This window comes from Eulemur rufifrons, chromosome 9 (genome assembly GCF_041146395.1).
Source record: "Eulemur rufifrons isolate Redbay chromosome 9, OSU_ERuf_1, whole genome shotgun sequence".
Lineage (NCBI taxonomy): Eukaryota > Metazoa > Chordata > Mammalia > Primates > Lemuridae > Eulemur > Eulemur rufifrons.
The window spans coordinates 14,978,580-15,251,971 of record NC_090991.1 but is presented as its reverse complement, the minus strand read 5'-3'; the positions used below and the strand labels follow the sequence as shown (position 1 = coordinate 15,251,971).

At 46.6% G+C, this 273,392-nt stretch overlaps 10 protein-coding genes, 3 non-coding genes and 2 pseudogenes across 21 annotated transcripts; 7 read left to right on the top strand and 8 right to left on the bottom strand.

Moving 5' to 3' along the window:
• Positions 1-6,435: 6,435 nt before the first annotated feature.
• SLC43A2 (solute carrier family 43 member 2) lies at positions 6,436-44,543 on the bottom strand. Its single transcript, XM_069483497.1, has 15 exons — positions 44,526-44,543; positions 43,447-43,649; positions 34,523-34,730; positions 33,014-33,069; positions 31,948-32,024; positions 19,361-19,453; positions 17,835-17,968; positions 17,549-17,751; positions 16,988-17,134; positions 14,993-15,004; positions 14,289-14,427; positions 12,786-12,918; positions 10,788-10,861; positions 9,454-9,577; positions 6,436-9,008 (listed from the first exon to the last, which is right to left on the bottom strand). Exons 2-15 carry the CDS (start codon positions 43,604-43,606, stop codon positions 8,847-8,849), a joined length of 1,722 nt encoding a protein of 573 aa, XP_069339598.1. The 5' UTR covers positions 43,607-43,649; positions 44,526-44,543; the 3' UTR covers positions 6,436-8,846.
• Positions 44,544-45,523: 980 nt separating this feature from the next.
• LOC138392683 (U6 spliceosomal RNA) lies at positions 45,524-45,630 on the bottom strand. Its single transcript, XR_011234969.1, has one exon. It is a non-coding gene; the product is annotated as a U6 spliceosomal RNA (small nuclear RNA).
• A 3,703-nt stretch (positions 45,631-49,333) lies between these two features.
• Positions 49,334-62,305, bottom strand: SCARF1 (scavenger receptor class F member 1). Of its 2 annotated transcripts, none has more exons than XM_069482172.1 (11): positions 62,103-62,305; positions 61,739-61,800; positions 61,415-61,516; positions 60,061-60,586; positions 58,325-58,543; positions 57,819-57,947; positions 56,976-57,079; positions 53,466-53,589; positions 52,078-52,199; positions 51,850-51,996; positions 49,334-51,186 (listed from the first exon to the last, which is right to left on the bottom strand). In XM_069482172.1, exons 1-11 carry the CDS (start codon positions 62,201-62,203, stop codon positions 50,327-50,329), a joined length of 2,496 nt encoding a protein of 831 aa, XP_069338273.1. In that variant the 5' UTR covers positions 62,204-62,305; the 3' UTR covers positions 49,334-50,326. The 2 variants fall into 2 exon arrangements, with proteins under 2 accessions (XP_069338273.1, XP_069338274.1); XM_069482173.1 differs by having other exon boundaries at positions 51,085-51,186; positions 51,850-51,959.
• Positions 62,306-62,677: 372 nt separating this feature from the next.
• RILP (Rab interacting lysosomal protein) lies at positions 62,678-65,890 on the bottom strand. Its single transcript, XM_069483495.1, has 8 exons — positions 65,433-65,890; positions 65,266-65,359; positions 65,067-65,173; positions 64,733-64,978; positions 64,440-64,585; positions 63,956-64,078; positions 63,390-63,473; positions 62,678-63,126 (listed from the first exon to the last, which is right to left on the bottom strand). Exons 1-8 carry the CDS (start codon positions 65,658-65,660, stop codon positions 62,919-62,921), a joined length of 1,236 nt encoding a protein of 411 aa, XP_069339596.1. The 5' UTR covers positions 65,661-65,890; the 3' UTR covers positions 62,678-62,918.
• A 571-nt stretch (positions 65,891-66,461) lies between these two features.
• Positions 66,462-100,977, bottom strand: PRPF8 (pre-mRNA processing factor 8). The gene is made up of 43 exons (XM_069482169.1): positions 100,890-100,977; positions 100,580-100,690; positions 99,943-100,111; positions 98,810-98,974; positions 98,506-98,724; positions 98,181-98,393; positions 97,936-98,061; positions 97,733-97,838; positions 95,531-95,721; positions 95,283-95,402; positions 95,005-95,194; positions 94,754-94,873; positions 94,509-94,643; positions 94,022-94,151; positions 93,450-93,646; positions 92,978-93,184; positions 92,694-92,857; positions 92,420-92,546; positions 92,107-92,299; positions 91,427-91,614; positions 91,031-91,269; positions 90,673-90,819; positions 90,272-90,482; positions 89,955-90,071; positions 77,123-77,370; positions 76,828-77,007; positions 76,483-76,618; positions 76,201-76,370; positions 75,913-76,042; positions 75,643-75,789; positions 75,303-75,463; positions 74,803-74,994; positions 74,305-74,542; positions 74,039-74,167; positions 72,525-72,638; positions 72,266-72,439; positions 71,796-71,989; positions 70,446-70,685; positions 70,207-70,348; positions 67,558-67,698; positions 67,270-67,409; positions 66,965-67,167; positions 66,462-66,783 (listed from the first exon to the last, which is right to left on the bottom strand). Exons 2-43 carry the CDS (start codon positions 100,677-100,679, stop codon positions 66,629-66,631), a joined length of 7,008 nt encoding a protein of 2,335 aa, XP_069338270.1. The 5' UTR covers positions 100,680-100,690; positions 100,890-100,977; the 3' UTR covers positions 66,462-66,628.
• Positions 100,978-109,556: 8,579 nt separating this feature from the next.
• Positions 109,557-109,656, top strand: LOC138392725 (U6 spliceosomal RNA; annotated as a pseudogene).
• A 4,451-nt stretch (positions 109,657-114,107) lies between these two features.
• TLCD2 (TLC domain containing 2) lies at positions 114,108-117,993 on the bottom strand. Its single transcript, XM_069483109.1, is given in 6 exon segments — positions 114,108-114,199; positions 115,166-115,676; positions 116,523-116,573; positions 116,576-116,607; positions 117,554-117,636; positions 117,818-117,993. Coding segments are annotated over 6 exon segments (945 nt in total).
• Positions 117,994-125,027: 7,034 nt separating this feature from the next.
• On the top strand, positions 125,028-141,485 carry WDR81 (WD repeat domain 81). 4 transcript variants are annotated; one of them, XM_069482160.1, is made up of 11 exons: positions 125,028-125,138; positions 133,102-133,741; positions 134,504-134,611; positions 134,877-135,067; positions 135,191-135,381; positions 135,674-135,839; positions 135,918-136,083; positions 136,763-137,452; positions 138,063-138,208; positions 138,533-138,712; positions 139,779-141,485. In XM_069482160.1, the coding sequence occupies exons 2-11, from the start codon at positions 133,225-133,227 to the stop codon at positions 140,097-140,099; spliced, it is 2,676 nt and encodes an 891-aa protein (XP_069338261.1). In that variant the 5' UTR covers positions 125,028-125,138; positions 133,102-133,224; the 3' UTR covers positions 140,100-141,485. The 4 variants fall into 4 exon arrangements, with proteins under 4 accessions (XP_069338261.1, XP_069338263.1, XP_069338262.1 ...); XM_069482162.1 differs by lacking the exon at positions 133,102-133,741; XM_069482161.1 differs by lacking the exons at positions 125,028-125,138; positions 133,102-133,741 and adding an exon at positions 129,823-129,906.
• Positions 141,486-141,804: 319 nt separating this feature from the next.
• Positions 141,805-149,675, top strand: SERPINF2 (serpin family F member 2). 2 transcript variants are annotated; one of them, XM_069482165.1, is made up of 10 exons: positions 141,805-141,884; positions 143,099-143,165; positions 143,314-143,352; positions 143,472-143,534; positions 143,823-144,027; positions 144,483-144,626; positions 144,779-144,982; positions 145,437-145,579; positions 147,552-147,756; positions 148,477-149,675. In XM_069482165.1, exons 2-10 carry the CDS (start codon positions 143,103-143,105, stop codon positions 148,887-148,889), a joined length of 1,479 nt encoding a protein of 492 aa, XP_069338266.1. In that variant the 5' UTR covers positions 141,805-141,884; positions 143,099-143,102; the 3' UTR covers positions 148,890-149,675. The 2 variants fall into 2 exon arrangements, with proteins under 2 accessions (XP_069338266.1, XP_069338267.1); XM_069482166.1 differs by lacking the exon at positions 141,805-141,884 and adding an exon at positions 141,903-142,023.
• Positions 149,676-157,049: 7,374 nt separating this feature from the next.
• Positions 157,050-157,162, top strand: LOC138392703 (U6 spliceosomal RNA; annotated as a pseudogene).
• Positions 157,163-159,046: 1,884 nt separating this feature from the next.
• SERPINF1 (serpin family F member 1) lies at positions 159,047-171,060 on the top strand. 2 transcript variants are annotated; one of them, XM_069482167.1, is made up of 8 exons: positions 159,047-159,163; positions 163,335-163,426; positions 165,058-165,256; positions 165,982-166,137; positions 166,534-166,737; positions 167,969-168,111; positions 169,742-169,952; positions 170,673-171,060. In XM_069482167.1, the coding sequence occupies exons 2-8, from the start codon at positions 163,343-163,345 to the stop codon at positions 170,930-170,932; spliced, it is 1,257 nt and encodes a 418-aa protein (XP_069338268.1). In that variant the 5' UTR covers positions 159,047-159,163; positions 163,335-163,342; the 3' UTR covers positions 170,933-171,060. The 2 variants fall into 2 exon arrangements, with proteins under 2 accessions (XP_069338268.1, XP_069338269.1); XM_069482168.1 differs by lacking the exon at positions 163,335-163,426 and having other exon boundaries at positions 159,050-159,163.
• Positions 171,061-171,855: 795 nt separating this feature from the next.
• On the bottom strand, positions 171,856-208,984 carry SMYD4 (SET and MYND domain containing 4). The gene is made up of 11 exons (XM_069482164.1): positions 208,663-208,984; positions 206,934-207,079; positions 196,865-197,024; positions 192,606-192,695; positions 189,017-190,181; positions 178,970-179,152; positions 178,366-178,529; positions 176,343-176,475; positions 175,374-175,490; positions 175,050-175,173; positions 171,856-173,903 (listed from the first exon to the last, which is right to left on the bottom strand). The coding sequence occupies exons 2-11, from the start codon at positions 207,065-207,067 to the stop codon at positions 173,750-173,752; spliced, it is 2,424 nt and encodes an 807-aa protein (XP_069338265.1). The 5' UTR covers positions 207,068-207,079; positions 208,663-208,984; the 3' UTR covers positions 171,856-173,749.
• Positions 202,036-202,163, bottom strand: LOC138392785 (small nucleolar RNA SNORA11). The gene has a single exon (XR_011235059.1). It is a non-coding gene; the product is annotated as a small nucleolar RNA SNORA11 (small nucleolar RNA).
• A 210-nt stretch (positions 208,985-209,194) lies between the features above and the next one.
• Positions 209,195-267,184, top strand: RPA1 (replication protein A1). 3 transcript variants are annotated; one of them, XM_069483492.1, is made up of 17 exons: positions 209,195-209,279; positions 214,659-214,709; positions 215,793-215,871; positions 216,526-216,634; positions 229,030-229,118; positions 243,140-243,232; positions 245,456-245,588; positions 247,433-247,535; positions 248,824-248,892; positions 249,037-249,229; positions 249,384-249,523; positions 250,284-250,432; positions 253,236-253,365; positions 258,151-258,327; positions 261,177-261,284; positions 263,086-263,172; positions 264,779-267,184. In XM_069483492.1, exons 1-17 carry the CDS (start codon positions 209,247-209,249, stop codon positions 264,881-264,883), a joined length of 1,848 nt encoding a protein of 615 aa, XP_069339593.1. In that variant the 5' UTR covers positions 209,195-209,246; the 3' UTR covers positions 264,884-267,184. The 3 variants fall into 3 exon arrangements, with proteins under 3 accessions (XP_069339593.1, XP_069339595.1, XP_069339594.1); XM_069483494.1 differs by lacking the exon at positions 258,151-258,327; XM_069483493.1 differs by lacking the exons at positions 209,195-209,279; positions 215,793-215,871 and having other exon boundaries at positions 214,664-214,709.
• LOC138392682 (U6 spliceosomal RNA) lies at positions 239,560-239,666 on the top strand. Its single transcript, XR_011234968.1, has one exon. It is a non-coding gene; the product is annotated as a U6 spliceosomal RNA (small nuclear RNA).
• Positions 267,185-273,392: the final 6,208 nt, after the last annotated feature.

Below are 273,392 nucleotides of genomic sequence, written 5' to 3'. Positions count from 1 at the left end.
TTGAGCTCAGGAGTTCGAGACCAGCCTGAGCAAGAGTGAGACCCCGTCTCTACTAAAAATAGAAAGAAATTATATGGACAACTAAAAATATATATAGAAAAAATTAGCCGGGCATGGTGGCGCATGCCTGTAGCCCCAGCTACTCGGGAGGTTGAGGCAGGAGGATTGCTTGAGCCCAGGAGTTTGAGGTTGCTGTGAGCTAGGCTGATGCCACGGCACACTAGCCTGGGCAACAGAATGAGACTCTGTCTCAAAAAAAAAAAAAAAAAAAAAGAGTTGAGGGAAGGCAGGATTGGAGGGCTGTGCTGGGTGGGGGTGTGGAATAAAAAACCAAACAATCAAAATGCCTGAGAAACAGTCTCTTCCCTCCAGGAGCTCATGGAGTGGAGACCTGGCGCTTGCAGAAAACTGTGAGTAGCCACTGGAGATAGCTATAAAGGTGAACACGTGTGACACAAGGAACAGTGCAGGAGAAGGTTCAAGGAGGTGTGGGAAGTGTCCCGGGATGTGGGGGACCTGAACCAGGCTTGGCTAGGAAAAGGGAATGGCATCTTGAGGAGGAAACTAGCATAGACAAAGGTGCAGAGGGAGGATTCCATACGGGTGGAATTTGGGAGCAGGGAGACCAAAGCAGAGCGTGCTGGTCAGAGCATGAGTGAGAAGTGGGGTGGGGTCGGGTGGGCCCACGGGCAGGACTAGTGTGCAGCCTTGAGTGCCAAGCTAGAGAACTGCACCTCTGTTCCATGGGTGGAGGGAGCCGTCCAAGAGCCTTAGGAGCCCCCTCTCCCATCACCTGGATTCTTACCTCACCTCTTTTCTGAAGCATTTTAAAGCTGACCTCAGACATCGTGTCATCTTACTTCTCCATGTTTCAGTGTGCATTCTAGAAACGTGGATATTTTCTTACAAATCCACAATGCCATTATGCCATTATTGTACTTAACAAAATGAGTAATAATTTCCTGATATTATCTCATCCGCAGTTCATATTCAAATTTCCCTGATTATCTAAAAAATGTTACATTATAGTTTCTTTTATAGAGAAGTTCAGAATCCAATCAAGGTCCATGTATTTTTTTTTTTCACATTTTATTTTGAGTCCTGTTTCTTACATCTCTTTTCTCTAGCAAGTTTGCTTCAGGTATGCATAGGGCTTAGCTTTTAGGCACAGGGGCCACAGCACTCTCTACCTGTGCCCCACTGTGTGCCAACAACTGTACTCTGGGAATAGACCCCCTGATGCCTTGGAGTCCCAGCTCAACCACTTCCTACCTGTGTGACCTAGGGCAAGTTACTTAACCTCTCTGTGCCTTAGCTTCTTCATTTAAAATGGGGACCATGCTAGTGCCTGCCTCATGGGATTGCTGGGACTCAGTAGAGGAGGCAATGTACATAAAGCAGTTCTGTGTGGTGCATGGCACATTTCCTCGTTATTATCATTGAGAAGAGGGTGTTAGGGAGAAGGGATGGACATTACTGCCCCTCAAAACTACTTCTGCGTGCTCTGGGCTTAAAAGAGGAATGAGGCCAAGTGAGGTGGCTCACACCTGTAATCCTAGCACTCTGGAAGGCCGAGGCAGGAGGATCACTTGAGGCTGGGGTTTGAGGCTACAGTGAACTATGATCAGGCCATTGCACTCCAGCCCTGTCTCTAAAAAAAAAAAAAAAAAGAAAGAAAGAAAGAAAAAAAAAAAAAAGGGGGGGGAGGGAAAGAAGTGAGTGTCATAGATATCTGTGTCTCTTTATTTCTTTTTTTCAGAGCCAAGATCTTGCTGTGTCGCCCAGGGTGGAGTGCAGTCCATCATAGCTCGCTGCAGCCTCGAACTGCTGGGTTCAAGCAATCCTCCCACCTCCAGCTCCTGTTCTGTGTCTTTTTCTTTGCCTTGTTGCCTCTCTGTCTTCTCTCTGTTTCTCTAGCTCTTTCTGGCTCTCCTCTCTCTCTTTCTGCCTCTCTTTGCTTTTCTGTCTCTCCCTGTGCCTCTCTCTCTCTCTCTCTCTCTCCATTTCTGTTCTCTCTGTCTCTGTTTATCTCTCTTTTGCTGTCTCCACTCTGAGTAACACACCTTCAGCCTGTGTTTCTTTCATCGTCTCTTTGCAGCTGTCTCCTTTCCCCCATCTGTCTGCTCTCTGTTCTGTCTCAGTCTTTCTTTCTCTGTCTCTTTCAATCCTCCCTCCCCTTCGTCTTGTGTCTGTGGGTCTCATGGCTCCAGAGCCCCCTGTCCCCACGGCTCCACCCACACATGTGGCTTCTCCTCACTGGCCCCCGTTACTGCCTCGCTTACGGCCATCCCTGTAGCCCATCTCCTGGGGAGACTGTTTCACTGTTTCCATCTTCTGCTCTGTCCCTTCCAGGCTGGTGAGAGCATGCTCTTCTCCCAGCCTCTGTCTGGGTCTGTTCCAGCCTCTTTTCTGTTTATTTCTGACTGTCTCTTTTGAAATTCCATCCCCAAATATTTATTGAGCAGCTATTCCATGCCAGGCACCATTCTAGTCACTGGGGGCTTAGCGGTGACCAAGGCAGAGCAGGTGCCAGCTTTCAAAAAATGTTCCTTCTGGGGGAGAGACAGACACTAGACAAAAGAACAGACAAACAGGTGACCCTGCTCTCCGGCTTGTCCCACTGGGCAGAGGAGTGTTGGCCAGGCCAGGCTGCGGGTAGGCACTTGGGCCTGGGAGGTGAGCTGGCTCTGCTCTGAGCTTTGCCTGACAATTCCCCATCCCTAAATAGCGACTGTGGGCCACCCAAGAAACTAGACTGGAGTGTTTAACCCATTTGCTCACTCAACAACATTCATTATGAGCCAGGCTAGGGGAGACCGAAGTAAAAAGAAAAAGGTCCCAGCCCACATAGAGCCACGACCTAATGCAGAAGGGAGACGAATGTCACGTCTGCTGGAGCAGAGGAAATAAACAGCAGATGCTTTGGGCACCCAAAAGAGACCAGGAGGTCCTTTGCCGCCTCCTCTTCTCTCCCTGCCTCTGGCAGTATTTGGCCTACATAGGGTTAAAAATGATTTGAGCAGCTGTGATTTTTTTAAAAAAATTCTTTTGAGCCAAGATTTGAAAATGGGGGTATTTTATATAAAACTTAGGATTTCCAGTAGAAAAAAAATCAGATCTGGTAGCACTGGGCTCCTTTCGCATGACAGTCTGTCCTTTGAGATGGGGGCTGTGGCCTCCAGGTGCCCCCAGTCCCCACTAAGTCCTTTTGTGTCCCGAAACGGAGGTCGAGGTGCAGCTGGCCCTGTGTCACTGCAGAGCATATGCTGTGGCTGTGCTCACACTGGGGACGTGTTTCTCTGTGCTGTCTCCACCAAAGTGGGAAAAGGAGAGGCAGCGACAAGGGCATATGGCCGAGCCCAGCGTTCGAGTCTGCAGCCCTGACGGGGAGCAGCCCCCACGCACCTCCATCTAGCAGCTCTCTGCCCTGGCTGCTTTGTAGGGGCCCCCAGAGGCCATCCACACCCTCCCTTGCGCCTTGAGCCCCCTCACCACAGCAGGGTCGGGGGCCAGGCCTCAGACAGACAGGCAGCTCCCTCCCCTCCCTGGCTAGGTGGGCATCTTCCTGGGGCTTCTCTGGGAAGGTCTCAGGACAAAAGACAAGGGGCCCCCTTTAGAACCAGAATTCACTGGCAGCCTCTGTCTTCCCACCCAGGGGCCCCTTGCCCTGTCTCTCAGTTCTTCAAGTGGCAGTGCGGAGGGCCACACCAGCAAACACAGCCTAGCGGAGGGGTGGGGCCAGGTGACAGGGAATCTGGGCAAGGGACAGAGGCAAGGGATTCGTGACATAGAAAGAGATAGGAGCCGAGGAGACAGCAGTTCTTAGTCATTCTCAGCATACATTTATTGAGTGCTTACTGTGTGCCAGGAAGTAAGCCAGGTGCTAGAAACAGCAAAGGGGCAGGGAAGAGTCGGGGTCAGCTGCTGAGTTGTCAAGGTCACTGTATTGACCCTGGTTAATACAGGGAATGGATTAACCCTTCAGGCACCACTTGGGAGGGCCTGGGCTGGGTCCTTGGGCCGGGCCTGCCTAGGTGATCTTTCCAGCAATGGAAAGGGATTTGGCAAGGCAAGACCCTCCCTCTCTGTTCCATCCAGGAAGCAAGGCACACAGACAAGCTCTTCCACACACGTGCACACCCTGGCACACCCGGAGCACACCCCAGACACACGCACATACATACACACACAGAGTTAGAGGCACGGCCAAGCAGTTTTACAAGGACGAGGTGTAGAGATGCTGCCTATGTGACCGTGATCTGAGTCACCCCACTCAACACAAATCTGTCACCCTTCAGAAATTAGCTTGAGAAGCTTTTTGGCCAAGTCTTACCAAAATGTGAAAGCCACAAAAGACAAGCGAACAAGGGAATCATTTCTTAAGGCTTCTGCTTAGAGAGGGGTTGTGAGAAGGGTAGGGGTGGGCAGATACAGACCTCACTTTCTCGACTTGGCCAAGGGCCTGTCCCGGTCAGAGCACCCTCAGGCAGGTATCCTGTGGGCCGGGTGAACAGGGAGTGCCTCGTTCCCTGTGCTAGCTGCCTTCTTCCAGGTCCTAAAAATAATGCTACTGTTAAGTGCCTGTTAAGTGCCAGGTATGCTGCTGGGCAGGTGCTCACTATGGGTCACTTAGCCACGCTATGAAGGTATTGCTACCTCCATTTCACAGGTGAGAAACTGAAGCTCAACTGGTGTCTGAGGCCACCAAGACCCCCAACCTTTGCTCTTCTCTCATTGCCTCCTTGGCATGGGGCGATGGAGCCTCATTCCAAGAAGGGTCGAGGCCCCGATCTGCCCAGAAAGGTGAAAATGACTAACCACAGAGACCAGGGGGCATGGCGGTGGCTCCGTGCTGGCAGGGAGAGGCCTGAACCTGGTAGGCCACCCACGTGAAGGATGCTGCACCTCCTTCATGACATTCGGGAAGCTCCGTTCTCACCCCAGGACTTGGGGTGAGTCAGGGCATGCGGGGAACAGGCTCCCAGAGCCTACCTGCTCACCCTGACCCCCTACCCCATGGGAGGGCTGCAGCCTGTGGATAACCCACTCACTTTGGGGGTCACAGGCTCCCAACCCTCATAATCCCATGGCCTACATTTGGGGACTGTGGGATACCATCCTTCAGTTGGGCCTCCAGGAATTGGCACAGATAAGGTACCTGCCTGCCCCAAGAGCCCATGAGAGCCCATCCTGTTACCTTTCAGAGGGAGGGGAGCCGCTGCTTAGATGGCCCTGACAGCCAGTTCTGTGGAAAAGCCTCCTCGGAGGTCCCGGCAGGAGCCCTTCACCACAGGATGGCCACAGCTTGTCCGCACTCCCACTGCTGGTCATCATCTGCTCACATTCATACAGGTTGGCACACGAGGGGATTAGAAACCCCACGTGGCTGAATGTGTCTGTGCTACTGTCCAGGACAGTCCTGCACACGAAAGCCCAATACTGGATATCCCACTGTTTTCGGTGTCCTTGGGGCAATGTGACGCTGTCCTCAGATTGCACAGCACAGGGCCATGACAAGGAGGATTTGCGTAGAAGTAGTTCTTTGACCAGGACAATACTGGGTTCAAGAGGGGAAGGCGGATGGAGCAAACCAGAATCCACAGGAGCCTGCGCCATGTTGTTGGCCAACTCTCCCTGTGTGTGGCCCAGGCAGTGGGAGCTGTAGTCAGAGACCTAGAGGGTTGGAGGAAGCTGACCACAAAGGAATGCCTAGACCCCAGAGCCTGGTGAGGAGAGGGGCTCCGGGCAGTCTTCCTGAGGCTGGCCCAGCCCCTTCCTCGCTCTGAAAGCACAGGGCCAGGCGTCACTCCCTGCTCCTTCCCACCAGGAGCCTGGAGCACAAGGGAGAAGACAGGAGGGCCACGGCCACTGGGTGCCTACTGCTTTGATCAGCCATGGTCCCTCCCCCATCTCAGGGTACTCCTCTTGGGGGTTGGGGTCACCAGGGAATTGCTCCCCCAAGTACCCATCAGTCTCCAGGGCCAACATGATTCTACCAAGCCCACTGCTTCCTCTGAGAAAGCTCTTGGCCTCCAGAAACAGACTATGCCTGGGCTAGTTCCCCTTCCTCAGGCAGTTGCCTCCCTGCTGCAGTGGCCTGGCGGCTCCCAGGGCTGCTGCTCCGAATGCAATGTCCCTGTCTAGAGGGACCTGGCTGCTCCAATGACTTAAGACCCATATATGAGTCCTGGTTCTAACCTTGAGCAAGTTACTGTACCTGTCTGGGCGTCAAGTTTTTCAGCTATAAAATAAGGATAGTATCTATTTAACTCCTAGAGTGCCATCATGATTCAGTGATCATAGGGAAACAGGTAAACTGCCAACTCTGTACAAAGTCAGGGTAGACTGACTGGCCCCTGACTAGGAGGTGGGGGTGCAGATGGTACCCGACCCCTCTGGCTAGCTACAACCTCTGTGCCCTGCGACTATTTTCATGCCTCAAGTCCCCAAGCACTGTTGGCCCTAAACTGCTCTCCACCCTCAGCGCCAGTTTCTCAGTGCCTGCTTCTTCCCACAAAGGGCCACACCCTGCGGGAGGGTGGGAGAATGAGGCACCAGCTCCCATTTTGGCAGGGCCTGGGCACCGCTGGGGACAGCACAGGCCATGTCTGCCCAACCTCAATATCACATCTTACCAGCTGGAAGGGCCCAAGGCTCATTTGTTTTCCTGATCTGCACTCCTCTTCCACGGTGGGTCTCAAGCTCGGGGAGGCACCAGAATCCCCAGTCAGAGGCACGACCTAGACCTAGAGCCCACGTTTTTAACCAGCACCCAGGAGCCTCTGCTGCGGGTGCTCACTGGGCCACACCTGGAGTCCGATGGCTCTGGTTGTCTCCTGAGCAGGAAACCTGCCACACTCGCAGAGGGCCACAAAGTTCAGGAGCCACGAGTGTGCAGAAAGTGCTGCGAGTGCTTCGTTGTAACAGGCCGGACTTGAACTCAGCCTTTCCTAAATTTGACTATAGCACTTTTTAAAAAACTAGAATGACCATTAACTTACCACAGAACAAGTGTCCTAAGGAGTGGTTTGGGAAATGTGGATCTATTTCTCTCTGCTTGGTTTGATTTTTGGTTGGGGAGAGTTTGATTTTACTGTCTGAGTGGAGTAAAGCCTAGGAGATCGGGTGTGTTCGAGGTGCCCCAGTGTTAATGCAGAGCTTGAATTCGGGCCCGGCCTACCCTCTCCTGTTCTCCTTCATCCCCCACCACATCCTGACTCTGCTCTGAGCCCGCGGCTCTCCTGGGCTCACCCTGTGTCCCGAACTCAGGAGAAACCTCAGGGTTGCAGAAGGGGGAGAGGAAATGTGTGCAGGGGATGGAAAGGGTTGGGATTAGCCTGTTTGGCCGAGGGAAGCAGCGGGGCAGGGGGTTGGCCCACACTTCTGAGATGTCCGCACAAGCCCTGTGTGTTTGGGGATGGGGAAGTAAGGTCTTTTCCTGGCCCACCGCCCCTCCCAAGACAGCAGTGCCCCGCGAGATGGTGAGCAGCTGGGTACGGCTGGGGCTGGTCAGTGGCAGAAAATCCTGTCCTGCCTTTTCTTCTCAAGGTCAAAACAGGCACATGCAGCCATTAACTGATATGCTAGAAGGGGCATCCCTGACCCAGGAGGAAAATGGATTTATTGCTTTATAAAAAGAAGTCTGACAAAACTTCAAAAGAGGAAAAAAAACAACTAAAAACCTAAAAAATCAACTCACCCCTCTGAGCACTCCCAGGAGGCCTCAGACACATTTCTGGGGGCAGTCAAGGTGGGTGGGTGAGCCAGGCAGGCCCGGCCTCTCCCGCGTAAACAGCGCCAGGGCCCTGGCAGAGCCCGCCAGCAGGGGGCGCTGTGGCCCCGCGGCCGCATACCGGCTCCTGGCTGGGAGCCAGGCCGGCTCCCTCGCGCAGGGCCTGTCGCAGGCCTGGCGGGTGGGAACAGGGGCAGAGCCCCCCCGCACCCCCATCGCACACATACCACATGCACACACACCGCCCCCGCCCTCGGGCCATCACAAATCCACTTCCCGGCCCAGGCCTGGACCTCCACGTCTGTGAGCCACAGCCTGACTTCCACCCCCACAGAACAGCTGTGTGGGGGGGGGGGGCGCCCCAGGGTGGTCCTTTAACCCCCTTCAGGTGGCAGACTGGCCTGAGGGTGGCAGTGGGAACGTGCTGCCCCCGTAGGCCCCGAGGGAGGAGGCGCGGGACCTCCGGTCAGGCTCGGCCTCGCTCCTGAGGCTTCGTGCGACCACCCGGCCCTCAGCCCTTCCCCAGGCTGGAAGCCAGGGGGGCTTCTCCACAGCCCTCAAATGGGAGGACAGGCCATGGGCAGGCCATGGGGGGCTGGAATTACAAAGGAGTTAGCACCAACAACAGGAAGCGGGTCCTTCCTTCCTCAGGCAGCCTCAGACTGGCCAGAGGAGGAGGTGAGGGGCCAGGCGAGGGGGTGCAGACAGTGCAAGCCTTTGTCCTCGGGCAGGCGTGGCCGGTGGGCATGCAGCCAAGAGGCAGGTGGCGGCAGGGGATGGCAGACCCCTCTGCTTTGGCAAGAGGCAGAATCCAGACACTCGAGGGAGAGAGCCTCCTCCTGCAGGCACCGTGGAGCCCCGGGCCCAGGGTCCTTCGGGGGCAGCCAGCAGAGCAGCCCCTGCTTTTAGCAGTAGAGACCGGCCCGGCCCGGGCCCTCTCCTGTCCTTACACCACAGAGCTCCGAGGCAGACCAGGGCCCTGGGAGGGAGCGTGGACTCCAACATGGTGGAGGAGAGGGTCCTGGGGGTGCGTGGGGTCCTCTGGGGTGGGGAGGAGGACACGGGTCAGTCACTGAAGCACAGGCAGGAGGCCCCAGTTCGGAGGTGGTAGGCGCTACACGAAAGCCTCCCGGTTGGATGAACCGTTGATCTTGAGGAAAAGCTTGTCGTCCTCCCGCTTCTGCTGCAGCTGCCTCTCCAGCTGGCGCCGGTAGCAAATCAGGTAGAGGGGCAGGCAGAACCCCAGCATGCTCAGGGCCAGCAGCCCCACGTTCACCTGCGGGCAGGGAGCGGCCAGGCCGTCACGGCGGGCGGGGGCGAGGCTCCAGACCCTCACACTCGGGTTCGGGAAAGGGGAGAAGGGCACAGGAGAGGAGAGGGAAAAACAAAACACGAAGGTCCAAAAGGTCCGAGGGCCCGTCCTTCCACATTCCAGCATCCGAATTCCCCGCAGCCCTCAGGGCCTGGGCCCCATCTCAGACCTACTGATCTGAATCTCCAGGGGTGGGGCCGGGACAGGAACGCTGTTCTGTTTACCCCAAAATCAGGTCCAGAGGGGATTTCTCTCCTCCTGTCTGGCCACCGTTCACAAAGGGACCCTGAATCGATCCCAACCCAAGCTCCCAAACTGCCTGTCCTCAGGGCTCTGAAGCCCCCTAAGTGATGCCTCCCAGCTCCCAGTCAGCAGGTGCCCAGGGCCCCCTGCCCCCGACCTTTCTTACCCACAGAGGGTCTCCTTGGAGGGGACCCATCATGGCCAGAAACAGCGGCTGCTGCAGGAGAGCAAAGAGCGCGCTGACCAGAGACTGCAGTCCTGTGAGGCTGCCGAACTGTGTGGAGGGGTACCTGTCGGGGCAACCGACACTTGTCACAGCCAGTGCCGTCCTCTCGGGCTCAGCCTGGCCCGGTGTCTGGTGACCCCAGGATGCACCTTTGGCGCCAGAGAAGGGTGGGGTGCCAGCCCCTGAATTACTTTCTGCTGAGCAGTTCTGCAAAGTGTTTCTCTTTCCGACCAGCCCGAGGCCCCAGAGTCTAGGGAGGGCCACACCACCTAGATGTGCCCCAGGCCTACGGGTGTCTGGCCGAGCTGAGTGGAAAGTGTGGTGCTGGCAGGAGTCTGCAGCTTGGGCAACAGTCCCAGGGAGCAGGTTGGAGGCTGGGCCTGGCGCTGCTGTACCCTCATCCAGAGGAGCATTGTGTAATCACGGAAAGTCAGCATCACAGCTCTTGCCTGACTCCCTCGGGCCCTGCCAGGGCAACCACAACTTCCTCCAGGCCTGGCACAGGCAAGGCGGAGGACAAGCAGACCTGGAATGACCCCATGGGATGCTGTAGGATGGGGAGAGAATTCTGGGTTAAATCTTAACACACATCAGGCTTAGCTGCCCCAGAAGCAGGAAGGGGCTCCCAGCAAGGAATGAGCTGGTTTCACAGTCAGAGACAGTAGATGATGGCATTCAGGTTCCAGTTTTCGGGCCACGCCCCAGCCAGAGAAGGAGGAACACTGTGGTTTCTCATGGAGGTGTGGTCTTTTAGGAAGAGATGCACATTTTATTTTAGCCAGGGCCCATGAAGGCTATGCAGAACTGAGCCCTTGAGGCTCTAGGTGAGGCCTATCTGGTACAATTGGGCTCAGTATTTATGCGCTGCCCCTGGTGAGGGCCATGTGAACTTCATCATTTAGCTTCAGGCAACTGGAACCAGCCCCTGCCCTTCCCAGTGAGCTGCCAGGGCCAGCCCCAGGACTCAGCTGAGTGGCGGCCCCTGAGGCCACAATGAGCTGCACGGGGCACTGACCCTGGCTGAGGGAACTGACTTCGTGTTAAATGCCAAGGCTCGTGGGCACCCAACTGTCTGCCCACTGACCCGCCTCCCACCAGGCATGGCCTTCCCCTGACACACCCAGCAGAAACCCTGGTACCTGTCCCCTGATGCAAGCAGATGAACCCTGCTAGGACAGGTGTCCCAGCCTCAGGGTCTCAGTCCCCCCAGCAGCCTCCCTCAGGCCATTCCCACACCCTTGGCCACTGAACCACCCGCAGCTTCCAGGACTTACACGGCGGCGTACAGGCCCCCGACGGCAGAGTGGATGAATCCTCGGACAATTGTGTGCAGGACGAAGGAGATGATCTGAGGGAGGGAGAGCAAAGCGTGAGCAGAAGTCCCCGAGGGGCCCTCACCTTGTCCCCGACCCTCCCGCAGTAGCAGCCTGGAGTCAGCTCGGACCAGCTCTCCAGAGCCAACTGTTGAATTTTCAGAAATTTTGCAAGCCAGTTGTTAAACATAGTCATTATTGAAAATTAAATTATATAAACTTACAGTGAAATAAATTATATTACAATGAAGGTGATGAATACTCAAAACTCATCACTTCCTGGTTATTTCACTACTCTCCGTGCTCCTCAGGGTTTTCACCCCTATTGTGTGTGTGTGGTAGAAACACCACGTGAGGGTGTGTTGCTGTGAATCTCTTTCCAACCCCCCAGCCAGTGACATCATACTGGCAGCTTGAAATCAGCCAGGATGACATGACAGCATTTACACCACGCAGATCTGTAAACGCTACAAATCAGAGCTCTGTTAAATATGTATCCACACAGCACTCCTGAGTAAGGGGTCACTAACCTGACCTTGATCTCCTGCCTTTGCCCACCTGAGCACCATGCAGAGGGCTCCCTGCCCAGTCACTCCCTAACAAAGTTCTACTGCTGTCTGTGGGAGGCCCCTTCCCAGGCAGGCCACTGCCAGCAGCCCAGCAAGCTCTGAGAAGCGCTTGTTAATGATTCCTGAGAGGCACAAGAGCTGTTCAAGTAGCCACCAGGACCCGGTTTGCCCTTTTTGTCTTTTGTACACGGCCCTGCCATCTTGTTCAGCAGCCAGGACCTGCTCCCAGGAATGTGGACGGTGGAGGGGGCAGGGGCTGCGCCCGAATGAGCACGCACACCTGTGCAGGCGCCCCCTCTCCACTTCAAATGCCTTGTTGCCTTTTCACAACTTTTCTTTCAACAAGAACTAAATAAAACAAAAAGCAGATGACTGTCCCCACTGATCATTGCCCCTCACTTGGAAAAGGTGGTCAGGGCAAGGGTCTGTCTGTCTTGCAGAAAGAACAACCCAGGAGACCAGGGAGGGCACGAAGGACGCAACAACATTCCTCCCTGGAACTGGCACGAGGCTTCAGTGGCTTACCTGGTGCATGCTCAGTGTGAGCTCATACACAAGAGAGTACTGACGGTTAAGTTAATGTACCTTAACACCTGGCTACTTGTAAATAGGGAGGGACTCCTGCTTTCCTCCTGGACCTGGCCCGAGATACCATCTGGACTTGAGCTACACCCATCTGGAAGCAAAGTTGTCACTCATGTCCCTCCAAAGTCGTAGATGTGGGGATTGGGCCAAACCTCTGCTAGACCACTTTGATAGATCTGTGGGTAGAGCCAGGCAGGTGATAAAGTCTACCTGGCTCATGATCTCTGGCGAAAGTCAATTTTCAAAAAGCTTAGAAAGCTTGTGCAAAGGAATTAAGCTTTTGAACCCAGAGGGCAAGCCATGACCATGGTCTTTCTCCACGCTCCCCAGTGGACAGACCCTGCGGGCACTCTTGTACCAGGGTATTCCCGCCAGTACCACAGATCAGCCAGACCTCTTTGGACATCAAATTCTAGCTGTTTGAGCAAATGCAAAACTAACCACACAACTACCCTAAATGGATTGAACCCTTGTAGGGTTCCTGGAAAGGGCATGATGATGGTTTTCATAGTAAGCAAGATGCCCAAAAGATCGAGAATCACATGACTTCATAGAGAAGAGATCCTCTGTGAGGGACGATCCAAGTTTCCTTACAGCTCACCCTCAGCCTCAAGCACGAGCCCGGCAGGCAACAGGCCCTCAGTAAATAACGGTGGGTAGTGGGCTGGCAGGTTGAATGGAATGAATGAAAGTCACCATTTGTTTTGGTGATGGCTTCCATGACACATCACGAACCTTTTAGTCTCTAAACAACATCCCTTCTCGTCCCGTACCCTACCTGGCCTCTCCCTCTCCCCACACCCACCTGCACAGGCAAGTTGGGGATGAGGCAGGTCACCCCAAAGCCCACCAGCAGCAGGTTTGTGAAGGCAAAGGCCCGCATGGCGTTGGTGATCTTCTGGATCTGCCGGTCCCGCTTCTTCTTCTTCTTCTCGCCTCTGTGGAGACACGGCACACCCAGGAGCTGGGGAGCTCCCAGGAGCAAGCTGGGTCCCCCCAAGAAGTCAGGCCTCAGGAGTCACAGTACGTGAACCAACACAAGACTCAGAGGCATGTTTTAGGGACTGTGTCAGGGCTAGACCGACACTAGGGACGCTCCCCTGTCCTCCTCCTCAGTGGAACACTGAGTGAACCTCCGTGGAGGGTCTCAGATATGAGAAGGTGGCCATTGGCCCAGGGAAGGCTGAGCTCGAGCCGCGGGGAGAGGAGAAGAGTGTGCCCAAGCTAGGATGTGGCAGCGCCCCACTTCACCATTGGCTTCAAGTCCATCCAAATCTTGCAGGAAGCTGATAAGAAGCCAGGTAATAAGCCAAACAGGAGTGAGTGGCTTTTCCCCCGGGGAGCAGGAGAGGGTGAAGGAGAAATAAACATGCAGCAGATGGAACCGGAATGGGCACAAATAACCTCTTGGCTGCAGGACCTGACCTAGATAACAGAGCATTCTCTGTAATTATTTCTTTGTGAATTAACTATTACCAACCCCAGTCTCACCACCCACATAGACACCCCACGGACGGTCATACAACATCCAAGAACGAATCGAAAGTGCTGGGAGATGTGCAGGGAGCCCCAGGCCCACCACTTCCTAACGATGTGACCTCAGGCAAACGACTCTAACTCCTAGTTTCAGTTCCCTCATCTGCAAAATAGTACCCACTTCACCACAGTGTCGTGAGGCTTCCTTGAAATAGTGTGCATTGGGTGCTTGGCACAGGGCCCGGGACAACAAATAATAGCTTATTATATCAAGGTGGAGTCAGAGAAGACGGCCTTTAACTCATCCTCTGATCTTAGAGCCCAACCCTTGCATCAAGTAGGGCCCCAGAACCTTGTTTCATCCTCACAATCATGAGCGACTCCCATAACACATAAGGATACAGAGACTTACTGCTCACACCGCATGGGACCAGGCCGGTGGGCAAGTGGCTGGCTCTAAGGGGGTCTACGTGCAAGCCCTGCCAAGGGTTGGAGGTGGGGCAGTCCTAGGGGCAGAATGGTTTGCCAGCCGGTGGTCTGCACAAACTTGCCCCTGGTTTTTCTCCTCCTTTGTCCAGCTTGGTGCTTCCTAAACCTTAGTGCACCAAAGAATTCCCATAAAGAGGTGAGAGACCCAAACGTGTGCTGAGCCCAACGAGTGTCTACAGACTCACGGACTCATGAGAGGAACTTTTGAGCACACTCCTTTCTCGCTTCTCCTGCTGACTAAAACACTTAACCCGCCCGCCCTGCGCCTGCCTGACATGTGACCCCGTGGTCTTTCTGCAGGCACTGGGGGCTGGGAGCCAGGGCGACGGCCCTGCCTACGCACTGGTTGGTGTCCTTCTCCTCGGGCTCCTCAGAGGCGTCCTCGCACTCCTTCAGCCTCCAGTCCATGATGTAGCCGATGACGGGGGCCGTCAGGAGGCAGAGCAGCTGGAGCACGCCGAAGATGGAGGTGTACAGGGCGACTGGGGAGGAAGATGGCGCATCACGGGGGGTCCTGACAGAGAGCCCTGGGGTGGGCACAGGGCACAGAAGTACCCACAGGCCCTTCTGGAGTCTCCCTTGTCACTGTGAGTCTTGAGGGGAGCCCAGAGACCCTAACCTCTGAAATCAAAGCCGGAGCAAGGGGCAGGTCATCCTATTCTTTGCTCTAAATCCCCTGCTCGTTTCCAAGAATCAGCTAATGAAACCCAGTATGTCACAATGACCTCCTCCAGAAGCTCCGGGAAGTTGCTGATTTGGGAACCACACAATTACCGATGCCCGTGACTGAGGTTTTGTGTGTGACTTGCCATTAGTTTTCTGCCTCTAAGAAATATACCAGGAAGGCACTGGGCTTCCCACGTCACAGGGCTTTGACATCATGTGAGATTTTTCAGAGAAACAGAAGCTGAAAGTTGACTGCCCCACCACTGCCCACACAGTTCTAGCCAAGAGGGGCGTCAGGAGTCGGGGCGAGAAGATTCTGGGTTGAATGGAGACTGGCTGGGAGGGGATGTCGCCAGGTTCCCTGACAAGCCCCCTGCTTACCCGTGGCCATCACTGCATCAAGAAAGCAAAGGCGAAAGGGCAGAAAGGAGAGAGGTTAGCACAGAAATCTCAACAGCTGTCATAGAGAGGAGGGGAGAGGAGGCCGGCCAGCTCTGGGCCCAGCACACACTCCACGGCTCCCCGAGATCTGATGCAGAGCGCTCAGGGGAGGCTAAGCTCGAGCCAGGCCTCTGGGAGTGGGTTCAAGAGAGGGCCCAGCCCAGCCACCTGCTGACGTTTTCCTGACTGCTGGTGCCGCAGTCATGTGCAGCTAGCACTGGTGAATCGGGCCCATGGTGGGGGCCGTGATGGGGAAGTGGCTTGCGTGTGGAGGCAAAATCAGAGCCCCTCCCCCAGTATTACGCAGTCCCTGGGGCACTAATGCTCTGTCAGTTACCTCCTGCTGCACTCGGGGAGAGGGGAAGGTCAAAGAATCCTCCCCAGACACCCTGCCAGAGCATCTGACACCATGGGTCTCCCTCCCAGCCCCCTGGCTCCCGGACCCTGCAGCAGCCCCCTCTGGGCAGAGCCAGGGCTGAAGGTTTTGGGTGCAACAGGTCACAGGAGCAGGATGGGGAAAACCAATGCCTTGCCCACCACAGACCAAGCTTCCTGGCCCGACTTCCTCTATTCTTGAAACTGTCTTTTTGAATATAGGAAATAGTTGGAAAAATTCCTCCTGGGCAGCAGCAGATTTTTCAGAGAACTTGAGTAAAAGGCCATGATTCAGCAACAGGCAGATCTGCCTCCCGAGGGCCAGGGCTGGGCTGTCCCTACACACCTCAGGGTCTCCACCACTCTGGGCCTGAGAGTTCACAACAGAGGGTGTGTACACACCAGACATCAGCTTTCCCCAAAGTGCATTCCACAGATTTTAATGAGTGCTACACAAAACAAGGTTTCCCGAGGCAGAAATTTGGGGGAACGTTGCTGGACTAAACAAAGCTAAATAGTTATTATTTTTTCCTATCGGGTTCCTTAGGGCCTTACTCTGTAGTGTTCACTCTGAGTTTTCGCAAGGGCACAGGACAATCGGGTGTTTCCTCACTTTGCTTGGTCACCGGACTCCCGTTTTCACAGTAGAACCAGTTATGTTATCTGATTCCCTTTGCTATCAACATCTTTTGTTAAAACTGGATTTCTTGTCCCCTTTAAACACTGATAATTGATTCTTTACAATGCCTAAGGTATCTTCCCCTTGATAAAAACAAGTAAACCAACAACAAAAAGCTGCAAACCAGTGAGACTGCCAATAAAAAGGATTTTCCAAATGTGTTTGTCCCGCTAGGGGATGACTAAAGCTGACTCAGCTCGGGCCCTGGGGAAGTACCGACTTTCTTTGTGGGATCAAAAGCTCTCATCAGCTGAAGACGTTCTGTGCTGTTTTGGAAAGTGGCCTGTAGGTTATCAGTGCTGTTTACTGGAGTTAGCAAGTCTCGACTGGATTACACACCCCGAGGAAGTCCCTGCCCTGCCCTGTCTTGAAGCTCAAGATGCAGATCCCAGCGTGGGCCAGACTGCCTGCGAGTCTCCAGCCACGACAACCACCCTCCCCGCAACACCCAGGGTCCCCTCGGGCCAATCCTGCTGTTTTCTGGGGGATTCATGGCGTTGCGTTTGACCCACTCTCATTCAGCACCGCCCAGGCGGAGCGCTCTGTTCTGTGCGCTCTGTTCTGTGCCGTGTTTTCATTTACAGACACACACGTCAACCCTCCCCCTCGGGCACTGGAAAACACCCCCCCCCACACACCCCAAACACATGTAGCTATTTTGGTCCTTTCCTCTCTCCTAAACCGGGAAACCCTGACGGGGACATGAAGGAACAGTTGGGACTGGCAGTGATGAAATAGCTCTGACACGCAAGCAGTGCCTGGGATGCTGCCGATTCACGGCCCTGCTGGTCTGACTCAGCCTAACACAGTCCAGCCGGTGGCCGGCGGGCTCGACTCGGGCCAGGGGTAGTGACCAGACCTCTCTGCGTCGGGCCGCCTACCTGTCTTCTGGTTGCCGCTGACCAGGAACTTGAGCATGTTGTTCATGGCCCCCATGTAGAAGATGAGCCGCAGCTGAGTGACGCACATGGTGACTAGGCTGAGCAGCAGGATGGGGCTGAACACGCTGTGCATGAACGAGGGTGCCGCTGTGGGGAGAAGGCGAGGGGCTCAGGGCCGTGGTGCACAGCCCACCTGCCATCCAGGGGCCAGGTGTGTGGGGGTGGGGGGCTCAATTCACTGTGCAAATCACCCTAAGCTGCAGGCGAGGAGGGGGACCTCCAGGACAGGCCTGGTGAGGGTCATGGTGCTAGAGCTGCAGTGGGGTCACCCTGCGTGAAACCAGAGTTGGGCAGATCCCTTTACCTCTTCCAAGCCCTAGTGTGCTCACCTGCAGAGCAGGGCGGGCGGGCTGCCTCCCCTTGGGAAGAAGTGGGAGTTGAGTGAGAGGATACTCACTAAGCCCTCCACCAGGGGTGCCCCTGATCTGGATGCCCCCAACCCCGTCGCCCGGGTGTGGGTGTGGACGCCCCACTGATGTCTCGGGGCCACGCAGTGGGTACCTGCGGCATCTGGCTGGCACTTCACCTCCAGGTCGACCGTGGACAGGCACAGCTTGTGGCCCTCCTGCAGCGCTGCTTGCTCCTTGGCGCTCCTCATGGAGCTGCCCACGCTGAGGCGGCGCCCCACTGTGGTCACCTGCTTGTAGAACTGCTTCCCTGTGATCTTGTGGTCAAAACCCAGCCAGCTGAACTTGATCTTCACCCTGGGGGCCCCAGGAGAGTATCTGTTGGCATTGCCGGGGGCCCTGGCTGGGGTGAGGCTGGGGCAGAGAGCACCTGTACTTACGAGTAGTCCATGTCCTCCGGCCCCGGGAAGGGCTCCAGAGGCCAGTTGAAGAAGCAGTTGAGGAAAACCAGCCCGGAGCAGCCGGCCCAGATCACAAGGATGATGATGAAGGAGACACCAGCGTCGTAGATGAGCTGCCAGGCACAGGGGGGTAGGGTGGGACAGGGGGCAGGGTTAGCAGAGGGAAGCCAGAGTGGGCAGCAGGCAGGGGGCATCTGCAGCCCCTGCCGTCCCTGTGCTCAGCGGCACGAGGTGGCACAGCGCTGTCGGCCTGGGTGTGTGGGGCACCAGATACCCCGTGTTCCAATAATCCCAACTCGCCCGCACTCGCTAGTTATCTGGCCCGGGTATGTCATTAACCCCTTGTGCCTCCAAGTTGGCCAAGATGTCACCGTGTTGGAGAGGCCTTCCCTGACCACCCCCACCACATCACTGTCTCTCAGGCTCACAGTGAACAGCCCTGGCTGAGATGACTGTGCTTCTTGGTTCATTTGCTTGTCTAGTATTAGTTGAGCTCCCTGAAAACGGGAACCTGCTAGCCTCGTCCACGGATGCTTCTCCAGAGCCTTGAGGAATACGCGAGGCAGGTGCCAAAAAAATACTCAAGGAATGAATGGACAAATGTGCCTCCCTTTGATGCCCTCTGAAATGGCTGCACACTGGCACATGTCCCCACAGTGTTGGGGGACTAGTGGGTGTGACCCTGGCAGAGTGCTCAGCACAGGGCCTGGCAGCATGTTAGCTGTTATTGTCATGAGCACCGTTTATTTCCAGCAGCTACACAAGAGTCCCTAAAGTACTGGCAGACAGCTGCCCAGCTCACCAGGGAGGACAGCAGCAGTTAGACACTGGGATGAGGAGGAGGAGGAACTTATAGGGTCCTCCTTGCTCCAGGGACATGAGAATCCCTGGAAGTCCACAGGATGGCTGGCCCCAGATTCCTACCTCCTACCCTCTTGATTCCCAGGTGACCAGCCCACACACACCCGAGGAAAGGGGCTTTCACTAATGCTGGTGCCAGAGCAGGGAGAAGCCCCCGCGGAAGCCCTGGCAGAGCCGCGGGTTTGGGCTAGGAGCTGGGGCCAATGGACAGTGAGGTATTTGCTTCATCCTGACCCAGTGTGACTTCCACAGGCTCCGAATCTGCCTGGGAGGGAAACAGCTGAACCAACTTGGCTAATGGGGAGCAACAGCGCCACAACAACAGGCTGGGGGTGGGGGAGGCTGGAGCTGGACTCAGGATCGGAGAGAAACTCGCCGCCCTTTCCCTACCCCAGCCCAGAAATGCACAGGCAGCCTGCGCTACCGCCCTGCAGCTTGAATCTTCCCTCCCCCGTGGCCCAGTGGTTTTCTTTGCTCACTCCTGTGAAGCCCAGGTGCATCCTGCCCAGGTGGGAGTGGTGGGGAGGGGCCACCCCCAACACCCAACTTCTCTCTTCAGGGAGAGGAAGGAGCCTTGAGGGAGGCCTCCGCACAGACACTACTACAAAACAAACGTGCTGGAAACCGGCCAGCCACACCCTCACCTTGATTCCTGGGAAGGTGACTGCTGAGGAGGCATAGGAGCCAATCATCAAGGCAATAAAGGTGGACCGAAGGTCTCCGAACATGTTGGGCAGCTGGAAGATAAGAAACAAGGAAACTTCAGCGGACTCACAGAGGACAGGTGAAGAAGGGGGACAGAGAATCAAGGCATTGTCAGGCCCCTATCTTACCCGACCCCCTTCCTGTGTGAGTCACAGGGGTTTAATTCACGGGTGATTACTGCTAATTAAAGTTTTTTCCTCTCTGGACTGAGGCTGAGGGAAAGGAAGGAAGATAATGCAGAAATTGGACTCTAGACATACAAAGTTGTTTGACTTTCTGGGATAGGCCAGGGGCCTTGTTGTCTTTGCAGGGTTACAATGAGATGCCAGAGAGCAACCTTATGAGCCTCAGGCATCCCTCACAGGAAGAAAGCCTGTTAAAAATAAGAATCTATTTGGGGATAATAGCGTCATTTTATAAATAAAAATATCAGCGTCCCAGAAGGACCAGATGTCAGCAAAAGCTGCTTTCGGTTTTGAGAGGGTAGGTTTCTGGAAGGTGCCAATCAGAATTCTACAGTTCCCTCAGGGCTGAGAAGCCATCCTAGGATTCCTGCTTCTGAATTTCTAAGTGTAGGTAGCAGATTCTCCTCCCACTGGATGTTTGGCCCAGTGATCAGCTCTTGAGAAGGCCAGTGACAAGGAAGGCTCAGGCCCTCTGCCCAGCGAGGCCACTCGGCACCTTGAATCAGCTCATGCTGGGTGCAGGGCAAGAGAGGACCCATCTAGATACGACTTCAAGCTAAACCCTCAGTGGTTCCACAAAAATTCAGGCCTGGTGAACGATTACAACAGTGTTATGGATGCAAACAGACATGGGGCAAAATACATCCTCCCAAAGAACCAGCCACAGCTTCTCTAACTATGAGTGACTGCACCGCACGTTGCGACGCTTTCCCGTCCACACCCACACTGTCCCTGGCATTGGGAGCTGTTCTCTGGAGAGCTATGCCAATCTACTTCATTGAATTCAGGCTGTTTATATGGACCTAGTCAATGTTCCCCTCTCCCATTTGTCTTGAATCATCTTTGCTGTGTCAAACACAGGTACCTGTAAGCAAATTCACCGTTGCTGAATGGAGGCAGTTTGAACTTGGATGCATACCTGTTCCTCCTCATTTCTGCCTGTTTCACCCACAATTAAAAATGAGTAAGGGACATCATCAAAATTAAAAGGGACACCTTTTTACTTGTGCTTCAAAGGACACCATCAAGAAAGTGAAAAGCATGTACACCGTGGGAGAACATTTTTTACAAATCATATCTGATAAGGAGCTTGTATTTAGAATATATAAAGAACTCCTACAACTCATTAATAAAATAATAAATAACCCATTTTGAAAATGGGCAAAGGATCTGAATGGACATTTCTGCAAAGAAGATATACAAGTGGTGAATAAACATGAAAGATGCTCAACGTCATTAATCATACGGAAATGCAAACTAAAACCACAATGAGATATCACTTGATATCCACTAGGGTGGCTATAAGCAAAAAGTTAGATACTAACAAATGTTGGTGAGAATGTAGAGGAATCGGAACCCTCATATACTATTGGTGGGAATGGAAAATGGTGCAGCCACTTTGAAAAACAGTCTGGCAGTTCTTCAAACAGTTAAAGTAACTGGTCGGGAGTGGTGGCTCATGCCTATAATCATAGCATTCCGGGAGGCTGAGGTGGGAGGATTGCTTGAGGTCAGGAGTTCAAGACCAACCTCAGCAAGAGCGAGACCCCGTCTCTACTATAAATAGAAAGAAATCTGCCAGACAACTAAAAGTATAGAAAAAATTAGCCAGGTGTGGTGGCACATGCCTGTAGTCTCAGCTACTTGGGAGGCTGAGGCAGGAGGATCGCTTGAGTCCAGGAGTTTGAGGTTGCTGTGAACTAGGCTGACATCATTGCACTCTAACCTGGGAAACAGAGCGAGACTCTGTCTCAAAAAACCAAAAAAATAAAAAATAAAAAAAAATAATAAAAAAAAACCATAGAGTAACCATATGACCCAGAAATTCCACTCCTAGGCACAGACTCAAAAGAAATAAAAACATATGTCTACACAAAACATATACATGAATGTTTATAGCAGCATTCTTCATAATAGCCAAAAAGTGGAAACAAACTAAATGTCTATCAGTGGATAAATGGATAAACAAAATGTGATACATTCATATAACGGGACATTATTTGACCATAGGAAAGAATGCAGTACGGATACCTGTTACAACATGGATAAACCTTCAAAATATAGTGCTAGGTAAAGGAAGCCAGCCACAAAAGACCACATATTATATGATTTATATGAAATGTCCAGAATGGGCAAACCTATGGAGACAATGGATTAGTGGTTGCCTAGGGCTGTAAGTAAATAGGGAGCAACTGCTAATGGGTGTAGGATTTCTATTGGGGGTGATATAATTGATTGTGGTGATGATTATATGATTCTGAATACACTAAACACCAATGAGTTGTACACTTTAAGTGAACTGTATGGTATGTGAATTATATCTCAATAATGCTGTTATAAAAACATAAGTCAGGGACTTCAGATGTTTTGGGATCCCAGGATTAAAAAGGAATATGAACAAATCTATAGTGTATGGCCAACTAGGCCACCTTCTGGAATTAGGATAGAGTGGCCAGCCAAGCTCCCCAAAGAATTCCCAGCACACAAAGAGCTCTTCTCCCAGCCCCGAGGCAGAGTGGGCCCTTTGTCCTTCCAGACTTCTCAGGGAGGGTCGGAGGGGAACCAGGGGCATACAGAAGTTCCTTCTAGCAGGAGACAAAAGAAACATGATGTGTGCCTGGGCACACCCAGGTGAATATTACAGGTGCCAATCTTACTCTTTGAGCACCTGCTTCCCAGGTATGCTGCAGTTCAAAGGACATGCCTCAGTTCCCAAGCTCACATATTCGGGCTGTTCCATGCGGGTTACTCGAGCAAGGCAGCCTTGTAGGGAAGGCATCTCTGGGGCAATATCCACTCCAGGGGGAATCCAAAGATTAGTTCTGCTTATGTGAAAGGAGGAAACTGTTCCTGCCTGGGATGCTAAACCACACAGGGCAGATAAAGAAAGAAAAGGACAAAAGAAGGCTTAGAGCCCAACCAGAAGAGCAGATGGAGGGCAAGAGCCTGGCCTCCCTGGCGCAAGGGCAAGCAAGGCAAATACTTGTTGCTGCAATCACCTTTGGGCACAGTGTCTCAAACTTTTCAAAAGGATTAGGGAATGTTCCAGAAAAGCAGACAGCTTGCTAGCTAGGCCTTTTCTTTCTTCCTAATCTCAAGAATGCCTTTACCCTAACTCAGGCTAGAGGCCAAAAGAACCACAGTGTCTGGGGCAAGCACATGGCCCTGCCTGACCTTCTGGAGTCTTCTCCCCAGCACTAGATCCAGGACAGGAAAGAACAGAACCTGGGAGAAGAGGCTGACTGTCACCTGTCTGTGGGTGAGACCTTCCCCTCAGGCCTTCCCGCTGCCCTCCTTCCTGACCTGCCTCTCCCTTCCTGGAACATTCTCATCATCATCAAAAAAAATTCTTCTCCCCAACAAGTTATCGTGGTCAGCAGGGCCATTGCTAGGGGAGGATAGAGCCTCAGGGCAAAGCACACTATACAGCTTTCCTTGTATTTCACAATTCCTGGATTTTTTCCTGATTAGAAAAATAATGTATGTCCATCATAAAACATTTGGAAAACCACTCCAATATAGCCATGTTACCATTTCCATATATCTCTCTTTAATCTTTTTCCTTGTAAACACCTACTTTTTAACATAACTCAGAACGTATGGCACATATGGTTTTATAAACCTTTTGTTTTTTACTTTATATACGATAAATGTTTTCTAGTATCATTTACTATTTTCTTCAACATAATTTGTAACGACTGCCTAGTATCTCCTTATCTGGATGGCCCTGTAATAGATGCAATTATTTTTCTGATGTTAGACCTCAGGTCCTTTCAATGTTTTATTATAAATAATATTTCAATGAACATTCTGTGCACATAGCTATTATTTCTTTAAGGTAAATTCCCAAAAGTAGAATCATCAGGCAAAACTTTTAAGGCTTTGTGATAGTGTGCCAAAGTGCCTTCCAGAAAACTTACACCAACTGATACTCCCACCAGCAGCGTAGTCTGCTTCACTGAGGCCTCTCCAGCATTGTGTGTTATCACCACTTTTAATATTTGCCACCAATAGCCTTGTTTCAAAGTCTCATTTTTTGGCCAGGTGTGGTGGTCCTTGCCTGTAATCCTAGTACTTTAGGAGGCTGAGGCGGAAGGATTGCTTAAGGCCAGGAGTTTCAGACCAGCCTAAGCAAGAGTGAGATCCGCCTCTATAAAAAATAGAAAAATTAGTTGGGTGTTGTGGTGCATGACTGTAGTCTCAGCTACTGGGGAGGCTGAGGCAGAAGGATCACTTAAGCCCAGGAGTTTGGGGCTGCAGTGAGCTATGATGACACCACTGCACTCTAGCCTGGGTGACAGAGACCCTATCTAAAAAAAAAAAAAAATCTACTGTTTTGTATATATGGATGAAATGAACCAAAGACTGATATCTGCTTCAAAATAATCTGGCTAGCGGGTGGAGGCAGAAATGAAACTGCCTCCAGTTTTCATTTCAATGAAATGATATCTCAATGAGTTGATAACTATTGAAGTTGTAGGATGAGTACATGGTTCATTATAGTTCATTATATTCTTCTCTCTAATACCGTGTATACTTAAATTTTTCCATAATTGAAAAAAGAAATTTTTAAAAACTTAACATTTATTTGATTACTAATGACTTTGAACATTTTTCTACAATTTTAAACATCAGTCATTTATATTCTTCATTTGTCCTTTTCTGCTATGGGTATGTTAATCTTTCTATATAGAATTTGTGAAGACTTCATATATTAAAGACATTCACAGTTTATAAATATACTGTCAATATGTTTTCCTAGTTTGTCCTTCAACTTCTTTTTTGACCAACAGAAGTTTTAAAATAGGTAGTCAAAGTGTGTTTCAGTTTGCAGGGACCACTTAGCATCCGTGTCTGATGAAATCTCTCGGAAAAGAACATTAAGGATGACCTTGAGCAGTGAAACCCAAAGCATAAACATCCTGACAATAGTCAACGTGTGGTCACAAAAGAATAACAAGCACAGGAGAAGAAAGGGTTTCCCTGTGGACACTAGTTATTTTTTAAATGGTAATACTAATACTAATGTGTGTTTTATCCTTCAGGCTGCTTCCTTCTCTTCCTCCCAGAGCAGTCACGCCTGCAGGGGAGACTTCCCTCATTTGCTCTGCCTGGGAGCAGCTTGATCAGATTTTGCTTATTAAGTAATAATACATATAATAATAGCAACTCTTTTAAACACCTACCTTACATAAGATCTTTAAAACCCTCAAAGCAACCGCGTGAGGTAGGTGTCACTTATTATACTCACTTAATGGGTATAAAACTTAAAGATTGGAAAAGTCAAGGGACTCTCCCAAGTTAGTTATGGTCAAATTTGGGATTCAAGCCAGGTCAAGCCTGTGTGCACAGCCACCAGACTACACTGCGTCCCGGGAGCCTCACGTAGCCCTGGCCAAAACACACATCAGTTTAGGCCCCGAGGCGATCACCCTCATGTCTCAGCCTCTTCCTTGTTCCTGATTGAGCACCCTGTGTGCTCCCTGCCGCCCCCCCCCCCACAGAGATTCCCTGCATCCCTTCCGATGCTCCTCTTAGACCCATCTGCCCCTGCCCTCGCCCACCCGTGGCTTCCTTGGCTGACCACCCCACGGTCCAGGGCCATACCGAGTGGATGTGCATCTGCTGCTGGACTCTCCCCGTGTCATCTTCACGTCTGGGTCTCCTCCCCACTGGCCGGGATGCCCCTCCTCGCTCACCCTCTCTCCTGTCTCCTGCCTCCGCCCAGCCTCAGCTGCACATAATGGCCACTCAGAAGCCGCAGTGACAGAGTGATGGCTGAGTGCTGAGCAGGGTGCCCTGGTGCAAGGGCCTGGTGGAGGGGGACCAACCAGCTCTGCTGCCAAGTAGGAAGCCGGTGCTGAGCCGCATGGCAGGTGCTGGGGAGAACACTGGGCAGAGGCTGTGTCCTGACTCACAGCTGCACTCGCAGGTGGGGAGCGCACCCCTCTCCCAGCTCTTGGGTGCTTCCCATGGTCACCCTGCTGCTTCTTGGGCAGCGTTGCCTCTTCCAAGGATTGGGGCTGGAGTGGGCAAAACCCACCCTGCTGGCCTGGGCTACTTGGCCTCCGTGAGGCCTCACTCGCAGGGGAAGCCTGTGACTCATCCCTCTCAGCCCCTTAGCTGCACGGTAAACAGGCCCGGCCGTGTGACCTTCCCTGAGGGGAAAACAGCAGCTGCAGGCCCCTCCCCTGGCATTCTGGCCACAGAGAACTGGCTGGCCACTGCACAAGAGTCCCCAGAGGCCAAGGCCCCGTGACAGTGAGGATGGGCTGTGCCCCTTGGGGGCAGGCTGTGGGACTGTTGGCAGGCAGAGACAGAGGGCCACTGTGAAATACCCCTGGCACTGACTTTCCAAATCCATGGCCTCCTGCGTCTGCCAGCCCCAGGGGTACACCCTGGACCCCAGGGAGAGGCCCCTGCAGCCTGGGTAGGCTGGGGAGCTAAGCATTGGGTGGGCATTGGCACTCTGGCCCTCAGGCCCCTTCCAGAGGGGATCCTTGTCCTCAGGTGGCTGGTGTCCACACCCGGAGTTCCGTACAGCCTGTACAGATAAGGATCCAGGTACCAGTCTGGACAAGTGGCCGCAGCAAAGCTGGGCTATTTCCTAACTCCAAACAACCAGGCACCTCCCAGCACACGCTGCTGAGAAGGTCCTTGTGGTCACCTTTTTGCTTCACTGCTGAAGGGGTGGCCCTCCCTCGGCCACCTCCCCAGCCTTCCTAGCCAGGTCTAGCCCTGCTGATGCCACTGCACTTTCTGTCCACCCCAAATGTGTCACGTGCTGGAGCAAATTCATGAGGCAGAACCCTCTGATGGGCAAATTCTTCCCAAGCCAATGGCAATCAGCTGACCGCTTTGGGTTCCTAAGGCCAAGGACAGAAACAGAGGGAGGTGGAGAGGCAGAACCGGCACTGGGCACCGGGACAGTCCTGCTCACCTGGCACCTGGACTGTGTGGGGCTGGCGCTATAGAAACGGGGTCCACTGAGCAGGAATGCTAACCCCCTCTCCCCTCTCTCAGGGCACTCGCTCCCCTGCCCTTCCCTCAGGTATTTGAAGAGGGATGTGTGTTCTGTTTGCTTCAAACTCAGATCCCATCTCCTATGGGACCATTTCTTCCTCGGGTTTAAAGTCAGACTTTGTATGAATCAGATGGGAAAAGCCCACAGAGGAATTTTTCACTAAGGAGCCTGGCAACTTGTGTAACCCCTTTTCTGTGAGGGTTTCAGCTCAGAACTCTCTGACCTGCCCACACTGACAGGGGTCAGAGTAATGAAGTGGAAAAGATATGTTCACAATTTTGGCTGCATCTGCTCCCATCTCTAAGCAACCCCGGCCCCGGACTGTGGGGTGGCGACCCAAAGACGCCGCCTCGGTCGCCGGCCGGTGTTTGTGCTCCAGCTGATGAAGCGAGTTAAAGGTTTGTACAAACGTAAGGCATTGGGCAAACAGACCAGAGCGTGCTGTCCAGATGTCCAGGGGAGAGGCTGCGGCTCCACACCACGGGGAGGGCTCTGTACCCATGGAGTGACCCGGCACCCGCCCTCCAAGGATGCCACACACTGGGCCAGGTCACCTGACATGGAATCCACCCTTGCCCCTCTGAGCCTCCACTCTGGAAGAGGCAGCCACCTGCGAGTGCAGACTTCCCAGGCTCTACGGGGAGGGCTATCAGGCATCTCCTTCCAGACAGTGAGGAAAAGGCATTTTGCCAACCTGGGGCCCCCTCTCCACTGATGGAGCAACAGCTCACAGCCCCTGCTCGTCTTTATTTAGACCGTAGCCCCTGCTACACAAAACCCCTTGGGACTGAGAAAGTCCCCAAGTTAAGGCTTCCATGGCAACACATTCCCCCAGATTCCTAGGTTATCAGGGAGCAATTATCTATAGCCCCAAAGCGGTTGTAAAAGATTAGATTTATGAAGCTCCTAAAGGCAATCCTGAAGACTCCTTTGTCCCCAAAATTAGAACATGGGTGGGAGACACAAACAGAAAGTGCCATTGTGCTGATAGCTAGGCGTCTCTGGAAGCTGATCCTGACAGTTCTGCTTTTTAAAGGCCTGGGCGGGGTCAGAGTGAGATTCAGCGCTGCTCAGCAGAAGCCTTGGTCAGCCCAAGAACATTGCCCAACTGCTCTGGCCCTGTCCTCGCTGACCTGTGTCTCATTTCTCTTTCAGAGACTGTTCTCAAGAGGAATAGGTGCTAGAGCCCTCATCAGAGGCCTCGTGGGACAGGGGAATATCCAAGGAGACCTCCGCAGGCTGGAGGTGTGGAGGGGAAAGAGATGACTTAGAAAGTACAAAAAGAGCTGGCCTGTGCAACTAGAGGGGGTAGGGGTGGAGGTGGGGGCTGGGAGTGGGTGTCAGCCCCTGCCCTCAGACAGGGAACAGTGACTTCGCAGCTTCTTAGAGCCTCTAGACCAAGGGCTGGCAATTTTTTCATGTGAAGGGCCACATAGTAGATATTTTAGGCTTTGCAAGCCACATGATCTCTGTCACAACTACTTAAGTCTGCTATTACAGCACAAAAGCAGCCATAGACAATAGGTAAGCAAACGGGCATGGCTATGATCTGATAAAACTTCATTTACAAAAACAGGCAATATGGCTGGGGGCAGTGGCTCACACCTGTAATCCGAGCACTTTGGGAGGCCAAGGCAGGAGGACAACTTGAGGTCAGCAGTTTGAGACCAGCCTGAACAAGAGCAAGATCCCATCTCTACTAAGAAAAATTAGCCGGGTGTGGTGGTGCACACCTGTCATCCCAGCTACTTGGGAGGCTGAGGCGGGAGGATCACTTGAGCCCAGGAGTTTAAGACAAGCCTGGGCAACATAGTGACATTCCATCTCAAACTATTCTTGAAAAATTAATTAAAAAAAAAAACCAAAAAACAGGCATGGTCTGGATTTGGCCTGGGAGGGGTGGTTTGCTGATCCCTGCTCTAGATCCACGAATGGGGACATGGGGACGTGGCAGACAAGCCTCCAGACTCTCCTAGACAGATCCCTGGTAACCAGACGCTTTGAATGGTGATCAGGAGATTCTCTTGCCTGGTCACTGTGGGGCCTGTGTAGCCTCTTGCCTCTCAGTGGGAGAGCAAGGAGCTAATAGAAATACTCCTGCCAGGTGGTTTTTAGCCTTCACACACACCTGTTGGGGGCTGATGAAAGCAATGGACCCTCCCCCCAGAAAGACACAGCTGAGCGGCACATACACACGACTTGTTTGCATACCATTCCCAGCGGGTGTGCAGCCCTCCTGGAGCCTATTCATGTACCACGTAGAGACCTAACAACCCTAGGGTAAGACCCCTTGCTCCCTCAGAAAGAGAACTAGTTTCTTTGTATTTGAAAGAGCTCTTCCAAATCACTTAAAAAAAAAAAAAAAAAAAAAAGATAACCCTGTAGAAAAATAGACAAATGACACAAAGAAGCAATTCACAGAAGAAACACAAATGACCGATAAAGAGGTGAAAGGACGCTCTGCCTCACTAATAATTAAACACATCTGAAAAATCATGGTTTATCATTTTTTACCAGATCAGACTGGCTAATGTTTAAAAGGTGAATGATACGGTGTTCGAGGGGGTAGGGAGAAAAAGGCACTCTCTTACATGCTGGTAGGCTTGTATCAGCAGGTAACCTTTCTAGACCATTTAACAGTACATTTTAAATTTGAAAACATGCTCATTCTGTAGCCCAGCAATTCCACTTCCAGAAATTTATTTTACAGAAATACATGTACAGGGCTGTTCACTTCAGCAGCATTCATAAATTGTAAAAATTGGAAACCAACCCGAATGTTCATTAGTAGGAAACTGGTTGAATAAATCGTGGCACATCTACATTAAAGAATAATATGGAACCGTTTAACACGAGGTAGATCTCTCGAGTTTAAAATAACAAGGCAGATCTCTAAGTACTGACAGGAAAAGATGTAAAAGATACATGAAGTGAAATAGGCAAGTTCTAACCGTTCTTTAAAAAAAAAAAGAAAAGAAAAACATTGTGATATGAAGATTAAGAAAATATAATGAAGAAGTATATTCTGAACTCTGAAGGTAGACGCATAGAATTTTAGTCTACAATTTATATTTATACAATGTTGAATTTTTAAGACAAAAACATTTTTATTTTATAATCATAAAAAATAAGAAAAGCAGCATTCTGAATCTCTTATTCTGAGCATTACCCAATTAAAAAAAAAAAAAAAAAAGGAAAGAAAAGAGAAGACAAAGAAGTCTTACAGGCCTATTAGATTCTCCTAAAAGTTTCTTGGGCAACAACTGCACAGTTCATTTTAAAGGCTTTCTTAAAGGGGATTCACAGTGCAGTGGTTTTTACCCATTTATCTTATACTTTATTACAACAAAGCATCTTTCTGCATTTCGGAGCGTAAACTCCTCAAGTTCAAGGACGGTCTCATTCTTTCATCCCTGAAATTCAGACCTGCCGTGACAGAGGCATAGCGTGACTGAAATAACAGGGGTGACACCAGCTTTTATTTTTCACCATGATGAAAGCGTTGGTGGTTTTCACGCTGTAAAGAACAAACAGAACCAGGACTCCCTGTTTCCCAATTTACACAACTTAATAAAATTTGTGTGCTTTTGACAGTTTGAACATATTTTTCACAGTTTCGAAATTTGTTTTCCTCTGGGAATTTGAGAGAGGGAGAATGTATCCAATTTTTTTTTAAATCTACCTGGTTAAAAAAAATCAAAATCAAAACGCCCGAAAGAGTACAAAGGAAATCTCCCTGGCAGCGGCAGAAGCAAAGCAACTGGGGTTCCCAGATCTACATGTGTCATCCACGCCCTGTGGACACACACCTCATGCGCATACCAGACATGCCACCCTGTGCCATGCTCTCCTCACCTAACGCAGATGTCACTGAACTTGTCATTTCCATAGATCTAGACCCAGACAGTCAATCCTTTCCGCCAGGATGAAGCTAACAAGGCAAGCGTAGGAAAGGAGACAGAAAAGACATTGGGCCCGGCCTCTGGCTCACTGCCTACAGGCGGGGTTATGGAGATTCCAGCACCTCATCAAGCTCCTTAGAAGAGGACCCAAAGTCCCCAGAGCTCCCTCAAAGCTGAACAACCGGCCGGGCATGGTGGCTCACGCCTGTAATCCTAGCACTCTGGGAGACCGAGGTGGACGGATTGTTTGAGCTCAGGAGTTCGAGACCAGCCTGAGCAAGAGCGAGTCCCCCGTCTCTACTAAAAATAGAAAGAAATTATATGGACAGCTAAAAACATATATAGAAAAAATTAGCCGGGCATGGTGGCGCCTGCCTGTAGTCCCAGCTACTCGGGAGGCTGAGGCAGGAGGATCGCTTGAGCCCAGGAGTTCGAAGTTGCTGTGAGCTAGGCTGACGCCATGGCACTCTAGCTCAGGCAACAGAGTGAGACTCTGTCTCAAAAAAAAAAAAAGCTGAACAACCCCCTGCAACAGTGCAACTCCTGACTCCTTAGTGGAAGAGAAACCAGAAACCAGAGTGCACTGCAAGTAGTTATGGTAGGTATTATGTCTTTAAAACTTTTTCCTTTTCACAGGTAAACTGAGGCAGGCAAGATTTCCCTGCTGGACAGAAGTCTCTCTGAAGAGCCTACTATTCTAACTTCTTTCCCAATGGCCAGCTCTGAATGGCTTCTTTGCCCGACCTCCCTTCTTCCCTGGGGGAAGACTTTTTGGTTCCTTTGACTTTCTTTCTTTCAACCTGTACCTTCTTTCAGCCTCCTCCACCTCAACAAGAAGCACATTTTGTGATGTCCTGGTGCTCCAGATACGGGGTGCTCAGTATCCCCAGGAAACATCTCCCTCCCCAGAAGAGCTGCCTGTACTCTGGCATTTAGGAAACCAAGAAGAGAGGTGGTTTTTCATTCAGTTGTAGACAAAGGTAACGGTTGGGGCTGGGGCGATTCCAAGAGAGCTTTGTTTTTAGGCTGTGCTGTTAACCAAATCGCGGGAGACTCTGGTGACAGCTGCCAAGGAAAACAAGAAAAGGAAGTGGGTGGCAGCTTTCTGTCTCCCTGCTCCTGTCTTCCCCGGGCACATGGGTACGAGCTACTTCCTCAGCGCCAAAGCCCGGGTCAGAAGGCAGGAACTGGGTCACTCTGAGAGCCATGCCCTGCTGCCTACAGGACCTGCCAGCTTGGGAGGCGACCACTGGCTCTACTGCTAGGCCGCTTCACCAGCAGCCCCTCTGCCACCTGGGACGTCCAGGCACATGCCGGCAAATGGAAGGCAAGGAAATGGAAACCAATGGAAACTGCCCCAAATTCACAAGCAGATGACTGAATTAGAGATCTTCTTTAAAAAAATCGATACTTACTGTTAATGAGGTAAAGGTCATGCACATCCCACCAAAGCCATTCAGAGCCAGGGCGATGAAGATGAGAACTGAGAGAGCTGTAGGGAAACAGAAAGCTCATAAGTGGGAACCACAGCTGGGCTTCAGGGCCCAGGGCCTACACGGTGCAGGCTCCCAGCAAGTACAGGCTGAATGAATGACAAGCCATCGGGGGTGGTTAGTGCCTGACACCTGGGGAGCAAGAACAGCCTCTTCCTCACCCTCCTCTTGCCAATTTCACAGCACTTAGGCTCTTGCAAAAGGTGCATACCCGTCCATCCTCCTTTCTCCATTAACATTAGCAGCAAGCAAGAGGCCTAAAGAAGCTGCTTCACTGAAACCAAAAATACAGGTTCCTGAAAATCAGTAGATGAATCTGCCTAAGATTTTGGTGAAACTCGAGTCTTATTTTGGTGTTTGTTCTAAAAATCCTTGAAGCAGCAGCTCCACCTGAACAGGGTGGTGGACCAGGTGGCTTCTAATCCACCCTTAAAGTACTGGCCTGGGCCGCCTTAAGAGGACTCAGCTCACAACTTCTGCAACACACCCAAGACAATGCCCATGCTCCTGCAGCTGGCCTGGTTCTTTTTAATTTTTTTATCTTTTTTTTTTTTTTTTTAAGAGACAGGGTCTCACTATGTTGCCCAGGCTGGTCTCGAACTCTTGGGCTCAAGCAACCCTCCTACCTTGGCCTCCCGATATGCTGGGATTACAGGCATGAGCCACCACACTCGGCCTTGGCCTGGTTGTTAAAACTCGTCTCTCAGGTTGGCATCAATGAGCCCATCAGGGACTGACTTGGTTTGTCGACGAGAGTTTCACACACCCTGGGAGCTTCTCTCAGACTTCCGTCTGCGGCAGTTAGTTGCTCTCTGACCCAGCCATCCATTTCAGAGAAGTAACTGAGTGAAGGCCCAGTAGGTGTCCTCTCTAACTTGAACAGCAAGCACCAGGCCTAGTATGGCATCCAAGAGCAGGTGAGCCTCGGAGCACCTCTGGGCAATCTCTCCCCAGCCCCTGACAAAAGGATGGAGGAAAGTGTACTCACAGTTTGGGTTACTTGCTCCGTATGCAATCAGCAAGCAGGAGACAGCAAAGCAGGCACTAAAACCAAGCAGAAATACTGCATTACTTATTATTCCTACATTACTCATTGTTATTGTTAATATTATCATTTTCAGAACATTTACATGCATTATTTCATTTAATTAACAATCCTAAGGAGAATAATTGGCCCCAAATTACTGATGAGAAAAATAAATCTCATAAAAATAAAATAAAACTAAAACTAGTTTCTCTAAGATCTTTTACCTAGTAAGTGGTTAAGCCGGAATTCAAGCTCCAAAGCCAGATCTTATAAACACCACACTGCACTGCCCTCTCCTACCCCCAGACCAGAGACAGCCAAGGCTCTGAAGCGAGAAAGGGAACCACTCCTTCCTCAGGTTCCTATGCCCTTAGCCAGGGATGGACAGAACCCCACTGGGCATGGGGGCAATGAGTGGCTACTCCCGAATCCCCTCCACTTGGCTCCGCCTTGGGGACCAAGGCCTCCTCAGCTCTGAAGAGTGAATTGGAACTGATCCTTTACCCACTCCCTCACAGGCACAGGTCGCACTCACTGCAAACCACCGCCCTGCAAGGTGACTACTCCCACTGGGAACCGGGCTGGGGAGGACCCTGGCCTGAGAGAGCCAGCTGCTTGGGGAACTGACCCTAAGTTTGGCAGACCTGAGGTTTTGGTTTTTGTTCTTGTTTTTTTTTTTTTGTTTTAAGAGACAGGGTCTCACTGTGTCACCCAGGCTGGAGTGCAGTGGTGCAATCATAGCTCACTGCAGCCTCAAACTCCTGGACTCAAGCAATCCTCCTGCCTCAGCCTCCCAAGTAGCTAGGACTACAGGCACGCACCACACCAGCTAATTTTTCTTATGTTTTGTAGAGAACGAGTCCAGCTCTTACTCAGGCAGGTATCTAGCTCCTGAGCTCAAACAATCCTCCCACCTCAGCCTCCCAAAGTGCTGGGATTACAGGTATGAGCCACTGCACCCAGCTGAGATTAGACCAGGGAGACACACCCCGGGCAGGGGAAGGGTGCACAAGATGATTCATGAGGGTGCCAATATATTAGGACTTTTATGTTCTAATTTTTAGTCTCATCCATTTTCATTTATATTGTTGCATATGTATCAAAAAGCACATTAAACATTAAAAATGGCATACACATATATCATTTACAATTCCATGTGCTCACATTGGAGGTACATGTTGAAAATCTCTTTCTCTAGTGGAGACGTAAGGTCAAACAGACTTTGGAAACCAGTGTTCTTAATGACAAGCAACTCCAGATCCTCCCAGGTAAGCCTGAGGTCCTGTGCTTTTCCCATGCAGTACTGGCACATTGCGCAGATCGCAGTAACTACAGATTCGGTGGCAGATGTGGTAGGAACCCCACTCTGGGCAGGCATTTAGGAAGCTGATAGCAGGTGCCAGGATCCTGGACAGCAGGGAACTCATCCCGGGGGCCCACCTGCCCACCCCCTGATGGAACCGCACTGACCTGCCCAGCAGCCTAAGCTTCCTCGGGCCGTACTTGTCCATGACGATGCCCAGGGGCAGGGTGATGGCGCTGAGCAGAAAGGAGCCCACAGTGAAGGCCAAATTTAGCATCTCATCCTGGGCCTGGCAGCTGAGCCAGCCATTCATCCAGCTCACCTCCTCGTGCTCCGGCTCTGCCGTACCCCACACCGTGCCATTGGTGACATTCTCTGTGTAGAACGGGAGGGAAACCTGACCTCAGGGTCATGGCAGAGATTCCCAAAGATCAGAGCCACCCCACTGGGAATGCCAGGGCTGGCTCTGGACCCCTTGAGTGTCAGGCCACTCCACAGCAGGCTTGGACATCCATTTGGCTCAAGCCCCCTGGAGCAAAAATGCAGAGGTTCTTAACTTTTGTGGGCGTCATGGACCTTTTGGAGAATCCAATAAAGAAAGCCACATTCCTGCTCTCCAGAAAGTGTGCTCAAAGTCTTGCCCACAGTTTCAGGGGCTTCATGTGTCCCTTAAAGCACTGATGAGCCCCAGGTTAGGATTCCCATTCTAGAGTACCCTGCACCCTAGAACAGCAGACCTCAGGCCCCAGGCTGGCTGGAACCTTCTCAACAGCTTTGTCCATGGGACAGACTGTAACCAGGATGGAGACAGACCTAGACCACTTGGGAAAGACAAGCTGCTGGTCTCACTGCAACGCCCTGGTTCTCCTTCATCAGTTTGGAAAGACCGAGTGGGCCTCCCTGCCTCCTGTCCTGGTAGGCACAGTTACTCTTTCAAACGTAGAAGGCCACAGGCCACTTTCTCCCCCTGATATTTTCATAGCGTCAACTGCCACATATACTATGCCTTAGAACCTCTTTGGAAAGGTTTTTTTTTATCAACCAAAGTTATTTACTTTCAGACATGGAGGTGCTCCTTTCTTATTTTTCTCACTGGGGTCATTGTGTTGCTGTCCCCTGTGACTACATTCAGACCCCACTGGGTGCCAAGCCTCCCAGCCTACACCTGCGCTGCAATCCCAGCCCTTAAGGGCTCCCTCCAAAGTCCACCCGGCACTGAAGCAACACAAAAAGAGAGGGGAAAGTGCTGTGGCAGCTGAGGGCGGGATGGGGAGGAAGTGCTGGCAGGCAGCTGAGGAACTCTTCTCACCGGGACTGCTAGTTAAGAGATGCTGACTAATCCTGCAGAGACAGGAGCAGACTTTGATTAGATGTGAGGTCACACTGGGAGAGTCAAGAAATACTTTCCTCCAGATAACTGCCTGCCTTCCAAGTGCAGCCCTCTGGCGCCAGGGCTGTAAAGCTGAGGTCTGCAAAGCCTTGCTCAGGCCTCTCAGGGCTGCCCCAAGGTCGATGAAAATGATGCCCGTGGGGTGAATCATGCCATATGCCGATCTCTGACCAACCAGCCATGTTGGGGGCACGCTGGCTGAGAGTGTGGTGCTGGGACCTGGCCTCTGGGTTCCAATTTTGGTTCCTCCGCTTCCAATTTGTATAACCTCTCTCTATCTCAGTCTCTGTATCTGTAAAATGGGAACACTGTAATAGTAAATAATATCTACCTCCTAGAATTTAGGGGAAGATAAATGAGAAAATCCAGGTAACATTCTAGAGATCACACAGGCATTAAAAACAGCTCAATAAATAATAGTTAAAAGTTATTATTATTATCATCACAGTTGTTGGAGGCTCAGGACAGAGGTGATGGTACAACCAGCTGGCGCCAGAGCCAGGCACAGGACCTGGGAGCCCAATCCTCCATGCGTGTGCCAGTGTGAAGACACGTCTAGTCTCCCACTGGGCTGTGCGGCCTGAAGGGCAGGGACTGTGCTCTAGTCCCTTCTGTGTCCCCAGTATCTCACCCAGGTTCTGGCCCATAGTAGCTCTTTACTGAATGAATAAAAAAATGGAAGCAGATGACAATGGCCAAAAGGATCAAGAGAGAGGAATGACAGTAGGACATACAGAACCGAATGGAATACAGAGGGGATTTAAGGAGATTATAGCCACAAGGTCAACCACCTGAAGCCACAGAAAGAAACCTTAACCAGCCAGATTCCCACCTCCACCACTTTCTCTGTTTTCCAAATAGAGGCCCCGCCACGCTGGCAGCCAAAACACATGGCCTGTGCCCTTAGCATCCAGCTCAGAATTGTCACCCACACCGCCCCAGCCCATAGGCCTGAGCTACTTATCCACTGTGGGGTGGCTTTTGGAAAGGCAGGGTGGCTTCCCGGGTTGGTGGTGGTTTCAGATGTCAGCTCTGCCAGTAGCAACAGGAACTGGATCTGAAGTGGGGGGAACAGGGTCGCCACACAGCAATGGCCATTTCCAGGTCAACATGCAGATATGAGCAAACCTGTCCAGATGCAATAGACTGGACAGGTGGAGAGGGCACTCCAGGGCCCGGGATGGCTGGCTCGAGAGACCTGACCATGGCCATGCGGGGTCTGGAGCCAGTTACTACACTAGGGGATGCAGAATAACTCAGGGCTTGGGGTGCTGCAGGCACTGCTGCAAGCAGGGAGCTGCAGGGGGTGAGGAATGAGTGAGTGAGGCAGCACTGCCTTTGCAGAGACACCAGCATCACCCCACCCCCAAGTCGCCGCGCAGGGGAACCACAGCTGCATCTCTAAATCCATAACTCTTCTCATTGAGAGACAGAAGATAAAATCCCAAGGCTTCGTACCCAAGGCAGTCTCCCTAATTTTTTAGAAGTGGGGGTAGGGGTGGAAACATCTTAAATTGTTTAGAGGTCTGGTCACCCCTGTAACTAGACAGGGGGGCTCTCGAGGAGAGGTGTCAGGGTAGAGACAAGGGTATCTGTCCTTCCCACCTTTCACCTGGAGCCACTACATACAGGAGCAGGGACCTTGCACTTTAGGCCACGAGCCTTCTTTCTTTCTTTTTTTTTTTTTTTGTAAGGCAAGCACGTGGTGAAATTTATTGATGGGGAGCAAGATAGAATCACAGAGCAAGAGCAAGATATAGGTTTACAGAGCAAGATACATACACCACAGATGATGACCGGACCCCTTGTCATAGCATAAGAGACCTTGGTTATGGTCTGGGTCTTGTTTTACAGTGTCCGGATAGGAACTTCCCTGTGGTTCAGATGTCATTATGGAACCACTTTGATGGACAGCTGGCAGTTACATAACCTGAGGCTTACTGCGCACTCAGATCTCCTGTTACCCTCTCTGAAAGCCCATTTGTGGGGGTGAACCGCAATGTAGATTTAAGCTAATGACAACCTAATTAGCCTTAGGTTGTCCTAAGTCACCTTCCATGCTCTATTGTACCCATGCCACTTGGCCCGTGGGCCAGAGGCCTCTGCATTCTTATGCACTTGGCATGCTAAGTCCTTCTTTCCTTAAACAAATCCCTGCCAATGGGGCCACCTGGCCCTCTGCCCTCCTTCCTCCAGGCAGTGATGTACAGCAACAGATGAGCCTGAGGGTTGGGGGGATTGAGTGGCTTCTCTTGTCTGCTTACGGAGTAATTTGAGAGTCTCCCTCACTCCTGCAGGGAACGAAACCAACGAAGCTCTGTAGGCAGTAAACAGCCCACGCTAATCGCAGACCCAGCAGATGCCCAAACACAGTCACACCTAGGCTGTTCCTCTCCGTCTGCTCCCACCTGGGCCACCGCGGGCCAGGAAAGAGACAAAAACAGATAAGCACCCAGGAAGTACCGCTCTGCTCTCGGCCCAGAGCTCAGCCCTCACCCAGCCCAGCCAGCTCTGCTCCCACCCGCACCTGCTTATTAAACAGATGCCTCCTCAGTGGGCGGCCGGAGTGGCCCAGCCCAGCCAGGGAAGGTGAACCAGGAAGACAAGGCAAGGAGCTGGTGTGGCCAGAGCGTGCCGGGAACAGGAATAAGGCTGCTTCGGAGGAGACCCAGAGCCAGGGAAGAGAACAATGCCCTGCACTGTTCGGCCCCACTTACAGAAGACTCGCAAACAAAAAAAATCTTTACAGAGAAAGCAGGGGAGAGAAAAGAGGGTGCTGTGATCCCACTCGGGCTCCCCCGAGCCTCCCCAGGTGAAAGAGGGGCCTCCCCCACCCCAGCAAAATGAAGGGAGCGGGGAGCCTCCAGCACTGCTGGCTGGATGATGCCTGCGGGGGCAGGGTGGCGAGTAGCTTGAGGTCCCCTGTAAATTCCTGAGCAGCCCCATCTCTGACAGCCTGCTCTCTGAGTCCCCCCACTTCAGGGTGCGGGCCCCTGGACAGCCCTGCTGATGGGCCCTGCCCCAGGATCTCCTGTCTCTCTCAAATCCTTAGTCTATCCGGCAACAGGAAGCAGCATCTCAGTCCAGCAGGGGAGATGTGGGTGAGAGGTCGGCTCAGACACAGAGCAAACAAGAGACAGGACACAGTCAGAGGCCGTCCTGGGCTGACCAGGGCCTAGCCCCCTAGCTGTGGTCGCAGCAGCAGCAGCAGCAGCAGCAGCAGCTGCCGTTTGCAGAGCGCCTGTGTTTGCTGGCCACTGTGCTCAACGCTTTCCGTTTCCTGTGGCTTTAGCACCCTCTTACCTCTACCCCACATTCCCCACAAGCATACAGGGAGTGTCAGGGCAGGTAAGGCACTTGCCAAAGGTCTCACAGGTGATCCATGGGGAATCTGGACTTGAATCCAGACTGTCAGACCCTGGAGCTCCTGTTCTTAACCTTCAGGCTGTGCTGACGCTGGCATTCCTGGTTAGAGGCATGACATGTCTCAGAGGGAAAATGCTGTCACACAGTGTTGGGGGCAACACCAGGTGGCCCTTAATATCGGCATGGGAGTACAACTGCCCCAAGACCCTCCCACGAGGCCCCTGAAAGCCAACCCAAGCTGGACAGGACCTTCCTGAGACACCAAGAAGCCACGGGGGGGGGTGGGGGGGGTGTACAACGGATGTGTGTGAGGGAAATTAGGTCACGAAATGAGAAGGAGGAAGGCTGGGTTGGTGGGGACAGCCAAGGGCGCCAGCTCTTCTCTGAGACATATCCTAAGGTTGTCCCACCAGCCTTTAGACCCTCTTACTCTTTGCTACAAATTTTTTTAAAATTCCAAATAAACTGGACTGGGCAAGGTGGCTCACGCCTGTAATCCTAGCACTCTGGGAGGCCGAGGCGGGAGGATCGCTTGAGCTCTGGAGTTTGAGACCAGCCTGAGCAGGAGTGAGACCCTGTCTCTACTAAAAACAGAAAGAAATTATAGGGACAGCTAAAAATATATATAGAAAAAATTAGCCGGGCATGGTGGCGCATGCCTGTAGTCCCAGCTACTTGGGAGGCTGAGGCAGGAGGATCGCTTGAGCCCAGTAGTTTGAGGTTGCTGTGAGCTAGGCTGATGCCATGGCACTCTAGCCCGGGTAACAGAGACTCTCTCTAAAAAAAAAAAAAAATTCCGAATAAACAGAGGGGAAAAATTCAAAACAGTCATATTTATAGCAATAATATGGAAAGGTTGGATGTTAAAAAGCTGTCAACCACTGGCCTGTGGGCTGTGGGTATGGGACAGACCATAAGAAGGGAGGTCCTTGCAGGAGCCCAGCCTATCCACATGGGGACCAGGCCTGGCCCTGCTTGCCCTGGGGATGCCAGCTCCTCTGCCAGCTCAGGGACCCTGGGGGCCAGCTCCCTGCTTTGTGCCAGGTGAGAGGTACATTCCTGCCACCACAGGCAGAGTGACCACGGTAGTAAAGAGCACAGAACCTGGGTCTGCCTTCATGTTCATGGCTAGACTGTGGCCATCTTTAGGCAGAGGCCAGTGACGACTTCTACCTTCATAGCTGCCACCCCACCCAACACCCAGCTTGTGACAAGCCCTCAATAATTCATAAGAGTCTCTAATAGGTGCATCAGAGCATCACCCTTCTCCACCTCCATGGCTTCTTCCTGCCTTGAGAATAAAATCCAGTCTCCCCAAGTGGCCTTCTGGCCCTGCAGGCCCCAGCCCCTCCCCACCTCTCCAGTCATCTCCTGCTGCTGAGCCAGCCCCTACTCTCTTCTTCTCGAAGTGCCCCTCCTCTCCTGATTCACCCCTGCTCACCCTCCAGGCTTTGGCCTAAACCCCAGAGAGGCCTGTCCACCCCGTCAGAACCACATCCCCACTGTTGTTCGCTGCTGGCACCCTGCTCTCTGTGGAGTCCTCACTGCCACTTGAAATTATATAGGTCTGTGTGCAATGACTTGGTTTGCTCTGCACCCCAATCAATGTTTACTGAATGTGTAGCTTATGTGGAAGAGGAGGTTAAGCCTCCACAGGTAGCCCCATCCCCCTGAGCTGACCCTGTCAAAGCGAGCCACTGGACAGCAGAGAAAATGAAGAAAGAGGTCAGGTGTGGGTGGTTACAGTGGCCATCCCGGAGGCCAAAAGGACACAGCTTCGCTAGGGGAATCAGAGAGGCATACGGCGGCCAACATCTGGTGGACGTCGTGCAAAGTCCGAAAGTGCCCGCCTCCGGCTTCCTAGCCCCAGCCTTTCATCTCTCCCGCCCATCCAGTGGGCAACGCAAGGCAAACCAAGGGGCAACAGAGCAACCTGAGGTTCCTTTCCTTCTCCCACCTCACCAGGCTGGAACCCAACACCGTGTCTTTGGCCAGATTCTGGCTGGAATCTTGAGAAAGAGTTCTGAGAACCTTTCAAAGGTTCAGGCAAATTTTCTTTAGAGAACAAACTACAGCATCAGTCCTAAAAGCAAGAGAAAGCTGACAGATTTGCATCTCAATCAGTTGCAGACTGCTCAGCTTTTCACAAGTCTAATCCAATAAATTCAATAAATGGCATAACTGCTTCTCCGCAATTCAGCCATCCACCAAGTTTGAAAATGTTAGTAGGCCTAAGCAAAAACCTTGACCCTGACTTTGCCAGGCACTCCGAGACAGGGGGAGCAGAGGTTTCTGGCCCCGAAAGTCAACAGGTTATGCATCCTCCAAAAAGCAAGGAGCAAGGAGGCCAGCGAGATAAAGTGTGTAGAATCAGCACGCCTTCTACGAGGATGCTGGGTCAGCGGGTTTCCCAGACGATTGGAAAAGCCAAAATCAGAGGCAGGAGCAAAGGCACAGGATAAGAAGTTGATGTTCAACTCACAATCCTGACCCTTCACCTTCACTTTGGTGACCTGTCAAGTCTCCCAAGGGCTTAAACACCAACTCAGCACCACGTTGGCACAATCTCTGGGACTCCTCCCACTTAAACAAAGGAAGAAGCCAAGGTTGAGGCAGGAATAAAGTGACCAGCCCCAATGCTGCTGAATACCATAAAATAAATTAAATCAGTGGACAATCTGTTGGGGGGGGGGAGGGGCGGGAAATCCCTAGAATATGAACTTCCTGACACCACAGTGGGTCAAAAAAAAAAAAAAAATCTGACCACACAAGAGTTGTCTGGTCTGGGTGAGATACCAACAGTGTTGTCTGGGGATGGCGATTTTTGTCTGTTTCTCAAACCCTCTGTGCAGCCTGAAGGCACCCGTCAGGGAGACAAGCAGGAAGGAGCATGATCTAAAAGGGAGGAGAGACAAAAGGAGAGAAAAAACCAAACACCCCAACCTGTTCCTTCCAGAAGAGTCATTAATCTCCTAGCATCTCTTGGGCAAAGCAGAAAGCTTGTTCAGGGAACAAGGTCTGACTCTTCCCATCTCCCAGGATTTCTTGCTGATGTGGGGGAAAGCCTGCCAAGAACCCTTAGGCTATTAAGAAATATTTTCGAGTGGCTAAAGGCTAAAGGTTGGTTATAAATGATATACTTTCTGCCCTCTCCCAGGCGGCTTCTGAATTCCCTCCCTTTCTCTTGCCCTTAAGCTCTCCAGTTAAGCCTCCCTAGAGACTGGGACACTCAGGAATCTCCTAAGCACATCAGAGAAGGCAAACAGGGAGGCTTCTACACAGGGTCACAGACAGCACGAGCTGGTCCAAAGCTTTCTCTTTCTACAGAGTAACAACTCTAGAAAGAAAAGCCATGTTGGTGGTGATTCAGGGAGTCAAACCTGGGCTATCTCCACCTAAAGGGACCAAGCACCAGGGAGAGAGATTATGTGAGTTCAATTACTATGAAATTAGTGCTGGGGCAGGGAGAGAGAGGGCAGAGGGAAACATTTCCTATCGAGGTTGCCTAAGAATAAGGGTAGGAGGGTAGAGGCTGGCAGTCACTTTGGCCCTACTGTTGGGCTAAACCTACTGACCTGCAGCAATTAGGGCCCTCAAAACAGGAGGGAAGGTGGGAAGGGGCGGGCAGATTTCACGTAGACAAGCATCCTTGGCCTGCCTTCAGCAACACCAATGGTGTGGCAAAGAGAAGGGAACAAACCTTTCCATAAACGCCCTCTTCTCCCCTACTCCTTCCTTTCCATGGGGTTGAAGGCCACTGAGATATTCTCACAGCCCATGGGAGGAAGTGGCGTTTGGAGAATTATAAAGCAGCAAAAATAGACAAGAAACTGTATCCAGCAAGCCCTTAGGAGACTCCGTAATGGCCTGACTAAAAAATACCTAGATTCTAGATGAATCCTCCTTGGGGTGGAGGCAAAGTCACTTCCTCTGTCTTGCTGCACCCCAGCCTCTGAATCAGGAGTTCCTCTTTCTTACAGTCAGAGAGCAACATGTTTACTACAAGGCAGGCCATGAAGCTATGTTCCAGGCACTGGGAGGAGAGGAATCAGGCAATGTTCCTAAGTGGTGGAAAGAACACCCTGGACTTCGGGTGGGGTTCTGGGTTTATCATAGTCCCCAGCTGTGTTGTGGTCTTGCGCAAGACGGAAGATCGGTCTGAGCCTCAATCTCTTCATTCACAAAACATGACAATGCTAAGGATCGAATGGGCCTTTTGGTACCTGGGAGGCGCTGTGCAGTGAGGTGGCATTGCTTGCTAGGTCTTTGCCCCCATCCCGCCCCCTCCCAAAGCCCGACTCCGGGAACCACCCCAGCCAGAGGCGCCTGTCTCACCTGGCTCAGTACACAGGTAGGAGTAAAAGCCCTCCGACTTGAGCATGATCAGCAGCGAGCCCCAGCCCAGGAGGACTGCCGAGAAGAGGAGGTTTTCCACCACGGCCGTGCAGGCCATCCACCAGCGGCGCCGATGGGCAGTGGCCAGGGTGGGCGCCATGGTGCAGCGCGGCGCGGCGGCCCGGCTTCGGTTCTGCAGCCACCTGCGCACAGACCTCAGCGTCAGCGTCTGGCCCTGCCCAGCTCTCAAGGCCGCCCTGGCTGCTGCCGCAGGGCGCGGAACTTGTCACCCCTCAGAGGCCCCGGCTGTAGGTGCGCGCAGCGAAGGAAGCAAACCCCAGCCCTGCCCGGGACCTGGGCAAACCCGCGGCTGGCTCGCACCGCTGCCCCCGGTGACGATTAAGCTGCCCCGGCCAGACAGGGAGACTTCTCCCTCAGCTCAATCTCGAGGTAAACTGAGGCATGGAAGCAGCAAGGGAGTAACGCATGCTCAGGGATGTGGAACTAGTCCGGGTCGCCAGAAGGACTGACACAGCTTGGAGGCCGTAAGGGGAAGCAGCTTGCGGTCCGGCTACCTGCGCAGGGGCATACCTGAGGGCTGCCACTCCTGGAGACCCTGACAGGCGCCCTCCCGCCCGCACTCCAGACCCTTCCCCAGAGCTGGTTCCTTCAACCACGAGATCGGCGCACCGAGCTCCGGCACGGCCCGCCCACGGCCCGCTCATTGGCGTGACGGCACAGGAACTGCAGCGCAATTGGCCACAGTTTAGGTCGCTAGGCGCTGCGGCCACGCGAACCCGGCATGGGAGAGGCGAAGCCGGTTCAAACCGGCGGCGCGAGCTGGCCGTGCGACCCCCATCCCAGGCCGTTACCTCGGCAATTAGCCCGTTTCCATGGAAGCGGACCCCGTCCCTCCATCCCCCAGCTCCCGCCTCTATTCGTCATCTCATCGCTGGCGGCTCCTCATCCGCCTAGTGTCTTTCCTCTTTTATGCACGCATCTTCTCCCTACGCCCCTTCTAGTGCAGCGTCTGCCCCCAGCACCCTCGGCCCGGCCCGGAACCCCCGGGTCCAGCTCACCCGGCTCCTACTGGTGTGTATCGGGCCCGCGCGGCGTCTTTTCTGCCCCCTTTTATTCCAGCCCTTTTATTCCGACCCCAAGATGAAAACACTGCCGCCCGCTGATTGGCTGGGTCGGGGCTGGAAACAGGCGCTGACCAATCAACAGCCACCCGCCCGCCCCGCCGCGAGCAGAAGCCGGTTCCGGCCGGACTTGGAGACAAACAAGAGGGATGGGGGGGCCCGGGGGCAGCTGCGGTCTGTGCCGCGCCTCTGCTGCCTTTTGCTGGAAGGCTGGGAACCCCCGTGGGCATTGCCCCATTGCCCCTCCGGAGCCCCACCCCGGAGCCCTGACCCTGGGCTGGGTCGCCGGCTTGGCGTTCCGGCGCCCCCAGGACCTCCGCGGATGCACGCCGGTCCCACCAACTCACCCTGCTCGGCTCTCCTGCGGGCCTCTGCGTAGTCCCTAACTTCCCCTCCGCCCTGGGCACCACGCCCGGATGCTCTGGCTTCGCGAGGGTCGGGTGGTTCTACTCTCGAAGCCCCCATTGCCTCCTCCCCACGCAACCACGGGCTTTGTGTTCTGGTTCCTCCGCGCGCTCGCGTCCTCGGTGGCCCCCCTTCCAGGCACAGTCTGCCCATCTTGGACCCTGAGTCCCTGTCCAGACGTGGTGTACCGCTTGCCTGCTCTCCTGACTCGCCGGCCCCTTCCCCTCTCCTAGATGCCATCTGCCTGGTCCCTGGAAGGTGTCCCTTAGAGATCTGCAGGCGGGAGTTGGGGGCTTGTCTGTCGCGTCCTAGGATGGTGTCTCCTCTGGTCTCCCATCCAGACTCTGATCTCTTCATCCCCGTTCCTGCTCTCAGTCTCCTTGGGGACCCCCCACCCAGGCCGGTCATCTTGGTGCTCCCTGCCCGGGTTGGGCCCCCCACCTTCCCGTTGCCCTGAGCCATCCCGACCCCTTCTACCCTGTTCCCCGACGTTTCTTTCAGGTAAGGGCCCTTTCTTTTTCTTTTTTTTTTTTAATATGGAACGCTTCACGAATTTGCATGTCATCCTTGCGCAGGGGCCATGCTAATCTTCTCTGTATCGTTCCAATTTTAGTATATGTGCTGCCGAAGCGAGCACAGGTAAGGGCCCTTTCTGCAGGGTGTCGCCGTGGGCAACGTCAAGCTGCTAGCACAAGTCTGGCCTCCAGGAGAGCGCGAGGGTCTCAGAGGGCTCTGGGGTCCCACTCTATCAGCCAAGCTGGACCTGCCCCAAGGAACAGCCGGGGCAGGGGGATGAAGCCTGGGCTCTGAAGGTTCAGCTGCCCTGCTGCGTCTCCTCCAACCTAGGCACTAGCCCGACCTCGGAAGACCCTTGGTCTCCCCTAGATTAGGCTTGGTCTCTCTGGTACGCTCCGAGAGGGAGCTGGCTTAACACCCCAGGGCTGTGGGAGTCCCAGTAGGCTCCTATTCCACCTCCCCCAGTCCGAGTGCGCCCCCTACCGCTGTGAACCCGCCGCTGGCCACCTGTGAGGGCAATTTCTCCCAGACAGTACCTGGGAGTAAGCTTGGGGAGTGTCGGCTGGTTACCTATCCTACCTGTCCAGTTCCCCACCCTGCAGACTTTCAGGCACTCACAAGGTTTCCACTGCCACCTGACAAAATCTCCAGTCCTTCCCTGCCTCCTCCTTGAGCCACCTGCCTGAGCGCCATCTCCAGGCCTCAAACACATCCCAAATATCTCTAAAATAATTCGCTTTCTCCCCCAAAACTGTCCCCCCATTTTCTCTCACATAATAGCACGATTATTTACTGAAGTTAGACACAGAGAACCATCCTTTCAACAGATATTTCCTAGGCACTGTAAGGTTTTTTGGAGTGGCCGGCGCCGGAGAAAGAAAGACGAGCAGAGTTGAAAGGGATAAGTAAAGAGGCTTTATTGGAGAGCTCCTGGGTGGGGTAACGAGTCCCCGAGAAAGGGACCCGGGCGAGCCTCACAGTCCCACGAGTGGAACTAGAGAAGCCACTCCACCCAGAAGTCTGAGTGGGTTTATATAGGTTCTTAGGGCTGGGGGTGGGAGCTTCTTCGGCCAGGAGATGTCGGTGCGAGGAGTGAGGAATTTCTTTGTTTCAGCTTTGGGGTGGGTATGGAGGAGTAGGAGGGGCCTCTTCTTTTTTTCATTAGGGAAGGCAGGGGTACCTGCCACCAGCCTCACAGGCACCTTCGGTGATTCTCCCTCTCCCCCACCCCACCCTCACCACACCAATACAGCCATATCTTCTAAATATTTATCTAATCTGTCCATCTGTGTCCCTAGGATTTAACTACTATTCATATAGCCTCCAGTCTCAGCTCCCCAAATCCATCCCCCATCCCAATCTGACCTTGGTAAATCTGACCTCTGCTTTTAAACTCCTTAAGAAACTCTATCATTTGTCCTACAGCATAAAGTTTAAGTTCCCAGATTTATCCCACACAGGCTCCTCCCTCTTTCTTCCTCTGAAGGCTGTTTGACCTGCCTGATCCTAGATGCTCCAATCACATGGAATTGCTTGTGGTTCCTGCACCTGGTGGCTTTCAACATAGTCCCTTCTTGGACAGCACCTCCTCTGTGAAACCTCCTAAGCACTCCCCATAATGCCCGTCACTATCTTTGTCCACTAATTGCATTCTTTTGTTTTGTTTTTTTGAGACATGGTCTTGCTCTATTGCCCACACTAGAGTACAGTGGCATCATTAATAGCTCACTGCAAACTCCAACTCCTGACTTCTTGCCTTGGCCTCCCGAAGTGTTGGGATTATAGGCATGAGCCACTGCACCCAGCAGATTGCATTGTTTTATAATTATCTATTCATCTGTTTGTCTCTCCCTCCCATTGACTATGAACTCTTTGGGGGCAGGACTGGTGTCTTATAACTTTGTATGTGTATAACCAGCCCTTAAAATCCAGAAATAAGCACAAAGCAGGCACATAATATGAGTTTGTGAAATGAAAACATGAACAAATGAAAACATGAAAGAATGAAAAGGGGTGAAATGTACCAGGATCTAGGGTAAAGGATTCAAAGCTGAGAGAATGATGGCAATGCCAATAATAATTACCTTTTATTGACAGCTAAACATTTACCAGGTGCTTTATGTCCTTTGTGTCATTTAATCCCCACAACAACCCTGGGAGAAGGGCATTCTTGTTGTTTTTCAGATGAAATAACTGAGGCTTTAGGTAACTTTTCCAAGGTCAAAAAACAAGATGTCAGAGCTTGGATTTGAACCCAGGTCTATTTGAATGAAACTGTTTTAATTTTTTTTCAGTCTTTTTGTTAAGAAAAAAAAAGACCCAATCCCAGCACTGTTGTAAAATCATAAAGAAATAAAACTACTAAAGTACTAGAAGAAAATGTAGATTATTTCACTGATTTTAGGGTAGAGAAGATCTTTTTACTAAGCACAACATGAAACCCAGAAGCCATAAAGAAAAAGACTGTCTAAATTAAAATTTTAAACTTCTTTAGAAAAAAAAAGAAAGAAATTATAAACAGCATTAAAAGACCAGCCACAAATAGGGCAAAGAATTAATATTCTTGATATATAAAAGGCACTTATAAATCAATCAGAAAAAGATGAATACCTCAATTGAAAATAGGTAAAAGAATATAATCAGATAATCTATAGGAAAAATACGAATAGCTATTACCTTAGAATAATCATAGAAATTCAAATTATGAGATATTTTTGATGATTCAAAAACAAAAACAAAATATTTATTTGTATAGGATTTAACTTAAAGGTTTAACATATATTACTTTATTTTTGTTGTGCTAAAATAATGAGATACCATTTTTAACCTACTAAATTGGGTGTGGAAAATGGATACCACCATAATTTGTGAGAACACACACCCATGGAACTTTTTTGGAGGGCAATTTGGAGTAAGTACAGAAATGTCTCATGTTCCTGCCCTGTAACTCAAAAATTTCACTTCTAGGAATCTATTCTATAGAAAAACTTGCACAAATGCAAAATGAAATATAGACAAAAATGGTATACTGCATCATTGTTTATTGTATCAGAACAATTAGAAACAACCCAACTGTCCATTGGCAGGGGGAATGATTTAAATAACCTGTGTTATTTCTACAGGATGGATTCCCATGTAGTCATTTTTTAGAAAAAGAGGTAGCTTTGTATTTACTAACATCGAACAATATCCAGGATATATTGTTAAGTTAAAAAAGCAAGGTGTGAAAAAATAAAAAATAAAAAGCAAGGTGTGGAACAGTGTGCTTAATATGCTTTTTTGTTTTTGTTTAAAATATTTGTTTACAGGTGTACAGAAAAATATCTGAGAGGAGGCACCTCAACTGTTAATGAGATTCTCTGAGCACTGGGATAGAAGGGAAGCCTTTTCTTTTTCTGACTAGGTAATACAATATGTGAACAAAGAATTCAAACAGAACAAAAGACATTCAGTGAAAAGTCAGTCCTGCCTCTCCTGGCCTCCCAGACTGCCTCTGGAGAGAAGGGAAATCTAGGTTTTACTTTATACATGTATGTAATGTTAGTACTTTTTATTTTTAACAAAGAACATTGCTTTTTATAATTTTTTCTTTTTTTTTCAGAGATGGGGGTCTCACTTTGTCACCCAGACTGGAGTACAGTGGCACAATCATAGCTCACTGCAGCCTTGACCTCCTGGGCTCAAGGGATCCTCCCACCTCAGCCTTCCCCTCCCCAGTAGCTGAGACTACAGGCATGAGCCACTACCCCTGGCTCTTCTTATAATTTTTTATAAAATTCAGTGAGAAAAGTAGAAAAGAATGTTCACCATAGAAAATTTACAAATTACACAATAGTTTAAGAAGAAAATAAATATCACTCACAATCTCATCTTCCAGAGAAAATTACTGTTTGATGACTTTCCCTTGAGTCTTTCTTTTATGCACACACATCTATTTATTTATTTATTCAGACAGAATCTTGCCCTGTTGCCCATGCCGTGGCATCAGCTTAGCTCACAGCAACCTCAAACTCCTGGACTACAGGTGCACACCACCATGCCCGGCTAACTTTTTCAATTTTTTTTCTTTTTAGTAGAGACGGGGTCTCGTTTTTCCTCAGGCTGGTCTTGAACTCCTGAGCTCGAGCAGTCCTCCCACCTCAGCCTCCCAGAGTGCTAGGATTACAGGCGTGAGCCACCATACCCAGCCCATACATCCTTTAAAAAAAAAAGTTCATTAGACAATCACAAAATATACACAAAAGGGAGACTTCTAAACATGTATCCAGAGGCAAAAAGAAATAGTTTATAAAAAGAAAACAATGGAACTGTCATGTATACCCTAACTTGTAACTTATTAATAGTTTTTACACACTTAACACCATAGCACGGAACATTCTCCCATATTAAATATTCTTGCACAACACGATCTTTAGTGGTTATGTAGTAATATATCATAAGAAATATTTGTTTAGCCAATCTTTTATCATCAAACATTTAGGTTGTTTCCCAAAATGTTTTCCAAATGAAAGAAAGAATAGCTCTTTGGGGCTAACAGAGTCCAGGACAACAGAGGAAAAGTCCCTGCAGCCATCTCTTCCCCCTTCCTGACCCCGTCCTGCGGGGTCTCTGCCCAGGCCTTCCAGACCTACTCCTGGAGCACCGCCAGGGCCCAGAGCCAACTGGCCTCCAACCCTTGCCTTTTCCCTTGGAAGGGCAGAGGCTCTAGTATGTCTGTTCTGGCCCTGGGATCATTTTCCAGCACAAGGCACAATCTGATCCATTGGCAGTTTCCCCGGCCCCACCCATAGTCTTCCCACTCCCCAAATTCAAGGTCCTCAGGGCTCTGGTGGCCCAGAGATGGGTACAACATTCTCATACTGGGGCTCCTCCTGCCTTTCCTCTTCAGCCTGCTTCTGGGGATCCTGTTCTGGGGGGCTACCCCCAGAGACCGGCTCCTGGGCCCTCCCTGAGCTCTCAGTGCCAGACCCCAGCCCCCTGGCCACTTCCTCTGGTCTGACTCCTGTTGACTCCACGGCTCCAGCAAGCTCGGCATTTGGGGCCAAGTTGAGGCTCTGGCTGGGAGAACCAGAGGCCAGCCCAGGGCTGCCCTTGTTCCGACTCAGGGCCCGGCGTGGAGGCTTAGGGATGGCACTCTTGACCTTGGGCTCTGCCTGGCCTTTCTGGAAGCTACCAAAACGGCGGAGGACGGACCAGACAGGGCCTTCAGATCCCCGGGGCGTCCCTGCCAGCATGTAGATTGTGGTCACAGAGCCTGAGTTCTCCTGAACACTGCCCTCGATGGCTTCCACACGCTCAGCCACTGTCCGGCCACCGAGCGGAACCCACCGGCGGCCAATGGCTGAATCCCTGGGGCTGGCGGCAGCAGGAAGGGCCTCATCCGTTTCTGCTTGCTCTGGACCTATGGACTCCTCGGCCTCCTGGCCCTCAGGACCTGTCTGGGCTCCCCGGGCAAGCCTCTTGGGCTTTCGGACTGGGCTGGAGAGCTCCCCTGAGCTTCGGCGACTCTGCGGTGCAAACTTGGTGCCTTCAGCAAAGGAGACTGACGGCCGCTTGCCCCGGGCTAGGCTGGAGGTGCGCGGGATGGCGAATGGCGTGGAGGCATCCTCGGGGGGAGGGAAGGGGCCTCCAGTCAGGCTGGCCTCTGACGACGCTGCTTGGGCCTCAGGGGCCATCCCTGGCAGAGGAGACGGAAGAGCTTGGCTGGAGCTGGGCTGGCCCTCCCCAGTTCACCCCACCCACAGCTCAGCATCTTCCGGGAGGCCTCAAAAATGGGGCAAGGAACAGAGTTGAATGCAGAGAGGCAGGGGAAGGGCAATTTAGGTGGACTCTGCCTCTCCTACACTCTTCTCCCCACCCTCCCGACTGTGCACCACTACCACGCTCTAACCAAGCTAAAACTCTCCCGGTGTCCCAGAGCCAGGTCCCTCTCACCTGTGGGCCTTTGTGTAGTGTATGCTGTTCCCTCTTCCTGAGACACCATTCCCGCTTCTCCCTAACTTGCACTTGGCTAACTCCTACTGATTCTGCCAGACTCGGCTCCAATGTCACTAGCACAGACATCTTCCCTGCCGTGGCTGGATTATGAGCCCCTGCGTGTTCAAGCCCCATCAAAGCACGTATCCCTCTGTCCTGTAACTGTCCGACAACGTGTCTGACTACAGTCCCCCAGTCTACAAGCCTGGGGAGGACAGGGTCGCTCTTGTTCTTTGCTGTGACTCCAGCGCTAGGAACAGTGATGGCAGAGAATGGGCACTCAATCAACGTTTGCTGAAGGAGGACTAAAGGAGAGATGCGGAGGGCAGGCACACTCAGGGGCTGAGTGGGCTGCTGGGGCTACCTTCTTGGGGTGGCACGCAGTAGGCAGGACCCTCGTCCTCCTCTCCAGACTCGGGATCAGAAGAGAAGGAGTCGTCAGAGGCCCAGCCAGCAGAGGGCGGCTCGATGAAGCTGTGGTTGAAGGGGATCTCCGGGTCGTGGTGCGAGACTGTAGGGGCTCCGGGTCAGGTGCAGAGTCTGACGGGAAGCCGGGTCCCATCCCAGCCCCCAACCTCCAGCACCCACTTACCTGTCACCCAGGGTAGTTTGTGGGTGCTGAGGGAACCGCAGGGCAGTGCAGAGCCCAAGCTGGCCAGTGCCCCGCAGACCTGCAGCTTCATCCTGGACACGGCAGTTCCATCTCTCACTGGCCTGGGAGGGTAGGACAGGGACAGTGGTCTCTGCACAAGACCCAAGGTGACCTGTGTCACCTAGCCATCTATTTCAGTGGCCTCAGAATACAATCCAAATCATTGAGCCCAAGACTCAGGCCTGCCACAGAAGGCAGTGTGGCTCTAGAGTCAGACAGACCTGGAGAACAACTCTGGCCCAGATTTCACCTCCCTGGGCCTCAGTTTCCTCTTCTGTAAAATGGGAACAACAATCCCATCTATCAGAGCTTTTTGCAGGACCCAACACAGTGTCAGGCACCTGGTGGGAGTTCCTCCAAATTCAGCTGTTATTATTATGCTAGCTGAACCCCAGCTCACCTGTCTCAAGTGGCACCCTCTGCAGGAAGCCTGTCCTTGTCCCAACTCTCCTCCACCCCCAAGCTGGAAGTAACTGCTCCGCTTGTCACCATTCCTCTGACACACTTTGCACATGTCCTCGTGCTCCTGTGAGGGGCTTCTCCCCCCCCCCCCACCCCCGCCTCTATGCCCTGGGGCAGGGGCGACCGGATCTGCTTACCTGCAAGTGCCCCACAACCCAGACAAGCACAAGCTCACGGATTAGCACATGCACTAATGAGAGAGCACCGGACAAAGAGTCCAGAAAGCTGGGTGGGGGCTTTGTGCATGCCAGTGACTAACTGGGTCAACTTGGACCTCAGTGTCCTCTGCGAATTGAGGACAATAATCGTCCTGCCCCACCATGCCCTGTTCCAAATCCCCATGCTGTTGTGAGTCTCAAAGGAGCCGACAGATGTGAAGAGGTTTCGTAAAGCCACAAGGCTCTGTGTGAGCAACGTTCCCCTGCGGCCCCCTCCGTCTCTCAGAAAGCCACGTTCTCTGTTAAACCGCTGTGCAGACTTTTATGTCACTCTCCTTTCTGGGGCGTTTGGGGCCTGGTCTCTTTCCCTCCCTGCCCAGAGCTGGGCTAATGCTTCCATGTTCCCCACCCTCCTCCCCTGGTCCCCGTCGGTCTGTTCTCAGCCTCCTGCTGCAGGTTTGGTTTGCAGCCTGGTGCCCAGTGGCCCTACTTGTGCAACTCAGAAACTTCCCCATCGAAGGCTTCCGAGGAAGGTAGGTGGCTGACCTGGTGTCTCCATGCCACAGCCACTGCCAAACTACCTCCATTACCTCTGACCTTGTGTGTGACAAGGCCAGCCCTTCCCCATCCCTGAAAGGAAACCAGATGCCACCTTGTCCCACCCCAGGCCTGAGCTGTGGGGGAGGGAAGGGACAGGCCAGTGTTCACCTGTCCTTGGGGTCCGAACGGGCCGCCCAGCAGCAGCAGGCGCAGCAGGCAAGGCCCAGGAGCAGCAGCAGCAGCAGAGGCACAAGAATGCCCGCGATGAGGGCGGCGTCCTGACTGTGAGGGCCTGGGGGGAGCAGGAGATGGTCAGACATTCAGGGCCTTTCTGTCTTCCACACACCATGTCTTGCCTTTAGTTCTGACTTGCCTCCTCCCCAGAATCTTCTACCCGGGGGGCCCTCCCCACCGCCAGGAAGCCTCTCTGCTGGTGTGACTCCTCCTCAAGGTCCATGGCCCATTCCAGAAGCCCATTCCATTTCCATGAAATCGCCGATTTTCATGCCATGCCGGTGTCTAGCCCTGCTTGCTCATTTCCTGGTTTCTTAGGGGGCAGGGGCTCTGTTACATCTTCAGGGGACCCCAAAGCATCCACACAGAGTTCAGGCATAGTGAATGTCTCTGAAGTGGGCCCAGCCTCCCTGGCAAGTGATGGGCCCCTGGAGCCCATCTCAAGGGCCAGAACAGGGGTGGGGACCCTGTGACCTTAAGGCCACATGTGGCCTTCTAAGTCCTTAAGTGCAGCCTTTTGCCTGAATCCAAAATTTACAGAACAAATCCTTTTATTTTTAGTAATACATATTTGTTCATCTTTTGTATTTTACTTTTAAAATAAACATATTTAAAATACCAAAGAATAAAATAAGTTTCAACAAAATAATCCTCCCAGATTGACCAGCACAATTAGAACATTAGTAAGCCATAAGGGCTAAATTGATGGCTGCTACGCCCATGATTTGTCTTTTTATTTTTTTTCTTCTTTTTTTTTAAACATAAAAATAGTTGTCCAGCTAATTTCTTTCTATTTTTTTAGTAGAGACGGGGTCTTGCTCTTGCTCAGGCTGGTCTCAAACTCCTGAGCTCAAACAATCCGCCCGCCTCGTCCGCCCAGAGTGCTAGGATTACAGGCGTGAGCCACCGTGCCCAGCCTACACTCATGATTTGGTTCTAACTTCTCTTGCCTGACTGGCACCACTACCATGTGAGGCGAGAGTTTATGGGGGTCCAGTACGCCAGTCTGTTATTAGCTTTTGACAACGATGCACAGTGTTTCTGTTTGAAGTGGAATTTGTGAATAGTTGCACAGCTCAACAGTATTTTTTAATTCTGTCTGCTTCACAGCCCACTATGTCAAAGAAGACCAAGAGAACGGTGAAGGAAGTAAACAGATTTTTTAATGAGGGTTGAGAATTGCAATATTGTCTTGTTTCTGGTAAAGATAAGATGATTTGCTTGCTTTGTGATACTGCAATATCAACATTAAAGAAATTCAATGCTCATCAGCATTATAACACTCATAAGGATCACAAATATTTTATTAGAGGGAGAGGCGTGAAAGGTTGTATTGCAAAAATTAAAAGATGAAAAGCAAAGACAATTCTTTTAAGCAGCAATAAGACCTGGAAACAGTGCCACTGAAGCAACTTATAAAGTAGCTTATATACTCTGGAAAAAAGGGAAGCCATTCAGTAAAGTTGTAGGATGCTTAGACCCTGATATTGTTTCAAAGTACAAACAACTGTCTCTTTCAAGGAGACCCATAACTGATTGGCAGCATGAATTAGCCTTCAACTTAACAGAACAACTTCATGCAATACTTCAAAAGGAAAATATGTATTATTCTATCACTTTAGATGAATCAACTGATACTACTGACTCAATGCAGGCTTTATACTTCATTCTGATCATAACAGAAGATTTTCTTTGCTGCAAAGAGTTACTCATTTTGGGCACTCTTGTGAATAGAACAGGGGGAATACATGTCTTCAACAACTTTCAAGATAAATGTCGTGAAATTGAACTGAATTTGGTAAATTTAGTGAGTGTATGTTAGACAGTGCACCTTCCATGACACGAAAACATGAAGGGTTTATTGCACAGATTTTAAAAAAGTATTAACATCCAGATGCTCTCATTTATTTTCACTGTATTTTGCATCAGCAAAATCTCTGTGCTAAAGCTACTATTTTAAGTGACATTTTGCAACAAGTTATAAGTATTATTAACATATTGGTGCAAATGCAACACAGCATTGTCAGTTTCAGAAGGATGAGGTATTCAGTGTGGATTTGCTGTATCATTCTATCATTCTAAAGTGTGTTGGCTATTGCAGGGACAGGTGTTAGCCAAAATTTTATCTCTGCATGAACAGACAGTTAAATTTTATGAAGAACAGAATCAGCAATGTGAATCATTGAAAGAAGATTTCTACAGGAAGGCAGCATTTCTGTGTGATATCATGTCAAATCAAAATGACTTGAATATTTCTTTGTAAGGTAAAACTAAGTCTATATATACGTGGCAAAAAATCCAAGCATTTCAAAAAAAGCTATCTTTTTTCAAAACACTTTTTTTTTTTTTTTTTTTTGAGACAGAGTCTCACTCTGTTGCCCAGGCTAGAGTGAGTGCTGTGGCGTCAGCCTAGCTCACAGCAACCTCAAACTCCTGAGCTCAAGGGATCCTCCTGTCTCAGCCTCCCGAGTAGCTGGGACTACAGGCAGGCGCCACCATGCCCGGCTAATTTTTTCTATATATATATTTTAGCTGTCCATATAATTTCTTTCTATTTTTAGTAGAGGTGGGGTCTCGCTCTTGCTCAGGCTGGTCTCGAACTCCTGAGCTCAAACGATCCGCCCACCTCGGCCTCCCAGAGTGCTAGGATTACAGGCGTGAGCCACCGCGCCCGGCCTCAAAACACTTTTTCAAAAGGAAATTTCAGATGAACATTTTCCCCAATGAGCAAAGGTCATTGATTAGCAGGATGATATATGAGAATCATTTGAAGACCATGCAGTTGTTATAGACCTATTAACTGGAGAATACAATGAAAGGTTCCACTGACTTTGAGAATCATGACATCACACTCAAATGAGCATTTCAGCCTCACCTAATTGATATCACCTAGGCACCTAAAGAACAACAGATAGAATTGATTGAGCTATCAGTAGAGGACATTTTAAAGTCATTGTTTGATGCTAAGAAAGATACAAGTGAAATAAAGAAAAATGCAGAATATCCATGCCTTCGGCAACATGCCCCCAAAATGCTTTCTTGCTTTTCAACCACTTATTGCTGCGAAATCTACATCCTCCTACCTAACCCAAATCAAGACACCCTTAAGGTCACAAATGACTGATACCATCTAGTGCATCAACTGAAACTTCGGACCTCCATGCTGCAACCAAATATTCAAGTGCTTTCCAGCAAAAAGCAGACACAACAAAGTCATCAAAAGGTTAACTTTAAAATTACCAGTTTTCATTTTTTGAAATTATTAAGTACATAGTAGATTTTTTTTTAAATAATGTACACTTTTAAGTATATCTAATTGAAGTTTCTTGAATATAGCCTTTTGATTACAGCTAAATTAATTCAGCCTTCCAACATGAAAAGGTTCCCCACCCCTGGGCCAGACTTTCCCTGGTTACCACACCCCGCACCCTCCCTCCACCTTACCTAGCTGGCAGGCTCCAGAGACAGGGTGGCAGGATCCTTCTGGGCATTCACAGGGCACTGAGCAGTTGTCTCCATAGAAGCCGGATGGGCAGGAAATGTTGCAGCTATGGAACAGGAGAGGCAGGCTGAAGGCTGGGTGAGAAGGGATGGAGGCAGGCAGGGGAGAGGGGACGGTAGATTTCTGGGCACTGTCCCCACCTTCCACCAGATAATTTCCTGGATGATGCCTGAGTGGGCCACTCTGGCCTCTGAGCCACATTCTAAGTACTCCTGGCACTGTTTTGGAGAATCCCTCAGCCCCTAAGCCCACCTTCCAGGGAGACCACCCAAAAGCTGCCCAGCTGTTCCCTGGCCAGTGTGCAACCCTGGGGGCAGGGTCTACCTGCAACTGTCCTCATCCCTTGCCACTCAGCGCTAATGGAAACAAGCAAGATGCCAAGGGCACCCAGAGAGATGCCTTCAGGGTCTGCAGGTCTAAGCCAGGCCCAGCGCTGCCCCTCACTCTCTGGGCCTCAGGCCTCTCCTCTATGAAATGAAGTCTCTTCCATTTAACAGGACGTGCTGTCCTCGAGGTGGAAAACCTAACTGGAGACACTGATTGTTCTACACTGAAGACCTTAGGGAAATGACAGTGGGGTTTGGAGCCCTGCACCCAGATAAGCTCTCCACCTAGTCAGGGAGCCAGTCCTTTTAGATTAAGCATCATCTGACTTTCCTTTGGAACTCCCTACAACAGGAGGAGTAACTTCTTGGTTATGAGGATGCTGAGTGGTGTCTGGGAGGCAGAGAGGCCCAGGAAGGGAAGTTGAGGAAGCAGATTGCCCCCAGGGCTCCAGTCCTTACCTGGGCCCCCAGTAGCCGGCACTGCAGACACATTCCCCTGTCACAGCGTCACAGGCCCCCTGAACACAGGTGGGGCAGGGAGAGCTGCAGCCCTCTCCAAAGGTGCCAGTGGGGCAGGGGTCTTCACACCTGGGGTGAGGCAAGGCTCAGGGAGTGGGAAGGCAGGGCAGGCCTGGCCCCACCATGGGGAACCTGCCCATCTGCCCCATGCTCCTGGACCCAGGGACCAACTGGGCACTCCTCAGCAGTGAAGCTCAGGTGAAAACATAGCCTTGAACCCAGGGCCAAACCCAGTAGGTGACAGGTTACAGATTCCCTGGGGGGAAAAGGGCAGGAGGCCTGAGTGGTGGGGAGCCAGAAGAGAATCCTACCCACCGCTCTCCCTTGGCCTTGGCCAGGAGCCCCAGAGGGCTGTGCGAACGGATGTGCTGGGGGAGGGGCGGCCCACTCAAGGTAAGGGTCCTGAGGGAAGGTGCACCCCACCCTGGGCAGGGTGGCCCCCTCACCTGGCCCCCAGCCAGCCAGGGTCACAGTGCTGACAGAGCCCAGTGTCTGGCTGACAGGCTTCCCCAAGCCTGCAGCGGGGACACTGCTGACTGCAGCTCTCGCCAAAGGTGCCAGGTGGGCAGGGCTGGTGGCACCGGGTCCCGTTCCAGCCTGGTTCGCAGGACACACAGCTGCCTGTGTCTGGAGAACACGGCTCATTTTGCTTGCAGTGGCCACAGCTGAGAAGAGAAGGTGTTCATGGGGGCACCGGGGGTGGATAGAGCACCTGCCCCTCCCACCCACGCACTGGCCACTCAGGGCTTTAGGGGCCCTGGAGGGTGTTCAGGTGCCAGCTGGGTCACTCCGGCAGGTTTGGGCCTCAGTTTCCCCATGTTGTACAATGAAGAGGCAGGAGAGATGATCTCTGAGCGCTCTCATAGGACTCCATCCCTCTCCATGTCTAAGCCCCTGTTCTGTGACCCATCCTTCCCTGGGTTCCAGGGTGACAGAGCTGGCAGCCCAGCCAGGGCAGCCAAGTCACCACAGCCTCTGCTTCCCTTCTGCCCGGCCTTTCCCTTCCCCTTCTCACACCAGTCGCCCCCAGGTCTGGCATCAACAGGACTTAGTAGTTTTGCCCATAATACGAAAATGCATAAAATACAATATAAACTGTTTTCACCAACATAATTTCAAGTTTACCTTATCTTCTTTTCTGCCCACTCCAGCTTTCTCTTGAAGTTTACCTTAATTTCCCATTGATGCTTAACAGTTACTGGTAGTACTCTCCAGATACTTAATTACCTGGAATCATATACGTGGGCCATATGCATGAGTAGGGTAGAGAAGGGGGGTTTATAAAATCAATTTAGCTGATCCTCATCAGCATTTTTTTTTTTTTTTTTTTTTTTGAGACAGTCTCACCCTGTTGCCTGGGCTAGAGTGCAGTGGCGTCAGCCTAGCTCACAGCAACCTCAAACTCCTGGGCTCAAGCAATCCTCCTGCCTCAGCATCCCCAGTAGCTGGGACAACAGGCATGTGCCACCATGCCCGGCTAATTTTTTCTATATATTTTTAGTTGTCCAGCTAATTTCTTTCTATTTTTAGTAGAGACGGGGTCGGGGTCTTGCTCTTGCTCAGGCTGGTCCGGAACCCCTGACCTGGAGCGATCTGCCCACCTCGGCCTCCCAGAGGGCTAGGATTACAGGCGTGAGCCACCTCACCCAGCTTCTCATCAGCATTTTTAAAAAACAAAGAAAGGAAATATTACAGTGTATGTGTATGTATATATAGCAAAGGTAAGTATGTTAAATATGTGTTGTCTCGTTACATTTTTATTTCAGTTATATTATATAAGACGAATATGTGTTATATGTGTTAGGTGGGATGTAATGTCCCTTTGTGAGCGGAGCCAGGCAAAGTTTGAAAGTCACTGAGTCTTAAAGGGACCTGCCGTCCTTTGGTCACCTGATTCACTCTTTAATTCAGGATGGCTTGCTAGTACCTACTAGTACTTTTTGCTTAATTGGATAAAAGGGGAGGGCGGGGCGGGCCCAGGAGTAACAAGGTTTTTTTTTTTTTTCTTTTATAATTTTAAAAATTTTTATGGGTAACGAGGGTTTTTTCTTTCCTGTCTCATCTCTGCCTGGCATACGTTTTGGAGAGCACCGCGGACCCCTACCCCTCCTCCCGCACTTCCCGCCGCGCGCCCCCGCCCCCGCCGCCCTACTCGGCGCGCTGGCCGGCGGGCGCCGCTCACCGGTCTCGGCACTGCTGCCCGTAGCTGCCGGCCGGGCAGGGCAGCTCGCAGCGCGCGCCGCGGAAGCCGGGCGGGCAGGCGCACTGGCCGGAGGCGGCGCTGCAGCGGCCGCGCGCGCACTCGCACTGCTGCCGGCACTCGGGGCCCCACCAGCCCGGCCGGCAGGCGCAGCGGCCCGACTCCTGCGCGCACGGCGACCCGTTGCAGGCGCAGCGGAAGCTGCAGCGGCGGCCCCACCAGCCCGGCTCGCACAGGCAGGCGCCCGTGGCCGGCTCGCAGCGCGCCGCCGCCGGGTTGCACTGGCACGGGCGGCGGCACGTGGGCGACCACCAACCCGGCTCGCAGCGGCACGCGCCCGTCGCGGGGTCGCAGCGTCCGTGGGGGCCACAGAGGCACGCGAACTCGCAGCGGCTGCCCCAGCGGTCTGCTTGGCACTGACACACGCCTGTGGCCGGCTCGCACTGGCCGTGCGGGTGGCAGGGGCAGCTCTCACGGCAGTCGGGGCCCCAGTACTGGCCCGGGCAACCTGCGGGGGTGGGGACGGAAGGGGTCAGCGGATTCAGGGCTGGGCACCGATCCTCTCTCTGTGTCCCTTCCCACAAGGAAGAGGGGCCAACAGACCCTTGGAACATCTGGCAGCCTGTCCTCCTGGGCACAATTCGCTTCCTGCCCCAGGCTCCGAACTACAGAAATCCTTAGCAGTGGCCCAGCCTCCCACTTCACATTCCAGAACACACTCAGAGGTCCTGAGTGGGAAAGGGGCTTGCCAGAGTCACACAGAAGTGGGTGGGACTTCCTTCATGCCCTGTCCTCCTTCCCTACTGTGACGGCGCTGGGCTGGACGTGAGCTGGGTTTCCTCCAGATCTCAGGCCTGGATGCTGCCCACCAGGGTCACAGCAGAAGCCACATTTCCCCCCGTGTTTCCTTCCATGCCAGTGACCCCTGGTGCCCACCCTCTGGCCATCCTGCTTACCACCCCCTTTCCCATCCTCTCTTCCCCCCAGCAGGGGGCCTCCTTCCACCCACGACCCCCTGTGAGGTGCGTGTGGGGGAGACTGAGAATGCACCCATTTTCAATAAACAGGAATCATGGGCACCTCTTCTGAGAAGTTGAAAAGGAAGGTGAAGGGCCCGAGTGGGCAGGGCTTTCTGGATTTGAGTAAAAACCAGATGACCCAGGGAATCTCCCAGGAGTGTGTCACTTCCTGTTTCTGAGCCTCAATTTCCTCAGTGAAGCTTGGAGGGATCCTGGGCCCTGATGTTCTAAGATTACATTTCTACCTGCTTCACCTCGCCCGCCCCACCCCTGTGGCCAGCTCTGCCCGGCAACCTCCTCCTGCAGTTGAGACTCACGAGAGCTGCACTGCGCCCCGAAGAATCCAGGTTTGCATCGACAGAGGCCTGGTTTCACGCACACCTCATCTTCCCGGCAGGCATCCAGCCCCTCACAGATGGCTGAAAAACACCCCACTCAGGTCGGAAGGACTGGGATGTGCAGGACCAGGGGACACCCCTGCCCCTGTCACTGGCTCTTGGTGCCCTGCCATTCAAGAGCCACCCTCTTAGGACTGGAGGGGATAAACCCCGGCGCTAGGGCTCAGAAGGGTAGGAAGGAAGGGCTGTCACCGGGCTGTGTCCTCCCTTCTCCTGGGCTGGGGGTTTGTCTTGGCTACTCACGGATGGTGCATTCTTGATCTTTCTGCCTCCAGCCTGGGCAGCACTGGAGCTCAGCGGAGGGGCTGTAGGGCAGAAAGGAGTCAGCAGAGGGGCAGCCTGGGCCCGCAGGGCGGGTCACTGTCTCTGGCTGAGGTTGGGAGGCTGCCTCAGCCCCTTGGGGAGGCCTAGCCAAGCTTCCTCACCCTGGTGTCCCCAGTCCCTCCCCTCTCCTTCCCTGGCCTTTCCTCTACCTGCCATGACTTTCCACCACCCTCCATGCTGCCCCCCAGATGCTCTCCGTTCAGCCCCATGACCTCTTCCCCATCTCCTCCTTCCCCAAAATGTCTCATGCCCCCCTCCCCCATGAGATTCCCACAAGACTCACCTGCTGGCCACGCAGACGTGCTGCCCCTTGGGGTCCAGCTCGGACCCCTGGGTCCCCTGAGACCACAGCAGCAGCAATGGGAGCAGCAGTCCCAGCCCCATGGCGGCCAGTGCAGTGGGAGGGCTTGGGTTAATCTGGCCCCCACAGCTCCCGACCCCCTCCCTACTTCCTCCCAAGGCTTTTCCTGAGGAAACCAGGCCGGAGGGGCGGGATGCCATGAGGCACCTCCCTGAGAGGGCGGGCGGGTTGGGGAGACCAATGCTAAAAAATGAAAGGGAGAGGAAGGGGCATGAAGGGCTGAGTCGGGGTTTAAGGGGCCGGTCTTAGTCTGGAGGCGGCCAGAGGAGGTCGCGGCAGGTCCCTGGGCACTGGGGACAGGCAAAAGGGTGTGTGAGGGCGGGAGCCAGGCTGTCCATCAGGCTGCAGTCCCAAAGCGCAGTCACAGCTGGGCGAGGCCTCCCACCCCGTGACCGACCAAGGACACCCTGTGGGGAGCCCTCAGCCTTCCCCTGCTCCCGCCAGAGCTGGGAGGTGGGGACAGACCCCTGACAGACAGACATGGAACCATTTCTGGGTACTATGCGCAGTTGTTTTATTACATTAGCTCAGGCCGTCTGCACAAACCCCTGGGATGGGGAAGCTGAGACTCGGGACATCCTTTCATATCTGGCCCCAGAGGCCCGCTGCAGAGAAGGGAAGCAGGTGCAGTCCTCATCGTGCCTTGGTGCAAGCCGGGACTGGGAAGAGCTCTGGGCAGTGCTGCGAAGGAGGGACCCCTGTCCCCATCTGAGGTCACACATCCACCCGCACCCAAAGTCAGGCCTCTGGGGCAGCTGAGGCTCCTAGACAAAGATGTTTATCAGGAGCAGAGCAGGGCTGGTCAGGGCTGGGGGTTGTAGGGCTGCCCACAGGCTCCAAGTGAGGTTGCGAGGAGGCCTCCTCTTTCTCCCCTAGCTTGCTGGGAGTGCCGCTGCTGGTCTCAGCTTTGGGGGCCTCTGCTTCACCCTGATACCATGGGCCAAAGCTGGGGAGAGAGCCAAGAGGCACTCTGAGCCGGAAAGCCAGAGAGGTCAAGGACATGGGCTGAGGGCAAGAGACAGAGAGGGAAGGAAGGGCAGCATGCAGAAATGGGGAGGACCGGGGCCGGGGCCAGAGAAGCAGGAGGGGAGGGTGTGTTTAGAGCCCAGGGCAGGAGGGCGACAGGCAGCGAAGGGAAAGGGGGCACTGAGAACCAGGTGGGGCCCCTCCTCCACCCCCCACTCTTGCCCTTCCCCACCCCCAACATACAAACTCCGTATTCTGGACTCAGGGGGTGGGGAGTGGTCTCCCTTATCGCTGGTGAGCAGGAGCCATGAGCCATCCACTTCGTCACTGAGACAGAGGAGAGAGATGTGAGGGCCATTTGTCAAGGCCCTGGGGATGACTGGAGTGGGGATCACGTTAGGCCTTCTGCCAGGCCCCCAGAAGCAGCAGGGGGAGGACAGAGTGACTGCAGAGCCCACAAGGCTGGAAGAGAAGGAGACGCTGGAGAGATGCAGGACATCTTGAGGCTTTCAGTTTATAACTTGCCAGACAGCAGGCCCCCGACCCGGCTGCAGCTACGGTCTCACCGCTCTAAGAGCACTCAGACCCAGCCAGGGCAGGTTACCGCATAACCAACGTGGAGAAGCAGCATTAGCAGATTTCTTCAGCGGGGGGGGGGGTACCACAGGCAGGGCACGGGGGAGCAGTGCGATCCAGAGGGAAGGGTGGCAGGCTGGACACAGGCTCGGGGGCTGACCAGCCTGGGCCACCAGGCTCAGCAGAACGAGGGGCGGGGGGCTCACTCAGTGGGAATGCAGGCAGGGACATACCTGCTCTCTGCTTCCTCTGGTGTCCCTAACATCTTGGCTTTGATCTTCTTCCGCTGCTTCCTGACAGCCACCTTCATGGCTTCGAGCAAAAGCTCAGGGACCCGGTGGTCTGTGAGCAGCTCCCTACAGAAGAGGGCAGGGGCAGGGGCATGGAGAAAGCGGTGGAGATGCCAACAGTAGGTATCACCCCGAGTACTTGGGCATGTTGTTTCCCCTCGAAACACCTGAAACACTCCGCCTTGCTGACCCCCTCACACTGACTTAGCTTAGGTGGCACCCCTGCCGCCGCTGCTGTGACCCTCTCCCCTGTTTGGATGAAGTTCCCAGAGAGCAGGGGCTGTGTAATTCATGTCCTCCCAGTGCCCAGGGCAGGGCCTGGCACAGGTCACTGTGGATACATCAATGAACCAAAAAATGAGGTGGGGTGATCTGAGGCCCAGGAACAGATGTGAGTGGAGCCCCCTCAGCTTCCCGGAGCCCTCACCGCTGGAAGTAGGCCAACTCCTCCTTGAGCAGGAACACGTTGGCTTTGAGTTCATTCCGCTCCTGAAGGATCTGCTCAAGCTCCTCCCGACTGAACCCGCACTGCCCTGCCTCTGAGGGGTTCCATGGCTGCTGGGTGGCCGCTACCTGCGGGACAGGCATGGTCAGAGGGTCCCTGCCCCGGAGCCATTCCAGGACCTCTAGAGGAGGTGCGAGGCAAACCTTGCCCAAGTGCCCACTCGAGTGCCAGATACTGAGTACTGGGATGGGTCCCTGCCCTCATCCGGCACTCACTGGGTCCTCAGTGGTCCCCGGAGCTCCTATGCCGACGGCTGCCCGTTCGGGCTCCTGTCTCTGGTCACACCCGGGGCCCCCGGCCTGGCCCCTCGCCCGCTCTTTAGCCAGCTCGAGGGCACCTTCGCGGGACTGCTCGCGCTCCCTCTCGCGGTCCTGCGTGGCGCGCAGCTGGGTCTGCACTGCGGCCAGCTTGCGCCGCAACTCTGCATTCACCAGCAGGAGGCGCTGCAGCTGCTCCTGCAACTGGGGGCGGAGCAGGAGGTGAGGGCTGGCGGGCGGGGCGCCCGGGGCCCAACGGAGCCCCGCCCCGCGCCCGCCGCCCCGCCCTTACCGCCTCGGTCTCCTGGCTGCGCTGCTGCAGGTCCCGGTTGTGCGCCCGGAGTTCGTCCCGCTGTCGGTCCGTCACCTCCTTGAGCTGTCGCAGCAGCGCGCGCTCCTCTAAGGAAGGGGCGTTCTAAGCGGCGGCCTGCGGAGGGGCGGCCCCGAGCCGGCCCCCAACCACCCTCGTCCTGGCCGGGGCCTGCACTCACCCTGTGGCCCAGCGCGCAGCTCCCTGCGGAGGTGCTCGTTCTCCTCCCGCAGCCTCCGCAGCTCCAGTTCGGCCTGCTGCGCCGACACCTGCAGCTGGGGAGGCCCAGGTCTCAGGGTTCGGCCCCGCCGGCCTCGTGGGTGGCGAAGGGAGGGGGCAGTGACTCACCGAGTCCGGGGCCGGCCCCACCGCAGCCTTTTCCATGAGTTCCAGCGCCCGCACCACCAGCGGCACTAGCCCAGCCGCCGCCTCCGGCCCGAAACGGCGCGCCAGCTCTTGCAGTTCAGTGCCCAGGGCCCCCGCAAGGTGGTACACGAGCTCTGCGGACGTCCCCGACCCTGCTGCCACTCGAGGCCCCCAGCCCTGTGCTCCAGGCGCCGCCCTCCTGGGCTCCATGTCCCCCAAAGGCCTGGGGCTATGACTAACCCCACTTCCCCCGCGGCTAGGACGGGAAAAACCCAAACAGTTCCGCCCAGGAAGCAGATTAGGACAGTAGTGGCAGCGTAGAAGCGACAGGGAGTGGGGGAGGAGCGATTAAGGGAAAAGGCGTAGGGAAGGGAGATAGTCCTTAGGCCCCCCAGGGCCCTGTCCTGTTCAATCCCCAAGGTCACAGGAAACAGGACAGCCAGCTTCCAGCCAGTCATTGAAGAGGCTCGGAGCTGTAAGTGGTCACTTAGGTCAAGCCCTCCCCACAGTGCCCTGTCCAGGCTCCACCCCCGTGTTTGGAGTCACGGGGCCAACTTGGCAGCCAACCACTCCAGGCAAGAGGTGACAGGTATGAGGTTAGTCACTGGCCTTTGACTGGCACAGGACAGCCAGACTGTCCACCCATGTGTTTGTTTCCTTGACTGAGAGTGACTCAGGAAGCTTTAAAAGGGGCTGGGCTGGGTACCACAGCTCCAAGGCACACCTAGACCCAGAGAGGTTGAAAGGGGTAATGATTTGCCAAGTACAATATTTTGGAAGGAAACCAGCAAATGTGGTCGAGGTAGCAGGAGTGTGGAAGCCTGACCCCACCTCAGCTCCCTGAGTCTAGGGGACATCTAGCCCCAAAGCCCTGAACAGGGAGGGGGCCTCGTATCCCCTGTCAAGGCTGAGCCCAGCACCTTGCTGTGAACTGCCCCAGTCAATCTGCCAAACCTACCCAGACCTACACCCAGAATTTGAGCTCAGGGGGAAAAAACAGCCCCCAAACTATTTATACAAAATTTATTATATTTTGTTCACAATTACAAGCCATCAGATCAACACAATAAGCACAATACAGAGGGAAAAGGGGCCAAGCTGCTGAATGTCACCAGCTTGTCTGTGGGGGCTAAGAGGCTCCAGCCTCTAGGAGTCTGAAGCGGGAGGTAAGGGAACAACTAGGCATATAGGTCCTCGCGGTCCGCAGAGTAGACCTCACCCTCCTGCAGGAGGGCAAAGTTGAGGAAATGGGAGGGTCTGTGCACCTCGTGGTAGAATTCTTTGGGATTTGCCAGCTGTAGCTCATATTTCATGTTAGGATCATGCCGGACACCTTAGGGGAGAAGGAGACATCAAATGTTAACAAGGGTCCACCTGCCTCATGCAGCCTGGGCCGTCTCCGAGCCAGAGTCAGGCCCCAAGAGCTAAGAGTGATGGTCTAACATTATCCCCAACACCACCCCCCCTGTCTTGTGCTCCCCTCACTTACACACAAATACACACAGCCCACGTACCCATAAAGTTGTAGTTCCACGAAGACTGGGCAGGGACCATAAAGAAGCCAAGGAAGCGGTCTGACAGCAACATCTGGACCCTCTCATAGTGTGAGGGTAGGTAGCCCTTGGGGTTGTTGCCCTTGTCTGTGTTCTGACGGCCCCATTCATAGCCACTGGGGGTGAGCTTGTAGGCTGTCAGTGTGCAGGACCCTGGTGTGAAGCTGTGAGGAATGAGGACAGAGTAAGAGCTCAGGCCATCATTCGGGGCCTTGGCCTGCAATGCCTACCCCACCATACTTCCTCCCAAGTGGGCTCAAGTCCACCTGCAGGTGATGATAATGGTCTTCTCGCCATCCCAAGATGGGTTGTCAGCCATGATCTTGGCATGGGTGGTGACATCCTGGGGTGATAACTGGGGAGACTCATTGGGCTGAGTGTGGATCCAACCTAAGGGCTCCATCTCCTACAGGCAAAGAGCAACACAGAGCTGTTCAGAATCCCATCGGCAGATAGCAATCCCACCCATGAGAGTAACATGCCTGCCTTTCTACCACCTGATAGCAGAAAGCCCCCGTTCTCTCACATTCCCAAGATCCGTCAGCACCACTTACCTTGAGGTACTCATGCTGGGGCAGCTGGCTAGGCAAGTGCACAGTCTGATGAGTGCCCCACTGTGGTACCATCACGATGCAGCGGATCTCCTTCACCTGGGGGTTATCTGGTGGGCTCACCCCATACAGGTACCCTGCAATCTGGAGACAAAGGTGTCAGGAACCAAAACTGTTTATTCCTAGTACCAGTTGAAAGTCTGGGCTGTCAGCCCTGTGTTCCCTTCCCTCCCCCAAGAACACAGACAGCGTTTCTCAAAATGTGGTCAGAACCCCCTGCATCAGAATCACCTGAGGTGCTTGTTAAAAATGCTTTTTTTTTTTTTTTTTGAGACAGAGTCTCACTCTGTTGCCCAGGCTAGAGTGAGTGCCGTGGCGTCAGCCTAGCTCACAGCAACCTCAAACTCCTGAGCTCAAGGGATCCTCCTGTCTCAGCCTCCCGAGTAGCTGGGACTACAGGCATGCACCACCATGCCCGGCTAATTTTTTCTATATATATTTTTAGCTGTCCATATAATTTCTTTCTATTTTTAGTAGAGATGGGGTCTCGCTCTTTTTTTTTTTTTTTTTTTGAGACAGAGTCTCACTCTGTTGCCCGGGCTAGAGTGAGTGCCGTGGCGTCAGTCTAGCTCACAGCAACCTCAAACTCCTGGGCTTAAGCGATCCTACTGCCTCAGCCTCCCGAGTAGCTGGGACTACAGGCATGCACCACCATGCCCGGCTAATTTTTTTTTTGTATATATATATTTTAGTTGTCCATATAATGTCTTTCTATTTTTAGTAGAGACGGGGTCTCACTCTTGCTCAGGCTGGTCTCGAACTCCTGACCTCGAGCGATCCACCCGCCTCGGCCTCCCAGAGTGCTAGGATTACAGGCGTGAGCCACCGCGCCCGGCCGGGTCTCGCTCTTGCTCAGGCTGGTCTCGAACTCCTGAGCTCAAACGATCCGCCCACCTCGGCCTCCCAGAGTGCTAGGATTAGGGGCGTGAGCCACCGCGCCCGGCCTAAAAATGCTTTTAACATGGACCTCATCCCAGGCTTACCCACATCAGAATCTCCTGGGTGGTGTTCAGCAATCTGCATCATTCATGAGCTCCTCAGTTGATAATTAAATATAGTATCCATCAACAAATGGGCACAAAGCATATAGCTTAATGAATTTTCACAAGCTAAACACATCTGTAAAACAAGCACTAGGTGGCATTTTATTTTTTAGAGACAGGGTCTCGCTGTTGCCCAGGCTGCAGTGCAGTGGTACAATCATAAGTCAGTGCAGCCTTGATCTCCTGGGCTTCAGCAATCCTCCTGCCTCAGCCTCCCAAGTAGCTGGGATTACAGGTGTGTGCCACCACACGCAGCTAATTTATTTATTGTAGAGATGGGGTGTCACTATGTTACCCAGTCTGGTCTTAACTCTTGGCCTCCCAAAGCGCTGAGATTACATACATAGGCAACTGTGCCCAGCCCACTAGGTGGTATTTTAAATTTTATGCTGCCATTAACAAAGTAAGAGGAACTGTTTCTTGTAAACTCATCCACACAGGATATTAACAACCTTTTCAAATTTGCCAACCTGATGGCCACAAAACGGTGTTTTCTAAAATATGAACATCTCTGATAAAGTTTGAGCATACTTTCAAATTATATTAGCCATCTGCAGTTCTTTTTCTGAACTACCTTTTCATATTCTTTGCACATTCTTCTACAGATGATTCTTTTTTTAAATCAACTTGAGAATTTCCTATTCTATACACTAATCCACTATCTCTTAAAGTATTTTTGTTTTTAGTTTGTCCTTTATAGTAACCTGTATCATTTACAAGTTATTAACTTTTTTTTTTTTTTTTGAGACAGAGTCTCACTCTGTTGCCTGGGCTAGAGTGCCGTGACATCAGCCTAGCTCACAGCAACCTCAAACTCCTGGGCTCAAGTAATCCTCTTGCCTCAGCCTCCCGAGTAGCTGGGACTACAAGCATGCGCCACCATGCCTGGCCAATTTTTTCTATATATATTTTTAGTTGTCTAGCTAATTTCTTTCTATTTTTAGTAGAGACGGGGTCTCACTCTTGCTCAGGCTGGTCTCGAACTCCTGAGCCCAAATGATCCGCCTGCCTCAGCCTCCCAGAGTGCTAGGATTACAGGCGTAAGCCACCACGCCCGGCCTACAAGTTATTAATTTTGATTATGGTTTTGGTCTTATTTAAGAAGGCTATCCCAAAACTAAGGTCAGAAATATTTTCTTCTAATACTCTACAGTTTAGTATTTTATAGATTTTTCACTATGCCTAGATTTTATAAGTGGTGTGAGGCAGGGATCTAGCCTTTTTCCAATTGTTTCAATATCATAAGACATCTTTAGTCCACAGACATGAATGTACTACATACATAAGAATCTATTTCTGACTATATGCTATTCTCTTCCAACAACTTTTAAGCCAATACTACATTTACTACATTCTCTTAATTGCCACAGTCTTATGTTTTGATGTCTCCTGGGAGCCAAAATCCTCCTTGATGTTTTGGCTATCCTTGTATAATTATTCGTTCATGAATCTTGAAACCAGTGTTTCAAGTTCCAGGAAATCTCAGGTGAATTTTAGACACATAATATGTTGGATACACACTGTGGCCTAGCTGAGCGCATTTACTCACTTGGGCCCGAAGGTCAGATATACAGATGAACTTCTTAAGCACATTCTTGGGAAGGATGTATGTGTAACCAGTCTCCTTGATGTCATCAGATGAAACATAGATGTGATTGGTCCTTAAGTGCAGGTTGGCAGCAGAGATGGCCCTAAAACCAAGTAGGGAATGTCAGCATCTCTCAGCCCAACCACCTTAGGCAGTGCCAGCAAACCCTTCCATCCCTACCCTCTTGCCCTTTACAGTACCTGACCCTCCATTCAGTCTTCGATGAGAAAGTCTGGGTCTCGTAGTTGCTGGTGGTAGAGGTGATGATCTCGTCACCATGCTTGTTGACAGTGCGAGTCTGTGTTGCAGTCAGTTGTGACTGTTCCTTGGTCTGCTTCTCAATCTCGGCTATCTGCTGCCGCTGCTGTGATGGTGCTGAGATCTCCATACCCAAGATGATGTCTCGAATTTCTGATTGTGTCAGTGATGCTACGTTCACACTGTGGGGACAGTGTGGTTACACCACAAGGATCCCTACCCCTTGGTCACTTCTGCTTCAATGGCAAAGGTATAACTTGGTAGGACAGGGCAGCCCATATTCTTGTCTCAGACAATCCTCAAGTGACACTTCTAAAGGAAGTGTGAAGTGGAGATGCACAAATACGTCTAAGATTCATCAGATCGCAAGCAGGATGGCATTCTGCATGCGTACCTTCTAGCTAGTCACCATCCTTAACTCCCACTCTTCCTTGACAAGAACTGCCCTGGCTCAGGACAATTCTCAAAAATGGAAACACCAGAAACCATAGAATGCTGGTGATCAGAGGAGGTACTGTCAGTCACCCTCGGGGGTATTTGGAAATCTATGGACATTTTTGGTTGCCATGATGACAGGGAAGGAGGGAGGGGAGGGGAAGAAGGTGTGAGAGTGCTATCAGCAGTGGTACACGGGGTCCAGGATGTTAAGACTTCCTGTAAGGCCGGGCGCGGTGGCTCACGCCTGTAATCCTAGCACTCTGGGAGGCCGAGGTGGGCGGATCGTTTGAGCTCAGGAGTTCGAGACCAGCCTGAGCAAGAGCGAGACCCCACCTCTACTAAAAATAGAAAGAAATTATATGGACAACTAAAAAAATATATATATAGAAAAAATTAGCCGGGCATGGTGGTGCATGCCTGTAGTCCCAGCTACTCGGGAGGCTGAGACAGGAGGATTGCTTGAGCTCAGGAGTTTGAGGTTGCTGTGAGCTAGGCTGATGCCCCGGCACTCACTCTAGCCTGGGCAACACAGTGAGACTCTGTCTCAAAAAAAAAAAAAAAAAAAAAAAAAAAAAAGACTTCCTGTAATATATGGACAGTAAAGAAATGCCCTGCTCAAAATGGCAACAGTGCCTCCACTGAGAAACAATGGCCAAGAGCCAGAGTGAAGCCCTGAAACACAGACTTTCTATACTATCTGAAGATGCTGCCTAGCACTCTTCCATAGGCATCTCTAAGATAATTTCTTGAGAAACTTCTGAGCCTAAATGTTTCAAAACCCAGAAGCCATATACTGAGCCACCCACTTGACCCTTTTTGGACCTCCCATCTGTCTCCCCAGCACCACTGCTCACTTGTTTTTCTTGCCATAGTCGGCCAAGATAAGATCCTTGAGCTGCACCTCCACCTTGATCCACTCCTCATCAGTCAGAGTAGGCCAGATGTGGTGTGGTTCTGTAATAGTAGTCTTATCTGGCTTCAGGATCACCTTTGCCCGGTCATTGTTCACGTGCAGGGCACGAAGAATCAGGATGAGTCGGGAGAAAGCCTGGGAGGAGATTTGGAAGAGTTGGGGCAAGTTAGCTGTTTGAGGCTCTCCCCTTTTTCTCTATCCTATCCTTTCAGGAAACCCAAGAACGGATTTCAAACTCTAAGGTCCCAATCCCTGCCATGAGCCTGAGTTTGTGCCCCATCCACAGAAAGAAAATGTGAAAATGGCCCCATTAAAGCAGGCTGTGGGAAAACCTAAGGTACAAGATCTTCTCCTAACCCTAAACCCACTCCTCTTAGAGTGACCCTCTCTCTTCCTGAGGTGGCTTCATACCGTGTAAGATGAAATAGTCTTGAGCCAGTCATCATAGAGGTTGAAGAGAACCATCTGGGGCTCAGTGGCTTTGAGAATTAGATCCCCAAACTTTTCCACCTTGAGGCAAGCCTGGAAAGGGAGCTGGAGCTCTGATCCTTTGATTACGATATTGGGGAAGTCCAGCAAGTGCACCTAAGACAAGATCAAGTCCAGGATTAGAAACAGAGCCTAGACGTCTCAAGCCTCCTTTCTTCTACCTTGTCCACCCTCCTCTTACCTCCAATGGATCCAGCATGCCCTTCCTGGTGACAATGATCTGCTTGGGCTGCTCTTCCACAGGCAGAGATCGGATCAGGGCAGCCACCTCCTCAGCTGTCTTCCATTTAGCTAACTAAAAACAAGAGAGAAGAAAATGGAAATTGAGTTGCTACTGTCCCAGATCAACTAGAACAGAAGATCTTAGTCTTGAAATAATCTAACTGTTTCTATTGAACACTGGTGTTCAATGTTAGGTAGTCAGAAGGTAGAAAAAGTGTCAGATGGTCTTTTCCCCAAGAGGGTTTTTCAACCTATACAATATAAATAATACCACAAACCAGTATATGATTATGTGCTAAACCATTTACTGTATTATAGGAGTTCAGAAACAAAAGAAATTAAGGCTAATAGGATCATAAAACACTGCACAGGCCTGGTGCAGGGACTCAAGCCTGTGATCCTAGCACTCTGGGATGGGAGGTGGAGGCGGGAGGATTGCCTGATCTCAGGAGTTCAAGACCAGCCTGAGCAAGAGTGAGACACTGTCTCTACTAAAAATAGAAAAATTAGCCAGGTGTGTGGTGGTGCATGCCTATAGTCCCGGCTATTCGGGAGGGTGAGGCAGGAGGATCACTTGAGCCTAGGAGTTGGAGGCTGCTATGAGCTAGGCTGATGCCATGGCACTCTAGCCCAAGCAACAGAGCAAGACTCTCTCAAAATCAAACAAATAAAAAAGAACACTGCACAAAGAAGTAAGTCTTAAGAGATAAGACTGTGGGCTGGGCACAATGGCTCACGCCTATAATCCTAGCACTCTGGGAGGCCAAAGCGGGAGGATCGTTTGAGCTCAGGAGTTCAAGACCAGCCTGAGCAAGAGTGAGACCCTTTCTCTACTAAAAAATAGAAAGAAATTCTAATACATAGAAAAAATTAGCCAGACATGGTGGCGCATGCCTGTAGTCCCAGCTATTCGGGAGGCTGAGGCAGAAGGATTGCTTGAGCCCAGGAGTTTGAGGTTGCTGTGAGCTAGGCTGACGCCATGGCACTCTAGCCCGGGCAACAAAGTGAGACTCTGTCTCAAGGAAAAAAAAAAAAAAAAAAAAAAAAAGCAAAAGAAACCATGGCTGGACAGGTATAGCCCAGCTAAATTTCAAATACCTACGAAGCCAAAGAAGAGGTACTTCAGCAAGAAGGAAGGTGCTACTAAAGGTTTTGAGGTAGAGAGAGATTTACTAAACGTGATGCTTGAAGAATGTATGTTCCCTTTATAAAGATGATTTTTGGTAGGCCTGTTCAAGATTAGAGATGGGATATTCAGGAAGCAGAGACCAGCTGGTAATGAAGCACCTCACACATTCCTGGACCTCCTATAGGAGAATATTTCCCACGTTAAGTAATTCAGAGGATAAGTTTAAATGAGATGCTCTCAGTGTTTCAACAGAGAAAAACAGATTCTCTCTCTCATCGCCTCCCTCTTTTCAAGAATAAGAGGCAGCAAAGTTCTATCGCCTCTTCATCCTTTAACCTTCTCACCTGTCCCAAACGTTTCTGTCCAGCCCACACGGATGTGTGGATTATCTTGAGGAATAGCTGCCCTGTGCGTGGGTTGAAGATGAAGATGGCCCCATTGATGGGCTTGGTTGTCAAATTTCCTTCAAAGGTCTAAAGAAATGATTACATTAGTTACCAAAGCCTAGACACAATCACCCTGCCTTCATCCCAATATGCATACACACTGTCCTATTTCCCTCCCATCGGCATATCAAGTCCCACACCCCTATACTGCCTTTAATACTCACCTTGTGGATAGTCACTCTGTAGACATTAGTGTCATCCACAAACCAGATAATCTGGTTGGAGAAGAGCTCACCATAGTTCTGAGAGGACAGATAAGGCTCAGTGGGCTCAGATGAATAGAGTTGCAGCCCTTTGCGGATCCGTTCACGTAACACATACAAGGCAGGGTTTGCCTTCATGATCTTGGCCATGGCCTGCTGTATGAGAGGTTTGCTGCCCGGGAACCAGTTTCCATAGGCACTGTGAGGGTGGAGGGGTCAAGAAAAATTAAATCAGGCTGACAGCCCCAGGAACGAGGCAAACTGCACCGCTACAGCGGAAGAAAGACTGTTGGCCAGGCTGACAATAGTCTGCTCACGTACATACAGGCTGAGAGAAAGAGTCAGTGACCCAGAGGAGAAAAGCACCAAACCTCATCTCACCCAGGCAAACTAAAAAAAGCATGACTACATTAAAGTATGGGGTTAACGGAAAATACATGCTTCTGAGCCCCAACTCACCTGTGCAAGTTATAGGCCAAGTCAATGGCTATGAGTACCCCTGTGGGTGAGGGGTAGATACTCATGTTGTCTGTAGTATAGTCCAGGAACTTGGCCCGGGCGTAGCGCTCAATGTCATGGGAATCATAGTCCCCCCAGCGCAATTGGATGTCAATCCAATACTTCTGTGTGGTGGTGCTGTCCATCACATCCCTGAGGGTAGAGAGCGGGTCAGGCTTCCAGGAAGCCCTGGGCATAACTAATGTCCCCAGAACCACAAGACTTCCCAGTCACTCACCCAAGTCCCCAGACCACCCTCCCTCTGCTTGTTCCAGATCAACAAAACCTTCAGAGGAACAGCAGACCTGACTGAGGGGACTGACAGGCTCCAGGGGTAGCACTGGCATGGAGTTTGAAAGAAAAGCAGACAGGGACAATTCCTAAAGTAGTAATGCTAGAAAAACAGTAAAACTAAGGCTGTTCTTGGATGCTTGCCTAGGGCTGGGTCATAAGGCACTTACTTGGAGTCGGCCAGCAGTGAAGGCCGGGAGACATTCCACTTATAGGAAGCAAAGAGCAGTATATCTGCACAAGAAGAGTTCATTTTATAGGATTTTCGGGGATGGATTGTCTCCTTCTGTACTGTCTCAATTTCCAGTGCATCCAGTTCCTGGTCAAACACCTGAAGGCAAAGGTGAAGACATTATGATTTTTATGGAAGCCCAGTTAGAATGAGGTTTGTACAATTTAAGATAAGGCAATAGGAGTCTCATCCTCAGAGCTTCTAGGAGGCACTGCCCACATATAAAAGAGCAAGATGATCTCTTTTTGTGGTGTCCTCTCCTGTCAATTCTAGCCCACCTGACACAAGTCCATAACGATGCTCTCATGGATCTTCTGCCACAAGTGAGCTCGGAAGATCTGGATGAGAGAGATCTTCAGCGTGGGGATTTTGCCATGCATGAAGATACCTGTCAGGTCCAGCTGCACCTGAAAGCCTACGTATACCTGCCAGGAAAAAGAGAATCTGGCATTAGCGATCAAGAGACTTTGGTACTCAGAACATAATTAAGGGAGTAGAAACAGCTTGATTTTAGTTTCCCATCTCCCACATCTAGCAATCACACTCACATTGGCTCGATTGATGGTTGGCGACCACCAGAGGGTGAATCTACGATTAGGAATCTGGTTCAATCCCGATCGCTGAGCATTAGTTAGCTTCTTCCACTTCATAGACTCCTCAAAGCCACTGGCCTTCTCCCTGGGGAGCAGAAGAACCAGGTGAGGTGATGTCCTGCCATCTGCCAGTATACTACTGACTTCCTGGGAGTGGCTGTCTGGGAAAGACCATAGGAGACAAAGGCACACAACCTCCAAAGGTTGTAATAGGTCCCCGTGAAAGGAGAAGAGAATCCTCACCAGAAAAGCCCCTCCCAGGTAGGGAAGTAAGTGCCCTTGAAGAGCGTGTGTTCCAGAATGCCTTCCACGCCACCCAGGGCCTGGATCATGTCCGTTCGGTAGTTGTTCAGGTTCCAGAGCTTCCCATCATGCCGTTGGTGTGTCCACCAGAAGGGGTTCTGCTTCAAAACCTAGATGGCAAGCGAGGCAGACACAGTCAAGCTTCTAAGGCACCTACCATCCCAGGTTTCCAGGGTGCTCCTGATTTAGGGAAAATCTCTCCACTATCCTCTCTCCACATACCTGGTACTGCTTAAAGTCAGTTCGGACACGCCAGCCCTTATCATAAGCCAATGTGTGCCGGTCCTTCTGGAAAAGGGTATTGATTCGAGGAATGCCCCGATCCCATGAATCTTCTAGATCTTCTAAAGTCAGCCGTCTGCCAAAGAAATAAAGATTAAAGTCAAAACACTTTCTCATGTGAAGAGCTTAGCATTCCTTCCTAGCCAAGGATAATTAGGGTCAAGAACAGAACCTGCCTTCTCACCTCCGAAAAACATGGCATGCTTCACTCCCAAACTCTACACAGGACTCAAAGTTTACCACCTTCCCCTGTCCCAGGGTTGGTCTGCCCTCCTAGATGCCCACCTGTTCTGGGCAATGGCCTCCTGTCTCTTGAGTGCATACTCAGCCCAGACCCGCTGGGAATCGATGAATTCACTCTCCCACGGCTGTATGTAGCGGTATAAGTTGGGAATCAGTTGGTCTTCTTCATGGCTCATTCCTGAACGAAAGTGTGTGATACCTACGTCTGTCTGCTTAGACCACCTGTTTTGGGGCACAACCAAGATTAGAAAAAAATAAAGCTTAAAAGTAAAGAAACACCCCCTTCCCTCAGGGTCTAAGCAACAAGATCTAGCATAATTTTTCAACCAAGCCCTACCTGAGGTCAGACTGGGGAATGAGCACATGACCCATTGAGAGCATTCCGAGTCCACCCAACTCCTTAGGGGTGTAGAACACAACAGGGGGAAAGCGACTTGGCATTTTGGAGTTGAGTCCAATCTTGATACGTGTCTGGATCTTGTTCTCACACTTTACCAGCAAGTCCAGGAGTTCCTGGGTATTCACTACAGCCTCCCGAAAGTATGTCATCAGGCCAATGAGAGCTGTATTCCACTTATTCACAATCTAAAGATAGTAGAAAAAAAGTAAATTATAGATGAACTGTAAGGGGTGGGGATGGGGACCATATAATCCAGTTTGTTATATCCCTAATACTCAAGAAAGATTTGAGCTCAATATCACTAGTCATTAGGGAAATACAGAAATCAAAACCATAATGAGATACCACTTCATACTCATTAGGATGGACATAATTAAAGATAGATGACAAGTGTTAACAAGGATGTGGAAAAAATGGAATCCCCACATACTTCTGATGGGAATGTAGAATGGAGAACTTTGCCACTTTGGAAACAGTCTAGCAGTTCCTCAAAAGGTTGAACACAGAAAAAAAGATTGTACCCTAGGCACATACCCATGAAAAATGAAAACAACATTTGTACACACAAAAATGTCTATATAAGTGCTAATAGCAGCACTATTTATAATATAATAGCCAAAAAGTGACAAAAAACCCAAATGTCCATCAATTTACAAATGGATAAACAAAATGCAGCATTTTTCATACAATGAAACGTTACTAATCCATGAAAAGAACTGAATTACTTTTGCCTTTGTTTTGTTGGTATAAGGTAAATAATTTAAAAAGGACTGGCCAGGCGCGGTGTCTCACACCTATAATCCTAGCCCTCTGGGAGACCAAGGTGGGAAGACTGCCTGAGCCCAGGAGTTTGAGACCAACCAGCCTGAGCAACAGTGAGACCCCATCTGTACAAAAAAAAAAACAGAAAAAGCAGCTGGGCACAGTGGCAAGCGGCTGTAGTCCCAGCTACTCAGGAGGCTGAGGCAGGAGTTTGTGGTTGCAGTAAGCTATGATGACACCACTGCACTGTAGCCCAGGAGACAGTGAGAGATTCTGTCTCAAAAAAAAAAAAAAAAAAAGACTACAGTATGATACATGCTACAATATGGACAAACCTTAAACATATTACACTAAGTGAAAAAGCAGCCAGACAAAAAAGGCCACACATTGTCCACAACAGGCAAATCTATACAGACAGAAAGTAGTTGCCAGGGACTGGGCAAGGGGGAAGAAATGAGGAATGAGAGACTGCTAATGGGAATTTCTGTTGAGGATAATGAAAATGTTATAGAATTAAAATAGTGGTGATGGTTACACAATTTATGGATATACTGAAAACCATCTAATTATACATTTAAAAGTATGCATTTTATAGTATGTCAATTCCACCTCAATAAAAAAAATGAATTGAGGCAACAGAAATACTGTTAAAATAAGACCAGATACAGTGAATAATCTCAGGGTGTGTAGAGAAAAAAAAAAAGAAAGGATGGGAAAAAAATCATCAAAAATAGGGGAAATAAAACTAATGATGGCTGGTTAGGGTGGCTCACACCTATAATCCCAGCACTATGGGAGGCTGAGCCAGGAAGATCACTTGAGGCTAGGAATTTGAGACCAGCCTGGGCAACAGTGAGACCCCATCTCTACAAAAAACAAAAAAATTAGCCAGGTGTGGTGGCATGCACCTGTAGTCCTAGCTCCTTGGAAGGCTAAGGTGAGAGCACTTGAGCCCAGGAGTTCAAGACTGCAGTTAGCTAAGCTCATGCCACTGTAGTCCAGCCTGGGTGACAGAGTGAGACCCTGTCTCAAACAACAACAACAACAACAACAACAAAAACCCACCAAGGCCACAGAAATTGCCCTCCCAGTATAATTAGAAAACTAAATGAGATTTAAAACAATGTTTTTAGACAACTGACAACAGGCAGCACATGCTATGACTCTTGAGAAAAGGGAAACAGACGAAGTGAAACCTACAACTGTCCCAGTTTATTGCCTAGTGGTAGTTTCCAAGCAGCAGCACATACATGGGAAGGTAATGGAAACAGAGCCCAAATAGTCTCACTGAATTGAAAAGACAGAGACCTGGGTTCAGGGGTCCAAGGAAGCTAGAATTTGTAGGGTACAAGCACTGGAGAGAAGGACTGTGCACAGAAATAGATCTCTGGAGATCCATGAAGGGATTCCCCCCCTCGTGTTTTTTGGCTGAGTACCACTCTGTAATGCAGTAAAACCCCATGAGGCCAGAGAAAGAACCACTGGAAAACAGTAGGCTGAATAAGTCCCACAGCTCATACAAGGCTGGGAACAGTTTGTGTGTCCCCACCAGCCAGTGTAAAGACCCCTTGTAATACATGAGAATCAAGGAGATTGCAGAAAGCTAACAACTTAGTAGTGGAGGTAAATTGGCCCCCAAAAAAAGGCTGCACTAGATTTGCCACAACCAAACTTAAAAGCAAACCTCAAAAGGATCAAACTAATAGTTACTTAACTGCATACCAGTATAGAGTCCCACATTCTTTAAGAAATGTGACAGGCCGGGCGCGGTGGCTCACGCCTGTAATCCTAGCACTCTGGGAGGCCGAGGCAGGCGGATTGTTTGAGCTCAGGAGTTTGAGACCAGCCTGAGCAAGAGTGAGACTCCCGTCTCTACTAAAAATAGAAAGAAATTATATGGACAGCTAAAAATATGTATAGAAAAATTAGCCGGGCATGGTGGCGCATGCCTGCAGTCTCAGCTACTCGGGAGGCTGAGGCAGGAGGATTGCTTGAGCCCAGGAGTTTGAGGTTGCTGTGAGCTAGGCTGAAGCCACGGCACTCTAGCCTGGGCAACAGAGGAAGATTGTCTCAAAAAAAAAAAAAAAAAAGAAAAAAGAAATGTAACAAAATCCAGCAATCAACAATATAAAATTCATAATTTCTAGCATCTAATAAAAAATTACTGTGTATACAAAGTAGGAATAAATTACCCACAAACAGAAGAAAAATAACAGACCCAGAAACACCACAGATGATGGAATTAGAAAGCAAGGACCTTAAAACAGCTACTAAAAATTGTAGAGTTATGTTTCAGCGTTTAAAGAAAAACATGAACATAATGAGGTAAGAAACAGATGTTTAACAAAGACCCAAATAGACCTTCTAGAGATAAAAATTACAGTATCTAGGCCAGGCATGGTGGCTCATGCCTGTAATCCCAGCACTTTGGAAGCCTGAGGCAGGAGGATTGCTTGAGGCCAGGAGTTCAAGACCAGCCTGGGCAACTCAGTGAGACACCATATCAACAAAAACATTAAAAAATTAGCCAGGCGTGATGGCAAGCACCCATAATCCCAGCTACTTGGGAGGCTGAAGCAGGAGGATTGCCTGAGCTCAGGAGTTAGAGGCTGCAGTGAGCTATGATCACACCACTTCACTGCAGAAGAAAAGAGTGAGACCTCGCTCGTCTCTACCAAAAATAGAAAAAATTAGCTGGGAGTGGTAGTGTACACCTATATAGTTCCAGCTACTCAGGAGGCTGAGGCAGGAGAGTCACTTCAGCCCGGAGTTAGAGGCTTCGATGAGTTGTGATGATGCCACTGCACACAAACCAGGGCAACAGTGAGACTCTGTTTCAAAAAAGAAGAGGGGAGGGGACAGAAGAGGCGGCAGAGGGGGAGGGGAAGGGAGAGAGGGGAGAACTGGTCCACATTAATAAGAATGAAGGCAAGGCTGGGCATGGTGGCTCACGTCTATAATCCTAGCACTCTGGGAGGCCGAGGTAGGAGGATTGCTTGAGCTCAGGAGTTTGAGACCAGCCTGAGCAAGAGTGAGACTCCGTCTCTACTAAAAATAGAAAGAAATTAGCCAGGCATGGTGGTGCACCTGTGGTCCCCGCTACTCGGGAGGCTGAAGCAGAAGGATCGCTAGAGCCCAGGGGTTTGAGGTTGCTGTGAGCTAGGCTAACAGCACGGCACTCTAGCCCAGGCAAGAGAGTGAGACTCTGTCTCAAAAAAGAAAAAAAAAAAAAAAAAAAATGAAGGCAAAATAAAGACTTTTCAGACAAACAAAAAGCAGAGTGTATTCATTGCCAGTAGACCTTTACTACAAGAAATGCTAATGGAAATTCTTCGTACAGAGGGACAGCATACCAGATGGAAATTTGTATCTACACAAAGTAATGGAGAATACTAGAAATAGTAAGTATGTGGGTAAAAATGTAAAAAAAAATGTAAAAAACATTTTTTCTCATTTTGCCATTTCTATAAAAAGATAAAGGCTGTTTAAAACAAAAATAGTAATGAAGTATTGTAGCATTTATAATACATGCACAATTAAAACATATGACAAAAATATAAGGAGTAGGAGGAGAGTGGAAGTATATATTATTGTAAGGTTCTTGTACTATATGTGAAGTAATTAGTGGTAGACTAATAGTCATAGTAGACCATGGTAGATTAGGGATATATACTGTCAACCCTACAGCAAACAAAATAAAAACAAAACAAAGATGTGTAGCCAAAAAGTGAAGAGTGGGGATAAATTAAAATCATAAAACAACTAAATCCAGAAGGCAGGAAAAAAGAAAAGCAGAAAGAATAAAAAACAAAATGCTAGATTTAAATTCATCTATATACTTATTTATTTATTTATTTTTTTGGAGATAGGGTCTCTTGCTTTCTCATCAACTCTGGAGTGCAGTGGCATCATCACAGTTTACTGCACCCTCCAACTTGGGCTCAAATGACCCTCCTGCCTTAGCTGCCCGAGTAGTTGGAACTACAGGCGCACGCTGCCATGCCCGGCTAATTTTTTTTTTTTTTTTTTTTGCTATTGCCCAGGCTGGTCTCCAACTCCTGGCCTCAAGTGATCCTCCCACCTTGGCCTCCCAGTGTGCTAGGATTACAGGCATGAGCCACTGCACCCAGCCTGTATTAACTATAACTGGAATATTTAGATCATTTGTAAGGCAAAGATTGTCAAGCTGGATTTAAAGAAAAAGCAAGATTTTACTATATGTTGTCTACAAGAAATAAACTTTAATTATGAAGACATAGGTTAAAAGTAAAAAGGTGGAAAAAGACACTCATGCAAACACAAAACAAAGTTGGAGTGGCACTACTGATATAAGACAAAGGAGACTTCAGAACAGGGAATATTATCACAAATAAAGAGAGACATTTGATAATGACAAAGAAGTCAATTCATTCACAAGGCATAATAATCCTAAGTACATTATGTACCTAATAAAAGAATTTTGAAATATATGAATGAAAAAATGATGGACTTGAAAGAAAAACTAAATTCACAGTTGTAGGTAGAGATTTCTAATACCCCCTCCGTAGTAACTGATAGAAGTTGACCAAAGAAACATTAAGGACATAGAAGAGTTGAACAATGCAATCAATCGACTGGACCTGACATTTATAAAACACTCTACCCAATAATCGCAGAATACAGATTCAAGTACTCATGGGACAGTTAACAAAATAGACCATATATGCTGGGCTATAAAACAAGTCTCAAAATATTTTTAAAAACTAAGATCATATAGAGTATGTTCCCTAACCATAATGGAATCAAACTAGAAACTAATAATGCAAACCTCCAAATATTTAAAAATTAAACAGCATACTTCTAAATTACCTGTGGGTAAAACATGAACTCATAAGGGAAATCAGAAAATATTTTTAACTGAATGAAAATGAAAGCAACAAATTAAAATTTGAGGAACACAGCAAAAGCAGTGCTTAGAGGAAAATTTACAGCACTGAATAGTTCTATTGGGAAAAAAAGCAAGGTCCAAAACTGATCATCTAACCTCACCTTAACAAACTAGAAAACTAGAACAAATTAAACTCAAAGTAAGCAAACGGAATGAATTAACGCAACAAAAAAGAGAAAAAAATAAAATTAATGAAGACAAAGCTGGTTCTTTGACAAAATTTAAAAACATAGCAAACCACAAAATACCAATTGATAAAATCTTTCAGGCAAAGAATATGTCTCCTGGACAATTACTGACGTGAAAGAGTATATTGGCTGGAGTTACAGAATTTGCCTTAAGCTAACAATATTCAGACAAGCAAGGAGAAATGACTGCAGAGTGAGGCTAACAGCTCAAACCGAATCACAAAAGCTAGACTGAGCATCTAGCATGTCCACAGGAGGAGACAACCAAGGCAAAAGACCTAGAGATAGAAAGACAGGCCAGGGCCACAGTGGGCTAGATGTGGAGGTAAGTGCAAACTGACTTAAGTTGGACAACTACCACCAGGGTTAGTAAATTCTGACTGCACTTGGTTCTTGGAATTGCTGATTTATATCACAGAACACTCCAGTTCTACTGCAGTTACCAGTGCTTTAACCCTGGGGACAGGGATTATGAATTCCCAAGGAGTCTAATATGCCTTTAAGAATAGAAATTCCTGGGGATGACAGAGGCAAGAAGGAAAATAATATTTATTTATTAAGGTCTACAAGTACTAGGCACCATGGTAAGAACCTTATATAGAAGCCGGGCACAGTGGCTCACACCTGTAATCCTAGCACTCTGGAAGGCCGAGGCGGGAGGATTGCTTAAGTTCAGGAGTTTGAGACCAGCCTGAGCAAGAGCGAGACCCCCGTCTCTACACAAAATAGAAAAATGAGCCAGGTGTGGTGGCACAAGCCTGTAGGCCCAGTTACTCAGAAGGCGGAGGCAGGAGGATTACTTGAGCCAAGGAGTTCAAGGCTGCTGTGAGCTATGACGATATCACTGCACTCTACCCAGGGCAACAGAATGACTCTGTCTCGAGGAAAAAAAAAAAAAAAAAAAGAACCTTTTATATATATATAAAATGCCTTTAAGTTTTCATAAAAGAAATAAATTACAGGCTGGGCGCGGTGGCTCACGCCTGTAATCCTAGCACTCTGGGAGGCCGAGGTGGGCGGATCGTTTGAGCTCAGGAGTTCGAGACCAGCCTGAGCAAGAGCGAGACCCCATCTCTACTAAAAATAGAAAGAAATTATATGGACAGCTAAAAATATATATAGAAAAAATAAGCCGGGCATGGTGGTGCATGCCTGTAGTCCCAACTACTTGGGAGGCTGAGACAGGAGGATCCCTTGAGCTCAGGAGTTTGAGGTTGCTGTGAGCTAGGCTGACGCCACGGCACTCACTCTAGCCTGGGCAACAGAGTGAGACTCTGTCTAAAAAAAAAAAAGGAAGAAAGAAAAAGAAAAAAAAAAAAAGGGAAATAAATTACAGAATTTGCCCATCACACAGCTTTTAACTGGCAGATTAACAGAGAGTTGTGTAGACATACAAACAACTTGGAAGGGAATGTGGAAACAAACTGTTAGGATGATGGAACTCTGAGTGTTTTCTTGATTTTGTTAGTATGTAATCTTTTTTTTTTACTGTAAATGATAAAATGGCAGAAAAATTAATGGGAACTTTTACTGTATCCTTTTGAGCTATGGTACATGATGTAATAAATTCTTTTCCATTTCACAGTAAGTGTAAAAGTCAAAACAAAAAGAGCAGAGAAATACATTTATTGCCATGAAGGATGTTTTCTGAAGGTCTTTCCCTTTTGGCTTTAGACTTCAAGAACTGTTCACATGCTTAAAGCCACAGAGAGACTGCTGTTTGCAGGAAGGCAGCCTTAGGGTCCCTCATGAAGTAAAGCTAAGTAGGCTATATCTTATAGGCCAGATTACCTAACTAGGTGAACTTCTATTTTTCTTCTGTGATTCCCGGCCCTTGTCGAAATCTTGTTTAAATGTTCCAGTCTTATTTTGCAGCTACTGCTAGGACTAAAGAGAAGGGTTTTGTCTCCATGCTTGGGCAAGTGTACTGCACATATCTCAGGCAAGAGTGGTGGCAGCACCTAAGGTGGTGGTGGCAGCAGCAATGACTATAATAAGGTCCAAAGAAAAGGAAAACTGTAGGAAACAAGAATCTTACTGGAAATTTTTCTTCTATTATCAACCTCAAAAGACCTGCTTTACACTATCTGCTCATAATCTTTGATCCCTCTCTCTTTTTTTTTTAAGAGACAAGGTCTCACACTGTTCCCCAGGCTAGAGTGCAATGGTGCGATCACAGCTCACTACAACCTCAAACTCCTGGGCTCAAGTGATCCTCCTCCCTCAGCCTCCTGAGTAGCTAGGACTATAGGTACATGCCATCACATCCGGCTCATTTTTTAAACTTTTTTTGTAGAGACAGGGTCTCACATGTTGCCCAGGCTGGCCTCCAACTCCTGGTTTCAAGCGATCCTTCTCCCTCCGCCTCCCAAAGTGCTAAGATTACAGGTGTGAGTCACTGTACCTGGCCTTGATTGTTCTAATTAATAAGGGCAAACATTTATTGAACAATTTATCAAGTAATATGGCTTACTAAATGCATTGTTTCATTTAGTTCTCACAAAATCTCTCTGAGCTAGGTAGTATCAGTATCCCTATTTTGTAACTGAAGGAACTGAGGTCCAGGTTAGGCAATTTCCCAAGGTCCCAACCAGTAATATGACAGAGCTACAATCTGAATCCAATTTGACTCCAGAACCTGTGCTTCTAACCACTATGGTCAACTGCTTTCCTAACCTCTCGGACACTCCTCCATTACCCAGGATCTTACCTCACATCTAGTTCCTTGATCTCTACATTTTTTTTCCAAGGTCACTGGCCTCTTCTGGTCTCTTCCTTCTCTCCCCTCTCCCATCATCCAGGATCCCAAACGGGTCCAGCACCCTCGATTCCCTTGCATCCAATTCCTTACCACTCCACAACAGCTCTCTAACAAAACCCCATTCCTAAATCCTGCGCTTTCCATTCCTGTCACTGAGTAGCTACGTGATTCTGGGAAGAACAAATACAGTTGTCTTCATTTTCTCAAAGCCCATCTGGGCCCTCCACACACCTGTCAGTCAATCCCTCTCAGTTTCTTCAACAATAATCATACCCCCACCACTGTCCTCAAGTCCACTATGCATATCTCTTACCCTTCATTCCAGCCCAACCAAAGCTGAAAAGTTCAAGATTCTGTTATAACTTCCTGCTAACCACATCCATATTCACACCTATCCAGACTTACTTCCTGCTAGGTTCAGAGGCTATTTTCCTCTGTTTGCCCTTTACTCTATCCCTAGTGAACTCCTCTGCAACTCTGCTCATCAATTATCACATATTACTGTTGTACTTTAAACTGTTACTGACTCCTTAATGTAAACATACTAGTCACTCCCATTCCAAAATACCTGCCTTGACTTACAGCTCCCTCTAGGTGGCATCTAATGCCCTTCCTCCTTACTCCAACTCTGGCAGATAGACTGTCCTTGCTGTCTCAGTCACTCCCCAGTAAAGCCTCACCCACTGCCATCTGGCTTCCATCCCCACTATTTCTGTAACAGCTCTTGCTAAGGTCACCAATGACGTCCTAACTGCCAAATCCAATGGATACTTTTCAGTCCTTATCTAACTGAAATGCTCTTAGGCAACTGACACTGTTAAGTACCCACCCCAATTCTGAAAACTTGTTCCTGACAGCCTTGGATCCCAGGACCAGCACTCTCCTGCAAGCTCTGGCCACACCGCTTCTTGGTGTTCCCCCGGGCTCCAATTTTGTCCCTCTGCTCTTCTCACTCTACATTCTCTCTGCGCGATCTTACTCACTCTTAAGCTTTCAACCTTTATGCTGACAAGACTCCTAAATCTACACCTTCAACCCAGATCTCTTCTCCAAGCTTCAGATTGCCAGCCAGACATCTTAGGAACCTCTAGGTTACCCCTGACGGCTCTTTCTCATTTCGTTTCTTTCCCTGGAGCTTCAAACTCATACTGTTTTCCACCAAATCTAAGAAATCATCAATTTAAGAGGCACCAGTAAGGAGGCAGGGGTGATATATGTACATAAATATGTATCTCACAATTGAAGAAATATCATAAATAAATGCCTGCTGGATTCCTCCATCTCAATGTTCTCAGGAACCGTAAACTTTATACAGCCCAAACTAACTTGATTTACCTTCCCTGTTAAACGTCCTCTTGTTCCTATAGTCTTCCAGTTGGTGGCACCAACATCCACCTTGTCGCCCATGCCAAAATCTGAACATCCTTTTTAACTTTTCTTTCCTGGGCATCTCACCATAACAAAGTTCTGCTGATTGTACCTGCTAACCACTTACCTTGTTCCCCTCTTCTTACCTTTACTTTCACTGCTCTCATCATTTTTATCTGGACTTCTGCAGTGGTCCCCAAAATTGGTCCCCTATCCTGTCCTTTTAACTGCATCTTCCCCACAGCCCCAAGAGCAAATTACCTAACACAGAAATCTGACAGAATCACTCCATGCTTAAAACCCTTACGTCTACAGTGCCCAAACCCTGGGGACTGGGGCCCCTTAGGGACCAGGCTGCAGAGGTCCCTACCTCTGTCCATGGAAAAATTGTCTTCCATGAAACCAGACCTTCAACAAGGCTTGCAATGCCCTCCATGATAAAGCTCTTGTCTATTTATCCAGCCCCATGGCCTAACACGCCCAACCCCATAATTTATTCCAATAAACTTTGAACTAATTCTTCCTCTTTTTTTTTTTTTTTTTTTTTTTTAAAGAGAGAGGTCTCGGCCGGGCACGGTGGCTCACGCCTGTAATCCTAGCACTCTGGGAGGCCAAGGTGGGAGGATCACTCGAGGTCAGGAGTTCGAGACCAGACTAAGCAAGAGCGAGACCCCGTCTCTACTAAAACTAGAAAAAAATGATCTGGACAGCTAAAAATATACAGAAAAAGTTAGCCGGGCATGGTGGCACATGCCTGTAGTCCCAGCTACTCGGGAGGCTGAGGCAGAAGGATCGCTTGAGCCCAGGAGTTTGAGGTTGCTGTGAGCTAGGGTGATGCCACGGCACTCTAGCCTGGGCAACAGAGCAAGACTCTGTCACAAAAAAAAAAAAAAAAAAAAAAAAAAAGAGGTCTCGCTCTGAGGCTCAAGCAGGACCGCAGTGGTGCAATCATAGCTCACTATAGCCTAGAACTCCTGGAATCTTCCCACCTCAGTCTCCCAAGTAGCTGGGCCTACGTACAGGCACAAGGCAACACACCCAGTTAATTTTCCTATTTTTTATAGTGATGAGGTCTCACTACATCATCCAGGCTGGTCTCAAAAAACCTTTACCGTTTTATAGTTTCATATATACCATGCTAGTTACATCTCTACCTCTCTGGCTAAAGGAATGCCTTCCCTCTCCCCCCTCATCACATCACATGCTACTTCTTTCAGAAAGCCTTTCTTCTTCCTCTCCTAGACTGGGCTGGAAGAGAGTCATTAACTCTAGTGTTCTCAGATTCCCAAATACCTGGTCTCCCATCCTATCCTTTTAACGCCACTCAACCAAGTATCCCTAATCCAAAAATTCAAAATCCGAACCTTTCTGAATGCCAACATGATGCTCAAAGGAAATGCTTATTGGAGTATTTTTGATTTCGGATTAGGGATGCTGACCCTGTAAGTATAAAGGAAATTATTTCAAAATCCAAAAATATGTGAAAACTGAAACACAATTCTGGTCTCAAGCATTTTGGATAAGGGATACTCAGCCTGTAACATAAGCTTTACAAACACCACATCCTATAACAGTTCTCTGTGTGTCTACCTCTCCAACTAGACAGAGTCTCTGCCTTCTGAGCTCACTATCTTACATCTGGTGTGTGCATAATCCCTGGAACACAGCAGACATCAGCAAATACTAACATGAGTTACAGAATTTCTGTTGTCTGATCCTTGAAGGGGGAACTAACCTAAAAAAGATAGACTTTTCCCTTGTGCTACACTCTAAAAAACTGTGTAACGAGGGATTTTAGGTAAGGAATATTAAGATAATAGAATGTATACATAACACAAGTTTTACTAAAAACCATAAAACACTCTGTACCTGCATATACTGCATGTTTGAAGAGATATAAAGGTCAGAACAAAAGAAAAATGTTAGAGCTAAGAGTTATTCTAAGGGAAATTAGGGTAATTTTCCAAACCTTGCAAAAACTTAATATACAGTTAAAAAATCCTCAGATTATTCTTTCTCAATTCTAGCTGCCTTCAGCTGGGCCTTGAAAGCAACTAAACGGGAAATAAACACTGAGATACCCAGTGAGAACTGCTTTTTAACAGGTATTCTATGCTACTGGTTAAAAGATGAGTCACAGAACTTAGATAAACAAGCCCCTGGGAAAATGCAAAAAACGATGCTTTTGTTTTTTCCTTTTCCTTTTTTTAAAGAGACAGGGTTTCACTCTGTCACCCAGGCTGGGGTGCGGTGGTGTGATCATAGCTCACTACAACCTCAAATGCCATGGGCTCAAGAGATCCTACTACCTCAGCCTCCTGAATAGTTGGGACTACAGGCATGTGCCACCAAGCCTGGATAATCTTTTGTAGAGACAAGGTCTTACTATGTTGCCTAGTCTGGTCTCAAACTCCTGCCTCAAGTGATGTTGCCACCTTGGCCTCCCAAAGTGCTGGGACTACAGGTGTGAACCACTGCACCCAGACAAAAATGATGCTTTTTTTGTTCAAATTAATGACTCCACCTTCTACTCGTGCCTTAATTTAGAATCATCACAACTCCACAGAGGTAGGCTATAGAATTCCTACAGTGAATTCTCAGAAAACAATTGTGAATTGACCTGACACTCTAAGCTGCCATCCCATGGAGTACGGAAACTGGCACACTAAGCAAAGTTGGGAAGGAGAGCAAACCAGGGAGTTGAAAAAGAACGTGAGATGAGCAAAGGGCACACGTGAAGCCGGGGCTCAGTGCCTTACATACCTTGGTGAAGGTGGTGGAGCCCGAGGCCATCAGAATTTGACGCACGCGGTTGTGAAAGCGCTGCATTGACTCATCATCCACACGCAGAAAACACTGAGCTGTCCGCTCCTTAGTAACCTAAACCACAAGGTCAAGGTTAACTTGTCTCAGGAATCACGACAGAAATAAAGGCCAACTCTTGACTACCACACTAAGTCCACCCCACCAAACAGGCTCAATGGACAATGAAAAGGTATGCCTGTGTTCCTCACCCCCATTCGCCCTGGAGGAACAGTAGTGGTAATGTTATTACTTCTAGCCCTCTTCCTAGGCCGTACCTCATTCTGTAGATTCCAGACTCCATCCTTATGGGTGAACTCCTCATAGCTGGTGCGGCATTTAGGCAGGATACGACACTCAAAGCCACACATGTTGAACAGCAGGTTGGGGTTATCCTTACTGTATACTGACACGAAGCTGTTCTCCCATTGAACTGTAGTCACTGACCGAGGCAGACGGTTCTTGATGTCCCAGAACACTGCCCGACCCCTGTCCGCAGAGAACATATGGCCACATCAGTCTCCTGAAAGAAACGTCCTTTCAAAGGCTAAACTGATGATATCCCAACAGAGCTACACTCCTCCCAATCAGGCCACAAACTCATAAATATCCTCTAATTGCTCTCTGGGTCCATCAGGCTAAAGTCTTCCCAGCTCCCAGAGCCCCAACTTAGACTCACAAGTTGACATCATGCTTCATGAGGCGCATGCGGGCGTCTCGGGGCCAACATTTCTTGTTATTATAGCCAACGATGTTTTCATTGTTAGGGTCAGGGTGCTCTGTCAGGTAACGCTGGATCAGGTCCCGAGCCTCATCTGCTGTGAACCTATACCAGGCAAGGTACATTACTAAGGCCCAAGTACTGGGACCCCATGGGTCCTCCAGCTCCACAGATGGAGTCCACACCCCACCCCAAACTTCATTCTATTTTAAAACCCCAACCCAGCAGCAAGTCCACTAAGGTAGAAAAACAGCTTTCAGAGGCAGGGCATATGCCTCAATGCCCTGCAATGGTAACAATTCAGGCAAGTTCTCACCTGAAAAAAATATGGATTCGATCAATGTATCTGCAGAAGAGACGGATGGGATGGGCAGCCTCAGTGGCTATGTCCTGGAAACTGAGAAAGTCATTTGGCATTTGAGGAGGCCCAGCCATCTCACTGGCCCGGTGCAACCCCAACACAAGCAAATCCATCACCAGGCCATAATACTGTACGATGAATGAGGCAAACTGCAGGCCTCTGATGATCCCGTATGAGTTCGTATGGTTCATGTCCTATAAAGAAAGAACTACAACTCAACAACCAATGGCCATCTCCCAGGCTTCTCCAGGGTCCTTTTGTTCTCTTCTGTTCTCCCCTCAGAAAATCCTGACCCAGTGGACCAGAAACCTCCCCTGACAAAATTCCTTACTACCATGCCACAAGACACACCTTATAGTTGATGACGACATTGTTCTTGGCTGTCATGTAGTCAGCTATGTTGTGGTCCACGATGAGTCGCAGTAGCCTGTTAAGCAGGGTCAAATCGATCTTTTCATACATCTTCTCAAAGCGTGATTCCAGCATGACATTGCACTCGCCCTCGCTCGTCTCCCACACGTCCTGCAGGTTATTGATGCCTAAGGAGTAGCAAGACGTCCAGTAGGTTAGAAATTGCCTTTTGGAATAGAAAGAAATTATCTGGCCAACTAAAAATATATATAGAAAAAATTAGCTGGACATGGTGGTGCATGCCTGTAGTCCCAGCTACTCGGGAGGCTGAGGCAGGAGGATTGCTTGAGCCCAGGAGTTTGAGATTGCTGTGAGCTAAGCTGACGCCACAGCATTCACTCTAGCCCGGGCAACAGAGCGAGATTCTGTCTCAAAAAAAAAAAAAAAATTTCCTTTGGAACTAGAACCCACAGTAACCATCATCACATTCCAGAACCCAATCCCACTACCACTCCATTCCTTCACGTGGATTGCTAAGGGTGTCAATTTTGCTCTTCAACACCATTTCCTTATTATCATGCATGGAGAAATTAAACCAATCACGCTGCCCAGATGAGAATTTTGATATAGAACTTAATTCTTCCCCCCTTCCTCAGTGGGTGATTCCAGAAAAGTTTTACCTTGGCACCACTTGTAAACAAGCAGTGGAGGTGGTTCTGTGTCAGCAGGTTTGATCCAGGGTGGGAAAAGGCGGCGCTTGTCAGCTTCATACCACAGGTATTGGTCCAGGTAGGCATCAGTTATCTTCTCCAGTGGCTCCACATCATACACTGGCACCAGGTGGCTATACAGGTCCATGAACTCAATGCCCACCTGTGGGACAAGGAGGCTGGCTCACACCAATCTACCAATCATCTGAGGAAATCTGCTACCGTGGGTGCCAAGACTGAATAGCACAGCCAAAAAGGAAACCTGGGGAGGCATCTTACTCACTTCCTTAAAGGCTCTCTGTGTGAGGAGGTGACGCTTGATGCGGGACAATGCCTCGTGGGGGTTGTCATAGGCCTGCTCAATCAGACCCAGCTCCTCTCTCTGAGACTGGTTTAACCGAGACTTCACACTGACAAAGCAACAGGAAACATGAATGGGAAAACCAAAAGGAAGCCAAATCCAGAAAGGACTGAGGCTAAATCTTCTTTCTTTGGACTATGATGCCATTCCCTCCCCATCACCTTCCCAGCAGGAACCTATCTATCTTACTCCTCACCTATAAGCTTCCTTCAGCCGCTCCAAGGCCAAGATGAGCAACTTGGTGTCATGTTTGTAGGAGAGTGGGGGGAATGGGATAGGCGAGAACCTACGGCTTTCCAACCAGTGCACAGTGGTGGTATACACTGCCACTGCTTCCTCTGCTGTGATGTAAGGTCCATCCTGCAATGTGGACATGAAATTAGCCCTCACTAACCGCCCCCCAGGACAAGACATGGTCCCAACTCTGCAGCAATCCCTCCCGGCCACTCCCCACCCCTAGTCCAGCCTACGCTGCCCAACCTTTAAGTAGTTGTGCTGCCGCTCCTGTTCTGCCTTGAGATAGAGCCGGGTGAGGCGGCCCAGGTTCTTTTTGCAAACAGTCTTGTCCACAGTAGCCCCACGGCGGATCCGTTCTCGGTTGTAATGGGCAGTGTTAGTCCACCAGTCAGCCTTGGCCTTCACGTATCGAAGGATCATATTTTCTATAGGCGTTGGCAGCCCAGGGACCTGAAAGTGCAAAAAGCACAATCAAGCTGGGCAGTGATGTGCACCTATAGTCCCACCTATCTGGAGGTGGAGGCAGGAGCATCACTTGAGCCCAGGAGTTTGAGGCCAGCTTGGGCAACACAGCAAGACCCCATTTCTTTAAAAAAAAAAAAAAGTAGAGAAAAAAGAAAGTAATGGGAGCCAGTCTCTAGGGGGTTCAGAAGTAGTAATCCTAACCCAAGCAAGAGGAATAGTCCTGCCTCATTTGTGTTGGGAAGACACCCACCTTCCAGGGAATGTTAGCCTTCCAGCAGCGCCAGGCTTCACTTAGGTGCTGCAGGATTGTCCGGGCCTTGTTCTGTTTGATCCCCTCAGGCATCATGTCCAGAATGTCATGCATCACAGCTGCCCGAAGCTCAAGGTCAAAATGTGATTCCACTCGCTGCTTTGTTACTGTCTTTGCCACCCCCTTCGAGTGTCGGCCTAGAAATGAAGTGGCCCAAGGTGATTAAAAGATTCCTGGTTTTTTAGTAAGAGTCTCTACCTTCATGTCCTTTGCTAATGGTGCTTACAGTGAAATCATGAAGTATTAACAAAGCATTCATATGCCCAGCACATGCAAAAAGACAAGATACCTCAAATATTCACAGCTATGCTTCTAAGCAATTTCCACTCCTATAAATGCATGACTGACTCAGTGCCCCAAGAAATAGAATCCCAGGTCAGACTCATTTGAGAATGAGACCTAGAGGCAATCTAGCAGAAAAGGGTTCTCATAGAAGGGCAGGCGACGGAGCAAAGACACACATGATCTACCCCAGAAACAATAATAGAAGTTGGACAGAGAAAACCACTTACCTTCAAACTGCCGGGCTAGGAGGTTGCCCAGCCATCGCTCCAGCAGAGGAGTAATGCCACGCATGAAAAACAGCCAGACGCGCCAGCCAGCAGCCCAGAAGCCACAGCCAGGGCCCTTCCCTACAGGGCCCTAGGATGCCAAGCAGAAGTTAAAAACACAAGTTAGCAATTCATTTAGACAACAATACAAAACTGAGCAGATGTAGGGCAGGAGGAACATATGTATGGCAGTGGAGGGGGAAAAGGGAAAACTCTGGGATCCCTACATCTAAAACAAGGGGGTAAATGAGAAACTTCAAGGCAAAAACCAGGAACTGAGATTCCCTATGTGGACTTAAAGGTAGGTTTTGGGGGGAAGCGTTGAGATTCACAAGGTGAGAGCAATAACAACACACTCAGCCTCTCTCCAAATAGGTCTTGAAAACAGCCCTGATTAGACGTGAAAATAAAGATCTGAGAAAGTCAATCAGTGAGGACAAGGTCTCACCGTGTTGAATCGATAATAGATGAGATGCTTCAGGTCCTTGCACATGCGAATCTGTCGCATCAGCTTGTATTTGTATCGATACATGCCAGTCAGCTGCCCCACATGGGCGAATATATACTGCAATCCATCTGCCAGCTGCAACACAATTGCCCCATCAGACTTAGAGCTTGAGCCAGCTCTGTGTGTCAGCACAGGCTTCATCCAGCCTCCCCACCTGAGCAGGGGTCGGGACTACCAAGCCTCACCTGGAAGGCATCCACATTGCCCAATCGATACTGCACATGACTATCCACAACCAGCTTAGTCAAACGCAGAACTTCCCGACACAGATGGAAAGCATTCCCAAAACGAGATTTCTTTCTTTCCTGGAGAAGATGCAAATTAAAAAAAGAACATTAAAAGGGCCCAACTGGATGTATACCTTGATCAAGGGCCAGAGCAAATCTATTCGTCTATCCCTAAAGCCCAGGAGACCCCTAAAGTCCAATGCAGGCACCTTGGTGGTGAGTGTCTTGACAGGCTTGAGATTGAAGTTGTAGTCCAGGTGCAAGTAATTGAGGTTTTTACGGTGAATGAGAAGGTTAAGCATGTTGTAGCCCTGGCGGCAAACCTGTAGCCCCACCTCTACCCAGTCTAGCTTCGTGGACTGGAAGAATTTGGTGGCTTTGAAGGAGCGGAACAGATACCTGGGGTGGGAATTAGAAGGAGAGTAAGAGTTAGCCTACTAACAATCTCCAGAACAGAAGTCTAAGCAGGAGCCCTCAGGAACCTTACCTCTTCTTTTGGGCTTTAGGGGGCCGATGCTTCAGGGCATTCAGAACATAGTACTTAAGCAGCTTCTGGTAGGAGACCCTCACTTTCACAGGCTGCCCAGCTGGACAATGCTCCCGATACCTGAGAAAACAAGCCCAGCAGAGCCTGGCTATCTCTTCTTCCAGCCACTCTGGTAAAGGCTGCATGCCCACCTAGTTGGAATCTTTTATATATCCACTACCACCCACCCCCCCAAGTACAAGCCTTACCAATTTTTAACAAGGGGTATGTCCAGAGCCCGACGGGTGCGACCAGAGCGTAGGTTGAAGGGCCGTGGAGCCCAGAGCAGTGCAATGCCATTGGCTGTATTGTCTGTATACAGGGGTGTGTCCTTCAGGAAGGGTTCCACAAATTCTGGGAGCTCAAATTCCTCGTCGTCATCTGGCAATGGTTCCTGGCTCTGAAAGAGGAACCCCCTCAAGAATTCAGCTCCTACTGAACTAAGCATAGATTTTGAGACGAAAGGAAAATTCTCTGGGGCCAAGCAAAGTAGCTACATTGGCCATGGAAACTGGGCTGCCTGACAAGAGAAGCCCTAAAGGGCCAGGGCAAAGGGGGCCAAGGGAGCATAGAACAAGCCAGGCCCAACCAGGGAAGTAAGCATCACTCCTCACACCTCAACTGGCTCACCACCATAAGCCTCCCCAAGGAGCCCCAGTACCACAGAAGGTAAACACTGCAATCAACTCTTGCCCAAGTTCCAAAAATTGAGCTTGGGGAAGGAGGTTTGCTCATGTTAAGGACAAAATGGAATATGGATAACACTGAGAACATTATGCTAAGTGTACGAAGCCAGTCACAAAAGACCACAGTGGGCTAGGCATGGTGGCTCATGCCTGTAATCCTAGCACTCTGGGAGGCTGAGGTGGGAGGATCACTCAAGTTCAGGAGTTGAACTTGCCTGAGCAAGAGTGACACTCCCATCTCTACTAAAAATAGAAAGAAATTAGCTGGGCCGGGCGCGGTGGCTCACGCCTGTAATCCTAGCACTCTGGGAGGCCGAGGTGGGCGGATCGTTTGAGCTCAGGAGTTCGAGACCAGCCTGAGCAAGAGCGAGACCCCATCTCTACTAAAAATAGAAAGAAATTATATGGACAGCTAAAAATATATATAGAAAAAATTAGCCGGGCATGGTGGCGCATGCCTGTAGTCCCAGCTACTCGGGAGGCTGAGACAGGAGGATCGCTTGAGCTCAGGAGTTTGAGGTTGCTGTGAGCTAGGCTAACGCCACGGCACTCACTCTAGCCTGGACAACAGAGTGAGACTCTGTCTCAAAAAAAAAAAAAAAAAGAAAGAAATTAGCTGGACAACTAAAAATATATACAAAAAATTAGCCAGGCATTGTGGCGCATGCCTGTAGTCCCAGCTACTCGGGAGGCTAAGGCAGGAAGATTGCTTGAGCCCAAGAGTTTGAGGTTGCTGTGAGCTAGCCTGACGCCAAGGCACTCTGGCCAGGGCAATAGAGTGAGACTCTGTCTCAAAAAAAAAAAAAAAAACCCCACACAGTATATCAGTGTATGTTTCCATTTATATATAAATGTCTATAATAGGTAAATCACAGAAATAGAAAGCATAAGAGTTGTTGCCTAGGCAAGTTGAGGGGAAAAGAAAAGTGATTGCTAAGGGCTTCTTTTTGGGGTAATGAAAATCTTCTGAAATTACCAGTGGTGACAGCTGTCTAACGCTAAGCATAAACTAAAAACAACCGAATTATACACTTTACCTTTAAAGACACAGGGTCTCACTCTGTCAACCACACTGGAGACAAGTGGCATGATCATAGCTCATTGTAACCTTGAACTTCTGGGCTCAGACAATCCTCTCACCTCAGCCTCCCTCTGGTACTCCTAGCTTAAAGTGATCCTCTTGACCTTCCAAACTGCTGGGATTTATGTGAGCCACTGTGCCCAGCCTGAATTGTATACTTTAAATAGGTGACTTGTATAGTAACTATTTCACTATCTTAAAAAAAACAAACAAACAAAAAAAAAAAAACATAGGGCCAGGTATGGTAGTTCATGTCTGTAATCCCAGAACTTTGTGAGTCCAAGGTAGGAGTATCACTTGAGGCCAGGAGTTCAAGGTTGAAGAGAGCAATGATCACACCTCTGCACTCCAGCCTGAGTGACATCCCATCTCTTAAAAAACACAACAGAGACAGATCTATATAGACTATATTGAGCACCAAAGAGAAATAATGATAAAGCCCAGATGGATAATCACAGAAACAAAAATTATATCAACTTGTTTTAAGCCGAATGCTCAACTCTCAAACTAGCTTATAGTTCAAGGGGAACATTTAACAGAATGGAAAATGTTTCCCCCTAGCTAAGTTTTTATCTAGTAACACTTCAGTCAACCTCAGGAAATTTCTCTTGGAAAAGCTGAGGTCAAGTGCTCCTTCCTCTCACCTTGACTGAGTGCCTATGGGAGATTGGGTTGATCAAAGGATCAAAGTAGAAAGCTGGCAAATCAGGATCCTCAGTTTTGATGAATACAACATTAGGAGTATGGTACCTAAAATGAAAGGAAGAGTCAGCGTAAGTTTTCCTGCCCTGGCCCAACGTAAATTCCAGCCTTCTCCTTTCCAACTATTGTGTTCCAGCTCTCTCACCAGGTGAGGTGGACATGATGTGGAAGATTGTTGTACAAGTAAGGAAAAGCAATCTTGTATTCTGTACGGATAGGCTGCCGGATAATGATCTTGTTAATATCATTGAATTCATTCCAGTCTTCATCCCTAGGGTACAAAAATCAAGGATAGCAGACGAATTTGGAAGTTACACTAGGATTTTAAGGATTAAAAACTAGATTTTACTCAACCCAAAGTGCCTAAAATCTCTATTTTCTCCAACTTACTGTAGATTGATGTCTCGAACAAGAGGTTCAAATTTGGGACCTCCAGGAATGGCCATATTGAGTGCCTTGGAGGTAAAGAAGGCCTTCAAATCAAACAGATAGAAGTAATTATCATCCACCAAGTCTGTCAGGAGTTGATTGGCCAGGCGGTATAGAGTGGACATCATGGGCAGGGTGAACTGCCAGCGCTGGTAAGTGGAGCCATTCACATATCTAAGGAAAAAAAAGAGGGGCCCGCATGAAATAGCATACCACCTATTGCTCTCCCAGGACTCCTGGAATTCCTAAAACTTTCACAGGAGTGATAACTCCACCCATCACTCACTTCCTGCTGTCCCTCAATGGCTGGTGGTCATAGAACCAGTCCAACACAGGGGCATCCTCTTCAGGGTCCAGCTCTAGCTGAATGGCTTCCAGTGGCTCAACATCTAGGATGTTGTCAGCATAGTCCAAGGGCGGCTCCTCATCATCAAAAGGAGGGAAGCGCATCCTCTTAAAATGTCTCCTGTCTCTTTTTTCTCGACGCATCATGATCCACATCGACCTGGAGGGCAAGAATGTCACACAATGGTTTCCATCCACTGTCCCCCAACCACAACCACCACATACCATATTCTAGCTTTTCTCACCCCCACTGGGAGATGTAGACAGGCTCAATGACCCAGGGAATCTCATTGACGAAGGAAATGGCTCCAGTGATGTGGTACAGCACAGGCACGTCCCGAATCTGCTCCCAAGGCATAGGCATGTTCTCCAGAAGTTTGAGGACTGCATGGGGCATGTACTTTAGGGCACTGCCACATTCAGAAGAGAGAAATGTATTAGAAATGAGAGAGTGTTCTGCTACCTGTCCCATGCAGAGAAGCCACATGGTTGTCACACCACCATATTCCACGTAAAATTCTACTGTACAGTCTAAATTCCCAAACTTAGCACACAGGCCCTCCATAACCAGAAACCCTGCCTCCCCCTCTTCAAATTCACCTTGCACCATTCTTCCTCTTCAATTTCATAGTCCCACAATACTGGGTTTCAGTCCCTCTAAATCAACAGCTGTACCTCTGAAGACAACTTTTACACTGTCTCACATTCTATTCCTTCTGCAGCTTCTCATAAACGATAAAACATTCACCATACTATACTGTAACCACTTGTCTCATGTCTCTCATGCCACTAGACTGTACATTCCTACCAGGTAGACATCATTACTGCCTGCTCACTGTTATAGCCCTAGCACATTTCTCAAAAATATATATTTGAAATAAATAAAACTTCCATGGCTGTCTTACACCAGATCATTAACTGGCTAACATTTTTGTGTCCACATGGAACGGGGATTTGCTAAGACATTTACACCTGTAGAAACACAGGTTAGGGCCACAGAAAAACAAGAGTACAGACACCTCTGGAGTTAAATATCCCAATCTCAGAATTCTGGTCACTGAGTGACAGGTTGCCAGACTGCATAAAATGTCCCACCCTGGGTTTCAACCCATTCAATGATAGGACTACCTTATAATGGCATCAATAGGACAAATCAATGCACCAGTCCCAAACTAGGAAGAGAAATTAGGGCAATGGGAAGATGTAGAAATTGTTACAGATTCCTAGTGGTTTTCTTCTTTCTCATAACCACCAAGATGGGCTGTCAAAGCAGAGTCCTGTTCCAAAATAACAAAGCATCTACACAGGACTGCAACCTATGGGACAAGAAGGGAAAAGGGCCATACTCCAAATGAAATGATTTCAGGATGTTCCTTACCCCAAGTATACCCTTTTGTCATGGCGGAACTTCCTGTTGGTCATGTCTCCATGGTCTCGAATGATCTTCCTGACATGTTCTGGGGGCATGTCTTCCTTCTGAGCATCCACAAACCCAAACTTTCTCTTTTCTGCATAGCGCTTGGCCTGCAATTGCTGCCATTTTCGAGCTACGAAGACATCTCCGTTTAAAGGACTGCACACTGTAACTTAACCTAATTATCCCAATCCCTTACCCTAGGGTAAGCTCCTGTCAGGGCGTGAGGGAAGAGCAGGCATCGGCAGGGAGGAGCACTCCTCGCCAATTTTCTTGCCATTTTACTGTACATTTTCCTTCACCACATTTATGCTACCTGACATTTTTATTACAGATCTTCCAGGTTTTTTGTTGTCTACTTCCCTCATTAGAATTTAAACCCTATAAGGGCAAGAGTTTTGTCTCCATTATTGAGCCCTGCCTGGATAAGCTCCTGTGAGTAAAATGACTTGATTAAATTAAAAAAATTAAACGGGGCTAACAAGAGAGCTGACACCTAATGACCCGACAAAAGAGGGGGAAAAGGTCAAGCCCGTTTGCGCGCACGCGCACACGAGCTCCGCCTCCGGGCCCGCGCGCCCCTCCCACACTCCTTCCTCACCTTTCTCCTGCAGTTTCTCCTCCGACATGTAGTCTGGTAGGGGGGCTAGAGGGCCGGGCACAGGATTGCCCGGCCCTCGGTAAGGAAAGACTCCGGCCATGCCCGGAGAATCTGGGAAGAGACGGGAGAGAAAAAATAAACAAGGCCCAGGCCCACGGGAGGCAAAGCAACCCCTCCGGAGACCCCCGTCCTGCAGTCCCGCCTCGCTAGGAGTACATCCAGCCCAACCCGGCCTGGCCGGGACAAACTTGCAGCCACTCAGTTCGACCAGACCATGCCTCCCCTAGCCCGGCCTAGAAATTCTACGCACCCCACGGCCCCTCACGCAGACGGCCACTTTCTCCACAGCGCAATGGCGGCCAGTCTGCGTCCGCGGCGCGTTCCCAACGCCAGGAAGTACGCAACACAGGTTCAGCAGTTGATCCAATAGGCGCCGACGTGCTCAGATGGATTAGCGAGGTCACCAATTAGAGTTGGATACCGCGCCGGAGGAGGCCGGTCCATAGGCGGAAAGGATTTGAACGCGAAGGGGTGTGTCGGGGGCTCAAGCCCCGCCTCCCGCGTTTCCGAGGCTGTCTCTGGGCCCGGTAATAGACCTCCGAGTCTGATAGGCTACTGACCTCGGACTGCCAGAGACCGAAGCCTACACAGTTTTAATAAATTTGTCAAAATTGCACATTGTTCTGTGTCTGTTCTCATGAATGTAGGCTTGAGATGCAGTACTAGCTCCAGGTCCTTTGTTCACGCATTCATTCATTCAACCATCATTTACCGAGGATTGGGGATGTAGCAGAGAAAAGGACACCCATGGAGTTCACAAGGTAGCAGGCAGACAGACAAGAACGCAGGCTGTTCCACTGCGGTATGTTAGGAGTTCAAAGGCAGGGCATTTAATTCTGCCTGTGAAGTCAGGGTGGAGATAGTCAATGAACCTAGGAAAATAAAAGAGGCCATGGGTGATTCCAGTGGTGGGTATCTTTCCCCCGTCCCTATTACTCTTTTCTCTCTGGCAATAATTGCACTATGGAGTGTATGGTTAACGCCCTATGAAATGCTTTTTGACTGCTCAGGCTCAACCTGTATCTTGCTGCCTGCGTGGCTCTCCATCCCCTGCCACGCTATTTCTCCTCACGCTCCCTTTCCTCCATCCTTTACAGCTCTGTTTCTGGTAACAACTTTAAATCTTAGTCAAAAGATAAATTTGTTTCAACTCCCACCTCATTTATCGTTTAGGATGCAGAGAAATTATGCCCATATAGCCACTCAATCTAGTTGAGATTTAGGACTCAAAGGTGAAATAGAGAAAAATGCAAGAGAGAGTCCAGGCAATAGCTGGCTGATCTGGAGATTGATACAAAGAAGGGAGAGGAGAATTAGTAAAAATTTAATGGCAATGGGTAGATGTGAATGATTTGGTAAAAGTGAATGATTTGGTAAAAGTAAAGAAAGATGAAGGAGAAAAGTAATCCCAGGTGGTGGAACTGCTAGAGTAAGAATTTAGAAAGAGGAACAAACACGACCTACTCTGACAACAGCCAGCAGATCAACCTGGCTGTGGTAGAAAGTTCAGCATCATCATTATCATCTTCATGATCATCACTGTAGTAAAGTCCTTAGGGCCCGTGTAAGGTTCACTATGTGCCAGACATTACTTTTAGCCCTGGTGAAATCCTAATATGGTCTGAAGTTTCACTAATAATTTTCTACCAATATCAATTTTCTGGTTTTATTATTGCACTATGGTTATATAAGAAATTCTCAAGTTCACTGAGGATATACAAGAACTCTCTGTACTAGTTTCAAAACAGCATTATTGGGGTATAATTTGTACTCCATAAAGTTCACTTGTTTAAAGTGTACAATTCAACTATTTTTAGCATATTAACAAAGTTGTGCAATTATTACCACCATGTAGTTCCAGAACATTCTCATCATTCCCAAAAGAAACCTTGTACCCATTAACATTCACTCCTCATTTCTTCCTACCTCCTACTCAGCCCTAGGCAACTACAAATCTATTTTCTATCTCTACAGATTCACCTGTTTGCAACATTTCATATAAATAGTATCATAGACTAATGAGTGGTGTTTTGTGACTGGCTTCTTTTACTTAGCTTAGTATTTTGAGGTTCATATTTACTATAGTATGTATATCTTCTTTGGAGAAATATCTATTCAGATCCTCTGCCCACTTTTAAATTGGGTTGTCCTATTATTATTGTAAGAGTTCTTTATATATTCTCCACACAAGTACTTTATCAGATATGTGATTTGCAAAACTTTTCTTCCATTCTGTGTTTATCTTTTCACTTCCCTAATGGTGTCCTTTAAAGCACAAAAGTTTTTACTGTGGATAAGGTCCAACTGATCAAGCTTCTCTTTTATCACTTATGATTTTGGTATCAGATCTTAGAAATCATTATCTAACTCAAGTCACAAAGATGTACTCCTGTGTTTTCTTCTAAGATTTTTTTTTTCTTTTTTTCCTCCCCTTCTCCTCCTCTCTTCTAAGATTTTTATACTTTTAGCTGTTACTTGTAGGTCTATGATTCTCATAGAGTTTATTTTTTGCATGGTGTGAGGTAGAGATCTAAATTAATTCTTTTTTTTTTTTTAGACATGGTGTCTCACTATGTTGCCCAGGCTGGACTCAACCTCCTGGACTGCAGCGATCCTCCTACCTCAGCCTCCCTAGTAGGTGGGACTACAGGCGTGCACCACTGCACCCAGTTAAAATTTATTCTTTTTTTTTATTTTTATTTTTTTTCTTGAGAGAGTCTCGCTCTGTTGTCTGTGTTCACTGCAACCTCAAACTCCTGGGCTCGGAGTTGGAGGTTGCTGACGCCACAGCAGCCTGTGGCAACGAGTAGGACTCTGTCTCAAGGAAAAAAAAAACAAAACAACTGACTCAAGCAATCCTCCTGCCTCAGCCTCCCAAGTAACTGGGACTACAGGTGCATGCCACCATGTCCAGCTAATTTTTATAGTTTTTGTAGATACAGGGTCTCACTCTTGCTCTGACTGGTCTTGCACTCTTGACCTCAAGCAATCCCTCTGCCTCAGTGCTAGGATTACAGGTGCTAGGATTACAGATGTGAGCCACTGTGCCCGGCCTCAAATTTATTCTTTTGCATGTGGATATCCGTTGTGCCAGCATTATTTGTTGAAAAGACTATTCTTTTGTTTATTTGTTTGTTTTTGAGACAGAGTCTCACTCTGTTGCCCTGGGTAGAGTGCCGTGGCATCAAGCTCACAGCAACCTCAAATTCCTGGGCTTAAGCGATCCTTCTGCCTCAGCCTCCTGAGTAGCTGGGACTACAGGCATGCACCACCATGCCCGGCTAATGTTTCTATATACATATTTTTAGCTGTGCATATAATTTCTTTCTCTTTTTAGTAGAGACAGGGTCTCACTCTTGCTCAGGCGGGTCTCGAACTCCTGACCTCGAGGGATCCTCCCGCCTCGGCCTTCCAGAGTACTAGGATCGCACCCGGCCCCTATTATTCCCATTTTCCTGATGAGAATCCCAGGATCAACAAGGTTGAGTGCCTTGGGTCAGATGGCCAAGATTCTCGCTAACAACTTTAAATGCTTTTGTTGATTTAACTGTCACAATAATTTAATAATGTGGGTACTATTATTGGCCCCATTTTATAGATGAGGAAACTGAAGTTCAGAAACGCTGAGCCACTTGCTCAAGGCCCCACACATGGTAAATAATGCAGTCTTCATCCCATCCTAAGCAACTGTCTCTAGAGCTCCTGTTCTTAACCATGCTGCTATGTTATCTTCTACATTCATACTAACCAGCCTAGATGATGTTGAATTGGAAAATTTGAGTCAAATTATAGTTGGTCTTGAATTCCAAGCAGAGTTTTTACTTTAACTTATATGCCAATGGTTTCCAAGCTTTATTTTTTTTTAAGCTGAAAAGGATTTATGTAAATAAAATAATTTTCAAATGAAGAAATTAAGGCTTAAAGAATTAAGAAATTCTCTTAACTTGTCAAACAGCCTGTCTGAGTTAGTCTCATGAAGCTCAGTTGGGTAAGATAGTGACGAAGCCGGGAACAGATCTGAACAGAAGATATTAGCTGCCATTATTAGGGACCACTCATTGCACCAAACCAGTGTCTTCATTGTTTGAGGAGTTTAAAACAGGACTTGGAAGTGACTGTGGGTCATACAAATGTAGGTGTCCTTGGGCTAGAAATACACAAGTGGGAGTCCAGAGCACGAGCAAGAGACTGAGTCATCAGACCAAAGGTGATACGAGAGCCAGGAGAAGGAATCAGTTCACTGAAGAAAGAAAAAGGGGAAAGCAGACGAGGAAGGCTTGAGACACACATGGTCAAGGACAGGAGAAGGCCAGGAAAAAAACAGGGAAGGAACAGCTGGAGAGGTTGGAAGAGGGGCACAGGAAGGAAGAGTTTTAAGAAAAGGAGGCCCTCTGCCATGTTAGATCCTGCAAGAGGTAGAGAAAGACTGAGAAAGGCCATGAGCTTGTCAAGAAAGAATCTCTGACCAAGGAAAGCAGTTTCAGAAAAATAATGAGAGAGGAGGTTTCCAGATTGCCTCTCCAAAAGGATCATGAAGCAATGGAGGCAGTGGGAAATTGGCCACTCCTTTGAAAATTCAGGCTTAAAAGAAAGGCAAGAATTTGGACTGGAACAAAGGATTAAGAGAAATTGAGATGAGAAGAAAGGTAGATTAGAATGGTAGAACTGGCAGGGACATCAGGAATTATTTTGTCCAAACTCCCGTTCATTGCAGGAAGTCTTTCCAAAACATACATTCCCTTAAAGATTTCTCTCTACAAAGATTTAACGTGAACCTCCAGGTGCCTGGCCTTGCCCAAATGCCAGGATACGACGGAAAGCAGACTAGATCTAGGCTCTGCCAATTGGGAGCTTGCATTCTAGATGGGGAAATGGACAATCAATAGCGACTTAATGTTTTTAGCTTTAAGTTTTACAAACTTGTACAGTCTCATAGAGTTTGTTACAAAGATTTTTTTTATAAATCCCAGATCTGCCACTTATTAGCTATGTGGTCTTGGGCAAGTTACCTGACTCTGTGCCCCATCTGTGCTCATCTGTGCTATGAAATGACAATAATAGGATTATTGTAAGAATTAAAGGCCAGGCACGATGACTCACTCTTATAATCCCAGTGCTCTATAAAAAATTAAAAAAAAAAAAAGTGAGCCAGTTGTGGTGGTATGTATCTGTAGTCTCAGCTACTCGGGAGGCTGAGGTAGGAGGATCGCTTGAGCCCAGGAGTTAGAGGTTGCGGTGAGCGAGGCTGATGCCATTGCACTCTACCCCAGGCAACAGAGCAAGACTCTGTCACAAAAAAAAAAAATTAAAAAATAAAAAAATAAAAATTTCCTTTCCTAAACAACTGTTTGTTTTGCCTATGGTTAATAGCTGTGTTTGCTTAGTTTTCTATGGACGTATTGCCAATTACCCCTGGTTTTGACTAGTCTTTAATCCACCTTTTAAATGTTCATTCACATAAGGTAGTCTGTTGGTTTCACCTTGCCCCTAAAAGAGACTTTCTCAGCCAGGCACAGTGGCTTATGCCTGTAATGCCAACACTTTGGAAGGCAGAGGCAGGATTTCTTTAGGCCAGGAGTTTGAGACCAGCCTGGGCAATATCCTGTCGCTACAAAAAAATGTTTTAAAAAATTAGCTGGGCATGGTGGCTCGTGCCTGTAGTCCCTGCTTCTTGGGTGGCTGAGGAAGGAGGATACCTTGAGCCCAGGAGCTCAAGGCTGTAGTGAGCTATGATCACACCACTGCACTCCAGCCTGGGTGACAGAATGAGACTCTATCTGTAAAAACTAATAATAATAGTGATAATTTTTTACAGTCTTTCCCAGAGCTTTCTGACCTGCAGCAGTATGTGATAGTTTCACTTTCACTCAGTGTACACCTCTCTTCCTAAAAATCTCTCTTCACTATCTTCCTGGAAAGTCCCTTTCTTCTATTCTGTGTTCAATCTCCTGTTTTCTGTATCCATGTCTTCCTCTTTCTTGGTGAATTCCCTCATTTTGATGTATCTTCCTGTAGCTTTCTGAGAAAGGTGCATGGAAGATAAATTTGAGACTTTGCATGTCTGATAATACCTTTATTCAACCCTCACAATTGATTGATAGTTTGGCTGGGTATCAGATTCTAGTTTGAAATAATCTTCCTTCAAATTTTTGGTGGCATTGCTCCACTGCTTTTAAAAATATATACATATATATATATATATATTTTTTTTTTTTTTTTTTTTTTTTTTTTTGAGACAGAGTCTCGCTTTGTTGCCCGGGCGGGCTAGAGTGAGTGCCGTGGTGTCAGCCTAGTTCACAGCAACCTCAAACTCCTGGGCTCAAGCAATCCTCCTGCCTCAGCCTCAAAAGTAGCTGGGACTACTGGAGCACGCCACCACACCCAGCTAATTTTTTCTGTTTTTAGTAGAGACAGGGTCTCACTCTTGCTCAGACTGGTCTCAAATTCCTGAGTTCAAGTGATCCTCCTGCCTCAGCCTCCTAGAGTGCTAGGATTACAAGTGTGAGCCTGGCCCAAGATCTGCATTTTAGCAATCACAGACTGGCTGTTCTGTGGAGAATAGTTATGAGGCCATCATTATGTCGCCCACGCTAGAGACAATGGTGACTCAGACCAAGAGGGGACAGCAGAGATAGAATGGAATGAACGTGGCCGGGCACAGTGGCTCACGCCTGTAATCCTAGCACTCTGGGAGGCCAAGGCAGGAGGATTGCTTGAGGTCAGGAGTTCGAGACCAGCCTGAGCAAGAGCAAGACCCCGTCTCTACTAAAAATAGAAAGAAATTATATGGACAACTAAAAATAAATATAGAAAAAGAAAATTAGCCGGGCATGGTGGCGCATGCCTGTAGTCCCAGCTACTTGAAAGGCTGAGGCAGAAGGATTGCTTAAGCCCAGGAATTTGAAGTTGCTGTGAGCTTGACGCCACGGCACTCTAGCCTGGGCAACAGAGAGAGACTCTGTCTCAAAAAAAAAAAAAAAAAAAAAAAGAATGGAATGAACGTGTGTGAAAGCCACTCTGAACTCAGTGATTAATTGGAAGTGTGTGTATGGGGTCGGGGATAGGGTGGCATCGCTCAGGATGATTCCTGAGTTTCCAACTTACACAGTGAGTTGATGGCAGAGTTAGGCACAGAGCAGGCGACTACTGGAAAGGGTGCAGGTTTAGGAGGAAAGAGCCTGAGTCAGGTTCTGGAGAACTCTTGGATGTCAGAATGCAACCTTCCCATCTTCTATACGTCGTCTGTTTATTCTCAGGATATGGGTCCTTTGATGACCTGTGTCTACATCTATTACCTCTGATTTCCCTCCATTCAATGACTCCTACTTTCCCAATTTCCCACCGATTGCAGGCCCTGTGAGGCCAGGACTCTGCCCACTGACTCATTATTATACCTTGTATCACATGCTTGGCACAGAGGAGGCCCTTCATAAGTATTTGTTGAAAGGAGAATAAAAAAAATGAAGTGTGCCAGTGATACTTAGAGCCACAGAATAAAATGGCACATCCTCCTTAGATCATAAAACTGACAGTTTCACTTGACATTTTGTAAAAATTTTTAAAAATCAAGTACTGCAATGTATTTTTTTTAGAGATGGGGTCTTGCTATGTTGCCCAGCCTGATCTCGAACTCTTGGGCTCAAGGGATCCTCTTGTCTCAGCCTCCCGAGTAGCTGGGACTACAGATGTGCTCTGGTATTTTATCTTAAAACAGAGATAGACTTTGAAGCAGAATGCAAAGTTCATATGAATTTTTAAAGATTCAATATATGTCAAGGAAATGCTACAGCTTCCCTAAACTGTGTCCCCTGTTTCCCTTCCCCACCTCCTTCATCTCCCCAGTGCTCCACTCCTGCTTGCTGTCAGAGTGGAAACATTTGGATCTACTCTACAAAGAGTTGGGGTTGGGGAAGGAAGAGCAGGAGCTTGAAGAAAATGATATTTGGACAAGTTGCTAAGGGTGGGGGGAATAGCTAGGTAGTGGTGCTGACTTGCATCAGTGCAGCAGCAGAAGCTGTGGCACCCCAGTTTTTCAGGGGTGTCTCTGTCCTCCTCTACCAGTCCTCTGAACTGGGATCTTGGGGCAGAGAGAGCTGTCGCGCCAGTCTCTCAGCCCCCAGGATTAGCATACCAACCAGCCAAGGTCAAGAAGGTGAAGGAGTCCTCTTACGGGCACAGGCAGGCAGGCCAGAGTGAGGGGGCAAAGTTTAACCCAAGGAAATTATTTACTACCCCTGGAATGTCAGACACTACCCCGGTGTCTGTTTTCTGGGAGCAGGTGGTGGTAGGCAGGGAGCCCTTCCTAGTGACTCTCATATTGTACTACATGAATGACTTCCCGATCTTCTACTCCCAAAGCCCGCGTGGCTTGCATCCTTGTCTGTGCAGAAAAAGCTTACTGAGCCTGAGAATCACTTCTGTGTTCAGATCCTGCAGAAGATATGACAAGAGGCAGGGAAAGAATATGTTCCGCAGTACCAAGTTAAGTGATGATCACGTCTGCAGAGAAAAGCTGAAATGAACCTCTGCCCTGCACAGTAACTGCATTCCTGAAAAGTGCAGAAATCAATACTTGGTGAATAGAAGTCTGGCTTTCAAACTGAAACACCCTGACTTATAAATACCACTTCAGAGGAAATTTATCTGACTTGTTCGATCTTTGGTGGTCAGCTGGCTCCTACTTTTCTACCTTGAAGCTTCTCCACTCCTCAGCCTTTCTACAAAGAAAGAAGAAAAATAGTGTATAAGAAGGAGCCCTGGCCAGGCACAGTGGATCTGGATTCTAATTCTGACTGTGCTACAGACTAGATTAGTGTGCTTGGATAAGTCACTTGACTTCTCCAGGCTTCAATTCAGTTCCTTCGATTGTCTGCAAAATGAAATGACGAGACTGGATAATTTTTTTAAAGAAACATAGTCGCTTCAGCAGCCATGTTAAAATTGGAACGATATGGAGAAGATTAGCATAGCTCCTGCACAAGGATAACACGCAAATGTGTGAAGTGTTCCATATTAAAAAAAAAAAAAGACAGCCGGGCGTGGTGGCTCATGCCTGTAATCCTAGCAGTCTGGGAGGCCGAGGCAGGAGGATCGATTGAGCTCAGGAGTTCAAGACCAGCCTGAGCAAGAGTGAGACCCTATCTCTACCAAAAATAGAAAAATTAGCTGGGTATGTGGTGGTGCATGCCTGTAGTCCCAGCTACTCGGAAGGCTGAGACAGGAGGATTGCTTGAGCCCAGGAGTTGGAGGCTGCTGTGAGCTAGGCTGACACCACTGCACTCTAGCCCAAGTGACAGAGTGAGATTCTGTCTCAAAAAAAAAAAAGAGAGAGACAGAGTCTCCAGGGTGGAGTGCTGTGGCCCAATCATAGCTCACAGCAGCCTCAAACCCCTGGGCTCAAGGGATCCTCCCGCCTCAGCCTCCCGAAGTGCTGAGATTACAGGAATAGCCACCGTGCCCAACCTGGATAATCTTGAAGGTGGTGTGTTAATCAGGACTCAATGTTAACAGTGAAAACTCAACTCATACCTACTCAAACAAATCTGGGAGTTTTTTTTTAGCTCATGTATTAATAACTGAACAGCCCAGGAGCTTGCTCCAGATACTCAAATGATGCCAGAAACTCTTCTCCATCTTTGAAGTCCTCTTCCTTTGTGTTGGCTTCATGCCCAGGGAAACTCTCTTACATACTAAGCAAGACTTAGCAAGGCCAGCACAGATAGAGTGCATCTTAGCAAAAGTTCCAGCAGAAGTCAAAGTGCCAAGGCTCCTAGTCTCTCCCTATGTCATGAGCTTAGTTCTTCAAAAGAGGATGTGGTGTTCTGATTGACTAGGCGGCGGTCACATGCCCATGGCGAGTGCAGTGAGAGAGGGGTGATTTTCGGAGGAAAATCCCTACTCTGCTGGGGAGGCAAAAATAGCAGATGTTGGCCACAGGTGGTATAATAGAAAAAAATATGGGTTTGAGTCCCCGCCCTGTCATTAACTAGGCAGGTTACCCTGAGTAAATTACTCAACCTCTCAGAACCTCATTTTTTTCATCTAAAAGATGAGATGGCCAGGTGCAAGGGCTCACACCTATAATCCCAGCACTTTGGGAGGCAAAGGTGGGAGGATCACTTGAGGCCAGGAGTTCTTTTTTTTTTTTTTTTTTTGAGACAGAGTCTCACTCTGTTGCCCGGGCTAGAGTGAGTGCCATGGCGTCAGCCTAGCTCACAGCAACCTCAAACTCCTGGGCTTAAGCGATCCTACTGCCTCAGCCTCCCGAGTGGCTGGGACTACAGACATGTGCCACCATGCCCGGCTAATTTTTTGTATATATATATTTTAGTTGTCCATATAATTTCTTTCTATTTTTAGTAGAGACGGGGTCTCACTCTTGCTCAGGCTGGTCTCGAACTCCTGACCTCGAGCGATCCACCCGCCTCGGCCTCCCAGAGTGCTAGGATTACAGGCATGAGCCACCGCGCCCGGCCGAGGCCAGGAGTTCTAACCAGCCTGAGCAACAGAGCAAGACCCCATGTCTACAAAAAACAACAACAAAAAAATTAGCTTGGTGTGGTGGTAATCCTAGCCTGTAATCCTAGCTACTCAAAGTGAGACCCTGACTAAATAAGTAAATATTAAATAAACAGATCAATCTCTGTTGTGTAGGATTAAATGGGATAACATATAAAAGGTGCCTGACATGGTAGGAGCACAACAAATGTTCAGCCAAGGGTGTTATGACTTTAAGTTAATGATCCTAAACAAACATTTCATTTCAGCACAGGAGCTCCTCTTTGAAGAGAAACTTCTTTTTTTTTTTTTTTTTTTTTTGAGACAGAGTCTCACTCTGTTGCCCAGGCTAGAGAGTGCCGTGGCGTCAAGAGAAACTTCTCTTACATAGTTTCTTTCAGAATGAGGATTCCTAACTTTTCGCCCAATGAAATCCAGATTGTATATGTGATAAAGTTTTGACAATTTAGTTATGGAAGCTTTCTGTTTAATTTTCTTGTGAACTCAGGATTGATTTGGCTAAAGAATTCTTTTGGTTTCAACCCTTGGCACTGAAAATCATTCTAAACCGTTTGAATCCACCCTCTTGCTCTGACTCCTTTCTACTGAATACATTGGGTTTGCTTTTTGATATTAGAGGACGTTAGAATATTCAGGGCTTTGTAGGGCAAAAAGAGTCAGTGATAAGAGGAAATTTTGTCCAAGGCAAAGTGTCCACAATCCAGCATGGCATTGCAAATCAGGATACCACTGGAGCCAAGAAAAGTGACTCAAAGTAATCACAGTCATAAGAGACTGATGCAATTATCTGCATAGCAATTTATGAACTTATAATCAGGATAGTGTTCCAAGACCATAAAATATCCAGCATAGTGTATTCTCCATCCAGGAAAGCCGCTCCCCTGTGCTGCAAGACAAAGAATTCATCCGCTGGCTGGCACAGGGTAAACCTGCAGGAACATTGCCCTGGGCCATGGTAAGGTCTGAAGGGTGGCTAATCTCAGCTTCCTGTATGGGTTTTATTAGTTAACCCACAGCAACAGCCACATTTCCCTAACGGTTAAGTCCTTGGGCATCCCTCATAGATACCATCAAGTATTACCAAGAAGAGTACTCACCCAAACCATGAATTTATGACAGTGGCAAAAGAAAAGGTACATGACTTGCAATGAATGAATTCTGACTTCAACACATACTTAAGGAGTAGATTCCTCACGTGAGTTAGTCACATTTCTTTTTCTTTGAAAACTCAAGACAGATAGCAGTCTGCGAGGCTGAGGCAGGGGGATCACTTGAGTTCAGGAGTTCAAGAACAGTTCTCCTAAACAACGGACAGACATTTTTGTTCATCGAGGCATTCACCTAAGAATGGCATATTGAGGTTTTTTGTTTGTTTGTTTGTTTGTTTGTTTTTTGAGACAGAGTCTCACTCTGTTGCCCAGGCTAGAGTGCCATGGCGTCGACCTAGCTCACAGCAACCTCAAACTCCTGGGCTCAAGCAATCCTCCTGCCTCAGCCTCCCGAGTAGCTGGGACTACAGGCATGTGCCACCATGCCCTGCTAACTTTTTCTATATATTTTTAGTTGTCCAGCTAATTTCTTTCTATTTTTAGTAGAGACAGGGTCTCGCTCTTGCTCAGGCTGGTCTTGAACTCCTGAGCTCAAACAATCCGCCCGCCTCGGCCTCCCAGAGTGCTAGGATTACAGGCGTGAGCCACCGCGCCCGGCCTGCTCTTACTTTCTACCTGTGTTCATCTCCTTCCAACGGTCACAGCTTCCGGCTGTCTCCATTTGTTATTTGCCCCTTTGCCCCTCAGTTTTCCTGCCTCTGGGATGCAGAACTTGCACAATCCCTCCTTCTCGTTTTTATTCTCACGTCTCTATTATTTCTTTTTCTCTCTCTCTTCATCTCTGTGTACCCTCCTTTACTTTGTTCCATTCCTTGGATATTTATTTAATTGTTCTGCCCTCCCCACCTTTTTTTCTCTCTGTGATTCACCTCGTCAGTCCCTCTGCCTATTCTTTTATCTCTGATGACATCCCTGATTCTGACTTGTCCTCATCTTCCTACCAGTCTCTGCCTATCGGTTACTGTCAGCGTCTGTCTTTGTGTTTTGCACTGTAGCTGTTTGTCCTTTGTCTTTCTGCCTGTCTCTAACTGCACACATTTCCTGCTGCTCTGTCGGTGACTCTTCCCATCGCCTGCGTCCTCCGCCTCCTGCTCGTGCTCCGGCTCCCCTGACTACCCCCTCGCTTCTGTTTCCTCCCCTCTCTTCTCACGCTCTGCTAATCTCTCTATCTGCCACTATTTCCTTCGTTTCTCCTGAGTCTGTTTGTTGGTCCTTGTCACTCACTCTTGCTATTTCCCTGTATAGACTATCCGTGTCTTCCACCCTTGGGGTCCCTTCCTGACAGCCTTTATTTCTACTTTTCTTGTCTTCTTTGTTTACGACCATTTTACCAATTCTATGATTTTTGTCTCTCTCAGCATCTACGACCGTCTTCCTCAATATTTTTGCCAAGGGTTTTCTCTCACTTGCCCTTAATTTCTCTTTGCCTCCGTCTCCTCTATGCAATGAATCCTTCTCTCTTCCTATCTGTCCCCCAATCTATGTATGTCTGTCTCTGTCGTCCTTTGTGTCTTTTTCTGCCTCAGATAAGTTAGCAGGATTTTTTTTTAAAAAAGTCTTCTTGCCTCTCTCTTTGCTCGTGTATCTCTTTTCTGGGCATGATTAAGGGTTATCTCTTTCTGTTGGTTGTTGCGTAGGAGAACAGCAACCGTTATCTGCTCTACACTTCCATAACCTGGATGTTCTGACTGAGAAGGGAGGGTCCTGTGCAATAGAAAAGCCGCAGCAGAAGCAGCAGGGAGGAAGGAGAGCTTGCAAATGAATCCCAGAAGAGGGTCGGCTATTCCTTCCTCCCTCTGCCGCCAAGTGGGGGCCTTCTCTCCCCTGCTCTGCCTCTGCCCTCATTCTTCCATGAAAGCCTGGGCCTGGGAAGACCCTCCACTGGGCACCCGAATGGGTGTTTGAGTCCCTTCTATGACGCCGGACTTCAGCACTGCCCTAAGAAGACAGAACTAGCCCTATGCTCATTCCTTTAAGAATCTGTGTTTTCTTTGAAAAGGTCAGAAGATACTAAAAACATTTAAAAGGCTGGACAAAGTAGGACTAGGGGTAAGTACAAACATAATAGTATGGCTTTTTTTTTTTTTTTTTTTTTTTTTTTGAGACAGGGTCTCACGCTGTCACCCAGGCTGGAGTGCAGTAGCCTGATAGTAGCTTATTGCAGCTTTAAAGTCCTGGGCTCAAGCAATTCTCCCACCTCAGCCTCTGGAGTAACTAGGACTACAGGCATGTGCCATCATGCCCAGTTAATTTTTAAAAATTTTTCATAGAAATAGTGTCTTGTTATGTTTCACAGGCTGGTCTCAAACTCCTGGCTCAAGCAATCCTCCTGTCTCGGCCTCCCAAAGTGCTGGGATTCCAGGCGTGAGCCACTGTGCCCAATCAGTATGGCTTTGAGAACCAGAAATATCAGCAGCAATTGCTGTGGCCTGGATTCTGTCTCTTGGCAACTATAAAGTCCATCTCCACTGGCTATAGATAGCTTCTCTTGTGCCCTCCTCCCACAGCCAGCATTTGGTCATAGGTGAGGTCCCTCTTCCCGCTGACCTGCCCCCTCCATTCCAGCTCTCTCTGATTCTAGTAAGACCTTCCCTCCCCTCATCTGTCCCTGTGCTAAAGCAGAGTCTCTGTTTCCACTGGCAGTTTCCTGCAGCTTCATGCCTCCTGCCACCCTTTATTGATAGCTCTGGCTGTACCTCTTAAGTTTGTTTGCAGGAAAGAGTGGTCATCTGATGACGGATTTCAGAGGACAGTAACCCAGGTTCCTACCCATCCACCAACATCATTTCTTCTTAGAGCCCAGGAAGGGGAGGGATGTGAGTTAGCTGAAGGAGGAACTGAGAGACTGATGATCCAGTCCAGTCTTACCCCAGTGGGGGACTGTGCATTGAAAACCTACCATCTCCTTGTCCTGTCCTCACCTCCCCCAAGGCTGACAGAAGAGGAGCCCGTGGCTTCCAGCCTTTCAGGCTGAGAGTGGAATCACCCATGGTAACAGGTTCACCATCCCAACATGTCCTAGCCCCCCTGGTTTCCTTGTGCCCAGGGATAGGTGGGTGGGGCCAAGACTGCAGGACATCACTGACCAGAATGTGCACACCTAGTGTGATGCTCATGACACCCACAGTGACCAGCCTAATTCCACCAAGGACAACCAAAGCAAGAGGCACCTGGTAGTGCTGCCAGAGTAGCCACAGACTCATCCACTGCAGTGCCACCAGGCGGAAGAAGGCCAGGGTGGCCAGGGTAGCCCAGCTAGTCACGCTGAGGGCCAAGGATGGGGCCCGGTAAGAAAGCAGCAGCAAGGTCCGCAGGTGCAGTCAGGCAGAGTTCAGCTCCAGGAGCAGAGACAACATGGAGATGCCCACGTAGTGGTCAGATGGAACAGCAGTGCTGAGGCAGCTTGCTACCTGGGAGCCAGGGTCAGAGGTCAGAGGACCTGCCACCCATCATGTCCCAATCATACAGTCCTTAAAAAAGGGGCTCCCAAGGATTTTGTGGGGCTCCCCAAACACCTGATCTTTTTTTTTTTTTTGAGACAGGGTCTCACTCTATTGCCCAGGCTAGAGTGCAGGGGCATCATCATAGGTCACAGCAACCTCAAAATCCTGGGCTCAAGTGATCCTCCTGTCTCAGCCTCCCGAGCAGCAGGGCCTACAGGCATGTGCCAGCATGCCCAGCTAATTTTTCTATATTTTGTAGAGATGGGGTCTTACTGTTTTGCTCAGGCTGGTCTTGAGCTCCTGGCCTCAAATGATCCTCCACCCTTGGATTCCAAAAGTGCTGGGATTACAGGCATGAGCCACCATGCCAGGCCTACACCTGACCTTTATGCCTATCCTTATCCTGGGGCCTGAGTGGCCTTAAAACAGCCCTTCCATAGGATGGAAGCAGCCTTGGCCAAGGGGCTGCCTCACCCTGGGACTGCAGCAGCTACACAGTACCCCCCAACCACCATTCCTGGGCTTTCATGCCTCATCCCCAAACCCCATGCCAAGGCTCCTTCTCAGAAAAGCTCCGTAGTCAACATTTCTGTGACCAGCTGGACCTCTGTGAGGGACCTAATTTCCTTAGGCAGTGTCAAGACTCCCAGCTGTGGCCAGCAGTCAGTCCACCCCCAGCCCCCAACTTAGCCTAAGACTGGGAGGATGAAGTGACAGCTGGGGCGGGAGACTCTCTGGGAAGGACAGAAAGCTGAAGAGAGACTGGGAAGCCAGGCCTCCCTTCCTGTCTGGGGTCTCCCCCAAGAGTCTCACCACTAAATGGTGACAGAGAAGTTCCCCGGCCTGTCCCAAGGTCTGGTTCCATTGAGCCTGTCAGCTCAATCTGCCAGGAAATAACCTGTGGGGATGGGGGTCAGGGGGAGTAGGCTTCTCCAGAACAGGTGCATGGCCTAGAGAGGATTCCAGCCCCCCTTTTCCCAGATCTTTAGTTTCCCTCAGTAGAGCCTCTGGAGACATTTAACCCCTGTGGGGGAGTGGGAAGGGGACCTGGAATTACCCTTGGAGTTTGTCCCCTGTGATATTGATTGATATGTGTATATATTTTTTCATCCACGGTTCCTGACTCATAATTCTCACAGACTGTGTTACAGTAAACAGAATCTCTCTCTCTGACCTTTTCCTGCCCTCCTTTCACCTGTCCAAGGCAGGACTCTAATCTGATTGTGGGTCCCTAAGACCCTCATTCCAGAGAAGGTCCTGCTGCACAGCATGGAATACCGAATGCTGCAGAGGCCAGAAAGAATCTGAACAGACAGGCCTTGCTGGGTTTAGATCCTGCACTTTTTGTCCAATCCCATTTCTACACGGTTGTCAATCATGCCTATATAATGAAGCCCCCATAGAAACCCAAGAAGACTGGGTTGGGGGAGCTTCCAGAGAGCTGAGCATGAGGAGATTCAGGTAATTAAGCGTTTCCTTGAGTTCTGTGAACCACTCCAGCAAATTAATGGAACCTAAAGAGGAAGTCGTGTGAACCCCAACTTCAAGCCAGTCGGTCAGAAGTTCCAGAGGCCCAGACTTGTGACCAGTGTCTGAAGGAGGGCGGCAGTTTTGGGGACTGAACCCTCACCCTGTGGGATTTGAGGCTATCTTCAGGCAGGTAGTGTCGGAATTGAATTAAAGGACATCCAGCTGGTATCTGCTGCTCCGTGTGTGGCGGAAAACGCCCCCACATTTGGCCACAGAAATCTTGATGATTGTTGTGGTGTAAGAGTAGAGAAAAACACGGTTTGAGTTTTTTCCTCTAAGCACCCCCACGGGACCAGCCTTCCCTGCAGACTCACCCACAGACACAGCCACCAGCACCAGGGCCCAGGGCGGGTGGCCATGAATCAGGTCGGTGGTCATTTGAGGGTACAGCGACAGCCTGGGGGAGCCGGGGGAGCCATGGACAACCTCTTGAATACCCCATCCATTCCCCTGCCGTGAGCGTCCCCAGCCCAGTCTCAGACTCTGAAGCTCTGGCATCAATTGCGAAGATGCCGCGCGTCCTCTAACCTCAGCCTTCCACCCCCGCCCCGCGCCCCTCGAACTCCCGAGCTCTGCGCCCGAGCAGCGCCCCTGCCCCCGCGAGCAGGCTGCGCACCGGGGAGACACACATGTTCCGCCACTTCCAACGGCCCTGAGCAGCAGATCCCGGCGTGGGCAGCAGCTGCAGCCCCCAGTGCAGCCCCCGGAACGCGGCGAAGGAGGCGCCAGTCATCAGGAGCCCCAACGGCGCCATGGCCTGGCGGGCCGGCTAAGTTCCGATCGGTCCCTTTGGCCCCTGCGCTCTCGGCTGGGACGCATCCGATGCCCTCGCGGGGACTGCGAACTGGCTTCCCGGCAGGGCTGGGTGCCTGGGCTCCAGCACCCGCCCGGCCTTCGGAATCTGCGGGAACTTTTCCCCGGCTTGTCCACGCCCCATTCCTCGGCTGGGCGGCGATTGGAGCAGCCATGGGGCCACCGCCCCTGGAGCCACGGCAACCGATCGCGTCCGGCCCCGGCCGGGGAGAGCTGTTTGGGGGCTCCTGGGCACCAAGCTGTGCAATGGCGCTCAGGGGGACTTCCGGGATGCTATTAACATTGGTCTTCCCCCAACTCCGTGTGTCCTGAACCCCTCGCAGTTCCACAAATGGGTCGCTGATCTAACCTGACACCCCCAGGGCCCCACCCCACTAACTTTCACCTCCTCTTCCCTACTCCCGCACCTCTCACCTACTGCTCGTCCCTCCCGCCCCACTCTCACAGCCCTGAAGGTAAAGGCAAGCGCAACCCACTCCCACTTGCCCAAACCCAGCCACCGCCCTGCCCCTCCCTCCCAGTGTCACTTGTGGGGGAGGAGGCGCCTCGCTTTCTTGGAGCGACCTCTTCTGCCTCCCGAGGTTTCCAGGCCTTAAACACATGGCAGCAAACCTTTAACTCCAGGAGTCCTGACCCCTTACGTAGTACCTCTCAAATGGAACAGCAGTCCCCCTTTTGGAGAAGAGACCCACTGAGAACCCCCACACCCAATCTTTTTTTGGCCCTACAGAGGAGCCTTGTTAGGAAGGGGAGGCAAAAGGGAATCACTCACCACTATGGTCTTTTCTTTTTTTTTTTTTTTTTTTTTTTTTTGAGACAGAGTCTCACTTTGTTGCCCGGGCTAGAGTGAGTGCCATGGCGTCAGCCTAGCTCACAGCAACCTCAAACTCCTGGGCTCAAGCGATCCTACTGCCTCAGCTTCCCGAGTAGCTGGGACTACAGGCACGCGCCACCATGCCCGGCTAATTTTTTCTATATATATATTTTAGTTGTCCACATAATTTCTTTCTATTTTTAGTAGAGACGGGGTCTCACTCTTGCTCAGGCTGGTCTCGAACTCCTGACCTTGAGCGATCCATCCGCCTCGGCCTCCCAGAGTGCTAGGATTACAGGCGTGAGCCACGTTGCCCTGCCCACCACTATGGTCTTGAAAAGCATCCCCTCCCCCAGGGCCTGGGACCTGTTAGGTGAGTAGGAAAATATCTCTTCCATGAGGGCAAGATAAGGTAACACAGGGTCTCTTCAACGTTGGGGCAGATCAGAAGAGAAAAACAAAAGACTCATGTGCTTTAAGTAGGACTGTGAGGATTCTAGAACGCTTCAGCCTCCAGAGGAAAATCCTCCCCCAACCCCTCATCCCCTGAAGAGAGTGACAGGTTTTTACTGTTTTCCTTTCATCTTACTCCATTCCACACCTCTTTAGCTGGCTCCCAGCCAGCAATTCAGAGAGCTGTTTCCTGTGCACTGAGAGGGTGGATTCCAGCTACTCCTAAGGAATGACATTCATAAACTGACAGATGCCCCAACCACACATTCTCACTAAGGGGCTGGGGGCTTCACCTTCATTCTTCTACACCCACTTCTTCAAAGGTTTAAGAAAATTACACTGATCATTCAAATTTTTATTATGTGAAAACAATACACAATTAATGTAGAAAATTTGAAAAATTACAGAAAAACCAGAGGAAAATCACACCATCCAAAGATAACCACTATTAACATTTTTGAGTATGTCTTCAATCTTTTTTATCTGTTCTATGCATACAAGTATATACTCATATTTTTAAAAATAAAATTGAGATCACATAATATACACTTTTTATAACCTTTTTAATATTCAGAGAGCATTTTTCTTTCTAGTCAAATGTTCTTCTATATGACTTTTAATGGCTGTGCAGTACTCCACCATCTGGATGGATATACAATAATTTACTTAAGCAACCCCCCTATTGCAAATTTTCATTATAGCAGAAAAGGAATGAATTCCCAATCAAACAGTTGCTTCTCATTTTTCCCTATTGCAATGCTGGGATGAACATCTTATAACTAAATCCTTAATTATTTTCTTAGGATAAATTCCCAGACATAAAATTACTAGGTCAAAGGACATGGAAGCTTTTAGGGTATATGATACATATTACCGAACTGCCATGCAAAAGGCTAAACCAATTTATACTCCCACATGCAATGTATGAGAATGTTATTTCAGTACTCTTTTGCCAATGTTGGGCCTTTTTTTTTTTCTGTTATAGTTTGCTAAGGGAAAAATGCTTTCAGCTATTATCTATTTGCCTTTCTTTACTTACTAATGAAGCATGCATTTCTTTCATGGTTTTATCCATTTGAATTTCTGTTATGAATTCCTGTGTATGTCCTTTCACAGCTGGCTCTTGCTCCTTGAGGCTGCTTATATAAAAATTACAGGCTGGGGAAAAGGTGGAAGTAGGAGGGTGAAGCCACAGGATGCTTTCCTATGGTCCCACATCTCTGAGGGAGGCAGAAAGACTGGAGAGAAATGGTGAGTGAAGCAGGAGACGGCTGGAAGCTTGTCGTTGACAGAGGCTGGCTGTTCTCCCTCCTCTTGGGGTGTTCCTGGCCTTTATGGGCCCCTCTGCTGGACGTCCAGATAGGGCCCTGTGCTGTCCAGGCCTGGTCCTTCACTGGTCTCTGTGTTCCCAGGCTGCCCTTCCTCACCTCTGATCCATGATGGGTGAAGATGGCAGAGCCACATTCCCAGGGCTGGAGGGGGACACTGGCCAGTGAAGCAAAAGAGGGGAAGAAACGACGGAGGCAATGTCCAGGGACACAGCGATCTTTGTTGCAGCCTATGAGTCGACTCAGTCTACCCACCCCCCTCTACCGCTGTCCCACACATATCCTGCCCCTCAGCTTAGGTTGCAGAGGGGTGGGGCTCAATGGTTTACTCTCCTCTACATCTTTCAGTTTCTCAGAAATGGAGAATAAGATAGACCTCCCTGCACATTTCCTCCCACCACATAGACAAATAGATTCCTGCAGACCCTGAACTTGGCTACCTTCAGGCAGGGAGACCGGGCCAAGGCTGAACAACATCCAAGCCTGAGCGAGAGAATAAGAATGGATCAGGAGCTGGATGTGGCAGGTTTGCACTGCCTGATGCCCAAAAGGGGATCACATCCCATAACCCATCTCCCCTGGTTCCTGGAAGGGAGAATTTCCTGCCTGCACAGGCCTGAGCTGAGTCTTACACACCATCCTGGAAAGCAAAGTGAGGGAAGAAACAGAGCAGCAGCAGGTATAATACCATCAGGGGGCTGGGCAGTGGCTCATGCCTATAATCCTAGCACTTTGGGAGGCCAAGGTGGGAGGACTGCTTGAGGTCAGGAGTTTGAGACCAGCCTGATCAAGAGCGAGACCCTGTCTCTATAAAAAATAGAAAAATTAGTCGGGCATGGTGGTGCATGCCTATAATCCCAGCTACTCGGGAGGCTGAGGCAGGAGGATCGCTTGAGCCCAGGAGTTCACGGTTACAGTGACGTATGATGACGCCACTGCACTCTAGCCTGGGTGACAGAGTGAGACTCCATCTCAAAAATAAATAACTAAATAAGTAAGAATGGCATCAGGGGCTGCTGCCATCCTGCTTTGGATGGCAAGGGAAACGCTGGGCCGCCCTTGCATGGTGGGAAGCCAGTGTAGATACTGAGCTCCTCCTAGTCCCTTGCATTGGTCTAACCCCAGCTCCTCGCTCCAATTCCCCACCCTCCCCAGCTCCTGGAGTATGGTGTCAGGGATGAGGAAGGGACAATAGCTCATGTGAAAGGTGTTTTGTTTCTACCCCCAGGTGGAGGAGAGCCCAGGCTCTGAGTCTGCACAGGTAGTCTTATTTCCTCATGCACACTTATCTGTGTGGTTCCCTATCTCACAGGTGGAGAAACTGAGACAGGAGGTCTAAGGGGCCGAGATATAGGTAAGTACCCCTGAATCTAGAGTCTGGGCCAGTCTAAGGAAAGACAGGGAAAGGTAAGAGCAGAGGGATGACTGCTCAGATCAGAGTTTCAGTATCGCCTTTTCCCTGAAGAGTAAACTTACACCTGGAAAGACCAGTAGGGAAGAATGGGAGATAAGGAAGGGGGACCAAGAAGGAAATCTGGGTAAAGAGGTAGATAGAGTTTTCTTCTCTCCACTTCTTCCCATTGTCACATGAAGACCAAGTAATCTTGGGTAGTTCAAGCCTTCTATTCCCCAGTTAAGCCAGTGTCTCTAATCTAAAACTGCTCTATGCTGAGCCAATCTGGGTGAAGGCTCTCCAACTGAGCAAGGTTCCCTTTCCCAAAAGGTATCATCATCCCTGCTGTTTAGGCCTTCCCAGCCCCATTTCTGTCACCTTCCAGATGATGGGGAGAGCAGCTCCTCCTCTTCCTCTTCTTCCTCCTCCTCCTTGAAGTCAGGGGCAGAGGGCAACAGTTCTTCAACTGGCAGCTTTAGCTGGGTCAGGACATAAAGCTTGCCACTGAAGAACTACTGCGGCTCAGCCAGGTGAGGATGTGAGAGGATCAGGCTCCTAAAGGGAAGGGGAAGAAAAATGGGAAAGATCTGAGCAGGATTTTGTCACAGGGACACTGTCCCAGTGGCCATCAAAGTCTTGCCCCAGTAGACCTTCAACCTTCTAGCGAACAGTTCTTGGCTCTGATCTGGACCTGCAGGAGTTGCTAATTTCAGTGAGAAGCAAGAGGAAGCTCTAAACATACTTCCCTTGCTCCTCTTTCCAGAACTGGAGGCTATTGAAACTGAGTCCTGCTCTTGTGCCCCCTGCTGTAGCAACCCACACCAGGGGCCCCAGCCCCCTCAGCAATCAGAGAGAGCAGGGCCTGGGATCCTGGACACACCCCACCGGTCATTCAGGTACTAGGTGAGAAGTTGTACCTCAGTTCCAGAAATGGGAGTTCAGTGATCAGCTCAACTGACTTGTTCCCAGGGAGTTCAGCTGGAAGGAGAGTCTGGGGGCCTAGATTGGGGAAGAGTGAGGAAGGGAGGAGGTACAGAGTTTGGAAGAAGGTCAGCAGAGACTCCCGGGACTATGAGAGAGAGGACAGCAGCCCAGAGGCTTTAGGGGAGGGAGGTATGGGCAGGGTGGTTGGGCAGCTTCCCCAGGACTCTCAGATGCCAGGCATTCCGCTTGCGCATTCCGGGTACATCTGGTATGAATTCCAAGCTGTCTGCCGGCCCCTCCATGTCTGAACTTTGTTCCAAGTTCCAAGCCCCGCCCCCACAGTTCCAACGCATGAATCAGCAGGAAAAGCCGGGCCTTGCAGCATGGCCTAGGGAGGGGGCTGGGGGCGTGGCAGGCTTGAGGGCTGTAAGCTGGGGAGGGCAGGTCTGTGTTGACACTCTGTCCAAGGGCATGGCCCATGCCAGATTGAGAGGCCAAGGCAGTCTTGCCTTGGGATTTCTACACTCACAGGGTAAGAAAAATTGGGGGGGTGGGTGGGGTTCAAATTCCAAAACCTTCCTGGGAGGCATGAACTTTGTGGTTATCTTCCTTTCCCTAGGTGACCAGTCCAACTCTGACTCCCCTCTGTCTGAGGGCTCTGTTCAGCCCACAAGACTCAGCAGCTGCTAAGAGTCTGTGCCAAGCAGGTGCCCTTGGCTGCAGGGCGGGGTGGGCCCAGGGCACTGACCCTCTGACCAGCTGCTCCATCAACCCTTTGGCACTCTGACAGCTCCTAGCCCAGTCTGACAGCCAGGATGACAGGCCAAATGAGTTGGAGGCTGGAACTAGGGCCGAAGGGAGGTGGGGGCGATAGCCTAGCGGAGGCCACAGGGAGGGGCCAAGAGTTGGCCGGGAGGTGGGGAGAGAGGGAGCCCAGTGATGACTAACCCAGGAGCCCCACCCAGCCAGCCGGCTTCCCAGGCGGTCAGGGCCAGGCCTGGGCTAGGGGCCTCACAACCGGACAGGCTGGGGGGAGGTGCAGAGGTGACCTTCTCTCAGCCCAAGACGGCCAGTTTGTCTGAGGAGGGGGGGTTAGAGTTTCCAGGTCCTCCTCTTGCCCGCTTTCCCCCCCCAACCGCGGTGAAACCCTAACCTTTGGGTTGCATAAGGCCCCCGCACCGCCGCCCCCTACTCCTCTCCCCTCCCCCCTTACATAACATCCCCTAGAGGGAATGAGAGGAGGGGCCGGCCCGCCCAGCGACCCCTTCCCTGCCAGGGCGCCGAACTGGCCCTGACCCAGTGAGTGCCAGTAGAGGCAAAGCGGCTCCCGCCACCCGCTCCGTCCAGATCCTCCCCAGGCTAAATGGCCGGCTCCCGTATCCTCAGACCAGAGGGCGCCTAGGTTAGCCGCCCCCGGCCCTTCGGCCCCTAGTCTTCACCACAGCTACTCCGCTGGACCTTCCGCCATAACTCCTGTCCCGGACTCTTTCCTTAAAGATCCTGACACACTACTCGGACCAGTCCAGGCCCCTGTCCCCGGGAGCGCCCCTGCCCCCGCCGCCCCCTCTCCCCTCCCCGGAAGGGCAGGGTGTGGCCGCCAGAACCCTACTTTCACCCATCACCCCGTTACCACGGTTCCCCCCGTGTGACCGGGTCGCCGGCTCACACCCACCTGGTGCTGGGTGTGGGGGTTGCTGAGGGTAAGGGAGCAAATCACTGCGTCAGCTCCCCACGGCCGGCGGCGCTGTCTCTTCCCAGCGCCCAGCACACACCGGCTCCAGTCTCCGATCAGCTGGCGGCGTCGTGACGCACAAGCTGCGATCGCACCGCCCAGGGCCAATCACCGCCCACTGCTGGGCAACGTGACCACACCCACTCGGGGGCGCCAGGACTGCGCCTTGGTCCCGCCTCTCCGGACGCCTGGGCTCTGATTGGCAAGAAGGCCATCCCTTTACCTAGCGAAATTGCGCTAAGCCCCGCCCACCAACTCGAGAGCTGACCAATAGATGAAAAGGTGTGGCCAGCCCTCGGAGGAAGCGACTTGCTTAGAAAAGCTCTACGTCAAACGAGAGTCCTAAAGAGCAGAAGAAAGTAAAGGCGTGTGTGTTTCCAGTGCATACTGGTTAATGTAGTTCTCGGCCTGATACCCTCATTCCCAGAATCCAGCGCGCTGTGTGAGTTGGCATTTTTAAACTCATCTCTGAGTCCATCCCGGTGAGGTCCTTAAAGGGCTCCGGCCCTTTTTGGAGCTGTGAGTGCTAATTAGACAACCCCCAAACTGACTCGCTGCCCTCCGCAGGAAGTTACCGCTCTCTAAGGGAAGGTGGAGCAGACGCAATAGCAGGAGTGGGCAAAACTGAAGGTGGAAATCAGCCCCCAAGGTAGCAGAGATGCTTCTGTTGGAGGAGAACTCCTGAGGGCTTCTGGGGAAGGGAGAATTGCTCACCTCGCCCAGGCCCAGCTTTCACTGGAGAGATCTAGTCCAACCCTCCTTGGGGCCCTTCCTAACCAGAGGAGCCTTTTATTGTAGATGTCTCGTCCCAGTCTGAGAAGAGCTCCAGGCTCTCAGAGGTAGCTTCCTAACAAAAGATTCATTGGCATAGTCCTCCCCTTAGGGTAGAGGAAATGCTTATGGTCAGAAATTAGGGGATGGGCCGTGCCAAAGTGCAACTCATCAGCCATCCCATCCTCTGATTAACCGCCCCCGCCCCCATTCTGTCCCGCCCTCCCAAAGCTCTTCACTTACTCAGGCCTACTTAGGGGGAGAGATTTCAAAGGCGGAGGCCAATGAGAAGGCTGCTCCTTCCCCAGGGGCCAATCAGAGTCTAGAGGTGCGGGGGATGGGCAAAAACCGAAATGAACCCAATGACTTGGCAAAAGCTGCTGATCTGCTTTTTTAAAGGGGCAAGCCTAGGACCTAGCCCACCTCATCACTCGCCCCCTCCACCAGCACCAAAGAGAAACGTTGTAGACGGAGATCCATGACTTTTTCCATAGCTCCAAATTGGTGGTGACGGTAACTGAGCTGCAGAAATGAGCCTGGAGTGTGAGATAGTTCCTTCTGTGTTAAATACGGTCTCCACCGGGTAATTGCTATGGTTCCATGGAGCTCCAGAATTCTGAGCCTGTGTTCAGAACATTGTGCCTTTAAGGAAACTTCCTGCCTTCTGCCCCAGTAACAGCTGATTGTTGGAAAGTGTGACCTCTGTGGACGAATCAGCTGTTACCACATCCTCCTCCATCCCCTTATCCACCCCCCATGGGTGGAGAGAGAAGGAAATGAAACCCCAAATATGGGGGACTTGATTGTATGATCTTTCCTTTTCCCCATCACTCCAAGACCGTCCCTCCACCCCCACCTGCTCTTTAGTTCTTCAGAGGTTCTGAGCTTGGAACGAGAGGTATTTCCTGTCAGCAGTCAGCTCAGACTCACCCTCCCTTGTCTATCGGGGAGGCCAGTACTGGGGAGACCCAGCGTGGCGGCTGGCGGGGTGTGTGGGTGCTCCAGGAATGGGTACTGGGGAGAGTACACTGAAGCTGAGGACCAAACCTAGGGGAGAGGAATGGCTATAGAAAGCAAACCTGGGGGTCAGAACCCTCTTTCCAGGCCAGTGGCCCCCTACTTCCTGTTCAAGTTGCCTTATTTCTCCCCAGACAGGGGCCTGCTGAGGGAGATTCCTGGGTCTCCAGACTACTGAATCAGAAGGATCCTCTAAAGTTTTAAATGGCTTTGCCCATTCACTCCACTTCTAATTGTTCAGATGCCACCTGCTCCATTTTTTACTTGGCTGCTCCATTTTTTACTTTCAGCAGTACCCTGCCCACATGCGCACCCCCCACAGCAATGGTGCTAGTATGGAGCTGCTTAAGCAGTGCAGGTGGAACACACTGGCCCCAGTAGCCAGGGGAAGTCCTACAGTAAGACCCAGGTAAATATTCTGCCCCGAACCCTGAGTTGGGAGTCTGGGTCACTCCAGGACAAGCTTAGTGTGAAGTCCCAGGACTGACTTGGCAAGTCAGGGAGAAACTGAGCAGGGCCCTGGCCAAGCTTGGAAGAACGAGAAGTCTCACCAGCTGCCCCCATTCTCCATTATCCTAAGCATAGAAATCCCATCCCCTTCCCACTCAAGGCCCTTGGGGTGGCCCTTTTCCATTTTGTTCTGCTCACTAACTGCCTCCCTCCATCACCCAAGCCAAAAGCCCAGGCTTTGCGTCCAGGATTTCTCAACCTCAACACTATTGACATTTTAAGCAGGATAATTTCTTGTTGTGGGAGGGCTGCCCTGTGTATAATAGGACGTTCATCTCTGTCCCTAGCCTCTACCCTAGATGTCAGTAGCTCCCCCCACCCCAGTTATAACAATCAAGCGTCTCCAGACATTACCAAATGTCCCCTGGAGGCCAAAATCTCCCCCAGTTGAGAACCACTGAGTTAGGCAAAGTTGGGTTCAAATTCCAGCTTTTACTAGCTGTGAGCTTGTTGAAGATACTTTCTTCATTTGCAAAATAGGGTGAATAACAAACCCAAGGTTTGTTGTAGAGATTTAGAAAGTTATGTTTGATGGGAACACAGCCCTGAGTTAAGCATTATAAAAGCTATCCATGTACCAAAAACATTTGTACCCCTTTAATATTTTGAAATTTAAATAAGTAATTATGTTTGAAAACACCTATCAAGATACCTGGCACACTGGCCCACCGTTGGTGCACTAAATACTAGCTCCCTCCACTTTTTTTCTCCTTGCCAGATCAGCAACAGCTGACCTCACTCAACATGGGCTGACTGCTGGGGCAGCTGCAGCCTCCTCTCTGACTATATAAGACATGACCTCCTAGAAACCCAATATTGAGGTTGGCCAAGGGGAGTGTCTAATTTGGGCCCCAAAGTCCAAGGGTGCTTGAGTTGGGATTCAGGGGGAGCTCTTGTTGGGGGAGAGAAAGGGAAATTTGGGAGTAGAGCTGTTATACAGCATTATTTCTCAAGATGTGGCCTGAAGATTTGCTGCATCTAAATTACCTGGGGTGCTTGTTAAAAATTCAGATTCCTGGGTCCTACTCCAGACTATTGAATCAGAAGTATCCTCTAAAGTTTTAAAACCATTGTGCTAGGGCTCAGATCGAGGAAGGTGTTGATGCCCCAGAAATCTCAGTACACCTAATGCCCAGCATTGCAAGGACATCTCTATTCTAAGGAGGGAAAGAATTGCCAGAGGTAAGGTTAGGTACGCTCAAGGTCACTGCTGCAGTGTAAAGCCAACACCACTAGAGGGCAGGGTACACACAGACTTGCAGAAAGAAAAAGTAGTGCCTGCTTAGTCTAGGTAAACTGAGACCAGAGCCATGAGCCGGTGAGCCCAGTTCTATTGGAACTATGAAGCGGGCACTACCTCTTGACCAGCAGAACACACCCTCTGGTTTCAGGTTCTTAGATCAAAGTTGGGAATGAGGAATTGTCACAGAGCACCTCATTTCCCAGGTGAAAAAACAATAGTGCACAGCCAAGGAGTACAGAGAACACTGGTGTTAGAATAACATAGGGCTGGGTTTGAATCCTGGCTCTAATGCTTCTTAGCTTCTTACATGACCTTGAGCAAGTTACCTAAGATAGTCAATCAGCTTTCTCATCCTAAAATGGGCATTAAAAATATCTTCTTAAAAGGGTCGTGGTGAGGATTACATAAAACAAGGTATGCAAAGTGCTTAGCAGGTGACTGGCTCCTGGTCAGTGCTCCATAAATGGTGGCTGTAAGTTATTACTTGCCAAAGTCATATGACCACACAGAGCAGAGCCTCCAGCTGCCCTTTTGAGAAAGAGAAGACAGATGGAATCAGATCATGGCTGAGCCATTCCTGATTTCTCTCTTATCAGGCCTTTAGTTTTTTCTTAAGGGCTTTTATGCGACCCTCACACCTCTACACCAAACTCTTACAAGAAGCAGACTCTCCTAGAGTGTGACAAAACAACAAAAACAAGAGCCAGTGGTTTCACTCCAGACAATGGCCTCTCTGTCCTGCAAATGAGTCAGAACTAAGACCCCTTGAAGGAGTCTTAGTTTGCAGTGTAGTTGTGGTGCCAGCTCTCTGGTTTCCGTTCCCTCTCCTGTGCTCAACCCTCCCCCCAGCCATAGTGGCATCTGCAAGGCTCTGACCACAGCTGGCGGGCCCTGTGGCACTGCAGAGGCAGTTCTTCAACAGGAAGTCTTGAGGAACATTTCCTCCCAAGAACTCCAGGCCTCTGGGCCTGGGCCACTTCTCTAGCTCAGATGGCTCAGTTTAAAAAAAAACAAAAATCCGTGAGAAGGCTTGCAGAAGAGAGGGCTCCAGGGCAAAAGAAATCTGGGCACCAGCTTCAGCTTCAAGTTTCCATTCTGCCACTCAGACAAGCCTCTTTGGTAGCTCTTGGTTATCACCTGTAAGATATAAACAATAACTGTCTTCCCTACCTCACAGAGTGTTGTGAGAGCCAAATGGAATGTTATTGATGAAGTGCTTCAGAAAATTAAAAAGCTCCTTCGTTTGGAAGGTGGCGTGGAGGCGCTGAGGGGACTCGATGTCAAAAGTCCCAGCTCAGCCACTGGTTGTGCGGCTAACACTTTCCTTAAAGGTTGACATCTCCGGGAAAAGCCTCCCTAGATCCGAGTTGTGGCGGGTGCAGGGAGCAGGGAGGGCAGGGGAAGTCAGCAGGGTCCCCTTCCAGCCCCTGGAGGAAGCGAAGCCCGGACCAGGCCAGAGCAGAGCTGTGGGAGAGAGGGCGCAGAGGCCCGCGGGCGGTGGCGCAGGCAGGAAGCAGGGTCCCGCCCGGCCCTTTGGAGCCACGTGCGGTTGTTTCCGTGCCGGGGCGATCACGTGACCCGCGTCAGCTGACCCGTCACGGTGGAGCCCGGCGCTGGCGCCCTGCAGCCCCTGCCCCGCCGCGCTCCGAGCGCAGGACCCTTTGGAGGGGTAAGAGCGCCCCCGCCCGCCCCTCCTTTGTCGCCGGCTCTCCCCTGCCACCTCCACCCCAGTCCTTGCCCCGCGCCCATCCCAACCCTCCCGGTCTGGCACCCGGAAGCCATCGCGAGGAGGGCCGTGGCTGGGCTCAGCCCCGCGCTGCCCCCAGGCGGCGAGGAGGAGATGGCCCAGGGGAGCAGGGGGCGGGAAGTCCCTCTTACCACCGGGACCGAGGGCTGGAACCCGCCCCCAAGCCCAGACATGGAGGAGCTGCTCCGGAGCGTGGAGAGGGACCTGAACATCGATTCCCGGCAGCTGGCTTCTGCCCCGGGGGGCACCCACGTGGTGGCTCTAGTGCCTTCGCGCTGGCTGGCCAGTCTCCGCGAGCGCCGGCTGCCCCTGGGACCCTGCCCCAGAGCAGAGGGCCTGGGCGAAGCGGAAGTCAGGACTCTCCTGCAACGCTCGGTGCAGAGGCTGCCCCCGGGCTGGACTCGCGTGGAGGTGCACGGGCTGAGGAAACAGAGATTGTCCTATCCGCTGGGCGGGCGCCTGCCCTTGGAGGACGGATCCTGCAGCCCCGAGACCCTCACTCGCTTCATGCAGGAGGTGGCTGCCCAGAACTATCGCAACCTGTGGCGCCACTCATACCACACTTATGGGCGGCCCTACAGTCATAGCCCTGCCCCCTCAGCTGCCCCCGCCCTGGACTCTGTAAGAGAGGCTCTGCAGAGGGTCTATGGTTGCTCCTTCCTGCCAGTGGGTGACGCTACTCAATGCCTGTCATATGCCAGAGATGGCCCCTGTCCCCCTCGGGGCAGCCCTGCCTGCCCCAGTCTTTTGCGAGCTGAAGCCCTGCTGGAGTCACCAGAGATGTTATATGTGGTACACCCTTATGTGCAGTTCTCCCTGCATGATGTGGTCACCTTCAGCCCTGCCAAGCTGACCAACAGCCAAGCCAAGGTGCTCTTCATTCTCTTCCGTGTGCTGAGGGCCATGGATGCCTGTCACCGCCAGGGCCTGGCCTGTGGCGCCCTGTCTTTGCACCACATTGCTGTAGATGAGAAACTTTGCAGTGAGCTCCGACTGGACCTGAGTGCTTATGAGAGGCCCAAAGAGGATGAGAATGAGGAGGCCTCTCCAGCAGGGGATGGAACTGGCATGAAGTCTAGCCAGGAGGGTGGTGGAGGACCTGGGCTTCCCACGTGCCAGGAAGAACTTAGGGGCCTCGTGTTAGATTGGGTCCACGGCCGCATCAGCAACTTCTACTACCTCATGCAGCTGAATCGGTTGGCAGGTCGGCGGCAGGGAGATCCCAACTACCACCCGGTGCTACCCTGGGTGGTGGACTTCACCATGCCCCACGGGCGCTTCCGAGACCTGCGCAAGTCTAAGTTCCGCCTCAACAAGGGGGATAAGCAACTGGACTTCACATATGAGATGACACGGCAGGCTTTTGTAGCAGGTGGTGCGGGTGGCGGGGAGCCACCTCACGTTCCTCACCACATCTCAGACGTGCTCTCAGACATCACGTACTATGTGTACAAAGCTCGGCGCACTCCCCGGTCGGTGCTCTGTGGACATGTCCGAGCGCAATGGGAGCCCCATGAGTATCCGGCTAGCATGGAGCGTATGCAGAACTGGACCCCTGATGAGTGTATCCCTGAGTTCTACACTGATCCCTCCATCTTCTGCTCCATCCACCCTGACATGCCTGACCTGGACGTGCCAGCCTGGTGCAGTTCCAGCGAAGAGTTTGTGGCTGCCCACCGAGCGCTGCTGGAGAGCCGCGAAGTGTCCCAGGACCTGCACCACTGGATTGACCTCACCTTTGGCTACAAACTCCAGGGCAAGGAGGCAGTAAAGGAGAAGAATGTGTGTCTGCACCTGGTGGACGCCCACACTCACCTGACCAGCTACGGTGTGGTGCAGCTCTTCGATCAGCCGCACCCCCGGCGCCTGGCTGGGGCCCCTGCCCTTACGCCTGAACCTCCGCTCATCCCTAGATTATTGGTCCAGACCATCCAGGAGACCACAGGCCGAGAGGACTTCTCAGGACAGCTTCCGAATGGGATGGGTCAGCTGGTTTTAGAGGCCATGCCCTGTGAGGCCAGCTGGACCAGAGACAGGCCTGTGGCAGGGGAAGATGACTTGGAGCAGGCCACAGAAGCTCTGGATTCCATCTCCCTTGCTGGGAAAGCAGGTGACCAGCTGGGCTCCTTTTCCAGTCAAGCCTCCCCTGGCCTCCTGCCTTTCTCAGTGGCCTCAGCCTCCCGAGCAGGCCGCAGGAATAAAGCCTCTGGGGCGGAGCCTGGGGAGGGCGAGGAGGGGAAGATCCTTCTTCCTGAGGGCTTCAATCCAGTGCAGGCTCTGGAGGAGCTGGAGAAAATGGGCAACTTCCTGGCCAAAGGCCTAGGGGGCCGGGTGGAGGTGCCTGAGCAGCCCCAGGTCCAGCCAGCTGTGCAGCTGCAGGACCTCTTCCATCGGGACATGCAGGCACTGGGTGTGCTGTTGGCTGAGATGGTGTTTGCCACAAGGGTCCGGACACTGCAGCCCAATGCACCTTTGTGGGTACGGTTCGAGGCTGTTCGGGGGCTCTGTACACGCCACCCCAAGGAGGTCCCTGTGTCTTTGCAGCCTGTGCTGGACACACTCCTACAGCTGAGTGGATCTGAAGGCCCCGTGGTAGCAGAGAGGGGCAAGCTGGACCCCCTGTTTGAGTACAGGCCCGTCTCCCAGGGATTGCCCCCACCCTGCCCAGGCCAGCTCCTCAGCCCCTTCAGCTCCATGGTTCCCTTCCCTCCATACTTCCCGGCGCTGCACAAGTTCATCCTCTTGTACCAGGCGAGGCGCGTGGAAGATGAGGCCCAGGGACGGGAGCTCGTGTTTGCTCTGTGGCAGCAACTGGGCACAGTGCTGAATGACATCACCCCAGAGGGCCTGGAGATCCTGCTGCCCTTCGTGCTGTCACTCATGTCTGAGGAACACACGGCTGTATACACAGCCTGGTACCTATTTGAACCTGTTGCCAAGGCACTGGGCCCCAGAAATGCCAACAAATACCTCCTGAAGCCCCTCATTGGTGCCTACGAGAGTCCCTGCCGGCTGCATGGCCGCTTCTACCTGTACACTGACTGCTTTGTGGCCCAGCTGATAGTGCGGCTGGGCCTGCAGGCCTTTCTTGTCCACCTGCTGCCCCACGTCCTGCAGGTGCTGGCTGGTGTGGAGGCCTCCCTGGAGGAAAGCAAGGGTCTGGTGGGGGCCACCGAGGATGAGGAAAGTGGGCTCCCAGGGACTGGGCCTGGCTCCTGTGCCTTTGGGGAGGAGATTCCGATGGATGGGGAGCCTGCGGCCTCCTCAGGCCTGGAGCTCCCAGACTACACGTCCGGCGTCAGCTTCCACGACCAGGCCGACCTCCCTGAGACAGAGGACTTCCAGGCCGGGCTCTATGTGGCTGAGTCCCCACAGCCCCAGGAGGCTGAGGCTGTGAGCCTGGGCCGGCTGAGTGACAAGAGCAGCGCCAGCGAACCCTCCCTGGGCGAGGAGCGGGCTGCAGACGAGGGGGGTGCCCCAGTGGACAAGAGCAGCCTCAGGTCAGGTGACAGCAGCCAGGACTTGAAGCAAAGCGAGGGCTCAGAGGAAGAAGAGGAGGAGGAGGAAGACTGTGTGGTGTTGGAGGAAGAGGAGGAGGGGGAGCAGGACGAGGTCACCGTGGCTTCTGAGCTGACTCTGTCTGACACAGTGCTGTCCATGGAGACAGTTGTGGCTGGTGGCAGTGGGGGAGATGGGGAGGAAGAGGAGGAGCCGCTGCCTGAGCAGTCCGAAGGCAAAGAGCAAAAGATCCTGCTTGGTAAGTCCTCAGGTCTGGGAGGTGTTGGTCAAACACTCCTCTGTCTCTCTCAGCATTTGCTGAGCACCTGCTCTGCATCAAGCAGTGGATCTAGCCGGATCCATGTGCAACACAGATGTAGGCCTGCCTTCATGGGGCTCACATCTAGCAGAGGAGACCCCGCCGTGTAGACAATCTTTCGTATGTGTAATATGCTACAGAGAACGTGGCTGGGTTGCTAGGAGGGAATGAAAAATGGTGATTTTAGATCTGGTTTTCAGGGATCAGAGGAGGCTTTCTCGAAAGTAGGGGCAGTTGAGGTTCAAGTAGCAGTAGGAAGTAGGTAGGCAAAAATGATAGGGTCTGAATTGGGAAGAGCATGCCAGGCCCAGGGAACAGTGTGCGAGGCTCTGAGACTGTCATGGTCCATTAAAAAAGAGAAGCAGTGAAAGGCTAGCGTGGTTCGACTGAGAGCACGGAGGGCAGAGAAGCCAGAGGGGAGGCAGCCAGGGCCCAGCCAGGCCTCACTGAGGAGCGTGGGAAGCCTCACTGAGAGGGTGACCTTCCTGCAAGTTGTGCCTGAGGAGAGGCGCCCGGAACAGCCAGAGTCCTGCAGGCCAGGGCCTGGGCGCCCCTGCCACTGCTACACGGAGGTGGTGGTGTGGGGTGGCCAGGGTTACGCTGGGCTTCTTGGCAGAGCTGCAGCCAAAGTGGGCGAGGTGGGGTGGGAGGAGTGAGGAACCCTGTTATCTGATGAGCTCAGGGCCTGCTCCCGCCCTCCAGATACAGCCTGCAAGATGGTCCGCTGGCTGTCCGCCAAGCTCGGCCCCACAGTGGCCTCTCGCCACGTGGCCCGGAACCTGCTCCGCCTGCTGACATCTTGTTATGTTGGTAAGGCCTGTGATCAGTGCTGGAGGCAGGGCTTCCTCCCGGCCCTCCCCTCCTTCAGCCCTCTCTAGGGGATCCTTCCCGCCACCACCTCAAACCACCTCCTGGCCAGGTCCTGGGTCCCAGTCTGTAAGCTCCTTCCTTCCTTGGGCAGGGCACGGGGTGGACCCCGAACTAGAGTGAGCTAGAGCGGGTTCCACAGTCCTGAGGGGCCAGCCTCCCTCTTGCCCTTGCTTGCTCCTCAAGGCTGCTGGCCTCCCCTTGGCAGGGCCCACTCGGCAGCAGTTCACAGTGAGCAGTGGCGAGAGTCCCCCGCTGAGCGCCAGCAACATCTACGAGAAGAGGCTGGTCCTGGGTGATATAGTGTCGGGCCCTGTGCTCAGCTGCCTCCTCCACATCGCCCACCTGTACGGGGAGCCCGTCCTTACCTACCAGTACCTGCCCTACATCAGCTACCTGGTCAGTCACCGATTTGGCAGGCCCGGGGGTGGGGAGGCTGAGGACCTAAGGGCCGGCCCAGAGGCTCTGGGGTACCAGGGGGCCCATGGGGCAGCCTGGCCCTCATCTATCTTGTGGCCTTAGGTGGCCCCAGGTAGCACCTCAGGCCCCAGCCGACTGAACAGCCGTAAGGAGGCGGGGTTGCTGGCTGCGGTGACTCTGACGCAGAAGATCATCGTGTACCTCTCAGACACCACGCTCATGGACATCCTGCCCCGGATCAGCCACGAGGTCTTGCTGCCTGTGCTTGGCTTCCTCACTTCCCTCGTCACGGGGTAGGCCCCTCCCCACCCCTCCCCACTGGAGGGGGAGCAGCTTAGCTGAGGGGGCCACCCAGGAGGGACTGGGGAGCTTAGGGGAGAGACGTAACACGGGGCTGGGGACAAGAGTCCTGGTTCTCATCCTGGCTGTGTGACCCTGAGCAAGCCACACCTTTTTTCTGTGCCTCAGTTTCCTCATCTGGTTTGGATCAGTTGGCCTTTGAGCTCCTTTTGTTTAAACTGTTCAATAGATTCTAGTCGAGTCCCACAGAGCGGGGGGGCCGGGGCTCATGAGCTCTGTTTCCAGGTTCCCAAGTGGGGCCCAGGCCCGGACTGTCCTGTGTATGAAAACCATCAGCCTCATTGCCCTCATCTGCCTGCGCATCGGACAGGAAATGGTCCAGCAGCACCTGAGCGAGCCCGTGGCCACCTTCTTTCAAGTCTTCTCTCAGCTGCATGAACTTCGGCACCAGGTGGGCTAATCTGCCTGGCAGGGGTGGGCTGGGCAGGGGCTGTGGGCTTGGCTGACGCCCTGGGCCTCCTGCCCACAGGATCTGAAGCTGGGTCCCACAGGCCACAGCGAGGGTCAGCTGCCAGAGGTGGCCTTCTCTGATGGGCAGCAGCGGCCGGTGGACCCCGCCCTGCTGGACGAGCTGCAGAAGGTGTTCACCTTGGAGATGGCGTACACAATCTACGTGCCCTTCTCCTGCCTGTTGGGTACTGGCCCATCACGTTCCCTTGCACAGCCTTCGTGGCTGTCTCTCCCCTGAGAGGCCCTATTCTCTGCCCTTCCCCTGGAGTCGGCAGTGGGTTCTAAGCACAGTCTTTTGGGTCAGAGCAAAGGGATTTGGCCTCAAACCCACATAAATAAGGACTGAGCATTAGCCAGCAAGAGAGGTGCAGGAGCTGGCGTGTAGTGTCCCCAGGGAGGGCAGCAGAGTCGGGCTGAGGTACTGGTGGTCTCCAGGAGCCACCTGGGAGGAAATGAGTGGCCTGCCATTTACGTGGCATCCCCCGTGGGCTAGGTACTGTGCTGAGCATTTCCACGTGTCATCTCCCTGAATAGGATGACACCCCTGTGGTTAGATGTATCGTCATTCCTCCACTGAAATCGAAGCTCTGGGAGGGCAGGGCACCATCTCTCTTGTTCACCGCTCTATTTCTGATGCCCAGCAGGGCGCCTGGCACACACAGAAGAAACTCATGTGTGCACACGGACCGAACGAATGCACATTTTACTGGAGAGGAAACTGAGGCTCAGAGATGAAGAGTTTCTTGCCCAGAGTTGCACAGCCAATACTTGCCCCCCTCTTCTGTGGTTCCCAAGCCCTTGGGTGGGTGATAGCAGCCACCTGCCATCTTCCCTGATCTTTGGACCTCTCCCACTCCCATCCAGGTGACATCATCCGGAAAATCATCCCCAACCATGAGCTGGTTGGGGAGCTGGCAGGGCTGTATTTGGAGAGCGTCAGCCCAAGCAGTCACAACCCTGCCAGCATGGAGCCCTCCGTGCCCAGCACCAGCCCTGAGTGGGACTCCCAGGGTGGGGGCTGCCCCCAGGATGACGGCCACTCAGGGACATTTGGGAGTGTCCTGGTGGGGAATCGCATCCAGATCCCCAATGACTCTCAGCCTGAGAACCCCGGACCACTGGGCCCCATCTCGGGGGTGGGTGGCGGAGGCCTCGGCAGCGGGAGCGAGGACAACGCCCTGAAGCGGGAGCTTCCGCGGAGTGCCCACGGGCTGAGTGGGAACTGGCTGGCGTACTGGCAGTACGAGATTGGCGTGAGCCAGCAGGACGCACACTTTCACTTCCACCAGATCCGCCTGCAGAGCTTCCCCGGCCACTCGGGGGCTGTCAAGTGTGTGGCACCCCTGAGCAGCGAGGACTTCTTTCTGAGTGGCAGCAAGGATCGTACCGTGCGCCTCTGGCCACTGTACAACTATGGGGATGGTACCAGTGAGACAGCCCCACGCCTTATCTATGCCCAGCACCGCAAGAGTGTCTTCTACGTGGGCCAGCTTGAGGCCCCGCAGCACGTGGTGAGCTGTGACGGGGCTGTGCACGTCTGGGACCCCTTCACAGGTGAGCGGGCCCAGGTGAGGCAGGCCCCAGTAGGCCTCTGGGAAGGAGACCTGAGGGCGGGGGTATAATGATATGTAGTTTGGGGAGACCCAGTGAGGCCGCACAGAGAAGCAGTTAGGGCTTAGAATCTGTTAGACTTGAGTTTGAATCTGCTCTGCCAACTTACTTGCTGAGGGACTTTGAGCAAGTCACCTTGCTGCTGGAAGCATCAGTTTTCCCATCTGTAAAATGAGAATCAGAAAAACTGATTTAGAATATAATGCACGTAGGGCTTTGGCTTAATGTATGTTACATAGTACGTGTTTGGCAAACGGTCGCTTGATGACTTTTTGGCATCATTATAGGGAGAAATGTGATTTAAAGGGGGAAAGGGATGGAGTAGTTGGGACAGAGAGAGGGAGGTGGCCTTGCATCAGGGGTACTGGTGAAAAGAGGAGGTTGCTCTGGGGACGGGAGCCTGGCCTAGCCATGGAAGCAGGAAGGTGGGAGAGTCATTTAGCGTTTTCTGAGGATCCCTGGGGGGTGGGAGGCAGGTATGGGGTAAGTCCAGGGACTGCAAGGCCAGGGCTCCTCCCTCAGCTACTGGATCCTCTGTGCCTTTCCTTCCCAGGGAAGACCCTTCGCACCGTGGAGCCGTTGGACAGCCGGGTGCCCCTGACCGCCGTGGCTGTCATGCCCGCCCCCCACACCAGCATCACCATGGCCAGCTCTGACTCTACCCTGCGCTTTGTGGACTGCAGGAAGCCTGGCCTGCAGGTCAGGGGGTGTCCACTTCCCTGAGCACTGGCCTGGTTCGCTGGGGACCTGGCAGGGAAGAGAGACTCACAAAGAGAGAAAGCCAAAACGTTGTTCTGGGGCACTTGTTAGCCTCTCTTTGGAGACAGATCACCTCCAGTGGCACGCCCTGAGGGATGGGACTCTGGCCTGTGATGGGGGTGGGGTTCTGGGCTTTTCCTTTCCCTTGATGAGGGTCAGAGGCTCAGGCCTTGCTGCTGTGTGGCTTGGATGGTGAGCAAGACCTTGGGGAGAGCGGGATGGGGTGGACGGTGATGCCTCAGCTCAGCCTCCCTCTGCCTGCAGCACGAGTTCCGCCTGGGCGGCGGGCTGAATCCTGGGCTTGTCCGCTCCTTGGCGGTCAGCCCCAGTGGCCGTAGCGTCGTGGCCGGCTTCTCCTCAGGCTTCATGGTGCTCCTGGACACCCGCACGGGCCTAGTTCTGCGAGGCTGGCCAGCCCATGAGGGGGACATCCTACAGATAAAGGTGATGAGCTGGGTCCCCTTCCCTTCCTCGCTGCCCAGCCCCAGCCCCTCACCTCTGCTTGGGGCTTACCTGCCCAGGGACAGGCTTGAGCTGGTCTCCTCTACACCTGGTCAGGGACTGATGGGGAGGGCGGGTGGCCCTCCCCTGGGCCAACTGAGGAGCCAGTTGCATGGCAGGGACCTAGGCAGGAGACAGGCCAGGGGGCAGGAGCCAGGAGGCAGAGCTGACCCTGCTGCTCATGGAGATGTTCTAATGAGTAACTTTTGTCCATATTTGTCTTACTTGGAGGATCAGGGGTCAGGCCCTGTCCGTGACCCAGTTCAGGTTAAATAAAGCTCATCTGGGAGGCTGTTTACTGCCCCCAGACCACTGAGCAGAGTCCATGCCCCTGCTGGGCTGCCCTGGTGGGGGCAGGAGCCATCCTGACCATGGGAACCCTCCCCCTATTCTCAATCACAGGCCTCGGGGAGCTTCTCAGGGAGGGCCAGGAGGGGAGGAACATGGCTACTTGTGGGAGGATTTCTGCAGGCAAGTGGGACTCTCCTCCCAGCTTGGGTGGGGGCCAGGGACATGCATTGCCATGCTGAGGGCAGGCTGTTGTCGGCTCCCTCCAGGGTCCCAGGGAGACCTGGACTCCAGGTGCCTGTAGATTCCAACTTTCTAAGAAAGCGTCAGGAGGGCTCTGGGGTCATGACGCCTGGGTGTTAATCCTGGCTCTGCCACTTACTGGCTCCCTGACCTTTGTATGATTACTTAACTTCTCTGAGCCTCAGTTTTTTCTCTGTAAAATGGGGACAAAGGCAGCACCAACCTCATGTGGCTGTTGGAAGATTAGATGTGGTAATGGCTAGCACAGCCTGCTCACAGTTCTCCAGTTAGGGTGGTGACTGGGCTACTGACACTTAATATATTGCTGTTAACCAACATTAATATGATGTGGCAGGGTGGCAGCCTGTCACCCACTCAGGATGGCCTGTCTTCCCTGAGAGACGGGGAGGGAATGGGAGGCCTTGGGGGCATATGGGAGGGCCCAGGCCCCTGCTGAGGCCGTCCTCTCCCTGGGCAGGCGGTGGAGGGCAGTGTCCTGGTCAGCTCCTCCTCTGACCACTCCTTGACCGTCTGGAAGGAGCTGGAGCAGAAGCCCACGCACCACTACAAGTCAGCGTCCGACCCCATCCACACCTTTGACCTGTATGGCAGCGAGGTGGTCACCGGCACCGTGGCCAACAAGATTGGTGTCTGCTCCCTGCTGGAGCCACCCTCCCAAGCCACCACCAAGCTCAGCTCTGAGAACTTCCGCGGCACGCTTACCAGCCTGGCCTTGCTGCCCACCAAACGCCACCTCTTGCTGGGCTCAGACAATGGGGTCATCCGCCTCCTAGCATAGGCTGAGGCAGGAGCTGGCTGGGCAGGGGCAGGCAGACTTCTCCTGGGAGTCCGTCCCCTCACCCTTGTTCTCCTAGCGGCTCCCTCCAGGCAGGCCCCAGGCCTCACACCCTGTGTACCCACATGGCCTGCCCACTAGGGCCTCCAGCTGGGGTTGGGGGGGTCCTGGTCCCTGAATCCTCAGAGTCACCAAGGTTGCCAGAAGGGCTCTCATTCATGGCTTGGGGACATGCTGCTCCTAGCCAGCAGGAAGCAAGATGGTGAGCAGGAAGAAGCATCACTACCCTCACTTCTCCCCAACTCTACTCTCTGGGTCCACATGGGGGCAGGGAAACTCCGGGAAGGGGAAGGGAGACTGGCCCTGCCCAGCCAGTCTCTAGCCAACTTCCCCACCACCCCCTTCCCGTTGGGCTTTCTCTGCCCCTGTCCCTCAAGGACAGGGAAGCTACCCTAGTCCAGGGCACTGATGGTGCTTGGACTCCAGCCTAAGGAGAGCTGGCCATAGTCCAGGAGTTAAGGGCCTTGGTCTGGGGTTTACGTGTTCACCCAGCAAGGCCCTGCCCAGTGAAGGACCAGGAGGGAATAAAGGGTAGGACCAGGGGAGAGGAGGTGGGCTGGCCAGTTGGTGCCTGCTAGGAGTGACCCCATGCCTTGCCTGCCCACTTCTAACCACAGTGTTTGTGCCTTGAGCTGAGGAGGCAGCCCCTGGGCCCAGAGCGCCTGAGAGAAGGGGTGAGAAGAATCATCCCTGCATCTCAGGTCCCTGCCAGGGTCCTCACGTTCTGGAGCAGAGATGAGATCTGAGGGTTGGCTCCGGCTGCCTCCTCACTATTTGCAATAGATGTAAATACGACCAATAAATCCTTTGGAAGAGCCATGGAACGGAGTGTGGCTTGTCTTGATGGTGGCAGGGTGGGGAAAAGTTGAGGCCAGCAGCTTCCAGGGCAGTGAGGAGTAGGGTGGGAGGGTGGGGAGGCAGCCTGATCATTCGTTGCTCCCCGAGCAGCACGGGGTGCAGGGCTTCTGGTTTGTGTGGCCCCAGGCCAGTTTCCAGCACCCTTACCCTTGGGTTGGATAAGGAGGCATTCTTCCTGAGGAGGTAGGATGCTGGGAGAGGTGGTGCCCCCTGCATCTCTCCTCTCCCCACCCTTGCCTCCCAGGCCAAATTGAAAGCAGCCAACCAGGACCCTGGGCTTGTCAGGGTGGGGGTGGGCATCCTGTCCTGGGTTCTCCGCAGAGGCTCCTGCAGCCTCCCCTTGGGAGGGGGCAAGGAAAGGACATTGGAAGCAGGCGTCTGGATGTGACTCTGGGCCCAGCTCTGTATCCTTGGGCAGGTCACATAGCCTCTCTGAGCCTGACTGATCCAGGGATAATCCGTACCTTGCGGGGTCTTTGGAAGGCTTGACACAGTGCCAGGCTCCTGTGCTTTGTGGGTCTGCCCTCTTGGCTGGCCAGACCCAGCCTCCTCAACTCTCTCCTACTGAGCTTGCTTTTTCCAGGTTCAAGTGGGACCCAAATCCATGGGGGCTCTGAGTGGCTGTCTCAGGATTAGATGTCCTGGTGGGAAAGGGGCTTCTGGTCCCAATATCAATGTTTAACCGGATATGCAGGTCAATATTTACCAGAAGAGAAAGCAATCTGAATAATCGGAACAGGGGTTGGCTAAGAGCAAAGGTCCTGGTGGGAGGGGAGGGCTAGGCTGGACTGGCGGGAGCCCGGGCAGAGCGTGGGGAGCATCCAAGTGGGGCCAGAGGAACGTGGTGTGCACAGCAAGGAGCCTGCAGAGGTACGAGTGGAGAGGTGGCTCGGCCTGCTCCTTGAGCAGGGGAGAGGTGGGGAAGCTACCCAGCCTGGCTGAGGGGTCTGGACTGGATTTATTCAGGAGGCCTGTAGTTTCCAGCCTCCCAGGATGGTGAGGAGCCAAGGTGAGGGCTTCAGGAGGAGTCCCTCCAGGACTTGAAAAACTGGAGGCCTTTTCTTGCCAGGAAGATTCAAATACCCAGGTCGGAGTTCAGGGCCCTGGCCAAGGGCTCTTGTGTGTGATGGGGGTGGGGCCGGGGGTGATAGAAGGATCCTCCAGAAGGATTGGCCCTGAGATGGGGGTGGGGGTGTGAGACCTGCTCTGATAGATCCTCCCAAGACCAAGACTTGCCCATGCCCACCTGCCAGCCTGGCTTCCCAGAGCCAGCCTCGGCAGAGTAGGGGTTGAGGCCTGTGATTCCAGTAAGTCCAAAGGTGGCCCTGGCCAGAGTCACTCACTGGGTTCTGCTGCTGGGTCAACAGGCAGCTCTCTGGCCACTTCACCAACCCTGCTGAGACCTCAGGGCCTCACAGGCCTGTCCAGCCTTTTGGACGAAGCCTGATTGACCAGCCTGGGAAAGGCTGGCCAAATGGACAGCAAGTTGGGTAGGAGCCCTGGGGTTGGAGTTCTCAGGAAGAGGCTTCAGGGAAGGCTCCCCAGACGAAGGGACCTTGAGCCAGGCTGACAGCAGCCATCAATGGAGTGCCAGGCATTATTTTCAGGGTTTACAAAGACTCTTATTTTGGTCCTCACAATGCCCATGAGAGGAGATAGAGACTTTTGCCACCATTTTACAAGACAAGGCACAAAGCCCGAAGGGGTTAGGGAAGATGCCCAAGGTCCTTCGGCAAGAGGCAGAGGCTGAACTCAGACCCAGGTCTGAGTCACCGTGCAAGGCCTTGAAGAATGAGGACTTTTTTTGTTTTCCCCTCTATTAACCAAAAAATCCTCAGTGCATGAAATGTGAAAAACCAGACGGTTGCGGGGGGGCGGGGGGGGGGAGGGCGATGGGGGAAGTCCCACCCCGCAGAAAGGAGAACCACTGCTAATGTGCTTTGGGTGTGTGATCTGGGTCTGTAGCGGCTTTTTCTCCTTGGCCACGCTGGCTCAGGACCTCGCCGTGTCCGTGAACGTGTGGGTGGCATGGCCTGGCCAGACGCAGGGGCGGCGGGAACTGAGGCTTCCTGTCCCCTACGCAGGAACATGGCGCTGCTCCGGGGGCTCCTAGTGCTCAGCTTGTCCTGCCTGCAAGGCCCGTGCTCGGTGGTGAGGCTGGGCCGAGGCCGGGTGGGGCGCTGGAGGGAGGGCAGCGGGAGTGGGCGAGGCCGCCGTCCGAGGGGAGGAGGAGCAGCGCTAGGGTGGGGGAGGGTTGGCTCCGAGGGGGGCCCTCCCATCCTCATCCCTTTCTCAACAGTTCTCTCCCGTGGGCGCCGTGGAGCCCGTGGCCCAGCAGGTACCGGGGAGGGAGGAGCCTGTGAGGGGGAGGAAGGCCCCAAGGGTGTCGCCTGCGGCTTGGGCAAGGTGGGGACCTGTGGGAAGGGTCCCTCTCTATCTGTTTCCTCCTTTTGGCAGCTAACTGACGGGCAGAGCCAGGAGAAGCTGTCCCCGCTTTTCCTCCTCAAGTTGGGCAACCAGGTACAACCAGGTGGGGCTGGGGAAGAGTGGGCGGGGCCAGAGGGAGAGGGGCCAATCCGCAGGGGGCACGGACAGGGGGCGTGGCCTTGAGGCTGAGGCTCTGGAGTTCGCAGGCCAGAGGGAGGGGGTGGGAAGGACCAAAGGAATAGAATAAAGGCCCAGGCGTGCCCATTGTGTGACTGGGACAAGGCCCTGCTGTCCCCAGGCACAGGGGCTATGAAGGAGACCTTCAACACAGAGCCTAGAGCTGACTCCTTGACCTAACTGACCCCTGATCTGTTCCTGCAGGAGCTGGGTGGCCAGACTGCCCTGAAGACATCCTCCCCAGAATACTGCAAGGGAGCCCCAAGCCCAGAGCAGACCCGCAGGCTGGCCCAGGCCATGATGGCCTTCACTGTTGACCTATTCTCCCTGGTGGCCCAAACATCCACCTCCCCCAACCTCATCCTGTCACCCCTCAGTGTGGGCCTGGCATTGTCTCACCTGGCACTAGGTACTGTGGCAGCATGTGTCCAGACCAACAGAACTGGGAGGCCAGTAGGAACTCACTACTCCAGAGGTTATCAGCGGGTAGCTCCTCCGTCAGGGTCACTCGGATGTTTGGTAAAAATGCAGTCTCTGTGAATCTGATTCCCAGGGATGGGGCTGGCAGATCTGCTTATTTACAAGTTCTCCAGGTGATTGTTACGCAAGAGTTTGATAGCTACAGTATCTCCCATTGTACTGGAGGGTTCCACTGTGGGAAACAGGTCCAGAGAGGGAAGGCAGCTTGCATAAGGTGAGGTCCCCAGCCTGTCAGCAGCAGAGATGAAAGTAGAACTCGGGGGCCCTGTCGCTCAGACCAATTCAGTGGATATGGGAGGAGGGTGTGTGGTCCTGTGGGCATGCTTATTGCGGGCTTCCAGGAGTGGGCGGTGGGGGTGAGCAAGAACTTGTGGTCCCCTCTAGGTGCTCAGAACCAAACGCTGCAGAGGTTGCAGCAGGTGCTGCACGCGGAGTCAGGGCCCTGCCTCCCCCACCTGTTGAGCCGCCTCTGCCAGAACCTGGGCCCGGGGGCATTCCGATTGGCTGCCAGAATGTATGTGCAGAAAGGTAGGTGCTGGTGGCAGGGAGCTCCCTAGGTAGTATACTCCCCGGGGTGGAGCATGGTGAGGGACAACGGCTTGGCCTCAGGTAGCTAGTCCCAGCATCGATGGCTGTGGAGCTCTGAGCCCTGGGAACAGCTTGTGGCCCTCTGTGCGTAGGATTTCCCATCAAAGAGGATTTCCTGGAACAATCAGAACAGCTCTTTGGTGCAAAGCCTAGGAGCCTGACGGGAAGGCAGGAGGAGGACCTGGCAAACATCAACCAATGGGTGAAAGACGCCACGGAGGGGAAGATTCAGGAATTCCTCTCGGAGCTGCCAGATAACACGGTGTTGCTTCTCCTCAATGCCATCCACTTCCAGGGTGCGCTGTTCCTCTCCTCACATGCCCTGCCCTGGCAGCCCCACCCCCACCCCGTAGGCTGGGCTGGGCGGAACAGGCCTTGTCCTCAAGGTCCCTCTTCCTCCTCAGGCTGGGACGTGAGGAGCAGGGCTGTCTGAGTGCGGTGGGTGAGGGGTCCAGAAAACCGGATAAGGTTGTTGTAGAGAGAGTACCCTGGGAGGAAACAGTCTAAAAACAACCGGGGGGAGTTCCTGGGAGCAATGCAGGAGATGGGGAAAATACAAGCCCAGGTTTCAAAAATGCTACAGGGAATGCCTCAAACCAACTGGGCGCCAACTGGCACTGCACCCCTTGGGGTCTCGGCCTCCACCTCTCGTCCCCTGAATGGGTTCTGGGTGGGAGGAGCAAGAGGCTGTGGGTGTAGAACCCACGCTGGTCCCAGTCTACATGGCCCCTGCCCTCTGCCTGGCTGCAGGTTTCTGGAGGAGCAAGTTTGACCCGAGCCTCACCCAGAGAGATTCCTTCCACCTGGACGAGCAGTTCACAGTGCCGGTGGAAATGATGCAAGCCCGCACGTACCCTCTGCGCTGGTTCTTGCTGGAGCAGCCTGAGATACAGGTCACCCTTGGTTGCCCAGCAGGGGTGTGAGTGCAGGGGGGCGTGCCCCACCTTCCTTGCAGTCACGTCCCTGGGGCAGGCACCTCTGACAGGTTCCACTGTGCCCCACCTAGGAGGACTGAAGCCCGGGGCTCTTTGAGGTTCATTCATTCCACAAAAATATACTGGGTATTTGCTGTGTGCCCGATATTGTTCTAGGCACTGGGGCTTTTGTGGAGCCCAAGGGATATATCAGGTCCCTGCTCTTGGAAGGGAAGATACACGAGCAAATGTAAATCAATAATAATGTCAGACTGGTCAGTGCTGTGAAAGAAAATTTTAAAAAGAAGGTGATCTGTTAGTGGCTGGGGAAAGCATTTTAGATAGAGTGGTCAGGGAGAATTCTTTGAGGAGTGGGCATTGAGTTGAGACCCAGGTGACCTTTGGTGATGGGAGTTTATTAAAAGGACCCATGAAATGTGGGGCAGGATGGGGACCACCCCAGCAGCCATGTAGCCACTCAAGGTCTCAGCACTCCTAAGCCTGGACAATTCGACCTGAACTCTCAGGCAATGATCCTTAGAAGGGAGGATCTGACTGGGTTGGATTTCTCAGCATCCTGCAAGGAATGTTTTGATTGGATAGAGTTGTGTGTCAAAACTCTCTCAGATGTGGCATCTCTTGGTTCTAGCCTAAATGTGGTCCCCTTGGCTTGGGCATTGATCCCTGGGCCAGTCAACTGTGGCTGACATTGCGGTGTTGGTTAGTTTCACAAGGCAAGCATGACCTAGAGCATAGCCACTGCTGCCAGAAGGAGCCAACGAGCCACTTGGGACGCCCTCATGGGAGGGGGTCATGGGTAAGGCAGGCCCTTGGAGCAGTGTCCTGGCTTCTGTCCAGCTCACTCTGAAAGGGGGACAGTCTGGTTCACTTCCCCGCCAGCTCCCCTCTTCCTGCTGCCCCTTACCTCCAGGCTATGTGCTGCACACTCATCCTGCATCCTTTTGTCTCCATTTCCTTGTCTCCTTCAGCCTTTCTCTTCCTTAGGCCCTCTGTGGGCGGGCCCAGGCAGCCAGATCCTGGCTCTCCTCCTCCATGGGCAGGGGTGTGCACAGGCACTCTGCCTGCGAGAGCCCCCCAAGGCCAGTGGTGTCCACACTGCTTTAGCTCCAGAACCCCTTCAGATGAAATCTTTACCCCAAATCACAGTATATACACACAGCTGGCAGTCACTGGGGGGAGGTGAGAGAGGCTGGGGAGAGTACCACCCTTTGCCGTGGTCCCTCCACAGAACCGGAGTGAAGTATAAAAACCAGTGACCCTGTCTACAGTACCCATGGAGAAACTGAGAGGTGAAGAAGGCGATTCCTTACCCCAAGTTACCCAGCTAGCTGGTAGCAGATGAAGAGAGAGACAACCGCCATTTATTGAGTACTGCCTATTAGTGCAGACACTGCTAGCAGCTTTAAAAGGATTACCTCATTTGGTCACATGTCAGCCTGCAATGGGACAGGTAGTGTGACTCCACTTCACAGGTGAGGAAGTGAAGGCTCAGTGAGGTCAGGCACACAGCTGATAAGGATGGACTGGGGTCTCAGAAGTACAGGCTGGCCAAGTGCTGTGGCTCACACCTGTGATCCCAGCACTTTGGGAGGCTGAGGTGGGAGGATCATTTGAGGCCAAGAGTTTGAGACCCACCTGGGCAACATAGTAAGACCCCATCTCTCCCAAAATTTAAAAATTAGCCAGGCATGGTGACACACACCTGTAGTCCCAGCTACTCAGGAGGCTGAGGCAGGAGGACTGCTTGAAGCCTAAGAGTTGGAAACTGCAGTGAGCTAAGTTCATGCCACTGCACTTCAGCCTCGGTGACAGAGCGAGACTCTGTCTCTAAAAACAAAACAAAACAAAAAAAAGAAGTACATGCTGGCCAGCCCCCACCTAGGTTTGGGTGCTTTCTGGTTCTCATATTCTCTCCTTCCCTCATCTGTAGGTGGCTCACTTCCCCTTTAAGAACAACATGACCTTTGTGGTCATTGTGCCCACCCACTTTGAGTGGAATGCATCCCAAGTGTTGGCCAACCTGAGCTGGGACACCCTGCATCAGCCCTCACTGCGGGAGAGGCCCACCAAGGTCCGGCTGCCTAAGCTGTATCTGAAACACCAACTGGACCTGGTTGCCACCCTCAGCCAGCTGGGTAAGGAGGCTGGATGTGGGACAGACCCCAAGGGCAGGCTGGGCTGGGTGGGTGAGGAGGAAGCCTTTAGCTGGCAGTGGGTCTGAGTCAGAGCTGGCCCTGTGTCCTGGGTTTTCCATAGATTCTGGAGGGAGAGCAGGTTTGATATGAGCCCCTGGAACCTCTGTCCTATGGCAAGCTGGGGTGCCCCAGGAAATGGGAACCTACTCTGTTGCCCAAGACCAAGCATTGCAAAGAATCCCAGGTAGAGAGCCTGGGGTGGCACGTGAGCTTCACTGGCTCCCTTGGGAGAGGGTGAAGGAGAAGCTGGGGTGTCATGCTGTTAAAGAGATGCATCTACCCATCAGCCATTTGCGAAGCAACTTCTACATTCCAGGCACTGTACCAGGCACCGTATATAGAGAGCTCGGTCTAATGGGGTGGGCAGACAAGGAATCAGGTACTTACAATTAAGTGTAAGTGACTAAGACAGAGGGCTTCTCTCCAGTTCACCCAGGAGAACATTGAAAAGGCACCTAATCTGGATTTTGGAGCTGAGAATCAGGGAAGGCTTCCTGGAGGAAGTGATGTTTAAGCTGAGACTTGAAGGTTAATAGGAGTTAAGCGGGATCTCTGAGTTCGAGGTGTTCCCTGGCTGGGATGTAGACACCCCCCCAGTCAGGTCCAGGCAGCCTGTGGAGCAGAGAGCAGCTCTGACCAGACATCTCCGGCCCCGGGCAGGCCTGCAGGAGCTGTTCCAGGGCCCAGACCTGCGTGGGATCTCCGATGAGAGGCTGGTGGTGTCCAGTGTGCAGCATCAGTCCACGCTGGAGCTCAGTGAGGTTGGCGTGGAGGCAGCCGCGGCAACCAGCACGGCCATGTCCCGCATGTCCCTCTCCTCCTTCAGTGTGAACCGCCCCTTCCTCTTCCTCATCGTCGAGGACACCACAGGCCTGCCCCTCTTTGTGGGCAGCGTGAGGAACCCCAACCCTAGTGCACAGCGGGAGCCCAAGGAGCAGCAGGACTCCCCTGACAGCAAGGACTTCCTCTGGGACCACAAAGCCTTCCCCCGCGGGGACAAGCTCTTCGTCCCTGACTTGAAATTTGCACCCCCTTCGGAGGAGGATTACCCCCAGCCTAGCAGCCCCAAGTGAGGGGCCATGGCCATCAGCATCCTGAGTCCCTGCCTGGACCAGCCTCTCAACTCATGTGACTCTTTCCACCCAGCGCTGTGGGACTTGGGGCAGGGCCTGGGGGGGCAGCTGGAGGGGAGAGGAGACACTCTTCCCCGTCGTCGCCTCTTGGGGAGTTCAGGGTGGGGTGGGGCTGGGAGGAGGGCAGGCGTCAGGGAATCCCACGCCTGATCCCTTGTCATTTCTTCCAGAGGGGCTCAGAGGGTATCCCCCTCAGCGGTGGGGAGCTGTGGATCCACTTTTGTCCCAAGATGGGTTCGATTATTCCCTGCCAGCTGGGACACCTTCACTTTTGTTTACCAGAGAGGGAGGGACAAGAGGGAGAGGCTGCCTTTGGACACAGCCCTGGACACCTTGGGTGGGGAGAGGAGAGACAGGCCCTAGTGGTGGCCCAGGAGGCAGAGCGTCGTCCTGGGCTGCAACCCTGGGCGGCCCCAGCCCATCCTGGGGCCTCGTGTCCTGCTCTGTAGGTGGAGGTCGCACGTCCAGCATAACCTGACTCTGCCGTAACTTGCTGAAGGCCTGCCAGCCCCCAGCCTGCCCCATGCCCTGTGGCCCCAATCTCCCCCCGTTCCTTGGAGATGCCAACACTGCCGGGATTCCCCTTCCCTCCTCTCTCCTGTCTTCCTCCTCTGCCCAACAGCTCAGGGGCCGAGGCAGGGAAGGGCCCCATTAGCCCCCTAAGGCTCTTTTGTAAAGTTTTTGTAGTGATTTTTATGCCACCTGAATAAAGAATGAATGGCTGTGCTGGTTTGCTCTCACTGTTCTGGGCGTGGGTGGGAGCAGGGCAGGCACGGAGGTGGCCGCAGAGCAGACTGTGCTGAGCCATGGGCTGGACCCCAAGGAGGGGCAGCAGCCTTCTCGGTGCCACGTGTGGCCTCGGGCCCCTCGCCAGCCCTTCTCCACCATGCAGTCCCCTCTGACCTCGCCAGCCCTCCGCAGGGCCACCTCCAAGCCAGCCTGGCTCTGCTCTTGGCCTGTTCCCCTCTCCGTGCCTCAGGCAGCCGGCAATAAGGGCGGCTGAGAATAGCGCCAGCCTCCCGGTTTGGGAGAAGAACTGGCAATTAGGGAGCTTGCAGAGTTTCTAATTACACACCAGCCCCTCTGCCAGGAGCTGGCGCCCGCCAGCCGGTGCCAGGCTGCCGGGAGCACCCGGCTCCAGCTGGAGACTGTCAGTGCCTGGGGATTTGGGGGAAGCAGGTGGGGGAACCTCGGCACGGGGCTGACGCCTTCCTCTGTGCCCCAGTCCAGAAGCGGGGGGCAGCATGGGTGTCCATGTGGGTGGGCACGCTTCCCTGGCAGGACTGCAGGGTGTCCACGGAGCAGCAGCCACCTGGAGCCCTAATGTGCAGTGGTTAAGAGCCAGTACCTGGGGGTCAGAGAGACCTGGCATAGAGTCCTTCCTCTCGCAAGCTGCAGTGTCGGGAGAGAGAATAAACAAGCGGGGGAAGTGCGTGGTGTGTCGGGGTAGCTGCGTGGTGAAAACTGAAGCAGGGAAGGGGACAGGGCTCAGAAGAAAGGCCTTGCTGTGAAGGTGACATGGGATCAGGGACCTGAAGGGGGTGAGGGAGGCCACTGTGGTCTTGGGGAAGAGCAGCCTGGCAGAGGAATGGCACGTGCAGAGGTCCTGGGGCGGAGCATGCTGGGAAGCTCAAGATGAGCAGGGGACCGTGGGGCTGGAGTGGACGGAGTGAGGGGAGGAGGAGGAAGGAGTCAGAGGGGAGCAGGGGACAGATCCCGTAGGGCTCTAGGGCCACGGCAAAGACGGTGGTTTTTATCTTGTGAGTAGTAAGGAGTCACTGGAGGCCAGGCACAGTGGCTTACGCCTGTAATCCCAGCACTTTGGGAGGCTGAGATGGGAGGATCACTTGAGGCCAGGAGTTCAAGGCTAACCTGAGCAAAGCAAGAAGCCGTCTCTACAAAAAAAGAAAAATTAGCCAGGCATGGTGGTGCGTGTCTGTAGTCCCAGGGAGTACTTGGGAGGCTGAGGCAGGAGGATCGCTTGAGCCCAGGAGTTTGAGGTTGCTGTGAGCTATGATTATGACACCACTGCACTCTAGCCATGTCTCAGAAAAAAAAAAAAAAAAGTCACTGGAAGGTTAAATCTCCAAGCCCACCAACCTCATGCTACCTAAGTCATTCTCAGCACTCTCTTCCTCTCCATTTTGGCCCCCAGTGCCCTGGGCTGGGCCTGGTCAGCACTCCCTAGGGTCACTGCCATTGCCTCTAGGCCCCTGCCACTGGTCTGCTGCCCCAGTGGCATCCTCCACCCTGCAAGTGCTTATTGAGCACCTCCCAGGGGCCCAGCGGCACACCAGGCCCTGGGGACACAGCAACCGACAAGCAGACAAGATCACTATTGCCCCGGAGCCTAAGCATGGTGGCAGGTGGTCTAGACAACAACTAAACAAAAAGACAAGATACAGCAAAGAGAAGAAATGCTGTAAAGGAAATTCGTGAGATTTCGTGATGCTCAGTAAGAGGGGCAAGGCCCTTCCCAGGTGACATCTGAGCTGAGAACTGGATGACATGAGGACCTGACCATTCAGAAACTGGGGGAGAGGCAACAGTCAGGGCAAAGGTCTTGGGGCACAAACGGGCTTGGGTTACTGGAGAAACAGAAAGAGGGCCAGTGTGACAAGCCAGAGAAAACCAGATGGAGCAAGATGAGCCAGACCACGCGGACCCTCGCAGGCCAGAGCAAGGGGTTTGGATTTTATTCCAAGTAAGAAGCGAAGCTGCTGAAGGGTGTTTTGCTTTAAAATTTTTAGTTGAAATATAATAGGCAAAGGCCGGGCGTGGTGGCTCATGCCTGTAATCCTAGCACTCTGGGAGGCCGAGGTGGGCGGATCGTTTGAGCTCAGGAGTTCGAGACCAGCCTGAGCAAGAGCGAGACCCCATCTCTACTAAAAATAGAAAGAAATTATATGGACAGCTAAAAATATATATAGAAAAAATTAGCCGGGCATGGTGGTGCATGCCTGTAGTCCCAGCTACTCGGGAGGCTGAGACAGGAGGATCGCTTGAGCTCAGGAGTTTGAGGTTGCTGTGAGCTAGGCTGACGCCACGGCACTCACTCTAGCCCGGGCAACAGAGTGAGACTCTGTCTCAAAAAAAAAAAAAAAAAGAAATATAATAGGCAAAGTACACAGGTCTCTACCATATATAAACTTAATGAATTTTTTCACGAACAAAATACCCCCGTGCAACCAGCACCCAGATCCACAACCAGAACTCATTTTCCTGACTTCTAGAATCATAGGTTAGTGTTTTCTTGTTTCTGGACTTTCTATAAAGGAATCACACAATCCGTGCTATCTCGTGTCTGGCTTCTTTCGTTCCACCTCGTGTTTGGGAGACTCCTCGGTGCTACTGTGGACAGTGATGATTCATTCACTGTGGAGGCCTGTTAATTTCGGGGTGCCGTGATCTGAAGGCTCCCTTGGCTGCTGTGTGAACAGATTGGAGAGGGACAAAAGTGGGAGCAGGAAGACTGGCTGGCAGGCAAGAGGCATAGGTGGCTTGGCCCAGGGTGCCAGCCATGGAAATGGGGTAAGTGTTCAGAATTCAGATGTATTTTGCAGATCGACATCATAGAATTTGTGTGTAGATTGTGTGGGAGATGAGAGAAACACTCAAGAATCATGGGCTTTATCATTTTCATTCCCAGGTTTTTATCTTGAGAAAATGGGCAGGTGCCAGCACCTTTTACTGAAGTGGGGAGTAGAGGGAGGGACAGATTTTAAGGTGGATCAGAGATTTCCGTTTTGAACATGCCACACTGATACAGGGTCATCTTATGTCCCAGTTTGCCCGGGAAAGTTCAAGTCATGTCTGTGGTTTTAGCTTAATTAATAGAACCCCCTTGAGCACTTAGAAGTGTCCCTGTTGGGATGATGAATTGTACGCTCATCCTACCTATTGGGCATCCATGTGGATATTGCAGGAGTGGAATTGCTGAGTTTGGGTTTGGGTTTATCCATCTTCAATGTCAAGTAGGCAACTAGGTATTTTGGTCAGGGCTAGAAGTGTGTATCTGGGAGCATACAGGTGCCTATAAGGTCATGGACCTGGCAGAAATCAACTAAGGGGAGAGGTAGATAGGAGAGGAAAAGGAGTCCCAGCATCAAGGCAGCAAAGGAGACAGAAAAGATGGGGTGCAGGAGGTGGCAGAAAACCAGAAGTGTGTGGGTGGAGTCGGGGTTTCAAGGAGGAGGAATAGTCTGCTCTGCCAAGGACAGAGGTGTCCACTTGGTGGTCAACACAAGGTCAGCCATGAATTTGGTGACAGCAGTTTCAAAGGAGAGGTGGGCACAGAAGCAAGTCTGGGGTTAGAGGAAATGGGAGCAGAGGCAGGTAGGCACATGAGGAAATCGCTCTTTCCAGAGTGGCTCTGAGGGAGAATGGAGAAATGGGCCATGGCTTTAGGGGATGTGGCATAAAGGAGGTGTCTTTTAAAGAGGGTGGAATAGAGTATGTTTTTGTTTTTTTTTTTTTGAGCCAGAGTCTTGCTCTGTTGCCCGGGCTAGAGTGAGTGCCGTGGCGTCAGCCTAGCTCACAGCAACCTCAAACTCCTGGGCTCAAGCGATCCTCCTGTCTCAGCCTCCCGAGTAGCTGGGACTACAGGCATGCGCCACCATGTCCCACTAATTTTTTCTATATATATTTTTAGTTAGCCAGATAATTTCTTTCTATTTTTAGTAGAGAAGGGGGTCTCGCTCCTGCTCAGGCTGGTCTCGAACTCCTGACCTCGAATGATCCTCCCTCCTCGGCCTCCCAGAGTGCTAGGGAATAGAGTATGTTTGAAGACTGGAACACACTGATCATGCAGGAGAGAACTGCCCATGGGGGCGATGTCCTCGAGGAACACAGGTGGAGGCTTCACGTTTGGTGGGAGCAGGACACACTCCTTTTTAGGGATCAAGCAAAAGAGAAACCTTCCTTCTTTATAATTTATTATGAAATAATTAGGACATACAAAAGGTATAATGAATTGCATAACACCACTGTGCTGCTTAAGAAATATTCTCAATATGGCAACAGCCTTATATATTCCCTCCCCAATCCTTCCCCTGTTCCCATAACCACCAACCTGAACTTCAGTATTATATTATTATTAGAGATGAGGTCTTGCCATGTTGCCCAGGGTGGATCTGAACTCCTGGCCTCAAGTAGCCTCCTGAGTAGCTGGGACTATAGGTATGCACCACTGCAGCCTGGCATGGTTTTTATTATTTTCATGTATTTCTTTTATTTTCACCATGTAAGTTTTTATCCCCACGTGATATACAGTATCAATTTGCATGTCTTTAAACCTTACAGGAGTGTATCATACTGTTTCTATCCTCCTGCAACTTGTATCATTCCACATTGTGAGATAAATCTGTGTTGATATATGAGGCTCAGCGACATTATTTTTCATGGCTGTAGACTTTTCCACTGCTCAGTCTCCTGTTGATGGATATTCAGGCATCTTCCAGTTTTTACTGCTACAAATGATGCCGCTATAACGTTCTTATACGTACTTCCTTGTGCACATATGTGGGACCTATTTTAGCTCACATGCTGAGCAGTGGAATTGCTGAGCTGCAGTTTGGGGCTTGCCCACCTTTAACTACCAGGCCTGCCGTTTACAGTCATGCACAACTTTGACATTTATTGCCAGACTGTTCTTCAAAGTGGCTGTATTAGCATAAACCAGCAGGACGTAAGAGATCCTGGTTGTCCATACCCGCACCAACACCTGGTATATTGTTAGATGTTTACATTTTGTCAATCTTATGAGCATGAAATAGAATTTCCCTATGGTTTTAATTTGCATTCCCTTGATTACTAGTGAGGAAAAAACATCTTTTCATAGTTTATTGGCCCCCTAGGATTCTCCCGTGAATTACCTGGGTCTATTTTTCTGTTGAATTGTTTTTCTTTTTCTCACTGATTTATAGTCCTTTCTATTAATATATTACAGTTAGCAATCATTTTTGTCAGTTATCTGTGTTACAAATATTTACTCCCAGTGTGAGGCTTGTCTTCACTTTGTTTTATGGTATTTTTTCATGAAAACAAGTTCTTAATTTTAATGCCAAATTTATCAACCTTTTCTTTTCTTTTGTTTTTTTTTTTTTTTTTTTGAGTCAGAGTGTCACTCTGTTGCCCAGGCTAGAGTGAGTGCCGTGGCGTCAGCCTAGCTCACAGCAACCTCAAACTCCTGGGCTCAAGCGATCCTCCTGCCTCAGCCTCCCGAGTAGCTGGGACTACAGGCATGCACCACCATGCCTGGCTAATTTTTTCTATATATTTTTAGCTGTCCATATAATTTCTTTCTATTTTTAGTAGAGATGGGGTCTCGCTCTTGCTCAGGCTGGTCTCGAACTCCTGAGCTCAAACGATCCGCCCACCTCGGCCTCCCAGAGTGCTAGGATTACAGGCGTGAGCCACCGCGCCCGGCCCTTCTTTTGTAATTTGTGCTTCTTTTAGCATCTTGTTTTTTTTTTTTTTAAATCTTTCCTATATGAAGATCACAAAGGGATTCATCTATATTTTCTTCTAAAATGTTTATGATTTAAAAAATTCTTTTTTCTTTTAGAGCTAGGGTCCTGTTCTGTTGCCCAGGCTAGAGTGCAGTGGCATCATCACAGCTCACTGCAGCCTCAAATTCTTGGGCTCAAGCCATCCTCCTGTCTCAGCCTCCCGAATAACTGGGACTACAAGCTTGTGCCACCATGCCAGCCATTTATAATTTTGCCGTGTGTGTGTGTGTGTGTGTGTTGCATATTTTTTGAGACATGGTCTTGCTCTGTCACCCCAGGCTGGAGTGTTGTTTCATCATCATAGCTCACTGCAGCCTCACATTCCAGGGCTCAAGCGATCCTTCTGCCTCAGCCTCCCAAGTAGCTGGGACTACATGCCACCATGCCCTGCTAACTTTTATTTTTTTAGCAATGGGGCCTTGCTATGTTGCCCAGACCGATCTGGAACTCCTGGCCTCAAGTGATTCTCCAGCCTTGGCCTCCCAAAGTACTAGGATTACAGACATGAGTCACTACACCTGGCCTATGTGTGTTTGTATTTTTGCTTTTTAAAGCATAATAATATCTCTAAAAGGATACACTGGAAAGAGATTAACACCAGCTGCCGATAGAGTAGAATCGGTGACTGTAAATCAGAATGAGAGACTTTTCACTGTATACTTTTTATTGCTTCTGAGTTTTGAACTATATGAACAAAATACCTAAATAAGTAAATAATTTAAATCAGAAGTCACTAGAAAAAGTTCTGTGGAAACAAATTGTTTTTCTACATTTAAATCTCTAATGCACCTAGAGTTAATTTTTGAATATGGAATGAGATAGAGATCTAATTTTAATTTGTCCAAGTGGATAATCATTCATCCTGACGTCATTTATTGCATATTGCCTCCACCTGGACTGCCCTTGCCTCCTTTTTTGTTTGTTTGTTTTTTTCTTTTAGGGGTGGGGTTTCGCTATGTTGCCCAGGCTGGTCCTGAGCTCCTGGCCTCAAGGAATCCTCCAACCTCAGCCTCCCAAGTAGCTGGGACTACAGGCTCAAGCCACCATGCCCAGCTATGCTTAGCTCACTCTTGTTCACCCTTCAAGACTAAGCTTAGATTCACATATTCCAACTGGGTGGCCATAATACCCTCTAGAGCAGCATTGTCTCATGGAAATGTAATGGGAGGCTGGTTGCGGTGGCTCATACTTGTAATCCCAGCACTTTGGGAGACTGAGGCGGGAGGATTGCTTGAGGCCATGAGTTTGAGACCACCCCGGGCAACATAGCAAGACCCTATCTCTATAAAAAAATTAAAAAAAAAATTAGCCACGTACTTGACCACATGCGCGCACGCGCGCACACACACACACACACACACACACACACAAAAAGAAGGAAAGAAAGAAAGAAAGAAAAGTAATTAGTCAGGAGTGGTGGCACATACCTATAGTCCCAGCTACTCTGAAGGTTGAGGTGGGAGGATCACTTGAGCCCAAAAGTTCGAGGTTACAGTGAGCTATGATGACATCACTGCACTACAGCCTGGGTGACAGCAAGATCCTGGCTCAAAAAAAAAAAAAAAAAAAAGAAAGGCAACATATGTAATTAGTGCTCATTTCAGCAGCACATATACTAAAAAAAAATTTGGAATGATACAGAGAAGATTAGCATGGCCCCTGCACAAGGATGACATGCAAATTCATGAACTGTTCCATATTTAATAAATAAAAAAATTTTAAAAAACAAAAAAAGAACATATGTAATTAAAAATTCCCTAGTTAACCAAACTAAAAATAAATAGGTTGGCTGGGCACAGTGGCTCATGCCTGTAATCCTAGCACTCTGGGAGGCCAAGGTGGGAGGATTGCTTGAGGTCAGGAGTTCAAGACCAGCCTGAGCAACATAGTGAGACCCCATGTTTACAAAAAATAGAAAAATTAGCCAGGTATGGTGGCATGCCCCTGTAGTCCCAGCTACTTGGGAGGCTGAGATAGGAGGATCCCTTGAGCCCAGGAGTTTGAGGTTGCAGTGAGCTATGATGACACCACTGCACTCTAGCCAGGGGGACAGAGCAAATTCTATCTATAAAAATAAATAAATAAATAGATTAATTTAAATAATTTATTTAATCCAATATATGTAACAAATATAAAAAGTATTGTGCATCAAGATTATTAATGGGATAGTCTCTATTCTTTTTTCATACAGAGTAGTCAATATCTAGTATGTATGTTATACTTACAGCAGGTCACAATTCAGACCAGCCACATTTCAAGTGCTCTCTAGCCTCATGTGACTAGCGGCTACTGTATTGGACAGCACAGCTGTAGAGACAGCTGTCACAGAATGCGCATCTGTTCTCGGATCAGCCTGTTACTAGCCAGTAAATTTCCAGAGGGTGGGAACTGAGTCTTCCTCATCTTCATGCTCTTCCTCCTCTGCGTACCTAGCACAGCACCTTGCAGAGAGGTGCTCCACAATTTTTTGTTGAAAGGGACTGAACTCTTGACTGTTGACACACTCTTCCTTATATAAAGCTGAACCTTGCCCACTGGAAAGTTCTACCCGGGGGCCCTGGCTCTGCTCCCTGGAGCTTCACATGAGAATACTTGAAGGCTCCCCTAAATTTTCTCTTCCTTGAGCTAAATATCCCAGAGCACTTTCCTTCTCTGATCTCTCCTTCTCTGAATGACTTTTGGACTTTCTCAGCCAGGACTCACATCTGCTTGGAAAACATTTTGTTATAATCTTTTTTTTTTTTTTTTTACTAAGTTTTTTCTTTAATTTCAGAGTTTTACGGGGGTACACACGTTTTGGTTACATAATTTGCTCTTGTACAGTTTGAGTCAAAGTTATGCATGTGCCCTTCACCCAGGTAGTGTGCATTGTACCTGTTAGGTGTGAACTTACCCATCCCCTCCTCCCTGGCGTAGTCTTTAGTTATTTCCTATGTCAGCAGACATCCCGAGGGCAGCCTGGCCTGTGTTCTCCTTTTCAGGTAGCCTCTGCCGTGCCCAGCTTGGTGTTAGGCGAGTAGCAGGCCTCCTCTCAGCACGCATGTGTCCGGTACATCTCATTTCTTCCTCTGGTCAGATATTGTCCCCCACTGTCTTTTCTGATCTACAGAAATCACAGAATTTCAGAATTTTTTGGAAAAAAGCATGGAGACATTCCAGTTCCATCCATTCATTTCCCAGCCAAGGAAAGGGAGGAACCATGGGAATTATTTTGCCCCATATCCCAGTTAGTGATAGAGCCGAGGACCAGAAAGGGGGTCCAGAGGTCCAATACTGGGCAGTGTTTTTTCCATTCCACCTGCCTGACTCTGGGCTTCCTCCTGCAAGACAGGCTTGTCTCCCACCCCCGGCTGGCCTGGGTGCCCTCTGGGGCCAGCTAACCTGCAGGGAGTTCCAGCAGGCAGCAAGGAAGGCCAGGGCCCGAGGGAAGAGCTGGTGGAGGAGAAGGGGGTGCGAATGAATGTGCGCATCTTGGGGGTGTGGGGTGGCAGGGCAGCAGTGGGTTAAAGCTAACACCAGACAATGATGCAATCACAGAGTCCCAATTGAGTGCAGGTCGCTTTAAGAAAGGAGTAGCTGTAATCTGAAGCCTGCTGGACGCTGGATTAGGAGGCAGCAAAAAAAGCTCTCGTGCTTGCTGGAGCCCCCTCAGTGTGCGGGCTTGGAGGGACCCAGGCTGGGAGTGGAGCTGCAGCGGACCCACAGGTAAAGCAGCTCCCTGGCTGGTCTGCGTGCCAGGGAAGGCGGGAGAGGTTCCCCTGGGCTGGGGGGACTAGGGACAGGCAGGGCACCCCAGGGAGCAGAAAAGAGGGGTGCAAGGAAGAGGAAGTGGGAAGACAGTAGTCCCTCCAGTTTGGGCATGAGGGTGAGTGGACGAGAGAGGGCAGAGGGAATGGGGGGGTCAGGAGATCAGGACCCAGTGATCCCCAAACCCCACTGCACCAGCAGCAGAAGAGGCTAGAAAGACTTTTGAATGAAGTGAGTGGGAAACAAGGGAGGGGGCGGGAGTGGGGAAGAAGGGGGGAGCTGAGCTCTTGTGTCAGGTCTGAGCGCACCCCAGAGGGAAGGTGGTCCTCAGAGTTGCTCGGACCAGGGGCAGTCGGGAAGGTAGCCTCTCCTGCAGCCCAGCCCTGGCTTCCCTCCCTGGGGTCCCTGCTTCCTTTTCAAAATCAACCAGTGCTGACTGGGAAGGCAATTTCCCAGCACTACCAAGCAGCCGGCCTGCGAGCCTTGCCGAGGGCTGGGATGGAGTGCGGCTGGGTCCTTCCCTCCAGCCCCCACCCATGCTCTCGGCCAGATTAGCTGTAAGAGCTGGAAGAACAGTGAGGTCGTGGCCTCTCGAACAATGCCCACTATTTAGCCCAGCCAGTGTGTGGGGCTTGAGGGCTCGGCCACCAGTGCTGGGGAGGAGGGCTGTGCCCTCTACACCCTTTCTGCTCCCCGAAGCAAACCACAGCAACGAGTGGGTCTGGGCCAAAGAAAAGCTGCAGGCTTCCCAGAACCCCACCACTGTCTGGTCCATGCCTGTCTACCAGGAGTTCAGCCCCAGGCAGGGGCGGGGGGGTGGGCAGGACCCAGGAAGTTCTATTCCTAGGGCTGGTTCTTCTGGGGTGTGGGGAGTTGCAACTCTGGGGTGTCCTGGCTTGACTCATTCGGCTTCTAAGACTTGAGAAAGAACATTGCTTGGGGGCTGCTGGGGTCACCATGGGTGGGCCAGAAGAGAGCCCCACCCCTCCAGGATCGTGGGCCCAGAGCCCAGGGAGAGGGAGGAACCCTTCCCCGTACTATCTATAACGTCCACTGCCATGTGGCTTGAAGGCTGTGTGGTTCTGGGAGGAGGAGGAGGAGGAGAAGGAGGGATGGTGTTTGTCTCAACTGGCTTTAATCTGAAACACATGTATTGGCTTGAATTTATCCTCCTAGCTTAGAGGCAAGATCACAAAAAAATCACAGTTCCTGTGTCTCTTAATTTGGGCAATGTGGCAGAAAGTAAAGCCTGACCTTGGCCCAGCAGGGAGGATACTACCTCCTCCCCATGCCCTCCCCCACCTGGTAGGACAGAAGCCTGGCTTGGATACTGCCCTTTGGACAGGATGGCATCATTGTCCCTGTGCCCCTGGCCAGCCAGTGGTAGCCAGCCCCAGCCCATAGGAGAACCACCTTGGACAGGGTGTTGCGTGTGCTCTGAGGGGCCCCACACAGACCCTTACTCTCTGCCCTCTCACTGCCCTTGTCGGGGGCTTTCAATAATCTCTCCCCTTCCCTCATCTCCATGGCTCGAGGTGGAGCATTCAAAGATGTGCCGTTAATACTGCGTGTCCCTGTGTCTGGCCTGGGCCAGCTCTGGACCCACATGCCTGCCCCTGCCAGCTTCCCTCACCTCACCCACACTGTGACAATGATGACCCGATCTGGGGCTTGGCTTAGGCTCTGTAGGGACTAAGGTCCCACCTTCACATGCATTTGAATCACAAATTTACTCTCCTCAAACTCTGTGCCAGGATGACCCCCATCTGCTCTCTCAACCCCCTGCCGGGCCAGAGGGACTAAAGCCAACTGCTTTCCCTCCAGCTTCCCTCCCATGCGGCTCGGCTCGGAGTTTTCAGTCTCCGCAGACCAGTCTGCAGAGGCTCAGGCGAGGCAGGCCCTGCCAGCCCTGGGTGGGGCCGCTGCGTGGACAGTGGCTGGAGGCCTGGATGGTGTCGACGTCTCTATCTCGTACTGCAGAAAGCTTTTCCTGCTGTCTCAAGGGAAGGTTTCTCCGAAAGTGGCGGGGCAGCCACGTAGAAGGGCTGCTGGTGAGGGTCCGGCAGGCAGAGATGCGAGCTGTAGACCAGGGTTTAGGAGGAAGGCGGGTTGGCTCCCGCCCTAAGCCGAGCAAACTCAGAGGCAATCTTTTGTTGCCTCTCACGCTCTACAATATTGTCCAGTGGATTATCAGCTTAATTTTAAGGACTTTAGCCAACAGTCACATACTGCAATCCCACATTTTCTAATCCAATTTGTTCTGGGAAGGCAGAAAAGTAAGTGTGCCGTGTGTGGGTGGGTGTTTATGTGTCTGTAAAAGCATAATGAAGGATAATGGCGTGTGTGTGTATCGCAGGGGAGGCGAGGGGCAGGGGAGACAAAGTAGTTCAGATTGTAAGTTCTTTTTTTTGACAGAGTCTCACTCTGTTGCCCAGGCTAGAGTGCTGTGACATCAACATAGCTCACAGCAACCTCAAACTCCTGGGCTCAAGCAATCCTTCTGCCTCAGCCTCCCGAGTAGCTCGGACTACAGGCACATGCTGCCATGCCCAGCTAATTTTTTCTATTTTTAGTTGTTTGGCTAATTTCTTTCTATTTTTAGCAGAGACGGGGTCTCGCTCTTGCTCAGGCTGGTTTTGAACTCCTGAGCTCAAGCGATCCTCCCGCCTCGGCCTCCCCCTCCCAGAGTGCTAGGATTGCAGGCGTGAGCCACCACGCCCAGCCCAGATCGTAAATTCTTGACTGGGCGATGTGGATAGAGGGACAACAAGGACCAGCCAAAGGTCCTGGCTGCTGAGGGCTTGTCCCCCTTTCTAACCAGAAGGTCTCTCGGAAGACCTTATCTGTGAACCATCCCCAGCTGCCCTCATCCCCTGCCCCCCTGCTCACGCCCCGCTCCCCCCAGATCTTGACTCCAGGGTGAGCTCAGAGGGGAGGTGAATGCAGGAGGGTGGGGCCCTGCACCCAGACTTCAGAGTTTTCCCTTGTGGTCCAGGTGCCAGACCAGAGCCTGGTCAGAGGAGGCCACAGCTGTGCAGGTGAAGGGACTTGGGTGGGCTTACTGAGAAGTGGTGGTGTTTAACCTGAAGGAAAGAAAGTTCCAGGGATTTAAGAGCTATTTTCAAGCCAGTAGGGAGAAGAGGACACGCATCCACAGGGGAGAGGTGGGACCATGGGATTCCAGTTGAAGGGAGACATATATCAGAACCAGGATCATTTTTTCAAGCTTACGTATCTCTGGCACTGTTAAGGCATTATCTAATCTATCTAATTATCTAATTTAATCCTCACAACAATAGGTAAGTACTATTTTATTTCCACATTACAAGACAAAAAAATTGTAATTTAGAGAGCTATTAAGCTACCGTTGAGGCAGGCACAGTGGCACATGACCGCAGTCCCAGCTACTCCAGAAGCTGAGGCTCAACTCACCTGAGCCCAGGAGTTCGAGTCCAACCTGGGCAACATAGTGAGACCTCCTGCCCCCCCCCCACCCCCAAAGACACAGAATTGAGATTTAAGCCCAGGCTTTCTGACCCTAGCCCCTGCACTCCTGACCATGAGAGGGAGCATTCTTGAAGTGGAACTATCTGGCAAGGGAATGAGCTTCCTTACGAGGCCGCAGGTTTTGCGCCAGAGGAATTTAAGAAGCGACTTTGAGAATTTTAAGGGGAGAGCAGGAGCTCCATTCTCGGTATCCTGTGATTCTAATGGGAGAGACCTGGGTCCTGCCCTGACTCACAGGAGACACCAACCCAAATCCCATCCAGTGAGCAGGCCGGCTGCCTCCAGGGCAAAGCCTTTGCCGACGTTTGTGCCAGACCCCACTCCACACAGAGGAGCCCGGCTGGGGCTTCGCAGCTCTGGAGCTTTAGGTCTGAATGTGGGTCCCCAACGGAGACAACGGGATGAAGGCACAAGCTTGCGGTGTGACTGTGGGCCACGTGGTGGGTGGAGGGGTGGGAGGACACCACCAGGAGGTGTCATCAAGTTGGGTGCCAGCTGCCCACTTCCAGGCTGGGGGGCTGGAGGAAAGGCACTCAGCCCCACCCAGCTCCTGCTCCCTGCCCAGAGGGGCCCGGTGGGGCAGGGTGGCGGGTGAGGCCTGTGCCTCGTGCTTCTCTTGTAGGCCCCAGGATGCAGGCCCTTGTGCTACTCCTCTGGACGGGAGCCCTCCTCGGGCACAGCAGCTGCCAGAACACCGCCGGCAGCCCGGAGGAGGTCAGTAGGGGTGGGCATGGGGGTGGCATGGGGTGGGCATCGGTGTTCCCAGCCACCCTTAGCGGGCAGCATGAGGGAACCAGGGAGCTGGGTGCCCAGGTTCCAGGCCAGGCTCTAGCTCTTATTTCTCCAGGGTCTTGGTTTCTCTAGCAGCACACGCAGAGCGAAAACATTTTGCCTTGCCTCTCAGTAGACAGGGTGGGGACAAAAATAAGATCCAAAATTCTCCTAGATAATCTGATGGGTTAAAAAAAAAAAAACCCAAAGCACTTAAGCAAGTCCAGGGCTGTCCCTTCAGTAAAGACCTTTTCTCATTACCTCGTCCTACTGCACGGCTCGCTGAGTGGGCAGTGTTCTCAGACATTTGCTCAGCTGCTGGCCAAGGGCATTGCAGGGCATGAGACAGCACGGACAGACCTCTCTGCTGCCCAGAGAGAGGACAGCGGGGTTGCAAAGGCAGCTACAGGCACAGGGAGGGAAGCCCATGCTAATGACGGGGGCAAGTGCCTGTCACATGAGGGACAAGGCCTGGTGAATGTATTGGCTGGAGCCCTGGACTTTGCCGTGAGGTCTGAGTTTGAATTCTGGCTCTACCTTTCACTAGCTTTGTGACCTTGGACAAGTCACCCTTACCTCAGTCTCTGCTCCCTTACCTATAAAATGGGACGAAAATGCCCATCCTTACGGGGCCATGTAGCCATTCGTCACTTTCTCATTTAACCGACACCTGCCCTGTAGGTGCTGGGCATGGGTGGAGATACAAAAGGCTTAGTTCTTGCCTTCAAGGTACTGCATCTTTTGAGATGTTATACATCGGCAAGTATGAAATGAAGTGACTCAAATGAAAAGAACTAGCAAAGAGCCCGGATGTGGTAGGTGGTTAATAAGCAAGTAGTTGCTGCCTCTGAAAGGTCAGAAAAGCAAACGTTTCCTTCGGGTTAGAGTAGTCAGGGAACTCTGTGATGGGGCCAGCCTGGGCAATAGCGAGACCCTCTTCTACAAAGCAATAAGAAAAATTAGCTGGGCGTGGTGGGCACGCCTGCAGTCCCAGTTACTTGGGAGGCTTAGGTGGGAGGATCACTTGAACCTGGGAGTTGTAGGCTCCAGTGAGCTAGGGTGACACCACTGCACTCTAGCCCAGGTGACAGAGCAAGACCCTGTTTCAAAAAAAAAACAAAAAACAAAAAAAACTGTGATGGAGGAGAAGACATCTGACCAGGGCCAGGAAAGACAGGAGGGTTTGATGGGGGTGTGTAGGCAGAGGCCTGCGAGTAGTAGGCAAGGTTGAGCAGATGGCAGCCTAGTTTAGCTGTTTAGCCTGAGGACAGGATTTCTTGGAGGTTCCTCACCAATATTTTTAAAAATGTGTCATAGGCTTACGGCTCACAGGTCACAAGTGTTTAAACCTGGCCTGCTAATCTCTCTTCTGAGCTGCCTCTCCCCTGCAGAGAGCTCATGCGTAATCGGAGTACAGACTCATTCTAACATTAGGCTGAACATACCAGAATTAGAAAGGACAGCCCCAAGGGGCTGGAACGACAATCCCACGCAAAGCCATGAAGAGTGGAGTTATTCAATGCCCATCTACACCAGTCCTTGTACTCAAATCCGGGACTTCCTCTCTCCTCCAGGGCTCCCCAGACCCCGATGGCACAGGGGCACCAGTGGAGGAGGAGGACCCCTTCTTCAAGGTTCCTGTGAACAAGCTGGCAGCAGCCGTCTCCAACTTTGGCTATGACCTGTACCGTGTGCGGTCCAGCATGAGCCCCACAACCAACGTGCTCCTGTCTCCACTCAGCGTGGCCACGGCTCTCTCTGCCCTCTCGCTGGGTCAGTGCTGAGACGCACAAAGTCCCAGACACACCTGAGGGGCCCTGTCCAGCCCCTGCACATATGTGGCTCTCTAAGCCCTGGAGACAGTTCAGCTCAGTGAGGCTGGTCCCGGGGGGCTCCCAGCACCTGCACCTGGGGGCTCGAGGGCCGCACACACACATTTCCCTCACTCTCTGGGAGGGTGCTGAGCACCACGCATGACACGGTGACTTCAACACTCATTTAATTATTTCTTTTTCTTTTTTTTTTTTTTTTATATATTTACTGGGTTCCCAAAAAGCAATATTTAATTATTTCTTAAACAAGCTCCTGTGTGCCTGCCATTTGCCTAGGTTTTGGGGGTATAACTGCCCATGGGCAGGCATGGGCTTGCCCTCACTGGGGTCACAGCTGAGTGCACAGGGGACACTAATAAACAAGTCACTGCAAAACAGCCTTAAGTGCTGTGATGGGAGAAGTGCGGAGACTTGTGTCCGTTACTCCTGCCCTTATCTCTTTCTAGCCTGATGCCTTGAACCTCCTTTAGGGAAATCTCCAAGGATGCAATCACTATTTCTTCCACTACCTTTGAACTCCTTGCCCATGTAGAATATCTCTAAAACCAGCCTCCTCAGGCCCTCAGCAGACAAAAAGAATGAGGATAGTATCCCTGTCCTGGGAGAGGGCCCGATTTGGGCCCTGGTGGGCAGTGACCAAGGTTCACATCTGCACCTCCCTGGCAGGAGCTGAACAGCGAACGGAATCTGTCATTCACCGGGCTCTCTACTATGACTTGATCAACAACCCAGACATCCATGGCACCTACAAGGACCTCCTCGCAACCGTCACTGCCCCCCAGAAGAACCTCAAGAGTGCTTCCCGGATCGTCCTCGAGAAGAGTGAGTTGCCTTTCTAGCCTGCGCTGCTCGGGGAGCGTGGGCTCTGTGCCCCATGCCAGGGGTTTCCTTCTAAACAACAGCTTACATGCACCCAGGCCAGGCCTGGCGCTGGGGAGCAGGAAGAGCCCCGTGCGCCCAGAGAGGATGAGAAAGAGGAAGTGAGCTGCAGGAGACAGTGGGAGGGGTGGCAAGGGAAACAGCAATGAGCCAATTCTGTTGTTCCCCATCCAGTTCCTGGGGAAGCCGGCAGAAGTCCCAGCAAGTCACAGGCAGACAGTGGGCAGGAAGTCAGGGCCTACGGAGCGGTAAACCCGAAGCTAAACCCGGCATGCTCTCCCGGAGAGGATGCTGGTTTAATTCTTGTATACAAACCTCTCCTCCTCTGCCTCTTCTCAGAGCTGCGCATAAAATCCAGTTTTGTGGCACCTCTGGAGAAGTCATACGGGACCAGGCCCAGAATCCTGACTGGCAACCCCCGCGTGGACCTGCAGGAGATTAACGGCTGGGTGCAGGCCCAGACCAAGGGGAAGGTCGCCAGGTCCACAAAGGAGATGCCCAGCGAAATCAGCATCCTCCTCCTCGGCGTGGCCTACTTCAAGGGTGAGGGCTTCTCCACTTCTTTTTGACCAAGAGTGGGGGGCAGGCGGCAGAGGGGGCAGGGAAAGCGGAGAAGTCAAAGACCTTGCCCAACACGAGCGCCGGGCAGAGCCAGAGGCGGGCCTGAGCACGCCCCTTGCGTGCGGCACGTCATCACGTCGTCACGTCTGCACGTCACACGTCACACGTCATCACGGCTTCGACAAATCACGAGCGTCTGTAGAGCGTGAGCGGCTCGTGGAGAAAGGACAGCAGGGGGGGAACGAGCACGGACACTGGGCCTGTCTGGGACTAGGCGCTGTGTTCCATTTCCGGCTTCTGAGTCCGACAGGGTTTAAATCCCAGCTCTGCCTTTACTCTGCACAAATTTTGTAAACTTTCTGGGCCTGTTTTCTCATCTTGAATGTGAGACTAACACATCTACTTCACAGACACCTCGCACATGTTGTCTCTCATTTTCACAGCGAGCCTAGAACTATAACTAGGACATGGCAGGTGCTGCACGGCATTGTCCTTCCAGGCTGTGGTGATGTGCCCGACACCATTCCACGGCCCAGCGTGAGGCCAGCCCCACTCCCATAAGCCCTTGCGGCGGGGAGGGGGCGTTGGGCAACCTCCCCCTTAAAATGCTTTGTAACCGTGTGCCAGGCAGCGGGAAGAGCGGACTCCTAAACTCTTAGCGAAAAGCCCAATGGCTTCCTCTCCCAGCACGGACCTCCAGCGAGTGAGAGAACAGCTGCAGATCCGGCATACCAAAGGCCACGTCAAACTGAAGGAGCCTGGGCATCAGCTCGCTTTTGAGCGTTGGCGACTCACTGCACCTCTTTGGGCTCAGCCCGTTTTCAGCTATGAGAAGGGTGATCAGAGGATCTCAGAGGTCCCTTCCTGCTCTGACCTTTGATTCTGTCTCACAGAAACCCCACCGTAGAAGTGTATACCCGTTTACTTTTCCTGGAGGCCATCACAGAACTTGTAAGTTCTGGAGTCAAATTGACAAAATCAACTGATTTCCATTTGAGTTTGCTTGTGGAAAGTATTCAGGGTCCTGGAAACGTTGTGGTCCAAACCACATACCACATGTGCTGAGATAAAGCTATTCCCTGACGTGTCAGAGCCCCTGACGACTAAGATTCCTTTAGTTGGGCGATTTCAGTAACATGCTTTGGAGACACAGCTGGTCCCACTGCCTCTCTGGTCTCTTGGGGCTCACGACACTCCATTCGTTTCATTCCAGGGCCGTGGGTAACAAAGTTTGACTCCAGAAAGACTTCCCTCAAGGATTTCTACTTGGATGAAGAGAGGACTGTGAGGGTCCCCATGATGTCAGACCCTCAGGCTATTTTACGCTATGGCCTGGATTCTGACCTCAACTGCAAGGTCTGTAGGGGTGGGGTGGGGGGCAGGTGGAGGGGAGAGGACACAGGCAGGCAGAATGGTGTAGTGGAAATATAATGAACTTTGAGGCCCAACAGCTGTCTAAATTTGCCTGCTGTGTGACTTTGACCAAACTAATAACATCTCTGAGTCTTTCCTCTTCTTAAAATGGGGTGGGGGAGGCCGGGTGTGGTGGCTCACACCTCTAATTATAGCACTTTGGGAGGCCAGGGCGGGAGGATTGTTTGAGACCAGCCTGGGCAACATAGCAAGACCCCATCTACAAAAAAAAATTTAAAAACAGTCGCTTGTGGTGGTGCATGCCTCATACCTTGTCTCAGTGACTCATGAGGCTGAGGTGGGAGGATCACTTGAGCCCAGGAGTTTGAGGCTACAGTGAGCTGTGACTGGGCCACTGCACTCCAGCCTGGGTGACAGAGCAAGACCCTGTCTCTTAAAAAAAAATGGGGTGGGGGATCGTCATCAAAACTTATTCTCTTGAGTTTGTTTTAAGGATTAATAAGGTAATGTGAAATAGGCACTCAAATGTTATTTTTCTCTTCTCTTTTTTTGAGACCTTTTATTTCTAGACTTCAAAGCCAAACTTTGAAGAACTATCACAAACTCCAAATCATGGGCATTCTAAGGCTTTCATATGTACCCGACTTCTTTTAATTCTAAGTCGGTAGTTCTTAACCTTTTATGGGCCGTGGATCTCTTTGGGAATCTGACAAAAGCGCCTGGAACACCTGAGAGAAATGCCATGTGTGCACATGTACACATTTCTGTACATGGTTTCAGGGGGCTCTTGAGACCCCTCACGCCATTCATTCCATGGACCTTAGGTTAAGACCGTGTCTTCAAAGGACCCATTTTTTATTGCTGCCTCTGCATTGCTGTGCCCAATGCCGCCATTTCTAGTCCAGTGCTCTCTACATATCAGATGATCAGTAACTGTGGGCAGATGGACTTTGGGAGAAAACAAAGACCTGAAGTTAATTAATTAATTAAGGATGTGAAGATTGAGTTTTATTATATCTATATCCATAGTATAGACAGTGCCAGGTACAGCAAATGCAATTAATAAAAATGTGACATCTAAATGAATTACACCTATAATTTTTCCCTTTTGGGTCTGATGCTTTTTTTTTTAATTTCAGAATATTACCGGGGTACAAACATTTAGGTTACATATATTACCTTTGCATCGCCCCAGTCAGAGCTTCAACCGTGTCCATCCCCCAGACAGTGCACACCGCACCCATTAGGTGTGAATATACCCCTCCCCTCCTCCCCCCGCCTGCCCACACCCAATGAATGTTACTTCCATATGTGAAAGACCTGAAATTTAAATCTAGCTCCCCAGAACTGCAGGAAAACATTCAGCAGATAACTTCCGTTGGTAATGGGCTCAGGTAAGAAAAGACAACAGTCTATTTTTTGAAGGAACCTCAGGAAATGACTTGTTACCACAATGCAGTAACCTCGACGGACAATTGTTGGATAGATTAGGGGCTGGCAGAAAGACACCAGGGCCCCACCACAGAAGGGAAGGCAGCTCTTGGTGTATGTCTCTGTCCCAAGCCTCTTGGGCTCTAAAGGACTAACCCATGTGTTTCCTCCCTTGTTTCAGATTGGCCAGCTGCCCTTGACCGGAAGCATGAGTATCATCTTCTTTCTGCCCGTGAAAGTGACCCAGAACTTGACCTTGATAGAAGAGAGCCTCACCTCTGAGTTCATTCAGGACATAGACCGAGAACTGAAGACTGTCCAAGCAGTCCTGACCATCCCCAAGCTGAAGCTGAGTTATGAAGGCGAAGTTACCAAGTCCTTGCAGGAGATGAGTATGTTTGCAAGACTCCTTTGCTCTTGGTGGGTGGGGTTGAATCTTTGAGCTTTCTACCTTGCTAAGCAGAACTCAAGGGCTTCATGGCCTTGTAGGGAGGCCATGGGTGATTCCTTAATTCTTTTTTTTTTTTTTTTTTTTTTGAGACAGAGTCTCACTCTGTTGCCCAGGCTAGAGTGAGTGCCGTGGCGTCAGCCTAGCTCACAGCAACCTCAAACTCCTGAGCTCAAGCGATCCTCCTGTCTCAGCCTCCCGAGTAGCTGGGACTACAGGCATGCACCACCATGCCCGGCTAATTTTTTTTTCTATATATATTTTTAGCTGTCCATATAATTTCTTTCTATTTTTTTAGTAGAGATGGGGTCTCGCTCTTGCTCAGGCTGGTGTGATTCCTTAATTCTAAGGGTGCTGGAGGGGAAGATTGAACTGCCTTCCTTATAGAGTCATTCCTCAGTCCCATGAGCATACATCCTGTAACAGAGGCTTAGAACACTGCCACTGCCTCTTAAGACAAGTCTATTTGACCTGATTTCTAATGGTAACGTCACTTGCTGTGTGCTCTTCGGCAAGTCACTTAACCCTCAACTAGCTCAGGGCTCTAAATACCTCACAAAGGGTCAAAAGTGGTGCTCCACACCCAGCTTGCTCGCGGTTTTATTCTCCCTTGGGGTGTTGGGTAAGGCAGGATTATAATGGAAGTCTCTCTCAATTTCTGCAGAGCTGCAATCCTTGTTTGATTCACCAGACTTTAGCAAGATCACAGGCAAACCTATCAAGCTTACTCAAGTGGAACACCGGGCTGGCTTCGAGTGGAATGAGGATGGAGCAGGAACCACCCCTAGCCCAGGGCCCCAGTCTTCCCACCCTACCTTCCCCCTGGACTATCACCTTAACCAACCCTTCATCTTTGTACTGAGGGACACGGACACAGGAGCCCTTCTCTTCATAGGCAAAATTCTAGACCCCAGGGGCACTTAATCCTCCAGTTTAATGTTCCAATACCCTAGAAGAAGAAAAACCCAGAAGGATGGCATATTATACATTACATGAAGGCTGCCCCTATAATGTTTCATCAATGTATACAATAAAAGAGCTTTATCCTTAACTTTTGTTACTTTCTCTTCTTATTTTGAGCTATGCTAAGTTTATAAGAAGATAAATTGCCCTTTTGGAATTTGCTGGTTGTATACTTACAGCCTGGTTCCATCTTACCACAGAAAGTCACCATTTATAAGAACTTTTAGTTATCTGTGTTACATAATGGAGGGGCTGCTTCTCTGCTCTGGGGGTGTTTATGTACTAGGATCACTAATCCTCCCAGGAGGGCATTTCCTGCATACTCTTAAATAAACCAAACTTTCGGTTTTTGTTTCTTTTTTTTGAGATGGGGTCTTGTTCTGTTGCCCAGGCTAGAGTGCAGTGGCGCGATCATACCTCACTGCAGCTTGAACTCCAGGGCTTGAGTGATCCTCCTGCCCCAGTGACCTCCTGAGTAGCTGGGACTACAGGCATGAGCCACTGGGGCTGGTCCAGACTTTAGGTTTTAAATGCAAGCACAGGTATTCTCCAGTCAAACTAATGTCACGTGTGACAATATAGGACAACACATGGATGGATAAGAGAGGTAATTTGTAACTTCAGGAACTAGTTTTATAAATCATTTAAAGAAAACTCTCAAATACACATAAAATGAGACACATAAAATGGTATGTAAAGATTCTATACATATTCTTTTTAAGGAAGTGTCCCTATTTTACAAAGTATAATAGAACCTTTTTTAGGAACATAAAACATGCCACATGTTTGGAATAGAATAACTATAGAATTGTTTGCAGGACTAAATTTTTTATATATATATATATTTTTAATTTCTGAATGTTACGGGGGTACAAACGTTTAGATAACATATATTGCCTTTGTTCTGCCCAAGCCATAGCTGCAAGCACATCCATCCCCCAGTCTCCCAGACAGTGCACATCGCAACCATTAGCTGTGAATATACCCATCCCCTCCTCTGCCCCCCACCTGCTCAACACCCGATGAACGTTACTTCCACCTGTGCACATAGTGTTGATCAATTAGTACCAATTTCATGGTGAGTGCATGTGGTGCTTGTTTTTCCATTCTTATGATACTTAGGAGAATGGGCTCCAGCTCCACCCAGGATAATACAAGAGATGTTAGTTCACCACTGTTTTTTGTGGCTGAGTAGAGCTCCATGGTATACATATACCACATTTTATTAATCCACTCATGTATTGACGGGCAGTTACACTGTTTCCACACCTTTGCAATTGCGAACTGTGCTGCTATAAACATTTGAGCGCAGATGTCTTTATTATAGAATGTCTTTTTTTCCTTTGAGTAGATGCCCAGTAATGGGACTGCTGGATCAAATGGTAATTCTACTTTAAGCTCTTTGAGGTATCTCCATATTACTTTCCATAGAGGTTGTACTAGTTTGCAGTCCCAAGGACTAACTTTTTTTTTCTTGAAAAAGTTAGGTCTACCAAAAAATCTCACTGGCCACTCCTTTGCCACAGTGAGTTACTAGAAAAGAGAAATGAATTTCTGCCTGCCCTTCATTCGACAAATGTTTGAGTGCTAACTTTATTCCTATCAGCTTCCTGAAAAGCTACTGTCAGGCATCTTCGGGGCTATTGATTTCCTGATTATAATGCCACGGTAACCCACAGGCACTTCTTGGGCATGGTCAGGGTGGGCAAGCTCTCCAAAGCAGTGTGGACTTGGCATTCTTTCCCACTAACGCACCTGAACCACATGGTCACCAGTGGTGAAACAGCAACCCGAGTTCAGACCTAGAGAATCCTGCAACCTTCTGACCAGGATGGGGTCCGGATTACTGCTACACATCCAGTGGAAGGGAGCAATCATCCCCACCTTCTGTCTCTTCAGTTTGAAACCACAAGCAGCAGTGTAAGTCAGTCCATAATTCATTTGTCAGCCTGGAGAGGTCTGGTAGAAAAAAGTAGTTTCTTTTCAGGCTTGCTAACAAATAGAATAACTCAGAAAGGAGGCACATGTGTTCTAAAGTCATTACTACAAGTTTGATTTTATTAGTAGTGTTTGGTCAGTGAGTCTGCCAAGAGTATGGAATGAAAGCCAGAGAATAAGGACTGGAAAACTGGTAGAAAACAAATTTAGAGTTGTTATCCCAGGAAGAAACTGCTCAACAATAAAATGGCTCCATATTTACTTCCCAATTCACAATTCATATTCCACCAGTTTTAACGAAGGATGTGCAGAAGCTAGATACCATAAGTGGAATTGTGTGTCTCTAGAGGTAAGCAGCCTTACTGATTTCTTGCTTTATAATTATTTTTCAATTACAATACAACTACTAAGAGTTTAAGTTCCCACTGGAGTGGTGCACAACATTTCATTACTGCTAGAAACCATAGGAATGTTCCAGGGAAACAGACTCTCATCATTTAGTGAGGTGGAATCTCGCCAAAACCCCAGGCTAACATCCAGATGCCTGCAGATCAGCTAAAATCCTTTTAAGGGACTTGCACTCTCCAGATACTAGTTTTAAGTCTTTTCTGGGAACTGGGAGTTTTTATTGGAGGACAGTTAACTACTGCAGGAAACAGTCATCAAAATAGGTGAGTGTCTCTCTCCAACTGCAATGCTTTTGGAGTCTTCCCACCCCTTGTACACTAGGCTTGGGACTGTCAGGAAAGTCCTGTGTTTCCTGACGACAGCTCAGCAGTGACAGAACCCCTTTAACTTATCTTCCGTGGGCTCCTTTCCTGGTGAAGTCCTCTTGGGATCCTACACTGAAGGTCCCACAGGGATGGGTGGCAAATCCAATAAACAGGATTTCATCTTTCGGAGCTCCTGGATATCATCATGCCAAGGGCCATAGTGCACTGAGAGAACCTTTTCTGCCTTTTGTATTGTGTTCAGAGCTTCAGGTATTGCAAACCTGAACCAGACAGAAGAAGAGGAGTCAGTTCACTCATTCAGTTCAGCAAACACTGATTGAGAGCCTACTCATACATGGTGAAGAATAGTTATACAAGATCACTTCTGTCCTCAAGGATCTTATAATATAGTACACAAACACACTGCAAGGCAGAGTTTGAGAAAAAAGTTATTAAAAAGTATAGACTCCAGGATCCTGGGAAAAACAGGCAGATCTCAAAGCTTTTATCTGATATTTACCCCAAGGTTTACACTGCAGTCTTCATCTTTGGGTAACCAAATTGACCCCTGACCTAACACGGCAGCCCTTTTATCTCTCTCTGGCCAAATGCACTGCCTCTCTGTCTTCAGTATCAGGTCCACCCACCATTCGCAATCTTAGATTTAAGCTTCAAACACTTTCTCATACCAATGTACACCAGTGGCAGTTTTACCAAGGCTGGAGGTATTCTATCCAGAAATACTGAATTATGACTTCCCAAATGACCTCAGTAGCAAAAGGGGATGAAGCATCGGCCCATCAACCTGCTGTCCTTTCCTTTTAACCTTTAAGGCACGGTTTCTCAACCTTGACACTATTAACATTTTGGGCCAGATATATCTTTGCTGTAGGGCGGCTGCCCTGTGCATTGTAGGATGTTTAGTAGCACCTCTGGCCTCTACCCACTAGATGCCAGTAGCACCTCCCTTTCCACATCATGACAATCAAAAAGATTTCCAGACAGTGTCAAATGTCACCCGGAGTCAAAATCACTCCGGGTTGAAACAAATGCTTTAAAAGGAATAGGATGCAAACTAGGGAGGGGGCAGAGACCCTGGAGTTGAGGGTGCTGGGAATGAGAGAGCCAAGAGGTCTGATTAGCCAGAGAGGAATGAGAAGGATGTTCTGCTGGTGGGCAGGTGGGACTCCCTGGCAAGTTCTCCCTGGGAAACTCACTTCAGATCTAAGAGCTTTTCCCACTCTCAGGAGGAAATTCTCAAGCTTTAACTGTCAGCAAAACAGAAGGCAAAGGTCCCTCCTAAAGAGGAAATAAAAAAGTTTCAACATGTTTAAAAGCACTATAGAAAAAAGTAACACACGGAAGGGCCTGGTAAAAGAAAGAACAGTATATGCCCTGGCAAAGCGACAGGAAAGAGAAAGACTTACCCACTGAAAAAGATCTGGGCCAGTTTGAAAAGCTCATGGCCCATTTCAACACTGCATGGCCCGTGGCGAACCTCAACCACCTGGAGACTCTTCTGTAGATGGGTAGCTGACTTCTGCCAGTCCCCTGTGAGAAGAGAAAAATTGCATTCAAGAAAAGAACTGCAATCACCTAAAAATGAACATTTTCAGGCTAAGGAAAGCTGAAGAGCAAGGAGAGCAGCCTCAGTTTAGACAGAGAGATAACTAATCAGACAAGGCCGGGACTGTGACAAAACACAGGGCAGACTTGTTCCTGACAGCAGACAATGAAAACACGTGCCATACCTAAGGCAGCATAGGCCCGGGCCAGGCCATCCTCAATTTCTCCTACCATGGTGTGTTCTGCCGACAGGAAGCTCTCAGCATCGTGCCGGCACCCCAACAACCGCCCAATGGCTTGCTCTGTCAAGTCAAAGGAAAAACAGCTCGCTGTAGACACAAACCTGGTTCTAGAAATGAGAACCCAGGTCTCAGATTCTATCTCAGTTGGGCTGAATGTAGAAACTCCCCTTTATCTCTCTGGGTTGTCACCAACACAGTGTCTGTTCCCATAAAGCTATTGTTCTCTTACGTTTTCTCTTTCAAGAGAAAAAGGTGCTAGGTGAGGCCTCACCACATTTACCCTGGGTTTCCAACATCAGCTTTCTAACACAACCACTCCTGCATTCTACTTATGGTCAGTTATTTCTCTTGACCCCGAAATCTAAGCTAAAGGTCAACTTTCATAAAGTAAGCAAAATAAATTCCCACAATGTCAAGCTCTAAGGCAGAGTTTTCAGGGGCAATGGGGAGTTTCACAACTCCCTTCCTAAAAAAACTGAGTACTTATATCAATCGGGCACATGAACCACTACTTTCTAGAAGAGACGGGCTCTGATGAGGGCAGAACTACCTTTCTAGAAGTCACGTCATTAGGCCCTGGAATTAAAATAAATGACACTGAACTTCTGGGACTGCATAAAGCTCGTGGATGTCAGCGATAACCCTTGAGTGGCCAGGGATACTTTAACTTAGTATCTGATACATAAGAAAACAACAGCTTAAATCATCTGCCCCTGTTCAAGGACACCACAGGAAGCGAGCTGGTTAGGGTTTGGTCTCACTGGCCTATATAGCCATCTTGTGGCTGGTATGGGGATAATTAAATTCAATTCTTCAAATTCTTCAACCATTACTGAGAATCCACGAGTCCAAGGGGCTATCAGAATGAATAAAAGGAGGAGCTGGAGGACCAAAGCAGGGAGCCAGTCTCACCTAGTTTACCATTTCTGAGAAGCTTCTGGGCCATCTCAACCTGCTGCTGAAGGTCTTGTAACCGAGAAACGAGGTGGTCCCTGCTGATGGATTCTGTGCAAGATCTGTTGCCACAGCTCAGCACGTCATCTCCCTGTGGAAGTCAGTTTTATCTTTATTCCTCTGTCAGAGTTGGTGCATGTGCTTATATTGAGCAGTAGTTTCTGAGCCCATGGGGGAAAGAGCCTCCTGCCATAATACATACATCATAACCAAAGCTGACTAGATCTGGTTTGATAGCAGCAATTCTAATGAAGGCAGTAGCTGATTCTACCTGAGATTTAATTTTTTGGAACAGAAGAAGTGGTATAGTCCACAATTTCTTTCCATTTCTATAGTCCCTCTCTTTATTCTCTTTGGAGCCAGGACTTTGGATGACAAACACATTTCTAGTGGTTATGAAAAAGTCATAGGAAAACCAATAGAAAAAGGTGCTAGGTGAGATCTCCCCACATTTGACTTTCGGTTTGTAACTTCTGCTTCTCACACAACCAGTTCTGCATTCCACTAATGGTTCCCCCAAGAGAATATTATACCCTTTGACAGAGGAGAAAACCTCTGAGGTGGACATTTGCTGTGTTTCAGATGCCAGTATCCATTTCCTCATTTGGTAGCAGCAACCTAATTTCTCCTGAGGATCCTTTCTCACCCTCCCACGCTCAGTGCCCTAAAGCTGAGGGGGTGGCATGTGGCTCTGATTTTCCTCCAGCCAGTTATTGGGTCAATGAAACACAGTAACATTTCTGCCCAGACTGCTGTTAGAGTGGCACATGTCTTTACCCTCCTGGCAGGAGGACAGGAGGCTGGGGCTGCTGGCAGCCATCTTGCCACCACAGAGGGAAGTCTGTCTGAGGATGGGGCTAACACAGAAAAAATGGAGTTGAAAGAGATGGACAGAAAAACTGGGTCCTGGCCAGGCGTGGTGGCTCATGCCTGTAATCCTAACACTCTGGGAGGCCAGGGCAGGAGGATCGCTTGAGCTTAGGAGTTCAAGACCACCCTGAACAAGAGCGAGAACCCATCTCTACTAAAAATAGAAATAAATTAGCTGGACAACTAAAAATATATATACAAAAAATTAGCTGGGCATGGTGGCGCATGCCTGTAGTCCCAGATACTTGGGAGGCCAAGGCGGGAGGATCGTTTGAGTTCAGGAGTTCAAGACCAGCCTGAGCAAGAGCAAGACCCCGTCTCTACTAATCTACTAAAAATAGAAAAATTAGCTGGGCATGGTGGCAAGAGCCTATAGTCCCAGCTACTCAGGAGGCTGAGGCAGGAGGATCACTTGAGCCCAGGGGTTTGAGGTTTCTGTGAGCTAGGCTGATGCCATGGCACTCACCTGGGCAACAGAGTGAGAGTCTGTCTCAAAAAAAAAAAAAAAAAAATTTGGGTTGGGTGACATTATCTGAGCCCCTGGATCAAGCTGCATCTGAAGTAGCCTTGCCCTGGGTCTTTTCTTTTTTTTTTTTTTTTTTTTTTTTTTTTTTTATTTTTTTTATTTTTTTATTTATTTATTTTTTTTTACAGAATCAAAGAGTCTAACAGTATATCTTGTTAGATACAGTATGTCCTCATAATGTATACATTATTTCTTGTACAATGATATGAAATAATATGGGAAATATTCATGATAAATTATTAAGTGAACAGTGCAAGTTAAAAACAATAGTTTCATATTTTTTTCCCCCACCCCCCCTAGGTCTTTTCAATGACTTACTTGAGCAAATAAAATCCAGTCTTCCCCCCCCCACCCCCAAACCAGTTTAGGTGTGATCTTCTGTCATTTGCAAGAGAAATATTACAAAATCCAACCTTTCCTTGTGGTTCCTTTGGAGGGGTAACCAATGTGTGGGGATGATTGGCTAAAATGACAGTGATATTACTGTACTTGGCTCCTTTAAGTCCCTGATGGCTTCCTCCTAAAAATTTATCACCTTTGGGCTGGAAAACTGACCTTGAGGACAAGTAGAGAAGAGAGATTTACCTGCATGGGTGCTCTGCAACTGTTACAACAGAATGCTTCCCACCTGGGCCCTGCAGCCATTCTGTGTGCCTCAGTTTGGCAAGCTGGACAGGTGCAGTCAAAGAAATACTGAGACCTCAGCTTCCGTTGCCTTTCAGCAACACCCATCCGGCTCTCATGAGGCCCTGGAGAGAGATCACACTCAGCTAATATTTAAAGCAAGAGAGAGTCAAACACTACTTAAAAACCTTCAGCTTAACAGAGGGCCTGGACAATTATTTATCATGTGATAGCTTAACCTTTACTCAAACATTTGTGGAACCGGATACTAAAATAAGCTTCCAAGTTGCTGAGACAGGAAGAAAAAGAAGCCAAGAAGTTGTTCCTAGCTCATTTTCAGAATAGGAAGTTTACAGGGATTAACCAGTGAGAAACAGAGTGTAGCCACAATAGGGCCCTAGTAAGAGGGTCTTTCTCTTTTTTTTTGGCCTAAGTATGCACAGTCTCTTCCAAGAAACAAACCCTAGACAGGTGAAGTCACCTGCTCAGTGGCTTGCTCATTCCTGTCCACCCTGTCCTTTTCTGCTGGTGAAGGGCAGGACAGCAGTGACGAGAGATGGCTCACCATAGCAGTGGAGAATCTCTTGCCCTTTTCTGATCTGCTGTGATGCCCGAATGGTGGCGACAGTGCTAATGAAGGACACGCTGGTGTTGGGGCTGCAGGAGTGGTTCAGGAGGCTGACCACAGGGAAGACGCCTGTGGCAAGGCGCACCTGCCTGCTGTCAGTAATGATGTTCTCTTTAGATCCTGAAAGTGCAAGAGGAAAAAGGAAAGACGTGTCAGGAGATGAGCTGGGCAGCTGGGCCTGAAGCCCATCTGAGTCATGGCTCCGCAGCCGGATCCAATGTAAATTAGATGGAACATGACTCACAGCAAGCTCTGGTCCCCAGGAAGCAAGGTGAATGAACACACAAAAAGTCCACCAGAATCCTGGAACCTAACCATTGTGTCTCTATACCACAAAAAAATCCAAAGATCAGAATTTATTAAAAGAATAACAAAAAAAGGAATTATCAGCAGGGGGCTTTCTAGAGAGGTAGTTTCAGTGTTCAGGAGGGAGGACAGAAACCAGAGAAGTTGTTGAGATTATTTCCCAAAGACTTTTATAGCCCAAGTGCTTTTGTTTACCTGGTCTTTGGTTGGTTAATAGAACAAGTGACCTAGTTACTATCCCAAACTTTATGTATTTAAGCAGGCTTAAATATATTTTTAAAGGCCGGGCGCGGTGGCTCACGCCTGTAATCCTAGCTCTCTGGGAGGCCGAGGTGGGCGGATCGTTTGAGCTCAGGAGTTCGAGACCAGCCTGAGCAAGAGCGAGACCCCATCTCTACTAAAAATAGAAAGAATTATATGGACAGCTAAAAATATATATAGAAAAAATTAGCCGGGCATGGTGGTACATGCCTGTAGTCCCAGCTACTCGGGAGGCTGAGACAGGAGGATCGCTTGAGCCCAGGAGTTTGAGGTTGCTGTGAGCTAGGCTGACGCCACGGCACTCACTCTAGCCCGGGCAACAGAGTGAGACTCTGTCTCAAAAAAAAAAAAAAAAAAAAATATATTTTTAAAAAATGTATTTAATGCATTTCCCACCTTTCCGGGAAATCAATCAGCAGCAGTTCTCATTGAAGAAAACTCTCTGTACTAGCTTTACTCAAGACAGTCTCATGTCCCAAACAGTCTCTTTGAAACACAATTAGCCAGCAGCTTAACTTTTGATTGAAAATTGTTAAGGAAGAAAAAAAAAGGCCCCTAAGCAGCGATGGTTTCTGCACCCAAACTCACACACTTAATTCATATGTGAGTGTTTTGTACTCATGTGCAGGCCTATTTGTTCTTGTTTTAGACACATTTCTAACTAGCTTGGTTATTCAGTTTCTGAGGCCACAATAGTCCAAATGCCGAGAACTAATAAGGGGAGAAGACAAGAGACAGATTTTTCTGACAATGGCAAAGAGACAGGTGACAGACTGGGGAAGGCGGCAGAAAACTCATATAACAACATCAGCCTGAGGGCAAATGAAAACACTGGTACCACTCAAGTTTTACTACACTTGCAAAGTTTCACTTAACCAGAGGCTCTAGACTGACGGCATATCTGTATGGGATTCCTTCTGAGACAGGGTCTCGCTCGGTCACCCGGGTTAGAGTGCACTGATGTCATCATAGATCATCATAGCTCACTATAACCTCAAACTCCTGGGCTCAAGGGATCCTCCTGCTTCAGCTGGGACCACAGGCATGCACATCATGCCTGGCTAACTTTTTAATTTTTTATAGACACGAGGTCTTGCTAGGCTGGTCTCGAACTCCAGGGCTCAAGTGAACGTCATGCCTTGTCCTCCCAAAGTTCTGGAATTACAGGCATGAGCCACTGCGCCAGGCCTGCATGGGTTTTTGCAATAGCCAAACATAGGAATATGTACAGTATAGACAACCTTGGACATCCAGAAAGGATTAAATTATATTCAGTAGCCCCAGTTTAAGTATGAAGAAAATCGTATTTCCAACAGAATAGGTTGAAAATGGAAAGGTATTGGTACTTAAAGGAAAACACTTAGTTTTCTGAAAAACTGGAAAACCATCAGATAATTGTGGTATCACCGTATATATGCCAGGAATCTCAATAAACCATTCACCAAAGAAGTAAGTAGTCTAGGTACAAATGTAATGAATAAATAAAATATCATGAACTATCACATGAAAACGCTCTATAAAGGAAAACATTAAATATAGGAATAACGTCTCTCTGCAGACAATTCTATTATCTGTTGCTATGAAGGACAAGAATAGAACAAGTAAATATGATTCACAGGGAAACCAAATGACTCAATTTTCATCAATAATTCTACAAATTGTATTAAAATCTTTCATCAGAGCTTCTCGTAAGTGCTTAACTGATTTTGTTTCCTCTCCTTTCCCCCTTGTCCAATGCCTACCTTCTGGTACATGTGCTAATGAGCTGTGAAAATGCTAAAAGGTAGGCAGCAGGAAGGAGCAGTACAGGGCATGAACAATTTGTAGTCTGAATAATCAGCCTCTGCATAATTAAAAGTTGACTTGCATTCCCAACTACTGATAACTGGCAATCTATATTAGAACAGTTGCTAAAATTTTCCCAGAAAAAATTATCACAATACGGTGAGTAATGTCAGCTTTGTGAATTATTTATAGATTATCCTCTACCAGGAGCAGGCCCAGGAACTAAGTGGGGTGTTTATATCACAGTTGAATATTTCTCTAATCATTTCTAAAAAATTAAGTATTGATTTTTAAAAATTACTCAATATTTTGTATTAATCATCTATTAGAAGAGATAATAGAAAGTGAGAATATGTATGTACCTCATCAACCAAATTTAATGTTGACATTTTGTATTTAAAAAAAAAGGGAGTGATTCTTTATGAAATGTGTACCTCGGTAATATCCCTAGTGCATTCAAAATGGGATTCAAGTAAAGAAAAAAAGGATTCATTCACAATACTTCCAGAATATACTTACTCTGGTATGTATATTTTGCAAAATGAGACATTTGTATATGTGTGAAGTAATCAAGGACCCAAACTAAAGATGGATTCCTTGGTTGCTGAAAAGTGAAAGCAGAGGGCAGTGAACTGATGTGGAGCAACACAGAACCTTATTAAGCCCTGACATGACATGAATCCAGAGAGATAGGAATGTACCATTCCCACTAAGATGGAATCACATATATCAAGGTCTAGGATATCATCAGTGGCCAATTCTGTCCCTTGAGATAAGTACCAGTGAGAGGTTTCTGAGGAATTTTGATTAAATAGGATTTATGCAAAGATAATAACATACATTTTTATAGGTTTTTGTCAAAGTTTATCCTAGTTAACACTTTAATCCTTCTTCTGTGCTACTAATGAAACAGCTGCTAATGAAATTCAATGAGAACACTAAATTGGGAGGTGTTGGAACCCCAAAGATATAATAAAAAGGAATATAACAAGATTAGAAATATGAGCAGACTAAAACAAAATTAGATTGAATTAAAAAATGAAAGAGAACATTGCTGGTGGGTACGTAACTGGTACAACTTTCTTGGAGGGCAATTTTGCAAAATGTATCAAATGCCTTAAAAATGTTCATAGAAAAGTGTTCTTATCATTTGTATTATTTTTATTATTAAAAAACTAATTGAAACTACAAAAGGAATATATGGTAATCAGACAAAGTTTAAATACTGAAAATTACAATCATTTATAATCCTATCAAGCAAATAGAACATTTTGTCTTTTACACCCTAACCTAAAATGCATATAATTAAAAAACAAAACAACTCTGCCAATGTGATAGGCAAAGAAATGGCATTTGTTTTAATTACTAGAGAGAGGTTAGAGATGGACCATTTTTATTACTATTTTGATAAAGTGCTTGCTCATGTATACTTTTAATAGCTTTATGGAGATATAATCTACCATAAAATTCACCTTCATTAAGCGCACAATTCAATGATTTTTTTTTTTTTTTTGGGAAATGTACATAGTTGTGAACCATAGATGTGGCAACCATTACCACATCCAGTTTTAGAACATTTTCATCACTACGTATGTTTTTAAAAGTTGATTTTAAGACTTGTATAGTTGCTAGAGATGTTCCCTCATTTTGTCTTTCACATCTTCATTTTTGTTTATGAGGGTTTTTTTTTTTTTGTGGGGGTGTTAAAACAAGCACAATTTTGTTTATTCACGACTCTGTATGCCAGCAATATTGGCTGAGCTCAATTGAATATTTTTTTCTGCTGGTTTTTTGCCTGGGGATTACTCATGTGATTGCATTCATCTGGTACATGGTCTTTTTTTTTTTTTTTTTTTTGAGACAGAGTCTCACTCTGTTGCCCAGGCTAGAGTGAGTGCCATGACGTCAGCCTAGCTCACAGCAACCTCAAACTCCTGAGCTCAAGGGATCCTCCTGTCTCAGCCTCCCGAGTAGCTGGGACTACAGGCATGTGCCACCATGCCCGGCTAATTTTTTCTATATATATTTTTAGCTGTCTATATAATTTCTTTCTATTTTTAGTAGAGATGCGGTCTCGCTCTTGCTCAGGCTGGTCTCGAACTCCTGAGCTCAAACGATCCGCCCACCTCGGCCTCCCAGAGTGCTAGGATTACAGGCGTGAGCCACCGCGCCCGGCCTGGTACATGGTCTTTTATCAAGGAGGATAGCCCAGGCTTGTTCACATGGCTACCCTATCATTCCAAGAAGGTGACAGTGGAAGCTGCTAGGGCTCTTAAAGCTGAAGTTACACAACATCACTTCTGGAGTCCATTCATCAAAGCAAGTTACAGGGCTAGCACAGATTCAACGGAGGGGAAAGAGACTCCACCTCTTGATGAGATGGAAAGCAACGTCAAGTTGCAAAGAGGCAAACAGGGATAGAAGAAACTGTAGTGGTCATCTTTGCAAACAGATGCTTTGCGGCTTATCCGGTCCCTCGCTGGACGGATGAGAATACAGAGACACACAGAGATCAGAAAATCAGGTCTTCTGCCCCCCATCCAATGTTTTCATTCTTCCAAGGACTTCTTTCACCTGCATTCTCTATCTTCTTCACCCATTATGGTGCTTTTGATATGTGGTACTTAGCTATCTTTTAATTACTTAAATTTGGTATTATATAGTACTTTAAAAAGCCTCTTCCACCCTAAGACTATATAAATGTTCACTTACGTTTTTCTCGGGATTTTATGTTTTAATTTTTAAATATTTCACTTTTAATGATAAGAAAGAATCTAATACTTTTTTGGGGGGCTGCCATCAGTTCCACATTGTTTTTAATTATCGTAACAATGCTTTAATGCTGGTATGAAATCTGATAGCACCATTACCCTTCAGTTCTCTAAAAAAATGGCTATTGTCACCCACTTTTTCAAGATGAACTTTAAAACACTGTCAAGTTCCAAGAAAAACCCAATTGTGATTTTACCTGAAATTGGATTAAAGTGATTAGGTTAATCCAGGGAAATTGCCATTTTTGCAGTGTTCAGTCTTTCTAATAAGAACATGGCATGTCTTTGTGGTTATCCAAGCCTTTTATATCCCACCAAATTAAAATACCTTTGCATTTCTAGGAAAAATCCTACTTGGTCACATATTATTCCTTTAATAAACTGCTAGATGTAACCTGGCAGCGAGTTATTCAGAGTTTCTACATCTATATTCACAAGTGAGACTGTCCATAGTCTTTTTTCTTGGCTTTGTAAAATGAGTAAGAAAGAGTTCCAGGTTTCCCAATGCTCTAGAACAGTTTATACAGTATAGAAATGATCTGTTCTTGAGAGAAATTTTTTCTGTTCTTTTCTTTTTTTAAATCATGGTTAAATCTGTTCAAGGTTTTAAAGAACTCACATGGAAAAGAGTGGGTCTGGCTTTTTTTTATGGAAATATTTTGATAACTTAATTCTTCTTCAATTATTGGTTTTTTTGAAGTGTCTTCCTCCTATTAGGACAATTTAGGTAAATCTGTATTTCTAAAAAGCTTGTCTAATATAGTCAATTTTAATAGTCTAAAATTGCATTAATTTTTTAAAATTTAAAAATGAATTTACATCATTGGCTGTATCCCCTCCATTGTTTCTAATTTTGTGGGGTTTTTCCTAAATAGATTTATTAATTAGATTTGTGAGGTCTTGGTCTGTATCAGGAGCCTGTAAACTGTGGCCCACGGGCTAAATCCTGCCTGCTGCCTGTTTTTGTACAGCCTGTGGTCTAAGAATGGCTTTTACAGTTTAAGTGGTTGAAAAAAAAATCAAAAGAATAATTCTCATGACGTGAAAAATTAAAAATGCAAATTTCAGTGTTCATAATAAAGTTTTATTGAAATCCAGCCCTGTTCATTCGTTTGTGTATTGTCTATGGCTGCTTTCATGTTACAATGGCAGAGTTGAATAGTTGCAAAAAGAGACCATATGGACTGGAAAGCCTAAATATTTACTATCTGGTTCTTTACAGAAAAAGTGTGTGATCCTTGATCTATAGGAAACAAGTTTTGATAGGTATATGTAGTAAATCCCTTAGTTTATTATGTTATCTTGGTTTCTAGACACTTAATATATTTGGTGAGTCAAAGTCAAGGGTGGTATATTAAAGTTTCTCACAATAATGGAGTTTTTGCCAGTTTTTCCTTGTATATGTAACCATTTTTGTCTTATAGATACAATCTCATTGATATTTTTTGCCCAAATACTGTCATTTTGTTACAGGAGTCACTATGTAAACAGAATGTAGTTGGATATTAATTTTCTTTATTTCATTTTTAACAACTCTAATAGGAGGGTTTAGTCCATTTATATTTACTATTATAGACTCATTTTTATTATTCTATCTTTTGCTCTATGAGCTGTTTTTTTAAAAAGTTTTTTTCCCTAGAGTTATGGGAAAAGTATACAACCCATTTAAAAATTTTCTTGTTTTTTTTCTTTTGAGACAGTCTCGATCTGTTGCCTGGGCTAGAGTGCCACGGGGTCAGCCTAGCTCACAGGCAACCTCAAACTCCTGGGCTCAAGCAATCCTCCTGCCTCAGCCTCCCAAGTAGCTGGGACTATAGGTATACACCACCATGCCCAGCTAATTTTTTTTTTCTATTTTTAGTTGTCCAGCTAATATTTTTCTATTTTTAGTAGAGATGGGGTCTCACTCTTACTCAGGCTGGTCTTGAACTACTGACCTCAAGTGATCCTCCTGCCTTGGCCTGCCAGAGTGCTTGGATTACAGGCATGAGCCACTGTGCCCAGCCTAAAATTTTCTAATATAATGTTACCACTGTGTGAGTAAGTGTTTTTAATTTAAAAAATTCAGGAAAGTTCAAAGAAGAAAGTAGCAATCACTCATATTTCTACTTTCACAATTAACCACCATTATGTTTTTTTTTTTTTTTTTTTTTTGAGACAGGGTCTCTCTCATTCTGTCTACTGGGCTAGAGCGCAGTGTTGCCATTATAGCTCACTGCAACTTCAAACTCCACGGATCAAGTGATCCTCCTGCCTCAGCCTTGTGAGTAGTTGGGACTATAGGGGCACGGCACCATGCCTGGCTAATTTTTCTATTTTTAGTAGAGATGGGGGTCTCACTCTCGCTCAAACTGGTCTCAAACTTCTGGCTTCAAGCAATTTTCCCACCTTGGCCTCCAAAAGTGCTAGGATTATAGGTGTGAGCCACTGCCTCAGGCCTACTGCTAAGATTTTGATATTTTTGTTTCTATTGTTTTTTTCTGTGTGTGTGTGTGTATGTATATACACATATATGTATATGTGTGTGTATATATATATATATATATATATATTTTTATAAATTTGCTCTAATTCTTTCTTTCTTTTTTTTTTTGAGACAGAGTCTCACTTTGTTACTCGGGCTAGAGTGCTGTGGCGTCAGCCTTGCTCACAGCAACCTCAAACTCCTGGGCTCAGGCAATTCTCCTGCCTCAGCCTCCTGAGTAGCTGGGACTACAGGCATGCACCACCATGCCTGGCTAACTTTTTATATATGTTTTTAGTTGTCCAGCTAATTTCTTTCTATTTTTAGTAGAGACGGGGTCTCGCTCTTGCTCAGGCTGGTCTCAAACTCCTGAGCTCAAACGATCCCCCCGCCTCGGCCTCCCAGAGTGCTAGGATTATAACCATGAGCCACCGTGCCCAGCCTTTCTGTGTATATTTTAAAAACACCACATAAACAATAAATTATGTATAAAATAGAACCTTATAGTTAAAGCCAAAGTCTCCAATCCTTCTTCTATCACCCCAAGTAGTATTATGCTATGTATATCTATTCTAGTTTTATTAGCCACAGAATATACAAGTATTCCTATAAATACTCTTACTATCCAAAAATTTACTCTTAATAACTTGCGAAAAATTTTACTCATAATTTGCTATGAAAAACAAAAACTGATTAAAATAAAATTTCATGCACATGGAGCAAAAACATTTAGGCTAATTAGGATGTTTCCCCACTGTAGGGTTAGGCCAATGGAGGAAAGTGAATGTAAAACTCCAACTTCTTTTGCCCACAGGCCCTGTCATTCTGCCTCAGAGATTCAGCTTGAGTTAGTGGTCACTGCTATTATTTACTGGGACAATAGTTTTTACAGTCCCCACAGCTACTGACATTTGCATCTTTTTTTACGTGTCATATTAAGTAGTTTAAAGGCAAGACGTATAATAGAATCAAGAGCTGGTAACCTTCTGTCATTTAATCTGGTAGCCCCATATATTTTTTTTTTATATTCAGAAGAAACAAAATGAGTATTTTTTTAAACACAAGTGAAAGCACCCAAGGGAAAACACAATTCTGGAAAACACTCAACAGATATATTTTAGAATGCAGCAATGGCCCAACGAGGCAAACGAAGGCAGAGAAGAAAACAGAGACTAACCTGAAATGTGATTTAGTGGTATTGTGGAACCAGGCCAGTGCTAATTTTAGATGTCCTGTGTGCTTTAGGGTGGGGAATAGAGTCTTGCCCCAAAACACTTCTTGTGAGATACCCATATACCATATAATCTGGCAGCTGAATTAAAATTAAACACAAAAATACACACAAAAATAGGCTGACAAATTCTAGATTACCTAATGTGAGAAAATCAAAAGAGCTAAATATATATAGCTTAGTTAAACCACATTTAATATTAACCTATCTATAAATTCTAGGTTTATCCAATACCAAGTTTCTTCTCTCACTTGAGTTAACTAGAAAAATTGAAAAAAGTATAATGAATAGATTGAACCCAAAGACATTTTCTGCTGAAATGGAGATCATACAATAAAAATACTGCAAATGCCATTTCTTTTCTAATAATAGTTGTACCTGCTGTCAGTACAGTCATACTGGAGATGTCACTCATGATGTTGGGCATATCCAGCCTCCCTGCTATCTAGCTTAAATAGTGTTATCTGTACAACCCAGTCCAGGAAAGCAGGGCTAGGCTGGCTGATGTGTGTCTGGAGGTGGCCCCTTGATGGCTGGCCACCTGATCAAAGGACAAGCCATACAGAGGCTGGTCAACTGCTTATGATGTAGTATGATGTGAAAAGCTGTGCTGGGCCAGATTCCTCTCTTGGAAATTTAGCATACAAGAATGGGAAAAATCTGTCAACTGGAAAGAGAAGAGAGAGTAGTTGAATATATTAAGAGTCTGATACCTTACTCAATAACTTTTTTCTGCAGTCTGGTTTAACTGTTGTTTCTGCCCTTCCTAACGGAAAAAACTACTTAGCTTTCTCTGGTTTCCTGTGCATGTATCCTTATAACAAACTTGCTATTACTAATTGAGACAGTTTTCCCTCACAATCAAAAAAACCTCTGTAATACAGATTTTAACTTTTTAAAGAATTTTTACAAACACAACTCTGTAAAGTTAGGTGGATGGAACTACCCATTTTACAGATGAGAAAACTGAGGCAAAGTGGGATCAAATAATTTAAGGTCAAATAGTTTTTCAATGGCATAATAATGATAATACAAGACAGCTGTGTTTTCCCATTAGCTCACCAATTTGTTTGCAAGCTCCTGTTTTCCTCTGCAGTTCTTTTTCTCCAAACATCAGCTATATCAAGAACAATACTGTAAAGCAGAAAAATAAGTTTCCCCCTTACCTGTCTGCTGTATGGTAGTTATCGCCTGGGCATTACATTGCAGCTGTAACATGTGTCGCAGCATGGCCACTCCCCAAATATCCAAATCTGGACAGAACTCAGGAGACACCGCTGCTTTCAGCTTAGAGGATTTCAGACCTGCTGTGAGTGCCTGTAAACTGGCTGCTTCCAGCTGCCTGCACAGTGCAGAAACACTTAGAGCACAGAGGAATTTGTGCTCTGGGCTATGGTTTTCAGTATGGGGCAAAAGGTTGAAGACAGCATAATAATTGTTTTCATACTTCCCATTAACATCACATCCAGGAATTGGGGGCTGTATTATTTTGCCATTTTCCTCACTCTCTCCCTGGCCATAATATTTAAGTGTCTTGACCATAATCTTGTTTTCAGGTAAACAGATATCCTTGCGACTAGTCTCATCACAGAGCTTCCTTATGATTTCACCTACATCCTCAAATCTAGCTAAAAGAGTCAATCTTAGGGCCATGTGGCAAAAGACACCCAGTGTGAGGAGCAGCCCCCCTAGAGAACACTCTATACTATGGTAGAGCTCCCAGGCCTGCTGCATACACTCTTGGCTGCAATACTTGGCATAGCTGCATCCACCACAAGGAACTGTGGCCAAAGTGTGCTTCAAACATTGGTGACAGTAGATGTCTCCATTGGTAACTCTGGTACTCCACTTGCTGTCTAAGGGCTGATGCAGTGGTTGCATTTCTCCTGGGGTAAGGACACTCACAAAAGCAGCCTCCTTTATCAGGAGCTCTCCTGGGAGAATATCTTTTGTGGCAACCAGATAGCGGCCTTTTAAAGGGTCGGTGCATAAGCTGACAGATGATGATGCACTGGAAATTTGTTCATTCTCATCCCTTAGGTCCATGTCCTCAAAGGCTTTGGCTAGAGCTGCTGGGAAGGTTTCTGTGAGATTCTTCTTTTCTTGTATCTTCATTTTCAGATGATGGAGGTTTCTCTGTAGAATTTGAAAGGGGGAATCTGCTACGGTTGGTTTGGCAGTGAAGTTACTTTCAAGATCCCTGATGGTCTGGCTTGCCTCCTGTAGTCTCCCCAGGGTCACCAGACATTCTGCCTTACGCAACATTATCTTGGGTTGTAATCTTTCTGGATACCCATGAGTCTGTGCTCTGATAATATCTTTAAGACACATCTGAAAACAGAAAGGAAATCCCAAAATGACCCTTAGTCCCTACTCTTCAATGTCCACTAAAAATCTAGTAAGTTAAGGATTATTAAAAGTGGAACAAGTACAATCACATGCTCATTTAAATCATATTCTACTGTGTGATCTTTTAATTGATTAGTAATACTTGCTGAGGACATTATATTTAATTGTTCTCATTAAATATTTCTTTCTTTTTTTGTTTGAGACAGAGTCTCCCTCTGTCACCCTGGCTAGAGTGCAGTGGCATCAGCCTAGCTCACTGCAACCTCAAACTCCTGGGCTCAAGCGATCCTATTGCCTCAGCCTCCCGAGTAGCTGGGACTACAGGTATGCGCCACCACAACAGGCTAATTTTTTCTATTTTTAGTAGAGACGGACGAGGTCTCGCTCTTGCTCAGTCTGGTCTCAAACTCCTGAGCTCAAGCAACCCTCCCACCCCGGCCTCCCAGACTGCTAGGATTATAGGCATGAGCCACTGTGCCTAGCCAATATTTCTATTTTTAAGGGAAAAAGGCTTACAGATAGAAAAATTATAGTATAGTAATCAAGAGAGCAGACTTTGAAGCCAAACAGATCTGCATTCAAATACTGACTTTGTCTCTTACTAGCTGCCTGACCTTGTGCAAGGGATTTAATTTCTCAGTTTCTTAATTTTCGTATCTGAAAAACAGGGATGATAATATCTCAAAGACTTGTTATAAGGATGAAATAAAGTAATATATCTAGAGTGCCGAAAGGAGTGCCTGGAACACAGTATGTGTTCAATAAATGGTAATTATTATTATAAGAAGGAAATCAGAAACAACCAATATAGGAAAGTTATTATATAGGAATAATATGTTATATATAGGAATTATATATATTATATCATATATGATATATATGGGAAAGTTTTGCAAATTCTTTTAATCATTGTCTTCAGTAGTCCAAGACTTTCTTGCTTAGGGCCTAGAGTTAGATTCTTGCTCTTTGCTTTTAGTCTGAAAGATAGTAAGTGTGAATTTGTTACTATTCCAGTAGTTCTTTTTTTTTTTTTTGAGACAGAGTCTCACTTTGTTGCCCGGGCTAGAGTGAGTGCCATGGCGTCAGTCTAACTCACAGCAACCTCAAACTCCTGGACTTAAGTGATCCTACTGCCTCAGCCTCCCGAGTAGCTGGGACTACAGGCACGCGCCACCATGCCCGGCTAATTTTTTCTATATATATTTTAGTTGTCCATATAATTCCTTTCTATTTTTAGTAGAGACGGGGTCTCGCTCTTGCTCAGGCTGGTCTCGAACTCCTGACCTTGAGCGATCCACCCGCCTCGGCCTCCCAGAGTGCTAGGATTACAGGCGTGAGCCACCGCGTCCGGCCTATTCCAGTAGTTCTTAACTCTAGGGTATAATTTGAATTTCTGTGGAATCCTGAAATGCCATGTACCAAAATGGCATTTTAGAGCTTGTCCTTCAACCTCTCTAATACAAATTTCAGATGCCTCAGAAGTATCTTCCTAAAATATTAACCTGATTTTGGTCATTTCCTGTTTTAAAAACTCCAATGACACAGTTCTCAACATTTCTTCTGTTGTCACAATGAGGAGATGAGAAAAATGCCACTTATAGAAAGCCTTCCTCATAGGCATACACAAGGCATTTCAGGGTACCTTTTACTTTCTCACTCACAATGCTTATTAGGGTGAGCTATATTATAATATTATAGGAATAATCTTGAATATGCTCTACTTATTTTAAAAAAACACATTATCCTAACTGAAGTATCTCAGGATGGAAAAACAAACACCACACGTACTCACTAATAATCTGGAGCTAAATGATGGACACACATGGGTACAAAGGGTTGTAAAGGACATTAGTACCAAGAAGGGTGGAAGGTGGGAGGGAGGTGAGGAGTAAAATCTTACCTACTGGGTACAATGAACACTATTCTGGTGATGGGCACACTAAAAGGCCCAACTTAACCATTATACAAACTATGTAACAAAAACATCTGTACTCCCTTAATATCTTGATATAAAAAACAAACATTTCAAACACTAAAAATAGTAAATAAAAAAACCAACAGGTAAATATACTTTGCAAACACTTGGAACCTGAAATATTATGAGCAACATTTTGCACAGCTGATACCCACAGAGCACTGCTGATCCCCTGGACGCAGTTCATGCTCCTGTGGAATGTACCATAGCTCTTTCCGGTCAACCAACACTACCCTGCATGGTCACCTGTGATAGGTAAAATGAATCAGGAGAAAGAACAAGTCTGGGCAGATTTCAATGTGCTTCTAATTCAACCAACTGCAGCATGGCCTGTGTTTAGTGTTCTAAGAAAGCAGCAGAGATGAAGGCCTAGTCCTCCAGAGAAAGGCCTACAGATCCTTTCCAATCACACCAGGCATCCTGACACTCACCTCATACTGACCCAGGTGGAAGAGGGCTGCAGAGCGATTAGCATAACACAATGCAATGTCCTCAGTGTTAGGCCCTGAATGTGATACTCCCTGCAAAACAATGAACTGGTTAAAGGTATAAATGGAAACTAGCATCGCTAAAGTATACTTTTCAGATAATAGGGGTCCTACTACTGAAGACTGTACGAAATTGGGAAAGTTACTGAATCTTTTTGCTTCAGCTGCTTCACCTTCATTTTTAACTACCTCAGAGCAAAGCTGTGGAGATCAAGTGAGGAAATAAATATTCAAAACACTTTGAAGATAGCAACATCAGACACAGCTTCAACTGTAAACAATACTGAAATGAAAAACTGAGGAAAATATGTGCAGCATAATCCTGACTATAGCAGAGGGTGAGTGGCACACATAGAAATTCGCAAAAGAATATACACAATTAATATGTGGAAGACAAATGGTTAATTCATACATAAATAGCCAAATATATGAAAATGAAGCAAAAGAAGGGATACTTTTGGCATCTCAATCACTGGAGAAAAGATGAGGATTATTCAATAAAGAGTATTGGGATAAGTAGGCAGACACTGGGAAAAAAAAAAGTTGGCTCTATATATGATACACCTTTCACTGGATAAATTCCAAATGGAGGCCGGGCGCGGTGGCTCACGCCTGTAATCCTAGCACTCTGGGAGGCCGAGGCAGGCGGATCGCTTGAGGTCAGGAGTTCGAGACCAGCCTGAGCAAGAGTGAGACCCTGTCTCTACTAAAAATAGAAAGAAATGATCTGGCCAACTAAAAATATATGTAGGAAAAAAAATTAGCCGGGCATGGTGGCGCATGCCTGTAGTCCCAGCTACTCGGGAGGCTGAGGCAGGAGGATCGCTTAAGCCCAGGAGTTTGAGGTTGCTGTGAGTTAGGCTGACGCCACAGCACTCACTCTAGCCCGGGCAACAGAGCGAGACTCTGTCTCAAAAGAAAAAAAAATAAATAAATTCCAAATGGATCAAACTCTAAACATAAAAAAAGGAACTATAAGAGGACTGGAAGAAACTATAGGAATAGTCTAAAGCAATATTGAAGGAATCCCTAACTATGACACAAGTCCTGAAGTCAAAAAAGGGTAACAAATTTGACCACATGAAAATAAAAAATATCTTCACGGCAAAAACTAATAAAAGCAATATCAAAAGGCAAACATTGGCCTGGAAAAAACATTTGCAGTTCATAATACAGGCAAAGAGCTATTAATAACTTCTTTACTTTATTAAGAGTTCCTACAGATCAATAAGATGACAACCAATAAAGCAATAGGAAAATAAGCAAATGATAGGAACAATTCTTATGAGAAATACAAATAGCTCTTCACATGTGAAAAAATGCTCAACCTCATTCATAATCAATAAATTGCAAATTAAAACTGTAGTGAGATATCATTTTTTACCTCTCAGATTGACAAAAATAAAATTGATAGCACACTGAATTGGCAAAGGGGTAGAGTAATGGGCACTGTCATTCTGTTGTTAGTGGGAGTGTATATTTGTCTCATGATTATGGAGGGCAATTTAGCAACACATATCAAAATCTTGTATGTATATATATACATATTTTACATACACATAAAATCTCCATCGACCCAGCAATTCCTCTTCTGGGAATTTATCCTAAAGATATGATCATCCTACAGATATATGCAAAATGACATTCAGGCAAAGTTTCTCATCATAGTATTATTTGAAATAGTAAAAGATAGGAAACAAACATTAATCTATGTGATACTGGTTAAATATATATGTATGTTTTGAGACGGAGTCTCACTCTTTCACCTGGGCTAGAGTGCCGTGGTATCAGCCTCATCTCACTGCAACCTCAAATTCCCAGGCTCAAGGAATTCTCCTGCCTTAGCCTCCTGAATAGCTGAGATTACAGGTGTACATCACCACGCCCAGCTAATTTTTGTATTTTTAGTAGAGATGGGGTTTCGCTCTTGCTCAGGCTGGTCTTGAACTCCTGACTTCAAGTGATCTTCCTGCCTTGGTCTCCTGCCTTGGCTAGGATTACAGGCATGAGCCACCACACCCAGCCAACACTGGTTAAATAAATCATGACACATCCATTTAATGGATATATCTTTCTTTTTTATGAAAAAGAACGAGGAAACTATGTATTGATGTGGAATGATCTTCAAGCTATTATTAAGTGAAAAAAGTATGGGGCTAAACAGTATGTAGAGAGTGTGAGTGCAGGAGCGGAAGATTATTTGTATTTATCTATATATGCCTGAAATACCTTTGGAAAGACACATTTAACAGTGCTAGCTTATGAGGATGGGAAATGGGGTGGCCAGGGGACTTAAGTCTACACCGTATACTCTTGTAACTTCTGAAATCTAACTATGTGAACATATTTCTTTCTCAAAAGTAAATACATATAATTATAATAAAACCATGATAATAACCGGTATTGCTTAGGATATAGAGAACTGAACATTCCCATACTGCGCCAGAAGGGATGTTAACTAGTTCTTTCCTAGAGAACAATTCAGCATGAAATACCAAAGGCCTTAAAAAATACACTCTCTTTGACCCAGCAATTACCCTTCTAGTAATAAACTAAGGAATAATCAGATGTATAAAAATATTTACATAGAAAGGTGCTTATTGCAGCATCATGATACCAAACAATTTGCCAACACTGAGAGATGTTAAATCAAGCACAGCTCTTCTCTGTAATGGAACACTAAGCCAGCCGTAAAAAATCATGTTCCAGTGGAAAATTTAATAACATGAGAAAATGGACACAATAAATTGTTGAGGGAAAAAAGCAGGTTACAAGATGGTAAGTGCAGCATTATCCCAATTTTGTAAAAGAAAAACATATTTTCAGAGGAAAAAGTCTGGCTGGATGGATATAAACAAAAATGTTAACAGTGCCTATCACTGGTTATGAGATGTTTTTTTAGTCTTTATGCTTCTCTATGTTTTCCAAAGTAAACATATATTACTTTTACAATCAGACAAAACAACAAATATTATTTTAAAAAAGAAAAGAAAATAGCAGCTTTCTAGAAAATTGCAAAGTATCATAATCACCAAAATACTAGCTTCATGAAATAGGAAGGCTCATATCCTTCCATATCTAGAGCAAATCTTAATTTTTTGGTCTGACTTCACTTTCTGTTTCACTTGTTTTCCTTGAATAACTTTCTATGTGATCACATTTATGATGCACATGTATAACAGTGAAGAGATTAGCTCTGAAAAAGAACTATTAAGCCATTTATCACTGGATCATTACATCTAATGGATTTTAATCCTTCAGCAATCACTAAAGCTTGTATTATTTAGCTAAATACTTTGTTATAACACTACAAAGCAGGGATTTTATCAGCTGTAGAAGCTGCTGTTGTAGGTGTGATCGTTTCTGGAAAATTAATTCCATACTTTAAACATAAGCCTGTTAAAGATTCAGAGTAGGGAAACACCCTTCAAATTTACACTCATTCTTTTAATATACAAGATCACAGATCTGGTGCAAAGAACTAATACATTCTTGCTTTAAGCTCATACAAATCTCTTAAAAGCTACGGAAGGAATCTCTCAGGGAATCTTGTTCCAGCTCCTACTACGGAAGCAGGACAGTAAGAATAATAAATAGATTGATGACTGATGAATGAGTGGTCAGTAAATAAATAAATAAAAATAAAAAAAGAATAGATTATTGAAAGTCACAATTCCTCCTCAAAATCTAGCTTAGTGATGGTTACTGTAATTTAAAATATTTGTTAACTGTCACTAATATTTTCACTGACAACCTTCAAAATGGAGCTCAACAGGGCTGTGGCCAATGACCTCATCTTCCCTTCTAACTTAATCTAAGTCATACCTGTCCTAAGGTAACACTGTGGCTAACTACAGTCTAGCTGTTCTCTAAATCGGGACTAGCAAGCCAAAGGCCTCATCCAACAAAAACAGCATACCTTTCAATGAGAGCCAACAGACATGGGCAAGGCAGGGCAAGGGGCCAAAAAGCCAAGCCTATTGCCACAGGGTTTCTGAAGGAATATGGGAATAGAAGTTTCCTGATGAAATTCAGGACGTATAAACTACCCTTTGTTTCAGAATACAACCAACAGCAGAATTCTGCCAGTTTTGTTTTTCAAATCCATTCCACAAATTATAGACAAAGAGATAACACTGGTTATGAAATCCAGCAATATGGCCTCTATCTCCTGAAGAAATACACATTGTTAAATTACTGACCTGGGAGTGTTTTACCTTAGAATACAGCACTGCAGCTCCTGTATAATCTTTCTCTTGAAATTTTTTGTTTCCTTCTTCTCTGTAGAAAAGGGGAGCTTCAGGGTCCTTTCCCACCAAGTAACCTCTAGAAAGTCTTTTTAAAAACATCTCATCCTTGGGTCTTCATGAAGAAAAGAGAACACAAAAAACCCCCAGAGATTTGTTATTTCAAGAAAAACTCTAAACCACTGCACTTGAAACAAGAAAGTATGGTTGCAAAACACTGGAACACAATGCATGTATTGTGTCGCGTGACTGGAGGAAAACTATCTCATGGTCTCAGAGACACAGGGACCAGAATTTCTATTCTGAGAACTGAGTGCTAATTTTTTCTTTTCTTAAAATTTCAAAATGTTAATGGGGGACACATGTTTTTGTTACACAGATACCTTGTATAGTGCTTACGACAGGGCTGTTAGTGTGCCCGTCTCCAGAATAGTGTTCACTGTACTGATTAATTTTTTATTCTTTATCTCATAATTACATACATCACAAAGATCTTGGGTGTGGAGAATGATGTAATACATGGAGTCTTTGCACCGAGGAGTATTCTCCATTTAAACTGTGTTGAAAATACTTGACTGAGTGGCTGACAGGGAGGAGAGAGAGAGAGAGAGAGAGATATTAGGAATGAGTTATAAAGTAAATGTAGTAAAATGTTAACATTTGCGGAATGTGGAAGAAGGATATGTTACACAGTAATGCTGAAAGAAGGGTGTTACATAGTAATTCTTTGTACTATTTTTGCAAGTAAGTCTGAAGTTATTTCAAACTAAAAAGTTTTAAAAAATAAGTATACAAATTTTAATCACATCCTGCAAAACATTGTTTAGTTCAAGTGACATTTTGCAGTTAGCCAGCCTTTCTCTATGGATGACACAGTGATCCATAGACTCACATTCAGAAGTGACCTCCTTGACCTGAGTAATGAAACCAGAAAGTTGTCCAGTCATGGCAGCCCCTCTGTCCCTGCATATACCAACACAAAATGACCAATTCAGTTTTCCTGATATGTAATCATTCAAAGACTTGAACAGTTCTGCAGCTGTGGTTTTGGTTGGCAACAAAAGTGCACATAACATATCCTCTTGCACATCCCCCTGAAAACTATATCGCACAAAAACAAGCATTGTTGCCTTGTTGTCAACACTGGTAGATTTGTCAACCTGGATTGTATACCATGGTGACTCATTAATCCTCTCTAACAAGTGTGCCTCAATATCCTCTGCTATTTCATTAATTCGTCTAGTTATGATGCTAGCCGAAAGAGGAACACGTGCCACCTTTTGAACTGCAGCCTCCTAAAAGTTTATGGCAAATGTCCTTAGCAGCACTTCACCCATAGCAAATGGCTTCTTAGCTTTAGCATGTGGTTAGTCGCTAAGAATCACGCTCTCAGTGCAGACACATTTGATGAAGTGGTGGCCTTCAATAATTGCTTCTGTTCTTTGTGTTCCCAGTTTTTTCTTTTGAAAAACTCCAAAGGCTTGTCTTTTAATGCAGAGTGCTTGGTCTCCACGTGGCAAAGCAGTTTTGAAAGTCTCTTGGCTTCGCTGGATAGCCGGTTGCCACATACAATTCAGTTTTCATTTTGCTGGCAGTCTTAAGGGTCTTCTGCTGTCCCATCAGTGGGTCTTTCCCCCTTTTCAAAGAATCTCTCCAGTGATGTCTGTTTTTTACTCATTTTTGCTAGGGTTAGCTTGTGGGCTTATCAAAACTGTGACTGAGACAAGTGCACAGTGTGGGGAAAGAGGCGTGGGCGGAAGTGGTAAATAAAATAACGGGCAGGCCACACACAGACTAAAATAAGAGTCAGTCTGCCACCAGATACAGCTGTACAATTGAAGTACATCAACTCACTTGCCACTATAAAGCCTGCTACCAGATGCAGCTTTACAAATGAAGATGCTCACTTGCCAATATAAAGCCTGTCACCAGATATAGCTTAATTGTCACTTGCCACTCACTGATAGGGTTTTTATTTATCTATTTTTTTGAGACAGAGTCTTGCTTTGTTGCCCGGGCTAGAGTGAGTGCTGTGGCATCAACCTAGCTCACAGCAACCTCAGACTCCTGGGCTCAAGCAATCTCCTGCCTCAGTCTCCCCAGTAGCTGGGACTACAGGCATGCACCACCATGCCCAGTTAATATTTTCTATATATTTTTAGTTGTTCAGCTAATTTCTTTCTATTTTTAGTAGAGACGGGGTCTTGCTTTTGCTCAGGCTGGTCTCGAACCCCTGACCTCGAGCGATCCTCCCACCTCGGCCTCCCAGAGTGCTAGGATTACAGGCGTGAGCCACTGCGCCTGGCCACTGATAGGGTTTTGATATGATTCTGCAAGCAACTGATTTATTATGGCCTCTGTGCAGTCAAACCTCTCTGCTAACGATAATCTGTATTTGCAGCTGTTCCCCAATGCTAATATCATCGCCTCAGCTTCACCTCAGATCACCAGGCATTAGATTCTCATAAGGAGCACACAACCTAAATCCTTCGCATGTGCAGTTTACAGTAGGGTTTGGGCTCCTATGAGAATCTAATGACCATGCTGATCTGACAGGAGGTGGAGCTTAGGCAGTGACGTGAGCGGCTATAAATACAGATGAAGCTTTGCTCGCTAGTCTGCCATTCACCTCCTGCTGTGCAACCCAGTTCCTAACAGGCCATGGACTGGTACCAGTTCTCGGCCCAGGGGTTGGGGACTACAGCTCTGTATAATAAAATTAATGAAGTTGATCTAATATATAAATATACAAACATAGATACATATACTCACAAAAAAGAATACACCCTTTTTCCAATAAAAAAGAGATACTACAGAATAACGTAGACTATAGTCTTTGACTATAATGTCATAAAGTAAAACATGAATAACAAAATTGGAAACAAAAATGATATGGAAACTAAACATTCTCTTAAACAACTCTTGGGTCAAAGAAGAAATCATAATCAAAACTGCAGAACGTTTACAAGTGTTTTTCAAATTTTTGTTTATAAAGAACCAAGAAATACCTTTTACGTTGTGACTTGGTATGATGCTTCTGTGTATGTATACATTAAAATTTTATAAGACATTATTTATCTTTATTATGTATACGGTAAAAACAAAGTTAAAATCAAATATGATTTTATTAGTATTTAAATATAGAAAAATCATGAATAATACAAAAAGAAAAATTAGGAAAGATTTTATTTAATTCAAAAGGTGTGCTTGCCTATTCTAAATTTACTCCAGTTCAGAACATTTGAAGATACTACCCCATGCATATCTGGTACACCATAAAGCTTGTTCTATTTTCTATTTTTGTTTTGTTTTAAATTAAGTTAAACTGAAAATCCTAGATCAAACAAAAAGGTTGTAGTGAACAGCAATAATAGCAACTTTTCTTGCCTAAAAATAGATATTCTTTAATCTTTGTTCAAAATGATGATGGACTCAATGTTTTGTAATTGTTCTTCAGTGTAATTAGGAAGCTGCAATAATTCATTCTTTTCTCCATGTACCAAGTTTAACTCAGTAATTGACTTACAGAGTTTTGAAAAGCAAATGGATGTCTATCTACTTTTTTTTGTTTCAAATTTTCTTCTGGAATCTTATGATAAAATTTGATGGCCAGGCACAGTGGCTCACGCCTGTTATCCCAGCACTTTGGGAGGCCAAGGTGGGAGGATCGCTTGAGGCAAGGAATTCGGGACCAGTCTGAGCAACATAGTGAGACCCTGCCTCTATAAAAAAATAATAGTAACTTCTGAAAATTTTAAAAAATAGGGCTGGGCATTGTGGCTCATGCTGGTTATCCCAGCACTGTGGGAGGCCAAGGTGGGAGGATCATTTGATGACAGGAGTTCGAGATCACCCTGGACAACATTGTGAGACCCCATCTCTACAAAAAATAAAACAATTAGTCAGGTGTAGTGGCACATACCTGCAGTCCTAGCTACTTGGGAGGCTGAGGTTGGAGGATCATTTGAGCCCAGGAGTTGGCTATAATTATGGTACTACATTCCAGCTTGGGTGACAGAGCAAAACTCCAACTCTTTAAAAAAATTTTTTTAAAAATATTGTAATATATATAACATAAAATTTACCATTTTAACCATTTTAAGTGTACAGTTCAGTAGTATTAAGTCACAATATTGTGCAACCATCATTGCTATCCATTTCCAGAACTTTTTTACCATTCAAGTTGAAAATTTATACCCATTAAACAATAACTCCTCACATTCCTCCTCCCCAGCCCCTGGTAACCTCTATTCTACTTTCTGTCTCTATGAATTTGCCTATTCTAGGTACTTCATATAAGTGGAATACAATATTTGTCTTTTTTTTTTTTTTTTTTTTTTTTTTTTTTTTGAGACAGGGTCTCACTCTGTTGTCCAGGCTGGAATGCAGTGCAATGATCATAGCTCACTGCAGCCTTGAACTCCTGGGCTCAAGCAATTCTCTCACCTCAGTCTCCTGAGTAGCTGGGACTACAGATGCATGTCACTGTGCCTGGCTCCCACTCCTTTTTACAGCTGAATGATATGCCACTGTATGTACATGCTACAATTGATCTACCATTCATCTGCTGATGGACATTTAGATTATTTCCACATTTGTGTATTGTGAATAATGCTGCTATGAGCACTGATGTGCAAATATTTACTCAAGTTCTACTTCCAATTCTTTTGGACACAAACTGAGAAGTGGGATTGCTGGATCATATACTTTCATGTTTAAACTTCCGAGGAACTGCCGTACCATTTTCCACAGTGGCTGCACCATTTTATATTCCCACTAGCAATGCACAAGGGTTGCAATTTCTCCACATCCTTTTCAACAGTTTTCATCTCAGTTTTTTTTTTTATAATAGCTCTCCTAATAGGTGTGAAGTGGTATCTTATTGTGGTTTCGGTGTGCATTTCCCTATTGATTAATGATGTTGGGCATCTTTTCATGTGCTTATTGGCTATTTGTATATCTCCTTTGGAGAAATGTTTATTCAAGTCCTTTGCCTACTTTTTTTTTTTTTAATTTTCTAATATTTTATTAAGCAATTTGTCAAACACGCAGTATAGTTGAAAGAATTATACAGTGATCACCCATACACCAACCACCTAGATTATATAATTTTTTTCTTCTTCTTCACATGTAGGGCTTTGTTCGTAGGAAGGCCACAAGTTTTGTGTCCCTCATCACAGTGACCCCAGATTCCTGTTGGGTGTGTTATAAACAGAGGAGCCATTCTTCAGGCCCCGTGCTCTGAGCACACCCCCCTTTGCCTACTTTTTAATTGGATTTTTTTGTTGTTGTGTTGCAGGAGTTCTCTATACAGTATATTCTGGATAATTAATCCCTTATCAGACATATGATTTTCAAATATTATCAATATTTCATATTTTACAGTTTTTTTTATTCTCTTGATAGTGTCCTTTTATGCGTAACAGTTTAAAATTTTTTTTTTGACACGGCGTCTTGCTCTGGCATCCTGGCTAGAATGCAGCAGCGTCTTCATAGTTCACTGCAACCTCAAACTTCTGGGCTTAAGGGATCCTCCCGCCTCAGCCTCCCGAGTAGCTGGGACTACACGCATACATCACCACACCTGGCTAAGTTTTCTATTTTCAGTAGAGATGGGGTCTCGCTCTTGCTCAGGCTGGTCTTAAACTCCTGACTTCAAGCAATCCTCCCTCCTCAGCCTCCCAAAGTGCTAGGATTACAGGTGTGAGCCACTGCGCCTGGCCACAAAAGTTTTTAATTTTGAAGTGTAGTTTATCTATTTTTTTATTTTGTTGCTTGTGCTTTTGGTGTCATATCCAAGAAATAACTGATAAATCCAATGTCATGAAGATTTTCCCCTATGTTTTCTTTTAAGAGTTTTACAGTTTTAGCTCTTAACTTTAGGACTTTGATCCATTTTCAGTTAATTTTTATATACGGTATAAATTTAAGGTCCAACTTTAGCCTTTTGCATGTAGATTGACAGAAAGAACCAAGTTCCTTCATCCTTTAATCTTGCCTTCTCTCTCTTGAGCCCTAGAGAAGTGAAGCTTCTCACAGAGTCAGCTGGCAAAGGAGAAAGTCCCAGCTCCAGTCCCAAAGTAGTATAGAGAAGAGTGAGACTGGAAATAATAGCTTAATAACTGGCACACATCCATATATACACATTTTTTTCCCTGAACCATTTGGAAATAAGTGCAGCCATCATGGAAGTTCACCACGAAATATTAACAGGCCTCTGCTAAAAATAAGGACATTCTCCTATATTGCCACAGTATCATTATCACTAAGAAATTATATATATAAATTAGGGTAACTTCTTTAGCAGGGTATATACTATAAACCTATGGTAAATGTCCTAAATGGCTATCACTATTCAATATTGTATCGGAAGTCTAGCGAATGCTATGGAAATTAAAAAGTAAAATAAAATAAGTGGTACAAACATTGGAAAGGAAGGTTACTATTTGCAGATAGAGGTACTTGAGCTAAAAAGTCCAAGTGGGTTGGCACAACAATGAAATAATGTGAAAGTACAGTTAGGTGGCCAGTTATGAGATGATAAAAAAATTCCTACCTTTTATTTACACCATCAGTCATCAATTAGAGAATGTAATGGAGGGGGAAGTCTTGTTCACAATAACAACAAAAACCTTACAACAAGTAAGAATAAATCTAACAGGAAATGTGTAAGACCTATATAAAGAAAACTATAAAACTTTACTTAAGGACGTAAAAGAAGTCCTAAATAAATGGGAAAACATACCCTTTACTTGGATTAGGAAATTTAATCTTGTAAAGATGTCAGGTCTCCCTAAATGAATCTATAAATCCAACACAATCCCAATCAAAAACTCAACAACATTTTTCATGGAACTTCACAAGTCAATTCTAAAGGTCACATGGGGGAAATGTATACAAAAAAATGAAGATACTGAGAAAGAACAATGACTGTGTATCTGTGCAAGGGAATTTGGCCTAACCAAGAGCAAAACCACTTCTGGACTAGAGATTTCCCTGCTTTCGAGTGCCCCTTCCCCCTACTTCAGGCAAATCTCAGTGAGGAAACCATTCCTTGAGGTTGAAGTAGGGCTGACTTCAATTTCACAATAAGGTCGGTATGTGATATAGACCTGACCAATCAGAGGAGCCCCACATCTTTGGTGGAAGAGATGTACACGTGCTCAACATTAGGTTGATCTGAGACCAATTCAGAAGTTTTCTGCTAAAACTCTCCAGAAAGAGGGCTCTTTCCCTGGGGTTATTAAGCTATCAGGGTGTGCCCAAGGCTTTGAATGGGTATAGTGCCCACCAGATGGAAAGAATCTGTCTGACAGATGAAGAAATACAATCTGACGACATTTTCTGAGCCCCTGGATACAATCCAGCCTGAAAACAGATCTGCCTTTGGACATCCTAGTTTCATAGCAATACATTTCATAATTTGAGCTGGGTTTCTGTTACTTGAAATTGAAAGAGTTCTAAAATTATACCATAATGTCATAGTAATTAAAACTCTTTGGTTTTGGTACAGATAAAGAGCTTAGAAACAAATTTATGGATAAGTAGGAATTTAATTTTTAATAAGTGTGGCATTTGGAAACATTGGGAAAAGGATTGGCCATCCACTATATGCAGTAGAAAAAATTGTCTATCTGGGAAAAAAGTGAGCATACTTCCTCACATCATATACAAAATTAACTGTAGATATGTATATAAATCATAACATCATGTTGTATACCTTAAATATATATAATTTTTTTTTTTTTTGAGACAAGAGTCTCACTCTATGCCCTGGCTAGAGAGTAGTGGCACAATCATAGCTCACTGCAGCCTCAAACCCCTAGGCTCAAGTGATCCTCCTGCCTCAGCCTTCCGAGTAACTGGAGCTACAGGCTCAGGCAGCAACACACGGATGATTTTTCTATTTTTAGTAGAGACAGGGTCTGGCTCTTGCTCAGGCTGGTCTCAAACTCCTGAGCTCAAGTGATCCTCCTGCCTCAGCCTCCCAAAGTGCTAGGATTACAGGCGTGAGCCACTGCGCCTAGCCAAATATATATAATTTTTATTTGTCAATTATACCTCAATAAAGCTGGAAAAAATTGCAGATGGAGAGACAAAACAAAAAACTACCAAAAAAAGTTAGCAAAAATAAAGAGTATTTTTATGAAATTGGGATAGAGTAAACCACCTAAGCAAGACATATAACACATAAGCCATAAAAGAAAATGACAGATATGGCTGTATAGAAGTTAAAACAAACTGGGCTCAATGGCACATTACTCAGAAGGCTGAGGCAGGAGGATGGCTTGAACCCAGAAGTTTGAGGCCAGCCTGGGAAAACAGTGAGACCCAATCTCTTATGAAAAGAAAGAAAATTTTTTAATTAAAAAAATTTGAAGTTAAAACATACACATGCAATTTATATACAATGAAAGACATCGTAAATAAGGTAAAAAAGGCAAAAAAGATAAACAACAGACTGGGAGAAAAATTAGTAACACATATAGCAAAGAATTATATAGCTGGACTATGAAGATCTCCTATAAATTAATAAGAGAAAGACAGATAACCCACTAGAAAAATGGGTGAGGAACACAAATAAGCAATTCAAAGAAGAAATGCAAACGGGCTGTAATGTCAGAAAAAGAGCATTACTTTACTAGTAATCAGAAAAATGCAAATTAAAGTGAGTTTTTTTTGTACGTAAGGTCGGCAAAATTAATGACTATTGCTTTCTAATGTTGGTGAGGATACGGGAAAGTGATTTTCATACACTGTTCATGGTAAATTGGTAAAGCCTTTTTGGAAGGCAATTTGGCAGTATCTATTCAATTTAAAATGCCCATAACCATTGATGCAGCAGTTCCTGGTCTAAGAATCTTAATTTCTCAAATGTATATTCAAAAACATATATAAAGATTATTCATTGCAGCACTGTTTGTCACAGTAAAAAAAAACAAAACCCCTAAACAATTGGAAATAACTGCCCATCAGTAAGGAAAAGAATAACTAAATTGTGGCATAATTATACTAGCAATGTCATATAATTGTTGAGAAGATTAAGGTGTGACGTTGGAAAAATCTTACAAAATACATATAATCTAATAGACAAAAAAGAAAAAGATATATGCTATTTAGATACAAATGTATGAGAACAAATAAAAAGGGTTAAAAAGGTCTAAAACTGTGGTTACTTGTGTGAAAGAAAGTGAGGAGAAGGGTAAAGAGGAAACTTTCATGTTTTACTACATTAAATATTGTTTCAATCTTTTACAATGAGAATGTTTTTGTATCTTATATTCATAAAAAAGAAAAATAACAAGCAAAAAAAATATAAGCCTAATTGTACCAAGTACCGAACTGGCAAGGCTCTAAACTGAACTCATTATTTCAATCAACTAATATCTGAGTGTCTACTAAGTGCCAGGCACTGTGCTAGTTTCTGGTACAAAGATAAAGATGTCAACCTTGAATCTGAAAGGTGTGTGTTTGTGGATCTGTGTATGTGTGTGTGTATATATGTATGTGTGTGTATATACACACACACACACATATATGCATATAGGTCTCATTTATATGTCATATTGAGCACTAACATAAGCTAGTCACTGAACTAAGAACTTCATATACATCACCAAACTGTCATTCAATGTTTATTGAACACTTATTTTTTCAACTGCACTGTTTTTGTCTACAGAAGAACAAACAAATACAGACATGTTCCCTGCCCTCATGAGGTTTACAATCTAGTGGTGAAGATAGGTATTAATCAGATGATTATGCAAATATTACAGGAAAATTACACAGGTGTTGTAAATGTATAAAAAGTAAAGATGACCCAGGTGAGGCTCAGGGAAAGCTTTAGTTAATCCTGAAGAATGAACAGAAGTTAATCAGTTCATGGGGCATGCTACAGCGGATAGGAATGGGGAACAGCACTTCAGGCATTTTTCATCAAAAAGAGATATTACTTCAGAGCAAACGACAAAAGAGAACATTTTCCCGATCAAAATATCTCTGGTTAAAGTTTCCATTCACTTACAGAAGAAGCGAAGAGGACTGAAGAAAGATATCACTCAAAGTCTCTGCTGTAGAAATTGTGAGCTGAATGGATATCGGGAGTAAAGACCACTTCTCGAGTAGGTATGATTTCCACTCATCCACAGGCAGATCCATGCTGGTTTAGATCTATAAAAATGAATAAGAAAATAGGAATTCAGATTTCTACAAATGTACAATTTTAGAAAATCAAGATTTCATTCAAGCAAACATGAAGCAATAAAATCAATTCTTATAGTTTTTTTCTGTAGTTTATATGCTGAGGAAGAATCTATATTCTCTCACACCCATCGACTCAACATTCTTTCATTGAGAAATATTTATTGAAAGCTTATTTTGTTCCAGGCACCATGCTCGGTAATGGTTATACAAAGATGAATCAAATTAGACAGCCACCATCCCTGTCCTCTTAGACCTCCCTCTACTCTGGTTGCTCAAGTCTGAAACCCGAGACATGCCAGACTTGACTTTTTCATTCATCCCAGCAATTATCACATTAACAAATATTTCTCTCTCTTACATAGGTCAATGTTCTCTTTCAATCTGAGGTCATTCCTTCAGTTCAAGCCCTCACCATCTCTTGTCTGGCATTTTCTTTTCTTTTTTTTTTTTTTTTTAAGAGACAGGGTCTGCTCTGTCTCCCAGGCTGGAGTGCAGTGGCCCGATCATAGCTCACTATAACCTCAAACTCCTGGGCTGAAGCAATCCTACTGCCTCAGTTTCCCAAGTAGCTAGGACTACAGGCATGCACCACCACACTTGGATAATTAAAAAAAATTTTTTTTTGTAGAGATGGGGTGTTGCTTTGTCGTTCAGGCTGGTCTGAACTCCGAGGCTCAAGTGATTCTCCTGCCTCTGGCTCCTAAAATACTGGGATTACAGGTGTGAGTCACTGCGCCCTGCCTGGTCTTCTTTCCAGAGTGCCTTAACTAGTCTCCATGCCCTCAGCCCCACTCCCCTCTTTCTTTGTTTTCTTTCCCTCCCTCCTATTTTTTTTTTTTTTTTTTTGAGACAGGGTCTCACTCTGTTGCATGGGCTAGAGTACAGTGGCTTATCATAGCTCACTCCAACCTCAAACTCCTGGGCTCAAGCGATGCTCCTATCTCAGCCCCCCAAGTAGCTGGGAATACAGGAGCACACAACCCCAGCCCAAGCTAATTTTTTATATTTTTTGTAGAGACAGGGTCTCTCTCTGTTGCTCAGGCCAGTCTTGAACTCCTGGTCTCAAGCGATCCTCCTGCCACCCTCTCCCGAAGTGCTGGGTGGATAACAGAGTCATCGCACCCAGCCTCACTACCCGCTCTTCTTTCAATCCATCTGACATTTCGACAGATATCAGTCCTCTACCTTAAATTCATCAGTATTCCTCCTAGCATACAGGGCAGCCCAGTACAAATCCCTCATTACCTGACCCTTGGCTTACTTTCTAATTCTCAAGTCCCACTTCTTCCTCTGTATCCTAACATATTGACATACTCATTGCTATCCTCAGCTTGCCAAGCTATTTCATCTCTTCAATGTTTTGGTACAGGCTATTCATGTTTCCAAGAACATCGCTACCCTCATTTGGAGTCCACCTGACAAATTTCCACACATCTTTCGACTTGGTTCAAATGGGATCTCCTCCAGGAAGCCTTCCCTGATTTTCCATTTGTGATTCCAGCAGACTTGGGCCCTATATACTACGTCTATCTTGAATTAGGGCTACTTACAGCAGAAACCCCCTCGACAGACTGGGCTCTCCTCTGAGGGCGGGGAACAGGTCTTATTTGCCGGTAGAGGGCCTCACGGTACCAAGCTCAAGGCTTGGCACGAACGGGAGGTCAGCACTGGGTTGCCTACGGAACCAAGTAGCTGCTTTGACTATTTTTAGCAGCAGAGTTATCAGGAAACTCTCTAACTCTCATCTGGGTTACCAATCTGTCTATCCGCCAAAGACCAAGATGGATATACTCCCAGATCCGCTCAGAAGGCTCCCGGAACTGGGCCACCGGGGCCCTTAGCCGCATCCGCTTCGGCCTCGGCGCACCCCTCGGCTCGGCGCCCGCCCCCCTCAACTCAGCCATCCCGTGACTAGGCCTTGAACCTCGCCTCGTGCAGGTTACGTCGGCCGCTCGCCGCGCCTCGACCAATGCGGTGGCTGCTCAGCTCCTAGACCCGCCCCTGTGCCGCGCGCACGTAAGGGGCGTGGGTGGCGCGCGCAACTGCTGGGCCAATAGTTGTGCAGCGCGCGGGACCCCGGTAGTGAAGGTTGGGCGCCAAGGTGCCAGAGCGCGGGAGTTAGCGCGGCGGAGCCATGGTCGGCCAACTGAGCGAGGGGGCCATTGCGGTGAGGAGGTGTCTGAGAGCCGGGTCGGCGGGGAGGGTGGCTGTGGGCCCGGAGCTATGCGGAGCGGAGAAGGGGGAGGGGAGCCGGGGCGATGGAGAGAGAACATTAGAGGAAGAGATGGAGGGATGCGGTGGGGGAACCGCCGAAGTTTTCTCTAGTTTCACCTTCTCAAAGGATTTTTGTGATTGTCTTTTAAACATGCTCACGTTTTTGCTACTTAAGACAACAAAACAAAATAAACGCTTTCGCTCCGCACACTGTCTTCCACCTGCAGCCACTCTTTGTGTCTTTTCCCTTCCCCCACGCACAGCCAAACTTCTCTAGAGTTGTCCGTTTTCAGCTATTTAATTTTCTCACCTCCCATTAACTCTTTAACCCGCTCCAATCAGTCATCCCACTGATCGCTATAGAAAGAACTCTGGTCGAAGTTGCCAGTGGCCTGCAAGTCGCTAAATCCAACAGACACTTTTCAGTTTTAAGCTTACCTGAGTTCTCAGCAGCGTTTGAGCCTGTTGAGCATTGCTTCGTTATGGGAACACCCTCTTCTCTTGGTTTCAGTGGCTCAGTTTCGTTGGTCTTTCCCCGTCTTTTTTGCAGGGCCCTGTTTGTAAATTTTTGTTGGCTTGAAGCTCAGCTGTAGGCCCTCTTCTCCCAAGGCAATTTCATTATCATCTATGTCGGTTGCTCATAAATTTATTTGTTCCGAGCCACCTTTTCTCTAAAGGACAGACTTCTATAATGTGTCTGCCTACTGGATAACGTCTCAAAGGCATCTTAAATTCAACATATCCCAAAGCAAATCCGTTATCTTCCCAAGTCTTGGCTTCTTGTTGTTCTCCATCTCGATGGATGACACCGTTAAGTTGTGCTAGCCAAAAATTGAGAAATCATTCTTCCTACATTCTCCATCACTCTGGGTGTCCAGTCCATCACCAAGAGAAATATATTTTACCTCCACATGAATCTCTTAAATTCATTTGCTTCTCTCCATCCATACTGGCACCATCATTCCTTGCCTGGACAACGCACAACTACTCACATTTACTTAGTATATACTCCTCCCACTACTCCCATCATAGCATATTCCCACTTGTTCTCTCCTCCTTTTTGGCTTTTTTTTTTTTTTTTTAATTTAAATTTCTGGTATCTTCCATATTCTTGCCTTCCACAGGGCCTTTTGAATATTCTTTTCCCTCTGCCTGCTGCTGCCTGAGTGGTTCTTCACTTCCCTCCTCGTTGGCTAACATAATCTTCAAATTTCAGCTCTTTTGTTACTTCCTAAGTCTTCCCTTACTAGGCCAAGCCCCTTTATTTTGATACCCTAATTCCTGTTCATTCACTTATTAGGTGTTATTTTGGGCAAGATACTAAATTCTGTTTTCTTCTGTAAAATGAAGGTAATGATACCTAGTATGTATTATATAAGGTTAGTGGGAGGATTAAGTGGTCATTACACTTAAAGTGCTCAGCCCACTGTCTGATACATAGTAAATGCTCAGTATATGTTACCTATTGTTAATAATTACAGGTATAATTTTACATTTATTTGTTGTTGATTTGATTAATATCAGTTACTTTTTGTCTCCCCCACTATTAATTAATATCAGTTACTTTCTGTCTCCCCTGCTAGATCCTAAATTCCATGAGGCCGTCAATCTTGTGTGGGTTTTTTTCTTTGCTCAGCATAGAATCACCAATACCTGGAGCAGTGTTGGCAAATTTTAGGTGGCAAGTAAACATTTGCAAGTTGCATGAATGAATGAGGCAGTGGAAAGAAAGGAAAAGGTGGATGGGGAAGAAAGGCAGCTTTGGCGCCAAACAAAACAGGAAGGGGATGAAGAAGAGCCATTGTTGGAGCCAAGTGAATATTTAAGTAAATTAGAAATGTATGAATGCTGAAACCTGGGAAGTGATTGCAAATTGTAGTCCTAGTAGCTGGTGCCTTGCACCTTGAAAACAAATTAGGAATGGTTCTTCACTTTAAAAAAGAATATTCATGGGCTGGGCTCTGTGGCTCAGGCCTGTAATCCTAGCACTCTGCCCAGCTGTGCTGGGAGGATCACTTGAGGCCAGGCGTTTGAAACCAGCCTTGGCAATAGCTGGGCCCCGTCTACAAAAAATAAAAAAGTTGGGTGTGGTGGCAAGTGCCTGTAGTCCCAGTGACTAGGAAGGCTGAGGCAGGAGAATTGCTTAAGCCTAGGAGTTTGAGGTTGCATTGAGCTATGATAAGCCACTGCATTTAGCCTGGGTGACAGAGCGAGACCATCTCCAAAAAAACCCAAACAAACAAAAAAGATCATGGAGTTATTTAAATAATTTTGTAAGTCAGTTTTCTGTTTTTCCAAAATTTTAGAAACCTATTTCCAGTGTAAGTGAAGTATTACTTGCGTTTTGTTCATAAATGAAAAAGGAAATTTTCATTTTCATGTTTGTGGTAATGGAGTGAGTGTAGAGAACCTTTGTCGGGCTTTGATTATCAGCTAAACCAAGTAACATTTTATTAATAGTTCAAAAGATACAGACCCCAAAGGATAAGCAAATAGTGGAGGCGTTTTGGGCAAGAGCTAACATCATAAAATAAGAGATTATGCATGGAACTATTGTGGCAAATAGAATAAATAGCATTTGTATCCTAAGTAGTTGGATTATAGAAAGAAAGTGGAGGGGAAGGGAAAGGAACTAATACTTTTGACCATTTCCAGTATGACTGATACTTTATAATAGTATTTTAGTAACCCTTATAATGAAGATTTTTATCATTACCCCCCGCTTTACAGGTGAGGAAATTAAAGTGCAGAGAGGTTAAATAATTTGTACCTGGGATGAAGACTTGAATGTGTGTGTGTGTGCCCTTGACTAGTATATTCTGTCACCTTGTATTTTTATTAGTAATGTTAATTTGGAAAATTTAAGGCAAACTTGTAGATATGTCCCAGAAAATATTCATCTTACAATTAGTATCTGTGATGAAACATTTTAAATTAAAAAGATTAATAAATTGATACATGCATGTGGTTTTAAAATCAAATAAAACAGAAAGGTGTTTAATGTAATTACTGACCTTCTGCCCTACCTTGCCTAGTTCTGTTCCCAAGAAACAACTGTTTTTTTTTCATCACCTTCATTGACGTTCCTTTTACACATAACAAAATACACCTTTTTTAGGTGTACAGTTTGATGAGTTTTTACAAATGTATGCACCCCTGTAATCACATCACTGCAGTCAAGATGTAGAACATTTACATCAACCCACATAGTTTTCCTCCTGCTCCTTCCCGACCCCCTACACTTAGCCTAGGTAACCACTGTTCTGGTTTCTATCACTATAGGTTAGTTTTGACTGTTATAAAACTTCGTATAAATGAATCAAACAATATCTACCGTTTTGTGTGTGTCTTCTTTCAGCAAAATGATATTTGAGATTTATCCATGTTTCTCAGTAGTTTGCACCTTTTTGTTGCTGAGTAGTATTCTTGTGTATGATTATAACACAATTCATTTATTGGACATTCAGGTTATTTTCATTTCTTGGCTACTATGAGTGGAAATGCTATGAACATTTATGTATAAATCTTTTTATGGAAATAATGTTTTCATTCTTCTGGGATAAATATCTAGGAGAGCAGTTGCTGGATCATATGGTATCTGAATGTCTAACTTTATAAGAAATTGGCAAACCGTTTTCCAGAGTGATTATGAGAGTTCTAGTTGCTCCTTATCCTTTCGAAACTTAGTATCATCAGTCTTTATGTTCTTTTTCTTTTCTTTCTTTCTTTCTTTCTTTTTTTTTTTTTTTTTGGAGAGAGGGCTGCCTAGGCTGGAGTGTGCAGTGGTGGTACAATCATAGCTCACCATAACCTCTGCCTCCTGGGCTCAAGCAATCCTCCTGCCTCAGTCTCCTGAGTAGCTAGGATTACAGGCGTGCATGCCCAGCTAATTTTTAAAAATTTTTTGTAGAGATGGAATCTCACCCTGTTGCTCAGGCTGGTCTCAAATTCCTGGGCTCAAGTGATCCTCCCACCTAGTGAGCTGCCACACCCAGCCTTCATCAGTCTTTTTGATTTTGACTATTCTAGTGATTGTGTAGAGGTATCTCACTGTGGTTTTAATTTATATTTTCCTGGTGACTCATGATCTTAGGCATGTTTTCATGTGCTTATTGGCCATTTGTATATCTTCTTTTGTGAACTGTCTGTTCAGACCTTTTGTCCATTTAAAAACTTGAGTTATGTTCTTCCTAATGAGATATAAGAATTCCTTATTCTGGTTATATGTTTTTTTTGCCTTTGTTTTGTTTTTTTGAGACAGAGTCTCACTCTGTCACCTGGGCTAGAGTGCAGTAGCATTATCATAGCTTACAATAACCTCAAACCTGGGTTCAAGTGATCCTCCTGCCTTGACCTCTTGAGTAGCTGGGTCTACTGGTGCACATTACCATGCCCGGCTAATTTTTCTATTTTTTTTTTTTTTGGTAGAATCTTGCTCTTGCTCTGGCTGGTCTCAAACTCCTGGCCTCAAGCAATCCTCCTGCCTCTGCCTTCCTGGATATGTCTTTTTTTAAATATAAATATTACATATATTTTGTCTAATCTGTGGCTTGCCTTTTTATTTAATTAATTAATTTATTTTTTGAGACTGGGTCTCACTCTTGTCCAGGCTGCATTGCAGTGGTGTGATCATAGCTCACTGCAGCCTCAAACTCCTGGGCTCAGGCGATCCTCTTGCCTCAGTAGCTGGGACTACAGGCGCATGCCACCATGCTGCCACACCCAGCTAATTTTTCTATTTTTTTTGGTAGATACTGGGTCTCGCTATGTTGCCCAGGCTGGCCTGGAACTCCTGGCCTCTAGTGATCCTCCCAGCCCATCTCCCAAAGTGCTAGGGTTACAGACGTGAGCCACCACGCCCAGTCTACAAATTCAATTTCTTTAATAGATATAGGGCTATGTAGATTTTTTGCTTTTTGTGTCAATTTTGATAATTTGTGTTTTTTGAGGGATTTATCCATTTTATCTAAGTTGTTTCATAAAGTCCCTAATGTTCCCTTATTGCCTTTTTAATATATGTAGGATTTATTTATCCAATTCCCTGTTAATCTACACTGTAGGGAAATTAGTGTGCTCTTATGAATAATGAGTACATATGCAATACCAGTGTTTTAGATGTAGTAAGTATATTGTCGGTAAGCATGTATCTCACTTTTATGGTTTTATGATTTTTCCGGAGTGATAAACTAGATTTTTCAAATGACAGGCTCTTTACAGGCCCTTTTAACAATGTTATCTGTAGTTTATTCCATATACCAAACTGTAACAACATGTAAAGTTTTAATCACGATTTGAGAGCGTGTCTCACAAGAATCTGTTTTTACACTTTCAGGCCATAATGCAACAAGGAGATACATCCATAAAACCCATCCTCCAAGTCATTGTAAGTACCTACATATGTTTTATGTCAAATATTTTTCAGGCTCATATAATTATAAATTATATTTGATGAAGGACAGACCGATTTGTTCACTTTAGAAAATTTTCCCCATCATTACCAAAAATAGGCCAGTCCACACTGTAACCCCAAGAGAGGATCCAGGCCTTTTTTTTATTTTTAAATACTATGTGAACTAAGGTTTTACCTTTGGAGGTTCAGATTTAAGGCTTTGGCTCTGTGTTCTTTTCCACAGTTAGTGGATGACTACAGTGCCATGTGTGATTACAACTGCTCCCTTACTTGCATTCTTAGCCTTGGGTTTGTCTGCCTCAGATCTGCCTTATGTATGTCCTCCAGAGAGATGGATCTAAAATGAACTTGTCTGTTGAAAATTCTTCAATTAATACATCATTCATTTAAGCGGTCCTCAAACTTTAGTGGGAATTTCAAAAATCAATAGAAGCAGAATTCTAGATCACACCTGCAGGTTTTGTGTCAGCAGATCTGATGGTTTTCCCTGCTACTGCCGCACTAGCTGCCAGTCAGCTTAAGGCTCTCTGTTTGGATTTTACTTCTTTCGAAAAGCTGCCTCTCATTTCCTTCAAGTTGGGATAAATGTCTCGACTCTGTCCCCATATTATTATGTGCACTTGTCACTTATGTCTCTCCCTCCCTCTACACCCTAATTGTAAGCCCCTTCAGGGCAAGGATTCTGTCTTCATTTTGTATTTTTAGCATATTTCCTACACTGTACTTGGTGTGTATTAGATGCCTCGTTGTGTGTTTTCATTGTTGTTGTTGTTAATTGATTGTCAGCCAAATTCGAGTTAGGGGTGAGAGAACACAAAAGAATTGGCAGCTTATTTTCTTTTCCTCTACATTGTGTTTAATAATGTTGGTGGAGAGAGGTTGGTGGGAGAATCGTCAACTGCAATTTTCTTTTACTTGGATTTAGGTGTCAAGAGAATGGGCAAGCAGTTCAGTTTGTGTTGAACTAATGGCAAACCCGCTCTCCTGCCACTTAGATTTACTTATTCCTGGGGCTGGGCAGACAACCTGGCTAATGAATCAAGTTTTTTATCCTAGAACATTCGTCCCATTACCACAGGGAATAGTCCACCCCGCTATCGACTACTTATGAGTGATGGATTGAACACTTTATCCTGTGAGTATGGGGTATAAATCTAAGAATTTGTGAGTACTTAAATAATAAAAGCACACCCACCACTTTCATTGCAATAATTTGGGGCATTCCTGAAGTGCACATTTGCCTGGCTGTGTGTTTCCTTTGGACAGAATCGCAGCTGTCAGAGAGCATTCTAACAATAGACTGATAGAGTGGAAAGCTGCCACCTGCCTTAATTAATTTTTTCTAACGAGTGCTCTATATTTTCTTTGATTAATTTCCCTGAGGATGATATTGACAAACAGTGAATATGATGGGTTAGCTGTCCTTTACTTGCCTTTTGGGGGATTTTATTTCTGTGTTGGAAGCTTTAAAAGGGAGAAAGAAGAGAATTTAAGAAAATGTGCTTGCTTTCTCTAGTTACAACGTGAAGGACCTAGAAAAGATTTTTTAATCTTTGTCATGAAACCCGAATGATGGAAAAAATGATTTGGGGCACTTGAACAAGTATGTACATTTAAGAGTAGCAGCAGATGTTTAACATGCAGCAAATTATACAGTTTTTCACCATGAAGATTAATTTCAGGAACATAGTTAAGGCATTATTTTTCTTTGCTAGCACAGGTGTGATTAGCTTTCAGATTCTTAAGACTAAAATGTTTTGGAGGCTAAAGTAATCTCTGTGCTTTTCAGCTTTCATGTTGGCAACACAGTTGAACCCTCTTATTGAGCAAGAACAATTGTCCAGCAACTGTATTTGCCAGATTAACCGATTTATTGTTAACACTCTGAAAGATGGAAGGTATGTGGTTTGTTTTCTGTTTTATCATATTGTAGAGTGGGAACTAATTTTTGAACAGAGAAGTGCATTGAATGCCCAAATTCAATTAGGGGTTTAAAAAACGCAATGAGATTTACAGCTATTCAGTTTGGAACTCAGGTGGCTAAAACATGGCACCAAAGGAAAAGAAATATGGAAACTAATCGGAAATTTCAGACCAGAAAATTAAAGCAGAATGCAGAACTCTTTTTATTTCTAATTTCTTCAGCAGCACTGTTTTTAAGATTCCCTCCTAAAGTATCTTTTCATTAAAAGAGGTTACTTATTACAGCAAAAAATATATAGTTAATTATTTAATGTTGCCCTGCCCTTTTTTTTTTTTACAAACTTGAATTGTTTTCAGAGTAAACACTGTATTTAGCCAATATAGAATATATTGAGCACCTACAAGATGCTAAATGCTAGAGATATAGTAGTGAACAAACTGTTATTCCCATTGCTAAAAAATGACTTATTTTGTTGGAGAGAGCTTTTTTTTTTTTTTTTTTTTAGAGAGAGGGTCTCACTCTGTTACCCAGGCTAGAGTGCTGTGGCAAGACTATAGCTCACTGCAACCTTGAACTACTGGACTCAAGTGATACTCCCACCTCAGCTTCCTGAGTAGCTTGGACTACAGGCAGGTGCCACCATGCCCAGCTAATTTATTTATTTTTATTTATTTTTTTGTAGTGATGAGGTCTCACTATGTTGCCCAGGCTGATCTTGAATTCCTGGGCTCAAGCGATTTTCTTGCCTTGGCCTCCCAAAGCACTGGGTTTATAAGCATGACCCATCACACCTGGCCTCTGAAGTTTTTATTTTCAATTACAAAACACAACCAAAATACAAGAAGCAAATATGGCAAGCGTTCCCATATTAGTAAGGGTATGTTGATGTATGTCATATCATTATCTGTATATTTCCAAATAACTTTTTCTGTTTATATTTTTTGGTATATCTTTATCCTTCTTTTAACTTTTAGCCTTTTTTAAAATTAATTCTAGATGTCTTTTATAAACACCGTATAGTTATAAAATTCAATTTGAGATTTAATTGGTCATTTTATTCTGCTTAATTTATTGATTCTTTTTTCTTAATTTTGTGTTTTTACTGTGTTACTTGCTTTCTTTTTTTCTCTTTTCCTGTCTTTAATTGATTGTACTCTTTTTTTTCCCCCCTACTGATTTGGAAGTTATACATTCTATTTCTGTCTTCATGGTAATTCTCTCTCTCTTTTTTTTTTTTTTGGTAGAGACAGTTTTGCTCTGTCACCTAGGCTGAAGAGCAGTGACATGATCATAGCTCACTGAAACCTTGAACTCTTGGGCTCAAGTGATCCTCCCTCCTCAGCATCCCAGATAGGACTATAGGAGCATGCTACCATACCCAGCCAGTTTTTTTTCTTTTTTAGACAGAGTCTTGCTCTGTTGCCTCAGCTAGAGTGCAGTGGTGTCATCATAGTTTACTGCAACCTCAAACTCCTGGGCTCAAATGATCCTCCTGCCTCAGCCTCTCTAGCAGCTGGAACTATAGGTATACCACCTGGTATAGGTATACCACCTGGCTAATTTTTCTATTTTTTATAGAGACAAGGTCTTACTCTTGCTTAGGCTGGTCTCAAACTCCTGGGCTCAAGCAGTCTTCCTGCCTTGATCTCCCAGAGTGATAGGATTACAGGCATGAGCCACAGCATCCGGCCACCCAGCTAATTTTTAAAAAAAATTTTTTTTAGAGATAGGGTCTTGCTATGTTGCCCAGGCTGGTCTCAAACTCCTAGGCTCAGGAAAGCCTCCTGCCTCAGCTTCCCAAAGTGCTGGGATTATAGGTGTGACCCACCATTCCTGGCCTGTAATTCTTAAAAAAGAAACTCCATATTTGAGTTAGCAGATATGCTAAAATAGATCAATATTTTTAAATCCTTGTAAATAAAACTAAGGTCTTAAAATGATCTCATATTTCACCTTTGTTTTTATTTGCTCCAGTTAGTTTATTGAGTTGAATATTAAGTGGTTTGTTTACCCATAGTTTGTTAGTTCACTTTTGCCTCTTTAATCATACTTCTTCGTTCTTGGTTCAATTTCCACTTTCCTAAAATACATCTTTTAGCAACTCTTACAGGGAGAGTTTGTGAATGGTAAAAATCTCTATAATCTAAAAATGTGTATATGTGACTCTCAATTAAATATGTTTAACTGGGCTGGCTCAATGGCTCACACCTATAATCCTAGCACTTTGGGAGTCTGGGGCAGGAGGATCTCTTGAGGCCAGGAGTTCTCGAATAGCCTGATTAACATAGCAAGACTTTGTCTCTATGCAGAATAAAAATTAGCCAGATGTGGTGGTGCATGCCTGTAGTTCCACCTACTTGGGAGGCTCAGGCAGAAGCATCGCTTGAGCTTAGAAGGTTGAGGCCAGTGCGCTGTACTTGCACCCTGCACTCCAGGCTGGGCGACAGAGTGAGACCTTGTCTCTAAAAGAAAAAAAAAGGAAGAAACAAATTAGTTTAAAACTTTTATTACACAAGTAATATATACATAAACTACAAAACTCACATAAAGAGAAAAATAACTATAATCGTACTAGGTTAACATTTTGTTGTACCCATATCCTTCCAAATTTTTTCTATGAATATAAGTACTTATAAATACATGTTTTCTTTAAGAAGAACTGCTTTATGATAAATAAGATTTTATAATATCCCTTTTTAGCTTTATGGTGATCATTTTTACATGTCCCTACACATATGTCTCTGTCATATATTACTTAGTATGCTATTGTGTGGATTTACCCTAATTTTTTTAGTGTAATTTAGTTAATATTTAAATTGTACGTAGTATTTAACTATTTTAACATTGTCACCAGTGTTTCTTTGACTATATCTGTACTCTATTTTTACATGTACGTTCAATTTTTTTTAGAGAATATGATTATTTTAATTAAAATGATACATAATATAATCATTTCAAATAATACCAAAAAAATTAGAAGGCATAAAATTGTCCAAAATTTATACCCGGAAATAACCAATATTATTTATTGAACATCATTCCAGATATCTCTCCATGCATATTTATAAATGATTAGTGAATATAAATAATTTTGATAGTACATGATAATGTAAGTACTGTTTTTGCTTGCTTTCTTCCTGAATAATTCAATCCAAAAACCACTAGGTGAGGCCAAGCCAAGTAGGTGTCCACAGGGGAGAAGGTAGTGGTGGTGATGGCTTGGAACCCATCTTAGGTGTCAGAGCCCAAGTGAGGTGAGGACGTCTGTGCGGGGAGTGGCAGCAGGTGAGCATAAGGTGTTGGAGCCCAAGTGCGGAGAGGAGGATGTTCGCAGTGGAGTCAAGGTGCCTGAGCGTTGTGAGGTGGGGGTCCATGCGTGCAGCAGTCAGGGTGCTGACGGGAGACTGGACACATATGGGGGGAATGATCTCATAAATAAATACAGTTGACCCTTTTTCTTTTTTTTTCTACTTATTATACTTAAAGTTGAATATAGTTGACCTTTGAACCATGTGGGGGTTAAGTGCGCTGATCCCTGTGCAGTCGAAAATGCACGTATAACTTTTTTTTTTTTTTTTTTTGAGACTGAATCTTGCTCTGTCCCCCTGGGTAGAGTGCAGTGGCATCATAGTAGCTCCCTGCAGCCTCAAACTCCTGGTCTCAAGTGATCTTCCCGCCTCAGCCTCCCGAGTAGCTGGAATTGCAGGCATGAGCCACTGTGCCTGGCCTAAAGTTGTGGTGGTTTAAAACAGCAGAAACTTTTTATCTACGGAGGCCAGAAGTTGAAATCAGTTCTACTGGGCTGAAATCATGGTGTCAGCAGGGCTGTGTTCCTGCCTGGAAGCTCTGTGGGAAAATTGCTTCTTACAGCCTTTCGTAGCTACTGGCATTCCTTGGTTTATGGCTGCATCCTTTATGGCCTAAGTCTGCCTCCATGGTCACGTTGCCTTCTCCTCTGTGTCCCTCAAATCTGCCTCAGCTTCCCTCTTAAAAGAATATATGTGATTGCATTTATGGCTTGTCTCGGATAATCTCCCCATTTCAGTCCCAATTAAATCACATGTGCAGAGCGTCTTTTTGCCATATGAAGTAACATTCACAAGTTACAGGGATTAGGATATGGATATCTTTTTTGCAGGGTTGTCATTATTCAGCCTACCACAGGTGATGAAACAAATTGGTGAAAGTTTGTTTTTTTTTTTTTTTTTTTTTGAGACAGAGTCTCACTCTGTTGCCCAGGCTAGAGTGAGTGCTGTGGCGTCAGCCTAGCTCACAGCAGCCTCAAACTCCTGAGCTCAAGCGATCCTCCTGTCTCAGCCTCCCGAGTAGCCGGGACTACAGGCATGCACCACCATGCCCGGCTAATTTTTTCTATATATATTTTTAGCTGTCCATATAATTTCTTTCTATTTTTAGTAGAGATGGAGTCTCGCTCTTGCTCAGGCTGGTCTCGAACTCCTGAGCTCAAACGATCCGCCCACCTCGGCCTCCCAGAATGCTAGGATTACAGGCGTGAGCCACCGCGCCCGGCCTAATTGGTGAAAGTTTGATGAGAAGTTATTTATAGGGCTGAAGAACCTCTCCAACAACATAATTATTAGTTGTAAAAGTAAAAGAGGTAATTTTATAGTGGAGAAACCTTGCGGATGCACCGTATTCCAATGACCAGTGTTCACATACCAGTATCGGGTAATGGAAATTGTGTATCATCTGATAGACTACAATGAGAAGGACATAGCGTCACTTCTGTTGTATTTTTGCTAAAGATGTGTAATCTGTATCCGGTCATGAGGAAGCCTCAGGCAAATTGGGGGACATTCTGCAAAATAACTGGCCTTTGATCTTCAAAATCTCTAAACATGAAAGTAAAGGAAAGACTGAGAAACTCTAGATTGGCTGACTCTAAAGAGATGATAATGTAACAAGTGATTCTGGACTAGATCCTTTGCTATTAAGGGCATCTTTGAAACAATTGATGAAACTTGAGTGGGTTCTGTGGATTAGATGAAGTATTGTATCAATGTTAATTTCCTAATTTTGATGGTTGTGTTGTGGTTAGGTAGGAAAATGTCTTGAAATTATAAAGTATCATGTTGACAAGTTACTCTCAAGTGGTTCAGGAAACAAAAGTTATTTGTAATATTTTTGCAACTTTTCTATAAACTTTTCTAAATTTTGTTAATTAAACAAAATTTTTAAATATTCGTATTATATTTAATTTTAAAACCTTTAAGTAATTTAACATAAACTAAAGGAATAACTAGATTTAATCAGATAATTTTTTTTTTCACCATAAGAGCAGTTTCTGTAAGTTTCCACTAAGATTAAAAAAAAAAAACTATGAACAATACTAAGAGGTTTAAGTAATTGGTTTGTTTTTGTTTTTGGTTTTTTTTAAGACAGAGTCTCACTCTGTTGCCTGGGCTAGAGTGCAGTGGCGCCATCATAGCTCACTGCAGCCTCGAACTCCAGGGCTCAAGTCTCCCAAGTCGCTGGGGCTAGAGGTGCACACCACCACACCTGGCTAATTTTTTTCTTTTTTGTAGAAACAGGGTCTCGCTGTGTTGCCCAGGCTGGGCTCAGGCGATCCTCCCACCTCAGCCTCCCGAAGTGCTAGGATCACAGGTGTGAGCTACCACGCCCGGCCTCATGTTACTTTTGTTCTATTTTTTTTCTTAGCTTTTCAAGCTCCCTTTCCTCTCAGTCTCTTGTTTTAGCTGATGTTTTGGCTGTTATTTTATTGAATTTGTAGTCTTATTTATTTTGCAAATCATTTTAGGGAAGTATTATTTCCTTTCTTTGGTTTATGCTTTCTTCTAGACAGGGATGTTTAATTGTCTTTCCCTCCCCTATTCCTTTCATCCTTATATACTGTTAGGTATTGCATTGTTGCTGTGCCATTTCTTTTTATTTTGTTGGCGCTCAATGTGAACAGTTCTGTCCAGAGTTTCTGTTTGCTCTGACATAGTCTAGGCTAGGTACATCTTGCCAACCTTCTCACGTGGAACCTGTTGTCTTCCACTCCGTGCTATCTTTTAGTGCTTAAGTGGCACTTTCTGTCCACTTTTCTGTCCTCCAGGGCACAGTTGTGGGAGAGGGTGGAGAGCTTTACTAGGGTATAGTATAGTCCTTGCTGGGAAATTCTTCAAAGCCCATCCTCTCCAGTCAAGGATACAGTTCCACTCCCATGAGCTTTGCCTTATTTCACCCCCTCTGCATGGTGGCATGTTTTATATTCCTTCCTACCTTTGCTGAGAGCCTGTATACATGTCTGAGTATTTACTCCTTACCTTTTTTGGTGGTCATTTAGGTTTATTCTAAACAGGTCTTTGGCAATCATCCTTGTACATTTATCTTTATGTGTTCATGATTTTATTTCTCAAGGGTATATTACCAGAATTAGTATTGGTCAAGGGTCATTCATTTGTGTAGAGAGTGTACCAAACATACTTATAAATGTATAAGGGTGTCTATCTCTGAACAGGCAAATCCATAGAAACAAAAATTGTATTAGTGGTTCCCAGGGGTGGGAGAATGTGAAGTGACTGCCATTGGGCACAGGGTTTCTTTTTGGGATGATACCAATGTTCTGAAGTTAGGCAGTGGTGATGCTCGTACAACTCTATAAATATACAAAATCCATGGAACTGTGTACTTTGAAAGGGTGAATTCTATGGCATGTGAATTATATCCCAATAAAGATGTTATTTCTTAAAAACCAAACCTGTTTCCTGTTAACCCTGTGAACATATTGGGTGTTATTAACTTTTAAAAATAATTACCAGTCATTATTATTTTAATTTAAATTTCCCTGTTAGGTCAAGTGTTTTCTTACCTATTTATTGGGTATTTATAGTTCCCTGAATAGTTTTTTATTATATACTTTATCCATTTTTTTTTCTTTCTTCTTTTCCTTTTATTTTGTGGGAGCTCTTTATAAACTGGGGTATTGATTAACTCTTCGTCTTCTGTTTTACATGTTTTATCCGACTATCATAGTCTGTTTATGATGTCTCATGTAATGAAATTAAAGAATTTTTTAAAAATCTAGACAAATTTGTCCATTTTTTCCTTTATGTCTCCTGGATTTTTTATCTTGCTTAGGAAGCTTACTGATCAGGTTATAAAAATATGTTTTAGTTCTTTAGAAACTTCTGTGAATTCTTTAAATAGACTTTAGTTCATCTGAGGTTTAGTTTTACATAGGATTTGAGGAAGGAATCTAGCTTAATTTTTTTTCAGATGAGTAGCACATATCACAGAGAGCCTGTAGACCCCAGTAAGAAGTTTAGATTTTATTCTGAGTATGAGAAAAGCCATCCGTGCTTTCTCACACAGCGATGGGGAACCTGTGGCCTCTGATTTCAAGATTGTTCTTTTTTAAGCACCAAAGGAGGCAAGAAAAGCTTCATCTTTCTCTGCTGCACCCCTTGTAATAAAAAGGTTTGTTCTGTAAAATTTGGATTCAGTCAAAAGGCCACCTTCAAGGATCCAGAAGGCCACATGTGGCCCCAAGCCTGCAGGTTCCCCACCCCTGATGAGGGGGAGTATTGGTATGATCTGATTTAAGTTCTTATGAGTTTCCAAAAGATTGTTCTGAGAGCTATGTAGGGAACTGATGGTTGGTAGCAAAAGTAGATGCAGAGAGACTGGTATCTATTCTGAGTTTGCCATTTTTCCATTGATCTGTTTGTCTGTTCCTGTGTCAGTCTCACATTCGTGTTTTGTGGGAAAGGGGTTTGGTAACAGCTTTATTGAGATATAATCCACATACCATACAATTCATCCACTTAAAATGTAATATGGTTTTTATTATATTCACAGAATTGTGCAACCATTATCACAATTCATTTTAGATCATTTTATCATCCCTCCCAAAAACCCCTGTACTCTTTAGCTGTCATCCCCAAACCCTCCATCTTCCCCATCCTTCCCCATTTATCTTCCCCATTTTTCCCCATTAGCAACTTCTAATCTACTTTCTGTCTTTTGATGAGCCTATTCTAAACATTTCATATGAATGGAATCATGCAATATGTGGCCCTTTGTGACTGCCCTCTTTCACTTATCATAATGTTTTCAAGGTTCACCAAAGTTGTGGCATGTATCACTACTTCATTCCTTTTTGTGGCTGAGTAATAGTCTGTTGTATGGATATGTACATTTTGTATCCATTCTTCAGTTGATGGACATTTGAGTTTCCATGTTTTCGCTGTTAGGAATAATGCTGTTTGTGTACAAGTTTTTGGGTGGACATACATTTCCATTTCTTTTATATCTGTCTAGGGATGGAATTGCTAGGTCAAATGATAACTTTATGATTAATTTTGTGAGAAACTACCAGACTATTTTCCAAACAAACTACATCAATTTACCTTTCCACCAGCAGTGTGTGAGTGTGGAGTTTTTCCACATCCTCTCCAACACCTGTAATTATGTGCTATAGAGTTTCGCTTTAAGTATTATCTGGGGCCCAGTGACTCATGCCTATAATTCCAGCACTTTGGGAGGCCAAGACAGAAGGATCACTTGAGGCCAGGAGTTCAAGACAAGCCTGTGCAACATAGTAAGACCCCATCTCTACAAAAAAAATAAGCAAATTAGTTGGGTGTGGTGTTGCATGCCTATAGTCCCAGCTGCTCGGGAGGCTGATGGGGGAGGATCCCTTGAGCCCAGGAGTTTGAGAATACAGTGAGCTATGATCATGCCACTGTACTTCAGCCTGGGTGACACAGTGAAACCCTGTCTCCAAAAAAAGAAAACCTGTAGAATATTTAGTAACTTATAGGCAGTGTCACTCTTTACTGTTTTCGTCCCAAAATTTTCTTGGCAGTTCTCATGTTTATTCTTCCATGTAAGTTTTAGAGTTATATTATCAAGTTCCAAAAACAAGCAGAAGACTTGTTGAAATGCAAATAATAATATTAAATTTATATAATATTTGATATTAAGTCTTTTCATCCAAGAAAACATTATGTGTCCATTTAAAGTTCCTTGGATTTTCTAGATACACAGTTATATCCTTATTCTAACATTTTTGTCCTTTATTTTGGCTTTTGGGTTTTTTTTCTTTTTACTCTTACTGCTGCATTCAAAACATTATTGAACAGTAGTGTCAGCAGGTATCTTGTTTGTAGTTAAGTATCTTTGTATGTAAAAATCCAAAATACAGCAATCAGACCATTTAAAGAATAAAACGTGATGAAATTGGTTTTATTATGGCTTAAATATTGCTTCAGACCATCCACTTTTTTACGCTGATTTTAATGGAAATGCTTTTAGTTTCAGTGCTCAACATAGTGTTTATCATGTAAACACATGCACTTTTTCATGTTCAGAAAGTTTTTTAGGTCCTTCTGTTACTCCAGATTTTATCAGGAATGGCTCCTAAATTTTTTCAAAAGCTTTTACACTACATCTTGATATAATCATTGTTTTTAATCCTTTACCATAATGAATTATTTCAATAGATTATTTAATATTGAATTATTCTTTCCTTCCCGTAATGAATACTGCCTTAAAAAAATAATTCTCTTAGCTTGCTCACTTTCTTTCTTTTTTTTAAATCTGGTTTTTATTCTGGGTAGTTTTAAACATCTACAAAAATAGACAGAATATACAATAGTATGATGAGTCTCCATACAGTCCGTCATTCAGCTCCAAATTATCACCCAGTGCTCAGTCTTGCTTTGTCTATGTTCTTTCCACGTCTACTCTCCTCTATAATTTTGAAGTATATCTCAGACATCATATTATTTCATCCATAAATATTTTAGTATATATTTTTAAAAGATGGGGACTTTTTTTTTTTTTTTTGAAACAGAGTCTGACTCTGTTGTCGAGGCTAAAGTGCCGTGGCATCAGCCTAGCTCACAGCAACCTCAAACTCCTGGGCTCAGGGGATCCTCCTGCCTCAGCCTCCCGAGTAGCTGGGCCTACAGGAATGTGCCACAATGCCCGGCTAATTATTTCTATTTTTAGTTGTCTGGCTAATTTCTTTCTATTTTTAGTAGAGATGGGGTCCCTCTCTTGCTGAGGCTAGTCTCAAACTCCCGACCTCAAGTGATCTTCTCACCTCGGCCTCCCAAAGTTCTAGGATTACAGGCTTGAGCCACCATGCCCTGCCAAAAGATAGGGACTTTAAACAAAAGAAAAAAACCCACAATAGCATTTTACACCTAAAATAACAAGTATCCTGTCATGTTCAATTTCCAACTATTCGTGTGTGTATGTATGTATGCAATCTATGTGAGTAAGAATCCAAAGTAAAGTTTACATTACAGTAGATTGATAGTCCCTTAAGTCTCTTTGAATCTGTAGATTCTGCCTCCATATCTTTTTTTTTCCCCTTACTGTTTATTTTTTGAAGAAACTAGGTCATTTGTCCTTTACCTCATGTAGTTTCCCGCTGTCTGGATTTTGCTGATTGCATCCCTGTAAAGTCATTTAACATGTCCTTGTCATCTGTATTCTCTGTAAGTTGATATTGGTGTATTCTTTTAATATGCTGCTGGATTTATCTTGCTACTATTTTGTTTAGTATGTATGTATATTAAAGGATGAAATTAGTTTTTGATTTTTTTTTGTTTTATTGTTTTTGTCTTAGGTTTTAGTATTAGGGTAATGCTAAATGATAAACAAGCCTTCCATTTTTATATGTTCTAGATTGATTTGGGTAATTTTGGAAAGTAGCTAAATATCTTCCACTAAATATGTATCACATAGTTTGTATAGGGAATCTGTATCTAATTTTCAGGAACAGATCATTTCAAGCTTATTTTATTGAGGTAGCATAACCCTGATATGAAAACCTGATAAAGGTAGCAGAAACTGACTAATTGTGTAAAGATCCAAAATACAGCAATCAGACCATTTAAAGACTAAAACATGATGAAATTGGGTTTATTATTGCTTAAATATTGCTTCAAACCATCCACTTTTTTCAGCCCCACTGCCAAAAACCTAATTCAGGCCACGGTCATTTCTTCTCTTCTCTTGGTCTCCCTGCCTCCAATTGTGTTCCCCTGCAGATTCCTTCTCTGCATTGCAGTTCTGTTTAAAATGCAGTCATGATCACTGTAGTCTCATCAAGTATGTATTAAGCAACAACTCTGGGCCATTTGCTGCATTAAGCACTGGAGGATACCTGCCTTTATTGAAAGTACAGTCTAGTAGGAGAGATAGATAATACTAATCACTGATGAATACATAATTAAAAACTGAAAGAAGTGTTCTGAGGGAAGGAAATCATGGCTATAGGAGAGAGTAAAACAAAGAAAACTGATCTAAACTAGAGATTAAGGAAACATCACTCTTGAAAAAGTGATATTTGTGGTGAGAGCTAAAAAATGTGTTTTAGATAAGGCAAAATGAGAAAGAGTAGCAGTTTCAGAACAGCATGTATAAAGGCCCTGTGGCAGGAGAGAGCATGGACTATTCCAAGAACTTAGAGAAAACAGTATGGCCAGAGAACGCAGGAATGATATGGGATGAGCTGGAGACACGTGTAGCAGGGCCACACCATGCAGAGCCTGGCAAGCCTCATCAAGTGTTTTTATTTTTGGCCTAAGGTCATTGGGAAGTTATCGAAATGGTTTTGGTTTTGGTTTTGTTTTTGTTTTTGAGACTGGGTCTCACTCTGTTGCCTGGACTAGAGTGCAGTGGTGTCACCATCGCTCACTGCAACCTCAAACTCTTGGGCTCAAACGATCCTTTTGCCTCAGCTTCCCTAGTAGCTGGGATTGCAAATACACGCCACCACGCCCAGTTAATTTTTTATTTTTTGTAGAGACAGGTCTCGCTATTGACCAGGCTGGTTTCAAACTTCAGGCCTCAAGCAATCTTCCTGCCTTGGCCTCCCTAAGAGCTAGAATTATAGGTGTGAGCCACTGTGCCCCATCCAAAGGTTTTGATCAGAGTTAAAGATGAGTCAAAGAACTGTAAATTCTTAAAGATAGTTAATAATTATATTTTTAAAAACTACTGTAATTGATTTTCACTGGGGAAAAAGTAATTGTTTAGATAAGTATATGTTTCTGAAAACAGATCATCTTTTTTTGTGCCACATATTCTTGAGTTTAATAATCTAAATTCTTATCGTGTCACTTGCTCTTTGAAGATACGGTATGTAGCAAGAACACCGCATTTTAATTAAGGAGCTAGATGGAGAATGAAAACCCTGCAATCATATAAAGCCTTGATGGTGATGCAGTGAAAGATTAAGGGAAATATTTATTTATGAAAAACAGTTTATAAAGGGAAATAGTTTTATCAAAATGATCATTGAAGGAAAACATTTAAAGTATCTTCTCATTTGAAGGGCTACTGAATTTGTTTTTCTAACTTGTTTCTATTTGTTTGCCTTTGTAGGAGAGTAGTTATTTTAATGGAATTAAAAGTTTTGAAATCAGCTGAAGAAGTTGGATTAAAGATTGGCAATCCAGTGCCCTATAATGAAGGTAAAATTTTTTTTTATAGGTTGTAGCACTCAGTTAAATACCTCTTTATAGATCTGGAATTCTACATTTTGGATTCAGTTTGACTTTTTAATCTTAATAAAACAATAGTGATTTGGGGGCCTAAGAACCAGATTATTCTGTCAGTTTTTTCCAATATTAAAGAAATGATATATGAAGAAAGAGGGAATAATTAAGAGAATGTGATGGACCAAGATCCACTTATTGTTGAGAAATGTGTTAAGATTTATCTTATACACACTTTTGTTTTTAAAAAGTGTGGAACATACAATCTATAGTTCTTTGATAGCACTCACCACACTGGTAATTTTTAGAATTATCTGTGTTTATTGTTGGGCTATAAGTAAACTTTGTGAAGGCAGAGACCATATTTGTTCTGTTCTATTTTGTATCCCCAGTGCCTAACTTGTAGTTGGCCCTTAGTAAGTATTTGTTGAATTGAATTGAAAATATAATGTTATTTAACTGTGATTATCTCTTGTTGGTGAAATTACTAACGATTTTATTTTCTTATGGAAATATATAGAAAAGCACAATGAAATCAGAAAAACTCAAGAGAGATAATTACAGTCCTAGAGAAAGATAAAAATAATCATCAAATCACTGGACCCATAACAAAAGGCTTGTTTGCCCTTCTATGAAGTCCAAATAAAAATAAAATTAAAACCTCACTTTACACCAAAATTAATTCCAGATATATTTTTAAGAGTTAGAAAATGAAATCATCAAAAATAATAAAAACAAAGAGGAAGTGGCTACATAAATGGATTGGAATAATTCACAATGAATATTTGATTATATTGGAATAAAATTTATATATTAAAAATAGAAGGGCATGTAAACAAACTGGGATAAAATATTAACAACTGATAGGATTAACAAAAGGTTAATATCTTTAATATTTACTGAAATTTTTACATGCCAAGGAAGAAAAACTCCAATAGCAAAGCAGAGATTAGAGAAGAATAGACTGTCCACCGTAGGAGGAAAACAAATGGCCAATACATAAGAAAAATTGTTCAGCCTTACTGGTCATCTTTGTCTTGTTTCTGATCTTAGGGGGAAAACATTCAGACTTTTACCACTAAATATTATGTTAACTGTGGGTTTTTCTTAGATTTTTTTTTTATTAGATTGCGTAAGTTTACTTCTATTCCTAGTTTGCTGAGAATTTTTATCAGAAATGGTAGTTTTGTGAAATACTTTTTCTGTGTCTGTTGATGATCATATGGTTTTTCTTTTTTAGTTGGTTAATATGGTAAACTACATTGATTTTTTTTTTTTTTTTTTTTTTTTTGATACAGACAAAGTGTCACTGTGTTGCCTGGCCTAGGGTACATTAGTCATCATAGCTCACTGAAACTTCCAACTCCTGGGCTCAAGCCATCTCTCGCCTCAGACTCCCGAGCAGCTGGGACTACAGGCGTATGCCATCATACCTGGCTAATTTTTTAAAAAATTTTTTGTAGAGACAGGTCTTGCTGTTGCCCAGACTAGTCTCAAACTCAAGCGATCCTCCCACCTGGGCCTCCTAAAGTGCTGATATTATAAGCATGAGCCACTGTGCCCAGCCCATTGATTGATTTTTGAATGCTAAACCTACCTAAGATTTCTAGGCTAAATCCATGTCATTATGATGTGTTATCCTGTTTCCATATTGTTGAATTTGATTTGCTTAATCTATTTGATTTAGGAAATCCACTTGATTTGATTTTGTTTAGAATTTTTATGTCTGTATTAATGATAGCTATTTTTCTGTAATTTTTTGTCATGTCTTTGATTTTGGTGTCAGAGTAATCCTGGCCTTATAGAATGAGTTGGAAAGTGTTCCCTTTTAAATTTTCTGCAAGAGCTTGTATAGAATTGGTCTTACCTTCTTCCTTGAAATGTTGAGAATTCACCAGTGAAGCCATCTGGGCCTGATGTTTTCTTTGTGGAAAAGTTTTAAACTAAAAATTCAGTTTCTTTAACAGATATATATACACAGGGTTATTCTGGTAATCTATTTCTTCTGAGTGGGCTTTAGTAGATTGTGAATTTCAAGGAATTTAATCATTTAAGTTCTTGAATTTATTAGTCTATGTAAATATTCTAAACACCCAATTGTCAGATGGACAAAAAAATATAATACTCCCTTATTATCTTTTTAGTGTCTATAGAATCTGTGGTGATGTCACCTCTCATTCCTGATATTGGTAATTTGTATTCTCTTTATATTTTTCCTGATCAGTTTGACTAGAGGTTTATCTATTTTATTGATCTTCTCAAAGAGCCAACTCTTGGTTTTACTGATTTTTCCTCTTGCATTTTCTAGTCTATTGATTGAAGCTTTTGATCTTTAATATTTTCTTTCTTCTGTTTGCTTTGGGTTTTCTATGTTCTTTTTCTCATTTCTTAAGGTAGAAGCTGAGTTCACTGACATGAGATCTTTCTTCTCTTGTAATATAGGCATGCAGTGTTACAGATTTGTCCCTAATTACGGCTTTAATGGCATCTAGCAAATTCTGATATGTTCTCATTTTTATTCCATTCACAATACTTTCTAATTTCACTTTTAATTTCTTCTTTGAGATCATGTTATTTAAAAGTGTACTTGGTTTCCAAATGTGGAAATTTTTCTAGAGATCCTTTTGTTACTGATACCTAATTTAATTCCACTGTGATGAAACAACATTTTGTATGACTTAAATCCTGTTAAATATATTCTTATTTTATGTCCCATACTTGAAAAGAATGTAAATTCCTTTGGTAAATTCTGTGCATACTTGAAAAGAATGTGTATTCTGTGTTGTTGGGTGGAATGTTCTGTACACATCAGTTAAGTCAAGTTGGTTGATAGTGTTATTCAGTTTTTCTGTATCCTTACTGATTTTCTGTTTACTTGTTCTGTCAGTTACTGAGAGAGCGATATTGAAATCTCTGACTATAATTGTAAGTTTCTCTTTCTGCTTGCAGTTCTATTAGTTTTTGCTTCATGCATTTTGAAACTCTGTTATTAAATGTATAAACATTTAGAATTGTTATGTCCTCTTTGTGAATTGACTCGTTAATCATTATGAAATGACTTTCTTTATCCCTGGTGAAATTCTATGCTTTGAAATCTACTTTGCTATTAATATAGCCACGTTAGCTTTCTTTTCATTAGGGTTAGCTTGATGTATCTCTTTCCAGCTTTTTATTTTTAACCTTTTATGTCTTTATATTAAACATGTATTTCTTGTACGTAGTATACAGGTGGATCTTGCTTTTTTTGTCCAATTTGATAATTTCTGCCTTTTAATTGGGGTGTTTAGACCATTTACATTTAATATAGTTATTGATATGGTTAGGTTTAAGTCTGTCACGTTGTTCTTTGTCTTTTATTTGTCCCCTCTGGTTTTCTTTTCCCTTTTCTCTGCTTTCTTTTCAACTGAGTATTTTTTATGATTTGTTTTATCTCCTTTGTTGGCTTATTAACTCTAATAACTGTTTTGTTATTCTAGTGGTTGCTTTAAGGTTTAAAGTATGCACTTTAACTTATCATGGTCTATCGTTGAGTGATAGTATACCACTTCATGTGTAATATGAGAATCTTCCTTTACTTCCTCCCCAATCTTTGTTGTATGGTTGTCGAACAGTTGACTTTTTCCTGTTTTTTAAACCACACAAAACATTGTTATTTTTGTTTAAACTATCAGTTATCTTTTAAAGAGATTTAAATAATAAGAAAAAATCATATATATATACTCATGTAATTGCCATTCTGGTATTCGTGATTCCTTTCCCATTTTTCCAACGAGTGTCATTTAGCAGTTCTTATAGTGAAGCTCTATCTGCTGGTAATGAATTCTTTCTTTCAATTTTTGTGTATCTAGAAAATATTTTGCCTTTGGCTTTTAAAGATATTTTTACTCAGCATTGAATTCTAAGTAGACAGTGTTTCTTTTTTTCTTTCAGTACTTTAAAGATTTCATCTTGTTTGCATTGTTATCCTAAGAGAACTCTCTCATTCTTATTTTTGTTCTCTGTACTTGACTCTTTCTCTAACCACTTAAATTTTTGTCTTTATCATTAGTTTTGAGCAGTTTGATCATGATGTGCCTCAGTGTCATTTTCTTCATGTTTCTTGTCTTGGATCTGTACATGTCTAGTTTTCTTCAAATTTGAATTTTTTTTTTTTTAGACAGGGTCTCACTCTGTTGCCCTGGGTAGAGTGCTGTGGCTTCATCATAGCTCACAGCAACCTCAAACTCCTGGGCTCAAGCAGTTCTTCTGACTCAATTTCCCAAGTATCTGGGACTACAGGCATGTACCACCATGCCCGGCTAATTTTTTTATTTTTTGTAGAGATGGGATCTCACTATTGCCAGGCTGGCAAATTTGGAAATTTTTTGGCCATTATTTCTTTTTCTTCTTTTTCTTTTCTTTTCTTTTTTTCCTTCCTGAGACAGAGACTCGCTCTGTCACCCTGGGTAGATAGAATGCAGTGGTGTCATTGTAGCTCACTGCAACCTCAAATTCCTGGGCTCAAGCAATCCTCTTGCCTCAGCCTCCCGAGTAGCTGGGACTCCAGGTGCATGCCCCAACACCCGGCTAATTTTTCTTTTTTTAGTAGAGATGGATCTTGCTCTTGCTCAGGCTGGGCTCGAACTCCTGAGCTCAAGCGATCCTCCCACCTATGCCTCCCACAGTGCTAGGATTACAGGCGTGAGCCACTGTGCCTGGCCAGCCATTATTTCTTAAATACCTTCTGCCACTCCCTGCCTCCCCATTTCTAATTATATATATACTAGACTACTTGAGGTTGTCCCATTGCTCATTGATGCTTTTTCATTTTTTAAAATTCTTTTTCTTTCTGTTTCATTTTGGATGCTTTCTATTGGTATGTATTCAAATTCACTAATCTTTTCTTAGGCAGTGTCTAATCTGCTTTTAATCCTATCAGATGTGTTTTTCTTCTCAGATGTTGTAATTTTCATTTCTAGAGGCTCGATTTGGGTCTTTTTAATATATCCTCTGTTTCTACTTAATTTGGGGGACATACAAAGTACATTTATAATACTTGTTTTAGTGTTCTTGTCTGCTGATTCCAACATCTCTGTCAGTTCTGGGTGTTTCAATCAATTGGCAACCCTATCACCACCATATGGAGCATATTTTCCTGCTGCTCTTCGTGGCTGGTAATCTTTGATTGAATACCAGACATTGGGATTCATACCTTGTTGGGTGCTGGAAACTTTTGTAATCCTGTAATTATTCCTGAGCTATTTTCAGGGATACACTTAAGTTATTGGGAAACAGTTTGATCTTTTAGGGTGTTTTTGAGATTTTTTAGGTGGGATCAGAGAGCCACATTTATTTTAGGTAGGTCTAGTTATTCCCAATGCTGAGGCAAGACCCATCAGAGTATTCTACTTAATGCCCCATTTTTATGAGATTTTCCATTCTGGTGGCTAGAAACAGGTACTATTTTAGTTTTCCGTAAGCACCAGGCGCTGTCCCCCCTGGCCCTCTCACATGAAACCCTGGCCTCAGATAGATTCCACACGTATAGGCCAACCAGTACTCTTCTGAGTACTCAAAGGAAGCCCTCCACAGATCTCTGAATTTTTCTCTTTGCAGCTCTTTCTTCTCTGCTGCTCTGTCCTCTGTAAACTCTAGATGTTTATCTCCACAGACTCTCAGCTCCCATATCCTCACTCCAGGGGTTCCTCCAGGCTCACTACTTGCATCATGGGCTGGAAACCCTCAGGGCAGCCAGCTGGTGGTGGAGTCCTACTTTGTTCCTTGAGTCACAGCAACCACTGTCCTTTATTGCTTAATGTCTAGTGTCTTAAACCATTTGTTGTTCCTTTTTGGGTTACTTGAGGTGGTAGGGTAAACCTGGTCTCTGTTACTCCATCTTGTCCTATACATAGTTTTAAAAGTCAAATGTTTTTGCAAGGTGTGTATTTAAAAAAATAAAACAGCATTCCCCTGCCTCACTCTTGTTTGGCTTCTGACTCCTGTCCAGAGGCAGTCTGTTTCAAATCTTACAGCGGCTTCGGTGTTTATCTCCGTATTCCTAAACAACACATTTATACTGCTCTTTCTTGATTTTTCAGTTTAAACATTTGTTTATTGACTTTACACTATGGAAGATTAGAATGTAGCTCTATTACACCTCTCCTCTCCTTGCTGTCCAGATGGGAGATTAGATGTCAATATCAGATTAGATCACAATTTAAATGGCCAGATTTAAATTTTTCTATGAAACATATTCTTGTTTTGTTATAAATTTAAATATTTTTCCAAACACTTGTGGAAGCCTATTTTCAAATAGTTTTTATATTTTCATTTTTTTAGTAATCAGAAAAACAGATAATTTTGTTTTAATTACCCAAATTAATTTTAAAAATTTATTTTGAACAGAGCTAATTTTTGAACTAAATCTGGAGTCACTAAGAATATTTGGAAAAATTTATATGTAAATTATGAGAAAGACATGTTTAAAGAACGTATTGAATAATTTTGCTTAATAACTTAAATAATTAACTATACAGCTTATTAGCTATTTTAATTACAAATGTGACATTAAGAAATATAAAATTGACTCTCAGCTGGTCAGCATAGATGCTGGAAGTTATATATGTGACTTATTTGATGTCTTCCACTGTGTATTTCCTCCTCTTTCCCACATGATTTCTCAGTAGGAAGTTAAGTTTGATCTCAGAGAAGTGGCTGTTCCTGTAAAAATTAAACTGTTTCTGTTGCTCCCAATAGGAAAAGGATTAGGTGATTTCCACTGAAGTATATGCTCTTAATTTAAACTTATCAAACATAGTTCTTCAATTTATCCTTAACTTTTGGTATTAGTATGGCTTTTGCTTAAGGACAAATGGAGTTGAACCCAGTAAGTCTTGTGCTGGAGGTAAATGGCATCCTGTCTTTGTTCCCCTGCCTGGGGCTCAGTCCTAGCCTTTGCCTAAGTGAGGTTATGCAAAGGAAAGGAAAGCTGGAGAAGCTCAGGCCTTGAATCTTAGCAGAATATTCAGCACAACCACGGAACGTAAGAACTAGAAGGAGCTATTTTAGAGATCAATTGATCAGTTTTTAATCACAAAAAAAAAAAAAAACCCCAAAACAAAGGTGAATGAGGTAATAGAGTAACTTGCCCAAGGTCATACAACAAGTGAGTTGCTTCAAGAAATGTGAATCGTTGTTCAGGATTTCCAAAGACACTTTCCATTATATCCAGGCTTTTGAAGATTCACCTCATACCAAACTTTTTGCCTACTGTGAAAATTGTATTTAAGTACACAGATTGTGTGAGTGAATCTATTACAGGAATGTTATATACCTAATTAGAAGTTATCTCTATTTCATATTGGTATATTTATCCATTAAAACTTGTATAATTAAAATAACAGAAATATATTTAAGAGAATCAGACATCTGTTTTCTCTAATAAACATTAATTTTGTTTTAATTTTTGAATTGATAACATAGTTACATGATTTCAAAAGTCAAAACTACAAAATTATATATTTAGAGAAATCTTACTCCTACTCCTGCCTCCCCTAGCCACTGTAACCCTCTATAGGCAACAAATTTTAATGGTTTCTTTTTATCCTTTAGGTGTTTCTTTATGCAAATGTAACTACATACAAATAGTGTATATTCTCATTTCATGCTCTACTTTGGTTACACAAAAGTATACTGTGTGCACTATCTTGTCTCTTTTTTAATCCTTTTTAAAAAATTTTTAGCCTAGAGATAATTCTATATACTTGTATATGCTTAGAGATTTCTCTTTTTTTAAAAAAATAGTTATTCTCTGTTTCTTTCTTTTAATTGAATATTCTGTTGCATGGCTATTACATATAGTTTATTTAACCATCCCTCTGTTGATGGATACTTGGGTTGTTCACAAGCTCTGGCTATTAAAGTGCTTCATTGAATAACTTCATACCTATGCAGGTATGGGGCAGAGAGGATGTGGTTGCCAGAGTGAGATTGCTGGGTCAGTGGGTAACTATCTGTGCTGGCAAGAGAGCTAGATTCTTCTCTGTCGATACCTTTCATTTTGTGTTCCACCAGCAGCACATGAAAATACTAATTGCTTCACAGCCATGCCAACAGAGCATGTTGTTAATCAATTTGATAGATGAAAAAAGGTATCTCAGTGTAGTTTTTAATTTGTATTCTGAGCAAAGTGAGCGTCCTTTTAAATGTTTAAAGGCCTTCTGGTTTTGTTTTTGGTCTCTGTGAACTGACTATTCTTATATTACTCATTTTTCTTTCAGGTTGTTTGTCTAAGAGTTCTTTAAAAAGTTAGGAGGATTAGTCCTTTGTCCTTGATATGAGTTAAATCTTTTTGACTTTGCTTATGGTGTTGTTTTTTTTTTTTCCTATGTGGCAGTTTTATTTTTGTGTAGTTGAATTTGCTGATTTTTTTTTAAATTTCAGAATCAAATTTATTTTTCCGTATGCTGATTATTTTTGATGACTTCTGGATTTTTTTTTTTTTTTTGAAACAAGGTCTCACTGTCACTCAGGCTATGGTGAAATCGCCTGATAATAGCTCACTACAGCCTGGAATTCCTGGGCTCAAGGCATCCTCCTGCCTCAGTCTCCAGAGTAGCTGGGAATACAGGTGTACACCACCATGCCTGGCTAATTTTTCTACTTTTTGTAGAGACACGGTCTTGCTATGTTAATCAGGCTGGTCTTGAACTCCTGGGCTCAAGTGATCCTCCTGCGTCAGTCTCCCAAAGTGCTGGGAATATAGGCATGAGCCACAGAGCCCAGCCGACTTCAGAATTTTAAGCCATAGTTAGAAAGATCTTACTTGCTCCAAAGTTATTAAGGCATTCTCCTATGTTTTATTCTAATACTTGCACAATTTCAGTTTTTACATTTAAATCATTCTTGCTGCTTCTGTCTTACTGTTGTAGTTTCTTGATTTGTGGTGTTTTGGCTTCACTTTCACATAATTTAGAACTTGTGATAAGATGTCCCCTAAAGATGTAGTTTGTATGTGGGATACGTGTGTGTGCGCATGTGTGTGTCGGGGGGGATAGTCATTCTTGTTGCTCTGTATGGTTTTTAGAAGTGGGAGGATTTGGGACGAGGCTATTACCATGCTCTTTCCAGAAATGGAACCCGCTAGGTATTATTTTTTACTTACACAAATTATAGTAATTTGATGCTTTAAATTGGAGAGGGAATACTGGAGCCTATCAGGTACAGTTCTAAATTGGAACATCACATTTGTTTCGCAGCAGTAAAGTTTTGTTAAAATGAGTGCATTGGTTATCATATTTTCAGCTTTTAGGAAGGGGAACTAAGACAAAAGCAATGCTTTCTGAAATCTTTGGGTGCAGTAGGGACAAAGGAGACGTGATTGTGCCCAACTTTATCACCTTTTGCCAGGTTTCTTATTTTTTTATGTTGTGTTTAATTGAATGGTTGCTTTGGACATTTTGTGTTTCAGGGACAAAAGTGTTTGCGATAAAGATGGAGGTGAAGGTGTTGAAATATAATTATTACCTGGGGGTCAGAAATATACGGCTATGGGAAAAACTTCTTTATCTCAAAACACAGTTCCACTGGCCCTTTCCTTTCTTCAATGTCTGTTAAAGTACAGAGGGATGAGAAGATTTTGCTGTTCAGGATTATTTACTATTAAATTTCATTGTAACCAGATAGGTGATACATTGTTACTTGCTCCATCATGGAAATGGCTTTGTTATAATGATTACTACCTTACAGTGTATTTCACAGCAGTGGTTTCTAATTCTCTGTCGTGAAAATAGGGAACTGTGTGTTAGATGGCCAGTAAAATAAGTTGACTAAGAACAGCCCAGAAATAGACAGGAATTCCAAAATGTGCATTGAAATTGTCTTATGGTACAACTACCATGTTAAATAAAGATATTTATAGAATTTTCAAAGTGTGAGAAATAAAACTTTAAACATAGTTCATGCTTCATGCAATCTTGAGCTGGTTGATTTTAAATCTTCCATAATATTTACCTTTTTTGGGGTGGGGGGGACACAGGGTCTCACTCTGTTGCGTGAGCATGAGGGCAGTGGTGTGATCATAGCTCACTACAACGTCAAACTCCTGGGCTCAAGTGCTCCTCCTGCCTCAGCCTCCCAGGTAGCTGGGACTACAGGCATGTGCCACTGCAGCCAGCTAATTTTTTTATTTTTTATAGAGATTGGGTCTGTGTTGCTTAGGCTGGTCTCAAACAACTGACCTCAAGTGATCCTCCCGCCTCAGCCTCCCAGAGTACTGAGATTACAGGCATGAGCCACCACAGCTGATCTTTACCACTACAATTTTTGTCAGGATAGATATATTAGTTTTATGTACCTATACTATTGCTAACAATATTTTCCTTTTACTAAAATTTGTTACACAGTACTTAGTTGTTAGCATTATTGAAAGATACTAGTTGTGCTCGCTTCGGCAGCACATATACTAAAATTGGAACGATACAGAGAAGATTAGCATGGCCCTTGCGCAAGGATGACACGCAAATTCGTGAAGCGTTCCATATTTAAAAAAAAAAAAAAATACTAGTTGTAATTTTTTCAGCTTAATTCTGTTCATTTTCTTCCAACAGGAAATCATAATTATGGGAATGACTCTTCTATATATTCTTGGTAGTTGTTAAGAAAGCACTTACTCGTAGAAGCTGAGTTTTTGTTGCTTTTATACTCCATTTTCTGTTAGCTAATTTTTCTCTGCCAGTGGCTTACTTACTATTTTATTTTATTTTGTTTTGTTTTGTTTTGGGTTTTGGAGATAGAGTCTCACTTTGTTGGCCAGGCCTGAGGGCAGTGGCATGATCGTAGCTCAATGCAACTTTAAACTCCTGGGCTCAAGTGTTCCTCCTGCCTCAGCCTCCCGAGTATCTGGAACTACACGTGCACGCAACCATGCTGAGCTAATTTTTCTATATTTTGTAGAGATAGGGTATTGCTGTGTTGCTCAGGCTGGGCTTGAACCCTTTACCTCAAGCCATCCCTCCTGCCTTGACCTCTCAGAGTGCAAGAATTACATGTGTGAGCCGCCTTGCCCAGCCTCACTTTCCATTATAATGACAGTAAAAATTGATAGATGTGAGTGCTAGTAACTGAGGAGCTGTAGAGTCTGCTTTGAAATGCCCTGTTAATATTTCCCTCTTCGGTCAGAGCCAGTGATATGAAGCTAGCATAGAGCTAGAGTCTAAGAATGATGGTGTTGACCCATCTTTCTGGAATGGTTTGATTTGTAGGTGGCATAAAACAGAAGATTATCAGAAGTTGAGTCTCTGCATTACTACTTTGGGGTATAATTTTAATTTTTAGAAGGATTTCTATTTAGCTATAGACTGATGTATTTTCAAGCCTTGTGGTCAGCTGCTGTGGTACAGTGCATTAACTGAAGGGCAATTGTTGCTGTTTAGAACGCACCAGGATTCTTGCCATCCATTTGGTTCAGGGCTGTCTCTCGTGCCAGATCTACACATGTGGTCCAAAGCAAGAGTTAAGTATTGCACTAGTAAATGGATTAGTAACTTTTCCAAATTACCAGGTATTATGGTTATTAGTTACATTCTATTATATATAACTAGATTTCTGGCTGCCAGAATTACAATTGGTTATTTACAATTAAAAATTAACTAGATGGTGGTGAAGTACATGAATCTAGTCACACAAACCTGGGTTCAAGATTAGGTTCTGCTTCCCAGCTGCGTAACCTCTCTAACCCAATTTTCTCGTCCATTAAAGGGTACAATAATGTCTACATCATAGAACTGACAATTACTGTGATAATGTACCTAACCTAGTACTTGGTACATAGTAAGTTTACTCAAAAAATGGTAGCTATTGTTAATATATATTATAGGGCTTAATTGGAGACTTGAGAAATATATTGTATTTCATTGAATCTAAGAATCCAATGATTGTAAGAGTGTACCATTATATTATGCACTACTAAAAAGAAATTATAACATTAATTTTATATGTCAAAATGTGAAAAAAAAATGTACATCTTAGAATAGGTAAAACAAAGGTAAGTCACATTTTTAAAAATTGTAGTAAAATATACCTAACACAAAATTTACATTTAACTATTTTTAAGTGTACAGTTCAGTGACATTGTCCGTTCACACTGTTGTGCCACTATCACCACATCCATCTCCAGAACTTTTTTATGATCCCAAACTGAAACTGGACCAATAACTCTCCATTCCCCACTCCCACCAGTCCCTGGTAACCATTCTACTTTCCGTCTCTGTGAATTTGACTATTCTAGGTACCTCGTAAGGGTTACTTTAACTGCTATAGAAATTGAATATATGTGATCATCAAGATCCAATGACCATGTCCTGTTCAGCAAGATACTTAAAGAAGCAGGCATGATAGTGAGGAAGGGACTTTCTAGTTAGATAGTTTGAGACCATAGAAGAGAAAGGAGCTGGGGCAGAGTATAGCCGGGGTTGGTATGTTTTTATGGTTCCATTTTTGAATGTTTAATTCTTGTTTATTCTTCTATGTATAATTCACGAAACAGGTAAAGTTACAATGTTATTTTTGCCAACCACTTAGTCCCAATACTATTAACTGAGCAATTCATCTCTTTACTACTGATTTAAAAAAAAGCTTCACTGTAGAATTTCAAGACTGTTCGTTCATGAGACACATTGTAAAAGAAAAGCAGTTTTCCCGTGCAATTTTGTGTGACACTTGGTAAATTCAGAGATAATGGAAAAGCCAAAATATAAACACAAAAATTTCGCTGGAAATAGTCTAGGTTCTTTTTCTATGTAAATAAAGTCTCTCAGTTTTTCTGTGGGAAGAACTAAAGAATAAACAGTTCTATTTAACCTATTTAATTTTATGCTAAATTTGTTTTACTCTAATGGCACAATTGCCTCTCATTTAGTTGTGCCAGTTAAGAGTAATATTGGCAGAAGTAAATTAAATGGATGTGTAATATGCCCATTTGATTAGGACCATGGAAAACCCAGCAGGAAATGTGAACTTAGCAATTGGAGAAGCTAGAGACAGGGTGGCAAGCGGGACGCTTTCGCGGCTGTGCTTACCATTTTTGTTCTTAGGGCACTCAAGGAATTTTTTGAGCTGCCCTTGTGTGCTGCAGGCACCCTTGGTGAGCAGCCCAGGTTGACTTCTGCCTTTAGAGCCAACCACTAAGGCAAAATCACATTCCATAAATCTATTATTTTTAAAAAATGAGACATATTTTACCTTTTTAACATTCTTGAACTTCATAAACATTTGTATAAAAGGTGAAGGGCAAATAAATACCCTCATAGTATGGCATTTCTTATTTTCTGCTTGAGAGACATGTTCATTTCCCCTCCTTTCCTTTTAATCTTCCTGTTTCCTTGACACACCTGCTTCTGAACTCCATTCTCATCTCACCCTGCTGTGACAGTTCACTAGCACTTCACGGTACCTAAGACTCTTTCAACTCTTATTTTCCACCAACTGTCAGTTGCAAAATAAGGTTGCTTTGTTTGGGAGGAAAAGGGTAGAATCCTTTCTGAATGTCTCCTTTTCCTTTGAAGCAGGAGCACTTCAGAGACAATTGAACTGCTTTTAGGTTTTTCTTACCACCCAGCTTTTTCTTCTGATTGATCCTGCCGTGAACACAGTTCTGTTGATGACATCGATTTGTTGCTATGGAAATAGTGGTAATGTCACAGATTCAGCCCGGTGACTTTACTGCAGGTTCTTGCAGGAGAAATGGGCAAGGCTTTAGGGGAGAACCTCATTAAAACTGAAAGCTATCAATTATAAGCAGGTGAAAGGTAAATGGAGGCAACCTTTTGTGTAACAAAACCGAAAAATGAACCCCTAGCAAATTCACTGCATGCAGTTGAATGCCTCAGCGTGAATTCTGACCCATGAGAGTCCTTGACAAAATAAACTTTACGCTTTCCCATAGTAGTTCTTTTACTTAAGTTTAAATCTCTTAGCCCAAATTATTTGCACTAAAATGGCCTTTTCCGTTTGATCTTCAGGACACGGGCAGCAGCAGGTAGTTCCGTCTCCAGTCTCAGCAGCCAGTCCAGCAACCAGCAAGCCCCAGCCACAGAATGGGAACTTGGGAATGGGTAAGGTCGCCTCATGAGGACATGGGTTTATCGTGTGTGTCGGGCTTTTGAATAATGTTCTGAAATTTAATCTAAGACTAAAGGGAATTTTCAAATGCCATTCATGGCGGAGTTGCATCTTGCAAGGAGTAATTCTGGTTCTTATTGTAGAGTATGTAATTGAAAAAATGATTAAAGATAGTCTTTTAAATACATTTAACAATAAGCCTTTTTTTATCAGAATGACATGCTCTTCTATGTTAATAATTTAGTAGTTTCTCACATCTTTAGGTTGTGTACCCTCTGACTTCCTGTGAATTTGCATACCTTTTCAGTTCTTGCCTGTTAGCTATCTAGGATCCAGTCACTACCTTTGACTTGTCTCTCCCCCAGTCTCCCATTTGGGCCCTCATGCGTAGTCATCGTTTGCGTGAAGACAGTATCGTTTATATTGGTCTTAGGTTCTACTTTTCAGTCTCTTGGATGAGAAATAGTTTCTTCTTTTAACTTTCTCTGCAGGGGGTCCTGAGAGGCCCTAATGGAATCGTTTTGTTTATTTTCTGGCCTTTGCTGTGGGAGCCTCTTGATCTGGAAAGTCACCGTTGAAAATTATGATTTGTAGAATGTGGCTGAATTTATTTTTAGAGGTCCTTTTTTCTGTCACAGCTTCACATACACCTCCTCTCTTCCCCTCAACTATTAGTTTCTATTTTTCAGTGCTGAGATTCTAGGAAAAGCAAGGTTAAGACGTCATTAATGTTTCTGTGAAACTTTCAGGGCATGTGACTTTCCCCCCATTGGTCTTTGTTTTTATATACCTTGCAGTATCTGTCTGTCTCCCTTTATAAGTGGATCTATTTATATACAGCTCTCAGATTATGTATCGTTGAAGAGGGGTGGCGGAATAGACTATCTAACGTGGTAGAAATCACTTCCTCAGGACAAAATACAAATAGGACGTTATTCTCTGCCTCCATCCACACACTTATTTTTCTGGCTGTCTGTCTTTGTCTTATGTTGAAATTTATTATTAAAAATCAGTTATGTTCCCTAAACTAGGTGGTGAAAGAAAATGAACTGGATGTGTACTGAGGGGAACCTACACAGCATAAAACGATTGGATGAATGGATGCTTGTGTGTGTGTGTTGTTTTATAAAATTGTACATAATGTATTATGTATGTGTATACACACACATATTTTACAAAGCACATGTGCTTCCTTGCATAATCTTGGGGTAATTATTACTGTGTGTGTGTGTGTATTGGTCTCTCCTGACTCCCAGTTAGAATAGAAAATTTTAGAATCTGGGACATCCCTATGTATATTTTTTACTAAGTGCTACAAATACCTACAAGAGTGTGGTACATGCTGTGGAAACTCAATAAATAAATACTGGATAAATGATGTATTTATATTTTTAGCCAAATTCTATTCTCAAGAAATGTTTTGGTATAGAAGGTATGAAATCATTGAACTAAATTATATTTTCTGGATTTGGAGATTGAAGCTTTATAGATATAGTGTGCATATAAAGGAATCCATCTACTAAATGCTTTTAATTCTCTAAGCAGCAGCGCAGCTTCTTAGGTTTGGCTAAAGGAGGCAGAAGAGCCATAGTGGCCAGCTACCTGCATATCTTGACCAAACACTGGTTCTTGTCCTTGTGCCCAACTGAACACAGTCCTACAGACTTCCTTCTAGACTTCTTAGTCCTCTGGACTAGTTGAGAACTGGGAGTTTTCTGGGGCTATTTTGAGGTAATATTAATATATTTGTGATAGATGTCCTTTACCTCAAGATGGCTTATCCACTAGGTCCCTTACCTCCCAGCCTTGCCTTTTGTGTTTTTTCTTATATGACTGGTGACTTGCCGTAAGTGTTACCAGCCAAGAAAGTTGATTTTCTTTCTTTGACCCATTAGAGAAACGTTTAAGAGGGTGGACCTCAGAAGGAGCAGTGTCTGGATTCAATACCATTATTATCTTGACCTCAGGCCTTAAGTCAGCAAATATAGTAGTGGACTTCTGTGTGCCCAGCCGTCATTCTAGATTGCTTTTCTAGCCTCCTGCTCCAGTCTCTGTTTGATCTGCATATCTCTTGGATACTAAAAAGGAAAACTTTGCCTCTCAATCTTGTATGATTTCAGGTTGTAGCGCCTCAGTAATTGAGCATTATTATAAAACTTACTATAAAAGTTCACTAGAATAATGATTGTCCTTTTTCTTTGTGTTTGTTTTTAAAGGATCCACTGTTTCTAAGGCTTATGGTGCCTCAAAGACATTTGGAAAAGCTGGAGGTACCAGCCTCTCGAACACTTCTGGGGGCACACAGGCCAAGGTGGTGCCCATTGCCAGCCTCACCCCGTACCAGTCCAAGTGAGTTGTTGCATAAGATAAGTTCAGAGTGTACTTACAAAAAAGCCTAAGGAGTTATTTATGCATTAACTTCAGAGTCACCACCACATAGAATGGGTTTCCTCTTTTTTTTTCCCCCTGAGGTAGAGGGGATACAAATTGTAGCAACCTTTCACTCTTATCAACAAGAATGGCAGCAATAGCAATCTGCCATAGACTATGAGGGTTCCTTCATTTTGAAAGAATTTGAAATTTAAAATATTTAATGCTTATAGAATCAGTTGATAGTCTTGTGAGTAAAAATAAATATTTGTGCTAATTCAGAAGGCCTTTCACCTTCTCATATAAATAGGTGACTTTTAGTCTGTGATTTAATTGGCTAAGATACTCCATACTGTTTGTATTAACCACATTAATATACCCTGAGTGTGTATTTCTTTTATATGACTTTTTGCATTAAAAAGTAATTTATTTTATTTTATTTTTTTTTTTTGAGACAGAGTCTCGCTTTGTTGCCCGGGCTACAGTGAGTGCCATGGCGTCAGCCTAGCTCACAGCAACCTCAAACTCCTGGGCTTAAGAGATCCTACTGCCTCAGCCTCCCAGGTAGCTGGGACTACAGGCATGTGCCACCATGTCCGGCTAACTTTTTCTATATATATCTTAGTTGGCCGGATAATTTCTTTCTATTTTTAGTAGAGACGGGGTCTCGCTGTTGGTCAGGCTGGTCTCGAACTCCTGACCTTGAGCAATCCACCCGCCTCGGCCTCCCAGAGTGCTAGGATTATAGGCGTGAGCCACCGCGCCCGGCTAAAAAGTAATTTTTAAAAACTAATTTGGGCCGGGCGCGGTGGCTCACGCCTGTAATCCTAGCACTCTGGGAGGCCGAGGCGGGTGGATTGCTCAAGGTCAGGAGTTCGAGACCAGCCTGAGCGAGACCCCGTCTCTACTAAAAATAGAAAGACATTATATGGACACCTAAAAATCTATATAGAAAAAATTAGCCGGGCATAGTGGCGCATGCCTGTAGTCCCAGCTACTCGGGAGGCTGAGGCAGTAGGATCGCTTAAGCCCAGGAGTTTGAGGTTGCTGTGAGCTAAGCTGACGCCACGGCACTCACTCTAGCCTGGGCAACAAAGTGAGACTCTGTCTCAACAAAAAAAAAAAAAAAAAAAACTAATTTGAGCAGTTGAAAATTAGTGAGTTCTTTTTTCACAGTTCTTTCAGGTATACTTTTATTTATTCTTCAGTACTTTGTAATATTGGAAAAATATTTTCCCCTGTGAAATTATAACTAATGTGCCCAGCATCTACGTTTAATGGGCACCAAGACTGCATCTTGGATCTCGTGCCTCCTTTTTTAGTGGCCTCTCTCTAAGGTCATACTGCTTTAATGTGTTTTCTTTTGGTGGCCCACACATCATGTTCTGTGTAGCTTTGTATTTATATTCAGTGTGCATTAGAAACGAGACCGAAGTTTGACACCAGTTATATCAGTTCCCATAACTGAAAATAGTGGCAAAATATAATTGCTGGTATTACAGCATTTTCTAGCTTAGAACCTTTCATTAAGGGATATTGTTGCCTTGGTGATGCCTTTTGGAGAAGGGAGAGAGTTTATAAATTTACTTATTTGACAGGAGAATGAGTTAGTGTTAAATCATCTTGCATGTTTTACTGTTTGCTTATTCTGTAATCTGTCAAACCTGCGTGTCATCTTGGGGTTTTAATTAGCTGGATTAAAATACAGGTAACATTGAAAAATGGAATATGCATAGGATAAGAAAGGCCATATGAAGATGATTTCTTACTTGATCTTTTCCAAGTAAGACTCCAAACACTAATACAATCTATTTGGTTTTTAGGTGGACTATTTGTGCTCGTGTAACCAACAAAAGTCAGATCCGTACCTGGAGCAATTCCCGAGGGGAAGGGAAGCTTTTCTCTCTGGAACTAGTTGATGAAAGTGTGAGTATTTGTCAAGTGGGGAGGTAGCAGTAGTGGACTCATTGAGAAGCAAAGGGCTCAAGCCCTGCAGGCTTGTGAGGTGAAAAGTAATAGGCTGGAAAGAAACATGATGGTTATTGCGATTTTCCCCCTGTTGTAGACTATTGGTGCTGTTTAGGGGTAGAAGGTTACAGGTCCTAAATAAATCCTTGATCTTAAACGAAAGCATTTGTAGCAGTAGACACTCATTTTCTAAGCATATAAGTAGCTTCATGGGCAGGAGAAACCAGACACGCTGTGTCTGCTTTGCTGGCAGGCTTAGGTGAAGCCCCAGGATGTAGTATCTGCTCAGGAGCAAGGCGCAGCTTTGGGCCACAGCAGGCAGCCTGCAGCAGCCACCTTGCTAAGAACATGGTTTTGTGGGAAATGGGTTCTGGCTGTGCACATTCTCTATATGCTCTGCTTAAACAAAACCATGATGATGAGATGAAAAACTCCAAGCTGTGGAATTTTGACAGTCTTGATAGCTGCTTGTCTGTCCATTAGTTTTGTTATAATTCCTAAAATATGCTTCACACATTCTTTTCAAACTGCAGTATATTTCTTGTATGTTCAAACCTCCAAGAAGGTGGAAAAAAATAGTTGCTTTTTTTTTTTCCTTTTTTCATTTTTTGGCAAATGGTTGTAACACCCCAAATGTTTGACTGTGATGGCAGAATCAATATCAGAACCTAATTTCTTACAAATTATCAGTCTAATCTACAGCACTTGGCTAAAATTTCAGCCATTTATTTTTCTTATCTATCCGTAGCATTTTGACTGACAGAAAAGTAAAAGTGAAAAATCACAAGCAACTTGAAAACATGACTTGTTATAGCATCTTTGGCAGAGACTCCCAAATATGAAGTAATCCGTCACTTAGAACGCAGCCCCGAGGGAAGCTGGTGAATCATCTCAGTTCATCGTGCTTCCTCGTGGGCTCCAGTCGTGTCACTCAAAATTCAAAGTTTTTTTGTTTGTATTGTCAGAATATTTAAACTCGTTGGTTTTTGTTTTAAGTTTCTAACTTGGAGTTATTAAAGCATGATTACAGGATCAGCTATTTGAACTTCTCTTGTTTCATCTGGCCAATAACGTGAATGTGTGACTATAAAGTGTATTTCTGAGATGTCTGTAGGCCCTGTGGGGCCCATTTGTGCTTGGGCTGCTGCTCTAAGGGTGTCGTTTTGATGCTCCAGTGGCTTGTGTTTACTGGTCAAACTTGACGTTGAAGGCCACAATCCTAACCTGCTCTCCCATGCTTCTGCAGGGTGAAATCAGAGCTACAGCTTTCAATGAGCAAGTGGACAAGTTCTTTCCCCTTATTGAAGTGAACAAGGTATGTGGTAGCATTGATTTTAGAGCTGACGCTGTCCAGTGGTGAAGTGAGAATTAGGGGACTCTGGTCCAGTGGAGAGGGATGTGATGGTAGAGGCTTTTAATGTCTAATTTGATGACTATCCCACATTCTATGGCTTGGCAGGTGTATTATTTCTCAAAAGGTACCCTGAAGATTGCTAACAAACAATTCTCAGCTGTTAAAAATGACTATGAGATGACCTTCAGTAACGAGACCACTGTCATGCCCTGTGAAGATGATCGTCATTTACCTACAGTTCAGTTTGATTTCACAGGGATTGGTGACCTAGAGAGCAAGCCCAAAGACTCACTTGTAGGTAAGTCTGCATATGAGAACAGAGTGGTGATTACTAGTTTTCTTTGCAGTGTATAGGGGAGGTGTAAGAGTTAAGTGCTTGCCATTCAGCCTTTGGTCATGTTATAATGGGAGCCTTCACTGTCTCCTGCTGACACTTTGTGCACGTGTTTTAGACATAATCGGGATCTGCAAGAACTATGAAGATGCCACTAAAATCACAGTGAAGTCTACCAACAGAGAGGTTGCTAAGAGAAATATCTATCTGATGGACACTTCAGGGAAAGTGGTGACTGCTACTCTGTGGGGGGAAGATGTAAGTACTTGCATTGTGCAGTCAGAGCGCGTACAGAAAGAGCTGTTTTAGGGTTGTCTTGTCCTGTGAGTTATGGGGCTTTGGCATATAGGTGGTGCTGTTGAGCGAATATTTGAAAGCCTTTATTTTATTTTATTTTTTTTTTTTTTTATTTATTTTTTTTTTTTTGAGACAGAGTCTCACTTTGTTGCCCAGGCTAGAGTGAGTGCCGTGGCGTCAGCCTAGCTCACAGCAACCTCAAACTCCTGGGCTCAAGCGATCCTCCTGCCTCAGCCTCCCGAGTAGCTGGGACTACAGGCATGCGCCACTATGCCCGGCTAATTTTTCTATATATATATTTTTAGTTGTCCATATAATTTCTTTCTATTTTTAGTAGAGACGGGGTCTCGCTCTTGCTCAGGCTGGTCTCGAACTCCTGACCTCGAGCGATCCACCCGCCTCGGCCTCCCAGAGTGCTAGGATTACAGGCGTGAGCCACCGCGCCCGGCCGAAAGCCTTTATTTTATTTCTGTGAGATTTGCTATTATTAGGCAATGCTATTATTTAGTGAAATGCTCTTTCCTCTAACTCTAGGAAAGTAGTGATAGATGAGTTTCGGTGTGTCTCTGAGCAGATTCTTGTGTGTGAAGTCTGTCTTGTATAAATTTCGTGTATGTTGATTAATTCATTCTACTGTTGACTGTTTTCCTTGTTTTCTCTAAAAATGTTCTGTGTTCTTCCTGCCAGTGACACTCGTATATGTTTGGTGTTTGTTTTACAGGCTGATAAATTTGACGGCTCTAGACAGCCTGTGATGGCTATCAGAGGAGCCCGAGTTTCTGATTTTGGTGGACGGAGCCTGTCTGTACTGTCTTCAAGCACTATCATTGTGAATCCTGACATCCCAGAGGCCTATAAACTTCGTGGATGGTAGGTTTTGTGGGGCTAAACAAAGGGTTATTTGAGCCCGGGCTTTGAGAAGAGCTGGTTACAATCAGTGTGTGAGCTCTCTGCCAAGCAGAAGGATGCATTACTGAATGAAGCAGTTCTTGTATTTCTCGGAGGCATTTGGCCTTCTGAGAGGATGGCTTTAAAGCCCTTAAACTGACAAACCTGTAATCCCATGACAAACCTGGAGAGTCAGAGAAGGCAATTAGAATGTGTGTGCTGCACGCTGACCTCAATCCTGCCAGCGCAGGGTATGGCCAGGCTTCGGCGGCTGTGTGCGCTGAAGGACTCTAAGCTGAAGGCATCTTTCTTTCCTACGGTTAAGCTGTGGGCTTCTGTGGTGGTGGTGGGGGTGGGTACACGCTTTCTTATTCTGTCACGTCTTTGGTGCCGATCACATCTTCTAGTGTGTATTCACTGGACTCTGATAAAGTGTGGTGGGAACAATGGACTTTTTGTTGGGATTATATTGTTATTCCCAAAGCACTCAAAGGATGAGGAGAGCCTGTTTAAATCTCCTCACTGTATCTAGCTTTTTATATCTAGCTTTTTAGGGCATTAAAACTTTGCCTTAAAAGAACACTTCAAACTGAAACACAGTGTGCAGGAATTGATGTGGTCAGGGAAAACACTTTAACTAGCCCAGCCTTACATAATTAGTATAGCTATAGTCACAGGGGAAAGTATGTCTATTTCCAACTGTGTCTTAGGGTTTAAGTGACTCAAGAAAACAGCTCATATTACATATTCCTCCTTTGTTTTGAGTCTTGTGAACTAGTGGCACTAGTATTTGAATAGTTTCATGAAACACCTGCGGTGTTCATGTCACTTAAGCCATCCTCATGAGTATGGTGCACATATATCTATTTAACTGCTCTCTAGCTGGCATTGCACAGTAAGGCAGGGCCCATTAATAGTCTGACCAGAAATAACCATAGTTTTGGTTTGTTCTTACTGCTTGATTTTCTTTCAGGCTCTAGAGCTTGACCCCAGGTTAATTGCATGCCCACATGAAGGTCTTCATATTTTACTTGTCAATAATGATGATCCCTACATGAAAAGACATGGCTGTCCCCAGAATAAAGTGACTTGGCATTGATCAAAGAGAAGTTCACTGTACACCCCACCTGGACAAGGATTAGAGAGGTTTAGATCTTGGCTATAACAATGTAGAATTTTTATTGTGATAAGGGCTGCCTCTCTCCTTGCTCTGTTTACTCCTGGGGAGCTGTCTTTGGTGGCAAATGTCTCCTTGGAGTTTTTGAATCCATAAACTTGCGTAGCTAGTAGTAGTGAAACAGATTTATGGAGCTTGCTGTGCCTCTGTGAGGGACTTAGCTGCTTACCTGACAGAATAAGAAGGCAGCTGTCTACAGCCCAGGACAACATGCATTCTGGTAGATGGTCTCTTTTTAAGGAGCCTGTTCTGTTTGTGGTTAGCTTTTTTTTTTTTTTTTTTGCGACAGAGTCTCACTCTGTTGCCCAGGCTAGAGTGAGTGCCGTGGCGTCAGCCTAGCTCACAGCAACCTCAAACTCTTGGGTTCAAGCAATCCTACTGCCTCAGCCTCCTGAGTAGCTGGGACTACAAGCATGTGCCACCATGCCAGCCTAATTTTTTGTATATATATTCTAGTTGTTTGGCTAATTTCGTTCTATTTTTAGTAGAGACAGGGTCTCGCTCTTGCTCAGGCTGGATGGTTAGCTTTTAGTTATCTACGTTTTGGACGACATTTGGCATGTTTTTAATCTCAGGCTGACTCCTCTCTACCACATGTTCCTTGTGATCAATAATAATTTAATACAAATTAATTTAACTTTAATATTGGCATAAGTAAAATCTCACTAAGAAGGTAAATCTAAGCCGGGTGTGGTGGCTCACGCCTGTAATCCTAGCACTCTGGGAGGCTGAGGCGGGTGGATCATTTGAGCTCAGGAGTTCGAGACCAGCCTGAGCAAGAGCAAGACCCCATCTCTACTAAAAATAGAAAGAAATTATATGGAAAACTAAAAATATATATAGAAAAAAATCAGCCGGGCATGGTGGCGCATGCCTGTAGTCCCAGCTACTTGGGAGGCTGAGGCAGGAGGATTGCTTAAGCCCAGGAGTTTGAGGTTGCTATGAGCTAGGCTGACGCCACAGCATTCTAGCCTGGGGAACAGAGTAAGATTCTGTCTCAAAATAAATAAATAAATAAATAAAGGAAGGTAAATCTACACGAAAACGGATAATGCCTCCTGATAAATTACTTTGGGTTATATAATCTTCTGGACTCTGTATCAGGCTTAAAAAGTCTTTCACCATGGAAACGTTTTTTGCTAGCCTGTTGCAATATGTTGACTGTCCCTTTGCATCCTGATACATTTCAGTGCTGATAAAAATGCGGCAGCTGACTGAGAATGAACGTTAGTTGCCCAAAGGACTATACCAGAGATCTGCATTATTGCTTTTGGGTTGTTCACTTTCCTGGTTTCTGTCTTTAGGCCTTGGGCCCTCTGGCCACTGTTGATATGCAAGGCTGATTTAAGACAAGTTTCTGTGGTGCTTTGGCACTGATTGTCTTGACCACTGGGGGGCATCAAAGCAATTGAGATAAAAAGAAAGGTCATTTAGTTTCTTTAGTAGACTTGAGGTATACTTAGGAAGTTACTAACTTCAGCCCACATGATCACGACCTATCTGAAAGCTGGGTGGGTGGTGGATAGCTTGCAGCTGGCATACAGAAACAAGAAGCACATTCGAGAAGCGTGTCAAGTGCATGTCATCATTATTTGTTTATTTTTTCAGGTTCGACTCAGAAGGACACGACTTAGATGGTGTTTCCATCTCTGATCTCAAGAGTGGAGTAGGAGGGAGCAACACCAACTGGAAAACTTTATATGACGTTAAAGCAGAGAACCTGGGCCAAGGTGACAAGGTATCTGGCATTCCTTTCTTCACAAAAGCATGTAAAGTGTACAAGGATGAGTTTGGAAACCTGGTTTCTGATACCAGCTATCAGATGTTAACTGAGAGCTGTTAATTCTTACCTGGGGCTCTGACCAGAGCATGATGTGGTGGTTGAATCACTGCCAGAGTGAAGGAGCCGAGTGTCCTAATGGGAATGTGTTGTAGCCCTCAGGTGTGTTGGGGCAGGACAGTGTGACGAACTCTTAGAGAGTTGATTCCTGGAGGGATCTTGAAGAAGTGGTAAAAACCAAGCTCTGGGTCGTAACATGAACGGCCTTCAGGTCCAAGTTTCCTTTCTGTGATCGCTCCTGCAAATCCAAGTGCCCAAATATCAAGAAGTGTTTTGAGATGAGTAGTGGTCAGACTCAGTGTCAGATGTCATGCAGTTCGTGTGTACCGTCACTGGCTGTGGCATACGGTGTATTAACATCTCATAGACAGAGAATTGCCAGTGTTCTGTGACAAGGATTAGCTCTGGTATTCGACTTTAGTTGCAGCTTTCCTTTCAGTGTTTATATTTAATGACCCTCCTTCCATCTTGATTTAAACTTGTATTCTGTCAGCAGTTCAATATTTAAATCATTTATTTTTCCTTTATGCTCCCCCAAATAGCAATCCCTGCTCTTTTATTTTTATTGTATACAATATAGGTTTTATTCCTTTACTGTCTGATTTCACCGTATACCCTTATCCATCATTGTCATCAACAGCAACTTACAATGCTATTATATAACGTCTTGAGAATTCGACACAGGGCAGATCTGTTTTGTCCTATCATAGGAACAACCCACTCTTCTGGTTTTCTTGTCACCCAGTTTCTCTCCTAGATCTAAAGGTAGGCAATACATAATAAGAAATCAGGCTTAGAGAATACATTTTACACCGAAACTTTCAAGTAGCTTTGAATCTGGACCTAACCTGGAAATACAAAAAAACCCTTTAGGCATTCTCCTCGGACACTTACTTTCTCTAGAGCCTTTTAAACTGGGGACTAGCCCAAGCTCTTTAAACATCCACATCTCTGTTTTGCCTCCTTTGGTCTGAGACATTAGGAAGCCCCAGAGGTTGTTGACCTATCTCTGAAGTCAGGGTTCACCCAGAGGGAACTGCTCTCTGATAGTATTAAACATACCCCCCAAAAGTATTCATATGGGATCCTCTCTGTAGGGGTTTAAAAAGCAAAACAAAGAGTAACAGAACCCAAACACATGTCCTCTCTAGGTTCATTTATCAGTGATTTCTCCACTCTGAAGGTACAGATCTTGTAGGTATTTTTAACAACTTAGACCAGGGGTTGGTAAACCAGGCCCTGGGCCAAATTTCGTCTGCTGCCAGTTGTAAATGAAGCTCATTGGAACACAGCCACATGTCCTCCATTTACATACTGTCATGAATGTTCTTGCCCCACTACTTCCGAACAGGGATATCTTAGAGATATTGTAGGTTCAGTTCTAGACCGCTGCAATAATGTGAATATCACAATAAAGTGAGTCACGTGAAGTTTTTGGTTTCCCAGTGTACATAAAAGTTATGTTTGCACTGTATTGTAGTCATTAAGTGTGTAATAGCATTATGTCCAAAACAAACAATGTGCATACCTTAATTTAAAACTACTTTATTGTCACTGGGTACAGTGGTGTGCATCTGTAGTCCAGCTACTTGGGAGGCTGAGGTGGGAGGATCATTTGAGCCAGGAGTTCGAGACTAGCCTGGGCAACATGGTGAGACACGATCTCTTAAAAAACAAACAAACAAAAAGAAAACAGAACAAAACAAAAAGCCACAAATTTTAAAGCCAGGCACTCTGGCGTGTGCCTATAGTCCCAGCTACTCAAGAGGCTGAGGTGGGAGGATCCCTTGACTTTAGGAGTTTGAGTCTAGGCTGGGCAACATAGGAGACCCCGTCTCTTTAAAAAAAAAAAAAAAAAAAATATATATATATATATATATATATATACACACACACATACATACACACACACACACACACACACACAGAGCTAAAAATGCTAACAATCATCTGAGCCCTCAGCATGGTAATCTTTTTGCTGGTGGTAGATTTTGTTTCTGTGTTAATGGGTGGTTGCTGAAGGTTGGGGTGGCTGTGGCAGTTTCTTAAAATAAGACGACAGTGAAGACTGCAGCATCAATTGACTCTTCCTTTCATGAAAAATTTCTCTATAGCATATGATGCTGTTCGATAGCATTTTACCCACAGTAGAACTTTCAAAATTGGAGTCAGTCCTCTCAGACCCTGCTGCTGCTTTCTAATTTTATGTGATATTCCAAATCCTTTGTTGTCATTTCAACAATGTTCACAGCATCTTCACCAGGAGTAGATTCCATCTCAAGAAACTACTTTCTTTCCTCATCCTTAAGAAGCAACTCCATTCAAGTTTTATCATGAGATTGCAGCAATTAAGTCACATCTTTAGGCTCCACTTCTAATTCTAGTCTCGTGCTATTTCTGTCACCTCTGCAGTTCCTTCCTCCACTGAAGTCTTAAATCCCTCAAAAGTCATTCATGAGGGTTGGAATAAACTTCTTCCAAACTCCTGTTAATGTTGATATTTTGACTTCCTCCAATGAATCACAAATGTTCTTAATGGCATCTAGAATGGTGAATTTTTTTCCAGGTTTTAAATTTATTTTGCCCAAATCCATCAGAGGAATCACTATCTATGGCAGCTGTAGCCTTACAAAATGTATTTCTTAAATAATAAGACGTGAAAGTCAAAATTACTGCTTTATCTATGGGCTGCAGAACGAATGTTGTGTTAGCAGGTAGGAAAGCAGTGTATCTCCTTGTACTGTACAGCTCCGTGAGAGCTCTTGGATGACCAGGTGCGCTGTCAATGAGCAGTAATATTTTGAAAGTAATCTTTTTTTCTGAGCACTAGATCTCAACTGTGGGCTTAAACCATTCAGTAAACCATGCTGTAAACAGATGTGCTGTCATCCAGGCTTTTGCTATTCCATGTAGAGCACAGGCAAAGTATGATAGGTTTAGCATAACTCTTAAGGGCCCTAGGATTCTTCAAACGATTATTGTCTTCGACTTAAAGTCACCAGCTTCATTAGCCCCAACAAGAGAGCCTGTTCTTTGAAGTTTTGAAGCCAGGTATTGACTTCTCCTCCCTAGCTAGGAAAGTTCTAGATGGCATCTTCTTTCAATAGAAGGGTCTTGCACCTACATTGAAAATCTGTTGTTCAGTATAGCCACCTTCATCAATGATCTTAGCTGGATCTTTTGGATAACTTGCTGTAGCTTCTACATCAACACTTACTACTTCACCTTGCACTTTTATGTTATGGAGATGGCTTCTTTCCTTAAACCTCATGAACCAACCTCTCCTAGCTTCCAACTTTTCTTATATAGCTTCCTCACCTCTCTCATCCTTCATAGAATTGAGGAGAGTTGGGTCCTTACTCTAGATTAGGCTTTGGCTTAAGGGAATGTTGTGTCTGGTTTGGTCTCTCCAGACCACTAACACCTTCTCCATATCGGCATTAAGGCTATTTTGCTTTCTTATCATTCATGTGTTCACTGGAGGAGCACTTTTAATTTCCTTAAAGAACTTTCCTTTGCATTCACAACTTGGGTAACTGTTTGGCATGACAGGCATAGCATTCAGCCTATCTCAGCTTTCAACATGCCTTCCTTACTAAGCTTGATCATTTCTAGCTTTTGATTTAAAGTGAGAGAATGCAACTCTTCCTTTCACTTGAACACCTAGAGGCCATTGTAGGGTTCTTAATTGGTCAAATTTCAATATTTGTTGCATTTCAGTGAATAGAGAAGCCTGAGAAGGGGGGGAGAGAAGGAGGGAACAGCCAGTTCGTGGAGCAGTCAGAACACACACAGTATTTATTAAGTTCCCTGTCTTATATGGGCGTGGTTCGTGGCACCCCAGAACAACTACAATAGTAACATCAAGGATCACTGATCAGAGACCACCATAACAGGCTTAATAATAATATCAAAAAAATGTGAAATACTGTGAGAATTACCAAAATGTGACACAGAGACAGAAAGTGAGCACATGCTATTGGAAAAATGGCACTGATAGACTTACTTGACACAGGGTTGCCGCAAACCTTCAATTTGTAAGAAGCACAATATCTACAAAGTGCAGTAAGGCAGAGTGCAATCAAATGAGCTCTGCTGCCTGTAGCTGCAACAGAGACTGTGTGACCGAATGGCTCCTGAGGCCGAAAGTATTTACTGTTTGGCTTTTTGCAGAAAAAGCTTGCTGATCCCTGCCCTAAACAAAGACAAAGGTGAACCTAGGCCTTAGAAGTCACTGCCGTTGTTTTTAGTGTGGGAGGAATAGTTGATCATAGCTGCACTAGATTTTTGTGGCCTGCATTATTCTTGTTTCTTAGATCTGTTTTCTTTGGAGGATCAGAGGATCGGTAGGAACAAGTCTTTGTCTTCTCAGTAGTTTTCAAGCGAAGAGGAAAACAACTTCAGTATTAATTAACTCAGTCTAATTTAGAATTAACTCTTTTATTTTTAAGGAATTATATGCTTTAGAACTTGGCTTGTTACCTTCCTGGGCTTTGTACTCAGCGCATGTGATTTCTAAAACTACAGAGTGAATTATTCCCTGTAATCACTTTGTGATCTTGAGAGTTAGAATTTATAAACACTTACCACTTATACGTAAGGGCAAGCTTTGAACTGCCTCTAAGTCCAATCCTGAATGTAAGGTTGGTGCTCTGTGTCTTACGCCATTCTTTTCTCCTAAAGGCAGACTATTTTAGCTCGGTGGCAACAGTGGTGTTTCTTCGCAAAGAGAACTCTATGTACCAGGCCTGCCCGACTCAGGACTGCAATAAGAAAGTGATTGATCAACAGAATGGATTATACCGTTGTGAGAAGTGTAACCGCGAATTTCCCAATTTCAAGTACCGCATGATCCTGTCAGTAAGTAGAATGGGAACCTCTGTGGCTTTATTGAGTCCCTCCCATGTACCAGGCACTGTAGACGCAACAGCATGAACAGGCCAGTCGTAGGAAGCTTGCAGATGACTAAGTGCTGAAGAGCTTACTAACCATCTTTAAGTAAGGAAGTAAGGGCCTTTCACCCAACTGACATAGCATTCTAGCTTTGCCTACCAAAGTAAGCTTTTTTTCATGCAAGCAAGTTGAGTTGAGATTACCCCCCCCCCCCCAGCTGATTATAGTCTCCTGTGCATGTTGTACAATGACAGCATTGGTGGCACTCGCCTGCTAACTGTTGTGAAGATAAATTAATTTGAAATGTCTTTTCTAGAGAGCAGTAATTGTACTCATACTGCTGATGCCTGTATTTGGTTATTTTTCTTGTGGGTAATCTATTCCTCTAGACTTAGTAGAGCTGACTTCAGAGGAATGTAACCACATGCTGATGTGGGCTTGTTGCTTTTCTGCATTGTAAGAATTGTTTCTTTCTGTTTTAAAAACCTTTAAAATGGCCTGAGTATGGTGGCTCACACCTGTAATCTTAGCAGTTTGGGAAGCCGAGGTGGAAGGATTGCTGGAGGCCAGGAGTTTGAGGCCAGCCTGAGAAACATGGCGAGACCCTGTCTCTACAGAAAATTTAAAAATTAGCTAGTGTGGTGTCCCACACTTGTCGTCCCAGCTCAGGAGGCTGGAGCAGGAGGATCACTTAAGCCCAGAAGTTTGAGGTCATGGTGAGCTGTGATGGCACCACTGTACTCTAGCCCGGGCGGCAGAGGAAGACCCTGTTAAAAAAAAAAAAAAAAAGAAAGAAAATTCCTTTAAAATGAATGGTGTAAGTTTAAAAAAAAATAGTACTAAATGATAAAGGTTCAAGAAAATGGGCACTCTTACATTTTTCTAGAAGATGATTTGGCAGTAATATAACAGAAGCCTTAAAAATGTTTATATTTTCTGACACAGTAAACACCTGGAGGGAATTTATTCTAAGGAAATAATCAGAGCTCTTAACATCTGTATAAAGTTGTCTGTTAGACTTGTTTGTTGTGAAAAATTGGATACAATTTAAATGTCCTTCATATTCCATTGGTTAATTGCTTTATTGCATATCCTTGGAAGACTATGAACACCTCAGAATTTGCCATTTATTTGACAGTTTCCACAGTTAAAATGTTCAAAAACCATTGCTAATTAAGAGTATTAAGCAACGTAAGTATAGTAAATATTCAGGCTTTATTAATTGAAAATAGCAAATTTTAATTGGTATGTTTTATATGTTCTTGGTGTCTATATACAGACAGAAAACAGACTGGGAGGATGAATACCAGACTGGTATTGGTTATTTCTGATAGATTTTTATTTTCTTCTATATATTTTTCTGTATTTTCCACTTTTTTTCCTTCACCAAATACTCTTATAGTAGGAAACTTTTGAAAAATCTTCTTTCAAAAAAGTTAAAGATTCCAGCTGGTTAAGGTGGCTCACACTTGTAATCCTAGCACTTCTGGGAGGCCGAGCTGGGAGGATGACTTGAGTTCAGGAGTTTGAGACCAGCCTGAGCAAGAGCGAGACCCCGTCTCTACTAAAAATAGAAAAATTAGCCGGGCATTGTGGCTTGCGCCTGTAGTCCCATCTATTCGGGAAGCTGAGGCAGGAGGATCGCTTGAGCCAGGAGTTTGAGATTGCTGTGAGCTAGGCTGATGCCATGGCACTCTAGCCCTGGCAACAGAGCGAGATGCTGTCTCAAAAAAAAAGATTCCACCTACCCATTCTACATTCTAATTGATCTTTAAAATGTTAGTTCAGCAGAAAAGTTCTACATTTAAGCTTCTTATTTCTTGTAAACTATAAATTTTTCATTGAATAAGATGAAGGAAATTGTTTTAGATACTTTATTCCATCAGCCTTTCTGTTAAATTCCTAAACAGTGGAAGCTCCTGCACACTTGTTTGATTCGACGTTTGTGGTGTGTCTGCACCATTGCGATTCTTGCCCTGTACGGTGAGATGCCCTTTGTGTCTTGGAAGGATAGCGTGGTGTAAGCTGCAAGTGTGAGTCCCAGTATGTGCTACCATTACCGTGTATTTATGAGTGCTTTTAATTTTTTGTCACCTTATTTTTCATTGTAACATTCTGTATTAAAAGCCTCATGTACGTACAAAAGGAATTTGTAAAATATCAAAATGATGCCTTAAAAAAGAACTTTGTTCTCATTTCTAACAAAGTTGTTTACTTTAGCAATTAGATTCTTTGAGACCTGCTTTCTCCCTCAACTCTCCTCTATTTAATTTTACACCATAGTCCAACTGGAGACACTAGATTGCTCATTTCTGTTGCTGGGTAAAATTGGTGACTGGCCCTAGTGCAGGCTCTTAGGTTGTCTGGTTTGGTCAGCAGTGACTTAGAGCCATCTCAGGGAGCTCCTCCTAGTGACTGAAGAATATACAATTTAACGTGCAGAGAACTTGCCCTATTAGAGGCTTCCTCAAAACCCTCAGTACAAAGCTCATTGCATCTGGAGGGGAACTGAGTCTTGTGTGCCTGGATTCCGCATCTGAAGGAGAGTTCAGTCGGGCTGTGTCTCCACTGAGATCTGAAATCGCACATTCGCAGCATCTTGTATTCCTGTTGTGATCCAGACTTACATTTTAAACTTCTTTTTATGATACGTTCATATTCTTTAGAAAGAATATATATTAATAGTATATATAATGATAATGTTTTTTTTCCTCTGTAAATTCTTTTAATGAGTAGGAAAAGGTAACCTCCCAGTCTTCTTAGTGTATCTTCCTTTAATTATTTCTTTGCTGAAATAATAGAGTTGTGTTTTTTAGGTAAATATTGCAGATTTTCAAGACAATCAGTGGGTGACTTGTTTCCAGGAGTCTGCTGAAGCCATCCTTGGTCAAAACACTGCTTATCTGGGGGAACTGAAAGACAAGGTCAGCCACTATTTATTATAACTGTAATAGTTCCCCTGCTGTGCCGCTGACCCCTTTTTTGCTGTTTAATATTTTTTTGTTTGTTTCTTTTGGGTGTTGGATACAGTTTCGCAGGCTGATGATTATTTAAGAGCTTATCTGGTTTTATCTAATTTTGTCCATTTTGGATGTGTTTGGCAATGAGGTAATGAAATAGTGTATATAAAAGTGCCTTGAAACCAAAGCACTTTACAGGTATAAGCCATGCCTATTAGCACATCAGAGCTGGTGCGCCTGCACGCTCTTGCGAGCTGGAAACTAAAGTACAGGTGTGCCTTTTTAACATAATAAACACCTGCCAGAAAAGTTGAGTCAAATCTTGGTTTAAATGCACATACCCAGTGCTTGCTCTTTTAGGCCGTCATATGTAATTCTTATGAAGCGACTTTCATAAGATAACTTTATCCATTTCAGTTTTGTAAATTTGCGTTTTCATCACATACTAGGTTTTTTAATGCCGAGAATAGATTACTGATTATGCTAACGGTAGTTGCTCAGATAAAACATATAAAGAAGACCAGTAAAAATTGTATTTTCTGGGCCACATAAATTGGCATGTGTCTATAGGTGGGTTTTTTTCCTGTGTCCTCCAAATTGGTTGGAATACTTGTATAGTTCACAAAGATAAAAGGATTTGCCGTTTGTTTTGACATTTTTCTTGTTCTTTCCAATCCTCAGTTCTCTTTGGTTCTGCCCCTGCCTCCTTTTTAAATTGTCCATGAGATCTCTGAAAGTAGTCCCAGCAAGTCCTTTTACAGAAATAACTGGAATTGACTTTAAGTGTGGTAGACTCTTGTGTCTGTTTTGCCTGGTCCTCAATTTTCACATCAGATTTTAAGGCTCGAGTTAGCCTTTTCAGATTTTTATGAGCTTATTATATTTGACTGTCTTTACTGTTGGTGAATTAGGACATATAGATCCTCTTCCCCGAGGAGCCATGAGATCTTGGAGTACGCGCTCATGCTTTCCCCAGTCTTGGAAGAATAATGGCAGCTGGTATAATTTTCCGAAGGTTTAATACATTGTTTTATTTACATATCTGAAAGTCCAGGGGATGTCTTTTTTGGGGAGATCAAGTAACCTTTACAAAAAAGAGTTCTATGTAACAAAGTTGTTTTCGTGTTCCATGTGACTTGCAAAGATACTTGGCTGATAAGTTTATTTTATGTATAGTTGTACAAAATACATTCTCAGCTGGGTGCAGTAGCTTACATGTAATCCTAGCACTTTGGAAAGGTGAGGCGAGAGGATCACTTGAAGCCAGGAGTTCACGACCAGCCTGGGCAACACAGTAAGACCCCATCTCTACAAAAAAAATAGAAAAATTAGCTGAATGTGGTAGGTGGTGCACACTTGTAGTTCCAGCTACTCCAGAGGCTGAGGCAGGAGGATCGCTTGAGCCCAGGACTTTGAGGTTGCAGAGAGCTTTGATGATACCACTACACTCTAGCCAGGGTGACAGAGCAAGAGTCTGTCTCAAAAAAGACAAAACAAATAACTCCCCTCACTGGCCTTCTTCCAGGCCCTGGCAACTACTGTTCTACTTTCTATGAATTTGATTACTCTAGGTGTAGAGCGTATTCATTTTAAATAAAATTCTACTTAAACAGTTTTATGTAATGTTACCTGTAGATTTGTCATTCCTAAGTAATTTCAAACCACTGGGGGTAATGATTTTCTCAAAGTCTTTTCAGAAGTCTTATTGATGATTTCAAGTTGTACAGTAGTTTCCATGTCTAAAGTTTTATATTTGTTTTTGCAGAATGAACAGGCATATGAGGAAGTTTTTCAAAATGCCAATTTTCGATCTTTCACGTTCAAGATCAGGGTCAAACTAGAGAACTACAATGTAAGTAAGGTCACGGGCAGAAGGGTTAGTGGTGGGAAATTGCTGTTTGTTGCTGACAGCAACATTACAATATTAGCAGTCAGTGAATTGCCTGCTGTGAACCTGACCCAGTGCTGAGCACCCTGTGTTCATTACTAATTGTCTCTTCCCCATTTTCAGATGAGGAAACAAACGTAGAGAGGTTAAGTGTCTCGTCTAAACATCTAGGGGGAAAGTGCTAAATGACCTTTTCAGTTAAAACCTGTTTTTTTTTTTGTCTGTGTTCTAACAAAAACTGACACGTGTAGTGGAATCACATCTTCCACAGGTCTAAGTTCTAAAGTCAGTGTATGAGCCAGGTGTGGAGGTACAGTTCCAGCTACTCAGGAGGCTGAGACAGGAGGATTACTTGAGCCCAGGAGTTCTAGGCCAGCCTGGGTAACATAGCAAGACCCTGTCTCTAAATCAGTCATTCAGTATATGAAACAAAACCACATGCAGTTAAAATTACCTTGAAAATTTCTTAAATTGCCCATAATGTCAAGTAGTTATGTAGGCATAATAAAACAGCGTTTATTGAATACTATCTGCCAGATACTGTTCTTCATCCTTACTATACAGGTATTATCTCACTTGATCCATATAATAACCCTATATATAGGAACTATTGTTACCTCATGGTACCAGTGAAAGAAGGGAGGCATACAGAGAGTAAGTCACTTGCCTAAAGTCATATGCTAGCAAGAGGCAGAGCTATGAGTCCAACCCAGGCAGTCCAGTTTCAGAGCTTTGCTATATACCATGTTTGTGAATATCACCGGATTTAGTAATGACTGAGCATGCTAAAGTGTGAGAACCCCTGAGCTCAACTCTGCGGCTTTTTTGGGCGTCACTCCATTCTGCCTCTAAAGGCACCATTCAGTCCCTGGATGTAAATGTACAAGCGAGAAGGGAGAATTCTGAAAACACCCCGCTTTTTGTAGGGTTTACTTATTCTGTTTCATTATCAGACCTTAACCTTAATACCTGCTCATAGATGTGTTTGTTATTGTATGCATTAAATGAGATGGGGGTCAAGTGTCAGTGTGGTATAATGTCAGGGAGTGGGGTAAAGTTGGGGGGCATTTTTAGGGTCCTTCAGCTCCCTCATGGGATGGACATGGAAGATGAAGGGCAGAGAGATTGCCTCTCCCAGAGCTGAGATAGGACCCAAACTAGGCCCTCCCGTCTGCTGTGGGTGCTTTTTCTTTTACAGCTCAGTTTTTCTTGAAATGGAAGTTCAGCTTTCAGAACTAGTTCTATGGCTTTGGTGAGTCACATATCCTCTCCAGGCTCCTATTCACCCGGAATTGAACTAGAGGAGCCCTCTAAAGTCCATCCCATTTGGATTCTAGGCTTCTGAGTGTTCGGGAGCACGAGGAAAGGATCTGTCCACGCTCCCAGCCTCCGGAATTCTGGACTAGGCTCTCACTCAGGATGTTTTCTTCATTGGAATTACTGGACTCTGAACCCAGTGTGTCTGTTTTCTCCTGCTGGGCTCACTGAAACCCCAAAGCAAAGGGGGTTGTCATCACTGCTCCATGCCATGGGCTTTTATGGTTCACAAACTGCTTTTCTCTTTTTGAAGGACGAGTCTCGAATCAAGGCCACGGTGATGGACGTGAAGCCCGTGGACTACAGAGAATATGGCAGAAGGCTGATCACAAACATCAGGAGAAACTCAGTAATGTGAGGAGAGCAGCACTGATTGGGCAGAAGTTGACAAATAAAGATCCCAGATGGAATCGATTTCTTCCCACCCCTGTGTGATAATCCCACATTAGCTACACCGTGCAGAGAGCCTCTTTATGGTGGACTCTAAGCAATTTCCTCTCTTGTGTGCGTCTCGGAACCCACTGGTAGGCAAAGGAAAACATGCTGGATGGCTGTGGTATATAAGCTGTGTCAGGCCTAGGGGGTCGGCCAGCAGGTAGTGCAGTGCCACTCTCTCCCTCTGTCTTTCAGGCTTTCGTTAATTTTATTAAGACTTCATTATCATTACGCAGGAATTATGTCACAAGTAATTGACCCTAACTGGAGACAGTGAAGTAAATTATGTAACTAGGATTTTGTTTGTCCCAGTAGTGACAACTTCACGACTTGGGTTGCTTCTTGCGGGGAGAGCTGCGAAGTGGCTGTGGGGAACCGGGGTGTTTTAGTAAGCGCGTCTTCCTAGAACTCAAAGGCACTCCCTTTGTAGAGGTGCTACATAGTTGTTAATGCTTGGAATGGCAATAGGATAGAATTATTAATCAAAGGCATATCTTTTATATCTGAAGAATATCTTCCTTCAGGGTTTAATAGACTGAGTCAGATGGGTCTGATATTAATCAAAATTGTCTCTTCTGAGGACGGCTGATAAGCATTGACTTGCTGTCCCCTAGGGACATCCAGGCAACTACAAAGCATTGCTTTAGTTTTCACTTCAATTAACGTTGCATTTTGGTGGTGGATGCACACTTTTTCTACCTGTACATACTTCTTGCATTTGTATGTTTCATTTCTTAACTAAAGCTGTGTTAAATAGAAAGGAGTTTGAAGGGAGAGGCCCTTTGTTTCGCTTACTTTGTCTTAATAAACAGTATATTCTTTGTGAATCCTACTTTCTTTGAATGCAAAGGGTTCTTGTAACTGGAAAGCAATTAATTAGCCTTCATAATAAATGTTCACTTGGGGGAGATGTTAACTCATTACAAACTCGAAGATTAGTCCAAGGCGTGGAGATCATTCTTCCTAATGTTTGCAACCCTGAAATGCATCTTTAAAAGAATGAAAACACTAAGAACAAAAAACCATTGTGCCCAAGGATGCTGACGATCCGGCACTTTGGGATTTTATTGATGTTTACACAGCAGTCTCACACCAGCGAGGCTTTGAAATGTGTACAGACAGTGAGCTAGTAAGAAAACAGTAATTATGCTACTGGGCTTTTCAGTCAGCAAGAGTATGCTTGCTCTGTGTGTTCCTAATCATATTAATTATCTATCCGGTAGCTGCAACCCACCGCTTGGCATTTGCTGCACATCTCTCTCTAAGTATCCAGGCTGTGTTGCAGTCAGCCTGCAGCCAGAGGCCTTGGTTTTTAATTTGTACAAATGCAGCATATGGAGTCTATTTGGAGATGGAGAGTGATAATATCCTATCTGTTTTGTCCTTAGCTGTCCTCTTGTGGGAGGAACCAGCCAGCCCTAGACAAGACGACTCCCATTCCTGAGAACAGACACAGAGAGACTTATCCTCAGGCCCACTAATTGTTCAGACACATTCCTCCTGCCCCTTCTCTAGTCTCAGGAGATGGTAACTGGGTCACACTTGCTTCTCTGGCTGAGGCCTCAGTGATTTTTACGAAAGTTCTTTTCTGTCTGACCTTGCCTATAAAGCATTGACTAGCAAATTACAGTCTCCAACACTATTCTGGATTGACAAATTGTGCGTGGGAAGTGGTAATCTAGCATTCAACCCAGTAACCAGTCTTTTATGTCTACTACTCCCAGCATTCTCTTCTTTTCCCCATGTGTTCGTCTACACGGTGAGAGGTAGCCATGGTCCCAGGGTGCATCTAGAGAACGTTGCACCCAGGCCCTGTGCCGCCTCAGTGGCCAGTGACAACACCGGCATATCTACATGCGTGTGATTGGAAATCCGGGGGCGGGAGGGAGGTGTTCCCTCAAGGGAGGATGTTTAACAGATTTCCCTACTAAAATATCAGATCACCAGTAGAGGAGTCTCAGAAATTGGCTCCACTTTTATGCTTTTAGGAGATTTAGGTCCCTGGGGGTTGCCTAAATAGATTCTGGCCCACAGTTCTTAGAATTCTCTTGGATACGGTTTACTTCGAAAGGCTGTTCATGTTCTATTTCTCATCTTTCACTTAGAGATCAATGTTTATTTTGCGTACACCATGACATCAGCGTTAAGCAATTAGGAAAAAATCTAATCATTTCGCCTTTATTTTAAATGGTTCTTGAATTCCCTCCAGTCCCATTGTGAAAGAGGCAGGGAAAGAAAATAAAAGGGTAATAATCTGATTTCTGTCCATATTTTCAGTGTTTTATGCTTTCCATTAAAGCCTTGCTAATCTCTAGTGTGCTGTTCTAACTTTTTTGAACTACAGGGTCAAAAATTTTCCCCTCCCCCGCTTTTTTTCCCTGAGTGGCCTGTCTTCGAAAAGTATAAATAATATTGATCGTGGTATTTAATACACTAATGAAACCCATGGTTATTGACTACATAATTAATATACTGTCCAAAAGTGAAGTTTGGCAGCCCAGTAGATAAAGGTTTATATTGACTTGTGTTTCTTTGGCAATATGCCTTCCACGGCTTTATTTATAGAAAATGAAACAGGTTGTTTCTTCTCTTTTCCTTCTTTCCACTTGTTAGAAGGTCACTATTCCCCTAGTAAATTGATTGTTTCCTTGTCTCAATCTCCCCTGTCCACGCCACCAACTTTTACGTGGTTTGTTAGTCTTATAATCCATTATGTTAGTAGAGTTCTGGCTTTTATAAACACTTTGGAAATAATCGGTTTCTCAAAAGGAATAAGTTCTAATGTTTAATAGCAGACTAGGATGATTATAGTTAACAACGTTTATATTTTTCAAAATAGCTAGAATAGCGAACTTGAAGTGTACCAAACACATAGGTGTATACTCAGGTGATGGACCCTAAATGCCTTGATTTGGTCATCACACATTCTATGCATGTAACAAAATTTCACATGTGCCCCATAAATATGAATAAATACATCAAAAAGATAAAAAAGGGGACTCTTTGGACCATTGATTATTTCTTATGCAAGTAATCCATGTTCATTTTACAAAAATAATCTGCAGATAAAGGAAAAACAGAATTACCCATAATTCCACCAACCAGCAATAACCACTTACCATAGCTCACTGCTGTTTTCTACATATATTTGTGTATCAATCTAGATTTAATAACAATGGGATCATACTCTGCTTATCATTTCGTAACACTCTTCTCCTAGCACTATAGGATGGATATCTTTTCTATTTTGATAAAAATCTGCATAATTTTAAGTGGTGTTTGACTATGTGGATGTGTAAATGTATTGAGCCAATCCACTCTTGCTGGATTCTGATACTTTTCTAATTGTTACAAACTCAGGTCTTGATGGACAGGAGCGTTTATAGTTTGTGGCACTGTGAAAATCTATGCTTTTTCTTGTTCTATTCAGTTCTCTGATTGTTTTTCCTTTGCCTTAGTCCAGTGATAACTTCTCTAACCCTGTGTACCGTCAAGGGCTGGCAGGTAATTTGAGCAGGCCCTTAGAAGCAGGTAGATGAATGTAGGGAGGAGAGGGGACAGGGAGGCTGGAAGGCTTTGGAGCCATAGACAGATTCATCGTACTACCAACACGGATGGGGGTTGTGGCTGTGAAGAGGCCTAAACCCTCTTCTTTTCCACCAGCGCGACAGAAATGACCTCTTAAGAACATGTTTAACTTGCTTTATAAATCAACCTGATTCTTTAAAGCTATTAGTGATTATTAAATCTTTTAATTATATTTGTGATGACAGTTTTAATAAGTCATTGAGAAAAGTATGTAGTCACATGTCTTCATTGAACTGTTCCAGCTCTCAGTAGGTGATTTTAAATCAAAATACCTGTCCCTAAGAACTGTGGAGTAATTGGATCAAGGCTTGGGGCCAAGTAGTCATATCACAGTGAAATTAAAATTCAGTTGATAAATCACTGGAGGACTGGAGTCAGTCAGGAAAGACTTTACAAACAATTGGGTGATCTGAAACTCACAGATTGTAGCCTTTGTTTAGGTCTGGGGCTGTCTGGTCTATATGGAAGAACTCAAGCCAACACCTGGTAACAGTGACTCATTCTGTATTTATCACTGACAGGTGAAGCTTTCGGTGCCATGGAAGTTGGACAGAAGGCACCAAAGGAAATTGGGTTCTTCGTGTGAATAATGTTTGACCACAGGTTGTATAAGAGGGTCTTGACTTGTGTTATGTATTGCCAGACCCCTAACTCTTGCACTGAGTTTGTCATGAGAGTTTCTGATTTGCCAGTGAACTTGTGGGTGTATTGGAGACTTCCAACCAACCAGCCACCTGGCCATTTTTACAGCCTTTCAGCATTGCCAGGCTCTTAATGGCTGTCACCTTGCACCCCCCCCCACCCCTGCCTTTCTTAGCTGTTGATAAGTCTCAAAATGTATAATTTTCAAGCAAACAGAATGTTTATTTTCAGCCTTGAATAGACCATGTGAAAAACTTAAACCCACCTGCCTCATGAGAAATATTTATATATCCAATTCAAAAGTGATCATGTAAACTTTTCATAATTGTGAGCCATTATAAAATCGTACCTGCTCCCTAGTGTATTACCCAGTTGGTAATTGGAAGTTTGTGCTGTCATTAAAAATGACAGCTTCCTCGGCTCACATTCTTGGTGCTTGTAAAATGCAGATAACCAAACCTATATTTAACTCGTGTGTGGTGCGGCTTCCTTTCAACGGTCAGGTAACCTAAGGGCTGGGGCCTGTTCCAGCAGGAGCGCTCGCTGCAGGAAGCGGGAGCTTTGTGCTCTGAACGCCCTGCCCTGAAATGGAGGCAGAACAACTAGGACTTTTTAAAAATAAGCCCCAATTGGACTCTCATCTCCTCTCACCGTTGACACTGCTGTTCGTGTTGAAGTTTATTTATATCTTCAGTCAGCCATGGTACAGAGGTCATTTCTATTGGCCTAAAATTTTAGAGGCTTATATGTTTGCCTAGGAAAGCTGATCCCCTCAGCACTTAGGCTTGTAATGCAAAGCTTGTCTTTTGCAGAAGCTTTTCTGCTTCCATAACATCCCTACTCCCACCACCACCACCAATTTCCTTCTCCACTATTTATTTAAAATCTGAATCGCTTTATAAGGTGCATCCGTGTAAATGAGCTCTCCTCCTCTAATGGGCTCTCTCCAAGCAGCAAACCTTCCATAAAGGAGCCACTAATTAAGCACAAAATGGTTTGTCTTGCTTAGCCACGTTTCAGGAATCCAGCAGTCAATTTAGAAGATGGCAACATCCTTCTTTATAGCCGTGATGTTAATAATATTCTTTTGTCTCATACTGGAGTCTTTAACCAGCAGTTAGGGTGTTTGTGTGTGTGTGTGTGTGTGTGTGTGTGTCCCTGTTCCTGTCTTGCTCTCCATCTTTAAGAGGAAGATTTGTTTCCGTGGACTTTCATTTTTATGAAAACCCTTATTAAAGTTACTCTGTAAGGATCAAACCCACACCGAGCCTTCCCGGCTGGAAAGAGGTGCTGTGGGAAAGCGTGTGATTTGCAGTGGAGGCACGCACAGGCTCTCCGGGAAGACGCCTGTCAGTCAAACGGGGCTCTTGTCGTTGAGAGGGACTGAATGGCTCTCTTCCCTTCTCCGTCTGAGGGAGAATTGAAGGTGTTAGCAGGCTTACCGGGGCAGCATCACTCACGCACTGATGTGCACGCCGCCGCGGCCGCGCGCTGCACGTGCCTCCTAATAGAACCTTTAGCTCCTGGAGCCAAGTCTCATTTTGTGTGTGTTATTACAGTGGTGTGGGTGACTAGGAAAAGCAGAGCCCTCTTAATTAGAGAGCGACATTCTTGCAGAGTAGTAGTGTTCCATTTGTGGCATAATTGTCACAGCAAATTACCAGTTCGGTTAAATATTGAGCTGGTAGTTATTGGAGCTTCAATTCTGTGTGCCACCCCGCCCCTCCCACCCTTACCATCACCTGCTACCCTGCACTTCCAACTTGATCTTCTGCCAATTGGTAGCTTTTAAGTGAGGCTTAGAGAAGATACACTTTACAGCAGGAGCAATAAATCTAGCTTTGGGCAAGTTATAGGATGCCAGGAACATCTGAACGAGGGGTGCAATTTTTGCTCGGCGTGTGAGGGTGTGCTGGGTCATCTTAACGGGTCATCCAACTCCAGCTATAAAACTAGGTCCGTCAATATATCTCACATGGCGTCTCTAATAGGACTTGAGATGCCACAAGAAAAGCAAAGGAAACTTTAGGCTTGATCCCTTCTCACAATTTTCATCCTTAAGGGGGAAGGCTCACAAAAACGGAACCACACTTTTTATAAGCAAGCAGAGTAGTATGGAGTAGATTGAGTTTTCGGAGTGGAAAGGAGTCCAGTGGAGGGGAGGGGACAAGTCTGCTGGAGACAGCCACGAAATTTGTGAGTTGTCATTGCGAAGGTGTGAAAGACGGACTAGCTGGAAGAAAAGAGGATCCATTTCAAGCTGGAGGAACGGCACACTTCACAGGAGAAAGTAAACTCGGTGCAAGCGATGCCAAGAAAATTGGCTTCGTCTCATTGGTAGGTTTTTGTAGAAAAATAAATGAGATTGCTCAACGTCAGGAGAGCGGCCTGGATCTTGATTTCCTTGGAGCTTAGTGCTTAAAGCCCCGTGGAATGTAGGTCTTAGCGAGGGTCCTTTGTTAATTGACCTTTCCGTTGCCCAGAGCTGGTGTTCGGCAAGCCAGGTGCCCAGGAAGATGGCGCCAGTGCAGCCTGCCTCTGCGCAGCCAGCGGAGGGGCCGAGGAAATCCTGCAGGGGATGTTATTGGAGTGTTGCACACTCAATTCCTCGCAAACCTCACGCTGGGCTGCTCATTTTCTTTGGACAAAGATAGACCGGCTCCCTCTCTTGATGGAATGAAAATTCTCTTACATGATAACTTTGGTGGCAGTGGTGTGGGGATAATGAAGAGTCTCTTAATGGTTCTAGTTGAGCCCGGTAATATCACTCTATCAAACTTCAGCTGACTGCGGGAACCTAACCCAGTTTTGTATTTCTAAACATCTAACACCCGCCACCGGCATCTTCAAAGTGTTAATAAGGAGGCAGCCTTCACTCATCAGTCTCCTGGAACGTATTTATAAGCCAGCACTAATTTCTAGGCTCCAGAATTGTACCTCTTCCAATTCCAGCTCCAGGTCTCCTCGGATAGACTCGGGAAGTCAAAGTCATTTCAGCCACAGCAACACCACGCTCGGTCTCTTAGCCACTGGCGTGCTGGTTTAGTGCCCCCAAAGGAAGAGAACTCATTTTATTCTGGAAAATGGGGAAATGAATTTGCTTCAGGACCTGCCTGGCTTTAATTAGTCTAGTCTGTAAGTAGGCTTTGCTCTGTGTGTGAGGTGTGTGTTCCCAGTGTGTGGTGTGTGTGCACACGTGTGTGCTGTGTGCCTGTGTGGCCATGGCTATGATGACATGCTCAGCAGTGGCTGCAGTTGATCCAGTTGGCCCACTTCTGCCTCTCAATATGGCTGGTGGACGTGGCCACCTTACAAGCCCTGAAAACGTCCTGTATTCGCTCCCAAATGGAGGCATAACCAGGTGGGAGGTGGGCTGTAGACGTCCAGGCAACTTTTCAATGCTCCTGAATGAATTAGGAAACGGAGGCCACGTGCTGGGAGGCAGAGGAAGGGAAAACGGGGAGGAACAACAATGAAAGGAATAGGTGGGGAGAGAGGTCATTTTAACCCAAATTAAATAATGGAAATGACAATTATGAACACAATGAGGGCAATGATTCCGCAGCCAGAGCTACAAGACCGTGACAAATGGCTCTCCAGGGAAACCGGGCGCAGCCTCCTCTCCTGGAAGTCAGGGGGTCTCTCCACCAACCAGGGGCGGGAGGCAGAGCCCGCACTGCCTGATTTAGCCTGGAAGTTAAAATCGCTGAAGCAGTTTATAGAAACACCAGAGCGAGCTGCGGCGCACAGTCGGTAGGCAGCATCCAGAGATGATGGCATTAATGTTTCAAATGTGCTCGGGGTAATTAGTTTTGAATTACCATGTGCATATTTTAAACATTTAAATGATCATCCCAGGTTTTCGAAAACAGTTTCACGCGGCTTGATGTCGCTCCCCCTCCCGGCGCGGCCTCCCCTTGGGGACGCAGCCGCGCGGTCGCGCTGGGTCGCTGCCAGGTGGGCCGGGCTCCGGGGGGCCGTGCCAAACCCGGGCGAAGGCGGATCAGGCCGCAGCCCCGGGCCCTGGCGCTGCCGGCTCGCCCGGGACTTTTCCTCCTCCAAGCCCATGTCGTCTGCGCCAGTTTTTCAAAACGATTTGTTCAGCTTTTAAGTTTTCCATTGTGCATGAAAATGCAATTCCACGTGGGCAGCTTTTTCTCCCCCGTTGTATTTTACGAAGATCCAGACAGCTGGGAAACTTG

Coding starts and splice junctions, on each gene's coding strand:
- SERPINF2 (XM_069482165.1), top strand. CDS start 143,103: ATGGCGCTGCTCCGGGGGCTCCTAGTGCTCAGCTTGTCCTGCCTGCAA. Junction 143,353..143,471: donor TGGAGCCCGTGGCCCAGCAG/GTACCGGGGAGG, acceptor TCCTTTTGGCAG/CTAACTGACGGGCAGAGCCA. Junction 145,580..147,551: donor TGGAGCAGCCTGAGATACAG/GTCACCCTTGGT, acceptor CCTCATCTGTAG/GTGGCTCACTTCCCCTTTAA.
- PRPF8 (XM_069482169.1), bottom strand. CDS start 100,679: ATGGCCGGAGTCTTTCCTTACCGAGGGCCGGGCAATCCTGTGCCCGGC. Junction 98,725..98,809: donor GTCTACATCTCCCAGTGGGG/GTGAGAAAAGCT, acceptor CTTGCCCTCCAG/GTCGATGTGGATCATGATGC. Junction 98,062..98,180: donor GTTCGAGACATCAATCTACA/GTAAGTTGGAGA, acceptor TTTGTACCCTAG/GGATGAAGACTGGAATGAAT.
- SLC43A2 (XM_069483497.1), bottom strand. CDS start 43,606: ATGGCGCCCACCCTGGCCACTGCCCATCGGCGCCGCTGGTGGATGGCC. Junction 19,454..31,947: donor TGACCTTTACCTCATTAACA/GTAAGTATCGAT, acceptor CTTATCTTCCAG/CTGCCCAACATGTTCGGAGA. Junction 17,135..17,548: donor GTGCCAGCCAGATGCCGCAG/GTACCCACTGCG, acceptor TTCTCCCCACAG/CGGCACCCTCGTTCATGCAC.
- RILP (XM_069483495.1), bottom strand. CDS start 65,660: ATGGAGCCCAGGAGGGCGGCGCCTGGAGCACAGGGCTGGGGGCCTCGA. Junction 65,360..65,432: donor TGGGGCCGGCCCCGGACTCG/GTGAGTCACTGC, acceptor GGGCCTCCCCAG/CTGCAGGTGTCGGCGCAGCA. Junction 63,474..63,955: donor CCAGAGGAAGCAGAGAGCAG/GTATGTCCCTGC, acceptor CCTCTGTCTCAG/TGACGAAGTGGATGGCTCAT.
- WDR81 (XM_069482159.1), top strand. CDS start 130,078: ATGGCCCAGGGGAGCAGGGGGCGGGAAGTCCCTCTTACCACCGGGACC. Junction 135,840..135,917: donor TGCATGAACTTCGGCACCAG/GTGGGCTAATCT, acceptor TCCTGCCCACAG/GATCTGAAGCTGGGTCCCAC. Junction 138,209..138,532: donor GCAGGAAGCCTGGCCTGCAG/GTCAGGGGGTGT, acceptor CTCTGCCTGCAG/CACGAGTTCCGCCTGGGCGG.
- SMYD4 (XM_069482164.1), bottom strand. CDS start 207,067: ATGGATCTGCCTGTGGATGAGTGGAAATCATACCTACTCGAGAAGTGG. Junction 192,696..196,864: donor CTAAGGTAAAACACTCCCAG/GTCAGTAATTTA, acceptor ATTGTTTTGCAG/GGAGTATCACATTCAGGGCC. Junction 175,174..175,373: donor CCGGGCCTATGCTGCCTTAG/GTATGGCACGTG, acceptor CTCTTCTCACAG/GGGACTGGCAGAAGTCAGCT.
- SERPINF1 (XM_069482167.1), top strand. CDS start 163,343: ATGCAGGCCCTTGTGCTACTCCTCTGGACGGGAGCCCTCCTCGGGCAC. Junction 165,257..165,981: donor TCTCTCTGCCCTCTCGCTGG/GTCAGTGCTGAG, acceptor CCTCCCTGGCAG/GAGCTGAACAGCGAACGGAA. Junction 169,953..170,672: donor CAAGTCCTTGCAGGAGATGA/GTATGTTTGCAA, acceptor CAATTTCTGCAG/AGCTGCAATCCTTGTTTGAT.
- RPA1 (XM_069483492.1), top strand. CDS start 209,247: ATGGTCGGCCAACTGAGCGAGGGGGCCATTGCG. Junction 229,119..243,139: donor TCCAGTGCCCTATAATGAAG/GTAAAATTTTTT, acceptor TTTGATCTTCAG/GACACGGGCAGCAGCAGGTA. Junction 249,524..250,283: donor CTACTCTGTGGGGGGAAGAT/GTAAGTACTTGC, acceptor TTTGTTTTACAG/GCTGATAAATTTGACGGCTC.
- SCARF1 (XM_069482172.1), bottom strand. CDS start 62,203: ATGGGGCTGGGACTGCTGCTCCCATTGCTGCTGCTGTGGTCTCAGGGG. Junction 60,587..61,414: donor CGGGGCGCAGTGCAGCTCTC/GTGAGTCTCAAC, acceptor CCACCCCCGCAG/GTTGCCCGGGCCAGTACTGG. Junction 58,544..60,060: donor GGGCAGCAGTGCCGAGACCG/GTGAGCGGCGCC, acceptor TTCTCTTCTCAG/CTGTGGCCACTGCAAGCAAA.